The 247,038-nt window shown below is 39.4% G+C and overlaps 6 protein-coding genes across 21 annotated transcripts; 5 read left to right on the top strand and 1 right to left on the bottom strand.

The window, feature by feature from the left end:
- The first annotated feature begins 1,447 nt into the window (after positions 1-1,447).
- On the top strand, positions 1,448-71,179 carry SCARB2 (scavenger receptor class B member 2). Of its 2 annotated transcripts, none has more exons than XM_014865733.3 (12): positions 1,448-1,874; positions 21,365-21,522; positions 40,990-41,134; positions 42,198-42,386; positions 49,696-49,787; positions 53,505-53,624; positions 56,274-56,443; positions 59,380-59,498; positions 60,923-60,996; positions 62,948-62,999; positions 66,789-66,947; positions 68,409-71,179. In XM_014865733.3, exons 1-12 carry the CDS (start codon positions 1,758-1,760, stop codon positions 68,445-68,447), a joined length of 1,434 nt encoding a protein of 477 aa, XP_014721219.1. In that variant the 5' UTR covers positions 1,448-1,757; the 3' UTR covers positions 68,448-71,179. The 2 variants fall into 2 exon arrangements, with proteins under 2 accessions (XP_014721219.1, XP_014721211.1); XM_014865725.3 differs by having other exon boundaries at positions 1,452-1,874; positions 68,403-71,179.
- Positions 71,180-75,634: 4,455 nt separating this feature from the next.
- Positions 75,635-104,548, top strand: NUP54 (nucleoporin 54). The gene is made up of 12 exons (XM_014865754.3): positions 75,635-76,064; positions 79,725-79,808; positions 79,897-80,040; positions 87,072-87,298; positions 88,904-89,091; positions 90,156-90,352; positions 91,679-91,733; positions 92,162-92,255; positions 96,777-96,884; positions 100,712-100,831; positions 101,168-101,278; positions 103,653-104,548. Exons 1-12 carry the CDS (start codon positions 75,650-75,652, stop codon positions 103,779-103,781), a joined length of 1,872 nt encoding a protein of 623 aa, XP_014721240.2. The 5' UTR covers positions 75,635-75,649; the 3' UTR covers positions 103,782-104,548.
- A 2,472-nt stretch (positions 104,549-107,020) lies between these two features.
- On the bottom strand, positions 107,021-224,917 carry ART3 (ADP-ribosyltransferase 3 (inactive)). 15 transcript variants are annotated; one of them, XM_070505616.1, is made up of 14 exons: positions 224,559-224,677; positions 213,756-214,046; positions 163,385-163,585; positions 140,977-141,054; positions 135,124-135,835; positions 125,171-125,203; positions 124,232-124,264; positions 123,216-123,245; positions 121,454-121,486; positions 120,814-120,846; positions 120,178-120,210; positions 118,803-118,835; positions 109,385-109,417; positions 107,021-107,439 (listed from the first exon to the last, which is right to left on the bottom strand). In XM_070505616.1, exons 3-14 carry the CDS (start codon positions 163,385-163,387, stop codon positions 107,288-107,290), a joined length of 1,206 nt encoding a protein of 401 aa, XP_070361717.1. In that variant the 5' UTR covers positions 163,388-163,585; positions 213,756-214,046; positions 224,559-224,677; the 3' UTR covers positions 107,021-107,287. The 15 variants fall into 15 exon arrangements, 13 of the variants coding, with proteins under 13 accessions (XP_070361717.1, XP_044622096.1, XP_070361716.1 ...); XR_011502181.1 differs by lacking the exons at positions 213,756-214,046; positions 224,559-224,677 and adding an exon at positions 119,497-119,603 and having other exon boundaries at positions 163,385-163,408; XR_011502182.1 differs by lacking the exons at positions 163,385-163,585; positions 213,756-214,046; positions 224,559-224,677 and adding exons at positions 119,497-119,603; positions 142,204-142,317.
- Positions 177,360-179,397, top strand: CXCL11 (C-X-C motif chemokine ligand 11). Its single transcript, XM_014865813.3, has 4 exons — positions 177,360-177,516; positions 178,105-178,231; positions 178,340-178,412; positions 178,648-179,397. The coding sequence occupies exons 1-4, from the start codon at positions 177,456-177,458 to the stop codon at positions 178,687-178,689; spliced, it is 303 nt and encodes a 100-aa protein (XP_014721299.1). The 5' UTR covers positions 177,360-177,455; the 3' UTR covers positions 178,690-179,397.
- On the top strand, positions 207,936-210,444 carry CXCL10 (C-X-C motif chemokine ligand 10). Its single transcript, XM_014865801.3, has 4 exons — positions 207,936-208,183; positions 208,696-208,822; positions 209,047-209,136; positions 209,598-210,444. The coding sequence occupies exons 1-4, from the start codon at positions 208,123-208,125 to the stop codon at positions 209,632-209,634; spliced, it is 315 nt and encodes a 104-aa protein (XP_014721287.1). The 5' UTR covers positions 207,936-208,122; the 3' UTR covers positions 209,635-210,444.
- A 4,910-nt stretch (positions 224,918-229,827) lies between the features above and the next one.
- Positions 229,828-235,907, top strand: CXCL9 (C-X-C motif chemokine ligand 9). Its single transcript, XM_014865827.3, has 4 exons — positions 229,828-229,984; positions 231,104-231,230; positions 232,484-232,568; positions 233,681-235,907. Exons 1-4 carry the CDS (start codon positions 229,849-229,851, stop codon positions 233,783-233,785), a joined length of 453 nt encoding a protein of 150 aa, XP_014721313.2. The 5' UTR covers positions 229,828-229,848; the 3' UTR covers positions 233,786-235,907.
- The last annotated feature ends 11,131 nt before the right edge of the window (positions 235,908-247,038 follow it).

Raw genomic sequence — 247,038 nt, forward strand, 5'->3', positions numbered from 1 at the left:
CCCCAGGTTCTCACTGATGGCAGCTGGGAGGCAGCAACACACAGGGTAGAAATCGTGTGGGCCTTGGAGGCCTGCAGACCTGCATTCTGGTCCAGGCAGGACCCGCCACTCAGCAGCTGGCTGAACTTCTTCGGTTACTCTCAGAGCCATGGTTTCCTTGTGTGTAAAATGGCAATACTACTACTATAGTGGCCAAGAAAATGTACTTCTCAGATCTTCTAGTGCAGAGCCTAACTGACCAATGGCCTGTCCCAGCTGCTGGAGCTCTGAAATCTATCCTCCGATATTCATCCCCAGCTTGGTGCAGAGGCCAGTACCCTCGGGCTGCTCCCAGCCCATGACTAAGCACAAGAGGCCTATTCCGAGGAGATGCCGGACTCCTGAGACAGGCCAATTTGGCTTGAGGACCAACCATGGCCTTGCTGAACTTTCTTAGTGCTGCATCCTTCCACCCAACCTTCCTTCCTTGCCTCTTTCCCTCGCAAAGGTCACACCTGCGTCCCGGGTCCAGCTCCCTGTCTATGTTCCCTCATACATCTCTTGCACAGTGCTCCTGTCTGGTACTGCTTTGGGGGGACTAAGGCAAACAGCCACCTACTCAAAAGGCCGCTGTGGGTATTAAATAAGCACCTAGCCCAGGCCTGGCATACAGGTGACATTCATTCATTGAGTCCCTGCTGTGTGTAAGCTTTAGCCTGGGGGCCTGGGACACAATGCTGAGCCAAGCAGATGTGAACGACGTCAGGGCCGCCTGCTTGAAGCTTCTTGCTGACTCCCACTGCTGAGGGATAAAGTATCAACTCTTCTATGAGACACAAGAGCCCTTCAAAGTCTGACCCCAAGGGGCCTCAACACCTCCTACCCCACACTCCGCACACCTGAACCTGTAGTCAAAAGGAACTTCCTCTTTCACCCCGTGTCTTAGCACACCTTTTTCTTCTCCTTGAAATGCCTCCTCCCGGCCTTGTACACACCCCTCAAATGACAAACCCTTACACATCCCCGAAGATGTAGTTCAATTGTGGGGTCCTTGGTCACCCGGGCAGAACGTGCCTGTTGGCACAGATCTCAGCACGCCCCTCGTGAAAGCACTTGTTAGCACTCTAATTGCCGACACAGTGTCCCTGCTAACTTGTGAGCCCGTCTAGAGCAGCGGCAATGTCGCGTTCGTCCCTGAATCCCCAGTGCTGGGCACTTGGTAGGCCCGCAGTACGTCTCCGCGGGGTGAGTAAGTGAAAGAGCCAAGGAGGCCCGGCGATTTCCCGGGGCGCCGGGGGAGCCTTTGGCGAGGGGGCGGGGCGCGGCGGGGCCTGGCCGGGCTCCGGGAGCCGAGGGCGCGGGGTCACCGCCGGCTCGCGCGGGCCGAATCGCGGCCGCCGCTCCGGGGCACATGACTGCGGCCCGGCCTCCGCCCCGCCCGCTCCCCGCGCAGCTGCTGGCTGTCGCCTCCCGGGGCTGCGGCGAGCCCGGCCGCGAGCGTCACGGCCCTGCCGCTCTCTCTCCCTCTCTCCCTCCGAGCTGCGCCTGCTGGGCGCCGCGGCCACCCCGGCCAGGGAAACCGAAACCAGAGCGGCGGGTCCCCCGCGCGGCCGGCCAGCCGGGCGCAGCGCGGGCCGGGAGCCCAGCCGCGGAGCCGGGAGCCGGGAGCCGAGAGCCGGGCCGCGCTGCGGGCGCCGTGGTCCCGGGGCTTCCGGCCGCTGCGGCGGCTCCTCCCTCTTCCCTGTGCTCGGCCGCCCGGCCCGTGAGCGGCGCGCAGGATGGGCAGGTGCTGCTTCTACACGGTGGGGACGCTGTCCCTGCTGCTGCTGGTGACCAGCGTCACGCTGCTGGTGGCTCGGGTCTTCCAGAAGGCCGTGGACCAGACGATCGAGAAGGTGAGGGGGGCGGTGTGTGTGCGCACCCGCGCGCTCGCGTGTCGGGGTGGCCGGAGCGGGTGGGGGGGACCTCTGGCAGCTCGCCATCCCCCTGCTGAACCTTGTGCACCCGGGCGAGCTCTCCCGACTAGAGCCCTCTTTTCTTCCTTGTTTTTTTGGGGTTGGTCGGTAAGGGTTAAAGAAGAATGGGGGGCAATGGAAATGACTGTTCCCTTTATAATAATAAGTAAGACTGTGGATCTAGACTTTAAAAAAAAGGCTTTCACTTATATTTTATCATTGGCATCTCGCCCCCCGCCCTCCCTACACCCCAATCTCTGTTGGGCCCAAACTCATTTCCCTCCCACTTCACGAAGACCCAAAACTAAATGAAAGACACCGCAGAGGAGGCAGGTTTGTCGGCTGCTTGCTGAGGCCTCTGAAGTGGTGTGAGGCGGTGGGCGTGTGGTCTATTGTGTGCTTGCCTTCCTGGGCAGGGCAGGGCAGGGCACTGCACGGCAGTTGGTGGCTCCGTTAGGCCTTTGGGCTGGGTGACATTTCAATCCGTCAGTCTGTGCTTACCCCGCCCCACCTCTACCCCCCAAACACTTAGCAGCTTGGTATCTTGTACCAACAGCCTGCCTTGCTTTGTCTCGCCATTGATTCTTGCTCTTCTCAAACAGCCATAAGCTTCAGGCAAAGATTCATTTAGATTCTTGAAAGAATCTGAACCTCTCTCTTCCCCCTAGATGAGTGGGTTGGAGAGCTGGTCATTTCAGAAGACTTCTCCATTGTTGCCTTCACCAGTGGTCATTTCTTCTGTCCTTTCACCCACCCCCACCGATCTGTGTGGAAGGAGGAACAAAAGAGAGTTACTTGGATCACTTTTTCCTTTACAAAAGAAAATCTCTGGAGCAGCCTTTCTTGTTAGCACCCATAACCGCATGCTTAATTTCTCCCACTGGCTTGCACTTGCTGTTGGCCGGATAAAAAAGCCCGGGCCTGGTCCAGCTTGATCACTGCACTTCTGGGTAATAAAGTATCGTTCCAGGTGGCAATACATATTCCTTTAGTAGAGGTTTCCAAAAGCCATCAGTTACTTGAAATCTGGCAGCTACGGCCTACTTAAAACAAAACAAAAACGAAAAATAGTCATGGCAAAGCATGATATAATTTTTTAAAAGTTCACATTGCCAAGGGAAGACGAAGTCCACTGCCTGAGCCTCTCAAGACCATGTTTTTCCCTGAGCACCCACGTTCAAGGGAGAGATTAAACTGAAGCTTCTCCACCCCTGTCCCCCTGCAAATCCATGGCGAGATCGTTTAAGGATGTAAACTCTTGCTTGGGTGACTAGAGTTCAGCAATGCAGCTGTTGTCAACATGTGAATTTTCTTGTGTGGCTTTGAAAGACTGTTTCAGGAGATCCCTATGAGATGAGTGATCTTCCCAGTGTCTCAGCTCTTAGCAGCCCTCGGATGCTCTGTGAGTCTCCATTTCTGGGGAGGCAAGGGAGTGACTGTAGGGCAGCTTGGCTGGGGCTTGAGTTTGCGTTGATGTTTAGTGATTGGCTTTTCCACGTGGTTTCCTCCATGAGAAGTGAACTCTGATCCGGCTAATAAATTATATAGGGTAGGGAGACTTTCTGAATTGCCCAGTCCAGTTAAGCAGCACTGCACCATGTGGTGTATGAAACTCACTGACGAGGCTAGTTTCAGTGGACAGATGTGGGAATACTGTAAGTGAACCAGAGGTCACGCATTTCATCATTACCATTCAGCTCTCCTGGATCACCTGTGGGAAGGTAGCCTGGGGTAGTGGGAAAGAGTGAGGACTTTGTAAGTCAACACTCCTGAGCATGAGTCCTGGCCCCACCATGTACTAGCTGGGTGGCCTTGGGCCATGCGCTTAACCTTTCTTGATTCTCAGTTTCCCCATCCGTGAATGGGGATAATAACAATTCATGTAAATAGAGAGGTTATAAGAATTATTAAGGAAAATGGGTATAATTTTCATGGGATATAGTTAGTGCTTGGTAAATGGTAGTTTTATTTTTGTTGGAAGCCACATAAGCAAAGAAAAAATACATGAGATGTGAAGTCAGACACCCTTTGTTCAAATCCCAGCCTTGCCATTTACAACCTTTTTGACTTTGGGCAAGTTATGTAGCTTCTTTGAGCCTCACTGTCATTATTTGGAAAAGTAAGGATGTTAGCTGTCTTGGGCACAGCAGTGCATTTACCATGAAGCTCACAAAGCTGAAGTTTTGGGCGATTCGCTCACATAGGCCCTTCCAAGACCCTGTACCTAATTCTGTATCCCAAATTCTCTTTTTCTTAGGAAGGGCCTCCTCGCATTGTGTGAGCTTCCCACGAGCCCTGGATGGAGTGAGATGATCTGTGTAAAGCCGTCAGCACAGGCTCAGGCAGGGGACAAGGGATCGATTTTGGCTGCCATTGTTATTTCTGTTAGTATTGTTAGGGCACAATTCGCTCCTACCTTGACTTGCATGTAATCCACTCTGAGACTTCCAGTTCTTAGTTTTTTCATTCGAAGATTGTTCATGCCCTGGCTTGTCTCCATCAAAAAGAGACGAGAGAAAAGGGATGAAATTCAAATGAGTAGGTTTGGCCACTTCTGAGAATCTTAGTAACATAATTCCTTTTAGAAGAATTTGCCTCAAGTGATAATTGTCCTTGAGCCCTGCAGTGAGCAGAGGTGATTGAAGGGAGATTTTCATTTTGTCCAGTGAATAAAGTGGAAGGAACCAAGACAGTTTACTTCCATTCTTGCCGTCACTGGTTACTACTTTGTATTGGGCAAGCCCTGTGGTTGTTTTTGCTTCAGTTTTCTCAATTGCAAAAGAGGCATGGTGATGCCTGCCCACACGTGCTTCCTGGGGGATGTTCTGAGCAGTAATCAGACCTTCTCTGTCCAGTGTTTGGACCTCCCAGAAGGCAGAACTTTTCAGAAACACAACAGTCTCTTTTCCTCCCGAGAGCCTGGAAGGGCAGGATTGTATGTTACACTTCATTTGGTAACCCTGCTAATTGTCCTGGCACCTAGCGCAGTGCCCGGTGCATGTAGGTACCTGATAAATGCCTCTTGCCTCACTTTGGTGGTTTTACTGTCCTGAGAATCAGCAGAACTTGGTTAAAACTCCTTTTTCTGTCACTAATGAATTCCTGGATTAAGTTGAGCAAACTGAGTAGCAAATTGTTGAACCCCTGGAAATCTCAGGTTCCTCATTCGGAAAATGGGGGTCATAAGAATACCGACCTTGGGGTTGTTGCAAGAATGAAATTAAGTGATTGATGTAAAGCATCTGGCACAGTCCCTCCCACATGCCTGAATGTTACTACCATTTGTTATTGTTTCTAGTTACTCTTTTCTCATCTAGGAACTGAAGTTTATGGGGTAGATAGGGTTCCTTCCAGCTCCAGACTTCTGAGATTCTGTGAGATCGGCATGTGACCTTTGCTTGAGAGCTGCTGTGCAGCACAGGATATTAAATTTGCCCTGAGACTTGAACATCTCCCAGAAATGGGGATGTGGAGCTGGCCAAGGTCGGGGCTGGCTGATAAGGAGAAGGGCTGCCAAGGGAACCAGTGAGAAGGAAGGAGACAGTTCACATTTTTCCTTTTCACAGGCCAAGGAAGGATGATAGCGTTAGGACTCAGGAATGAGATGAACAGGACAAACACACTTGCCCTTTGCCGGAACCCGAGGCTCTGGGCAAGTGAGTACCAGCCGGTCTCTTTTGGGAGCCATAGCAACTTTGGAGCTGTTCTACTGATGCCTCAAGAACTAAAATATAATCACTGATGATTTAACCAAATAACAATGATTGGTGAATATGTGGGGGTCTTCTTTTTTAAAGTCGAACTAATAAACCATCTTCATTGTTGTTTATGTAAAGACAGTCAACTCTACACGATCTTAAAGGGCACCTTCTTGTATATCTACCTCATTTCCTGAGTTGCCTCTTTTCAGAGTTACGAAGACATAGAATCTTAGAATAAGAAAAAACCTTAGGCATCACTTAATCTGTTATTTTACTGTCAAAGCAGGTGAGAATATGTTGGTTTTGAGATGGATGATGGTGGGTATCAAATCGCCTTTGTATTTGTATGACACTGGAAAAGAGGATGAGTGACTTATGAAGGCCAAATGGAGAGGGACGGGTAGGGTGAGGGATGGAAGCTGGGTCTCCTGATGCACGAGTTTCCCATCCCGAGGATGACCATACGTCCATTGCCTGCGACAGTCCTGGTTTATTTACACCTGTTGTCCTAGTGTAATTACTAGCACCCTCTTGGTTTAGACAATAAATTCTATCTTCATATACCACATTGTCCTCCGCTTCTTGGCATTAAAGAGGAGCAGTGCTCTCTAAGGAGCTGAGGCCCGCTCAAGCTAGCTCAAGAAAGATAGGATTTTTTTCTTTTTGTATAGCTGGAAGAGGAAGCTCGTGGAAGTCTGAGGGCGAGAACCACAGCACAGTGAGGCCTCCTGAGAGTACAGTAGAAACTGGAACATTGGCAGGCCCCAGGCACTCTCTGTGTCTCCGGCTCCTTCCTCTGCTTTCCCTACCAGCCAGATTCCCCTGTTTACTCTTTGGGCCCAGGCTGTTTACTCATCTGGGGCTTCCTCAGCCCCAACCAAAGTGACCTGCCAGCTGCGGAGCCTCCCATGAACATGCTTCATCTCTTAGTTTCTCCTTTCCAGATTTGTACCAGAGCAATGTGATTGGCTCAGCACAAACAGAAATCATCCATCTATAAACAGAGGCAGGATCCTTGCAAGATTTTGTGACTCCTAGGCAAAACTATCCAGCTCCTTCCTGGCTTTTAGAAACGTGATCTTGTGATATCAAAATCATATTCCGTTTCTTTCAACATCTTATTCATGGTGACTGTGAGTGCATTCATTTTTTTTTCTTCTCTCCTTGACTCTCATTTTAACCCTCCAAAATTCATCTGACTGAACTACTACTGTCCCCTTCCTTGTGATAAAGAAAATAAGACACCTTCATATCCCTAAAGGATTGCCTGGCCTGGGCCTCCTGGCCTCTGCAGCCTCACAGCACACCCTATTCTCCCTGCTCTGATCCTGTCATCTCCACTCAGTGCTTTTTTCTCATCTTGCTTCCTCCCACCAGGGTCTTTGCACATGCTGCTCCATCTCCCTGGAATGCTTTCTCTCTTTTCTTCCTCTAGTTACTTCCTACTCATCCTCCAGATCCAGCCCTGTCACCCCTAACTTCTGTCTGGATAATCTTTGTCTACATGCACAAAGTCGTGGGTTTTGCTCCTTCCTATCACTTACAGCACTTGAAAATTTATAGTCCTTTGATTGTTTGATTGGTTGTTTGATTAAAATCTGTCTCTTCCACCTGTGCATAAGCTGCATGAGGAGAGGGACCATGTTTCACTATTCAAAATCATATTATGTTTCTTTCAACATCTTACTAATTTATGGTGACCGTGAGTGCATTCATTATTAATGCTTAAGACAACGGAATAGCCAGTAGTTCTCAGTGTCGTCTCTAGACTCCAGGAACGGCATCAAAATCATTTCTGAAGATTTAAAAAATCCCAACCCCACCAGCCCTGCTGAATCAGAGTCTTTCGGAAGGGCACCCAGGTTAAAGAGCTGACCGTCAAGTCCATTCCTGCTGGTTTGGATGGTGCTTACGTTAGTCCATGTCTTTACTCTGTGCGATGGCAATTCTTTTTTTTTCTGAAACCTTTGTATTTTATTTATTTTTCTGATAAGATATACAGGCCATTATAAAAAGTCAGATACAACAAAAACTAATAAAACAAAGATAACTACTGTTAACATATTGTTGATTATTCCACATTTTTATTTATGCATATATAGTAACACGTGAACTTTCCAAAAATGAGGTGCTCCCATTCCTACTATTTATTTATTTTTAATTTCAGCTTTGTTGAAGTATAATTGACATATAAAAGAGACGATAATTCTAGTTGAGGGTGTTACTACTACCAATTATTATTATTCTGTAAATTTACAGTAAAGGAAAGGTTTTTGGGACAGAGGGGGAAGTTCTTGCCTGTGAAAATCACTTTTGTTTTCTTGTTTAATAAAGTGCAAGATTTCGTTCTGTCAGGCCGCAGCAAAGAGGCCATCTGTTTTGCCAGACATTTGCTTGTTTCCCAGGGAAGAATCAGCAGGTGGGATTATAAGCTTATTAATGAAAACATAGGATGTTGGCCAAGTGACAAGGCGTTTATGGCCTGTATCATCCATCTCTATACTGTATATGGCACAACGTACAAATGAAGGGGCCATTTTAATCAAAGCTGGTAACTAGTCAGAATCAACTGAGGAAAATAAACGCTGCTTTCCATGTTTGCTCTCTATATCTAAAAGCATTTTTAGGTATATACTTTGGCAGTCATTCATTTATTTAGTAAATATTTACAGAGTGTGGACTGTTTGTGAGGCACTGTGCTAAGAGCTAGGGATGCGATAGTAAACAAGACTCTGTGCCTGTTCTTACAGAATTTATGATCTAATTCAAACTTTCTGGCCTCAGGCCCCTTTAAAAATTATTGAAGAACCCAAAGATCTTATGTTTCTGTGGGTCATGTCTATCGATATTTATAATATTAGAAATTAAAACTGATAAATTTGTAAAACACAAGACTACACAAGCACATATGCCATCAGCTGTCAGAGCGATGACATCATTACAGGTCGTGTAGCCTCCAGAAAACTCCACTCTACACTCATGAGAGAAAGAGAGTCAAAAAGGCAAACGAGGGGCTGGCCCAGTGGCATAGTGGTTAGGTTTGTGTGCCCCGCTTCGGTGATCTAGGGTTCACAGGTTTGGATCCTGGGCGTGGACCTACACACCACTCATCAAGCCATGCTGAAGCAGCATCCCACATACAAAATAGAGGAAGATTGGCATAGATGCTGGCTCAGGGACAATATTCCTCAAGCAAAAAGAGGAAGATTGGCAACAGATCTTAGCTCGGGGCCAGTCCTTCTCAGCACACACACAAAAAAGGCAAATGATGTCTTAGTATTATTATGAAAATAGTTTTTACCTTGTGGACCCCCTGAGAAGGTCTGGGGGACCCCCCAGGGGTCCTCAAACCATGCTTTGAGAACTACTGATCTAGTTTTCATTTAACTAATTCTGTTGATTTTTAGAATAATTTAAACAGTAATTAATATCCCTGTTATATGTCTGTAAGACCAATTTGGAAATCATATTATTAATGTTTTCAAACCACCAGGATTTTGTTTAGTATATGATGCATTTATCTGTCCTCTTAGTTTCCCCATGAGTCCAGGGTGAAATATAGTAGCTTGGCCATCGGTGATGAGTTCAGTGACCGTGCTGTCTCTCCCTGTGTGCTAATCAAACTAGACAAGAACATCAGCGTCTCCATAATGGAATTACTCGATAATTCCCCTCTAGCCTCATCCCTGCCAGGGATTTTCAATCCATATGACATAATTTAGTATTTAAAGCTAGCCCAAAACCTCTCTTTGAAGGCGGGGGTCCTGCTGTGTTTAGCTTTGATCATCTTCTCATATCGCCAAATACAATATCATACGAATAGATGGACAGTAAATGTTGCTTGGATGAACGGGAAGATGAGTAGACGAAAACATCTGTTTTGGGGAGTGATTTTGTTTGCATATTGTTCTTGTTGTCTAGCTTCACATTTTTGTTCTACTCTGTAGACCAGTGGTCACATGTTTGCCTCCTTAATAGTTGATACCTTTAAAATCTGGAAACTTCCCCCAGTTATCCAGATTGCCAGCTTCACTTGAAACATGGGGCTGCTCTGCAGGGCTGTGTGGCAGCAGTCTGAGCAGGATAGAGGCTGCCCTTCAGATGGCGCCTCCCTCCCTGCTCCCGCCGTCCTTCACACTCCTGTTGGCCCCGACTGCAAGGCCCAGTGAAGGCGCCCTTGGCCATCATGCTTGCTCTGTTGTCTTTCTTAGAATAGAGAAATATCTGTTTGGATCTGACCTTCTTTAGCAAAAGAAGGAAAATGAAAGCCTGAGAGGGTCGTGTATTTAGCAGAAGTGGCTGAGGGCATATTTCTCTGTAGACGTGGATGTTATTGCTAAGGTTTGACGTGCACGCAGATGTACACACTGGCGCCCACTTCACTCATGTACCTTACCCACTCGGCCCCTGCAGCAGCTGAGTTTTATGCTGTTTCAAGAGAAAATGAGCAGAATGCCCTTGTTGTAGTAATGTAATCCATGCAGGCAAGTCCCATTTTAAGGATATTTGCTTTTAACCCTGTATGCTTCTAATAACCCAGAGCAAAGGAAGGAAGAGAAGACACAGATATAAATAGGTGATGAAAACATCACTTAGTTCATCTCTGAGAAATATAATCACAACCAACAGGTTGTAAAGTAGTAAGACTGGCTGCACAAGTCACACACAGACCCCAGGCATTGTTTTCATGGCCACTCTTCTTATTTATTCTCATCTTAAAATCCTCTTTCTCATCCACTGCTCCCCCTCCACCCCATGCACATATATTTCCCCAATTTGACTAAGGTTCCAGTTGGTGGCTGCTTTTCTCCTTTTAGGCTGGCAGTTCTCAACCTCAGTTTCACCTTTGTAATTACCTGGAAGCTTTTAAAAGCTGTTCTAGTGGGTGTTTGGTGGCAGGAGCTTTTGGGGGCTAGTTATTCCACCACATTGTCCTGTCTGTAATTGACAGATAGAGCAGCTGCTTACAGCTGAACTAACATTTGAACCTCAACTATCAGATCTCGTTAGCTGAAATTATTACAGTTGCAATTAAAGCAAAATGAGTTCAACAGCAGCGACATTAAAAAGAAAGAATGCCAGTGCATTTGTTCCTGAGTTAAATATAAGGTTAGAGAATAAGGGTAGAATGTTAATGGCAGCTTATTTCTTTTACCTCAATAGAGAATTAAAAAAGATAAAGAGTGCAAATTACTTATGTTACTATAAGAGTCTGGCTTGGCTTTGCCTAATTTCAGGGAGAAATTTTGTTTTTTTTTACTTTTTATTAAGATTATGATAGTTTACAACCTTGTGAAATTTCAGTTGTACATTATTGTTTGTCGGTCATGTTGTAGGTGCACCCCTTCACCCTTTGTGCTCACCCCCCACTGCCCCTTTCCCCTGGTAACCACTAATCTGTTCTCTTTGTCTACGTGTTTAACTTCCACTTATGAGTGGAGTCGTACAGAGATTGTCTTGCTCTATCTGGCTTATTTCACTTAACATAATACGCTCAAGGTCCATCCATGTTGTTTTGAATGGGACAATTTTATCCTTTTTTATTGCTGAGTAATATTCCATTGTGTGTGTGTGTGTGTGTGTGTGTGTGTGTGTGTGTATACCATAATTTCTTTACCCAGTCATCAGTTGATGGGCACTTAGGTTGCTTCGTGTCTTGGCTATTGTAAATGATGCTGCAATGAATATAGGGGAGCATGGAACTTTTTGTATTGCTGATTTCAAGTTCTTTGGATAGATACCCAGTAGTGGGATGGCTGGGTCATATGGTATTTCTATTTTTAATTTTTTGAGAAATCTCCATACTGTTTTCCATAGTGGCTGCACCAGTTTGCATTTCAGGGAGCAATTTTTAGAAACAAAGCAAATCAACTGGTGTTTGATATTTGGCGAGTTTTATTAATCTGGAGTCCAATGAGAATCATCTACATGCTAATAGGCCAGGTGCTCAAAGTGGGTGGGTATTATCTCTGGTTGAATTTAGACTGTGTAGATGGCAACATGGTTGCTGAATTGTGTTTAATTATCAAGTTTCACCCTGTTGAACTAAAAGAACAGCCCACAGTGCTCTTGAGTCCTGAAAGTTTCTTTACAAGTATTACATATTCCCATCAAAGCCTAACGCAATCCCCGGAGTACCTATTTTTATCATTTGGAAGTGGCTTAAACCGGGACAGCTTGTTCAACAACCTTCCTCGTGTTGCCTTGCCGAAGTCTCTCTCTCAGGCTGACTTGGACGTGTTGTGTCTTGTGGCTGTATCAAGTCATGACAGCCCTCCCAGAAGCAGCTGGTCCAGCCCATACCTGGGGAACAGTGGGCAGTTGTGTCGCTGGTGCATAAAGTGCCTACCAGGAAATGACAGATGATGACTGGTGGCAGGGCTTAGTACAGCAGGTCGAGGACCTTGGACTTCATTCTGTGAGCCTTGGGGAGAGTGGCTGCTCCCAGAGGCACTTTCGGTAGAACACTCTGGAGGCTGAGGTAGATAATGGATTTGAAAGGAACAAGGCTGGCGAGAAGGAGACCAGTTAGGAGACTACCTATAGTATGGCCGCAGTCCAGGCTGCTGATGAAATGGGCACAGGAATAGAAAGGGAGAAGAGGAGGAGTAAAACCAGTAGGACTTCATGACTGATTAGGGGAGAAAATCATGAGTCTGTTTTTGGTCACGTTGACTTTGAGCAACCTGTGAGATGCCCAGATGGGGATTTTGGGATGGATCGGTACAACTGAAATGGTCCAAATAATTTCATGTGCAAGCCCTTTTTTGGACTGAATTACTGGACCTGGCACATACGTAATTGTTCACTAATCATTACATGCATGTCAGTTTGGGGTCCATAGCTAAATTTCTTGTTGAGGACAAGGCCTATGCCTTTTGGGCACATAGAAAGCTCTCAATATATGCATTTTGGTTAATTAACTGAAAAATAAGTTTTTCAATCCAAATGATTAATTTGGCTGTTGACACTGCAGAGTCACCATATAACTCAATAATCTTTCCAATATTTCTTTCGGTGATAGTGCCACAGAATTATGCCTGAAAAAATTCATCGTGTTCTGCTTGACTAAGATTAATAAACAATATGCAAAGTCACATTGTAAAACTGATTTAGGACCTTACGTTGATTTTTAATTTAGCGTTAAAAGAAAATTCTGCTGATTACAGGGCTTGTCTGGTGGCTGTCACCACCACCGCAGAGTCCTCAGTCAGGACAACCAGTTGTTTCCAAGCCACAGCGTTATGTTTAGACTGAGCAAAGGGCTCCTTGTGACCCAGGAAACTGGCTCGTTGTGTTGGGTGGAGTAAATGACTTTTTGTGTCAGACATTCTCTGGGATTGAGGTTAGGGCTAGTACTTGTTAGTTTCTGAGTCCTCTCTTTGCAAAGCAAGCTCCTAGGAGTGTACAGTTGAATGTCCTGAGGATTTGGGGCCAGAAATTAGAAGTTTAAGGTCACAAGAGAACCTCTTCTAGACCATCTTGTTGCAGGAGGTCGAGGCGCTTTCTCTGGATGTATTAGCATAACCAGGGCGGAGCAGCCGCCTGGAAACTCCAGGGCCCAGTTCTCCCTTTCTCGGTTCCTCACATGTCAGTTCCAGACCGAGACTTCACCGTGATCTCACACCATGACCTCACGCAGCAGCCCTAGTTTCCTGTCCTGCAGAGGGAATTGCTGACTTCCCAGGAAGGCCTCAGAGCCTAGGTTGTGGTTTCTGCACAGTTTCATGGTCTCTCTGAGATAGGATTGCCGGATAAGAGACAGGATGCTTAGTTAAATTTGAATTTCAGATAAACAACAAATAATATTTTAGTGAGTAGGTCTCATGCAATATTTTGGTTCACTTCAACTTATCAGCTGTTAACATCCTGCCATATTTACCTCATCTCTCTCGGAGACACTTTTTCTTGAATTATTTGAATGTAAGTTGCAGACGTTACAACACTTTGCCCATGAATCCTTCAGCATGCGTCTCCTAAGAATTAAAGCATTTTTTACTTAGCCCATGAAATATTTGGGACATACTTGGGCATCCCGTGTTTTTATTAGCAGAATCTGGCAGCTCTCCCCTGGGAGTGCCGTGGGATGGCAGCTGCTGGAGTGGCCACCCACAAACCTGGACTTGGGAGGATTTGACTTGACTTACTGGCTCTGTGAGCTTGGGAAAGCCAGTGCCACCATTTCCTTATCTGCAAAATAGGAATTCTTACCTTGCAGAGCCAGTGTAACGCTCAGAGGTTGTGTTCATACAGCACTAGCACGGCACCTGACTCTTGGAGACTCACAGTAGACAGCAGCTGGCCCTGGCGGTAATGGTATTGTCCTTTGAGCTGAACGTCAGGGGAAGGAGATAAAAATAAAGAAGCAACTGTTTTAGAAATGTTGGCAGCTGTTTTTATGAACTTTCTCCTGTTCTCCCATTCCCCTTCTCCTTCCCTACTTAGTGTGTACACACACACACACACACACACACACATGCACATGCAACAAGCAGTCTACTCTGGGATTTATGGTGGGTTCCTTGACCACCATCCAGCCATGTCGGGTGCAGGGAAAGAAACACGTTAAAGGTGGAGGAGAAGCCAGCATTCTTGAGAGCAAGGTTGAATGGAATAAAAGGTGGTGTAATCAAAGGAGACTGTGTGGGTGTTGACTCAGCTAAGAGTGGCGGGGGGAGGAGGGGGACGGGGCGGGGGCAGGCAATGAGGAGAAGCCCGGGTCCTAACAGAATCTGCTATCCGTGTGACTCTGGCAAGCTGTCAAGGATTGGTTTTATTGTTAGGTTTTTCATTTGCTTTGTTTAGTTAAGGACTCAAGTCTACTAAAGGTTTATTTCTATCCTGCAACTTCCTTAGTGAACTTGAAACTTGGAGGAACAAGTTCAAGTCTGACTGTTGTAAGAACTGCGAGTTTTACCCTCTCTTCTGGGAAGGGTTTTGCCCCCCTTCTTGGTGGAAACTCTTCCACTTGCCTTTGGACTTTTGGTTGCCTAAGAGCTGGATACAAACCAGGCAAGATAACCTTGGGCAGTTAACCATCTGTTCGTTCACACTCACTGACTGTTTCGGGGATCATAATTCCGAGGTGATTTTCTGTAATAAATAAGTGAGATTGCAAGTCCTTTCTCATTCTGAAGTTCTGTGCCTACGGTGATGCTTGTCAGAAATAGTTAGCGTGGAACACAGAATGCGAAATCAACCTCCTGACAACAATAGGAAGAGAGAGACGGGGCAGCCCAGGGAGGGGGATGGGACTCTTGGAGCTTTGTGTGAGAGCTGACCACAGCTGATGAGACATGAGCCTCGCCTTTGTTTTGCAAGAACAGAGGAAAAACCTAGCTGGTTCTCTATGTATCCACTCCTCCTTTCTCTTAGGGTGGAATTGCGTTTCATAGAATCGGGGTTTCTTTCTTAGATTTTCAGTTTTTAAAAAAACTTATAAGGGAGCAATTATTTTTTTCTGCTTACAGAAGTAATTTATTTCTGTGTAAAAAATCCAAACAATGCAGAAAAACAGAACAGAGAGAACGGAAGACCCCTCATAATCCTGTTCCACAGAGATAAGCGCCATTAGACGTTTGGTGTGGATGCTTAGAGATTTGGTGGGTAACTAAAAGATTGCAATTTTTAAATTATCTATACTTCACCCCCCCTAATATTTTCATTTTGCATTTTATCTGCTAGTTTTGTCCATACATGTCCATATTTTACATTGTCTGCTTTTTCCATTTAACATAGATCTTGAGCCTGTTTCTTATTTCTGTGTAGTTTTTATAATTTTCATGGTTGCTTTCTACTCTGACCTGTGAATTATCATAATTTACTGTCATTCTTTTCCTGTTCAACATTTTGGTTATTTCCAATTTTATGGTAATTCCTTGTTGTTTCAACCTAAACTGAATTAGATTTAGAGCTGGAAGAGAGGATCATGACTAAAGACGTTCTGTTGTTGTTTCTCTCTTTTATTGTTTCTCATTTGCTGGGTTCGAGCAGAATCACGGTAGTGACATGAGTCCTTGTTTTCTTCAGACCAAGCCCTGGACCCCTCTCAGCCCCAGCCTGCACATGGGAACAATCAAGATCCCAGTCACCATTTATTGGGCATTTTGAGCGTGGCCTGAGATAAGCACTCTGCTCAAACCTCGTTAATCCGAACAGTAATCCTCGCCAAGCCCTCCTTCCCTGCTATGCCAGCATAACTTTCTAAACCGCCACTTGCCTGTCAGTTCAACATAGGCAGCGCAGCGCAAGAGTTAGGAGTCTCCTGCCTTAGGTAGGGAGGGACCGTTTGGAAGGACTGTTGCAAAGGGGAAAGGACTGGTGCAGGAGAAGGAGGGGACTTGCACACGGGAGAGCCTCTGGCAGTGTGACCTGCACAGCCGCAAGGGTCAGAATTTTTCCTTTAGCGGGAGGAGTAAACAAGGCTGCCGAGGAGAGAAACTTAACCAAAGTTTGGCTGACAAGCATTTTTTTCCCCAGCTTTATTGAGGTATGATTGAGAAATAAAAATTGTATATATTTAAGGTGTACAACATGATGTTTTGGTACATGCTTACATTGAGAAATGATGACCGCAATCAAGCTAATTAACATATTCATCACCTCACATAGTTACTTCTGTGTGTGTGTGTGTGTGTGTGTGTGTGTGTGGTGAGAACACAGGATCTATTCTCTTAGCAGCTTTCAAGTATACAATACAGTACTATTAACTATAGTCACCATGCTGCACATTAACAAGCATTTTGTTCCCATCGATGGGTGGGAACAAGTGGTTCAGCTAATCAATTATGAGGCAAAAAATGGAAATCTGAAGGGTCTGTGTCTGGCTTTGTCTTAGGTAAACAAAGGGGGCATCCGTGAATCTTACCCAAGTCACATGGGGAAGGGTGTTTCTTTGCAGTAGGCCATTTCCTGGAACATAGAAGTGGGGACTCTTGAACTGTTGCCGTTTTCCAGGAGCACAGGGATCCGATAAGATTCAGCATTGCCAGGAGCGCAGGTTTGGAGTGAGTCCTGGGGTGGGAGGCTGGCTCCACTCACTGCTAGCAAACCTTAGGCGTTCTGCTAACCTCTCCTGAAGTGTAAAATGGGGAAGGTGATTTTTCACCTTGTAGACTATTAAGGGGATTAGATGAGATAAAGTGGCAACCTATAGTGCCTGGCTCTTGATAATATTCTGCAGCCCAAAAACCTTCCATGGCTCCCCGTTGTATATCGTCATAGACTCCTATGATCTCAGCCTACCTCTCTAAAAGAATCTCCCTACTCCATATAAAACCCACACCCAGTCACACCTAATACTACCCCACCTCTGTATGCTTGACTGTCTCATTCTCCACATCTGCTATCTTTCTGATTAAGCAGAGGACTCTAGGAGAGATGGACACAGGGCAGGGAGGAAGGGCTCACTCTGTCCAGCCAGACAGGATAGTTGAATCAACTCTGGCTGTCCATAATGCATCCACCACCCTGACCTCCCCATGCTTGCAAAATTTTATTTATTATCCCCAGCTCACTTTAAAGACCACGTTTTTCCATCTCCGTTCGTAGAATCCATTGTCTGAACGCTGTAGAGACCATCGTCTGGTGTACTCTTTGGCCATTTATCACATACTACTTTATAGTATTGATTATATTGTATGGGTGTATCAATATTCCCCTAAATAGAGGATAAGCTCCTGGAACACAAAAACCGTATCTATGTTGCTGGTTATCTCCTAGCACATACTACATAGTGTTTTGATGATTTGCAAGAATACTTCTATACTTAGCAAGAAAACCATGGGTATAACACTGCTTTAAATAGTTGTTAGGAAAAGAGGTCATGGAAGGACATAGATTTTTCTTTCCACCCACAAAAGGAACTGGCTGCACTTAGCTCTGTAGGGTGCCGGATTTCTGATAAGATAGACAAATTGAGAGGTGCTAGATCTGTGATTGGCACCTGTGATTCTAATGAAGCTATTGCTTTCTCCATATCTCAATGTGACTAAAATGGCCAGTAAACAACTACTTCCTCTGGGTGCACATTAAAGGCCCTACTTGGATTTGGAGCTGTCGAGCTCCCGTTACAAGGCCTGGCACTGTGGCTTTGCGTTGGCCGTCCGTGCCTTTCATCTGCTCGTCTCTGATTGCCTCATATCCAGTTCTTTTCCCCAACATCTGATAAGCAGAGTCCATGGAAGCTATTGCGTAAGTGTTCTAGTACTGTATTTTGTTGATTGAACAAATATTTCTCCAAGAACTGCATTGTCCTAGACACTGTGGAGAAGATTAAAGAAAAAAACCCTACTTTGTTTTTTGTAGGTCAGCACCTCTGTTTTGAGAACCTAATATATTACCATATTGAGTAGCTGCACTTTCATTTTCGTTTTACGTTGCTCATATCACCTGCTTCATGTTGATTCCTGTTAACTTCAGTTTTTAGAAGATGTTTTCTGTCCTGACCACTTTTTTTCCTAAGAAATTCCTATGTAATGTTTTAGGGGTTCAAAAGAATGGATGATCCATCCAGTTGAAGGGGGCTACTCAAGGAATTCATGGAGGAGGGAAAATTATTGCCCTGCCCTTTTCTGGAAATTTATGGACAAGAAAAATTTCTTATTTTAATGAAATCAGACTTTAAAAAAAAAAAAAGATTAGCACCTGAGCTAATATCTGTTGCTAATCTTCTTTTTTTCCCCCCTTTTTCTTCTCCCCAAAGCCGCCTGGTACAGTTGTGAGTGCCACTGGTTGCCATGTGGGACGCCGCCTCAGCATGGCCTGATGAGTGGTGCCATGTCTGCACCCAGGATCTGAACCGGTGAAACCCCGGGCCACCAAGCAGAAGGCGCGAACTCAGTCGGCCATGGTGCCGGCCCCCAGACAACTTTTAAAATATCTATGAGCCTTCAAAATCCTCTAAAAGACAAAAAATTTGTTATTTATGTTAGACTTCTCATAGTTAACATATTAGTTTTAGGAAGGTTAAATTTATGTTCCTGAGCTGTTTCTAGCTGCTATATGCATACTTTATAGCAGAGAAACTGTACTATATAACTTATATAACTAAAATGTGTAGTATATTTATACCCATTTTATTAAAATGTTGTATGCAGAGGTAGGGTCGGAGAGTGGAGAAAAGCTGTACTGGGTTCTGGACCCAGCTCTGACATTAAGGAGCTCTCTGACCCTCAGCACAGTCCCTCACCCTTCCAGGGCCTCAGGGTTACATCTCCTTACCCTGAGGGCCTTTCCAGTTCTGGTGCTCTCTCACTCTCTGGGCCTGACTCTCTCCCTCGCTTGAAAGCTAAGACTCCTGTTTAGAAGATAAGATAAAAGACCACGAAGCTCTTAAAAAATTGCTTACAAAGACTGATTAGATTAAAATCTCCTGACTGGGGCAGGGAGAGTATCAATGCGTGTAGGGGCGGGTGGGGAGGGCTTCACCACGGAGAGAGTCTGAGCTGGATCCAGAAGGTTGGAGGAACAGGGTTTCATGGTTTGTCTCAAGATTTTTCTATCTCATCAATCTGATCTCAACTCAGTAAGTTAGTGCTGATAGTAAAGGCCAAGGATATTTCAATCATGTGTCATTCGGATAGAAATCTGATGATTACGTGTTCTGAACTGATGCCAAACCACAAGTCATCCCCAGTTCTATGACACGGCCAACTCGTGCTGTGAATTTGCATCTAGCTCTCCAGATGACAAGCTTTGCTTTGACAAGCTTAGGTGTTCTGCATTCATTTATTCCAGAGCTACTTTGATTTTCCCTACAAAGATTTTTGGAATATTTTCTTTTTAATGGTATAACAATATTGTTAAGTTCTTTTGCAACCTTGCTACTATTAAATTGGAGGCTGGACTGCTAAAATTTGACATCCTGTTGTGTGCTTTGTCACAGTGCATTTTAGCATGTGGTTTCTACCATGTTTTGAAGCCGGTTCATTTGTTTATCATTACTCAAAACCTTACTGCGGAGAAGTGCCAGGTGACGTCAGGGGATGCTGCTCTTGCAATCTACTTCTTATTGTTTCACTAGTGGCCCTACATTCTCTCTGTCAGTAGGTCCCACTTTTCCCTTTCGATTTTCTTTTTAAAAATTTTCTCAATGTTAATTTTTATTTGTTATAAAAAATTCAGAAAGTACAAAATTTCATCAAGGAGAAGATAACAGTGATCCAAATTTCCAATACGCAGAGTTAATCACTGTGCACGTCTCAGTCTATGCTTTTACCTTTCTTGTGTACTTCAATAATTTTTGCTGTGAAAATGCAGTTTTCTTCCATTGACAAATTATGAACCATTAGGGCTGCTAGATATGAGGTTTCTGTCTATTAACCTTGGGTGCTGGATTAATCAGGCTTCTGTTGCAATGCTGGATGACAAACAACCCCAAATCTCAGTGGCTTGTGACAGTAACGTTTGTTTTACTCTCAGGTGCGCAGGTTGGCTGCAGTTTGTGCTTGGCTGGCTCAGCTGAACGAGACTGGACTCCAGGCTTCATGTCTGGTCCACACATCACCATTTTAGGGCCTTGGCTGGAGTGTCAACAGCTACCTGAGGCATGCTCTTCTCTTGGCAGAGGGTGGCAGGTGGAAACTTGCCATGCCTTTTAAGGCCTTAGCCCAAAATTGGGGCATTGCCATTCCATCCACATTCTTTGACCAGATCATTTGGCCAAGCCTGAAGTCAGTAGGGTGGAAGATACCCTTTCCATACGGGGGCCCTGGCTTATTTATTTGCTGAGGCTTCCATAACAAACACCACAGACTGGATGACTTGAACAACACAAATCTATTGTTGCATAGTTCTAGATGCTAGAAGTCTGAGATCAAGGTGTCAGCAAGGTTGCGTTCTTCTGAGAGCTCTCCCCTTGGCTTTAGATGGCTGTCTTCTTCCTGTGTCTTCACGTGATCTTCCCTTTGTGTGTATTTGTGTCCTAATCACCTCTTCTTACCAGGACGTCAGTCATATTGGATCACAGCCCACCCTAATGACCTCATTTAACCTTAAATTTGTCTTTAAAAACCCTATCCCCAAATACTGTCACATTCTGAGGTCCTGGGGGTTGAGACTTCAGTATATGAATTTGGGGGGCACACAGTTCCCATAACACATGGTACGGGTGAGAAACGAGGGAAGGATGGTAGACAAAGAATATGCTAAGCACTTAACCTCAGTGAGGCTCAGCTTCCTCCTCTTTAAAATATGCATAGACATGTCTGTGTGATGGGTTTGTCGGGGATTGAATGAAAAAGCATGTAAAGCCCCTGGGGGTGGAGGTGGTAAGGATGGGTGTGGCTCTACCTCAAGTGGAAGGACCAAAGCTTGTCTTCTTGGGCCTATCTCCCTGTTCTCTCATGTGGACCACCTGGGAGTGCGTGGTGTGTCTCAGAATGGCCGAACTTCCACAGCAGCTGTACAATCAGTGGCATCTTCGTAACAAAGCCAATAGGGCCTCTTGGGTTCTCAGTCTGTGGTCTTGTTTCGGTAACACCATGTTTCCACCCATGAGCTGTGGTTCCAGCATCCTTCTTCTACCACAAATATTTACTGAAGACCTTTTATAGAGCTGTGGGCTTCATATTGGCATAAGGCATGGTCCTGCTCTCAAGGGACTGCAGGTGAATGCCTGTGGAAAAAATAAGCGAGCTAGAAGCTCAGAGTAGGGAGTGTCCCTCTGCCTCTGTATTCAAAGCCAACTGCCTAACACTTTGTAAATCTCCTTTTGGTTTTCTCCCCTAGAATGTTGTGTTAAGGAATGGTTCCGAGACCTTTAACTCCTGGAAGAATCCCCCTCTGCCTGTGTACTCCCAGTTCTACTTCTTCAATGTCACCAATCCAGAGGAGATCCTAAGAGGGGAGACCCCTCGGTTAGAAGAAGTGGGACCGTACACGTACAGGTGAGTCCTGACCACCTCCCTGCCATACCTGCCAGAAATCTGGAGTGATCCCACTGCGGCCTGGGTCCTCGTCTGTTCCCACGATCCTCCTCTGTGTGCGGCGCAGGGAGCACAGGTTTAGGTTACACCTGTCTGAAATCCGCTGATGTTTGGCACATGTGTGTGATACTGCAACAGAGGATGGCTTGTGTAGACTGGGGCTGAGTCTCAGCCTGTTGTGTTTAGAAATGCAGCTGCTTCCTCCAGAGTTGGCAGAACGTGGTTGTTGAGCCATAAAGAACTCTTCCCACCCGCTGCCCTTTTAAGGTCTCCCCTTGATTTTTTTTTTGGTGACTTTTAGGGCCTTCCCTTATTTCCCTCCCCGGCATATGTAGTTTTAGACCAGTGCCTAGAATTCATTGTTGGTCTGCAGACAGGCTTTTCTCTCTCTTATTCACTCCTTTCCCCACCCCTCCTGGCTATGAGAGATAACCCAGTGGCAGGGTGGGTTGGTGTCTCTGGCAGTGGCCACTAGTCCCAAACGCTGGGAAGTCAGGAGCATTGCCTTACTCGTTTTTTAAAAGACTAGTAGAGGGAGGCGCTTGGAGATCTTACCATCAGAGAGTTTTTTCTATTGCAGTATTCCTCCAACCCCTATGATGGGAGTCCCTTCTCCCCCCACCCCGTAATAGTCTTTCCTTAGGAAAGTTTCTTAGGAAGTACCTTAGGAAGTTTCTCCTTCCCAAGTTTAAAAAAATAGAGGAAGCAGAGAGGAAGATCTTTCTTCCTCAGAACTAAGTGGTGAAAATGCCTCACAATTCTGCAGTAATCGATTGCTGAATAAATGGTTGCTGACTGATTCATTTCTTATGAGTCAGGACTGTTCTCGGTGCTGGAATTCAGAGATAAAAATCCTGGTCCCTGCCTCAGGTGCTCATGGGCTGGCTCTGGAGTCGAATCGCCTGTTTTGAATCCCACCTCCGCCACTTACTAGTTCTCTGTGCCTTGGTTCCCTTACCTATAAAGTGGGGATAAAAGGAGGACTCCAGCAGAGGATTGTGATAAGGATTAAACGGTTAATGAGTCAGGATTTATGAAGCGCTTGGACTAGTGCCTCACACATAATTAGCGCTACTTAAGTGTTTGCTGTTAGTTTTAGTGGATTGTCTTAGTCTGTGCAAATCGATATCCAGAATTGCAAAGATGAGCTCTGTTGTTATATAAAGGAATTTTTAAAAAACACTTGGGTCTTCATTTTAAAAAGCATTTATATATATATATATATATATTTTTTTTTTTTTTTTTAAAGATTGGCACCTGAGCTAACATCTGTTGCCAATCTTTTTTTTCTTTCCTCTTCTTCTCCCCAAAGCCCCCCAGTACGTAGTTGTATATTTTAGTTGTGGGTCCTTCTAGTTGTGCTATATGGGATGCCGCCTCAGCATGGCCTGATGAGCGGTGCCATGTCTGTGCCCGGGATCACCGGCGAAACCCTGGGCCGCCGAAGCGGAATGTGCAAACTTAACCACTCGGCCACGGGGCCGGCCCCTTTATACGTGTTTTATGCTTGAAGAAACTCTGTGCTGGGTCCAGCAGATCCGCCTTTGAGGCTGTCCTGCTCAGGGACAATTAGAAGTTGAACCAGAATTAGGATCTGAGTGTCTCATTTGGTTTGTTTGTTTTGCAATTGTAACCATTTTTTATTGTGATTTTAAAAACCCCACATAATGTAAAATGTACCATCTTAACCGTTTTTAAGCATACACTTCAGTAGTAAGTATGTTCATATTGTTGCAAAACACATCTCCAAAACTTTTTCAGCTTGCAGATCTGAAACTGTATACCCATTAAATAACTTCCGTTTCCCCTGCCCTCAGCCCCTAGTAACCAGCATTCTACTTTGTCTCTAGGAATTTGACTGCTGTAGATAGCGCATGTCAGTGGAATCATACAGTATTTGTCTTTCTGCTGTGTTTGTTTTTCAACTAAATTCCTTTGGGTGAGAGACTTGCCTCCATGCAGGAATGAACTCAGCTGAGAACTAAGGAAAAACCCTAACCGACAGTTTTCCCTCTGGGTCTCCTGGGCCTGTTCCTGTGGTCCTAGGTTCTACTCATAACCCAAAGAAACCCAATATTCCATTAAAACATCTTCTGGGCCATTGTGTCTGCTGGCTTAAAGTGCTGTCGTAGACGTGGTGATGGGGATAGACAAGTCCTAGCAGTAAAACAGCGTCTGACTGTTACTCCCTGCACGTTCCCGTTTAGAGGGGCCCTAACTTACCTGTGAGGAACGCCCAGGAACATCTTACCAGGGGTTCTTAACCTAGGAATTCAAGGTGGTTCGTGACTTGGGTGCAGAAAAATTACATTTATTTCACTAACCATTCACTAAAATTTACCATTTCCTTTGAGCGTAAATGTAGGCAACAAACCACGGCAGGGTTAGCACACCCGTGGCCTCACCACTCGTGGAAGCACAGGTGTCATTGTGTCTCATGAAAGCTGTTGCTGGAAATATCGTTCGTATTCATAAATCCTTCAAAATTACGTAATTGTTAGGCCCGCTGCCATATCTTATTTAAAGTGTCAATCAGAAGCACACCTATTGCCATATCACAGATTTTGTTAAATGATGCCTGTGTTCCAATCATTGGTTTCCTTTGTAATCCTGGGTGTTTTATTTTCTGTGTTTAAAAACGTTTATCTGAGAGAGGGTCCACAGGCTTTCCCAGACTGCCACTGGCTCCGTGGCACAGAGAAGGCTAGGAACCCTGAGAGCGGATGCAAGAGGTTGGAAGGCAAGTTGATCTCTCATTGACTGTTTCATTTTTGCCTCCGTAGTTTTCCTGCCTCTATTTCTCTCTCTGCCCTGGTCTCTCTTCCCCCCACTCCAGGGTGATTTTCCAAAGGGCGTCTGACATTTCCTTCTCTTCCCTTCTTAGAGTCCCAGCAACTCTCCCTGTGTGATGTTCAAGACCTGAGCCATCTGCCTCCTGCTGTATGTCTAGCATCTTTATTTTATTTTTATTTTAATTTAATTTTTTGACACTCTCAACCTAGAATTTTGTACTCTAACTAGAGCTATCCAATAGAAATTTAATATGAGCCACATATGTAATTTAAAATTTTTAACAGTCACATAAAAAAGTAAAAAGAAACAGGAGAAATTAATTTTAATATTTTATGTACCCAATACTATCCAAAATAGTATCATTTCAACATGTAATCACTATTCAGAATTGAGACACTTTACACTCTTTGTTCATACTAAGCCTTTGAAATCCCGTGTATGTTTTACATTTATAGGACATCCAATTTAGACTAGCCACAGTTCCAGTGTGTAATAGCCACATGTGGCTACTGTATTAGACAGCACAGTTCCAACTGTACTCCAATTATTTCTAAGTCCCCAAAATAAAGTCCCCATGACATTGTCCTGCCAGTGTGTGTGCTGCTCCCTCCGTCACGAATGAACTCCTCACCGTCTCCTCTCTCAGCTCTCGTGCTGCCTCCCCCACGATGTTCCCTGACTCTGGGTGTGCTCTCCCTGGTGTGTGCGGCTGTTACAACCGTGACTTCATGCATTTGAACAACTGGTTTACATATCTATCTTTCTTCCTAATGTACTGGAAGCTCCATAAGGGGCAGGAACCAAGTCCTTCCGTCTCTCAATGTCCAGTGTCCAGAGAAGGTTTGTGGCACAGTGTTAAACATCCTTAGCCACGGTTTAAATCCACAGGACACAGATAGCTCAGCTGGAACCACAGGACTTAATCAGGGAGACCCCAGCCAAGGCTGGGTTCAGGAAAGGGAGGCTGGAGTCCTAAAAATGAACGACCCTGTGTAGGAATGGACAGGCGCACGTGCGGTGCAAACTGCTGAGTGTTCCTAGTGGGTTGGGTTGTAAGCTGGGATTTGTAGAAAAAAGTGGCTTTTTAGGAAGACTTACAGCCCCTCTACTGGGCGTTTTGCATTTAGTGGATCTGATTTATGTCACTTGTGACTTAATTACGCTATTGTTTAGCAATATGAGAAAGAGAACATTCCAGTAGCTCCTGCTCAACTGTTTCCGAGTCCCATGGGTTCCCTCCCAACCAAGTCAGCTGACTGTGTGCAAAGGGACCTGCGGCAAAGGAAGGGGAGGGCGTGGTGGCCTCACTGGTTGGCGCGGGTGGGTCTGATGCCAGGCGTCTCTGAGCCCGGGAAGAGGCCTCTCTGGGCAGTGGAGGGCCTGATTAATTGACCCACAGTTTACAGTGGTGCGTTTCCCAAAACTTTCACATATTGATGAGGTCAGAATATTAATGTTTTTGGAAAAAGGTGATGGCAATTTCACATGTAGATAAGAACCAGTCAGCCTGGTCTAAGGAGTGTCGTGTGTCACTTACATTTTTATGAAGCTGTGGACTCAGCAGCCATGGAACATGTCTGATGACACAAAGCTAATTTGCCTTGTGACCCTTTTGGTTAGCGACGTATTTGCCTAAAGTGTGTATCCAATTTATGATATTCCATGGCTTCCACAGCCTTTTTGAGATTTATTTTTCATTTTTTCTGTTTTTTTTAATTTCTATTTTGCCAACTATTTAACATTTCAAGAGTTCCCAAAAAATCAATTTGTCTAAGGCTCTTTAAACTAACTTTCATATTTCGAAGACGTATTTGCTAAATTTACAATATCCCATTATATGTCTCATGTTTCAGTGTCTTAGTTTTGCTGTTTGGATGTTCAGTTCTTTTTTAGGCTTGTATTACTGCTTTGATAGTAAGGAAAAAGACGTGTGGGATAAATATCTCACAAGTATTTTTCTAATTATTCATTGAGCATTAAGTAATGCTAGATTATGGAATAATCAACATAAACAATATCATATATAGCATTAGCTTTAAAAGTATAAACTAGATTTTATGTTATAAAAATAATATATATAAGCAGTAAAGATAAACTTGAAAATGCAGTAAAATAAGAAGAACTACTACTATCCACAGTTTCACTGTCTCAGAGATAACCAGTGTCAGGGCCGGCCCCATGGCTGAGTGATTAAGTTCGCACCCGCCACTTCTGCGGCCCAGGGCTTTGCCGGTTCAGATCCCGGGCGCAGACATGGCGCCGCTAGTCAGGCCTTACTGGGGTGGCGTCCCACACAGCACAGCCAGAGGGACTCACAACTAGAATATACAACTATGTACTGGGGGCACTTTGGGGAGAAGAAAAAAAAGATTGGCAACAGGTGTTAGCTCAGGAGCCAATCTTTAGGAAAGAAAAAAAAGATAACCAGTGCTAATATTTTAGTGGATATCTTCCCAGCCATTTCTCCGTGGGTGAGTTTTACTTTTACATGGTTATCAAACTAGATATACCTATGATGTCCATGTCCATGTACATAACATGCATATTCTGTTCACTGACATTATAGGTGTTTTCCCACGTTATGTTTCGGTCTTTATACAAATATATTTTACTGATAATATTCAAGAGATAGAATATGTTACTGCACTTTGCTTAACCGTTCCCTTCTTCTTGGACACGTAATACAATTTGTTTACCACGTGGACTGAACGTTCTCCCCATGTTTGCCAATCGATTGTGTTTCCACCATCTTAGTTCTTGTCCTTTGCTGATCTGGGTTGTGGTGAGTTCATGCCACTCTGTAAACTTTTTATATAATAGTGATGTTAATCCTCTGTCACATTTATGGCAACTGTTTTTCTAGTGTTTGCCTTTTTAATTTTTAAAATTTATATGGAGTCAAATCTGTTCTTTCATGAACTTCTCTATCATTTCTGAGCTTAAAAAGTCCTACTCCCTTCAAAGTTTTGATATTCAAGTTTATTTTCTTGTAGTTCTTTTGCAGTTTGGTAAAGGTAGGAACTTCGTTTAAACTTTCAAATTTATCCTGTTAGCCCTTTGGTTCTTTACTCATCTCTGAGCCAAGCTGTATAAATTTTTTTCCTAATATCAAAAAATGATAGAAAATTTAGAAATGCCTTGATTGTTGTTTCCATTATTATAAGAGAATGTTTCTCTCTTTTTCTTAACCTGACTCATCTTTCTCTGATATCACCTTTTTTCTCAAAATGGAAACAGAAGTGTCTTTAAATTCATTTAAAAAAGTGCTTGGGGCCGGCCCGGTGGTGTAGTGGTTAAGTTCGCGTGCTCTGCTTCGGCAGCCTGGGGTTTGCAGGTTGGATCCCAGGCGTAGACTGACACACCACTCATCAAGCCATGCTGTGGCGGCATCCCACATACAAAATAGAGGAAGACTGGCACAGGTGTTAGCTCAGTGACAGTCTTCCTCAAGCAAAAAGAGGAAGATTGGCAACAGATGCTAGCTTAGGGCCAATCTTCCTCACCAAAAAAATAAAAATAAAAATTCTTGAACTACTCAAAAGTAAGAAAAATAGAAAAAGATCCCCCCACCCCACCTTCCTATCTTGTGCAAAAGGTGGTGACCAGGTACTTGTGAGTTTTAAATGCATGTGGTGGTCCTGGGTGACTTGCCTGCATGAGCCAGTTGAGTCAGAGCAACGCTTTGAGGACAGGGGACCATTTCCATCTTCAGGAGTGAAGTTGTTGCTTGTGGACCCCTGACAAACATGGGCCACATCATCTCCACACACACTGCTTTTCCTCAGCATCCTGCTTGAGGCTCCTGGCTCTCAGTCTTTCCCTTGGCTGAGAGGCAGTGCTGATAGAAAGTTAAGGGCAGGTGTTGCTCAGCGCCCTGCCTTCGGCCGCTTCCCTCTCTCTGCCCTTTCTTCCTGGTCGTCTCACCCGCTCCGTGACTTCACTTCTCCGTTGACGTGTCTGTTCAGCCAGGCCTCGCCTTGAACCCCTCTTTCTAAACCTCCTCTGCACTGTGTCATCCTCCTCCACCACCAGTTTTCTCATCCCTCCGCTTCAGAAACCCATGCTGTGCTTTCACGCTGTGCTGTCTGCCCTCATTCTCCCTCTGCCTCTGTCTGGAAGCCCCTCCACCCTCCCACTGCAGAGAAGCTTACTCCTTCCAGAAGAACCCAAGAGTGCTCCTGCACGATGCCGCCCTCAGGACTCCCCTTCCAGGCACCATCCCTCCATTCTCTGGGTGTCGGGCTAGCACCTGGAGGTCAGCGTGCGAGCACTTTCCTCGTGTGAGGTGGCCATTTAATTGTCAGTCTCTCAAGCTGCACCACAGATTCTCTGAGGACAGGACCAGGTCTTATCTGTCCATCTGGAGAACTTGACACAAGTCCCCTCGTACATGGTATTAGGAACCAGTGCTTCCTAAGCACTGAGTGTGTGCCAGGTAGTGTTCTCACTGGATTACAAGCTCATGTGGATTTAACTCTCACAACAGCCTATGAAGGAGGTATGTTATTATCTCCATTCTACAGATGAGGAAGCTGAGGCCTGGAAGCAACAAGTAACTTCTCCTTAGTCCTGGAGCTAGTAACTGATGAAGGCAGAATTGCATGCAAAGCCTGGCGGTCAGATCTCAACTCACACTCCACCCACAGGGCTCGGTCACTTCTTCAGTAATTCTCAGCAAAGAGCACTGGATGAACGCAGAGCCGCAATGACCAGACGATAAAGATACCTTGATGGTACTGTGGGGATCTAACTTATCCAGCATCTCCTAGGAATTAGGTATTTCACAGAGGTTAATTTTCCAACTAATTAAAATTCTTCCTTTTGGCTTCCTTCTCTCAGGCCATTGTTTGCCTTCTGTGATGGGAAGATTTTAATGAAAGATTCAGGAGTTAAAAAAATTTTTTTTTGTTTAAAAAGAGCTTTTTTTTTTTTTAAAAAAAAAAGATTTTAAATGAAATCTCTCTAAAATCCATCCTGTATTTTCCTGCCTGATTAAATAGTTCATGGAGCATAACTCAGCCTTTTCCTAGTGACTGGGACCATCATTGTGGTTAACAAATAGTCAGCTGGAGTCTGAGCCTGTGATGTTTCAGGGCCTTCAACATCAGTAGGCTTTATCAGCACCTACTGAGTACCAGGGACCATACCGGGCATTGAGAAGTACGGTTCCTTAAGTAATTGGCTAGGCCTAAGATTGGTTTTATTTATTTAAATTTCTAGAAGCTTCTTTGGTCTTCTCAGATACTGTAAAGTGGTAACTGATCACTTTCTGCTCTGTCTGCTGGTCACCGCGAGACCGCCCTGCTTCTGGCTGAGTGTTGTGGATCACCTGTGGGGGAGACGTGGGTAGCCAGACTCGTTGGTATTGTTACTGAAACCCCTATCTGTGCACAGTGGCCGCCCAGGGGGTTGTCAGAGTGACAGGAGTTCTAGGAAGGGGAAACATTTTGGATTTCCTCTGACTATCATATGTTGTTTTTAGAGGGAGGCCCCTCACCATCTCTCCTCTCGGTTTTCTTGTCGTGTGCAGGGTGGGAGGCCACTTCTGACAGCCCCATGGCACTGTCTTAACCTTCAGTCAGACCGCTTGACAAAGGCCACATGTCACTCATGCCTGAGGGTGGCGGTGGCTGAGGGAAGTCATGTGGTCGGCGCGAGTGACCTAACACGGTCCCTGGTGTCTGCCAAGGGAGCAAGATGTGTTTGTGGTTTGCGAGCTTGGCTTTGACCTTTTGAAGTTTACTGAGAAACCAAGTCACAGGGCTTACAGCGATTGGAGCCCCCATGCCCAACTTCCCTTTCCAACATCAGCTTCTTACAGGGTAAGCAATAAAGAAAACATTGTAAAAGTCATCTCCAGAGTCAGTAAACGTAAACAAACATAAAACGCAGCAGGCTCTAGGCTTGGAATTATTCAGGTCTCTAGGTTCATGACCCAGGTCTCAGGGAAAAAACAAAAAGAGGCCTTAGCAAGGTCATCGATTTTCGTCATTAGTCCGACAACTCGGCAGAGTTGATGCCTGGGATTCTGGACCTACGCTGAGTCCCAGCTCTTGGCTCCCTGGCTCCCTGGCTTTGAGTGCAAACTGGTGTTTACCCTGGGGCCACTTTTTCTACCTCTAGTTCCTTAGCCATCAGCAAGGCCAATGTGGGCTCCCAGACCCCGCATTATAAACGGCTACACCTAGAGGAGTCTGTCCTGGTCAGGTCACCTTCACTGCTGGGAGGGAGCGAGGAGGAATGTGGCTCTGCAGCCACCAGCCTTGGCTGTGGCAGGAATTTGCCCCTGAAATTTCCTCTTCTCCAGCTTCTAACAAATCGCTTTGCATCAAATTGTGTGTAGAGTCAAGGAAAACCCTGGACGTGAAGTCAGGTGACCAGGATTCTAAACCTGGTTCTGACACCTCCTGGCTAGTCTTGGGCTAGTTTCTGTCTCTGAATCTCTGTTTTCTCATCTGTAAAAAGACTGGGTTATGATTTCTATATGAGGAGTTTGGGGTTGCAAGCAAGAGAAACTACCTCTGGCTAATTTAAGGGAAAAGAGGATGTATTTGAAGGCTATTACGTGGGTTACAGATTCCAAAGAGTGGCTCGGAAGAAAGGGGCCGGGTCCTGGGCTGTTGGAAAGACCCGAGTGGCAGGGGCGCGCGGATCCCCGGGCCAGGGGCGCCCCAGCAGGGAGCCGTCTGGCCTGTTTGAGATGTTGAGGCTCTGAGCGCAGGATTCCGAGGCCGAGGGAAAGGAGCTGATGGAGTTCGGGTCCCAAGCCGCTGCCCAGTGCAGGAGAGGAGAGGAAATCAGAGCTCTTACCAGAGGAAAGGAGGATGGGTGTCTAACAAACAAAAGTCACCGCTAACGCCCCCTGACTGCAAACTGCACAGGTGTCTTACCGCAGCAGCTTCGATCGGATTTTGTACGCGTTCCTCGTGAACTGGAAGGGCTAGCAATTTTTTTTCTCTCTTATAATTATTTAGATTTGGCATTTGTTAGCGGCACTTGGTTTCATCCTACAGACATTTATTAAGCGCCTATTGGGAGAGACCATCTGATACAGAGGAAATATACAAGGAAATGTGCGCAAGAATGAGAAGACTTGGCTCAAGTTCTGACTCTTCTCCTGCCCTGTGTCCCCCTGTGTCAAAGTGCGGTGAAAAGATTCGCTCTCTGTGTGCCACAGGCTTGTTGTAAGGACCAAGTGAAAGCAAATGGAATAGTGCAGTTAAAATCTTTGAGGAGCAATTCAAGTGTCTGGTATTTATGTTATTGTGCACGGCGTGGTGCTTAGTGCTAGAGAAGAACACCACCATCTGTTTTTATGCATCTATTTGTATGCTTTTCTTATTTGCTTGTCCGTTTTTATTTTAAAATCTAGAAAGCATTTAAGAGGTTTACAAATTTCTTTAGCTGGCTTGTCATCATCTGAGGCTTCACGATCATTCCTTCACAATCTAAATGACATGCCTAAGCAGGTTGTAAACACATCTCAGTTCCAATTAGCCACAGTTTGACGCTCAGGAGACGCGTGTGACTAGTGGCTGCCAGGTGAGACAGCACCGCCCTAGATGCGACAGGAAGAAGGAAAGATAAGCAGAGAGAGAAAAGGAGTAGGCCCTGGGATTTAGTGAACATCCACCGTGGACCAGGCAGGGTCAGGACTGGCACGAGGCTTTGATGAACAAAATATCAGATCCTATTTTTATTAAAAATTTTGATATTTTGTTTGTCCTGAATATTTTTGCATTAATTTTGATTTTTTAAAAAAATTTTTATTGAGTTAATGATAGGTTACAATCTTGTGAAATTTCAGTTGTACATTATTGTTTGTCAGTCATGTTGTAGGTGCACCCCTTCACCCTTTGTGCCCACCCCCCACCCCACCTTTCCCCTGGTAGCCGCTAATCTGTTCTCTTTGTCCACATTTTTAAATTCTTCATATGAGTGGAGTCATACAGAGATTGTCCTTCTCTAACTGGCTTATTTCACTTAACTGTTTTTATCCCTCAAGCGGCCATCCCTCAAGGTCCATCCATGTTGTTGCAAATGGGACGATTTTGTTCTTTTTTTATGGCTGAGTAGTATTGCATTGTATATATATATATACCACATCTTCTTTATCCAATCATCTGTTGATGGTCACTTAGGTTGCTTCCATGTCTTGGCTATTGTAAATAATGCTGAAATGAACATTGGGGTTCATGGGACTTTTGGAATTGCTGACTTCAAGCTCTTGGATAGATACCCAGTAGTGGGATGGCTGGGTCGTATGGTAGTTCTATTTTTAATTTTTTGAGGAATCTCCATACTGTTTTCCATAGTGGCTGCACCAGTTTGCAGTCCCACCAGCAGTGTACGAGGGTTCCTTTTTCTCCACAACCTCTCCAACATTTGTTACCATTAGTTTTAGTTATTTTCGTCATTCTAATGGGTGTAAGGTGATATCTTAAATGTAGTTTTGATTTGCATTTCCCTGATGATCAGCGATGATGAACATCTTTTCATGTGCCTATTGGCCATCCGTATATCTTCTTTGGAGAAATGTCTGTTCATGTCTCCTGCCCATCTTTTGATCGGGTTGTTTGATTTTCTGTTGTTGGGGCATTCATTTTGATTTTAAAAATTGCATCAAAATATTATGTATCTTGATTACTTAGTATTTTGGCACCTCTTACATTTTTTACCCAACTCAAGTGCTTCAGTCTCCTCACCCTAGTCCCAGCCCTGGCACCAGGCACTTTCGAGCTGTCCGAATACCTTATTTGGGGACACTAACCTGAACTGAACTGAACTATGTATCAGAAACAGGAGTGAACTCCTCTTATTTACTAAGCCTTGGGCCTTCTTTGTTTAATTGAAGTATGTCACGCTATCCTTTTAGTTTCAGGTGTATATCATAGTGATTGATATTTATAAACATGACGAAATGATCACCACAGTAAGTCTAGTTACCGTCTGCCACCACACGAAGTTATTACAATATTAGTGACTGTATTCCCTATGCCATATGTTACATCCCTCTGACTTACTTATTTTATACCTGGAAGTTTGTACGTCTTAATCCCTTTCATCTGTTTTTTCCCTCCTCCTAACTCCTCCCCATTCTGGTAACCACCAGTTTCTTTCCTGTATCTGTGAATCTGTTTTTGTTTTGTTTTGTTCATTTCTTTGTTTATTTTTTTTTTAGATTCCATGTGTAAGTGAAATCATATGGTATTTGTCTTTCTCTATCTGACTTACTTTGCTTTTCTTAGCTTAATATCCTCTGGGTCCATCCATATTGTTGGAAGATTTCATTCCTTTTTTTTTTTGGTGAGGAAGATTGACCCAGAACTAACATTTGTTGCCAATCTTCCTCTTTTTGCTTGAGGAAGATTGTTGCTGAGCCAATCTGTGCCAGTTTTCCTCTATTTTGTATATGGGACGCTGCCACAGCATGGCTTGATGAGCAGTGTGTAGGTCTGCACCTGGGATCTGAACCTGCAAACCCTGGGCCGCTGAAGTGGAGTGGAGCACACAAACTGAACCATTACACCACCAGGCCAACCCTTGGATTTCATTCTTTTTTATGGCTAATATCCCATTGTATATATATATACCACAGCTTCTTTATCCATTCATCTATTGACGGATCTTAGGTTGCTTCCATTTCTTGGCTATTGTAATAATGCTGCAGTGAACATAGGGGTGCATATACGTCTCTTCAAATTAGTGTTTTCGTGTTCTTTGGATAAATACCCAGAAGTGGAATTGCTGGATCATATGGTAGTTCTATTTTTAGTTTTTTGAGGAACCTCCATACAGTTCTCCATAGTGGCTGCACTAGTTTGCGTTCCCACCAACAGAGGATGAGGGTTCCCTTTTCTCTACATCCTCTCCAACATTTGTTGTTTTTTGTCTTGGTGATTGTAGCTTTTCTATCGGGTGTAAGATGATATCTTAAGTGTAGTTTTGACTTGCATTTCCCTGATATAGGAGTCCAAGAATTTATCCATTTCGTCTAGGTTCTGTTGGCATAGAGTTTTTCGTAGTATTCTCTTATAATCTGTTGTATTTCTGCAGAGTCTGTTGTTATTTCTCCTCTTTCATTTCTGATTTTGTTTATTTGAGTCTGGCTAGGGCTTTGTCAATTTTATTTATCTTCTCAAAGAACCATCTCTTTGTTTCATTGATCCTTTCTACTGCCTTTTTTGTTTCAATAGTATTTATTTCTGCTCTGATTTTTATTATTTCTCTCCTTCTGCTGACTTTGGGCTTCATTTGTTTTTTCTCTAGTTCAGTTAGGTGTAGTTTAAGATTGCTTATTTGGGATTTTTCTTGTTTGTTAAGATGTGCCTGTATTGCGATGAGTTTTCCTCTTAATACAGCTTTTCCTGTATCCCATATGAGTTGGTATGGCATGCTATCATTTTCATTTGTTTCCAGGTATTTTTTGATTTCTTCTTTAATTTCTTCAATGATCCATTGCTTGTTCAGTAGTGTGTTGTTTAGTCTCCACATCTTTGTGCCTTTCTCAGCTTTTTTCTTGTAATTAATTTCTAGCCTTATAGCATTATGATCAGAGAAGATGCTTGTTATTATTTCATTTTTTTAAATTTGTAGAGGCTTGCCTTGTTTCCCAACATATGGTCTATCCTAGAGAATGTTCCATGTGCACTTGAGAAGAATGTGTATTCTGCTGTTTTAGGGTGAAGTGATCTATATATGTCTATTAAGTCCAATTGTTTTAGTTTTTCATTTAGCTGCACTATTTCCTTGTTGATTTTCTGTCTGGATGATCTGTCCATTGATGTGAGTGGGGTGTTGAGGTCCCCTACTATTATTGTGTTGTTTTTAACATCTTCCTTTAGGTCTGTTAATAGTTGCTTTGTGAATCTTGGTGCTCCTGTGCTGGGTGCATAGATATTTATAAGCGTTATTTCTTCTTGATGAAGTGTCCCTTTGATCATTATATATTGTCCCTCTGTGTCTCTCTTTACCTGTCTCATTTTGAAATCCACTTTGTCTGATATAAGAATTGCAACACCTGCCTTTTTTTGCTTGCTATTAGCTTGCAGTATTGTCCTCCAGCCCTTCACTCTGAGTCTGTGTTTGTCCTTGGGGCTGAGGTGTGTTTCCTGGAGGCAACAAATTGTTGGATCTTGTTCTTTAATCCATTTTGCCACTCTGTGTCTTTTTATTGGAGAGTTCAATCCGTTCACATTGAGAGTGATTATTGATGCATGTGGACTTAAAGCTGTCAATCTGTTGCTCATTATCTGGCTTTCCTGCTTTTCTCTTCCTGTGTGCTTTATCCTACCCATTTGATACTGCAATTTCTTATGCTGGGTTTCTTAGATTTTTCCTTATTTATGTTTTGTGGCTCTGTTCTGTTTTTTAGTTTAGTGGCTACCCTGAAGTTTGTATTTAGAATCTCGTGTATAATATAGTCTATTGTCTGGTGGTCTCTTACTTACTTGGCCTAGACTAATTTAGCCCCTTTGCTCTTCCCCTCCTAAATTATTATTTTCATTTCTTATTCCAACTTGTGTTATTAGTGTGTAGTTAGAGTGATAAGATCGTCTTTGCTTTGGTAGTTTCCTTACCTTTACCCTAATGCTATAGTTGAATATTTGCTATCCTGTTCTGGTTCTATCCATCTGTCTCCCTACTCTGTGGTTTGTGACCCCTTTCTCCCTTTTTTCTTTTTTCAGGTATGAGAGCCTTCTTGAGGATTTCTTGTAGTGGAGGACTTCTAGTTACAAATTCCCTTAACTTCTGTTTGTCTGGAAAAGATTTAATTTCTCCCTCATATCTGAAGGATATTCTTGCTGGATAGAGTATTATTGGCTGAAGATTTTTATCTTTTAAAGCTTTGAATATGTCACTCCATTCTCTCCTAGCTTGTAAGGTTTCTGTAGAGAAATCCACTGAAAGTCTGATAGGAGTTCCTTTGTACGTTATTTTCTTCTGTCTTGCTGCCCTGAGTATTCTTTCTTTGTCTTTCATTTTTGCCATTTGTACTACTATGTGCCTTGCAGTAGGTCTTTTTACATTGATAAATCTAGGAGATCTGAAAGCTTCCTCTACAAACATTGCTCTGTCAATCCCTAGATTTGGGAAGTTCCCTTCTATAACTTCATTAAGCACACTTTCTGCTCCATTTTCCTTTTCCACATTCTCGGGAATTCCTATGATCCTTAAGTTCTTTCTCCTCATTGAATCCACTATCTCTCAGAGATTTTCCTCATGTTTTTTTAATTCTTAGTTCTCTTTCTTCCTCTGTCTGGAGCCATTCAGCTTGTCTATCTTCGATTATGTTAATTTGCTCCTCTATGGTGTCTACATGGGCATTCAGGGAATCTGTATTCTGTTTTATCTGGTCCATTGTGTTTTTCATCTCTAGTAATTCTGTTTGATTCTTCTTTATAATTTCAATCTTTTGTGAAGTAACTCCAGAACTCGTTGGCTTGTTTCTCTATCTTTCTCTCTACCTCACTGAGTTTTTTGATTATAGCTGCTCTGAACTCATTTTCACTTAGATTACCTAATTCCAAGTCCTCAGGACTTAATTCTGTGTTTCTATGGTTTTCCTTCTTTTTGGGGGCTTTTATAAATTGCTGGATGGTAGAGGAGCGGTTTTTTCGCATGGTGGTAGAATTCGGTTGCAGTTACAGCCTGTCGCCACTAGATGGGGGTCGAGAGCCGTGTGTTCTGAGCTCTCCGCCTTCCGGCAAGATGGCGGCAACCAGTGCACTTTGCCCGGGTGGCGGGGGGGAGGGGCTGTTTTTCTTGCATGCTGATCTGGATTCAGATCAGTTCTGTTCTCTGGTCTCCCGGGGCCCTGGGTTTATGGGGTCCCTGCGCACAGAAGCTTTGCCCCGTCAGCGGGTTTCCACTGTACCAGCGGCAGGAGTACTTGACGATCCCCCGGTCGCACGGCCCCTCCCCTGCTCCTTGCCTCCCCCCTGACAGCGATCCCCCGTCTCTAGGGGAGGGAGCGAAGTTCTCTCCTACCCGTTCCAGCTCCTCCACGGCCTGCTGCAAGGTCTCCGTCCTCCGTCTTCTTGGTACTGTAGGTCTCTGACGTGTTGGCATTAGATTTATTATCTGAAATTCAGTTTTTCTAATCCTTTGTTGTAGTTTGGAGGGGAGGGAGTCCCCGGTCAGCTCACCCCGCCATTTTGCTCCCCCCCCCCAGAAGGAGAAAGTTTGCATTTCCCTGATGATTAGTGATGTTGAGCATCTTTTCATGTGCCTATTGGCCATCCGTATATCTTCTTTGGAAAAGTGTCTGTTCATATCTTCTGCCCACTTTTTGACTGAGTTGTTTGTTTTTTTGTAGTTCATGTGAGCTCTTTATATATTACGGAGATTAACCCCTTATGGGATATATGATTTGCAAATATTTTCTCCAAGTTGGTGTGTTGTTCTTTCATTTTGATCTTGGTTTCCTTTGCCTTCCAGAAGCTCTTTAGTCTGATGAAGTCCCCCTTGTTTATTTTTTCTTTTGTTTCCCTTGTCTGAGTAGATATGGTATTCAAAAAGATCCTTTTAAGTCTGATCTCAAAGTGTGTACTGCCTATATTCTCTTCCAGAAGTTTTATGGTTTCAGGCCTTACCTTCAAGTCTTTGGTCCATTTTGAGTCTATTTTTATGCATGGTGTAAGATAATGGTCTACTTTCATTCTTTTACATGTGGCTGCCTGGTTTTCCCAACACCATTTGCTGAAGAGACTTTCCTTTCTCCAGTGTATGTTCTTGGCTCCTTTGTTGAAGATTAGCCGTCCATAGATGTGTGGTTTTATTTCTGGGTTGTCAGTTCTGTTCCATTGATCTGTGTGTCTGTTCTTGTACTAGTACCATGCTGTTTTGATTACTGTAGCTTTGTGGTATATTTTGAACTCAGGGATTGCGGTACCACCAGCTTTGTTCTTGTTTTTCAGGATTGCTTTGGCTATTTGGGGTCTTTTATTGACCCAGATGAATTTTAAGATTCTTTGTTCTATTTCTGTGAAGAATGTCATTGGGATTCTGATTGGGATTGCATTGAATCTGTAGATTGCTTTAGGTAGCATGGACATTTTAACTGTGTTTATTCTTCCAATCCATGTTCCCAGCACCATTTTTTAAAGAGACTGTCTTCTTCCCATTGTATATTCTTGCCTTCTTTGTCATTGATTAATTGACCATATATGCATAGGTTTATTTCTGGGCTCTGTATTCTGTTCCATTGATTTATGTGTCTCTTTTTTGCTAATACCATGCTGTTTTGATTACTATATCTTTGTATTATAGTTTGAAATCAGGGAGTGTGATACCTCTTTCTTTGTTCTTCTTTCTCAAGATTTCTTTGGCTATCTGGGGTCTTTTAGGGTTCCATACAAATTTTAGGATTCTATATTCTAGTTTTGTGAAAAATGCCATTGGTATTTTGATAGGGATTGCATTGAACCTGTGCATTGTTTGGGGTAACATGGCTATTTTAACAATATTAATTCTTCCAATCCGTGAGCACAATATGTGTTCCCATGTCTTTCTATCATCTTCAATTTCTTTCATCAATGTCTTATAGTTTTCAGTGTATAGGTCTTTCACCTTCTGGGTTAAATTTATTCCTAGGTATTTTATTTTTTTTTTGATGCAATTGTAAATGGGATTGTTTTCTTAAATTCTCTTTCTCACAACTTGTTATTAGTGTATAGAAACACAACTAATTTCTGTATATTAATTTTGTATCCTACAACTTTACTGGATTCATTTATTAGTTTTATTAGTTATTTGGTGGAGTCTTTAGGGTTTTCTATATATAGTATCATGTCATTTGCAAATAGAGACAGTTTTACTTCTTCCTTTCCAATTTGGATGCCTTTTCTTTCTTTTTCTTGCCTAATTTCTGTGGCTAGGACTTCCAATACTTTGTTCAATCAAAGTGATGAGAGTGGGCATCCTTGTCTCATTCCTGATCTTAGAGGAAAAGCTTTCAGTTTTTGACTCTTGAGTTTGATGTTAGTTGTGGATTTGTCATATATGGCCTTTATTATGTTGAGGTATGTTCCTTCTATACCCACATTGTTGAGAGTTTTTTTTTTTTTTATCATAAGTGGATGTTGAATTTTGTCAAATGCTTTTTCTGCATCTGTTGAGATGATCATAGGATTTTTATCCTTCATTTTGTTAATGTGGTCTACCACATTGATTGATTGGTGGATGTTGAACTTTCCTTGCATCCCTGGAATAAATCCCACTTGATCATGGTGTATCATCCTTTTAATGTATTGTTGAATTTGTTTTGCTAATATTTTGTTGAGGATTTTTGCATCTATGTTCATCAGGGATATTAACCTATAATTTTCTGTTTTTGTGGTGTCTTTGTCTGGTTTTGGTATCAGGGTAATGCTGGCCTCATAAATTGAGTTTGGAAATGTCCCTTCCTCTTCAACTTTTTAGAAAAAATTGAGAAGAATAGGTATTAACACTTATTTAATTGTTTCGTAGAATTCACCTGTGAAGCCATCTGGTCCTGAATCTTTGTTTTTTAGGAGTTTTTGAATTTCATTCATTTTCATTACTTGTAATTCTTCTATTCAGATTTCCTATTTTCTTCATGATTCAGCGTTTGAAGGTTGTGTTTCTAGGAATTTCTCCATTTCTTATAGGTTGTCCAATTTGTTGGCATATAATTGTTCATGGTAATCACTTATGATCCTTTGTATTTCTGTGGTGTCAGTTGTAAATTCTTCTTCATTTCTGATTTTGTTTACTTGGGCTCTCTCTCTTCTTTTTTCATGATTCTGGCTAAAGTTTTGTCGATTTTATTTATCTTTCCAAAGAACCAGCTTTTAGTTTCATTGATCTTTTCTATTGTTGTTTTAGTCCCTATTTCATTTATTTCCACTCTGGTCTTTATTATTTCCTTCCTTCTACTAACTTTGGGCTTTATTTGTTCTTTTCCTCATTCCTTTAGATGTAAAGTTGGATTGTTTATTTGAGATTTTTCTTGTTTCTTGAAGTAGGCCTGTATCGCTATGAACTTCCCTCTTAGAACTGCTTTTTTACCCCCCAGTTTTCTTCTTGTAACTTTTTTCTAGTTTCATACCATTGTGGTTAGAAAGGTTGCTCAGTAGGATTTCAGTCTTCTTAAGATTACTGAGTCTTGTTTTGGGGCCTAACATGTGATCAGTCCTGGAGAATGTTCCATGTGAGCTTGAAAAGAATATGTATTCCACAGTTTGGGGATGGCGCATTCATTTTGTTAAGTGAATTTTCATCTGAATTCAGTTAGAAATAAAAAGACACTGGTAAACAAATTGCATTCACACTGAATCAATGCACTGAAAATATTTGAGGACCAAACCCTAACCCAGAAGAGAGTTCACTGACTTTGATTCCCTGGTCAAAGTGACTCATCACGGTAGCATTTCCCAAGTTGAGGAAGAAAGAATGAAAACAATCATTTTTTTGAGAGGACTCTGTCCTGGTCCTCATTTCCTTCCCACGTTGCAGCTTGAATCTCCGGTATTTGAAGGGTCTGTATTTGCAGTCTTTATATATGGTTATATGGGAACTGTTACATTGAAAATAACTGCTTCTGAAAGAAAAGAAAAGTATTGTTTATTAAACTGGTGCCTATTTTCAAACAAAATCCTTTCTTTCTTTTAGGGAACTCAGAAACAAAGCAGATATTGAATTTGGAGATAATGGGACAATATCTGCTGTTAGCAACAAGGCCTATGTTTTTGAACGGAACCAATCTGTTGGAGATGCTAAAACAGACTTAATTAGAACATTAAATATTCCTGCATTGGTAAGTAGGCATTTTCAGTATCATGATTGTGGACTTTAGAAGAAAGGAAAAAGCTAAGTTAAGGCCATTATGGTTTTACATATAGGAGTTATGAAATTGTGTTAAAAATATACGTATATAAATAGACAAATACATTTTCCCCTTCCGTTTAAAATTCATCTTAGACGTATTTCGAGGTCTTTCAAACAAGGTCTTTTCAAATAGTGACAAAATGCATGTTTTAGCTCTTTTTTTTTTTTTTTTTTAACAATTTCTTGCTGTGTGTTCAGGATCACCACTTGTGCAAGTAAACATGTCCCTAGGATTTTGGAAGGGTAGTTAATAATTTAAACAATATTTATTTGCCCCTTGTTTTGGTTCAGAAACTCCAACAATAGAATCTAAAGACCAATTCTTATTTTGTATTTCTGTCTTGGATTTTTAAATTCACAAAATATATATTGACTGTTTTCCCCCTTTCCGAATAGCGGAGGCTGGACTGTTGATTACAACCTAGAGTGATTTCACTGGGCTGTGTTTAGAATGGCAATTTGATGAAATAATATCACACCCAGGAAGCTTTCTTGTTCACTGACACCAACCCCCTCTGAGGCTCCCACTCTAACTCCTAGGGGACCACTACATATACAGCTGGACACTGGTGATGGACCCAGGACCTAGAAAGTGTTAGATCCCAGATGTAGCCCTGCCCTGCTACCTAGCTCTGTAGCGTTTATGAGGGCCAGCCTCTGGCCCCAATCAGGAGGAAGGTAGCGCCACCTTGTGGCCAAAGATGGCAGTGTATTTGGAAGAGTTTTTCCCTTTCCATCTGCAGCGTGGGGTAAGTCAGAGCTGCAAGTGGGGATGCTAAGCTCACGCTGACAAATGTCATGTTGAGAAAGGACAGTGTCATACTGAGAAAGGACAATAGCTTGCACACGCAGCCAGAAAGGAGCTTGCTGGCTGATTTTTCAGCTATTGCATTTCAACATTTACTTTTAAGTTTCCAGTCCCCTTTGCTGAAGGGGCAGTGGAGGAGATTGGGGTGGGGACGCTGCTATCTGAATTTCCCTGTGCTCCTCAGACCGCCATGCAATTGGCCCAGCTCCACATCCTCCGGGAGCTCATCGAGGCTCTGTTGAAGGCCTACCAGCAGAAGCTCTTTGTGACGCACACCGTTGACGAACTGCTCTGGGGCTACAAAGATGAGATCTTGTCCCTCATCAACATTTTCAAACCTGACATCTCTCCCTATTTTGGCCTGTTCTATGGGGTAAGTTGATTTTTCTTTTCAGATCGTCCTTATTTGGCTGATGGGGGGCAAGCCAGATTCCTCTTCACCTTGGGTTTCTTCCGGAAGACCAAAATTGCCTGGAATTCTGTAGCATACTTGAAAAATAAGAAAGGGTTTTAGTAGAGAAAAAAGGAGAACTTCTACAATTTCAGTGTGTTACCAGCACTGACTTTGAATGAAAAATTTGGCTGTGCCATTAGTCAGGTGTAATTTTACAAAGTGTCGTAAATTTCAGTGTTCAGTCCTAGGTCTCATTTTGATGACTTGAGGCCTAACCCCATGGATCAGCCTGACAGACAAATAAGAAACTAAACAGGGACGTGATAGAGGTAGGAGCTACTTGTTGGATTTTCAGACGTGTCATTTGTGAAAGATGCTGGATAAACTGGAACTGTACGTCCTTCATCTGTGGTTCCTTATGCTTGTAATAGAATTTTGTGTCATTCTTTGCAGATTTTATTTACTTTGGTTCGAAACCCAAAATATCAGCATTCAAGTAATTATTATTCAAAGCATATGTTATTGCTGTGGAATGATTTCAAATGAATTAAAATGAAAATCAATTAAAAAATCCACATTGACCCCCACACCCCCCAAAAAACTTGAGTAAAATGGATAGTTGGGAGGTTGGTAAATGACAAACTTAAACTCAAGAAGAAAGTGTTAGATGAGGGTGGGAGCTGGGATTGCGATGAGTTTTCTCATCTTTAAGTCTGTAGTTGCTGTCTGGCTCTAACTACTCAGTCTCACCCTCATGTAATCCCTTAGCATTTCAGTTCCTCTATGGCAAAAGGGGCTAACACTGCCCCTGTGCATTCAGGGATATACAAAACTTAGAAATTGTTCAAACAAAATAGTACACAAGTTGAGCCGGCCCCATGGCACAGCGGTTAAATGCCCATGTTCCGCTTCTTGGCAGCCCGGGGTTCACCGGTTCGGATCCTGGGTGAGGACGTGGCACTGCTTGGCAAGCCATGCTGTGGCAGGCGTCCCATGTATAAAGTAGAGGAAGATGGGCATGGATGTTAGCTCAGGGCCAGTCTTTCTCAGGAAAAAGAGGAGGATTGGCAGCAGATGTTAACTCAAGGCTAATCTTCCTCAAAGAAAAAAAAAATAGTACACAAGTTTTTAACATTATCTATGCAAGATCCCAGGAGTAGGGTCCTGGTAACCCTAAATCCTTTACTCTGGGTGAGCAGACCCAATAGATGATCCCTAGAAGGTCCCATCTCATAGGCACCCAGCTTCCACAGGACCAGAGGAAGTGCTGATTTCTTGTTAAGCTGAGATTAAACCTCCCTTCTAGAAATAATTTCAGGAGAACTGCTACAGAGAGATACAAAGGTTTCCTGAAGCCCTTTTTGGTCCCAGTGGCTTCTGTCCATCCACCAAGTAGATCCTGTTCCCCATACCTCAGTATTTTTCAGATAATTTTCATGGTATAATTTGCTTTTTTGTTTTTACATCATTGACTTCATTGGATTTATAACTAATATCCTTATATTTTTTAAAAAGTTAACCCACATTTATAGACTGATTAGGAACTTTGCATTTCTGCTTTCCCATGGCAAGGATGTTGTTTTATTACTGTTTTCTCTTTCTCTGTCCGTAACCTTTGCTTCTTTTTTGCAAGCACCCCTGGATCTCCACAAGGCCTCAGGGTGAAAAGCCCTGGACCATTGCTCAGTTAGCTTAGTACCTTGAGAGGATTTCCCACCTCTGGGACGAGAGGATGGGACTTAGTCTTGGAGGACCAAGATTTGCGTTCTTTTTCATGTTGTAACCGTGGGACTTTTCTGAACCTCAGTTTCATCACTTGTGACTAGAGACTAAAAGTACCCACACTTCAAAGGCCGTTTTGAAAGGCTCAGTGAGAAGTCCATGAAAGTGCTGTGCAAACTATGAATTGCGATACACGGTTTAAGAACCATGATTCCTTTTCCCCTCCATGACTGGCTCAGAAAATGATCCTGAATTAATGTGAAAGACTAGTATGTTTCCATTTTGGAGCCAGATAAACTGTCTGTAGTGTTGTTGGTTTAAAAAAAGGCAGTGTTTTTTGTTGTTTTTCATCTGTTCTGGCCGAATACCAGCTCTTTAGCCAGGAGCACAGAAGTTCACGCTTGAGCCGTCATTCATTCCGAGACTTTGCTAGGCTGTGCACACCTTCACTGGCTTCGCTGCACACCCACTGTCTGCACCCCCGGAGCCCGGCCTCAAGTCTCTTAATCCTAGTCGCATTCTGCCGGCCTGCCCCTCTGATGCGCTGGGCCTGTACGCCTGTCCATCTGCTCCTCTACACAGTGTGATGCAGAAAGAAAACCTTAGTTACCGCTGTTGAACACTGTTCCTGCAAAGACTTCAGTGATGGACAAACCAAACAATTAATGGAGACGGCAGGGCGTGAGAATGAATAGGATGAGGTGACTAGAGAGTATGGGCACAGAACTCCTGAGAAAAAGGGACCTGACTAAATATCAGATGCTCTTATTTGCAAATGGCAAGGCCTATCACCGTATCTATACTCATTGATTTTAGGGCACCTCTCTTCTCCCTGGCATAAGAGAATTCAAGTGCTTCCTACTGAGTGTGGGTTCTTGGATGTATTAAATTATACTTGTTGGGAAGTATCTTTGAGAGATCAGCCAGTCCAGCCAGTCCCCCTGGGAGGATGGATTATGCTTGTATTATGCTAGTGCTATGGAGGGTGTAGGCTTGTTCTCAGGTATCTGTAGGAAAGAACATTTCTCAGCCTCCTGCAATAATATATTCCTTGAATTCAACCCATATACTTACGGCCATAACACAAAACCTGTTTATTCCTGCTTGTCTTCAAATAATAAAAGTTCTAGTCAGAGATGGGGAAGCATTCACATTCAGTGCCTGACAGGCAGATAACAGCTGGACAGAACCCTTTTTGAGATACTCTGAAACATTTAGCGCACATCTGACTGAAGTGGAGAACTTCAACCAACAATATATATGCATTTTTAGAATTGCTGGTTCAGCGTTTTTTATATGGGGTATTTGAATTTGCTCCTAAATTGTTGTAATGTTCACATTGCTGCTTTTAGAGAGGAGTCCTTTCTCATGTCTTAAAGTCACGTAAGATTTCATATGTGGGTACAACATGACCATTAAGTAGGTGGACCATGTTGATATATTGACATAGTTGGTGAAATAATGGTAAGTGACAAAAAGAAGAACCCAAGTGGGCAAAAGACATGAAAAGAGAATTCACAAAGGGTATGAAAGTTTTTTAAGGCGAACAGCTAAATGACGTGAGAAAAAGAGTTTAGGCTCAGTGAATACAGAAAGGCAAAAAAGGATAAACCATTTTTTTGTTTAACATAAGTTTAGCAAAGTTTAACAAAAGTGACTTGAGGAATGTAAACTGATTTATTCTGCTATTTCCACCACTTTCCAGCTGGGTGACCTTGAGTAACTTGGTTGTGTATCGAAAGGCTTAAAAATGTTCATGTTCTTTTATGTAATAATTTTACTTTTATTGGTTTGTTTAGAAAAAAGTACCAAAAAGGTTTTTAGGCATAAAGATATTCATATAACATTATTTATAGTAGCAGAAAACTTCAGATCTAAGTATTGAATAATAAGAGAATGGTTAAATAAATTATTTCCATATAATATTATAAAGCTATTAAATTCTATCTATAAAGAAATTTAGATAACATGGGAAATATTTTACACACTTAAGTAAAAAAGTATATATGAATATATGTATATTCAGATATATACATATATTGTATATATACACAATTGTATATATGAGTAAAAATTGTGTATATAATATATGTATATACGTAATGTACATATATAATATGTGTAATATATATAACTATGATAATATATAGTATATACATTTAACATATATGTAATATATCTTAGTTCTATAAACAAATTTTGTGTAGGAAAAAGACTGAAAAGAAACAGACCAAAATACTAAGAGTAGTTCCCATTGGTTGGGAGGATGATGAACAACTGATTTTTTTTTTATACATTATTCTGTACTTTCTAATGAGAATTTATTACTTTTATAATAACAAGAAAAACCTACTTTAAAAAGAAAACACAAGTACGAGGCATCAACTTATTACCCAAAAATGCATCTGTGTTAATACTGAAAAATACATCTGTGACAAAGCTCCAAAATAGCTTAGAGCAGTGGAAATAGAACTGTCTTTGGTTGTTTTATTATTCTTATTATATCTATAAGGTGCCTGCCACATAATAAGCATTGGACAATAAACATTTAAGAGAATGAAGACAGTGTAATCATAGTATTAGAATGTCTGCACCACGAGGGAGGCAGTTTCGTCTGTTTTGTTCACTGGTACCTCTCTAGCATCTGGAATAACGCTTGACACATGCTGGGCTCTCAGTAAGTGCTTGTTGACGAATGAATGGGTGCTCAGCCTATGGCCGCGAGCATCAGCCTGTGGACGGTGGGGTCACGGCCTGGGCTTCAGTCCTAGCTCCACTATTTATGGGTGGAGTGATTTGGGAAGTTATCTGTACAGTGAGGGTAAAATAAAATAGTCTGCGCCGTGTTTGTTTTCCATTGCTGCTGTAACAAATATCCACAAATTTAGTGACTTAAAACAACACAAATTTATTATCTTCTAGATGTTGTAGATGTCAGTAGTCCTGAAATCAAGATTCGCCAGGGCTGCGTTCCTTCCGGAGGCTCTAGGGGAGAATGCGTTTCCTTGACTTTTCCGCCTTCTAGAGGCAGCCTTTGGTTTTTGGCGCGGCCCCTTCCACCATCTTCAGGGCAAACAGTGAGGCAGCTTCACTCTCAGTCTCTCCCTCTGACCTCTGCTCTGTCTTCACATCTGCGGCTCTGCCTCTGGCCCTCCTCCCTCCCTCTTTGTGAGGACCCTTGGATTATGTTGGGCCCACTCAGATAATTCAGGACAGTCTTCCCATCTCAAGATCCTTAATGTAATCACATTTGCAGAGTCCCTTTTGTCTTGTAATGAAACATATTCACAGGTTCTGGGGGTTAGGACGTGGACGTCTTTGGGGGGGGCCGTTATTCTGTCTACCACACTATCTTATGTGATGGTTGTGAGGATTTCATGAGATAATTCATGCAAAAATTTCACATCAGTGCCAGGCATATTATAAATACTAAATAATTGTTAGCTCCTATTACTTTATTATTATGGAGGAGCTAGTACTCATGCGATTTCCCAGAAATCAAAATTCCATCCCCAGATAAAGAATTTCTAAGAACGTATGGAGTGGCTGTATGTGCCCTTAAGAAGTGTAACTTGGAGAGAATACACAGCTGAAGAATCCTTAACTGAAAATGGGGCTGTATTCACACTGCTCTCTTCTAGTGCGGCTATTCATGCATAACTGGGTCCTAGCCCCAGACTTAGGCTTTCTTATTTTCTATTATTGAGATATAATTCATTTCCCACAAAATTCATCATCCTAAAGTCTACAATTTAGTGGGTTTTAGTATATTCACAAGGTTGTGCAACCACCACCACTGTCTAATTCTAGAACATTTTCATCATCCCCCAAAAAACCCACAGACCCGTTAGCAGTCACTTCCGTTCCCCTCTCCCACCAGTGGGATGGCCCCAGCACCCACTGATCTACTTTCTGTCTCTACGGATTTGCCTATGAACCCATAGAATTTATTTTTTTTATAGTTCAAAGGTTGGAATCTTTTTTGGTTTTGTAAAGAAAAGTAAGGTTGTTTTTTGTTTGAAACAAAACATAAGCAAACCCTTCCCTGCCCAGCCTCTCTCCTGCCCCTGTGGGGTGCTGGGACCACTGGTCCTGGGCAACAGAGGCCAGACTGGCCTGGTCCTGAGAGGAGAGGAGCCGGACACTCTCTGTGTGGGAGCTTCCTCAGAGCCAGAGAGGAAGGGCATTTGGGAATGGAGTTTGGCTTTGTTAGGCAAAAAATAAAATAAAATAACTCAACACACATGCCCATGACACAAATAGGGGCTAAGAGGCACCCCTCTGAGGTGGAACCATCTCTGGCAGTGGGACCTGCATATACAAGTTGGACGGTCATATATTATGGATATTCATATAAATGGAATCATACAACATATGACCTTTGTGTCTGGCTTCTTTTATTTAGCATAATGTTTACAAGGTTCGTCCATGTTGTAGCATGTATCAGCACTTCATTCCTTTTTATGGCCAAGTAATGTTCCGTTGTATGGATACCACACTTGGTTTATCTGTTCGTCAGTTGATTTGGGTTGTTTTTACTTTTTGGCTATTTTGAATAATGTTGCTATGCTGTGAACATTTGTGTACAAGTTTTTGTGTGAACATTGGATGTAGAACTTGAAGTGGAATTCTTTTGGATATATACACATAGGAGTGGAATTTTGGGGTCATTTGATAATTTTATGTTTAACTTTTTGAAGAGTTGCCAAACTGCTGTCTCCCACAGTAGCTGCAACATTTTACATTGCCACCAGCAGTGTATGAAGGCTCAAAGTTCTCTACGTCCTCACCAACACTTATTTCCTTTTCTATTTATTCCCATCCTAGTGGGCGTGAAGTAGTACCTCGTGGTTTTTGATTTGCATTTCCCGAATAACTAATGATGTTGAGCATCTTTTTATGTACTTATTGGCCATTGAATGTTTTTTCTTTGGAGAAATATCTCTTTAAATCCTTTGTCCATTATTTAATTAGACTCATACTTTTTAAAACCATAAAGTAATAATACAGTTAGTGTGATATTTAGCAAAACAATCACTCTATTCCTTAGTTCTGTTTCAGCCTCACATAGCAATTAGGCCCAACTAGAACAGTCTCATGAAGATTAAATTTGCTAGTTACTGTGTCAGGATTCTCCAGAGAGACAGAATCAATGGGAGATCATGTCTATGTCCATATCTATCTACCTATCAAGAGATTTATCTTAGGGAATTGGCTTATGCAGTTGTGGGGACTGGCAAGTGGCAAGTCTGGAATCCATAGGACAGGCTGGCAGGCTGGAAACTCAGGCAGATTTCTATGTTGCAGTCTCGAGACTTCCTTTTTCTCCAGGAACCTCACATTTTGTTTGTAAAGCCTTCAGCTGATTGGCTGAGCTCACCCACATTATCGATGGTAATCTCTTGTACTTAAAGTCAACTGACTGTAAATGTTAACCACATCTCCAGAATACAGCAACATCTGGACTAGTGTTTGACCAAACAGCTGGGCACCATAGCCTAGCCAAGTTGACACGTAAAATTAACCATCACAGTTACTTTAAATGATCCTATTTGCTTATTTTCAGAAAAATGGTACTAATGATGGAGACTATGTCTTTCTAACTGGAGAAGACAATTACCTTAACTTTTCCAAGATTGTGGAATGGAATGGAAAAACGTAAGTCTGATGATTTATCAGCGTAATTAGTTTTTCAATTTTCATTTAAAGTGAGCATCCACTTATGCATTATTTCAAAAAAATTCTAGCACTGAAAAGTTTTTGGATGAGAAATCTATAAATATGTAAAATAACTTTATAATTATTTTATAAATCAGTGTTGGCATTATGTACTTTACAAATGAAATATTAATGATTTGTAAATTTATCATGGCTCGGTGTGAATTACCAGCCAGTGAAAGTGTCACTCTTCTGCTTAGTCATTGAATGCGTGTAGCTGCAGCATAAATACTTTTCAAACCTCTGTGTACACATCTTTTGGGGGAAGGGAAGAAGTTCTTTTTTCAATTTGATTTAGTGATTGTGGCTTGTTTGTGTATTTTTCTTTGAAGATGAAATACGTTTGAGTTCAGTATTATAGCATTTCAAAAATTTATTATATTTATAACTTATAAAAAAACTACTTCCAAAAAGGAGCTGAGGCAGCTTGCAATAAAGCTATATATAAAATAAGATAATTTTTTAAGTCAGAGAAATTAGAAACCTTTGAGAGAAAAGGAAGCTACTTCTTCAGGGACTGAGGTCAGAGTTCTATTCTTGAATATTAAATTTACTTCTAAGCTTCCCAGGAATACAGGCAAAAAACTGGTGTGAAATATAGGAGAACTCTGTGCTATCTTTGCAACTTTTCTGTAAATCTCAAACTATTTTTAAATAAGAGGCTTATTTAAATTTTAAAAAGTACACATGTCTCTGTACTAAACGTGCTTGCATGCGCAGACCTGTGCAACCCCACTCCCAAGGAACTGGCAACAGTGTTGCCTGTGGAGGGGCAGCTGGATGACTGGGATGCTGGGCGGGGAGGGAAATTTACTTGTAAACAGGATATAGCTGGATTTTGTTTTAAACCCAATCTATTTTCTTTCCAGTCTTTTAATAGGAGAGTTTAATCCTTTTATATACATGTTATAATTACTGGCATATTTACGGTATAATGATATATTATTTAATATATTTGGACTTTTTTTTGTTTATGTCTATTGTATCCTTAGAGTTTTATGATTCATGTTTAACAATATTTTCCTAACAAAGTCTAAAGCTATTTGTTGTCTGTCTTTTCCTTCCAAACAGGACGGTAAGTTTATTCATTTCTTAACGCACACACATCTTCCATGTTATTCTTCTCTACAACTTGTTTTACTGTCTTAGGAAGCCAAATATGAGTAAAAATTTCATTATTTTTATAGTAAATAATTAAATGTACCAACATATTTTATTAATTTTTTTTCCCATTTGTACATTGGTTCTCAACCAGAGGCAGTTTTGCACCCCCAAGGGACATTTGGTGATGTCTGGACACTTTTCTTTTTTGAGGAAGATTAGCCCTGAGCTAACGTCTGCCGCCAATCCTCCTCTTTTTGCTGAGGAAGACTGGTCCTGAGCTAACATCCATGCCCACCTTCCTCTACTTTATATGTGGGACGCCTACCACAGCATGGCTTGACAAGCAGTGCCGTGTCTGCACCTGGGATCCGAACCCGCGAAGCCCGGGCCATCGAAGCAGAGCATGGGAACTTAACCGCTGCACCACCAGGCTGTCCCCCTCCATTGGCTTTTAATATCTATTCTTTTCCTTGGCCTTTTACAGTTTTACTACAACATATCAGATTTGAATTTATTTTTATTTATCCTGTTTGGCCCTTGGGGCATGCTTTCAATCCAAGGCCTCATATCTTTCTTAAAGTTTGGAAAACTTTCAGCAGTTCTCTCTGAACTTACTGCTTCTCTGTTATTTACTCTAGTCTCACCCTCCCCCCCAAAATCTATTAAACCTTTATTGGAGCCTCCCAATCTATTCTCTGTATCTTAATCTTTTAATTTTTCATTTTTTTGAGCAAATTACTTAGAACTATCTTCCAATTAACCATCTCTCTCTAGTTATGTACTGTCTAGAGTTTTATATAGAGGTTTTTTTTTCAGAAACTGTCTTTATTTCTAAGATTCCATTTTTCCTTTTTTGGATCTCTCTATTCTTGTTTCATTTTTGCCTTTTTAATAATTTACCATTCATTTTCTAAGGATGTTATTCTTTCGTTTGTCTGTTTGAGGATACTAAACAATATATTTATTTAAAGTATTAGCCAAATTGGTCAAGTATTTGAATTTCTTCTAAAGTGAATTCATCTTCTCCTTGTTGATTTTGTTGCCTGTCTCTTAGCATAACTTTTATTTTTTTTTTAAAAAAAATGTTGATTTGCAGAATTATTTTCGTTGGGAAGTCAGTCCGTATCAATGTGTGTCTGTCTGTCTATCCTCTTCCCTCTCCCTATGTAGTAGTTTTGCAGTTGCCTCCACGTAGCCCACCCTGGAGCCCCCAGTACACCCAGTGCACACGGGTGGGCCTCTTACCCACAGCTCTGCAGGGCCATCACAGACCCAGCCACAGTCAGCATAGCTGGACTCAGGTTCTGGTCATGAGGCCTGTCTGGGGTTCCCTGCCCCCCAGTACTCGGCTTTGTACCTGTTTAACTCCACATGGCAGGTGGAAGCTGCTTTCTTTGGCCTCTCTTTTTTTTTTTTTTAAAAGATTTTATTTTTTCCTTTTTCTCCCCAAAGCCCCCCAGTACAGAGTTGTGTATTTTGGTTGTGAGTCCTTCTAGTTGTGGCATGTGGGATGCCGCCTCAGAATGGCTTGATGAGCGATGCCATGTCGGCACCCAGGATTCGAACTGGCAAAGCCCTGGGCCGCCGAAGCAGAGTGCGCAAACTTAACCGCTCGGCCACGGGGCCGGCCCCTGGCCTCTCTTAATGAGCAGGGAATCCCTGCCCCGAAGACCCTGATTTCAAGCCCTTGGTGGACCTCCTTGAATCTTTATTAACCTCAGGAGCTAAATTTCCAGTTCTTCTCCTTGCTTCCAGATCTGCAGCCCTGTGGGCCAGTAGCTTTAGCCCGACTCCCCACTTTGCATTTATCATCTTTTTACTGTCTAGGGAGTTGTTATGAGGACAGTTCGTGTTTGAGCATAGTGTAGACCTTCTGAATTTCTCTTTTGGGTTTTGTCAGCCCCTGTTCTGTTTGTATTTGGAAGAGGCCCTCGATTCATGAACTTAGAGGGCCACCGTGAGCAGAAGTTGGGGGAATCACTATTTATTGCCTCTCCTTTCCTTTCTTTTGCATTTTGTGCCATTATTAAAAAAAATTTAAAAACCTACTATCTCAACTGTGCTTTTAGCGAGTATGAAGTTGATTCAATCTTAAGCTTTCTTGTGGCCCAGGAGAGTCCTCCATTAATTCTGGAACAGAGAACTGTTCTGCGAGGAGACAGAGTTAATGCCCTGTCATGAATATTGAAGAGCTGGGCATATCTGGCCAGAGCTCATCTCTCAGTGGGCTGGCTCTGGACAGGGCTGTTGTTCGTGCTCAGTTGGGTCACTGCTTTCGGACATGGATACTTCTAAACCTCTACGTAGGCTACTCTTTTTTGGAGGAAGGAAAGAGGAATTTTTGGCTATCATTTCCATCAAAATTCAGGGACCAGGGGTCTCCTTTTCCCCGTCTTGATTCAACCCTAACCAATATCACTCTGTGTCTGCATATGAATAAAATTCTGTGGTTAGCCAGCTCCCAGGAGCTAAACTTGAAAAGTCCTGAGCATTTGAAAAAATCTAAAATCAAATTTGATTGTCTTGACTCTTGCTTGTGCTTATCAATTACAGGTCACTTGACTGGTGGACAACAGACAGATGCAATATGATTAATGGAACGGATGGAGATTCTTTTCATCCGTTAATAACCAGAGACGAAGTCCTTTATGTCTTCCCATCTGATTTTTGCAGGTAAGAACTTAACAAGTTCCTTGACTGCAAGACCACCCAAAGTGTGAAGACCACATGTAGCTACACTTACCAGGTGTAGCTATTTATGCTTCGTCAGTGATAAGTGCTGATGGCGTGTAGAGAGGCCATGTGGTGTCGTGGTTCACAGCAGAGCCTGACTGCATTGGTTTGAATATTGGCCCTACCACTTACAGCTGTGAATCTTTATTAACCTTGGGAAAGGGAGGCCACTCTGTGCCTCAGTTTCCTCATTTGTAAAATGAGGGTAGAAATAGTTGCCTACCTTGGGAGTTGTTATGAGGACAGATGAGTTACTGTTAGTAAAATACTTAGCCCAGGGTCTGTCACACAGGAAATAATATTAAGTGTTGCTGTCAGTTCTTATGATACACTCTGTCAAGCAGGAAATTTGACCTAGTCTTTTTCCAGTTAACAGGTAATCGCTACCTAGAAGATAAGTAAATCATACTGCTGCCCCTCTTTCCGAGTTTGTAGGTGTTTGCTCAGCTGTAACCTTCCCCTCGATCGTATTTGCCCTCCCTTGCCCTGTAATCCCTCCCTCTCTCCTGCCTGCTCCTTCTCTACACATGAATGTGATTGAGTCTCCTCGGTGGGAAGAAAGCAGCCTCCTCTCCACCCTGGTTCCCCTCTCGCATCATCTGCTCCACCTCCCGCCCTTCATCCTCAAACTGCTTGGATGAGTGGCTTCCTCACGCAGCCTCCATTTCCTCTCCCACTCAGTCCTGCAAGGCTTTCTGTGAAACTTCTCCTCAAAGTCTGAGTGACCTAGTCTCAGTGGACACTGTTGATTCAATATTCTCAAGCATGGCCGTCCTCCTGGGGTCTCATAGCTTACATAATCGCACCACCTACCCAGTCAGCCCTGCCAGAAGCGTCAGTGGTGCTGTAAATTTCACCTCTCTCTTGTGCGTAATCAGTCACCAAGTGCTGTCAGTTCCTGCTCAGAAATAGCTCTTACGTTCATCCCCACCTCTCCACTCCGCCATCTGTACCACCATCTAGACCCTTTCCATCTCTCCTACAGAATAGCCCAGTCACCTTCAGGCTGGCCGGTGTCTTTAACAAATGTTTGTGGAAGGACTGAAGGGAGAGAAAGCACAATTGAGTACAATGAATGGAACACGGGAACCTAGGAGGACAGTAGGAGGTCTTTAAAAAAGATTTGGCACAGAGGAAACACATTCTTATCTGGTACAACCACTTTGAAGAGCCAGTGGCAATGTTTAGTAAACCAAAGACATGCAAACTCCATCATTCTTCAGTTTTCTTCTAGTAGGTTCCAGGCCTGAAGAAGTCTGTATATAAATGCAAGGAGACATATACAGCAATGTTCATTGCAACATTGCTTGTAGTAGTGAAAAATTGGAAGCAATATAAGTGCTTATAAAAAGGAGAATATAAATAAATAGTGGTGTATTCATATGATGGAAGATCATAAGGGATTTAAAATACAAGAAACAGAGCTATGTACATTCATGTAATACGTCCTAAAAATATAACAGTGAATGAGAAAGCAAATTACAGAAAGAGAATATAGCATACTGTTTATATAACACTTAGAAATAGCAAACAGTGCCACATATTGTTTATGAGTAGGCATGTATGTAAAAGTGTAAAGACCTGAATGGGAAGGATAAACCCCAAATTCAGGAGAGTGGTTACCTCTAAGGACACAGAGAAGGACTAGAATCAGGAGTGCTGCACAGAGAGCTTCAGTTGTATCCATAATATATTTTCCATTTATCTGAATGGTATTTGTTATAAAAGGTATTTATTATAATATTTTCTCTATTTTTGTTTGCTTAAAATATTTCATTAAAAAAAATGTTGTAGAGGTGGGATGTGCAGTGGATGGCAACATCCGTGTTATTCACAACCCTGCGAGAGATGGATTCATCTGGTGCCAAGGTGAAAAAGTGAGGCGTCCGGAGCCCTTCCCCTCGGCCTTCAGGGGAAAGGGCTTTGGCAGTTCCTCAGGGGCCATGCGAATAGGAGGATGGTTAGTGTGATATGGGTCTCCTGTTTGAAACTCTGTAACAACTGAAGGCAGAATTGTTTGACCTCCGTTGAAATAAATGACTGGGGAGAAATATAGAAACTATTTTTATTTGGGGGAAATGGGTATCAAAGGATGCCTCCTGATCAAGTATCTGTCTAACGTGGCGCTTTTCCAGGCCCTAGGAATCCTCCAGGCCAAACCCTTCGCTGCCTGGTCTGCTCCTGCTCCTCTGCCTCCTCCCTGCTGCCTTTTCTTTGCTTCTGCCTCATCCACGCTGCCATGTGTCCATGCTGGTCTACATGGCTCTTTTATTTCTCTCAACATGCGTCTCCATTCGAAAGGTCGTCTTCTTAATTTTCTACCATACATTATGTTTTTCTTTTCTTGGCCTTGTTTGGATATTACCGTAGTTGCTACATCTTAGACATCTTTCAAGCCAGTTCATCTTCTACTTTATGACACATTGAGTGGGTTGAGCTCCTTTCAAGCTTTCTTTTGCATCTTCATTTTCCACTGACCCCGTAAGCTTTCAGCCACGTTGTACCTGAGAACGGATGCTAGCTTACTGATTTGGGGCAGATGACACTGACTGGAGCCCACATTGACTTTATAATCTTACCTCCTAACAGGTCAGTGTATATAACTTTCAGTGACTTTGAGAGTGTCCGGGGACTGCCTGCCCTTCGGTATAAGGTGCCCGCAGAAATATTAGCCAATACCTCCGACAACGCCGGCTTCTGCATACCTGAAGGAAACTGCTTGGGCTCAGGAGTTTTGAATGTCAGCATCTGCAAGAATGGTAAGAACTCAGACAGGGGACCTGATGATGAGTGTCCAGAAGGTGGGATTGGTGTTCTTCCCCAAAGACTGTCATCAGCCCAGTAGAAAGAACGATTCTGACCTGTCAAGAACAGTGTTTCGTAGGACAGCTATAGAATGGTAAAAAAATGCTTGGCTTTTCTGTAATGCTTTTTCTTGCTAGAAGACCATGTTGTGTTTTCTCTGGGCAATAGTGTATATGTCTTAACAGTCATAAAAGCTCATCTTTACTGAGCATTTGCACTAGTCACTGTTCAGCTAGTCGTTGTTCTAAGTGGTTTCTATATTTATGTGTAGTTAGTACATATAAAGCATTAACTCATTTCATGTTCAAAACAATGCTAAAAGAGAAGTGGAGAACTCACTAACAAGTACAGATCTTGGTAAAGATTCTCAATGATTTCAAAGCAGAGTTAGTTTTAAACCCTGACTACAAATTTCCTGGTGTTTCTCTTTCTTTCTTTTTTTTTTTTTTGGTGAGGAAGACTTGCCTAGAGCTAACATCTGTTGCCTCTTTTTTTTTTTCCCTCCCCAAAGTCCCAGTAGAGAGTTGTATATCCTAGTTGTAAGTCATTCTAGTTATTCTATGCGGGATGCCGGCACAGCTTGGCTTGATGAGCAGCTTATATGTCCGTGCCCAGGATCCAAACTGGCAAACCCCACGCTGCTGAAGGGGAACACGCGAACCTGACCACTTGGCCACAGGGCTGGCACCCTGGTGTTTCTTAATGTCTGAGACACTCTGCTCCTTTCTGGGAATGAGGCAGAATTATCAGTGGTACAACTGACAGAAGCATTTTCTTCATCCTAAGGACTAGTTTTAACTATCATATGCTGCATGATTATTCATAATAGCCTTGCTGGATAGACATCCAGTGGGCTCTTTTCATAATTGTGGAAACCAGGGCTCAGGGAGGGAACATGATTTTTATCGGGTCCTTATCTCTGAGCAAATCCCTGCTGGCAGTGAGGGTCTTCCCTTATTCGTCCGTGATTCCTCTCAGGCTACCATTCCTCTTTCAAGTTTCTCTTGAGAAACTGGGTAACCGCTTTCTCCTCGATAAAGTTGTCCTTTTCTCCTGAATAAAGTAACATGCTAGCTTTTGCCCCCTTGTCTGATTAACTTGAAAATCTCCTTTCGGGATAAGGCTGAAGGTCAGTGGTATACGTGCCTATCCTTGTCTCATGGGGCAGTGGCTCCCAAACCTGGTCTTGCATCAGAATTATCTGGAGAATCATTAACAATATCTGTCCCAGAGCCCACATACTAGGCCCCAAAATCTGTATTTTTAACTTGAGCTCCAGGTGATTCTCATGAAGATGGTGCCTACAATTTGGGCACCCCTGTGCCAGGGAACATGGCAGCCATTACCTGGAGATGAGACCCACGTGAATGGGAACAGGTTGCTGCTTCTGACCTCGCCTGCTGTCTGACTGGGTGAATGGTCCTGAAACCGTGCCGGGAGTTTGAAAGCTCTGAGACCTCTGGCCAAGGCACAAAGGGGGACATATCTTTCTTGTTGTTTTATGAACGTTCTGCTTCCTCAAGAAGTTGATGTCAGAATCAACAGGAAGATTCCACTTTGCAGCAGTCCAACCTCTTGCTACAAACCTTTTCCTCTTGCTTCTTACGTATTCCCGAGTGTGGACAGAAGCGTTAAACTCACCAGGATTATCCTCAGCTGTTTTGAATTCCTCAGGAGCACATTTTGGGTAATGAGATGAAGGGAGTATTCTGGGGTGAGGCAGGTAGGGTTTGAGTCCTGTTCTATTTGTTAGCAAATTGGCCAACTTGACGAAGGAAGGTTCCAGACGTCAGTTTTCTCATCTGTAAAATGGGAGTGATGATTGCTTGCTTGGAAGGTTGTGTCAAGGTTAGAGATAATGTATGTCAAATACTCAGGACAATGTCTGGCCCTTATTAAGTTCTCAACAGATCTTTAAGAACACATTTTAAAGGTTACTGTAGGTCACAAAGAAGGAAGTCATATCTTTGTGAAACTGTTTAGCAATAAAGAGCAAAACTCATGTATGTGACAAATGATGTGTATCTTGAGCCATGGGCTGGTGGATATGTAAGCAGAGTTAAATTATTTGCCAGTAAGTTAGTTTCTCCAAAAATATTTTTACCTGGCAGCAATTATTGAGTTCCTCTCTCCTCTTAAATAGCAAAATCTAGAATAGGTTTCCTTTAATAACTTGGTTCCCTGTGTTTCTTAAAATGAATAGGAAAGAAAAAAAGAAAAAACCAGAGTCTTCTTGTGGGCAGACCTTAATCTAGCCAGAGACTGGGCGGATGGCATGACCAGGCAGAGTCGTAAAAACTTCTGCAACATCATATGCAGGAGAACAAAGCCTCTCTTAGCTAAAACAAAACCAGAAAGACAGAAAAGCCGGGGGAAAAGACCATTTACTGGTAGAGAATGTGGTTGAAACAGGTGCTTTGAGATGGGATTGGCTCATTCAGTCAGACTTCTGCCTCTGTCACCTCATAGCTGCATGTCCCTGGGTACATTTTCTAACTTCTCTGAACCTCACTTTCCTCAAATGGAAAATGAAGATAATGGTTCTAACTTCATAGGGCTGCTGGGGACGTTAATTAAAATAATGTGCGTAAAGCATTTACATCTTACAGGTTCGGCAAATGTTTGTTGAAGAATGAATAATTTAGCCAGGACTTCAGTGTATATTGTTGGATAAAATGATGTGGGGGTGAATGAGATGTCAGGAAATGCAGTGTAAGTCCCAGACTAGGCAGTGTGGAATGGAATTGCGGTCTGCCCCTCTTCCCCACCCAGGTTTGCTTGTGTCTAACTTTCCGCCCCACCTTGGGAAGCAGGTTTGTGGTCAGGAGCTTTGTCTTCGTCTTGGACTCTGAAGAGCCACACCCTCAGCTCTGTTTTCCTTCACACGCAGGTGCACCTATTGTTATGTCTTTCCCACACTTCTACCAAGCAGATGAGAAGTTTGTTTCTGCCATAGACGGCATGCATCCAAACAAGGACTACCATGAGACATTTGTGGACATTAATCCTGTGAGTACATGCGTCCTCCTGGTGAAAGAGCGTGTGTTTTATTCTGTCTGTCTATACGGTGTTCCCCAGTTTAGTCCTGAGCACTCGTAAGAAAATGAAAATTCCTTTCATCTACATTCGCGTGGAGGAAGCTCAGCTCAGTGCAATGTGGTGCGTGGCCTCAGAGCCCTGTGGTTAGAAGGCTGGATTCTGTGGATCTGATATGCAGAAATATCAGCAAACCTGCTTTAACAAGCAAGCGACAGTGAAAGTTCCATCATTAGAAACAACTGAGACTGGACCCGCGTGACCTGGTCCACCTTCTGTCGCCAGAAGAAGATTGGACCTGAACACATGCATTTGTCCCATCGGGGCACAGATCAGCAAGGTTGAAGACGTTCCTCTGCTTTGCCAGGCGTATTGTAGTTGAAATTTAAATATGTATATTAGCTTCAGTCACTTTTGGCAAACCTCTTTCTACAGGAACTTTTGAGAGTTTCTTATGTTAAGGTAAAAGGTATCAGATATGCATGTACTTTAATCCTGTATTCACAGAGGAGAAAAAGCAAAACCGTGTTAAAAGGATGTGAATGGCATTTCACAGTGTGAGAGCCCTCACTGTAGAAACTGAACTAAAGGTCAGGTATCTTTGTTCATGGGCTTTTGAACACATGGCACAAGACAAGAAAAGTGAAAACAGTCCTTTAGCACAGCAATGCATGGGGACTTGGCTGTTAGCTCCACTCATTGCATTTGTGTCTAAGAAACTGGTGGTCGTATCTTTTTGTGAATAAGATCTGGAGTGGTTTTTTTCCCTTTTCTCTCTTAGCCATCAATCAGTTCCTTTTCATCAGCCAAACTGTTAGGAGGTGCTTGTCCCCAAGGGCTAGGCGCAGCCCCATAACCTTAGCGCAGAGGTGGAGCTGTCACGGGGACGATGGCCACCAGTGCACCTGACCCTCCCTGCCCTGTTAGGTGGGCCCCGACCATACTTGGGCACCATTCTCTAGCTGTGACCACCATCCTCTTAGCTCTCTGGACATCTGAGAGATATCCAGAGCTGACAAGGTATCTGCTGGATCCCCCTCCTGCTGGGGTTCTCTAGGGCTCTGCTATTCAAAGTGGCAGCATCACCTGGGAGCTTGTTAGAAATGCTCAGTCTCAGGCCCCACCCGCGACGCACTGAATCAGGACCTGCATTTTAACAAGGTCCCCAAGAACCCACATGCATAGTAAAGCTTGAGAAACATTCCTCTACCAGGCACCTAACACAACACAGGGCACAGTTCTTGTTCTGTCCTTGTTTGTCCTTGTCCCACTCTATCAGATGTGGTGGTGGCCACAGTGTTTATCAGAACCACACGTAAATGATGCTCTATTGAAAAAAGCCGTGTTTGTGGTTTTAATAAATCCTAATGTTGTCTTTCCGTTTCTCTAATTTACAGTTGACTGGCGTTATCCTAAGAGCTGCCAAGAGGTTCCAAATCAACGTTTATGTCAGAAAATTAGATGAGTTTAGGTAAGTTTTGCTTCCTTCTACAGAGGCAGAGGGTAGAAACATTTTGCTACGTTGACTTTCTAGTAGGGTCGATATTGGGAGGGGTGCAGCCCACTTCCTAACTCTGCTCACCCCTGCCCTTCAGGATGAGGCGAGATCAGCATTTTCATAGGCTGCCTCGGTCTTGGAATTCACTTATTTTATTTAACCAAACATGTATAGAGTGCTTTCCGTGGGTCAGGTATTGTTCTAAGTACTTTACATCTATTAACTCATTTATTCTTCCCAATAACCCTCTATTATCCCCATTTTACAGATGAGGGAACCCAGGCACAGAGAAGTTAAATAACTTGCCAGGACCCACACAGCTCATAAAGCCAGAGTCTGCTCTTCCCCAGGTCACCAAGCAGTTCCCTCGCCGGCACTGTGTTGCCTCCCCTCTCTTCTTTCCCGCTGCTCCCACCCAGGGCCAGCCACGAGCTCTCAGTCGGACAGTTAGAACAATGTGCTGAGTCCAGCCCTTCCTCCCGCGCTCCCTCCGAAAAGCACTGCTTGATTAGGATTCCTAAGTATAATCTCTGCTTAAACTTTGCAATGGGAATTTTTGGATATGAGAAAATGCTTATGATTTAATGTTGTATGAAAAAACAGGATGTAAAACTATATGTAATATCATATGTATCTATCTATTCTTTCTATCTGTAGTCTATCTAACCATCGACACAAGTAACCAATAATCAATCTATAGATTAAAAACGGGGTGAGTTTACTGTGTGAGTCAGCTGGAGGACCGTGGTGCGGAGGCACTCTCTCCACCAGGGAAGAAAGCACAGAGGAGAAATGGCTATATACCATTTCAGAACAGGGAGCGTACATCACACATGACAGGAATGCTTGCTTTGTCTTTCCTGCAGTCACAGGATGTTTTGCGGTGCACACAGCAGGTCACTCTGACCATGGCTTTGGGGAAGGGATGCTGATCTTGAGAGAAATCCTGATATGGGAGGGAGGCATTTGTCCCTGTCTTTAAAGGCAGCACTCCTTGCTCTGAGAGACTGTTCACTGTTTAAAGCAGACGTGCAATGCGGGCTTCACGGGCTGTATCGGGCCATTCTGGAAAAAAGTTCAGGCTGATTCAGTTTTAAACCAAAATGGCTTCCTCATATACCTCAGTGTATTAACTTTCCTTATTAGTTTTATTGCTTTTCATTTATTCCATCATAACTAGCTATCTATCTATAAAACTTGGTTGGTTCCCCATCACATTTGCCAGATTTAACCCCACATGTCCTGAATCTTTCCAGGAAGCATATGTGGTTTGTAAGAATGCATTTTGTCACCTGTGTCTGCATTTCTGAGGCAGTATTTAGTAGTTAAGATCTAGAGCCGTAGAATCAAAATGGAATTACAATCCAGGCTTCACCACTTACTTGTGGTGGTGGTCGGCAAATTGCTCTGAGCCATCATCTCTTCATCTTAAACCTGGGATAGTAATATCTACTGCATGGGACTACTGTGAGCATTAAACGAAATAAGTCCACGGAACGCCAGGCGCAGAGCTGGTGCCTGGCAAAGGCTCGGGAAGTGGTTGCTCTGGGCTCCTGTGAAGACGACACTTAGTGGCTTGATTACAAAACATTCTGAGGAATGGCAACATTGTTCTGGTGGCTGTTGCCTCCTCTCTGATAACTCTTGGGAGAATAGTAATCATTTTGATGAATTTGCTCTCAGGATCTTGTGTTTGGTTAAAAACACTTTACATAAATGTGCCAGACTTGGAATTGTCAGACTGACAAATTGGAATCTAACTTCTGATTGGTAAGTGTTTGCAAAGATAATTAAGAAGTCTGCATCAATTCTGGTTAATTTAATGAAATGTGTGCTGGAGTTTTTATATAAACTTATCTTTCCAGACCAGTGTGCCATTACAATGAAGATGTCTAGAAAATAATCTCATCTTTTGTCTTTGTAGTGAAACAGGAAACATTAGAACCTTGGTTTTCCCCGTGATGTATATCAATGAGGTAAGTCCTGGGAGGGAGTCCCGGGTGTGTTTTAGCTGTGGAAGCTTGGGAAACTTCCCTTATGATGTCCACTATTGTAGCTACGTGTAACTTAAGATGTGAGACAGGGGAAAGGGGATTTTTAAAAACCTGCTTGTCCTCAGAAAACTTCTGTTTATATGTTTACATGACGTGGCCTTCCATGAGATTTGAAATGGCAGAAAGAAATTTCCCTTCTCAAGAACATTATTTGGGTAAAACTCCTTTCTGGGAAGCTGGTTATGTGAGAAACATAATGTAAATCAATAGCCATATAATAAATAGCCTCGGATAGATGTCCAGTTCAGCCTCTCGTGGGGTCTCCTCCGTCTTTGAAACCCTGCCAGTTTGTAAAATGCAGTCGGTTTACCGATCATTGTTGAGGAGGAGGGAAAGAGTAAAATTAAAACGGTTTGCAACATTACATGAAAATTTTATGTAAATTGGTTAAAGCAATGATTAAATAAATGGTTGAAGAAGTGATTAAATAAATCACAATGCGTGCCACTGGTTTTAGCGATACTGGTTGCCTTATCCTTCATCATAGCACAGGGTTTTTTCCTACTTTCTGGTAAACAAATATATATCATGGATTTTAGGAAACAGTTCTTGTCTTAGTTGAAACAACAGGAGTTTCCCTGAAGAATTATTTCTTTCATAGTGTACCTACAGAAATTTTATCCATAAATGTTATGTATAAGTTGAAGTTTTATAAATAAAAGCATATTCTGAAAGCTCAGGAAACACCTGCTATTTAAGATACTTGTGATCAACTCTTTTCCAGATTACATATCACATTTACTGTATGTAGTTCTGTCTCCTTAATTTTCCTCTGTCTTCCACCCAGTTTTGAGGGGAAAATTGCAGCCTTTTTTTTTTTTTAAATTGCAGCCTTTTTTCCTCTCAATAAATTCTTGATTGGCTGGCTTCTGTTGCTAACAGCTGCATATTTCAAAGTTTTTATTATTTTTCTCTCTTCCTTAAAAATACTTGTTCTTTTTAGAAAATTTAGTAACAGAGATTAGCAAGAAAAGGGAAAATAAAAGTCACTTTTTACAAAACTTGAGCTAGACTGACATATTGTCTTTAACTTGCTTTATTTTCTCAACAATGTGTTGTAAAATTTTTGCTGATAATGACTTTGTGAAAAGTCACTCAATGTTTTACAGTTTGTAAAACTAACCTGTGGTCTTTATAGAACTCTTAGGAAATTTAAAAAATACTTACTAAGCGAATCACTGTATGAGCATGGAATCGTTATGTTGTACACCTGAAACTAATATAATATGTCAGTTAGACCTCAATTAAAAAAGAATTTAAAAATATTTAAAAAGTGAGTCACTGACAAGCCTGTCCCTCAGAGACAGGTGCAGCTGACATCTGCTTCCGTTGCCTCTTACTGTTTCTCTGGTTTTGATATTATGTAGTTGGGACCATACTGTAGATACAGTTTTAGAGCTTTTTTTTTTAAATTTGGCATTATATTGGTAGCCATGTTTATAAACTTTTGAAGGGTTTGTGATTACAGTTCTAAGACAAGGCTTTTATTGTTTGATAGGAAAAATTCAGGCAAGCTTTATCAATTTACAGGACCTCCTGGGTCATCACGGTTATTGTCTGTGGAGAGGGGTGTGAAAGCAGAGCTTGTTGAAAATGAGGAATGGCCCTGTTCTGGCAGCTTCTCTTCCTAGTTGTGGCATATTTGAAGTCCCCTCCACCCCATCTTCTGCTCTGCTTTTTGTTGAAGACTAGATTTGGTCCAGGGAACGATGGAATGAAAGCTGTGCTTTTGGTGCCTCCTAGAAGTACTTGACTTCTCTCTACTCTAGAAAAATAAGACATTAGACCTGGGAGTGGGCTTGGAGACTCTTCTCCCATCTCCTTTTTCCAGAGGCAGAAACTCTGACCCTGATGGACTCAGCCATTGATTGGAAGAAGCAGCCCTGGAACCCACCCTCTGCCTCAGTCTGTTGCACACTGAGTCTAAATTAAGCTAAAGTCTCATCTGTTGTGTGGAACTTTTATGGAATTAAGCTTTCCAGATATCTCACCCATGACAGTTTAAGGTGATAATACCTTTGCCTTGCATACAAAAAGTGCTGTTAGAACATTTCCTTGGTTGTCAACACCTTCTGGAATTCTGGTTAGCCTCAAGACTTCCCTGAATACTTTCTATCTAGACCTTGGTCCTGATTAGTATAGATCTAAACAAGAGAGAAATTATACTTTTCCACATATCATTGTTAGAATGTTCCATACATTCATTCATTTAATCAGCTGACATTAATTGAGCACCTACTGTGTACAGGATGCTCAACCCACTGTTGAGGTGACACATAAAAATCTTGCCTTCAGGGACCTCATAGTCACAAGGAGACAGACAGGTAAACAGACAGTTAGAATGCAGAGTGTGAAGACAGTGATGGAAGATTTTAGAGACTCAGTGGGAAGCACATAAAGGGGCCTTTGACTAGGCCTGAGGTGGCTGGAGAAAATTTCTAGAAGGAAGTTATGCTTAGCTGGAGTTTGAAGAATGAGTTGGAGTTATCTGATGCGAAACAATGATACTATCTCAATATTTCTGAATATTTTCCCTCCCTTTTCCAACCTGTGTTTTTCTCCAAAGAATTATTTTATTGCATATGTATTATTATTTTTTATTTTATTGAGGTCATAATAGTTTATAACATTGTGAAATTTCAGGTGTACATTATTATTTGTCAGTCACCATATATATGTACCCCTTTACCCCTTATGCCCACCCCCCCAACCCCCTTCCCCTCCGGTAACCACTAATCTGTTCTCTTTGTCCATGCGTTTTTCTATCTTCAGCATATGAGTGAAATCATACAGTATTTGTCTTTCTCTATCTGGCTTATTTCACTTAACATAGTACCCTCAGGGTCCATCCATGTTGTTGCAGATAGGATGATTTTGTCTTTTTTATGGCTGAGTAGTATTCCATTGTGTATACATACCACATCTTCTTTATCCATTCATCAGTTGTTGGGCACTGGGTTGCTTCCACGTCTTGGCTATTGTGAATAATGCTGCAGTGAACATAGGGGTGCGTGAGTCTCTTTGAATTGCTGATTTCAAGTTCTTTGGATAAATACCCGGTAGTGGGATAACTGGGTCATATGGTATTTCTGTTTTTAATTTTTTGTGAAATCTCCATACTGTTTTCCATAATGGCTGCACCAGTTTGCATTCCCACCAGCAGTGTGTAAGGGTTGCCTTTTCAACATTTGTTGTTGTTTGTCTTGGTAATTATAGTCATTCTAACAGTGTAAGGTGAATCTCATTATAGTTTTGATTCGCATTTCCCTAGTGATAGTGATGTTGAGCATCTTTTCATGTGCCTGTTGCCCATCTGTGTATCTTCTTTGGAAAAATGTCTGTTCATATCCTCTGCCCATTTTTCAATCGGGTTGTTTGTTTTTTTGTTGTTGAGTTATATGAGTTCTTTATGTATTTTGGAGATTAACCCCTTGTTGGATAGATGATTTGCAAATATTTTCTCCCAGTTGGTGGGTTTTCCAACCTATTTTGAGAGGAAAACATCTTCAGGAGCAAAGGGAAGATGTGTATGAATAAATGCCTCACCTGGCTGCTCTAATTTATAAATGGATTTTCAGTATGTCTGGTTTGCTAAGAGGAGGACATACCCAAATTATGTTTAATGATTTGGAAGGAAGATATAGAAAGAAACTTTACCCCCTGGATATTTAGTAATCAGGGGAATACTATTTTCTTGCCTCCCCGCCCCAGAGTGTTCTCATTGATCAAGAGACTGCGAGTCGGCTGAAGTCGGTAATTAACACCGCTTTGATCATCACCAACATCCCCTACATTGTCATGGCGCTGGGCGTGTTCTTCGGTTTGATCTTCACCTGGCTTGCATGCAGAGGACAGGGATCCTTGGATGAGGTGAGCAGTGGCTGGAGGACTTCTCCCTCACTGGATAGCGTTCCCTGAGGTATTCAGCTGTGCCTCGAAGGGCTGTCAGCTGGCTCATTCGGGTGGATTTTGAGATTTTATGCTGGGCACAGTGATTTCATGATTACTGCTGGACCAAATGAGGAGCAAGACAAGTGTGTCAAAGAAGGAGGGGTGATAGAATAGGACTGCCCAGTACTGGGGGCCCTCTTGGTGGGAATGAATCCCTGTAAGCTTTACATCTTTGAAAATAACCTGAAAGAAGAATATATTACAGCTGAGCACCTAGGCTTCAGTGTCAGACTGCCTATGTTCAAATCCCAGTTCTGCCACTTTAATAGCTGGGTGACCCTAGAAGCTGTGCCCCGGTTTCTTCATCTGTAAAATGGGATAATAATAGAGCCTCCCTTAGGAGTTTTTCATGAGGAATAGGTGATGCAGCATACATAAAGCACTTGGCCCAGTGTTGGCGTTTAGTGAGAGCTCAGTAAACATTAGTTATTTGATACAACTGCTCCAAGATTAGAGAGCATGGCAGCGAGAGACCTGCTTGGAAAGAATCCTTGATGTATCAGAACACACCTGCCACTGAGTCATCATTGCGTATTGAATGATTGGCGCAGGGGGGGTAGTTACTTTCCTGGAAGGATGGGAACAACCCCAAATGGATGGGATAAACAGAGTCCGGTTGGCCTCCCTAAGTGACCAGCAGGCCAACCCAGGGGCCTAAATACCTTCAATGAGCCTTTTCTGTAGAAGCCTTACTTAAATTCTCAGCAATTTCCCTTTTTACAGCAAAGGCTTTTTGTTTTCCTCCTAGCTGCCTCAACTGAGTGTCTGAGGCAAATGTGAAGTAGGAAATGAAATAGGCGGAAACCATCTGAATAACATTAGCTCGGATTTCCATGCCTTCCACTTTCTTCCATTGTGTCTCCTAACCATGGCCGTCACGTTAGGTGTGAGGCACCTATTTTGCCATTCCCATCTGTGGATCTTACTTCCAGTCTGACACTGTGCAGTCACTGAGATTTTCACAAGCACAGAAGAAAGCCCATGTCAATGTTATTACTGCTCCTACAGTTAACCGTCTTCACGCATTCAACAAAGCAATTATTGAGCACCCACCACCTCCAAGACATTGTTCTCTGGTAGGTTTGAAACTAGGAAGGAGGGGAATTCAATAGAGTGTGATGAGGGTTATAGTCTGGGTCAGCACAGTGAGGGTGCTGCTCCTGTACTGGGCAGGGGGTTGTCAGAGCAGGCCACCACGAGAAGGTTGGCGCTAAATGTTAAAGAAAGAGCAAGAAGCAGGCTGAGAGAGGAGAGAGATGTGTGGGATGACTGCCTTCCTGTCACTCTCCTCCTTCCACCACTGCCCTCAGCTTTTCACATCTGCGGACAAGTTTCTGACGTGACACCTAACTTCGCTGTCCTCTCTCTTCTGAGTCACAGGGAACTGCAGATGAAAGAGCGCCTCTCATCCGAACCTAATCACAGCCAGAGGTTGGTGAAGGAACCGTGTGAGCTGTCCTCACCTGAACCAGGACGTGGGGAAACTGTCTGCGTCCTCACAGGCTTGTTGCCTCTTGGAGAGAGAAGGCGAGAAGACCCAGAGCTGGCAAGTGATGAGAGCATTCCAGCCGGAATTAAACTACAACAGGCTGACATGGTTGGCCATTAGGCTTTATAAAATCCTGTGGTCCCTCACAAATTGTTTTGTTTTTCACTGTCTAGCAAGTATTTAATAAACTCTTGTATAGTAATATTTTTTGTTGTTGGGTGCTGGTAGCTCCAGAATTTTGTGACCACTGTTGTGGTTAGAATGTCTTTGCATCGCTTGTTAATGCTTCTTGGTCTAACCTTATTCACTATGCCTCCTCGTTCACCAGACTTTGTGCTTAAAATACATACATACCATTTTATGTTCTGTTCCTCCATTCATTTCATCCTGAATGCAGAAGTAAATGAGAGTTTGGAACCCAGGGTAAAATGGTAGCCTCAGTTAGTACATCATTCAAATGCAGCTGATTTCGTCTTTTAAAAAATTACATATTGCATTTCATGCTAATCTTTGGTTCGAAATTCCTCCAGGAAAATGATTCCGTGTTCCGACTACTTTCCCATGGGTAGGAACCCACTGGGGCCGGGCTTGGGTGGGGGGAGGTGTTTGGTGGGGGGTGCCCGTGAGTTGATAGTTGATTAAAAAACCTGAGGATTTTTTACTTGTAGTTTTGTGAATTGGGAGAATGCATATATAATGTTGGTGAGGACAAGTACAGATATTTCATAGAGAGTAGAACTAAATGCTAGTTATGACATTTGTGGATAGTTTGTTATTTTTTTTAGTCAAAATGATCTTGATGTGTGGAAAGGTGTTTGGAGAATGTAATCAGCCACTGATTCCCCCCCCCCATCACCCTTGCCAAATACGATGCTGTAGTAATTACAATACTATTGAGTGATTATTTGTAAAATTATTTATGAATATGGGAAATCCATCCATCTACAGCCTAAGTTACATATAAATTTCAGGAAGTCTGACCACACTGAAGAGACATTTTTTGGGGGGCAGTCTTCTTGGTAACTTTGAAATTCTTTTTATAAGTTGTTCTTTTTTCCTCAGACTCAACGTTTTCTGGCTCCCTGTCACTCACTGTATAGAGACATGTGTCCTATACTTCCTGTGACAATCATTTTGCTGACAGAATAATTTTCAAATACTGCACAGAAAGTGCTTTAAAGAAAGGTCCCTTTAAAGAAAGGACCAGAATCAGAGCCACCTCTCTTCAGAAGACCTCTTGGCTATCAGTGTAACCTAAGTCAGAGGATTGGGAACCATCCTATGTCACAGAAGTCACGCATATTTAAGGGCATTTTCTTTGATTCTCCAAATTCACTATTCATTTTTGATTGAGAAATCTATACAGTTATCTGGCAAAGTGCTCATAGAATTTCTTAACTGAATCATTCTATGGGATTTTTTTAAAAAGCTGGATTTCGTTGTAAGCAAATGAAGAAAAAAAAATCCCTGGATTTCACTAATGTAGCTTCTGATCCCAGGATGGAGGTAACGAACCTTTTAGTTTACTTGCCCTGATTTTCCTTCTCTCTACGCTAACGCAACTTGTGATATGTTTCCCTTCTTCAAGGGGCAATTCATTAAACTCTCAACTTCTCTGTAAATTAAGATAGAACCTATAGATACCCTAAATCACCAAAATGTGAGAAACTGAATCAAAATATTTTGTCTTTCAAATATCTAGATTTTTTTCATTTCTCAATATTTAACTAGATAACTAGCATATTTTATTCTTCTATGCATCCACTTATCCACACTAATAAAACTGATGAGCCAGTGCACACCCACTGGTTCGTCCAGTTATTAGGATATAACTATCTAAGGGAGAAATTTTTGAATACTATGAATGATAACAGCTAATGACGTACACTTTCAGACTGAATCTCACACAGGCAGGGAGACCAAAAACATATTATTTCCATATCCATGTCATGATTCTTAATATTTACTTGGCTTGAAAATACATTTGATATTTTCCTTCTGAAAGTCTGTGGCAAACCCATAAACTGCTGTCAAGATTATAGATTAGTTAAGAAGAAAGAATGTACCTATTTGGTTTTACATTGAAAATAACAAACTATTCCTCATGCTCATTCTCTTGGAGCCATTCTCCTGGAAAGGCCCTCAAAGTCTTTGTGATTGTCAGGATTGTTGCAGTCACAGAATACGGGCGTCCTGTACTATGATACTCAACTTAGGGAGAAATCAAGTCAGAGAGAGGTTACCTCACTTCTCTCAGGGAAAACTGAGAGTTGAACACAGGACGGGAAAATGGGCTTTGCCACTTTTAGCTCCAGACTTCTCCCGCTAGACTTTATTCCTTCCTGTTCTAGAAAGATCACTAACGGTCAAGTGGAGCAAGTTCTATACGACTAACCCCTATTGGGGTTTTTACTTAAGGGAGGCTAATTTTTTTATTTAAATTGCCCAAGATATGAGTTCTGCAGAAGGTGACCTTCATACTTGGCGCTCTAGGCATTATTACTGGAATTAATTGCTTGTGGCTATTAAAGAGAATACTGACCAGAATGCTCTTCATGTAGCTTATACAGTTGGTTCATTTCATGTGATTCTTGATATGTATATTTCTATCCTTAATGCAATGAATGTTTCACTAATAAAAAAAAGTTTATATGAAATTGTACTGAAAATCGTACGTTATGTCATCAGAAGTGCAGTTTTCTATGGGGTTTCATTTGAAAGATGCCCTTTGCCCTCTTGTTGGATGCAGGCCTGAGTTACATCCCCCGACCGCTGTTGATTTCAGCTCTGCTGTGGTAGATGGTTTTAGGCAGCCTGCCAACACTACCTCAAGCAGGTCCCACACACTCTGCCTCAGGGCTTTCTCCAGGTCCTGGAAGCCCCTCAAGAGCACTGAGCAGTTAATGTACCCAGGGCAACGCTCAACCAAAGGGGGCAGGAGGCAGCTGATAAATGTCCGAGTCCTCAGAGGAACAGTTCTCAGGCTAATTTGACATGGTTCCTCAGCTAGGATTGCCCACAGTGGGAACCGCGTCCTAGTATCATTTCTTCATTCCCTATCTCACTCTCCCTGCCCCGTCGCTGCTGCTTCCTCCCAAATAACTAACATCCTTATTCAGATCTGCCTCCAAGTAAATGCAAACTAACTGCAGACAGTCCACCCAGCAGGGCTCGGCAGGACCAGAGAGCTACTGGAGAGGTACTGGACTTTTGTTTCTGGTGATGTTTGGACTAAAGTTATTAATACAAAAAATTTAGATTACCTTTAAAACTTTTCTCATCCCAATAATATTGCATCTTATGTCTGAAATCAGAGCAAATCCAGATCAGTCATAAAATATCTAGCTCAGTGTTACAAATGTCCTTATGTATTAAGGACTCTTGATCCCTAGCGAATGTGCTTCGTAGGAATCCCAAATCTGATTTTAGTGTCTTATGTCATAAGAGAAGCTCCTTCTATCTATTTCTGCTTCCTCAAATGTACGTAGAGACACCTGGAACTTTCTGACATACCAAGTCTAATTATTTCAACTCAAAGAGTAAGAAAAGTCCAGAAAATAGATTTAAAAGAATACTAACAAGGGGTGACATGTACTGCCAGGTATTAAAGCATATACCCATGAACAATAATTAAGAAAGTGTGGTATAGGGTGCGTGGTATAGATTACAAAGTCCAGAAACATGGATACACATTTAACACAAGATACAGGTCCCATTTCCAACAATAACTATAGTCTCCTTTATTCAACTAATATATTTTTTATTTTTAAACCTTTATTGAGGGATAATTTACATACTATACAAATTCACCCATTTTGAATGTACACTGCAATGATTTTTAGTAAACTTACTCAGTTGTACAGTTTTAGAACATTATCTCAATAAAACCCTCATGCCAGTTTACACTTAATCCCCATTCCCACCCCCAGCCCTAGGCAACCATTAACCTACTTTCTGTCTCTATAGATTTGCCTTTTCTGGACATTTTATATAAATAGAATTGTACAATATGTAGTCTTTAGGGCCTACCTTCTTTCTACACTATACTTACAGTGTTAAACCAATTTTATTGAGCAGCCACTTTATGCCAGGCACTATAAACGAGGCCACTGGTGACCAAAAAGAGACATATAGATCTAATGGTTTAGTGGGGGAAACAGACAGTAACCAAAAATCATCAATGTAAAATTTCAACTAAGTTTCATGATGCTCTGGCAACATGATTCCTAGTTGAGGGAAGGCTTCCCCGAGGAAGTAACATTTGATTGAGACTGGAGAGTAGGTATTACTTATGCAAAAGCATTTCAACGGAGGAAAGAGGATGTGCCCAAGAGCAGGAAGGAGAATGTTTACAAGTGACTAAGAAAATGTTTGGCTGGAGCTCAGAGGGAGAAGAATAGTGGGAGATAAGGCTGAAGAGAAAGGCAGGGGTCAGGTCATTGTTGGGTCTTATTAAGCCATGTTAAAGATTTTGGTCTATTTTTGACCAAAGGGAAGCCACTGAAGTGTTGTAAATTGGGGTGGGGTGGGGGAATGGGAGACATGACAGGTTTGTTTAGAAAGACCCACTCTAGCTGCAGGGTGAAGAAATTAGAAGAGAGTCAACATGGATGCAGGACGTCAATTAGGAGGCTGTTATGTTAGGTCGTCCCCACTGGCAGGTAAAATGGATCTTATCTGGGTGTCATGCAGTAGCCTCCAGGGTGAGTTCCACAAAGCCACACTGTGGGTTAAGTAATGGGTTTTACTGGGGAAAATAAAAATTTATAGGGCCAGGACAGCTAGAAAAAAGAAGGCACAGACCCTCCATTCTGTCATCCCATGGAGAAGCAAGCCAAGAGCCAGAGCACTGTTTGGTCTCACTAAGAAGAACATATCCACCTTCTAGACCCCCTTTCTATAGGGCAAGTGTGAAGAAGCAGTCTTGTCAAAGGAGGAATACACAAGCTGCTGAACAACAGGCAGTTTGGATTTGGGGTGATAGTGGCTTATAGAAGTTGTCCAGGAATGCCAGCTGCCCATGGAATGTTATAATCTCCACTGCTGGGGTGAAGACATTGGTTCCAGGGGATCTAAGCCTGGATGCAGCCCCCTCCTCTAGGAGAAGGGAGAACCCCTAGCCACAGCCAGCTCATTCTCCAGGCAACCCAGAATGAACTGCTAAGGGCACAGTCCAACAGTCCCGCTCGTTGCACTGCGGCGGCTACTGCAGTGCCTAGGTAGGGACTGGCAAACTTTTTCTGTAAAGGGCCACATTGAAAATAATTTTGGCTTTGCAAGCCTCTTTGTCACAACTACTCCCCTCTGCTCTGGTATCACGAAAGCAGTCATAGCACGTAAACAAATGGATGTGTCCGTGTTCCAATAGAGTACACTTACAAAAATGGCAGCAGCCTACATGTGGCCTGTGGGCCGTTGTTTGCTGATCCCTGGTCTAAGCAAGAGATTGTGGTAATTTGAACCAGGGAGATGGCAGTGGAGATGAGGTATTTTAGAAATATTTTAAGACAAAATATGTAAGACTTGGAGATGAATATGGGAAAGGCAAGGGAGAGGGACTTGTCAAGGAACTCATTCATTCATTCCACAGTACTGAATAAGGGTCTGTCGTGGGGGCAGGCACTCTGCTAGCACTAGGGATACGACCAGCAAATAAACAACCGTTCCTCGCCCTCATGGAGCTTACAATAAATGGAGAGGGCGAGTGGTGGGGGGGGGGGGGGGCGTGATAAATAGGTGGTGGTAAGTGCTAAGATATTCAAGTAGCCAGAGTGACAGGAGTGGGATGTGCTATTTCAGAAAGGGTGATCAGGGAAGGCTTCCCATCAAAGGAATATTCTCCTACCCTTTTACATCCCTGATCATTCTCCCCTTCCATCCATAATTTCTGCGATTCTGCCCTGCTGGTTCTTCTCCCATTCCTCTGGCCACTCTCTCTCAGGCTCCCTTCATGGCTGTCGGCTTGCTCTGTCTTAATACTGGCGCCCTGCCGCAAATTCTTCTCACTTGATCCTCTCTCCCTGACAATCCCATTGACTCCCTGACTTCAACTGCAATCTAAACCTGGGCCTCTCTGTTCATCCTTAGCCCCATATATCCAAACACCTACTGGATATCCTCAGTCAGGTTGTCCTCAAATACAGTAAGTAAAGAAAGGAACTCATTTTTTCTCATCTTCTTCCCAAATTCCCAGTACCAGGGAATGGCATCACAATCTACCGCGCTGTACAAGCCAGAAACCGGGGACTCCTGCTAGTCTCCTCCTTTCCCCTCGCCTCCACATCCCCTCAATTACAAGTCCATCGGCTCCTCAATCTTCCTGCCTGCTGTCTTCATCCCAATATCAGCGCTCTCGCTGGCACTCCTGCAGTTACCGCTATTAGCATTACTTGATTTTTTGAATAGGTAACCCACTTACATTTTCAAAAAGCATAAAAGGGATTTCTAGTGCAAAGTCTCCCTCCACCCATCTCCTTGCCACTCAGTTCATCATCCCAGAGGCATCCGATGTTATTCATTTTTTAATGTATCTTTCCAGGAATATTTTATACAAATACGTGTATTTCTTTATTCTAGCCCTCTTTTTTTCCACCAAAATTGCAGCAGACCATATACAGTGTTCCAAATTGTGTGCTTTTCGTGCAATTTACCTTTGAGATCTTTCTTTTCGGTACATAAAGAGCTTTACTCTTCTCATTTCATGGCTGAATAGTATTCCTTTGTATAAATGCAACTATTTAAGCAGACCCTTATTTGCTTCCAGTCATTTGTTATTATAAACAATGCTGTAACAAATAATCTTGTATTCCATAATTTTGCCAAATCATTTATAAGATAAATTCCTAGAAGTAGCATTGCTGGGTCCAAGGATATTTTTAAGTATGGCAGATACAACGGCTTTTTTGTTATTGTTTATTTTTATTAAAGTTATACAAGCACATAGATTAAAGAATCAACTCTACAAGGTTTCGTATATAAAAAAACTAAAGAGACATAATTCTCAGAGGCACCTCTTTAGCCTTTTTTCTAATTTGCCCTCCGGACGGCAGGCTGCCTCGTGAATCTTCGTGTGAGCATCAGCCGCCGACCCTCCGGCACGGAGGAGGACTTCGCTCCTTCCTCCTGTGTCTTCATGACACGCTCGTATCCAGCCTCCCGCGCAGCTTGTCCAGGGGACCTCCCTGAGCCAGTCATTAAGGGCTCTCAGGCGGCACGCCCCCGCGAGCTTCCCAGCGTTCCAGCCGGGGGCGCTCCACGCCCCGCGAAGCCGCAGAGCCCCGGAAGCTCGCCGGCCGGGGGACGTTCTCCCTCCGCCCTCCACCCCTTACGCTTTCCTTGCGTTCCAGCGCCTCTTAAGCTAGGCCAGGAACTCCGAAAAGAGGCGGAACTCCGTGATCCGGGGGCAGTTTCCTCGCCGGACCGAAAAGCGGAGTGCACCGAGTGTCGCGGGAGGAGCGCCTTGGTCCCCTGCTCCCGCGACATGGCCTTCAACTTTGGGGCTCCGTCGGGCACCTCGGGCACCGCTGGAGCCACCGCGGCCCCCGCGGGTGAGTGCTCCCAGCACCTTCTCCCGGGAAGGAGGGGAGGCCTCTGGTCTGCCCCCTCGGCGCGAGACTTGGCTGGAGGACCCTGGGGACTCGTGCCCGCGCGGAGACTTTCGGGGCTTCGGGAAAGGGCGGGCGGCGGCCCTCAGGAGGCCGCGGGGGACTCGAGGCCCGCCTTGGGGCTCGCACGGCGCGCGGGGGACCCCCGGGGCACTGTCGTTCCAGGGCTCGCTTCCCGCTGCCGGGGAGGCGGACTCGGAGAGAGCGGCGGCGGCTCTGCTGTCCGCGGGACGGAGACCGCCTTGCCCTCCCCTCCACTCGGCCGGCTCCCGCCGCGGGCTCGGCGAGGATGGGGCTGCGGAGCCCCGCCGCTGCCCTGCGGCTGCCGCCATCCCAGCCCGGCCCCTGCGGCCCTCGCGGGGGGACCGCCTGCTCCGGCCTCCTGGCCCCGCCGCTCCCGCGGTTACCCCGTTGAGAGCAAGTCAGGGTTTGTCTTTGTTCACTTCTGTGAAACCTCCTGCTGACTCTTTCTAATCCTTCTCGCTTTCTTTTCTTTTTCTTCTTCTCCCTCCACCCTTTTAAAATTTTGTTTGTTTGTTTGTTTGTTTGCCTACACGCCTATCAGGATTTGGTGGGCTTGAGACTGCCAACTCCACCGCCAGTGGGTTTAATTTTGGGGGTTTCGGATTAACTGCTAATCCTGCAGTGAACTTTAATATTGGGAATTTCGGTGTTTCTACTACCTCGGCGACTCCGTTCAATTTTGGTAACAGTCTGGCAAGTGCAGGTAGATACTGCGGGTCGTATGTGTAACGAATGTTGGGAGCTGGAGTCCAAGAATATTTTGTGGTTTCTCGGGTTTGGGAAAGAACAGTGACTTGTCTAATAAGGAAAGAAAATTCATCTCCTAATGTCGAATCAAAAACATTTGTATCAAGTTTTGACTGTCTTAAAAGATTTGGTTTGGGGAACTCTTGCAAGTTATAATGTTCCTTTGTTAAATTTGCGTTTAATTGAACAGAGTATACTTTCCAAGCGATAAGAATTTTGAATGGATTATTATTTTGAGTGGAATATATCTTCCAAACGATTAGCTATCTCTTTCAAAGTATAAGTTCAGCAGTTAGGCCCGTTTTCCTGGGATTCTTGGACTCCTGCAGTCATTTTTTCATTTTTCCTGCATCTTCCATTGGAATTTCATTTGATTGTCCTTCTGTTTCCCAAGAGAAACAAGTCTTATACGAACAGCAGTAACCTGTCTTATTTTTTAAACTGTATAATGACAATAGTGTATTTCTTTGGTCAACTCAGCAGATTAGGATACGTTTCTATAAGATACGTAATTATAGAAATAATCCCCAGTTCTTTACTGGATTTTTTGAGAAGTGATAAGAGAGAGCAATTTAATTTATCAGATGGCTTTGAGTTCCAAAAGGTAGGCTAGATATCTTTGCATTCAGAAAGGTAATTACAAAGATTTTAGTATTTATATGGATTGTTTGATGCTTGTTGGAAATTTTGCAAAACGTGAACTATAATGTGCGTGTGTGTATATATATAAATTTAAAATAGGTGTATACAATGACTCTATGAAAGTCTTGTTCCTCAGCTGCTCGTATATGAATTTATTGTCTCTAATCTTTTACATTATGCCACTTATGCCCATGCCAATTATATGCATTTGGTAAACATTTATTCCCTAGAACTTAACTGGGAAGTCTGATGTTTTGGACAGTCACTTGTTACTGCAGTATGAATATGACCTTGGCATCTGATTTGAAAACATTTTGAAGAATACTTGAAAATTCCAAAGATAAATAATCCATTATTATTAAGATATATTTAAAGTGATCACTGTCACTGTCGTTTGGTATATTTACTTTTTCCTGTTTGCTTAAAATTGGCACTGGGTGAAACAGAAACATTATTTTGAAATTTGTGTTTCCAAACAACGCCACCCAGCTCGTAATTAAATGACAATAAATAAAACTGTTGGGATATTTGCTTGATTTCATGTTCATTTGGAGTTATCACTGTTAAGTTTTGAGTTGTAATAATATAGCTGTGTTTTAACTACTTTTGTATGTGCTCATTACCTTAGCCTTCAGCAAAGGGCTGATAGAAATTCTTGTTTATTTTTTTATTTTGTATCCTTGCAGATCCACTATTATTAAAAAACATTTTAGGTATCATGGAGTATGATAAGATACAGACTAGTGCTTTTATCGTGTAGCCAATTCAGAATATATCTTAGTTTTTTTATGAAAGTGAGGAGTAATGAAAAAGATTAAAAACAATATTCACTACTTTAGATGATTTTATCAAAGTGTTTACAGTTACAGAACCTACAAGTAGAGTATTTGGTTGTGCCTATATGCAACATATAGTCTAGAGTAATTTTCCAAATCAGAGTTATATGATGACTATCAAAGGGTGTTTTTCTTTCCTTCTTATATCTTTTATGTTACAATATTGATGAATCTCTGCCTCTTATACCAGAAGCATATGAGATTAAAAGCTAGAATCCCAGAAAACCTGTAGCATAACTCAGCACTAATAGTTCAAACATTTGTCTTAAAAGTCTTTTTGGCACCACATTAGTAATCAGGTAAAGAATGAACATAAGGAGAAAAACATAAAACAATTTTAGATTGTTAGGCTAGCATTTCATTCCCTTCATATGTCAAGTTAGATATGACTGAGATTAATTTCGCCCCTAGATTTATCTAAAAATGAAATTTGTGTATCTGTCATAGTTGCCAAGTTGTGGGGCAGAGGCCTGGGATGGCTCTGCTCCTCTTCTGTGCCACTGCCTTTCACTTGGGGCTTTTTCCCCCCTTATCTCTTCCTTCAAGAAACACATTCTTGTTGTATAGAGGTCAGTATTTTGATATGTTTCCTTTGAAAAGTTGCTTAATATTGATGGAGACTAAATAGAAGTATAAGCTAAAGTAGAATATAAATTAATTCACCAAAGCCAAGGGTGCAGACCGGCAACACAGTCTGCCCATATGATCTGCTTGGCACACTATTTTAAAAACATTTGAATTAGTTGCAAAAAAAAAATTGAATTAGGTTTAAGATTCTGGACATTTGACATGCAGAATGTAGATCTTCTATTTCTCTTGGGAAAATGGGCATATATAACACTACTAAACTGCCCTTCTGCCGCAGTGGTCTGCTGGGAGGTAGGAACTGCTGCCGTTTTAAAAACTGTTCACATTGAACAGTTCCACCGGTCAGTAAACATCCATTCTACTTGACTCATTAATGTTATCAGCCTAAATCTTGTAGGTATTTGAATTTGTACCTGCTGCTCTAAAAGTACATAGTCCTTTCAGAGTTTGTTAAATATTATGGCAGTAGGCTTAACGTGTTTTCTCAGCTGTAACTGTTAATCATTCCTTTAATTGAAGGGTATATATTGCATTGTGGTATTTCACTTTAAATACTTAGTCGCTTGTTTCTTGCAACATGTTGACTTCTTGATCAGTAGTATAGTTTTTAAAAAATTGATGCTGAAAGTAGAGAAAGGAAAAATTAGATCAATATATTTTGTCTTTATATGTAGCAATTACTTATAAAAATAAGTTGAAAAAGAAATGACCTCTTATGTATACAAAAGATTCTTCCTTTCTATTTTATTTACCCTGTTTCAATCAGGCGGGTTTGGAGGCTTTGGGACAACCAGCACCACAGCAGGTTCTGCGTTCAGCTTTTCTGCCCCAGCGAATACAGGCACTACTGGTAAGCGGACAGGTCATTTGTAGAAGTAAGTGAGCTAGAGGGCAGATTTGTTTTTTTGACTTGTGCAATTTCTATTTTTCATTCAAAGGACTCTTTGGTGGCACTCAGAACAAAGGTTTTGGATTTGGTACTGGTTTTGGCACAACAACTGGAACTAGTACTGGTTTAGGTACTGGTTTGGGAACTGGACTGGGATTTGGAGGATTTAGCACACAGCAGCAGCAGCAAACTAGTAAGTATCCAAGGTTTTCATCTTACCTCAGATGTAAAACCATAACAGTATGAAGTGCACTGTTCATAGTGGATATCTTTTTTTTGAAGAATTATATTGTGTTCTACAGGATTCCAAAAGCTACTTCTCATGTTAATATATGATGATAGCAACTGGGGAGAAGACTGATTGGCATGATTAGGATTATAAGGCCTCTGTGTTTAGTATTATTCCATTTAATTTTTTGTTGTTGTTGCTAAAAATAACACAAATATAGAAAACTGCACAAAAGTACAACCTAATGAATTATATATAAGGTGAACACCCTTGTAACCACTGCCCATGTCAGGAGGTGGACCTTATCCAGCCTCTTCAGAAGCCCTCCACATTTCCCTCCTAGTCACTTCCCCATCAGAGGGACTGTCGTCAGGCCTTTTATTGTGATCACTTCCTTTTCTTTACAGTTTTGTCATTGAAGTGTGTAAATAGTATTGTTTAGTTTTATTTGTCTTAAATCTCTGTAAGTTCCCCTTTTAGCACTAACTCTTTCTTTTTTATTTGTTGAAAAAATCAAATCATTTGTCCTGTAGAGTTTTTCATTCAGGACTTTACTGATTGCATTCCTATGGTATTGTTTAACATACTCATTTGTTCTCTGTATTTCTTGTAAATTGGGTTGCGTCTTCGTTAGTGCCATCGAGTGGACTGGGTTCTAGCAAGCCTGTGTACAACAGAGTAGAACCATGGCCGGTCTTTTAGCACCATCCTCTCACCTTCCCATGCTATATCAGACAATGCTCCGCTGCTGTTCATAGGGTTTTCATGGCCATTTTTTAGAAGTGGGTGGCCAAGTCCTTCTTCCTAGTGTGTCTTATTCTGGGAGCTCTGCTGAAACTTGTCCACCATGGGTGACCCTGTGGGTATTTGAAATACCGGTAACATAGCTTTCAGCATCACAGCAACACACAGCCGCCACAATGTGACATTTGACAGACAGGTGACGTGGTTCCCTGACCAAGAAAGGAACCCAGGATGCGGAGGTGAGAATGGTGGTGGGAGCACCGATTCTTAACCAGATTCTTAACCACTAGACCACCAGGGTTGGATCTAGGGGCTTATTTATGTTGATGGGTCAGTTCTTTGTTTGTTTGTTTGCAAGAGTACTTTACAAGTAGTGGTGTATTCTTTATCAAAAGGCATATAGGGGCCGGCAGGGTGGCACAGTGGTTAAGTTCATGCACTCTGCTTTGGCGGCCCAGGGTTCGCTGGTTCGGATCCTGGGCATGGGTCTAGACACTACTTATCAAGCCATGCTGTGGCACGCGTCCCACATATACGAGAGGAAGATTGGCACAGATGTTAGCTCAGGGCCAGTCTTCCTCAGCAAAAAGAGGAAGATTGGCAGCGCATGTTAGCTCAGGGCTAATCTTCCTCAAAAAAAAGGCATATAATGTCTGATTGTCTCTCTTTTTTGTGATGTTAGCAGCAGCCATTGGTGATCATTACCTAGATCCAGTAATTCACTAGGGGTTGCAAAATGGTATTATTCCAACCCTATGATTCCTTTTCCATTTATTTGTTGGAATACTTCTATGACGAGAAACTTTACCTCATCTACTATTTGGTTGATTATTTCCCTTTATTATTATTAGTGGGGTTTTTTTTGAGGAAGATTAGCCCTGAGCTAACATCTGCCGCCAATCCTCCTCTTTTTGCTGAGGAAGACTGGCCCTGGATCTGTGCCCATCTTCCTCTACTTTATATGTGGGACGCCTGCTACAGCATGGCATGCCAAGTGGTGTGTAGGTCTGCACCCAGGATCCGAACCGGTGAACCCTGGGCCACCGAAGCAGAATGTGTGAACTTAACTGCTGCACCAGCAGGCTGGCCCAACCATTTGCTATTTTTTAATCCATTGCAGTTATTATCCTTATTGATGCTTGAATTGTTCCATCTTTGGCCAGTGTGAGCCTCTTCAGGTTGGTTCCCAAGTCCTTTTGACACAAGCATAGAATTAGCCTTTGATAGCTTCCTTACTAGCTGGTATGGCAATATATTCCAGAATTATCTTGTCTGGATTAATTTATTTAATTGTCACAAGAACCCTAGGAAATAGTATTCTTGTTATCTCCATTTTATAGGTGAAGAGAAGAAACAGAGATTGTGATTTTTCCATATACCTCCCAAGAAGTATTATAGAAACATAAATTCAAGTTCCTTGAATTCCTGTGTAATGCTGTTTTTGCTTTTCCACAGTCTGCTACCTCTTAAAATCACTTTTGTTTCATTTTTCTTAGGTAACTTGATTGAATGGCTAAAATTCATCCTACTCAGTCATTGAAGATTATGTAGTACTTCACAAAACATGAGTTTCAAGAATTCTCTAACCAAAAGGACAAATAGAATAGTGGTCTCAGAATTATTCTTTCTAGTGTTGTAATCATTCATCTTTTCTACTCTCCTCCTGCAAAAATACAAAGTATGATGGAAATCCAAGTAGTTAAGGAGAAGAAAGGAAAAATGAAGTTTTTTCTTTGTTTCTTGAAATAAAGTCTCTCAACTATAAGTTAACTGTAGTTGCACTTACTTTTGTTAGGAAAAATGAGAATTTGAGTCTGGTGCTATTCGTTTTCAGAATGAAGGGGGCTCATTCAGTTCTGTAGTAGCCATTTATTGAGTGTATATTGTATGTCAGTGGTTGAATATATAAGATTGAAGACTGCAGTCCTTGCCCATAGTCTACAAGGAGATAGAATAATAAACATCCAATTAGACAGAATACTAAATATTCAATTATAAAAATATATATATGTGAAAGTACCAAAGAGACCCATACAAGGTGCTATGGAATGCAGAGGAAGAGCTGGATCTTGAAGGAATTAGGCAGTTGGATAAAGTCGGAAAAGGGAATTCTGGGCAGAGGGAATCACATTGACAAAGGCATGAATGCATGGCATAGCATAATGAATTTGGGACCTCCTGCTGTAAGGAATTTGAGATTAATCTGCAAAGATTGTGGCGCCATTGCCTTATTTTTAAAAACCCTGCTTGTATGAGGTGCTTGCTGACTGCTACACCATCTCTGATACATCTAATCTCAGTGATCTGCTGACTTTCTGGATAGTACCTCTTATTCATTGAAAATTTTGGCAACTGGCTCTTAGTCTTGCTTTTCTTTTCAACTTCTGGCTTATTTTAGCTTCCACATGGCTGTGTATTCAAACAGCCATGCCATCCACCTTTTATTCCAAAGACCTTCTCCATTTCTCTTTAGCTACAATTCTCACCCTGGACCTTGGCAACATCTGAAACTGTTCTAATTCCACAATCACCAATGTACACATTCCAAACCTATTGTTCTTTTAGCCTGCCTTTTCAGCTACTTCCACTAGAGCTATTCTTAGACCTCATTAGGATCTGCAGACCACTGACAGTTTCTGCTCTTCCCTCAGCTTCTTCCTGTCTTAACTGTCCTCTCTAGCTTAGATTCTGTGTCCTTCCATTTCAGTCACTCTTGCCAATATGCTAAACTTCCTTGTCCTTATATCACATCTGCCAAAAAAAAAAAAAAAACAACCCAAGACTGTGTAAGCCCAACTGTGTATCCGGATACTGCTTGAGAAAATCACAATATAGAAGATTGAATAGTACCTATAAATCTTGGGGGTTTTTTTCCTGTTTTTTCTCCTCAAATCTCCCCAGTACATAGTTGTGTATTTTAGTTGCGGGCCCTTCCAGTTGTGGCGCGTGGGACGCCTCCTCAGTGTGGCCTGATGAGCGGTGCCATGTCCACGCCCAGGATCCAAACCAGCGAAACCCTGGGCCACCGAAGTGAAGCGTGCGAACTTAACCACTCGGCCACGAGGCTGGCCCCAGTACCTGTAAATTCTTAATCACCAACCTAAGTTGGGGCTTCAACATTTCCTGGTAATCCTGCAAAGTTTCTATTTTCAGTTTATCCTCCCACTTTCTATAACAGTTATTTTAAACCTTTATTCTCTTTAAATCTCAGATTTCTCTGTTCTCACTTTTAGCACATGGCCTTCACCTCTACTTCAAAGGGAAAATAGACTCTCTCATTGTAATTCCTTCAACTTCCCACTACCAAACCTACTTATATACCTCCCTCTGCACTCATCTTTTTCTCTTTTCACCTGTGCTCTGTATCTCATATCCTCCCACCTTCTGGGGAGCCTTGTGCTATTGATTATTCTTCCCAGCAAACCACTCCCCCAAAAAAGAAATTCTTCACCTTCTCTCCCCAGGGATCCTTCTCATTCACATTAAACAATCTGAAGTTTCTTTTTTCTCAAAACAGTAACTACAAAACAAAACTAATCTTGCATCTCACTTCAGCTATCACTTTCTCCCCTTCATAAACTACTTGAAATAGTTACAGAAGAGTGAGATCCCCTGCTTGCTGTCTTCTGTTACCTCTTAGCCCACACTAATTTGGTTGCTATTTTCTTTACTCAAATAGTTAAGGTCATTAATCATCTCAAATCCAGTGAACACTTACCATTCTTTAATTATGAAGAATTCTAACACAAAAGTAGAATAGTAAATACTAAAATGACCGCACGTTCTACCAAATCGATTCAACAAAAGTCAGAAATTTGCTACACTTGTTTTAGTTATCGCCTTTTTCTTTTTTTTTTTTTTTGATTGTTGAAGCGCTTTAAAGCAAATCCCAGGCATGTCATTTCACCCTTACTTTACTATACTTCTCTCTTTAACAACAGACATCATTCCAGCTCACAGTTAATTCCTTGGTATCATCTAATACTCAGTCCTTAATCAGATTTCCCCATGTCTCAGTAAAGTTTTCTTCAGTTGCTTGGTTCAAATCATGATCTAAACAAGGTCCACACATTCATTTTCTTGTTATGTCTCTTAAGGGTTTTCTTTAGTGTGGAGAATTCCCCACTCTTTTTTTCTCCCTCATGAATTGTTGCAGAACTGGGCCAGTTGTCCTGTGAAATGTCCCCCATTCTAAATTTGTTTGTTTCCTTGTTGTATCATTTAACTTTATCCTCCATATTTCTGGTAAATGAAGTTAGCTTTAGGTACTTTATTAGATTCAAGTTTGACTTTTTAGCATGAATACTGTGCAGGTGGTGCTGTGTGCTTCCTATTGCATCATGTTAAGAAGCTCTCCCTCTTTAGTGATGCTAAGATTGGTCACTGGGTTCAGGTGGTGAAACTGATCTGTCTTGTGAAGTTCTCCATCAGTATTTAACCTAAAGGCTTCATTCACTGATGGTTATTGCCTCAATCAGTTATTTTATTAGGGGTTGCAAACTAGTGATTTTCTAATTCTGCCCTCAGTTCTACACTAAAATTCCTCTGTAAAAGGTTTTCTTTATCCCCCTTGCTTGGTCACCCTGAAATACAGTTTCTATAGGAAAGGCAGGATAAATTCTTTCTTTTTACTTGACAATTTTTGTAAAAAGTTGTTGGTGGCCTGATTATTTCCAGTGGTGTCCAAGGAGTTGAGGTTTTTTAAATTTTTGATCTTTTAAAAATTGCCATTTTGATTGCATGAGCTTTAATAAATTGAATGTTTGAGTTGGTTGCATTCATTATTCTTTTTGAGGCTCAGATTGTCACATTTTTGGCCACTGTGAGCCCTTAACTTGTGTGATACCAGTCTATTTTTTTCCTGCCTTATTGTTCAGTACTCCCTATTGCTCCCTGCTCCTCCTCTTTGCCACAGAGATTTTGTGCATGCTGATCATCTTTGCCCCTACCCCATGGCCTGGCTGACTACTTCCTTTTAGGCCTTAGCTGAAGTTCTAATGGGACAGCCTTCTCTTGACCCCTCTCAGGCTTGATTAGCTCCTCATTTAGTACTCTCATAGCCTCTGTACTTCTCTGAGACACTTATCAATTGTTAATATTTGTTTGATATGCTTAGTTTCTTTAAAGAACCTGTTTTATTTACCACTGTATCCTTAGTATTGAGCTCTATGTCTGACACTTAATGGGTACTCAATATTTGTTGAATGAATGAATGAAAGTATGTATGTATATAGTATGATATATAAAACCAGGAGAGACTGTATTGTCAGGAAGTTTGAGAAGAGCTTTTCAAGGAGGATATGTGTTCAATGAAAGCTGAAGATTTTCTTTGGAGGCTGAAGGAATAATCAACAGCCCTGAGAAGGGTCCTGAGAAGGTGGAAAGGTATGAGAAGTCTAATATGCTATGGCGTGAAAAGAGTCTATTGGATTTTGTAATTTGAGTTCCTCGATACCTTCCAGCTGGCGAACTCTAAGTAGACTAGTGTGGCTGTAATCCAGTGTGAAGTAAAGCGTAAAAGGAGAGGCTGAATGTAAATCAGTATAGCTCATAGTTTGTTTATCTCACTTAAAAGTTGAGGAAAATAAAGCCTAGGGATTTCTTGGCCAAGACTGCAGCATGAGCTTATAATAAACCAGGATTCAAGTCTTCTGGCTTCTAATCCAGTTCTCTACAATTTTCATATACAGTCATGTGTTGCTCAACGATGGGGATATGTTCTGAGATATGTGTCATTAGGTGATTTTGTCATTCTGGGATCATAGGGTATATTTACACAAGCCTAGATGGTATAGCCTACTACACACCTAGGCTATATGGTACTAATCTTATGGGGCCACCGTCAAGGTGTTGGCATGGCCTTGTTACTTTCAGAGGCTCTAGGGGAAAATACCTTCCCTTGCTTTGTCCAGCTTCTGGAGTTTGTCAGCATTTCTTGGCTTGTAGCCCCTTCCTGCATCTTCAGTCAGCAGCATAGCATCTTCAAATCTTACTTTGACTCTAACCTCCCTTTTCCCTAATAAGGACCCTTATGATTATGGTGCGCCCACTCTGATAATCCAGGATAATCTCAATTTAGTCTCTTAATTTAATCACATCTGCAGAGTCCCTTTTGCTATGTAAGGTAACATATTTATAGGTTCTGGGGATTAGGATGTGGACATCTTTGGGAGAGGGCTTTATTCTGCCTACCATACCTAGGATCTGAATTGATTCTTTTTTGAAATACTAATTTTGGGGTGCATTTTTAGCATTAGGTGGTCTCTTCAGTCAGCCTACACAAGCTCCTACCCAGTCCAACCAACTGATAAATACTGCAAGTGCTCTTTCTGCTCCAACGCTGTTGGGAGATGAGAGAGATGCTATTTTGGCAAAATGGAATCAACTGCAGGCCTTTTGGGGAACAGGAAAAGGATATTTCAACAATAACATTCCACCAGTGGAATTCACACAAGAAAATCCCTTTTGCCGATTTAAGGTATTAATATTGCTTTAGATATTTACTTGAAGAGTATATGTAAGAGTGAATATGATAATTGGATTAAAATAATACCAAGAAAACAACTGCTTGGTTTTTTAGTACTCTTTGAACATGGTACAACTATACTTTTGTTTTACAAATACAGAAATTACAAAATTGAAGTGATTCTTAGAAATATGTGATTGAAGGTGACCAGAATATGACTGAAGGAAGATGTGACTAGAATGTAATTTAAAACTGAGGAAAAAATGTTAACAGTAGGAGAATCGTCTGCTTGGCACCTATAAAGGGGAGACCCCAAACTAGAATTTAGTAGTATTCATCTACATTGTTCAAGAAAGTACAGCCTAACCAGCAGACAGCAGTATCTGTTCTGCTTGGCATGTATAATCCTATTGTCACTATTGTAGTTGGATGCCAAAGCCACTGAAACAATATAGTCCATTTTCTTTGTTCTGATTTCATGCCTACCAAAGAATCTTCTCATTTCAATTTGACTTCTCAGAGATTCTGTTCATCAGCCCGTGAGAATATTTAGGTTAGCTTGGAGGTGTATTTCTCATAACAAATTAAGGTATAGCAATCCTGTTTATACTTGAGCCTCTCTTGAGTTTTGGTGGCCTGCCAGTCTCTTAAACCTAATCAATGTGTACGTAAGTGTTTGGAGCTGCAAGGCTGAGGATCAGACCCTTGAAGATGGTTAAACAACAAAAAGTGACCAGCCTATCTGGTTAGAGAACATCTCTTTATCTCATCACTTTAACAAAAGGAAAGTATATCTTTTGAGTGTATATACTTGAAATTTTAATAATTTTGGTTAGTGACTAAGTCACTTTTTCTAAGTGACTAAGTTACAGTAGACATAGATTGAATATAACAATTTAATTTTTTCTTTTTTAAAGTTGATTTTAACATACACATGGTAAAATGCATGAAGAACTAATCTAGAGTGAATTTAAATTTTTAAAGTGTTATAACTGATGACAAAAGAGAAAAAGCTTCTATCTAAAGGAGTAATTCTTTAGAAAGGTATAGTTTGTCAAGTTTAACATTATGTAAAAAACTAAACTGTTTCATAAAGTTTTGTATTATGTGAAGCCATAAAATGATGTAGACATTCTTTATAGTATTTGTAAGGTATCAATGTTATTATTGTACTTTAAAAGTATTTATTTAGTAAATCATTTCCTTTTATATCTAAAACTTAGTTTAAGATTCCATGAGTCAGATACACAATAAAATAAATTATATTTTGGTCATGATGTTTGGAGTAATTTTTATAATAACATGCAAAGTTGTTTCAGAAGTGTTCAAAAACACTCAACAATAATGGTATCACAGTTTTTCAGAGGAGAAAGCTATTTAGTTATGCTGTTGAAGAGGAAATTTTAATTTCACTCCATAAGTTTATGTTATTCTTGGGTAAAATAGTTTTTCTTTATAATTGTGCGACCTCCTAGGGCACAGAGTGGTGGAAAGAATCATTATTCCCTTCATTATCAGACATTAAGCTGTTTTCTTGTTTTATTGAGCTGTTAATGTTAACACCTGACTTAAGATCTGTACATATTTTTTATATCGTTTATTTTGTCATTTCAACAGGCAGTAGGTTATAGTTGTATGCCCAATAATAAAGATGAAGATGGGCTAGTGGTTTTAGTTTTCAACAAAAAAGAAACAGATATTCGAAGCCAGCAACAGCAATTGGTAGAATCATTGCATAAAGTTTTGGGAGGAAACCAGACCCTTACTGTAAATGTAGAGGGTATTAAAACATTGCCAGATGATCAGTAAGTATACATTAAATATACTATTTGTTTCTGTGTGCCTTGGTCCAAAGAGAGTGATCAACAGTATTTTTGTTGCTAAAGCACAAATGAAATCTCAGAGCAGAATATTTTTTCTCAGCTAATAATTATTCAGTATTTATAGACACATTTGTTTAAAAGCTTTTTTCTTTTTCTTGTTTTTTTGAGGAAAATTAGCCCTGAGCTAACATCTGCTGCCAATCCTCCCCTTTTTGCTGAGGAAGACTGGCCCTGAGCTAACATCTGTGCCCATCTTCCTCTACTTTGTACGTGGGATGCCTACCACAGCATGGGGTGCCAAGCGGTGCCATGTCCGCACCCGGGATCCGAACCGGCGGATCCCGGGCCACCGAAGCAGAATGTGTGCACTTAACTGCTGCACCACCGGGCCGGCCCCTAAAAGCTTTTTTCTTAATCTTGGATTTCTTAACTTGTTAGATGCTAATAATTTCTTAGGTTTTTCATTCAGAAACAGAAGAAACATTAATCACATCTGTGTGCAAATCAAGGGCCACAAAGACATTATTGGAAAGTTTTAACTGATTACTATTTATGTTCATTCATGGATAAATATTGATTAACTTCCCTTGACTTACGTATAATTTTATACTTAGTGGCAAGACATTTACTTTAGGATATTTTGTGTTAGAAGAATTATTATTATTAGTGAGATATAATAACTGAAATTAGATTTTACTTCTTGCTCTTAATTGCAGTGAAGCAACCAATGAACTTCAACAGAATCTCCAAAGTACTTCTTAATTCTGGAAAAAATAATAAATAACATTTACATAGGACTTTGCAGCTAAGCAAACCTTTTACAGATACTACTTTATTTGCCTATCTGATTTTAACTTTATCATTTAAGTTTATTTACAAGTAAGGGTTCCTTATTTTCTAATTTTAAGAAAAAAATATTTTAATTCCCTTCTAAAACAACCATGTCTGAATTCAGCTAGCATCCTTCTAAAATCACATGCTGCACTGATATTTGTGGCTATGAGTTATGTGCTCCATATTTTATAAGTTGGTTATTTTTCCCTCAGGACAGAAGTTGTCATTTATATTATTGAGCGTTCTCCAAATGGTACTTCAAGAAGAGTTCCAGCTACAACACTATATGCCCATTTTGAACAAACTAATATAAAAACGCAGTTACAGCAACTTGGTGTAACCCTTTCTATGACTAGAACAGAACTTTCTCCTGCACAAATCAAACAGCTCTTACAGAATCCTCCTGCCGGTATGTTTCTAGAGTCATAGAATCGAGGAAATGAAAGATTTAGAAATATACACTTCCCCTGTTTGGAGACGTGTTGGTTGGTTTAATGTTAGTAAAACCAGTATCAGCTTGTCACATGTCTGCTTATTTGGGACACAGTTTTGGGTGTTTTTATTGTATTAATTCATTTGTGTAGTATTTTTTATTATAGCTAATATGTTTGTTAGAAATTTTGGGAAATGATGAACTAACGGAAAATAGTTCATAATCCATTTACCCAAAGGCAATTCACTTGTAATATTTTGATTTTTTTTCCTAGCTTATCTCTTACTTTAACTGAGTATTCAAGTAAAACCTGGATGTGTTCTTAGCATAAACGATTCTAAGTGGTATAACCAGATTGACTGTATGACAGATCCTCTACCTCTCTTCCGCAGAACTATTAGTAACGTATTGTACTCTATTAGTCCTTTATTCATGAGCTTAATATAAGCTTATGTCCATGGAAGTCCGTAAAAAAACTGGAGTCTGCAGTGTACATTTACTGCAGTTGGCCTTTCACTTTACAGTATTTCTTAGTACTTTCCCTGTCAGTACATGAAAGAAAATCTTATTCTTTTTAAAAACTACATGGAATGCCATGGATGTACCTTACTTCACTTAACCTCTAGGTTGTTTTCACCTTTTCACTATTATAAACTATGCAACAATTTTAACATCCTTATAAATATATGTTAGAACACATGGGTATTTTTTTTAGAATAGATCTCTGAAATTTTTGAGTCAAAGATTATGTATGCTTTATATTTGTTAGATACTGCCAAATTGCTCTCCAAAGATCTACCATTTACATTCATAACAGAAATGTGTTATTTTTCTCATTTTTCCCTAATATTTTCTCATTTTGCTTTATTTTTGCCAACAATGGAGATTATCAGTCTTTTTAATTTTGCCACTCTTACGGCAAAAAATTAATAGTTCTTTTCATTTGCATTTCCCTGATACTAGTAAAGTTGTATGTTTATTAGCCACGTTTATATTTTTTGTGAATTACCTATTCATGTCCTTTGCCCATTTTCTGTTAGATTTTTTGTCTTCCTTATTTATATAAGGAGCTCTTTCTGTATTCTGGAGGTTAATCTATTATTCCAAAGGTTATAGATATTTCCTTTGTCTATATTTTTAGCTTTATCCTACAAAAATTTTTATTTTTGTAGTCGTCGTATTTGACATTTTTTGTTATAGCTTCTGGGTTTTGTGTCTGACCTTGGGAAAGCTTTTCCCATACAAATATTATAAAAATGGAAAATAGTTTCTTTTAGAAACAATATTTCTTCTTTGTGGTAGGTGTTGATCCTATTATTTGGGAACAAGCCAAGGTGGATAACCCTGATTCTGAAAAGTAAGTGTATCTTCATCTTGTTTTCGTATGAGAACTAATATTTGCTACTAGGGAAGCAAATAAATGCAAGCTATTAATTATAATTCTTACATTTGAGGTGAGTTTATTTTCATTGCTTCTCAAAGAACGTCAGCTACGGTAAGGCAGCACAGTGTGGTGAAGACATTGAAATCTGAGTACCAGTCCCCTAATTATATTTGTATTTAATAGTGCAATTTTTGACTAAACTGTATTTCTTCATTTGTAAAATAGGGAGGTTCAATAAAATTTCCATGTTGTAACATTATTGAATTCATAGTTATAGATCTGCCTTTGAACTCTAGAAATTTAATGTGAAATTATATGAATGTTATTATGAAAACCTTCACTTCTTGTATTTTATAAAAATAGGCTTAAGGTCTGAAAATTGACCACTTGCATTTCTTCAGGTTAATTCCTGTACCAATGGTTGGTTTCAAAGAACTTCTTCGAAGACTGAAGGTTCAAGATCAGATGACTAAGCAACATCAGACCAGATTAGATGTAAGCATTTAGCTTCATTCTCTGGCCCTGGGCATAGTAAAAGGGATTGTAGACATTTCTTTTTACCATGTGTATTATTATTTTGTCTTACAGGGAAACAATATAGTGTACACTGCAAATTAATAATTATGGTTCTATACAACTACTTTATTATAGAGCCCCCAAAATCATGTAAATCTGATATATGTTTTAACAAGGAATTTAGAATTGTTGACTTAGCAAATTAGACTATCATTTCTGTCTCCAGCCAGAGAATGCATATTATTTTCCTTATTAAATACTTTTATTTATGGGGCCTTATGAAAAATGAAGGCTACAATTATGATTCTTTATGTTGTCATAATATAACTGTAGGTTAATGAAGCAAATTTAAATTATTAAATGCTTAAATCTACTTAATATTTTATTTTATAAAGTAAACTTTTTTTTTTTTTTTTTTTTAAGATTTTATTTTTTCCTTTTTCTCCCCAAAGCCCCCCGGTACATAGTTGTGTGTTCTTCGTTGTGGGTTTTTATAGTTGTGGCATGTGGGACGCTGCCTCAGTGTGGTTTGATGAGCAGTGCCATGTCCGCGCCCAGGATTCGAACTAACGAAACACTGGGCCGCCTGCAGCGGAGCGCGCAAACTTAACCACTCGGCCACGGGGCCAGCCCCTTTATAAAGTAAACTTTTGTAGTAAAGGTTCTTAAAGGTCACCTCCAAGTTCTCTTATATGGAATTCCTGATGAGACATTCATTCAGACTCTGAGTCATGAAAAGCTTACTGTTTTATGAAGCAACCCATTTTATTACCACCTAGCTCTAACTGATAGAAATTCTCTGTCTTACATTGATGCAGTATCTGCCTTGGTATAATTTACACCCATTTTCTCTGGCGTTGCTTTGTAGCTAATTACTGTGCTCCCTATGACAGCCCTACAGCTGTTTGATCATCATAATTACCCTTCCTTTTTCGTACTCTCTTCTCTGGCTAAAAATTCCGGCATGGTTTTGCACGTGACATGATTTCCAGACCCTTCATTATCTTAGACTGGATGTACTGAATTTATCAGCATCACTTTTAAAATGAGTTGCCCACAGTACTATAAATGGAGTGTGACCAAAGTTCTTCAAAATAAGACCAAAGCAGCTATTAATCTCTCTAGGTTTTTGTCAGTCTTGCTAGATGTTTATCAATTTCATTGATCTTTTCAAAGTAGTTGTTTTTGGTTTCATTGATTTTCTCCAGTTTTGTTTATAATTTTATTTATTTCTGTAATCATTTCCTTTATTCTGCTTGCTTTGGGTTTTTTCCCCCTTCTTTTCCTAGTTTCTTTAAGTAGCAGTTTAGGTTATTAATTTAAGACCTTTCTTCTTTTCTAATATAAGCATTTAATGCTATTAATTTCCTTCTAAGCACTGCTTTACCTGAACCCCACAAATTTTGGTATTGTTGTATTTTCATCTTTGATCCATTCAAAATATTTTCTAATTTCCCTTGAGAGTTGTATTTGTTTGGTTTTTTGACTAATGGGTTATTTAGAAGTTATGTTTCATTTCCAAGTGTTTGGAAATTTTCCTGTTATTCTGTTATTGATTTCTAGTCTAATTCTATTATGATCAGAGAACTTTGTATGATTTCAACTCATTTACTTTTGTTAAGGTTTTGAACCCATGTGCTTTTGAAAAGAATGTGTATCCTGCTGTTCTTTGGTGGAGTTTTCTCTTAGTGTTGGTGAGACCCATTTGGTAGATGGTTCAGTTCTATATTCTTGTTGATTTCTCTGCTAGTTCTGTTGTGAGAGGAGAGTTGAAGTCTCCAGCTATAATTGTGGATTTGTTTTTTCTCCTTTCAGTTCTATCAGTTTTTGCTTCATGTATTTTGAGGGTCTGTTGTTAGGTACATACATATCTAGGATTGTTATGTTTTCTTGGCAGATTTACCTTTTATTATATAAAGTCCCCTTTATCCCTGGTAATTTTCTTTGCTCTGAAGTCTACTTTCTCTGATATTAACATAAAGCCACTCTAGCTTTCTTTTGATTGGTGTTTGTATGGTCTATCTTTTTCCATCTTTTTACTTTTAACCTATCTTCATATTTGAGGTGAGTTTTTTGTAGACAGCATAAAGTTTGGATTTAGGCCTACCATTTTATTGTTTTCTGTTCCCTCTGTTTTTTGTTCATATTTTCTCTTCTCTGCCTTCTTTTGGGTTATTGGACATTTTTTAGCTTTCTATTTTTAATTTATTGCCATTTCAACGACCGGTTTTTTTAGTGGTTGCTCCAGGGCAGTAGTTCTCAGTGGGAGGTTGTGGTGGTGATGATTTTGTCCCCCAGGGCACATTTGGCAGTGTCTGGTGATTTGTTCCATTGTCACAACTGAGGGAGTGCTATAGGCATCTAGTGGGTAGAGGCCAGGATGCTGATAAATATCCTAGAGTGTACAGAACAGTGAGTGCCCCTGCAACAAAGAATTATCTGGCCCAAATTAATAGGGCTAAAGTTGAGGAAACCTTCTCTAGATATTAGAATGTATCCCCTTACACCAGAGCTAATAGGTTTTTCTTGGAGCAGTCAGCTTGATGCTCACTTCCAGGTTTTGGGCTCTGCTGAAACCAGACTGGGAGATGCCTGAGGGAAAAAACTGGTAAGCTCACCACCAGTTCAATGTTACTTCAAATTTTTGTCTCTTTCCCCATCCTCCTGCCACTATTTATTTTTCAGAGTCCTCAAATAGTTGCCCATGCATTCTGTTCAAGTTTTATAGCTATATTCAGTTGGGGAGGTAGAGTGGCATGTACTTAGCCCATCTAGTCCAGAATCAAAATATTTCATATCTTTTCTTTAGTGAATTTTAGGAGTTCATCATTTAATCTAGATTTTAATCTCTAGTCTGTTTATAACATTACAGATATCTCCTACTTTCTCATCTTTCTGGTAACTCTTGTCTTTGGTGTCCTTAGTTGAACAGGAAACCTTAATTTTAATGTAATGTTATCCCGTCAATTCTTTGCCTTGTGTTTTCTTTTTTGGGAATTTGCTTAAGAACTCATTCTTCACCCCAAGGTCTAAGAGTCTCCTACAGTTTTTCTCTAATATTTTAGAGTTTAAGCTTTCACATTTGGGTCTTCTGTGCTCATGGATTTCGACTTTATATATGTATATTAACTGGTATGAACCCAACTTTCTCTAAATAGTGGGTCAATTTTTCCAATGTCATCCACAAAAAACTGCTGTTTTCCCCGATGATTTATCAAACCAGGTTCCCATTTATATGTGATGTAGTCTGTTATCTTAAATCAGTTTCATAGTGTTTTTACTTTTATGGCTTTGTAGTATCTTAATATGTGGTAGAGTGAATTTCCAATCTTTGTTGTTCTCTTCTAAGTTATTAGAGCTCTTTATGGATCTTTATTCTTTTGTAACAGTTTTAGAATCAGTTTGTCAAAAATGCTAGAGTTTTAGTTGGAACTGCATTTAATGTAGAAAATTGAATCTTAATAATATTAAATTATTCCATTATGAACACGTTTCTTTACTCATTGAGGTCTTTTATGTCCTTTGAAATAGTTTTAAAATATTTTTAAAAATCTTGTGCATTCTTTGAGTTAATTCCTAGATTATTTTAGTGTTTGTCAATAAATACTGTTGAATGGTAACGTTTTTCCTTAGTTACTGCTGATATAGAAGAATACAATAATTACTCTTATGTCTGGAAGCCCTGCCGACTTTTCAAAACTGGAATAGCAAGGGTGTCTGGGTTACATAATATAAACCATGGCCACCTGATTTTGTCCCTTGAGCAAGGCCTGGCATTGTAAAGTTGCCTTAAAAGGTGACATGTGCAGGTAGACAGGCTAAAATATGTCTTGCACAATCTTCTTACCCTCTTACAACATTTCAATGTAAGCCAATACCATAGAATGATTAATTATGACAAGAACAATTATGGGATTAATTCTGATTGGGAAGCTTTAATGAAATGGGATTTTAACTCAATCTGTAAGTTTAAGACTTCATAAGGCAGAACAGTGGGATTTCAGGCCAACCAAAGAGCAAATCAAAGATTCAGAGGCATAAAAATGTATTTGGTTGTGTAATTAATATCTTTCATTTTCCCCTCTACTCTGGTAGCTCCCTCCAAAGTATTCTGTAACAGTTAATACTAGAGTATACTATGCTTTCCAGAAGTAGTTAGATTTAATTGTGTATTAAGGGCCCTCTTGGATGTTACTTTATAGATCTTAACTTTTTCTATTCATGGCCTGGTTGTTGGCTTTGTTCCATTAATAGTGCTTCAAATTCCTTCATTATTTCTGAGTTATTTTTCTGTAAATTTTGCCTCATCACTAAATTTCCTAGGGCTCTAAAATCTTTGAATGGTACTTTTTAATTTTTAGATGTACAACAGGGAAAGTGTTCATATTTTGAGAGAGGAATCTCAGGCTCATCTTAAAATTAGACTTTGCATATAGGTAAACTTGATAAATAGTTGTGATATCAGTTGGATTTACCTTAAAATATTTTTTTTAAAAACAGATAATATCTGAAGATATTAGTGAATTACAGAAGAATCAAACCACAACTATGGCCAAAATTGCACAATACAAGAGGAAACTCATGGACCTTTCCCATAGAACCTTACAGGTAGTAATTTTGAATTTTTTTCCAACATTTATAAGACTGTATGGTGATAAAAGTGTTAAATATAGATTTTTGCCATAGGAAAAACAGACTAATGGAAGTAGTAATAGTCTGAAACTGAAAGAAACAAACTTTCTCAGTGAAGTTGGAGAAGAGGTCTCACAGGATTGGGTAAAGAAAGTAAAAATATTCTAAAATTCACAACCTATTGAGAGGATGGGGGAAAGCAGTGAAGAAATAAATCATCTTGGTGCAAGGAAAGCATGCATGAGATCACTGAATCTGGTTTTCATAAATATAGTAGAAAAATATAATTTTGATTATTGAGTGCTAGAAAAGGGAGTGTAGCCATTAATGGATGAAAAACAACAATAGAGCTTCCAAATTAACAGGAGGAAATAAAAGAAAAATAGCAACAAAAACTGAAATCATGAAAACAGAAACATTACATATCAGAATCAAGGGGATACAGCAAAAGCTCTACGCAGAAGAAAACTTATGGCCTTAAAATACATTTTAAAATACAAATGCAGAAAATAAGGAACTTGATAGTCATCTTAAGAATTTAGAAAAAAGACTATCAGGATAAGTCAAAAGAAACCAGTAAGAGAAATAAAGATGACATGAAATGAGGGAAACAAAAAAATTAATCACAATACAGAGAATAAATTGAAAAGCTGTTTCTTTGAAAAGACCATTAAAATAGCTAAACTTCTCATGAGTCTGAAGAAGGAAAAGAAACATTAGTGAGAAAAGGAGAATTACCACTGATATACAGAACAGAATGAGAAAATCATGCAATTCAGGGCAACAAATTTGGAAGCTAGAGGAAATAATGATTTTCTGGCAAAATTGAAATTAGCAAAATAAATCTACAGAGAAGTAAAAATCTTAAATAGACCATAGCTGTAGAAGGAATTGGGAAAGTTATTAAAGATCAACCATGGAAAAAAGCATCAAGCCAGGTATTTTCATTGCTGAATTTTGTCTAACCACTGAAGAGCTAATTCCAAGGTTACTTTGATTATTCCAGACAAAAGCAAAAATATAGACAGCTTCCTCAGTTTTTAAAAGCACCTTTTACTGAGATATCATTCATATACCATACAATTTACCCATTTAAAGTATACAATTCAGTGATTTTCGGTAGATGCAGTCTTGTGCAACTATCACCACAATCAATTTTAGCACATTATCACCAGCCAAAAAAGGAATTCCATGCCCATTAGCAGTTACTCCCCATTTTCATCCCCAACCCCCCAGCCCTAGGCAACCCCTTCCTGTCTCTGGATTTGCCTATTCTGGACAGTTCATATAAATGGAATCATGATATGTGTTCATGACTAGCTTCTTTCATGAAGCATAATGTTTTCAAAGTTCATCCGTGTTGTAGCGTGTAACAATACTTCATTCCTTTTTATTTCAGAATAATATTCCATTGTATGAATATACCAAATTTTATTTATCAGTTGATGAACATTTTGGTTGTTTCCACTTTTTGGCTATTATGAATAACGTTGCTGTTAACACTTGTGTACAAGTGTTTGTGTGGACATATGGTTTCCTTTTTCTTGGGTACATAAATCTAGGATTGGAATTGCTTGGTCATGTGGTAACTCTGTTTAACTTTTTGAGGAATTGCCAAACTGTTTTCCAAAGCAGGTACGTCGTTTCACATCTCTGTTTTTAGTACCCCCCCACCCCAAATAGAAATCTATAAATAGATATTTCTAATAAGTACAGATGCAAATTTATGCTAATTAAAAGAAACCAGAGTTAAAGGCTACATATGGCATAATTCCATTTATATGACATTATGCAAAAAGCAAAACTAGAAACAGATAACACATCAGTTGTTGCGAGGGGCAGGAGGTGAGGGGACAGGAGTGACTCCAAGGGACAGGAGAGAACTATCTGGGATGGTGGAAATGTACTTTTCTTTTTTTCCTTAAGGAAGATTAGCCCTGAGCTAACATCCACCACCAATCCTCCTTTTGCTGAGGTAGATTGGCCCTGAGCTAACATCTGTGCCCATCTTCATATGTTTTATATGTGGGACGCCTGCTGCAGCGTGGCTTGTTAAGCGGTGTGTAGGTTTGCACCTGGGATGTGAACTGGCAAACCCCGGGCCACTGAAGCCGAGTGTGCTAACTTAACAGCTATGCCACCAGGCCGGTCCCAGAAATGTTCTGTATCTTGATTGTGGTGATAGTAACATGACTGTGTTCATCAAAATTCATAGAACTGTACACCTAAAAAGGGTGAATTTTGTTGTTTGTGTTTTTGTTGTATTGTCGTACAAGGATGTGTATGATAATCCTTATGATAATGCATCCTTATCAAATTCTAAAGGAATATACTTTGACTAAGTAAGGTTTGTTTCAGGAATCCAGGGTTGGTTCTATAACAGAAAATATATCAACATAATTTATCATATCAACATGTGAAAAGAGAAATATATAATAAAGACTGTTACCAAAAATGAACAGCAAATACTCTAAGAAGCAAAGCACCAAAATCACATTCAGAAACTAAACCCTGATACCCAATATTATTATTCAGTGTAATCTTGGAGGTTTTCATAAACAGAATGAGCCAAGGTAATTAACTAATATAATATAAAAGATTAAATTATCTTTCTGCTGATAACATGATTCTATGTGTAGAAAATCCAAGGGAATAAACCATAGAATTAATGTGGTAAGATGGCTAGATACAAAGTAGATGTACAAAAATCAGCATTTCTTCATACCATTAATGGAAATCAGAAAAGAATCCATTCATTATGATGAAAAAACTGTAAAATACTTAGGAATAAATTTATGAGGAAAGTACAAAATCTGAATTAAAGTCTCTGGAAAGATAAACCATATTCTTAGATGAGAAGACAACATCCACTTTATAAAATTTATAAATGAATTACAACTTAAGAATTGATTAAACTCTAAGTTTGTAAAGAAGGATAAGTGTTTTGAGGGTAGCTTCTAGGGGAACAAAAAAAATAGTGAAGGGGACTTGCCTTAGCAAATTTTAAGACCTATTTTACAAAAGCTCTTGTAATCAGATCAGTGTGGGATTGGCATAGGATTGGACATAAAGATCCATAGAACAGAAGAGAGAATTCAGAAATAGATGCAAATATATCTTAAAATTTAATGACAGGTGTATTTCAATTATGTGGGTTTATTTAATAAATAATGCTGGAGTAACTAGCTATTCATCTGAAAAAAATAAAACTGGACCACTGTTTCACACCATGTATAAAAATCAGGTGGATTAAAGACTTAACACTAAGAAATCTGAGACTACATGTACAGCCTAGGGATTGGAAAGACTTTTGGCCAGAAAGCCAGAAACTATAAAACAAAATTGACTACAGAAGACTTACAAAATTTTGTTTAGCAAAAGATACCAGAAGCCATTTGTCAATAGTCAAGTGACAGATTTCAGAGAAAGAAAATCATACCCAGCAATCTCATTCTTGGTGGTCTGTACCAGTAAAGAACGATACATACACAACAATGTTTATTGCAGCATTGCTCATAGTGTCAAAACTAAGAACAAAATATATGCCCCTCAACAGAGGAGTACTTGAATAATTAATAATGTATGAAAAATTGTGCAACAATTAAAAATAAATTAGAGGCATACGTCAACGTACTAATGTAACTTGCCTAATAGAAATGGACAAATGTAATTCAAATCTTGAACTTTCACAAGTTCTAGTATTGTTAGTATGTATTCAGCTGACTTCTTTGAACTGATTGTAATAAAATTACATAACTGAAAAGAGATGATTCTATTTGTATTGGTGGGTTTTCTTTGTATAGGTCCTAATCAAACAGGAAATTCAGAGGAAGAGTGGGTATGCCATCCAAGCTGATGAAGAACAGTTGCGAGTTCAGCTAGACACAATTCAGTGTGAACTAAATGCACCTACTCAGTTTAAGGTGAGCATTTAAAAGACCATAAAGCTAGAATTTGTTTTAGGTGGATCTGCAGAGAAATGTTAATTGGTCTTCAAAAAGCAGAATTTTGTATACTTGTTTTTATTAAGTATTCTCTTTAATCAAAACTTCCTTTCCTAAAGTATAGACAGGAGTCTATAATCATTATGTTTTTGGCTTTGTATTAATGTTTCAAATAATATGCTGAGGGAGAATTAGACACCTTTAACAGAAGGTGTTAAAAGAATAATCTCTTTTATATCTCTTTAAATAAAATAATCTCCTTTAGAAGTTGCTGCTGTTGTTAGCAGTAGTAATTTAACTCAGTTTTACTTTTAGGGCCGACTAAATGAACTGATGTCCCAAATCAGGATGCAGAATCATTTTGGAGCAGTCAGATCTGAAGAAAGATATTACATAGATGCAGATCTGTTACGAGAAATCAAACAGGTAAGTCTTGCACTAGAGTATACTTCTAAAAAGGTGAATTCACCTTCATTAGAACGGCTGTTATCCAAAAAAACAGAAAATAAGTGTTGACAAGGATGTGGAGAAAATGGAACCCTTGTGCATTGCTGATGGCAATGTAAAATGGTGTGGCTGCTGTGCAAAAGAGTTCCTCAAAAAATTAAACATAGAACTACCATATGATCCAGCAGTTCTACTTAGAGGTATATCCCTATACGAGGATTGAAATCAGGGACTCAAACAGATATTTGTACACCTATGTTCATAGCATTATTCAGAATAGCCAAAATGTGGAAACAACCAAAGTGTCCATGGATGGGTGAATAAAATATGGTATATACAAACAATGGATTATTATTCAGCCTTAAAACGGAAAGAAATTCTGACACACTACAACATGGATGAACCTTGAAGAAATTATGCCAGGTGAAATAGGCCAGTTTAAAAGGACAATTATGTTTCCTCTTATATGGGGCACCTAGAGTAGTCCAATTCAGAGAGAATAGACTGGTGGTTGCCAGGGGCTAAGGGGGGGAGAATGGGGAATTAATGTTTAATGGATATAGAATTTTAGTTTGGGAAGATGAAAAAGTTCTAGAGATAGGTAGTAGTCATTGTTGCACAATGTGAACGTACTTAAAGCTACTGAACTGTACACTTAACAATGGTTAAAGTGGGAGCTGGCTTGACGGCACAGCGGTTAAGTGCGCATGTTCCGCTTCGGTGGCCCGGGGTTAGCTGGTTCGGATCCTGGGTGCGGACATGGCACCGCTTGGCAAGCCATGCTGTGGTAGGTGTCCCACATATAAAGTAGAGGAAGATGGGCACAGATGTTAGCTCAGGGCCAGTCCTCTCAGCAAAACGAGGAGAATTGGCAGCAGTTAGCTCAGGGCTAATCTTCCTCAAAAAAAGAAAAAAAAGTTAAAGTGGACATTTTTATGTTATCTGTTTTCCATAGAAAAAAGTAAATCACTCTCTCCCCTGCCTCCAAAAAAAGGTAAATTCAAAGTTCCCTAGATCCTGGCTACTCAACGTGTAGGCAGCAGCAGTAGCACCTGGGAGGTCACTAGAAATGCAAAAACTCGATCCTTACTCCAGACTGCCTTAATCTACATTTTATCAAGATCATGGAGTGACTTACATGCACATTAAAGTCTGAGAAGTAGCTGTTCTATATATCTTCCCAACCTGTATGCCACATACAAATTATAAATATGTAGACTTACTGATGACCTAGGCCCTAGGGGATTTGGGTTAAGGTTAGGGTGGCTAGAACCTCCAACCACTTGTCCAAGGCTCACCTTCCATACTGCACTAGCTTATTTTCATTGGTGTAAATACAGATTGGTTTAATGAAAGCTGTCCAACTACTGACTTTGTCTCAAGAAAGTGTATTAAGATGGCAAACTTTGTGGAACATTAGGTAGGACTGTTGGCATGGCCTTGAGGATTTTAGATGGTTATAAATGTCATCAACAAATGTGCTTTAGAATGGATACTGCTGTTTTATGCAATTAAAAGCTAGTTTGGCTCGTAGGTTCTTGGAAAGTATACATCCAATCTATTCCATTGTAAATATTTGCAATAAAATTAACTGAGAAAGATTTCAACATATTGGAATAGAGAACTATATTAAAGAGTTTATGTATGCAGTATAAATTGGAATAATATAAACACCTACCTAAAATGATGAAAACCAATATGTTGTTTTGGGATTGAATCATGACTCATCACCTAGTTTATGACCCTGAGCAGATTACTTACCTGTATCTCACTTTCTTTATCTGTAGAGAAAAGATAATTGTGGTACCTCAAAAGGTGCTCAAAAGGATTTTAAATGAGTCAAGTTAGTTAATACCCATGAAGCTCTTAAAACTGCCTTAACACCTGGGAAGGACTCTTAAAAATGTTAGCAGTTGTAGTCATCACCATTATCATCACCATATACACTGTATTTCAAAACATGAAAATTCTTAGTTTTCAGAATGATTATTTTGCTGGTCATCTATATTTGAGTACCTTTTTGCATTGTTTTGATATCATACCTTTTTTTAATCAAAGGTTGATAAAAGGAATCTAAACATCATCTGCATCTTCTGTAAAATTTCTGTTGAAGCTGTTGTTCATTATATATTCGTTTGATTCTACTGCTTTTTATAGTATGTATTTTACTGTAGGATCGTATAAAAGTGTTAGCAGATATGTAGTACAAATGTTTAAATATAAATGCCCACTATATATAGAACAGCTACTAAGTGCTATATTGCTAGTAAAATAGTTTGAGAAAGTCCTTTTTTCCTTTGAGTAGCTTGTAGTTTAATAGACTATACATTAATATTTTTTAAATTCCTTCTAGCACTTGAAACAACAACAGGAAGGCCTCAGCCACTTGATTAGCATCATAAAGGATGATCTAGAAGACATAAAATTGGTAGAACATGGATTGAATGAAACTATCCACATCAGAGGTGGTGTCTTTAGTTGACAGTTCACAAACTTGTGTTAAAGATTTGTGAAATAAATGTATCTTCTTAGAGTTCACAAACTTGTGTTAAATATTTGTGAAATGTATCTTCTTGCTACATCAGACCTTCCTTAAGAATGAAACTGACTACCTGGAGGAAAAAAAAAACATACAGTCCCCTCCTGGCTTGGTTTTTGAGAAGGTTACCGACAAATTCTTGTTCATAAAATCTGAAATAAGTCACTTCACAGCTCTTCAAAGATGGATAGGCTTTGAAAGATTTGTATCTAAAAGCTGTATTTACTTTAAAAGAGAAGTACATAATCACCAAAAATATGTACTATTGTACATTTTTACAACAGCATTGTTTTTAAAAATAATCAGTGTTTAATGATTACTCTATTGAACCTGTACTCTGCTTCCCATAGCAAGTAAATATGAAATACCTACTTTGCACATAACAAAATAAACTGTATAATTACTTGGCTGTTGGAGATTTGTACTTCAGAATGTAAATGTACATCAGTTTTTATATTTGTGAATTCATCTGTAGGAGTAAAGAAAATCCAAGAGTATTTAATGATTAATGTAGTTTTCATTCTATAAAGATTTGAAAATATATTTTTATATTATTTTACTTATTTGGAATTTACAGAACACATCTAAGCAATTAGGATATAACAAAATTACATTTTATCATTTTTGCAACTTTTTTCTTTAAACCTTTTTATTTCTAAAAAAGATGAAAACTTATAAATAAATTCTTGATTGTAATTACTTTTATATAATTCTGTCTGATGCTTTGTTTCTTTGGGTCTGGGAGAATGACCATTCATGTCCGTACAAGTATTAAATCATAATCACAGTTGAAGAATTTCAATCTTAAGGTCTTAAGTCTGATTTTTCCCTCTTAAGAAAAATATAACCATGCTGATATATTTTGACTAGGGTATGGCAAATAAAACTTACTTCAGCTATCATCTAGGATAAAGACTTCTCTACTATATCATTAGTATCTGAAAGCATTAGAAAATCTGCATTAGACATCATAATGTGAAATAGTGATTCTTTAACCACCAGATAATTTTAAACAGTTTTTCTGACTACAAACTGCACACCTGGGCTGCATCACGTTGGCCCCTCTTGGAATGCCTTGACTTGGCATGTTTGTGTGATGCTTCGGCTTGTGATAAGAGGTGGCATAAGCAACAGCCCCATGAATCTTGCCACTGTGTTTATTTTGGGGATGGGGAGGAGTGTGAGGCACTGTATATCCAGACAGGCTATCCTCTGGATCCCCTGAAGGAATTTCTGTCCAGTTGCAGACTAGGTTAACAGTTGTGTGGGAAACTGGGAACTTCAAAACTGACTGTCGCTTCCAAGTTGGCTGCTAGAAGTCTGCAGCCACTTCTGCCAAGTTTATGGCATGCAAACTTGTATACCCCCTTTCATCATAATTATTTCCTACTCACTGTTGCAATTCCAACAGGGTTGGGAGAAGAATTTCTTCTCCTCGTCTGTCTTTTCTCCTTGGACTAGAAGATAAGCACTCCCATTCTTCTCATCCACTCAGTCACGTGTAGAAGTTTCTGTCCTCTGCATACCCTTTTACAGTAGGAAGACTTGATCTGATGAGAATTGTTACCCATTGAGCCACATTCTCTAGTGGACAGACTGCTAACCATGGATACCATGCTCACTTCTCCAGCCTTTCATTTTTCGTGTTCTGATATTGTTAAGTTCCTAATTTCACAAGATAAATACCCCTTGATAGGGCCTGCGGTCTGCCTTTTAAAGACAGGCCCAGTTGGCTTCCTAAGTTTCTATCCTGTTGGTGACAACATACGTAAAAAGCAGGCCTGCGGTCCTTGTTCATGTAGCTGGTCAGATAACTGGACTTGGTCTGTACTACAGGTGTGTTCCAAGCAAATGATAACCAAGTTCCAGATTTGGACAAGAAGGGGGAGGAAAGACCCACTTTGGTCTCAAGACTGAGTTGTGTTCTCCAGCGCAATTTACAGAAGTTCTGTGTTAGTCTTCAACTGGCTGACAGTTCTTGTAGATAGTCCACTCAAAATACTGAACATGGTAGAATTACAGCATAGTGAATCCCTAACACCTAGTTTAGATTTTAGATTTAGTTTTTCTGTATCTTTGAAAGTGACCTTAAATCATTTTGAAACACTGGCAAAGTATAAACAAGTGTCAGTTACCAAAACCCATGCCTAAACCAGTCACTGATCAACCAGCAAAATATGGATGGTCCCCAACTTTAGACAGTTCCACTTAAGATTTTTTGACTTTACAATGGTGCGAAAGTGATATGCATTCAGCACAAACCATACTTTGAATTCTGATATTTTCCCGGGCTAGTGATGTGTGGCAAGATGCTGTCTCATGATGCTGGGCAAAAGCAGTGAGCTGCAGCTCGGTCAGCCATGCAGTCACAAGGGTGAAGAACCAATTCACTTATTAGACCATTCTATTTTTCACTTTCAGTACAGTATTCGATAAACCACATGATATATTCAAAACTTTAGGGGCCAGCCCAGTGGTGTAGTGGTTAAGTTCACATGCTCCACTTCAGCAGCCGGGGGTTCAGAGGTTAGGATCCTGGCACGGAACGACATGCCGCTTGTCAAGCCATGCTGTGGTGGCATTCCACATACAAAATAGAGGAAGACTGGCAACAGTTGTTAGCTCAGGGCCACTCCTCCTCACCAAAAGAAAAGAAAGCTTTATTATAAAACCAGCTTTGTGTTAGACAACTTTGCCTAAATGTAGGCTAATATAAGTGTTCTGAGCACATTTAAAGTCGGCTAGGCTAAGCTATGATGTTCAATAGGTTACATGTAGTAAATGTATTTTTGATTTATGATATTTTCAATTTACAGTGGGTTTATTGGGATGTAACCCCAATGTAAGTCGAAGATCTGTACCTTGGGAAAAAGGGTACTGTACTCTATAACCTCATTTTTCCTTGCTTATTTAGCATACATATTCATTGAGTACTGTCTACCTTCCCAGGTTAACATGAGATTCAAATTAGGGATTAAATAAATTGTTGGTAAATTACTGTGTTTATAAAACTCTAAAGTGTTCACATATCGAAGGAAGATGAGATAGAGGGATGATACTATCTGAAGTCAAAGTTTGTTCCTTCAAAGATGAGCAGAACATTAAAATTCTAATTCAGGAATTAAATTCATGTTAACTACTAACATTATTGGATATTTTAATATCAGGCAATTCTACTGAAATTATATCTAATAATCTTAAAGTCTTTTATTGAATTCAATCAGAAGTATACAGGCTTTTTTGCAAACATAAGATTAATATAGAAATAAGTGAAAAATGAATTCTATGACATATCTGGACAAACTTTCTGAATTTGCAAAGTCAACAACAAATATGCAATTCTCATCTTAGCAAGTGACTTTGACCAACAAGTGAAAAATACATCATTCCTTTTGATGATTCCCATGGGATCCCTGTAGTGTATTTCAGTTAATAAAGAATGTATCAGACTACAGAGCAACAAAGAGATTTACAGCAGAAGCACTGATTAAAATGATGAATGTCCCAAATGGTGGAAGGAGCATTTTGCCAGAGGATGCAGAAGGATGAGTTTTGGGACCTGGACCTGGAACTGGAACTGGACCTGGACCTGGACCTGGTGCTGTTAATGAGAACAAAGTCATTGACACATGACATTTTTAATAATCAAGTTTCATCCACCTATATACCATATATCCTGAATATGTAAACAGACATATTTCCAACCAGGAATAATTTTCAAATAAATATAGTTCATTACAGATTTCAGGCTATATTTTCATATGTATCATTAGGGTATCACTAGGTTTTATCTAGGATTCCACAGGCTTTTTAATATCTATGTAGATAATTTTTAGTTGTTCAAGTTCTCTAGAATTTCTTAGCGATTTCCTCTTTTCATTTTCTGTATATACCTGCAAGGTAAAGTTTAATTCTGTTTTTTCTATTTCAAGTAAGACAGTATATTTCATATACATATTCTAATAGCTACAAATATATACAATTGAATATAGCTGCATTTTTAAACACTAAGCCCTGCAAGCTGATAAAAAAAATAATTTTATTTTTTCCCTCCACATATAAAAAACATTGCTCTGGAGAAAACTGCATCCCTCTCATCTGAGCTAGTGGAGAGGAACAGTGGAGTCCATTCATCTCAGGATGATCTGTTTCACACTGCCTTAACTCAGATAACTGACTTCCAGCTGTAGTCTGGTTTTTGACTGTACAAGAGAAGAATGACTAGAAGTACTCAAATGAGATCACCACTCAGATTTCATAAGAGAAACAGCCAGTAAATTTTATAAAAGGCTTCAACTCTATTACCAATTTCCTTGGCATAATTATGAACACGCAGTTCTATGTATACAGATGGGAAAGATGGAGAGGCAGATGCACCCATGCATTAGTCTACTACTACAGGCAAACATCGGTGATATTGCAGGTTCAGTTCCAGATCACCATAATAAGCAAATATTGCAATAAAGCGAGTTACAAACTTTTTTGTTTTCCCTGTGCATATAAAAGTTATGTTTACATTATACTGTAGTCTATTAAGTATGCAATAGCATTATGTCTAAAAAATGCATATACCTTAATTTAAAAATATTTTATTGCTAAAAAATGCTAACCATCATCTGAACCGTCAACAAGTTGTAATCTTTTTGCTAGTGTGGGTCTTGTAAAAAATGCAATTATCAGTGAAAAACAGTAACATGAGGTATGCCTATGAAGAGCCGTGGTTCTCAAGGGGGCAGTATTGCCTACTGAGAGGCAGTCTGGAAATCTGTCAGGGTATTTTTTGATTGTCACAACAGTGGGGTGAAAGTAGAGGGCTAGATATCCTGCAATGGTCTGGACAGTCTTGCACAATTAAAAATGAACCCACTTCCACATAAATTTCAAATGTACTGCTAGACATATGTATAAGTTAAAAACCTATTTATAATGCTCAAACCCAGAACCTAAATCAGTTTTACACATAAACAAAATATTCTTGGATAGTCTTAATAAACATTAGTTTCTACCTTGTGCTCACTGTATTTCTTTACTTTCATTTTCTTATACTTGCATAGAATGGCTTCTAGTCTTAAGTCCAAATTTATTTGCGTAAGTAAATACAATCATTTATTTCATTACGTCTTCTAGTATAATTTAAGCATTTACATATTGAAATATATGTAATTTTGTTATAAATTATACTTAGGACATTATATTGATTTTTTTTTAGTACAAGTCGGTCTCCTTATCTATGAATCTTATTTCATGATAGTATAAGGGCTTTATAAAATATCTGTTATAAAAAGGGAGAACTGACTTGGTAGAGTTGAGAACCACTGCTCTAAACAGAACAGTCTATACACACAGTTGAAAGTGCCTGCTGAAGAAACAAAGTCAAAATGCCCCCACCATAGACACACATATAAGCAATTGGATATGACATTATATTCTGTTACTATGATGCCTGTAACTTGAAATTTTGCTCCTTTTATTGAGAAAAAATAAATTTCTTTTTCTATATTGCAGAAACAGACATTTGCCAACTAAGGAAATGAGATATTTCTTACTAGGATTGTCGATATCTTCTTCACTTTTGTCTTCTAAAATATAAACAGATTGAGTTAATTGCATTGTACACCTATTTATCCAGAAGAAAAAAACATGACTAAATGCTTAAGGAAACTTGGTTGTCTCGGCGGGTGGGCTTGAGGCGCAGGGTATTAGGTTTAGAGGTATGTGTGGAGTTGAGGAGAGGATTAATTTTTACTCATTTGTGCTCTTTGAAATTTTTTTTTTTTTTACCATATATATGTGTATCCATTAAAAGGAAGTTAAAATTTTGTTTCCAAAAAGTACTTTTTCTACATATTGAACTCAGATTCCCAAGTACAACATTAATACCTACCACTTATTGAGTGCTTACTGTGTGTCACACACTGTGCAAATGCTTTATGTACACTGTCACCTTTATTTCTCATACTCGTAGTAGGTAGGTATAGTTGTCCATATTATACAAATGTTCCTCAAAACTTGCAGAAAATCACAGAGGTAATCAGTGGCAGCAATGTCTGATGTCAAAGCCTCTGCTCTTACTACCTCTGAGTGTGTGCCTAAGCATTGAAATATTATAATACTGCCATATCTTGATGGCTCTGCAACGAAATGATGCCAATTCTAGCAGCCCAGATTTGAGGTGATTTTCTATAACTAAATCCGGCTGGAAGAGGTGTTGTGTGACAGAAAGTGAACAAAACTTGAAAAGTTTGAGTTCTGGTTGTCTCTTTCTAGCCTTTTGCAGATTCCTTAACCTTCCTATATTCTGTGTCATCTCTGAAATGGCAATACCAATATTTATCTTACTGGATTAAATGAGATTCTGTGTAAAGGCTTTGACACCATCTTTAGAAAAATCTGCACTACACATAGCTTTCTAGAAGAGGGCACAATACAAAGCAGTCCCAGCAAAGTCTAGTGGCCTACTTGTTGCAGGACATGGGTAGTGAGGAGCACAGAATGGCTAGTCCCATGCTATATGGTTCTCATACACAGCTCTTTGATGACGCTACTCCTGTGACTACAGATTCCCTTACAGCAGCCAGCTCACCCTGGGAAGATTTGGCCCCACTCCGGAATAAACAGGTGCAGCTGGAAGTCAACCATTCCAGTTTCAGGTCAAGCACCTTGTTCTCTTCTTGGCCCAGAAAGCCACAGTAGCAGCCTGCTGCTCACACAAAAGAAGTTCTCAACATTTTCCCCTTCTGGCTTGCAGATGGGGATATCAGAAGATGTAGAGCCCAGATGTCCTCCCTGGACCCCTTAAGGCTGAGCTAACTAAAGGATTATGATAAAAGACTCAGAACCCCATGGTGCCTCCCCCAATAAAGAATTTATTAGAGGAGTGACGTCAGCATCATAACAGAGTGAGCTTCCCCAGTAATCTCTCTCCTCCAACATGTAATGAAAAGGACCTCATACTCCAACAGAGGACATCAAAACACAACACAAAAAACGTCAAAGAGACCCATGCAGCCATATCACAGAGGGCGGAGAGGCTGGAGACCCCCTTGGAGGAGGCAGAACAGGGTAAGAGAAAACGTCATTCCCTCCCCTAAAGACTGTGATCTGGGACCTCGGGAGGCCTCTGAGAGGGAAGGAATGGGGGAGGGGATGTTCATTCGCAGGAATGTCAAGGATCCCCAATGGGCCCTTTACAGCCTAAAGGGAAGCCCTCTACTGGGGCGAAAGCTTTTCACGGGGGGCTGACCTTATCAAGCCAACACCCGAGGACAGCAGATAGCAAGGGGAGAGCAAGAAAACCGTGAGAGCACAGAGGAGAAAGTGCCCCTCCCCCAACTCACCCAGTGCCCAACTCCAGTGCCTAGGATCTCAGCTGAAGGCACAGGGCTCAGAATACATGGCTCTTGACCCTTGCCCAGTAGAGATAAGCAGTTAACTGTGACCAAATAACACCAGGATGCAAAACAACAAAGCCACTCCCTCCAGCAATATCAAACATTATATCAGATCTCCAGACCAGAGAGAAACTGACAAGTACCCAGAAAACAGTCCTGAGGACCCAGAAATATGTAATCTAAATGACAAAGAATTCAAAATAGCTATCACCAAAAAACTCAACAAGTTAAAAGAGAATGTAGAGAAACAATTCAATGAGTTCAGGAGGTACTTCACAAAAGAGACTGAACCTATAAAGAAGAATCAATCAGAAATATTAGAGATGAAAGACACAATGGAAGAAATAAAACAAAATATGGATTCCCTGAATGCTTGAGCACACATCAGAGAGAAGCATATCAGCATAATTGAAGATAGACGTGTTGAAATGCTCCAGATAGAGGACGAGAGAGAACTAAGACTAAAAAGAAATGAAGAAAGTCTCTGAGAAATATCCAACTCAATTAGGAAATGCAACATAAGAATTATAGGTATTCCAGAAGGAGAAGAGGAGGAGAATGGAACAAAAAGCTTGTTCAAAGAAATAATAGCAGAAAACTTCCCAAACCTAGGGAAGGAGATGGAAATCCATGTGGAAGAGGCTACCAGATCTCCTAAATACGTCAATGTAAAAAGACCTACTGCTGGGGCCAACCCGGTGGTGCAACAGTTAAGTGCACATGTTCTGCTTCAGTGGCCTGGTGTTTGCCGGTTTAGATCCCAGGTGCAGACATGGCACCACTTGACAAGCCATGTTGTGGTAGTCCCACATATAAAATGGGCATGGATGTTAGGTCAGGGCTAGGTTTCCTCAGCAAAAAGAGGAGGCTTGGCGGCAGATGTCGGCTCAGAGCTAATCTTCCTCAAAAAAAAAAAAAAAAAGAAGAAGAAGAAGAAGAAACACAGAATCTGAATAGATCAATCACAAGAGATTGAAACAGTAATCCCAAAGAATAAAAGCCTAGGACCAGATGGCTTCCCTTGGGAATTCTACCTAACTTTCAGAGAGGATTTAATACCTATCCTTCTCAAGCTATTGCAAAAAATTAGGGAAGATAGAACACTTCCTAACACATTCTACAAGGCCAGCATCACTCTGATACCAAAGCCTGACAAGGACAACACAAAAAAAGGAAAACTACAGGCCAATATTGCTGATGAACAAAGATGCAAAAATCCTCAACAAAATATTGGCAACCTGAATACAGCAATACATCAAAAAGATCATACATCATGATCAAGTGGGATTTATACCAGGGACACAGAGATGGTTCAACATCCGTAAATCAATCAATGTGATATACACTACATTAACAAAATGAGAAATAAAAACCACATGATCATCTCAATAGAGACAGAGAAAGCATTTGACAAGATCCAACAGCCATTTACGATAAAAACTCTTAACAAAATGGGGATAGAAGGAAACTACCTCAACATAATAAAGGCCATATATAACAAACCCACAGCCGACATCCTACTCAATGGGGAAAAACTGAATGTCATCCCTCTGAGAACAGGCACAAGACAAGGATGCCCACTATTACCACACTTATTCAACATAGCACTGGAGGTTTTGGCCAGAGCCATAAGGCAAGAGAAAGAAATAAAAGAAATCCAAATAGGGAGTGAAGAAGTGAAACTCTTGCTGTTTGCAGACAACATGATCTTATATATAGAGAACCCCAAAGAATCCATCAGAAAACTATTAGAAATAATTAACAACTACAGTAAAGTTGTGGGGTACAAAATCAACTCACAAAAATCAGTTGCATTTCTGTACTCTAATAACAAACTTACAGAAAGAGAACTCAAAATATAATTCCATTTACAATCACAACAAAAAGAATAAAGTACATAGGAATAAATTTAACTAAGGAGGTGAAGGACTTATACAATGAAAACTATAGGACATTATTGAAAGAAATAGATAATGACATAAAGAGATGGAAAGAGAGTCCATACACATGGATGGGAAAAACAAATATAGTTAAAATGTCCATACTACCCAAAGCAATCTACAGATTCAATGCAATTCCAATCAGAATCCCAATGACATTCTTCACGGAAATAGAACAAAGAATCCTACAGCTCATATGGAGCAACCAAAGACCCCAAATTGCTAAAGCAATACTGAGAAGAAAGAACAAAGCTGGAGGCATCACAATCCCTGACTTCAAAATGTACTACAAAGCCACAGTGATCAAAACAGCATGGTACTGGTACAAAAACAGACACATAGATCAATGGAACAGAACTGAAAGCCCAGAAATAAAACTGCACATCTACAGACAGCTAATCTTCAACAAGGGTGCCAAGAACATACAATGGAGAAAAGAGATAGTCTCTTCAATAAATGGTGCTGGGAAAACTGGACAGCCACATGCAAAAGAATGCAAGTAGACCATTATCTCACACCATACACAAAAAAACCCTCAAAGTGGATCAAAGACTTGAAGATAAGTCCAGAAACCATAAACTCATGGAAGATAATATAGGTAGTACACTCTTTGACATCGAACTTAAAAGGATCTTTTCAAATACCATGTCTTCTCAGGCAAGGGAAACAAAAGAAAAAATAAACTAGTGGGAGTTCATCACTAAAGAGCTTCCGCAAGGCAAAAGAAACTAGGATCAAAACAAAAACACAACCCACCAAATGGGAGAAAATATTTGCACATCATATATCTGATAAGGGGTTAATCTCTATAATATATAAGGAATTCATGCAATTGAACAGCAAAAAAACAAACAGCCTGATCAAAAAATGGGCAGAGGATGTGAACAGATGCTTTTCCAAAGAAGATATACAGATAGCCAATAAACACATGGAAAGATGTTCAGCATCACTAATCATCAGGGAAATGCAAATCAAACTACACTAAGATACCACCTTACACCTGTTAAAATGGCTATAATCTCTAAGACCCAAAATAACAAATGTTGGAGAGGGTGTGGAGAAAAGGGAACCCTCATACATTGCTGGTGGGAATGCAAACTGGTGCAGCCCCTATGGAAAAAAGTATGGAGATTCCTCAAAAGACTAAAAACAGAAATACTATATGACCCAGGTATCCCAGTATTGGCTATCTATGCAAACAACTTGAAATCAACAATCCAAAGTAATACATGCAACCCTATGTTCATTGCAGCACTATTCACAACAGCCAAGACATGGAAACAATCCAAGTGCCCACTGACTGATGATTGGATAAAGAAGATGTGGGAAATACATACAATGGAATACTACTCAGCTATAAAAAAAGACAAAATCATCCCATTTGTAACAACATGGATGGACCTGGAGGAAATTATGCTAAGCGAAATAAGCCACACTGAGAAAGACAAACACCAGATGATTTCACTGATATGTGGAATATAAACAAACACATGGACAAAGAAAACAGTTCAGTGGTTACCAGGGGAAGGAGAGTAGGGGGTAGGCATAGGGGGTAGGCACAGGGGGTGAAGGGGAGCACTTATGTGGTGACAGACAGGAAATAATATACAACTGAAATTTCACAATGATGTAAACTATTATGAACTCAAATTTTAAAAAATGAGAAAAAAAATTTATTAGAGAGTGTGTGGAAGATGGAGGCATAGGAAGATCCTGAGCTCATCTCTCACAGACACAACAGATCTACAACCACATGTGGAATAATTTCCTCTGAAAATCTGGAAACTGGATGAAAAGAGCTTCCACAAAAAAAGACAAAACCAAGAGAGGTGGAAGAGGCAGAGATATGGTCCCACTGAGGAAAAACCCACACCCTGGCCATGGTGTTTCATGGTTGGGAGTGATCTCAAAGATAAGAAGCTTTTCCCAGAGGAGCAAGGGATTCAAGCTCCACATTAGGGACCCCAACCATTAGATCCAGTACAATAAAGACAAGATCCCAAAACACCTGGCTTTGAAAACCAACGTTGAATATGCCCAGGAAAACTATAGAACTACAGGGAAAGGAAAATCCACTCTTAAAGGGCTCATGCACAGACTCACTCAACCCAGAAACCAGTGCAAAAACACCAGATAGAAAAGGATGTAGTCCACAGGTGAAGGAGACCCACTTACTAAGCTTGGAGTGCCTCCCAGAGAGGCAGGAGGAGCTGGGGCTCCTCTCAGGAACTGAGACACTGGCGGCAGCCATTTTTGTGACCTTGTTGAGCCATGCTCATGTCATTGGTAGGTGCCATTTTAGAACTGCTCCTCTAACCTGTTGGCATGGGGGTCTGCCCCACCCACCAGCATGCCCAAGGCAGTCATGTACTACCAGGCCTCACAACCAGCCACACTAAGTGCCTACCCCACCCAATAGGATGCCTGCAACAGTCAACATTCCTGGACCTCACAACGTGCAACACTGGGGGCCTGCCTTGTTCACCAGTGTGCCCGCACAAAGTGTCAGCCACTCGAGGGGTTTATCCTGCCTACCAGCACACCTGCAGCAGTCACAGCCCCATCACAACAGTAGGGTACACACAGCCCACACACAGAACATTCTTGGAGCACCTGGCTCACTGTTGGGCCCCACAGGATATGTCCTACATGAGGACACTTTTCCAAGATCAGGAGATGTAGCTGATCTACCAATTACATAGGAACAAACAAAGAGAATTTAGCAAAATGAGGAGACAGAGGACTATGTTCCAAATGAAAGAATAAGACAAATCCTCAGAAAAGGAACTACTTGAAACAGATAAGCAATCTACCTGATAAAAAGTTCAAAGTAGTGGTCATAAGGATGCTCACTGAACTCAGAAGAAGAATGAACAGAATGAGAACTTCAACAAAGATTACAAAATACAAAAAACCAATCAGAGATGAAGAATACAATAACTGAAGTGAAAAATTCACTAGAAGGAATCAATAGCAAAGTAGATGATACAAAAGAACTGATCAGCAATCTGGATGACAGAGTAAAGGAAATCACCCAAGCTGAACAGGAAAAAGAAAAAAATTTTCTTTAAATGAGGATTGTTTAAGGGACCTCTGACAACATCAAGTGATCTAATATTTGCATTATAGGGGTCCCAGAAGAAGAGGAGAGAGACAAAGGGGCAAAGAACTTATTTGAAGAAATTTATAGCTGGAAACTTTCCTAACCTGGGGAAGGAAACAGACATCAGGTCCAGGAAGTACACAGAGTCCCAAAGAAATTCACAGCAACATATATTATAATTAAAATAGCAAAAGTTAAAGAATCTTAAAGGCAGCAAGAAAAAACCCACAAGTCACATACAAGAAAACCCCATAAGACTATCAGCTGACTTTTAGCAGACACTTTGCAGGCTAGAAGAGAGTGGCATGATATATTCAAAGTACTGAAAGAAAAAACCTACAACCAAAAATATTCTACTCAGCAAGGTTATCATTCAGAATGGAAGGAGCAAGAAAGAGTTTTCCAGATAAGCAAAAACTAAAAAAGTTCATCAGCACTACACCAGCCTTACTGGAAATGTTAAAGGGACTTCTTTAAGCAAAAAAGAACTGGCCCAAAATATAAGAAAATTACAAAAGAAAAAAAAAATCTCACAGGTAAAGGCAAACATACACTAAAAGTAGTGGATCAACCACAAATAAAGCTAGTATGAAGGTTAAAAGACAAAAGTAGTAAAATCACCTATATCTACAATAAGAAGTTAAAGGATACACAAAATTAAGAGGTAAAATATGACATCAAAAACATAAAACATGGTGGGGGGAGTAAATATGTAGGGCTTTTAGAATGCATTTGAACTTAAGAGATCATCAACTTAAAACAATCTGATATATACATAGGTTGTTATAAATGAACCTCATGCTAACTACAAATCAAAAACCTATAATAAATACACAAAAAATAAAGAGAAAGAAATCCAAACATAACAAGAAAATCATCGAAACACAAGGGAAGAAAGCAAGAAAAGAAGAAAGGAATAGAGAACTACAAAAACATCCAGAAACAATTAACAAAATGACAATAAATACATATCTATCAATAATTACTTTAAATGGACTAAATGCTCCAATAAAAAGACACAGGGTGTGGGGCTGGCCCCGTGGCCTAGTAGTTAAGTTTGGCGCGCTCCACTTTGGCAGTCCGGGTTCATGGGTTCATATTCCAGGTGTGGACCTACACCACTCCTCAGCAGTCATGTTGTGGCAGCGACCCATATACAATATAGAGGAAGACTGGCAACAGATGTTAGCTCAGGGCTAATCTTCCTCAAGCAAAAAGACGAAGGCTGGCACCAGATGTTAGCTCAGAGTGACTATTCCTCAGCAAAAAAACCCCAAAACAAAAAAACAGGGTGGCTGAATGGGTCAAGAAACAAGACATGTATATTTGCTGCCTACAATAGACACACTTCACATCTAAAGACACTCACACACTGAAAACGAAGGGATGGAAAAAGATATTCCATGCAAATCAAAATGAGAAGAAAGCTAGGGTAATAATAATCGTATCAGACAAAATAGACTTTAAAACAAAAACAAGAGACAAAGAAGGGCACTACATAATGATAAAGCAAACAATACAAGAGGATAAAACATTTGTAAATAGATACCTGCCCAACAGAGAAGCACTATCTAAACACATAAAGCAATTATTAATAGACATAAGGGGAGAAGTTGACAGTAACATCATAATAGCAGGGAACTGTAACACCCCATGTACATCAATGGATAGATTACCCAGACAAAACCAATAAGGAAACATTGGCCTTAAAAACACATTAGACTAGATGGACTTAATAGAGATATACAGAACATTCCATCCCAAAACAGCAGAATACACATTCTTTTCAAATGCACATGGAACATTCTCCAAAATAGATGACATGTTAGGCCACAAAACAAGTATCAATAAATACCAGAAGACTGAAATCATATGAAGCATCTTTTCCAGCCACAATAGTATGAAACTAAAAATCAATTACAAGAAGAAAAATGGAAAAAATACCTACATGCAGAGACTAAACGACACACTGCTAAACAACCAGTGTTCATTAGTAGAAGAATGAATAAAGATGATGTGGTATGTATATACACAATGAAATACTACTCAGCCATAAAAACAAATGAAATCCTACCATTTGTGACAACATGGGCAGATCTAGAGAGTATTATGCTAAGTGAAGTAAGTCAGACAAAGACGAATACTGTATGATTTCACTTATATCTGGAATCTAAAAAACAAACAAAACAAAACAGAAATAGACTCACAGGTACAGAGAAGAAATTGGTGGTTACCAGAGTGGAGGTTGGTGGGTAAAATAGGTGAAGGGGATTAAGAGGTACAAACTTCTAGTCATAAAATAAACAAGTCATGGAGATGTGACATACAGCACAGGGAATACAGTCAACAATATTGTAATAACTTTGTATGGTGACAGATGGTCAGTAGTCTTATCAGGGTGTATATGTACGTATATGTATGTTGGTAATGTATATAATTGTTGGGTCAGTATGTTTTAAACCTGAAACTAACACAATACTGTATGTCAACCATACTTTAATAAAAAAATAAAACAAAAAGAATTTTTTACCAGGTTTTTCGTCCGGTTGTACCACTTTTACTCCTAAATGAGAAAGAGATTTTCAGATAATAATGTTAAGACAGCTACCATTTACTACTATTTTAAAACTACCATTCATTTTGCCAGTACTTTAGCTCATTAGGACACCAATTAGTCCTGCAAGACAGAAGTTTTCTTCATTTTACAGATGTGGAAGTAGAGGTGTAGAAAAGTGAAGTAACTTATACAAAGTTACCCAGAGGAAAGTGGCAAAGGAGAGACTTCATGAAGCCAGGTCAGTCTGTCTACACAGCCCATGCTCATCCCCCACAGCCTGCAAAGTGTGTCTAATAATAGTGCCAACCAGTGTGCCTAATAAGGTGCCAATGACAGTACTATGCAAACTCAGGTCCAGAGAGCTAAAAAGTTGTAGACAAACAAGCTGTGCCTTCAGTGTCATTAGAAGTTCATTTCAAAGTTGTGGCCAAGTAAATCCAACAGTGCAAATCTGGGTGACTATAAAAGAGCTGCTGGAACCTGTCTCTGGGCCTATGTCTGTGTCTTAGGTAATTAACGGTGAACGTGCTGTTTCTGTACACAGCATACAGTTTCCATAGACAGCAATGTTAGGCAAAGCTCAGCCCTGTGTGGATGGATGTAATTTAGCAGATGCCAAAAATCTAATTTCTTTAACAGACGGTCATTCCATAATAACAAAACCTACCAAAAATTACTTTCAAAACACTACACGAACTCAGGAGAAAGGAGTTAAGTATTGCACAGGGGCTCACACCCTCAGATTTTGGGTTTTTACAGTCCTTACAGATATCCCTGTGAGGTAAACATGACAAGTGTTAGCCATGTTTGAAAGATGACAATTCTGAGGCATGGAGAAGTGTTATGACTGTCCATAGCTCTCTGTAAAATATTACACTGTGTTCACTTTTTTTTTTTATTTACTTCTCCTTGTCTCAGGAAAAAAATTAAGTTTGAGGGCCTTTTTATTTTTTTCCTCCCTTGTAAGCATAAGTTCTGAGGCCCTTCTGAGAAACTTGAAAGGAGTCACTGTTCAGTTTCTCTGGCCATAGAAGCTTAAGGCCCCTCAATGGCCTAACCCTCCACAACAGCCTCACACTTTTTAAATACCCATTTTCATAGTTATATCTTAAAAGTAGGTTAAATCTGTCATGATATATATATATATACTGGAAAAACACTTGAGGAACCACAAGTCTTAAGGAATGGGTACTTGGTCATAAGTTAAGAGACCTGGGTCCTTCACTCACTCATGTGATCTTGAGCAAAGTACTTAGGCTCCCCTGCATATCTAATAGTGACCATTACGTCTAAACCGCCCCTCGCCCAAACTGGCAGCTTCCCCACTGGCATGCCTAACACTGCTTACCAGGTAGTGAAAAAGGTTCTTGAATTTTCATTCCTAAGTGAGAAAGAAGTTTTCAGTGACTTACAGTTTGTTCCAGAAAGGAAAATTTTCAAACTCTTGTCTGATGAGTTCAAGTGATAACAAGCACCAAAGATCCCACTGCACTGTAGCTTTTGGCTTTCTTATGTAAAAGTTCTGGCTACATGAACCCTCATTGTGCAAATCTATGCCATGGTACCTCAGTGAGACTGTCTCTATGCCACAAGAATACTATGTTTTGTTACCTGGATTTCCTAGACACTGAAATGTTAGCCAAAGTCAACAGTCCGCTTCTGCATGAAGCTGAAGTTTCTACGGAGTAACTTTAGCTGCAGAACCTGGAAGGTGCTAGACTACATGCATCCAGGACCCAGCAGCTTGCACTTCAGCCATGTCCCCAACAGAGCTAACTTTCCTGCTCCAGGAACACAGGAATGCTAGAGAGGAAAGGCACTTTCTCTACTCTCTTCCTCAGCTAAATCTTTGTAGAATGACAGGCAGGTGGCTGGAAGGGAAATATTAATGAACAATAGTCTCATGACAATATTCTCTTAACGCCCAGGGGAATCCTTCTCACCTCATACGTGGGCCCAGAGAATAAACAGAAAGCTGTCTTACCAGGGATTTGAGTGGGTTCATGGCTCCTCATTCCTAAACGCAGAAATGAATACTGGTTAGTGTTAACTATCTTACATTGTTAGTGCTCCCTTTTGTCTACACTACTTCTATCTCCAACCCCGAAAAAAAAGGGGTGAGGGGAGAAAACAGCAACAACAAAAACACCTTTCAGTGGCTCTTTATTCTCTAACTGGACAAAGCCAGACCTCCTTAGCTGGACTCCATGAATTTCCATGATCTGGCCCAACCATATCTTCATAAGGCAGTCTTAGTACATCAGTTTTTAAATGAAACACGCACTGGGTTTAAGACTGCTTGGTTTAGCTCTACTGTCATTATAGTTAGTAGCTCTGTGATTAGACAGGCTTCTTAATCTCTCTGAGTTTCAATTACTTATTTATGCAAAAGAAATACCCTGGAGGTCTGTAGTAAGTGATGATCAAAGAAGATTCATCGTAAAAGTGCTTAGTATACTGCGTGGAACATAATAAGCACTCAAGAAACGGAGTCCCTCTGTTCTGGCTTAACTCACTCCTCACACTCTCCGTATCTTGTCATGTCCTTAGTCCTAGGAGTCCTCATGTCCCCCCCTCCTAATCTTGCAGCTAGCTTCAAAGAGCAAGTAAAAAAGATCACTTACCAGGTAAGACAGTGGACTCCTGGCTTTCCATTCCTAAAGGTGAGAATAGAAACTATGTAATTAAAAATGCAATCACCTTGAAAATTAATTTAACCTTATATATTTATAAGGCTATTTACAGTGGAAAACTCTAAAAGCTTTAGAAATGACAAGGGACATGGTAAAAGGGGAGAAGATTTAACCCACTGGTACCTAATTTATGGCAAGAACTATGGCTGGTGATCCAGCATCTCTCCTAGATTAGGCGAAACAACTCTCGTCGATTTTTTTTTTTAGATTCAATCCAAAGACTGTGACCTAAATCTGTCATGATATATTTAAAAACAAAATAAAATTTCTTGATTATATAAATAATACATTATAATTACAGATAATTTGGGAAAACACAGGAAGTTATTAAAAGTTACTCATAATCCCAGATCTCAGAGCTACTCATTCTTAATATTTTTGGTGTATTTCCTTTCAATCTCTTTGCTATGTATACGTATATGCACGTATATGTTATTTTAGCATTTTTCCAGTTTTACTGAGATATAACTGACATACAGTACTGTATAAATTTAAGGTATACAGCATAATGATTTGACTTACATATTCTGTGAAATTACCACAATAAGTTTAGTTAACATCAAGCATCTCAAATACCAAAAAAAAAAAAAGAAAAAAATATTTTTTTTCCACGTGATGAGAAGTCTTAGGATCTACTCTCTTAACAACTTTCAAATACACAATACAGTAGTATTAACTAGAGTCATGTTGTACATTATATCCCTACTATTTATTTATCTTACCAGTGGAAGTTTGCACTTTCGGCATTTTTTAATAAAGTTGATATTATATTCTATATGCTGTTTTATATCTTATTTTTATTTGCCACTCTGTATTATGTACTTTCTTATATCTTTAAATACTCTTCAAAAATATGATTTTTAAGTTGTTTGGTGTTTCATAATATGGCTAAATAATTTAATTTATTTAATACCCAACCGTTTGGACACGAGGTTATTTATAAGTTTTAGCTACATAACACTGTGCAAACCTTTTTGTACTCATTTTGTACACAAATATTTATTTCCTTAGGATAAATATCTAAAAGTGTAATAACTGGGTTTTTTAAGGCTAGCAATACGTACTATCAAACTGTCCTCCAGAAAAGTTCCAACTTATAATCTCACCAGTAATTTATGAGAGTGTTCCTGTCTCACCACTCTTGAGGACATCTGAGTAATATTATTTTAAAAACAGACAAAGAAAAACTTGGGAATGAGCTGTACTTTGCAATATACTAAATAATCAGATGGACATAGCTAATGTGTTGCTCAGATTGCTGGAAGCAAAAATAAATACACAAAATTATCATTTTAATTTAGGAAAAAACGCCACTTTTCTTATGCCCCTACCCAACACCCTAGGTCACAAGAGTTTGTGGAATAATTAGTCACACCTTTCTCTATTCATGTAACAGCTATCATAAAACAGAAAATAGTATGTTCTCTAAAAGTAGTTCCTAATGTCATGTCTCTAACTGCTCCGCTGGGATGACCTAAGGATTGTTAGGAGGCACAGAGACAGCTGCTGTGTCATCTTTATAAAGAAGTCTGACTGAAACTCAGGAGGGTCTCTGATACACCAAACTAGTAAGCTAAGGTGGGTTCTGCCTTCTTCCCACTTTTCCTTGCCATACCATGCCCACCTGCTTTACCTCTAAGGGAACTGTCCTGCAAATTGTAATAAGACCCCAGGGTTTATGAAAATGTCTTACCAGGGTCTTCAAGCACCTGATTTTTCTCATCTAAGTTATAAAAAGAAACATCAGTTTTAACAATAGAAGAACATAATTGGAGTTACTATAGTTATACTAAAAATTTTCAGGTAATATGGCCATAAAGAACCACTTGGTATATCCAGTAAACTAATGCTAGTTATTTTAAATGTCAGCCAGGGTCTAAATGCACCTTGGCTAACTGGCTGGAACCTTCCTCTGGCCCTCTCTGCTTAGAAAAACCACTGCATACAGCAAGTCTCCTGGGGATCTCAATGAGCTAGAAAAATGTCTGTCTCGAAGAGTTAGCTAAGGTCTCTGTGAAATGACCAGTAAAACCTGTGGCTGCAACAGGCCAATAAGAAGTGTTACTAAGCAAGTCCTCTGGGGCATGAAATGCTTCACATCAGGACAAGAAATATCTTCCAAACATCAAGTAAACTGCATACTTAAGGCAAGGTCAGAGACTCTTCTCTCTTCAGTGAAGAAAAACTTACTGTAATTACATCGGCCAAACACATAACAAGAAACTTAAATGCAAATAAGTAATTTGGGCCATATCACCATAAGTGGAAACTTAGGGGGGAAAAAAGCATCTAAACATCCAGATATTTTAGTTAAATGATACCAAACATCAGCATATTTGAGAGATGCAAATAACTTACTTTTCTACTGTCATCTGGATGTTTCACACAGGCTAATCTCAATGACTGAATATACACCTATACATACAAGAGGCCCTCAGACCTGTCAAGAGCAACTAGCTCTGCAGTTCCCCCATGTTATTCCCCAGGATGTTTCCATATTATTCAGATCTCCAGAGGGCCAACCTTCTCATTTGTAGGGAGGTAAATTCCCCCAGAATAGATTCTTTTTTTCCCCTTCACATCTGCCAAGTTACTGCTTCACACCTGCAAAGTACTCTTTTTCTTCAGCTAAGAATACAGTTTGCTAAACAGGAAAGAGCTACTAAATATCCATGAAAGGATTATTTTTAAAAATTAGAGCATACTTACCAGGGTTGTAGACATAGATGGGTTGAACATATTCTGAAATATAAATATCTTTTCATTTCACAGTACTATGCGCAGATGTGAATGTCAGGTTCAGTCTATTTTTAAACGCTTATTAATAATAAAGATATGAGTTGACTTACATTTAAGATATATACAATATATGGTAGTATGAGAAATATAAGTTTTCAGTCTCAAAAATAAATGGATGTGGATTCATTTTAACTACATGAAGAAGAATTAATAGAAAAACTAGCCGAGAAGACAGCTAGAAACAGATCCTTATTTTCAAACTCTTTAATAAGGAAATCTTCAAAAGGATCCACCCAAAGCACACATCAGCCCAAGGCATATTCTGGCAACTTTGGTTTAAATCTGTTGAGCCTCCCTGATAATGCTGTTCCTAAATACTTTTAGAATTACCTTCCCAAATCTTTCCCATGGTCCTCTAAGAGAGATTTTTGTTACATCCTCCTATTTTTCCCTCAGACCAAATTACCACTCTGTCTCCTCCCCAACCCCCGAGCCATATTCACTCTATTCCTTCATTAGTCTCCCAAATGTTATTTTCCCAAGATAGCAAAACAAAGGAATATGAGTCTAGTTCTGTGTATAGGAGTCACGTAGGAACATTCAGGAATCCTTACGCTCCTGGAAAGACAGGCTAGGGTGAGAGTGGCATGGTCTCTGCGTTCCCAAGACAAATGCAGTGCTTGAGAGAACAGCCGTGGGCAAGGTTGCGGATGGGGGTGGGGTGACAAGCAGGTAGCAGAGGTTCCTGAATCCTCCACCAGAAAAGGCAGTAGCAGTAGCACAATTCAGCTTTGAGAAGATGATGGCTGACACTACGACAGTATGGCAGGGTGGCTCTGACCCATACCTGTGAGAAATAACACTGATAAAATTCCCATTACAGAGATAACACTTTAAAGCATATCTTACCCACGTTCTCAACACAATTTGCAGTTTTCAGTCCTGAAACATAAAGATAAATAAAGCTTTATCAGTTAGACACAATCTCCCCTGGTAAAGATTTCAAATTGGTCTGTGGCTATCGGTAATCTAACCTGTTAGTGTGTAGTATATCAGATGCATAATTTAGCAGGATGCAAATTGCAGAACAATTACATTTTTGTATTCATAGTACAGCCACCAAACAGCAGTATGATCTTTGATAAAACATCTAACATTTCTGGAATTCAGTTTTCTTATCTGTATCTTTTACTGGGAGATTGCTTCAAATGACCTCCAAAGGTCCACAAAAAGCTAAAACTTTATGATTCTATTCTATGATTAGTCTGCAAAAGTTAGGAGAAAATTTACCTGTCTGTTCAATTAATCCTCTCTTCAGATACTAAATGTCCTCAAGAGCAAATCTACCCCTGTACTATGACAATTCCTATCCATTGGAGAAAAAGAATCTCAATCAGAACTTCAAGATCCTTGAATATATGAAAAAGATCCTTCACATTCATATAGAGAAACAGATTTGGTGTGCCCCAGAACAGTGACCTGTATGTAAGGAAATCTGCAATTTTCGGAGAACAGGAACAGGCACCTTTATAAGGCCCTAGATCCTTTTGCTGGTGATGCCCTAGAAAAAGTCATCAATGCTGTGCTGCAATGATTCCCCTGAGACTTGACTCAAAGGGGAATCTGCTGGCCTGCCCAATAAGAGTTAAGGCAAGAAGATCACTGAGTGGGTGTTTAGATTTGGTGCCAGCACAAGCCATGGAGGGCTTCCCAGAATGCCACACGTAGGTCTAGATACTCTTCTCCATGCCTGGCTAACTCGCTGATCTAATCTGGAAGTTCAGCTGAGAATGAACTTCTCCATCTAAGAGAAGTGGAGGCCCTGAGAAGGCCAGGTGTCACTATGAGATGTGCTGTTCTATAATCTGCTCTCAAATCCTGCTCCATTAGTGGAGTCTTAACCAAGAATCCAGGTGACTTAGTCCAGTTTCTACTGGTCCCGGAAATGGTATAGATCCGTTAGAAGCTGGATCGTGCCCTGAGGCTAACCTCAGGTATTTGGCTAGGCTAGAAATTTTAAAAAGAGTTCTTGAGACTATTACAAAATGTTGCCTTAACAGGAGATGAGTGCAAGTCTCACCCGACAGCTTGGTTGAGGTTAAGGTAAAGGTGAGGGGAGTTGTGGATGAGAAAGCTATAGACAGAATAAGAGAGATTCAGCCTGGGGACTAGGCACTGGGGGATTTTAAAAGCCTTTATCTCTTCTGTAGCACAAATTAGAGCATGTTTCTCAAAGTGTAGTTTTCCAATCACATACTTCAGAATCACCTGAGTGCTTATTAAAACTGCAAATTCCAGGACCCTGGGCAGGACTATTGATATAGAATTTTGGGGAATGACACCTTGTCATCTGCATTTTAAACAAGCACTCCTAGTGATTTTTATACACAGAGTTTTTGAGAGCCTCCTCAGTAGTAGAGGAGGGTATCTTTTAATGTTTAACACAGATCCATTTATACAAGACTGCATTTCTCCTCCCTATTTGACTCTGGATTTAATTTTCCATTAGCATTTTCAGCAGCAGCAAAGTAATCAAACTACTTTAGGTTTCTAAAGAAGTAGCAGGGTTAAAAATGGATGAGATCAATCCAGAAATAAATGGGAGAAGGCACAATATATAGGGAATCAAAAAGGGAACATAACCACAGATCCAGCAGTTGTAAAAAGTCACAAGATTACTATGAGTAGGCTTTTTGCCTACTTTTTGTCATGACTCTCCAACCTAGTATCTTACCGTGCAATGGCTTCTCTCTAAACTAACTTCCCATAAAGAAGGACCAACTCCCAAAAGTTCCATTGTCACATGGAAATTTTACCTCCAATAAAGAACTAAACCTGGCTCCTAGGCCTTAGACACTTTCACAAACAGGTGGCTGACCATCTATTAGAGCTGCAGTTCCCAAACAGTAGCAGAAGTGTGCCTGAATGCTATAGCAAATTCACAGGGGTACCAAGGGATATTTTAAAATGTCAACACAAACACAGTCATACTTAATGTCTGGCAGAGACTGCATGAACTACTAGCTTGAGGGAGAACGTAGTTTCAAAGTTATATCATGTTACATTCTGTTTGATGATGTCGTATATTTGCAAAGCTGGGTTTTCAGCAACCGTTGAGATAAAAAGCAAATGTATGAAGGGGCTGGCCTGGTGGCGCAGTGGTTAAGTTCGTACATTCCACTTTAGTGGCCTAGGGTTCACTGGTTCAAATCCCAGGTACAGACCTATGCACTGCCTGTCAAGCCATGCTCTGGCAGGCGTCCCACATAAAATAGAGGAAGATGGACATGGATCTTAGCTCAGGGCCAGTCTTCCTCAGCAAAAGGAGGAGGACTGGTGGCAGATGTTAGCTCGGGGCTAATCTTCCACAAAAAAAAAAAAAAAAAAACCTAATAGCTTTCAGGGGCCTGCCCCATGGCTGAGTGGTTAAGTTTGCACATTCCGCTTTGGCAGCCCAGCGTTTCACTGGTTCAGATGCTGGGCATGGACACGGCACTGCTCATCAGGCCATGCTGAGGCAGCGTCCCACATGCCACAGCTAATAGGACCCACAACTAAAAAAAAATATACTTCTAGGTACCAGGAGACTTTGGGGAGAAAAAGGAAACATAAAATCTTTAAAAAAAAAAAAAAAGCAAATGTATGTGAAAATCAATGTGGATCAGGAAATAAGGTGGTGTCTAATCTGATTCCAAGGTTTGAGAATCTGTGCAGTGTCCAACAGGTACATACACCCCATTAGCAAGTTATTGTGGTTAAGAATAAAATAACAGTACTTAAATTATGTGTATTATTTTTTCAAATGGCTACTAAGATGTTAGGACATAAATATTTATTGAGTTGTTTGACTTTACTTAAAAAATGGAACTTTTACGTGTTTCTTTTAGCCTAGGGACACTGTGAAAACAATATGACAACACTAAGGACACCATGAACCGAGAAAGTCTGAGAACCTCTGCCTTAGACATTACAAAAGTCTTACCTACTACTTTACCCAAACTACTGGCTCAATGGGGGCCTTACCTACAGACTTCACACCTGAAAAGATAGCAGAGTTCTCTAACAAAACAGCCTGCCCCCAGGTTGGGCAAATCCAATGGAATGCTACATCCACCCATTGTAATGAAGACATTCATCGCTTTGGAGGCTCTGTGTGAGGAGCTGAACTTCAGATGGTGATCTTGGCAGGGAGCACACCACTTTGGGACTGACTGAAATTTACCTTTACATACACTCATGTGCCAACACAAATGCCCTAGCTGTATGACAGGCCACTGAGACACCCAGAACTGGATTACTAAAGATAAACCCATACACAGTCCCTCTCTACAGAAACAAATTAAGCAAATACAACTCACATACTCAATCTTTACGTCACTCATGTGGATGCTCATATGAAGTGACTGCATCTAAAGAAAGCACCTGGAGACTAACACAGCAAATCAAGCGTGTGTGGCCATTATCTCTATTATAGCTTCTGGCTCTAAAGGCAAATCTATCACAGTAAGGAAATAATTTATAGAGGACCAGACCTTCAAATGAAAAATTCTACCAGAATCCCCAGTAAAGATCTTTACAGGGCTGACTGGTTTGGCTGTCTTCAGCTATTTATAAATTGCACACAAGCACACCAACCTCTGCCTTGGCTGAGTTCCCAAGCACCAGGAATTAGAGGTTGGAGAAGAGGGGGAATTGGAGGAAAAGTATATTCCTCTCCCTTTTGTGTGGGTGTGCTTGATCTGACTTCAGTGGATATATGGACATTCATATAATACTTGCTTTTACTTCAGTTAATGAATATATATTTCATATGACCTCAGCAAACAAACTTGACAGATCACACTGATCAGATCAAAAACACCAGTATATGGAACTGGATGCTGACTTTGCTACCAGCGGTTTTGTGGTCACTCTCCTCTGCCCACAGATGTCACCATGGAACGCATTATTGTGGAAAAAGGACAATTTGGACTATAATGGGGTGGGACTATGGTAGAAAGCTTCTGATGTGGCCCCTAATGATCCTGCCTCCTGGTATTCACATCCTTATATAATCCTCTTGAGTGTGGACTGAACCTACTGACTCGCTTCTAGGAAAAGGAAGACAGCAAAAGTGATGAGATGTCAGTTTCGTGATTGAGCTGCAAAAAACTGTGATGTGCTGGCACTCTCTCTTGCTCTTTCTCTTGCTCACTCGGATAAAGCAAGCAGCCACATTGCAAGATATTCTACGGAGAAGCCTATGTGGCCAGGAACAAGCAAGGCCTCCGGCCAACAGCTCATGAGGAACTGATGCCTTAGTCAACAACCCACGAGGAACTGAATCCTGCCAACAACCATGTTAGTGAGCTGGGCAGCAGATCTTCCCCAGTCAAGTCTTAGGATGACTGCAGCCTTGTGAGAGATCCACAGTCAGAAGACCCAGCTACACTACACCCAGATTCCAGACTCACAGCAACCGTGAGATGATAAATGTTGTTTTAAGACACTAAATTCTGGAGTAATTTGTTATGCAGTGATGGATAACTAATACCTATAGGTGTGAGGGTCAGTTTCATGTGTCAACTTGTCTGGGATACAGTCCCCAGTTATTCAATCAAACACTAATCTAGTTGTTGCCTTGAAGGTATTTTGTAGCTGTGACTCAAGTTTATAATCAGTTAACTTTAAGTAAGGGAGATTATCCAAGACAATCTGGTGGACCTGATTCAATCAGCTGAAAAGCCTTAATAGAAGAGCTAAGGCTTCTCAGAAGAAGAGGAAATTCTGCCTGCAGACAGCAGCTTCAGCTCATGCCTGCCCTTCCTGACAGCCTGACCTATGAATTTCAGGCTTGTCTTGCCAGCCCCACAATTGTGCTAGCCAATTCCTTGCAATTAATGACTTAATATATATTTCCTTCTGATTCTGTTTCTCTGGTTGAACTTTGATATGATAGGGATGAACAAGTCTGGTGGCTGAACATCTGGAGGACGTTCTAGGCACTAACTCATGATGTGAATTCCTCATAGTGATGGGTATGTCGCTTCCTATCTGGCCTATCTACATGGAATCTTATTGAAGCCCCAATCCCAGACAACAGCATAGAAACTTTGCTAGTCCCAGGGAAGGCTAAATAAGAGTGTCAATCAGAACCAATGAAGATACTTATGTTTAACGAACCCTCAAGGACTGGGGGTGGATTCATAAAAAATAAATCTAGATAGCCCTGTAGGTTCATCTTCTTTCTCCCTTTTGATGGCTTAGCAGAGTTGCCTCAATAGGTCTGATTAAGCTCAACAAAATAGACTGGAGCCACTGGAGTTCAGGGGCTCCTCCTTTCTAACAAGGTCACTTTTCCAGCCAGGGAACCTTGATATCCCTGCCCTCATAACTCTATTAATATGTAGAACATATATACAGCCTGGCCCCTCTCTATAGAAACTTTGTCCAAAATGCTAGATGATCTATGCCCAACTGCTCAGTAAAATAACGAGAGTTCAAGAGATGATCTGTACATTATCTCTGCTTCTAAGTAGAAATCTTATATTACATCTGCACTGTAAGGTGCAGGGAATCCCAAAACTATGGCTTCCCACCAGGTATTTATAATTCATCTCCAGTCCTCCTAACCCAAGTGCAGTTTTCTAAGGGGGTCATTTTTAACAATAAGGAATGTAGCCTGATTACACAGCTGACATTCCACCTTCATCAAGTTTTCCAGGAAAACAGTATAGAAGGTTAACCTGTGATAATTTTCCAATGAGGAAGGAGAAAGGGTTTTGTTACCATTTACTCACAATTCACTCCCATAATCTTGGAGTAATAGCAATATTAGTATCTTTGACCACAAGGAATTATATTATCTAATGGGACACGGATAATCTCCCCACTTCCTAACCAACTGAAATATATTTTTAGCTAGTTTTTGTAGGGCCTACAATACATTTTTATGTTGGAGATCATAAGCAAGTGCTGTGGTAGCACACTAAATTTAGTACAGTATAAGTGTTGTGTTTTTTTTTTTTTTTGAGGAAGATTAGCCCTGAGCTAACATCTGCTCCCAATCCTCCTCTTTTTGCTGAGGAAGACTGGCCCTGAGCTAATTTTCGTGCCTATCTTCCTCTACTTTATATGTGGGACGCATGCCACAGCATGGCTTGCCAAGTGGTGCCATGTCCGCACCCAGGATCCGAACTGGCAAACCCTGGGCCGCTGAAGTGGAACGTGCACACTTAACCATTGTACCACCAGGCCGGCCCCCTAAGTTTTTCAGCTCTTTTAGAAATATTGTCTTTTCTCATCCAGAGTTATATTCAGTCACAATGGAACAATGCTCTGATTATATTCTTCTGGCTTGAGGTTTTAAAACCCCTGGTTATTATACTTAATAGTGTTTCAAACAGCCTAGCTTTAATGATCACTTTAGGGAGTTTTTGACCTTGAGTTCCCATTAGTTATCTCTAGATGGCAGCAGAAGACATTGGTTAGATGCCAGTTTAGAGTTAAACCAACACGATCAAGTGCCTGACTGTCAGAGTTCTCCAAACAAACAGTACAAGTGAGCCTCCACAAAGACATCTGTGGTTGAACATTAACATGCTATGTAGCCTCTGCCTGACTTTGTGGGCAAGTCCACAGAGGTGTGTCCATTCCTCTGCCCTCTTCTTCAATGGTGCTCGTAACGCACTACCCCACGCTGGTCTGAGCCCTGGCTCATTCTGAATCAACCCAATGGCTCCACCTCTTTTGTTTATCATAATCCTACTCACAAACATGGACTCTGTGGGCTCCACTGCCCATCTGTGTCCATCAACCACATACTAGTTACTGATCTGGCCTGTAGCTACTGCAGCCAGGGCTTCTGTATAACCAATGCCTCCAAAAATGGCATTTGACTGAATGTATCAGGAGCACCAAAAGTGGTATCATTTTGTCAGCCTACCTACAACTGGGTTTCTGGCTGTGATGTGCTGGTAAAGTTGAACAGATTCTGAGGTTGGGGATGGGGTCTTCATTTAACCGTGGCCAATTTCAAGCTACTGTAATGTATGAGGAATTGGGAAGAGATGCATGCCTACAATCAGGTCCCATCAGCTAGTACAACTGGCTCCAAGTGACTTGGGTTTTGGTCAAGTCTAATGTAGGGTTGGTGAGGGGAATGGGCACTTTTCCTCTCAACGCAAATTTACTTACTCCAGTCTTCATCTGCCCTCTCAAGGTGAACAGTTAGTCTCACTCACTTGCAACTCAGGGCCAGTACTGGGATGAGGCAAATGAGGTGTCTAGAGTGCAAAATTTAAGTAAGCACTCACTCTTAGGATCATGCAAGTACAGAATGTGCAAGTGTACAACCCTGAGAGTGAGGACTTCCTTAAATTTGTGTCCCAGGCACCTCAATGGCCACACAGTTTCTGCCATTAAATCATAAGTGGATCAGCCCCTACCCAAGCATGATGTCTCATCAGCACTTCTCTACCTCTTCTTTTTTATCTCATAGTGCCTTGGCCACATTGAGTCAAGGTCTAGAAGCCTATCTCACTCCCGAGGCACTACTGCAATACTCACTCTGCTTGACCAGCAGCCATAGTTTGGGGTTCAGCTAGACAATCACACCTGTAACACCCAAAAACGCATTCCCTCACCTGTTTACTCAGTTTTACGGAAGAACGCAAGGCAGGGAACACAGCATACCGTTTAGCAACAGGGCAGCATCAGTATATCCCTTCAATACAAGTCCTCACAGCAGTCCAGGGCTGTTTTTAGTCCCCAGAATGACAGCTCAGGTATAAGGAAACAAGATTAAACAGGTTAGTGCAGGAACCATCCTAGCTTAGCAGCTTCAGGCCGCATATGGAAGAAAATGTCTCTTATACCAGTAATTCCAGGACTCAGCAAGAACACCTGGGTAGGTCACATCACATTCAGGAATGCCCACAGCTATGGCTTCCCCCTAGGTATTTATAGTTCATTCACAATCCTCCCAGCTCAGATGCACTTTACCAATGAAGGGTTATGTTTACCATTAGTCAGTGTTGCATCACTACACAGCTATCATTCCAACTTTAGTAGATTTCAGAGAAACGGTGCTAGAAGATCAACAGAAGGCTATTCTCATAGGAGGAAGGAGAAAGGATTTGTTAACCCTTTAATCATATACACCAAGGCACATCATCATCAAATTTCAGAATGTTGTGGATTAAGAAAACATCCTAAAACATTCTAGAGGAAAAAAAAAGTCTCATTCAAAGTTTTAGTAATTAGAACAACTTCACTTTTCAACAGCAGTACAAGAAACTAGAAGACAATGGAGAAACATCTCCAAAATTCCAAGGAAAATAAATTCCGAAACAGAAATATAAATCTACACAAACTATTATTCAAGCTTAAAGGTAAATTTTTCAGACATGCAAAGTCTTAGAAAATTTGCCTCCATGTCTCTTTTCTCAGAAAACTTCTGGAAGCCTCTACTCCTGTCAAACAAAGGAGTAATTCAAGAAAGAGGAGGAAATCCAAGATATACGGGATTCCTCACAGGGGAGAAGCAAAACCAACTCTGAAAATAGTAGTGAGGAGAGATTTCAGGACATGTGGCAGGGCTAAAGAGCATACAATAGAGAAGGATGATGGGGGGGATTCAGAAGGATTACATAGAGAAAAAAAATGAGAATATGTTATGTCTGAATGTATTAAGAAGAGATTTATATTTCTAAGGACTTGGGGGTGAACTATGGATGGGATATAGAAAACTAAGGAAACAAAAAAAGTCATACAACTAACAACCCCGGGGTAAAAGAGGTACTTAAAAAGGTACTAGTCCCTACTACACTAGCAAGAATCAGAAGGGGGAAATGCACAAATATTGAGGTGATTATCAGATACTTTTGGTTTACTGATTTAATAGCTATTTCTCATTCCTTTCTCCCTTGTCTTCCCACACTATGGAGGTTGGAAAAGCTAATTACCCCCTTTCCAAGTTTTTCTTGCAGTTTTAGATGACCAAATAGCTGTTCCGGTCAATGATACATAATCAGAAGTCTACTAGGAGTTTCTGGGAAAGCTTTTACTTTCCTGATTAAAGAGGAAGATTTGGCTGTCATCCCCCTTCCCTTGGTTTTTGTCTTGAACATCGATTGATGCCTATAGCTGCAACGGTCACACTCAAACGTGAACCAACCAACCAACATGCTAAGACTGGTGGAAGAGAAAGACAGAGCCTGAGTCACTGATGATGTAGCTGAGCCACTGTACCAACTCTGGACAGCCTAGCTCTAGACTTCTTATTAAATGATAGCTATCAGGCAGGTTTTCTGTTACAGCTGAACGCAATAAAGAATTTCTAACTAATGAAGGTATATGAGAACTAAATACTCATTCTCTATAATGGGAAGTCAATAGATGATGTCTAAAAATTTAAAAATCAAGAAATAACATGCTGAAGAATGTTATTTACTTAGAAACATGCCAGTAAGTTCCTGAAAAAAACAGCTAAAAGAATTAAAATGGATGCCACTGAGGAGTGGGAATTGGGGATAGGGAAGAGTGAGGCAGGGGGCTGCTATTTTTCATTGTAAGCCTTCTAAGTAGGCAACTAAAAGTGTTTCCAGCCATTGCCAAAAGACCCTGCGGGGCAAAATTGTCCCTGGGTGAAAACAATTGCCTTATCGTACTGTTTGTTTTAACTTTCAATAATATTGTAGATGTATTATTTTGATAAGATTAAATTACAGAAAAAGAAACTAACAGAATGAAAGGAACTAGACTGAGATCACCAATGTCATTTCTCCTTTCAAACACCTCTCAATTTCCTTCTTGATCTCTCCATGGGCCTAAGAATTCCACTTCTTCCCTCCCAGACAAGTACAGACAGAACAGACACTTACCACCTAGAAACGCACACTCGTAATGGCTGCAGGTCTTGTTTGTGCTTTGAAGGATAAGGTTATTGCCAGGCCCATCCTGTGACACATGAAAAACCTCATTCAGAGGTATTAAGATAATTCTTTCACTTTCTTTATCGAAGAACTTTTCAACGGCAACTCCAAAGCATGTGTGAATGGTTAACAAAATGTGCTGGTCATCAGTAGTTTGAGGTTTGGCTGAATACGCCAAGGTGAAAAGGCCAAATCTGGCTTGATTTGTGTCTCCAAATGTAAATGAAGTACCCTGGCTTCTGATATACACCACAGTTTTGTAACTGTCCTCACAAGGTCTTCTCAGCAACTGCAGGGCTTTTGTCAGGTAAAAATGAAAAGCTTTGAACTGGAAGCCATAGATATAATCTTTTCGAGACTGACCAGCCATCTTTACAGCTTCACTGAACAGATGGTAAAAGTGAGTTTGCTCTTGAGCTTCAAAAATATATGCCATCAGAGCTATTCCATGGTCATCCTTAAAACTTTTAGGGAGAAAGATCTGAGTCTTCTGGACTTCCCATTTGGCTTTTGCATTTTCCCACACATCCGCCAAGAGCTGATGGCTTGCTTTTTCCTCCTGGAGCAGTTGGGGAACATATTTGATTTCCATCCTGTCAGTACATGTCAGGTATTCATCATCAAACGCATTATCTGCCATGTCTAATATTTCAGCTTTCACCTTCAAAGGAAAAGGAGATTAATACTCTTGAAATAAGATATTTGGTATATATCATTTTCTCTCACATTACTGACCCTACCCTCTCGTGCCCTGCCAAGAATCTCTCCCTTGTTTATAATCAACTTTGGATATGTTTTTTATGTAGGAAGTACACTCCATTACCATTGATAACTTCTCTCAGCTGTGACCTATTTTTATGAAAGAGTAAATGTTAGTGGATGAGAAGCATGGGTATGATTACGCCTGTAACTCATCCAACTGAATCCTTAGTGCAGAGCAAAGAATGAGTGTGAAACTGAAAAAATGGGTCGCAGTCCTGGCTTTGAATGATATTCTTAGCTATTCAAGACTGTTGAGTGAATTTGAAATATCATATGTGACATACTGTACATAATATATAAATACAAAATGGCAAGTATTACCCTTTTCTTTTAAGGACTCCTCCTGCCTTGTCCATGTGGTTTGGGTAGGACTGATTCTGCACCTTCAGCAGGCTTAACAACCAGAGCAATCTCGGGGGGAAAAGGGCTCTTTCTTCCTCTACAACCATAGCTCTAAGTATAATATTGGCTTGGGGCACCAACAGTTATCCTTTTAGTCCCATGGAGAATCCTATCTGCAAATAAACTGAATAAAGAGGCTTGCAGAGCTGAGAGGTGGAAACAGAGATGAGGGCCTGATAATATTACTTAAGGCCCTGGAACTAGCCGTACCTGAAGACTGTATTTTACCTCAGGCATAAGAATCAATTGCTTCCCTATTTGCCTGACCTAGTTTGAATTGTGCTTCTGTCACATACAACTGAAAAAGGTCTAATGCATCTTTAAATGATACACATAACATAAGAAGCAGGGTGGTGTAACATAATTAACACCAGCTTGGAGCCAGACAGATCTGGGTTCAAATTCCACTTCTGTTACTAACTAGGTACTAACTAGGTACGGGAAAGTTATTCAACATTTCTGAGCTCAATTTTTTCATCTAAAAAACAAGGATAAAGTGAGGAAATATCTTCCTTGTAGGATTGTTATGAGGATTAAATGATATAACGAATACATGCAAAGCCCTTAACCTCATGCCTGGCACATATCAAGCCTTCAATAAACTGTAGTTTTTATTTCATGAAAGTATATATGTATTACACTGTAAGTTCCTCAAGGGCAGGATCTCTGTCATATTTATGTTTTGAATTCCAAGCACCTAGCATAGTAACTGGCAATATATTCAACTGAACTAAATAAGCACCCTATACTCTGGCCTATGGATCAGAAAATAGGATGAGCATGGGGCTGGCCTGGTGGTGTAGTGGTTAAGTTTGTGTGCTCCACTTCAGTGGCCCAGGGTTTGTAGATTCGGATCCCAGGTGCAGACCTACACATCGCTCATCAAGCCACACTGTGCCGGCGTCCCACATGCAGTGTGGAGGGGGACTGGCACAGATGTTAGCTCAGGGACAGTCTTCCTCAAGCAAACAGAGGAAGACTGGCAACAGCTGTTCATTCAGGGCCAATCTCCCTCACCATTGAAAAAAAGAAAAATAAAGTAAGATGAGTAAATCTGCCAAGGGATACCATTTAAGGGTTTCTACAAATAAAAGGATAATGCCTGCCACACCATTCTCTTTCCACTACTCTATCCTTGTATGGAACACTGGTTGCATAAGCTGCAACCTCAGTTGGAGACTTTATAGAGACACTTAGCCAGGAGCTGTTTAAGTTGCAGTTTCCACGTGAATGATTCTTAAAAAGGGTGTGTGTTGGGTGGGGGAGAATCAACTTAAAAAAGCAAAATAAAACTTGATTCCATATCCCACACTACCTATCCCCTTCCCACTATCTCTCTTCTCCCCCTCACAAACTTCTTGAAAGAGATGTCTATCCTTGCTATCTCCATTTCAATTCCACTCATAACTCAACCCTCCACCTAAACAGCTCTAAGGGGACATTTCTTCTTACACTCCTTTGCAGATCCAACATATTCTAGTTGACTATTAAATGTTGGAGTTTCTCAAGGCTACTTTATTTTCTAACTCTCAACTCTACACTTAGGCGATTATATACATGCCCATAGTTCAATTATCTTCTAAATACCTCTAACTCATCCCTGTAAATACCAGACCTGTATACCAAATGCTTAATAACTCCACTTGAATTACTCAAAGATACTTCAAACATAACAGTCTAAGACCAAATTTATAATCTTACTGTCTACAATGACCACCACCAACTTGTCCTTATATAAACCATCTGTTCATTTGTGAAGTTTCCCTAGCTATCTCCTTCTCAGTCACCCACTGTAGCCACTCCATTACTAAGGCCTAACAAACTTGTCCAAAGTGCTTTCTGTATGCTAGGCACTAAGTGTTGAAATATATTAACTCATTTAATCTTCAAGGCAAGCTGTGAGGTAGGTACCCCTATTAATCCCTTTTTTAAGGATGAGGAAACTAAGACACAGATTGAGTAACTTGTCTGGAATTAAAATTTGAACCCAGACAACCTGACTCCAGAGTCTGTCCTCTTAACCAAAATGTTCTGTTTCCAATGATGAAGACCACTGACATTTAGGTAGCACTTTTAAGAGTTTAACTTTGTCTTCATAACAACCCTTATGAAAGGCTGGGCAGACAATTCAGAACACCATTTTACAAATGAAGGAACTGTGCCAGCATCAGAAACTGTCTTGATTACCAGCCACAGAATATTCCGCCAGGGAAGTCATTGAGATCTCTGAACTCCTGGGTCTGTAGGTCAGTTTCCTGAAGTGTGAATTTGAGTTTCAGGAGATCAAATCACTGCCATCTCCTAGCCAAGAAATGCACTTTCCTCTACAGCACAGAATGTACCAGAGAGCATCCTGAGCACCAAAGCCTGATTTATCTTCAAGACTTCAACATATTATAAGACATCATATCCTGAAATCACCTCCCACATTCCTCACATCATATCAAAGTTGATCCAATATGTTCCTGTCTTTTCCCTATGCCTCTAACCAGTCTCCACATGTCTAATTTTAGACATCAAGTCCTTCTGGCCCAAGGCCACAGTTGATTGTGTGTTCTGTACAGTGAGTGCCTTGAGCAGTGAAAAAGCTCACAAATACCACCACCATTCAGGGGCAACTGAATGGACATTAAGGGACAGGAACAAAAGGCTACATGAACGCACTGATCATATTTTCTTCCTCTGATTTATCCACTGAAACAAAAGCCCATACTGATGAAATTCAATTACCAAAAATTTATTACAAAAATATGGAAACAACTTAAATGTTCAAGAAAAGAAATTGGTTAAACAAATTATGGAACATTCATAAAACAAACACATGAAAATTATGTTGCAAAAGAATATTAACAATGCAAATCAAAACCACAGTGAGATACCACTTCACACCCATTAGGATGGTTCTGATGATAAAAAAAGAAAGGAAAATAATCAGTGTTAGCAAGGATGTAGAGAAACTGAACCCTCATACACTGCTGATGGGAATGTAAAATGGTGCAGCCACTGTGGAACACAGTTTGGCAGTTCTTCAAAATGTTAAACATAGGGGCCAGCCTGGTGGCGCAGCAGTTAAGTGCGCACGTTCCGCTTCTCAGCGGCATGGGTTTCACCGGTTTGGATCCCGGGTGCAGACATGGCACCGCTTGGCACGCCATGCTGTGGTAGGCGTCCTACATATAAAGTAGAGGAAGATGGGCACGGATGTTAGCTCAGGGCCAGGTTTCCTCAGTAAAAAGAGGAGGACTGGCAGTAGTTAGCTCAGGGCTAATCTTCCTCAAAAAAAAAAAAAGTTAAACATAGAGTTACCATACAACCCAGCAATTCCACTCCTAGCTAATATCCAAGAGAATTGAAAATATATGTTCACACAAAAACTTGTCATGAAAGTTCATAGCAGGACTATTCATTCATAAGAGCCAAAAAGTGGGAACAACCCAAATGTCCATCAACTAATGAATGGATCAACAAAATGTGGCATAACCATACAAGAGAATATTATTCAGCTATAAAAAAGAACAAAGTACTAATAAATGCTACAACATGGATGATCCTTGAAAACCTTATGTTAAGTGAAAGAAGCCATACAAAAGGCCAGATATTGTATACTTCCATTCAGATGAAATGTCCAGAATAGGTAAATCCATAGAGAAAGCAGATTAGTGGTTGCCAGGGGATGCAGGAAAGAGGAAATTGGGACTGACTGCTAATAGCTAAAAGGTTTCTTTTTGGGGTGATACGAATGTTCTGTAATGAGATACTGGTGATGGTTGCACAACGTAGCGAATATATAAAAACCACAGAATTGTGCACTTTAAAATGGTGAATTTTTATGATATGTGAATTATACCTCAATAAAAAAAATCACAGTACAGTATAGGCGAGAGAATACACAATGATTCTAAAGAAAATGGATGCGAATATTAAATTCAAAAATGGATAAAATTTTAAGAAATTAATCTATTTAAAGTAGGCACTTTAAATCAGGGGACAAATACTCAGTTGTGATATGACAGTTAAGAATGTGGAGGAAAAAAACCAAGTGAGATATCAGTCTCACATTTCACACAAAAATATGTTACAGAATGTTTAAAGATTCAACTGAAAAATAAAAGCATAAAAGTTCTATGAGAAAAAAAGAATACTGAATGTGAGAAAATGGTCATTATATAGTTTAATAGAAAACTTGTAACCAAACACTACAGTGTTGTCTTATTTGGAGAAAAACACATTTTCAGAATATTTAATGACTGAGACATTTCTAGCACAATATTAACTTAAAAAGCAAGGTAAAAAAATACTACGTACAGTGTGAACCCATTTTTGTAAATTAAAACACACACATAAAAAGCTGAAAAGACTATACATGAACAGACAACAGATTAAGAATCTTTCCCTCTGAGTGGAAGGACTGTGGATAATTCTTGCTTTCCTCTTTTTGCTTAAGTTTAATTTTTTCAACTTTCTACAGTTAACCTGTATCAAATGTGGAAAACGAAAAGATAAAAGTTACTTGTAAAAAACTGATTCACCTATTCTGTCTGCTCTCATTTCCATCATCAACCTACAAAGAAACCTCAGGCAATGTTATATCAAGAGTTCCCATTCCAGTGACCACATGCTTTCCATTCCCAACATTACCTGGAAGATGTCCACTAGAATCATAGCTGCTAGCACCATGCTGACCATTTCAAAATGTCCTGTCTTCATTTTTCTCTCCTAAATTAAAATGAAGAAATTCCAATTTAGTAGACTTAAAAAAGAGGTTTAGGGAAGTGGAGAGGATGACATACTATAAATATTTTCATTCTAGATGACAGTGGGTATCGTGATGGTCAGAAAGTGATTATCAACAAATTTCCAATGGCTGGAAGGGCCATTAGATTTTCTCTGGTGGTCTAACACCTTCATTTTAAACATAACAAAAGTTCAGAGAACTTCTGCAATTTGCTCAAGATTAAATCTGTCCATTTCCAGTCTCTTCCAGATACGTCATCTGTTCCACCATGGTCATCAGTAGTCATATTTTCTTTCTATCTCTAAATCTATTCTCAGCATACACAGGAAATAACACAAACTGAAAAACAACCATTTCAATCTGGTCCCCTAGCTCCCAGTTTCCAAGAATTCTACAGGAGTTAGTGTCCAAGCACATCATCCATTCTTCTATCCTCTTTGCAAACCAAGTCAAACTCATGTGGGTAGTACGGAGATGATGAAACCAGTAGTGGTTCAAACCAGTTATCCAAGGGGGCCTCCTCCTCCCAAATATTCACATTCAAGAGAAGCCCAAGGATAAAACCAGTGTCTTGAATAACTTTCTGAAGGCGGGAATGAGAATAAGAAGGAACTGGGTAGGCAGCAATTCTAGTAAGATTATACAACTCCACTGGCTGAATGCCCAGTATTCACCCCAATGTTTATGAGACTGAAAGGGGTAAACAAAAGGTAAGAGGCCCTCAAGGGCTGAAGCTGTCCCAGAGCCATTAACCAATTCAATTAAAGGTTGGTCTACAATTCCTTTCACATACCTACAACAAAGTTGATATCACCAGAACTGAACTGAAATATCTATTTTATCCTACCAATCACCATATTCTGGCACCTGAAAATGGGAAAGGAGATAGTCCTCCCATTGGCCCCAGATTCCCATCTTTATTCAGGAGCAGTTCCTTTCACTAAAGATACTGAAATATACTACCAAAATGCCACCCTTGTGTTAAACTTCCTTTTCTTAAAAAGATTTGGAATATAATACTTGACAGATAACTGTCACAAGGCAGTACGTGGCAAGCAAGCTCTGAATCAGGGTTTTCTTGAAAATTCTTGACTTCCATAGGCTCAGTGTAAATAAATCAAAATGTTTACCTGGCTTTTCTGACTGTGGAGGAGGTTTAAATGATGCTAGGTCTCAAACTGTTCCCCCACTCTCTCAGTTGTGGTGAGCGTGTCTTCAGGATGGGAGGTTGTTGACAGTGAGAGCTGAGAAGGGAATGCTTTTCTTTTTATAAACACCCCCAGCAGTAGCTTGGCAGTGGCACATTACCCCATTTGTGTTCTGCTATTTATATCTGGCCCCCACAGTATCCCTTGGAATCACTGCTGTTAACACATGAAATCTCCAAGAGGCTTGTAAAGCCACAGCAATTCCCTCTAACCACACAGCATGTTCAGTTCTGAGCTCTCAGGTCTGGGCTTCTCTCAGAGTCATCACTTCCCATTCGTAACCCTTTGACTCTGAGATGTCAAACTAAAGCAAGGATTTCACCCTAGCTAGATGGTTCACATAACTAAGGAGACTTGCTGTGTTAATCGCTGGCAATGGTGATGGCTATCACCATTCCCTCAACCAGCTTACTGTATTTCAGGTATTGTGCCAGGGTGCAGGGATACACAAGCAAGTAAAACAAAGTACTGAAATGCACTCACAATCTGATAAAAGACATGAATGTGCATACTTAACCAGAATACATGTAAGGAATCTGAAGTGTAGACAAAGTTTAGTGAGAACAGTAAGAAGGGAAGGTTTGGTAATATCTGCAACTAAACCTCTCTTTTGAGTAAGATACATATAGTAAATATATTGACTGCAATGCTGAAGAACACAGAGTTCACTGATTATGGATAAAAACCATAAAACGTCCTAGGAAATTCATACCTATGTGCATCAAAATACATTAATAGATGGTATTAGATAGCAGCACTATTCTTAATAGCTAAAAACTGGAAACTATCCAAATGCCTATCAACAACTGAATGGACAAATTTGTGGTATATTCATACAATGGAATTTTGTATAGCATTGAAAATGAATAACCTCTAACCATATATAACAAATATGGATAAATCTCACAAACAAAATGTTGAGCAAAAGAAGAGACACAAATATATATATACAGCATAATTTAATTTATATAGAGTACAAAATCAGGCAAAACACATCTCTGGCACTAGATACCAGAATAGTTGTTACTCCGAATAGGAAGTAGTAACTACAAGGGGCACAATGGGAGTACTGGGGATGCTAGTTGGGTTCTGCTTTCGTTTCTGGGTGTTGATTACTCTGATATATTCAGTTTGTGAAAATTCACCAAGCTACATATTCATGTGCATTTTTCTCTATGTATGTGAGTACATACATACATAATTAATCAATGAAATGTTTTAACTTCTCATGAAGTACATTCACTTTTACAAAACCCATCTCTACTCTTCAAAACCTCTAACTTCTTCCTACATCACTGGCTAAGCAATTTAAGATTAAACACACTAAACAGACTCCCATTAACAGTATTATTTTAAAAAAATGGAGTTGAGGGGCCAGCCCTGTGGCCTGGTGGTTAAGTTTGGCATGCTCCGCTTCAGTGGCCTGGGTTCTGTTCCCAGGCACAGACCTCCACCATGCATCAGCGGCCATGCTGTGGCGGCAACCCACGTACAAATTAGAGGAAGATTGGCACAGATGTTAGCTCAGGCCAAATCTTCCCAAGCAAAAAGACCCAAATGGAAATAGATTAGAAAGGAAAAGAGGGTTTGCACACGTTTTCAGGCCTTATGCTCATGCTGCCCTGATTTTAAGTCCCAGGCACATGGGCCTACAGGGAATGCAGCAGTGGGGTTTTCCTGTCTTTGGCCCCTTAAAGCCTATCAAATTCATCTATATATCACATAAAAGACTGAATCAACTAAAGAGAACATAACAAACACTGCAGGAAGTTCAAGGCAAGATTGGCCTTGTTTATTCCCAATATACTTTTGCTCTGTTTCTGATTTCTTCCAGTTTTTAACTTTGTTTTATTGAGGTATAACTGATATACACTATATTAGTTTCAGGTGTACAACATAATGATTTGATATTTGTATATATTGTGAAATGATTATCACAATAAGTCTACTTAATATCCATCACCTTACATAGTTACAGATTTTTTTTCTTGTGAAGAGAACTTTTAAGACATATTCTCTCAGCAACTTCCAAATATGATGCAATACAGTATTATTAACTATAGTCACCATGCTGTACATTATTTCCCCATGTCTTATTTATTTTACAACTGGAGTTTGCACATTTTGATTCCCTTCACCCATTCCACCCCCCCCCCCCATGCCCTCTGGCAACCACAAATCTGTTCTCTGTATCTATGAGCTCGGCTTTTTTGTTTTTTAGATTCCACATGTAAGTGAATTCATATGGTATTTGTCTTTCCCTGTCTGACTTATTCCACTTAGCATAATGCCCTCTATGTTGTCACAAATGGCAAGACTTCATTCTTTTTTTATGGCTAAATAATATTCCATGCATATATGTATACCACAACGTCCTTATCCATTCATCCATCGATGGACATTCGGGTTATTTCCATACTTAGTGATTGTAAATAATGCTGCAATGAACATGAGGATACATATATCTTGTCAAGTTAGTGTTTTCATTTTCTTCTGATAAATACCCAGAAGTGGAATTGCTGGATTGTATGGTAGTTCCATTCTTAATTTTTTGAAGAACCTCCATACTGTTTTCCATAGTGGCTACACCAATTTACATTCCCACCAACAGTACATGAGGGTTCCCTTTTCTCCACATTCTCACCAATATTTGTTATTTCTGGTCTTTTTAATAATAGTCATTCTAACAGGAGTGAGGTTACATATCATTGTGGTTCTGATTTGCATTTCCCTGATGATTAATGATGTTGACATCTTTTCAAGTACCTGCTGGCTTTCTGTATGTCTTCTTTGGAAAAAATGTCTATTCAGATCCTCTGCACATTTTTTAACTGGATTGTTTGGCTTTTTGCTATTCAGTTGTATGAGTTACTTAAAGACTTTGGATATTAACCTCATCAGATATATGACTTGCAAATATTTTCTCCCATTCAGGAGGGTGCCTTTTCATTTTGTCAATAGTTTTTCCTTTGCTATGGAGGACCTTTTTAGTTTGATGTAGTCCCACTTGTTGATTTGTGTTTTTTTTGCCTTTGCTTTTGGTGTCAAATCCAAAAAATCATTGCCAAGGAGCTTACCACTTATGTTTTCTTCTAGAAGTTTTATGGTTACAGATCTTACATTCAAACTTTTAATCCATTTTGAGTTAATTTTTTTGTATGATGTAACATAGTGATTCAGTTTCATCCTTTTGCATGTATCTGTCCAGTTTTTCCAATACCATTTATTGAAGAGACTATCCTTTCCCCACTGTATATTCTTGGCTCCTCTGTCATACATTAATTAACCATATATGCATGGGTTTATTTCTGGGCTCTCTATTCTGTTCCATTGATCTACGTCTCTGTTTTTACGCCAATATCATAGTTTTGTAATATAGTTTGAAATCAGAGAGCATGATGCCTCCAATTTTCTTTTTCTTTCTCAAGATTGCTTTGGCTATTCAGGATCTTTTGTGGTTCTATACAAATGTCAGGATTGTTTGTTCCATGTCTATGAAAAATGCCACTGGAAGTTTGATAGGGATTATACTGAATCTGTAGATTGCTTTGGGTAGTATCAACACTTTAACAATATTAATTCTTCCAATCCATGAGCACAAAACATCTCTCCATTTATCTGTGTCATCTTCAATTTCTACAGCCAATGTCTTATACTTTCCAGTGTATGGGTTTTTCACCTCCTTGGCTAAATTCATTCCTAGGTATTTTACTCTCTTTGATGCAATTGTAAATGGGATTGTTTTCTTAACTTCTCTGACAGTTTGTTATCAGTGTACAGAAACACAACAGATTTCCATATATTGATTTTGCATCCTGCAACTTTACCGAATTCATTTATTAGTTATAACAGTTTTCTGGTAGAGTCTTTAAGGTTTTCTATATGTATCATGTCACCTGCAAACAGTGATACTTTTACTACTACTTTTACAATCTGGATGCTTTTTCTTTCTTTTTCTTGCCTAACTGCTGTGGATAGGAGTTTCAATACTATACTGAATAAAAGTGGTGAGAGTGGACATCCTTGTCTTGTTCCTGATTTTAGAGGAAAAGCTGTCAGCTTTTCACCATTGAGTATGATGTTAGCTGTGGGCTTGTCATATATGACCTTTCTTATGTTGCAGTATGCTCCACTCTGTTGGGAGTTCTTATAAAAAATGGACGTTGAACTTCGTCAAATGCTTTTTCTGCATCTATTGAGATGAATATATGATTTTTATCCTTCATTTTGTTAATGTGATGTCTCAGATTGATTGATTTGTAGATGTTGAACCATCCTTGCATCCCTGGAATAAATCCCATTTGATCATGGTAGACCCTCAGTGTATTGTTGAATTCAGTTTACCAGTATTATGTTGAGGATTTTTGCATCTATGTCCATCAGGGATTTTGCCTATAATTTTCTTTTCTTGTGGTGTCCTTGTCTGGTTTTGGTACCAGGGTAATGCTTGCCTTGTAAAATGAGTTTGGAAGTGTTCCCCTCTGTTCTATTTATTGAAAGAGTCTGAAAAGGACTGGTGTTGTTTATTTGTGGAACGTTTGACAGAATTCATTAGTGAAGCCATCTGGTCCTGGGCTTTGGTTTGTTGGTAAATTTTTAATTACTGATTCAATCTCCTTACTGTTAATTGGTTTGTTCAGATTTTCTATTTCTTCCTGATTCAGTCTTGGAAGGTTGTGTTTTTCTAGGAATTTATCCATTTCTTCTAGGTTGTCCGATTTGTTGGTGTATAATTGTTTGTAGTAGTCTCTTATGATCCTTTTGTATTTCTATGGTATCAGTTGTAACATCTCCTCTTTCATTTCTGATTTTATTTGAGTCCTCTCTCTTTTTTCTTGGTGAGAACAGCTAAAGGTTTGTCAATTTTGTCTATCTTTCCAAAGAATCAGCTCTTAGTTTCACTGATCTCTTGTCCTTTTATAGTCTCCATTTATTTTTGCTCTGATCTTGTTATTTCCTTCCTTCTACTAACTTTGGGCTTTCTTTTTCTTCTTTTTCTAGTTCCTTGCGGTGTAAAGTTAGGTGGTTTGAGATTTTTCTTGTTTCTTGAGGTAGGCATTTATCGCTATGAACTTCCCTCTTAGAACTTTTTTTTTTTAACATCCCTTAAGTTTTGCTATGTAGTATTTCCATTTTCATTTGTCTCAAGGTATTTTTTATTTTGCTTGCTTTCTTTCTTGACCCACTGGTTGTTCAGTAGCATGCTGTTTAATCTCCACATATTTGTGAATTTTCCAGTTTTCTTTGCATAATTTCTAGTTTCATATCATGTTTAGAAAAGATGCTAGCTATGATTTCAATGTTCTTAAATTTGTTAAGACTTGTTTTGTGGCCTAACATATAATCTATGCTGGAGAATGTTCCATGTGCACTTGAGAAAAATGTGTATTCCTGTTGCTTTTGGATGGAATCTTTTGTATATATCCATTAAGTCCATCTGGTCTAAAGTGTCATTTAAGGCTGATGCTTCCTTATTGATTTTCTGTCTGTATCATCTATCCATTGATGTAAGTGGGATATCAGTGTCCCTACTATTATTGTACTGCTGTCTATTTCTCCCTTTTTGTTGTTAGTGCTGTCAAGTCAATTTCAACTCCTAATGACCCTGTGTAGAGCAAAGCAGAAAGTCCAGTCTTTTTGTGCCAGCCTCTTACCTTCTGGCACTATCTCAGACAATGCTCTGCTGCTATTCAGAGTTTCCATGACCAATTTTTTCGGAAGTGGGTAGCCAGGTCCTTCTTCCTGATTTTTCCCTTTAGGTCTATTAATATTTGCTTTATATATTTATGCGTTCCCATGTTAAATGCATAAATATTTACAAATGTTATATCCTCTTATTTGATTGACCCCTCTATTGTTATGTAATTCCCCTCTTTGTCTCTTATTACACTCTTCATTTTAAAGTCTATTTTGTATAATATAAGTACAGCTACCTCAGCTTTCTTTTGGTTTCCATTTGCATGGAAATATCTTTTTCTTTTTTTTTTTTTTTTTTTTAAGATTTTATTTTTTCCTTTTTCTCCCCAAAGCCCCCCGGTACATAGTTGTGTATTCTTCGTTGTGGGTTCTTCCAGTTGTGGCATGTGGGACGCTGCCTCAGCGTGGTCCGATGAGCAGTGCCATGTCCGCGCCCAGGACTCGAACCAACGAAACACTGGGCCGCCCGCAGCGGAGCGCGCGAACCCAACCACTCGGCCACGGGGCCAGCCCGGAAATATCTTTTTCTAACCCTTCACTTTCAGTGAGTGTGTGTCCTTCTGTCTGAAGTGAGTCTCTTGCAGGCAGCATATGAGTCTTGTGTTTTTTTTTTCCATTCAGCCATTCTACGTCTTCTGATTGAAAAACTTAGTCCATTTACATTTAAAGTAATTATTGATAGGTATGTACTTACTGCCATTTTGTTAATTGTTTTCTGGCTGTTTTGTAGTTCCTCTGTTCCTTTCTTCTCTTGCTTTCTTCCATTGTGGTTTGATGACTTTCTTTAGCGCTGTGCTTAGATTCCTTTCTCATTATCTTTTGTGAAGCTACTACAGGTGTTTGCTTTGTGGTCACTATTGGATTTATATATAACAACCTATATTTCTAAGAGTTTATTGTAAGTAGATAACAAGGTTTGAGCAGAGGTATGACATGATCTGACTTATTTTTTAAGATCATCCTGGCTGTTATTCTGAGAACAGTCTGTAGGGTGAAAGCAGGAAGACCACTTTACAGGTTATTATAATAATGCAAGCAGAGATTATGGTGGCTTGAACCAGGATGTCAGCAGTAAAGGTGGTAAGATTTTGACTGACTTGTTAGGATAATGCTTTGAAATTCATCCACATTGCTGCATGTATCGGTAGTTCTAAAACTGACTGCAGTGACAGGTGCACAATTCTGTGAATACACAAAAAAACCACTGAATTGTACACTTTAAACAAGTGAACTGTATAATATCTGAATTACAACTCAATAAAGCTGTTTTTAAAAAAGGAATGAACTACTGATACAGGTAACAACATGGATGAATCTCAAAAACATTATGCTAAGTAGTCAGTCACAAAAAGCTACATACTATATGACAATATTTAAAGGACATTCTAGAAAAGGCACAATTATAGTGACCGAAAGCAGATCAGTGATTGCCTAGGCCTTGAGTGGAGGGAGGAGACTAACTAACAAGGGCATGAAGGAACTTCTTTGGGGTGATAAAATGTTTTATATTATGATTGTACTGGTGGTTACAAGATGACATACATTTGTCAAAAGTCATGGAATTGTACACTTAAAATTGATCATTTTTATTTATATAAATCATATCTAAATACAGCTGAATTTTTTAAAAAAACAAAAACAACAACAAATTTGCCCACATACTCCTTGGAATGTCTTTGTGTACCCCCAGAATTATATGTATCCCAATTTGAAGACTACTACTGTAAAGCATCTGTAATGTTGCAATGGTCCATGAAAGAGGCTGAAAGTCAGCTGGGAAATCCAAAGGACATTAGGGTCATGATTAGGTAATGCAAATACACATATCTGGACTGACAGCCACGGCAGGACATTACAGCAGTGAATATAAATTACCATTATTCAAAGACCAAGCAGGATCAGATACCTTAGTGAAGGCCAGTGACCACTAGAGGTCAGCATCAGAACAAGATACCTCTCCGCCAATGGCAGGACTTAGATTGCTCTCAGGAAGGATGAAAGGAGAGAAGGGGAGAAAAGAATTCTGAACTTAACTAAATACTTACTCAAAGACGACTGCTTCAACTCGGAAGTGACTAAATTTTAATTGGCAAAATTAATGTTTCTACCATTTGTGGACATGAGGGTTTGTGAACTAAACTGATTTCCAATATAGAGAAATACATTTTTCCTTTTTTGCAATGGTTCCCAACCTACATTGCTGCACTCAGCTATTGGGGAAAATTGTAGTTTGTTCTCTGCTGGCTCTAGCTGTTAGTCTGGTCTCCAGCAATGGTAATATTTACATGCTGGTTCAGTAACTTAGTATTTTCCATAGATTTTGGGTGTTCAGTTGGTAAATCCTTCCATCACAGTCTCCTGGCACTGGGTATTCTAAAGAACAATTTCTGTGTCCTCTAATCCTATTAGGTGGTCCTCCCACAAACCCTAGATGAGCTTCCTTGGCCTTGCTGGACATCTTCTTACAGAAGATCACAGGTGTTACCTTCACTAAACTCAAGGGGAAACCTGGGAATTTCATCACTACAATCTTGATTTTGTAAAAAACTAGCGAGGAACCTCTGTCTGCTCCCAACTAATTCTGCTATTTTGCTAAGTCCAACTTATTGTTTGAGCGGTTCCATGTGAGACATGGTACTTTTCTAAGAGACCTTGAAAACAGCCCTGTTTGCCCAAGGAGAGGCAAGAAAACAATCTCACCTGCTCAAGGATTCCTGAAACTTATCAAGTTGTTTCTAAACTCCTACCTCAACCCTTTCCAGAGTTTCAGTCCAGAGGAGCCAGGACACAGGAGTCTAATCTTTTCCCCATTCTCCTTTTCTCTCTGTTCTGGAATCAATTCTTCTATTCCCAATTCTGTTAAGGGTACTTTCTATATGCTATTTCCTCCTCCTCTATCCTATGCACCTCCTTGTTCTGGCATTATCTGTCTTTTCCTTCTCTTGGACTACTAATGACACAATCTTAAAGGTGACTGGAGTATAGACAGAACAGACTTTACAGACAGCATGAAAAGCATATCTATTTAGAATTTTCAATATAATTCAGAATATTATCCCTGTAACATTCAATATATGAAATAATGATTATAATGTAACATTATTATATTTGTGGACATGTTTCTGTTGGTCGATTTTAAGCCTCTAAGCTTTAATTCTTAATTTTTTCTTTCTACTGCAGTGAGACACACATTCTTATCCAGGACAACGGGTCTCCATGGCAATGATTTCAAAGTGTATATCTGGATGTGTGGAGTGAGTTAGTGTGTGGGACGTATGATATTTCAAAAGAAACTCCTTCAGAAACTTCTCATATGTCCCTCACAATATATGTCAATGTATCTTCACATCTCCTAGAATGTACATTTAGTAGATGTCATTTACACTATGAGCACTTCACAAATGTTTATGAAATAAGGAAACACAGGGATGGAGAGAGGGAGGATAGAAAGTCAGCAGCCTTACTACGCTTAAGATTTCCAGAAGAAACATTAGCAGGAACAGTATCAGCAGCCTCAGTCACCAAGGGCAACAAATTTCACTTTTGCAACTAGATCCTTGGGAAGAAGTTTTACTCATAGGAACTTTCCAGTGAAAGTGGTAACGTGTCCTGTTTCTAGTCACCTGGACTTACAATTTTGGCCTCACTAAATACTTAGATGAACTATGACTTGAAACCGTATATCTATGATTCAGCAATTTTCTACTATTGGACCCAATTACACACACAAACTCAGTCACAAATTCACATGCAACACTACGTGCCAGATCATAGAGTTTAATTTTAATGCTCTAATACATATTTGTAAATTAAATTTACTTTCTTCACCATTGTGATAGGAACACTTGTAAGTGGGAAGCTCTAAGTTATCTGGTGAGTAATTTCCTACGTGCTGGATGGAGGCTAAAGCCCAGCTGAATTGTGAGTGTTCTTAGCTAACCTGTTATAATCTTACAAATCTCTTTTGCAGCTCTAAATTTCACCCAAGAAATTTCTTACTACACTGAAATCTACAGTCAACCTTTATTATTTAAATCATATAATTTGGTTTGTTGTCAAGAAATCTAGACGAAGACCATGAAGTCAGCAATTCTCTTTTCTCTCAAGTAAAGCTCCAGAGTCCAAACCACAAACATTCACCACAGAAGTCGAGTAACTGAGACTACTATGGCACAATTTAAAAAAGATAACTATTTAGAGAATCATTTTATTGAGCACCCAAAATGTTCTAGGTAGACATCACTCAGCCAAGTATTAGGGACCCATGTAATTGTTGAGGATTTGGGTTTCTCATTTACTAATCATTAATTTGGATAATAAACTACCTCTAAGGAAAAGAAATAAGGGCATATGACAATTTCCCCTTGTATTCTATCCTTTCAGAAGGAGACCTCCAAAACTTGCAAATCAAGATTCTGGGACAATGGACTATAAATGGAACTTCTAACTGACAACAATGTTGACAGTAATTAAGGTAGAAAACCAAGAACTGAAATATGACAGTAAAATTTAGAGGTTCCCTTGTGCTCAGGAAGTACTTTAAAAGAGTGAGAAAAGAGATCAATAATCTAGGAAAAGATACTTAAAAGATAACTCTCTAGGAAAAGGAGTCTCAAGAACACAGCTCACAGGAGTCAACAACGTCAGAATTCCTCTCCAGGGAAAAACCCATTCCCAAGTTACTGACTGATTATACAGGCAACTCCAGAGATCAGATTTTTGTGGATTCTCTGTATCCATATGATTCTGCAAAGGTATTCATTCATTCACTCAAATATTTACTCAGAAAAATACTTGAGTGGCCTACTATGTGCCAGACCATAGAGTTCTATGTCAGTGCTCTAATATTTGTAAATTAATTTTGTTTTCTTCACCATTGTGATAGAACATTTGCAAGTGGGAAGCACAGAGTTATCTAGTGAGCATTTTCCTAGGTGCTGGATAGAAACTAAAGCCAAGTGAATGTGATCTGTATCTCATTCTGCCTCTGAGTAGGGTAACCTGAACTTTAAGCGCACACAAGGTTTACACAAACAAGCAACTCACAAATATTTATTGAGTGCTACGTGTTACATCAGGCGAGGGATACTAAAAATTCTAAGACAGAATCCTTGGCCTCAAGATACTGTCTGGTGATGGTAACAGAATTAAGATGAGCATGTTTGGGAATCTTGATATTGCTAGGAAAAAACAGACAAGTCTTGCTAAGAAGCAAATTGTCTTTCTTAAAAGTATATAATTTGGTTTCCTTCCAAAGGATATTGGCTTATAACTATCCTTTCTTCTGAATATATCAATTTCAAAGTATCTATTATACAAAGCCTTATAAAGTTAACTTTTTTAATTAAAATTTTTATACAAGTAATGCTTACATATAACTTAAACATCAAATATTTCAGAAGGCTTATAATGATAAACAACAGTCCTTGCTCCATTTGTTCCCAGAAATAATCACTTTTAATTATTTTAAGTTCTTTTGTTTATACTACTAGTATTTGCTTATACTACCAGAGTATCTACTCGAGAACAAATCTAGTGACTTTGTACCACTACAGGTAAAGACTTTACTCACATTATTCCAACTTCCTTCTTCCTCCCAATATTGATAATTATAACAGTATTTTTAGTATATTTAAAAGCATCAGCTTTCAACATTCTCTTTCTGGTACTCATTTTATAATAGGAGGATATGAGCACTCTTATGCTTCCCTTTACCGCCTTTCTGCCTTCTACCTTCAAACTTCTGTCAGCAATTCTTTTATCTTTATATGGTTAAAATTTAATAACATTTGCATTCTGTCATACAGCCAAAATAAAATCTTCCATGGTTTGGTTACACATCTATTCTACAATTAAAAACTAAAAACATTGTTTATGATATTGTAACCATGTAAATACTCTTTAATATATAACCATGAAAGCAGGCTAGCGTTGTATTTCCATCTCTACTGTTTCAATGTCAGCATCACTACCACACTCAAAGCAAAGCTTTCCTATGTCAAGATGAAACGAATAATCCTATCTAGCGGAATCTACTATCCACCTGAAATCTTGCCCCATTTTGGTCTATTTCACATTTGGATCATTACAATTTTTTATTTTTCCTTGAGTTTCTGAGTGCCTTTGTTGTCATCAGGAGAAAAAATTGTCTCCTTCCTATCCCTAATGTTTTTCTATTTCCAATTCTCTTGCTTGGAATCCGTTTTGTGCTTGTTCTTGAAGCCCAGTTTTAATCTGGACCAACTGCTTTCTAGGCCAACAACTACCACACTAGAAAATCTTTTAAATGTATCCCTGGGTATTTTTTCCATTTCTTGTATTACACAGCTTCTTTCTTCAAATTTGTCTTTGTTTTGTGGGAACACATTCTGAAATAATTTTCTCTGAAAGGATGCATGGATAAATATTCTTAGTGCTTTCATTTTTGAAATTTAAATATGATTAACAGTTTGAGTGGTACATAATTCTAGGTTCAAAATAATTTTCCTTCACAATTGTGATGAATCTCTAAAAGATTTGTGTGAGTTCAATTTTTTATAAAGACTTTTTTTTTGGAGCAGTTTTAGGTTCACAGCAAAACTGAAAGGAAGGTACAGAGATTTCTTATATACCCTCTGTTTCTACACATGCATAACCTCCCCCATTATCAACATCCACCACCAGAGTGATATGTTTGTTACAAGTGATGAACCTACATTGACATATTACAATTATCCAAAGTCCATACTTTACATTACGGTTCACTCTTGGTGTTGTACATTCTGTGTGTTAGGGCAAATATATAATGACACGTATCCATCATTATAATATCATACCGAGTAGTTTCACTGCCCTAAAAATCCTCTGTGCTCCATCTATTTATCCCTCTCCTCTGCCTCAACCCACTGATCTTTTTACTCTCCACAGTTTTGCCTTTTCCAGAATGTTATATAGTTGGAATCATACAGTATATAGCCTTTTCAGATTGACTTCTTTCACTTAGTAATACGCATTTAGGTTTCCCCCATGTCTTTCCATAGCTTGATAGTTCATTTCTTTTTAACGCTGAATAATATTCCATTGTCTAGATGCACCACAGTTCATTTATCCATTCACCTACTGAAGGGCATCTTGGTTGCTTCTAGGTTTTGGCAATTATGAATAAAGTTGCTATAAACATCCAGGTACAGGTTTTTATGTGGACGTAAGTTTTCAACTCCTTCACGTAAATACCAAGGTGTGCAACTGATGGACCATATGGTAAGAAGACATTTAGTTTTGTGAGAAACTCCACACCCCTCTTTTACCTCCTCCTTCTATCCAAGGTTGCTTCTCCTCAAGTAGTAAGAAAATAGCTCTCTGTACTTCCTTTCTTATATCATGGATAATTTCACTATCATCATTATTATCTACACAATAGCTACAAATTCTTTTTTTTTTTTGAGGAAGATTAGCCTTGAGCTAACTGCTGCCAATCCTCCTCTTTTTGCTGAGGAAGACTGGCCCTGAGCTAACATCCATGTCCACCTTCCTCTACTTTATACGTGGGACGCCTACCACAGCATGGCTTTTTGCCAAGTGGTGCCATGTCCACACCCGGAATCCGAACTGGCGAACCCCAGGCCGCTGAAGCGGAACGTGCAAATTTAACCGCTGTGCCACTGGGCCGGCCCCTAGATTTTTTTTTATTAAGACTTTATTTTTTGTAAAGCAATTGAAGCAATAGCTGTATTTTCATCTGCAGTTTTTTCTCCATACAATACAAAATTGATTAATTAGAGATTTAGGAAGGAATTAAAAAAATCTTTTAAATTGGATGAAAAATAACCTATTGTCACTCATTTATCAGCTGTAAGATGTCCAAAATTGCATGGGACCTTGTGGATGGAAGACATAAAACAAGGGTAAACAGGATCTGATTTACTGATTTGAAAGGCCTCATCGAAGTATGCCTTCCTAAATAAGAGGGAGAAAAAAAGGAAAAATAATTTTTACTTTTAACCCCATACAGTTCCTTTTTAAATGCATAGAACAACACTATTAAAAAGGTGAGAATTTTACATAACATGAAGAATAGAGCAAAACTCTATCCCTAGGCATGGCTACAGCTGTAATCACGAGCTTACTTATTAACTCTTTTCCCAAAACTGGAAACCCCCATGAAGTAACCACTGTTGGAAAATCATTTAAGCTTAAAAGAAAATTAATTTAAGCTGACTCTCTTCTGGAACAGGAAATCTTAGCTTTAAAAAAAAAAAAAGAGAAGCAAAACTAAAGGGGGTATTCCTTTTCGTAGATGAGAGGAGTTCATGATGATGGCTTTCTCTTCCAAAGTAATTTTTCAGTGAGTTCCTGCCTAGTTCCACCCCAAATACCAAATTCAAATGCTCTTTTGTTAGCTTTTATATAAAACTGACAAAAGGCTACTATTAAACTATCTCAGAAACACTGCTGTCTAATATTGTTCTTAGAATATCTAAGGAAAGATATTCTAAAAATTCATGTGGAAACCCACTTCTGTGGCTCTCAATCCTTATGCTTTGGCATTGTTCTCATTCACTCTTTAAACCAAAATGTGACTAAGCCCCTAAGTATGAAACAGTATAACAGATACTTAAAGCACAAAAATTTAAAAAAAATAGTCCCCTTCCCCAAAGAATTTACAGTTTATAGGTAGAGGATACCATATAAAGAAAAATTATATTATGTGAGCTAAGTGCTATGTCAGAAATACACATACCGTGATATGGGTCCACAAAGGAGGGCAATTACTTAAGCTTGGAATCAGGGAGAGATGCTGAAAGGAAGTGATAATTCAGTTGACTGGAGAGGAAATAGTAGTTAGGAAAAGAAAGAAGACGCTGTTCTAGGCTGATTTAAAAGTATATACAAGGCACTGACGGCATAAAAGGGTAGCACATATTCAAGAAAACGCAAGATAAGCAGTATAGTTGGACAACATGATATGTGTTAAGGAGCAGGGAGGTTCAAGGCTAGGGAGGAAAGCAGGCACAGAGAAGATTATAAAAATGCCTTGTGTGTAATGCTTAGAAATTGGAACTTTTCTGAAATGGCAATGCAAAACCATGAAGTAGGGAAGAAACATGATCTGATTTCAGCAAAGAACTAGGATATGAATTAGCAAGAAGTTTTAACTAGAGGAAAGGAAATGTGTTGATAGCAGGGGAAAATCCAAGTGAGAAGTGGCAGAAGCCCGACCTAAATCAGTATAATGGATGTAGAATCAAAAAGGTTTGGTAACAAATTACATGGGGTATGGATGGATAGAGGTGTAGCATAAGAGAAAAGAAGGAGTTTAAGCCGATTCCCAGATTTCTGACTAAGGTATCTGAATGGACAGGAGCATTATCAATCAAGGTAAGAAATAAGAGCAAGTTTTTGTGAGAAGAGAAATTTCATTTTAACATAACAAATTTGAGGTCCCTACAGGATATCACAGGGAAGATATCCAGCAGGCAGCTGAATTTACGGTTCAGAGAGAAATCTGAGATAGTGATTCAAACTTGAGTGTCATTAACTATATTAATTTTCTATTGTTGCTGTAACAAATAATCATAGACTTAGTGGCTTAAAACGACATAAATGTATTATCTCAGAGTTCCTAGGTCAGAAGTTCAACATAAGCCTCCAGAGGGTAAAATCAAAGTGTTCACAGTGATAATTCCTTTCTCTCTAGAGGCTCTAGGGGAGAATCCATTTCTTTTCTCCTTCAGATTGCTGGCAGAATTTGGTTCCTTGAAGATGTAGGACTGAGATCCCAGTTTCCTTGTTGGCTGTCTGAGGACTATTCCCAGATTCTAGAGGACACTGCATTCCTTGGTTTGTGGCCCCCTTCCTCCATCTTCAAAACTAACAACAGGTGGAGTTCCTCTCACACTTGAATCCCCCTTCCTCTTTTTTTGTTGTATCTCTCTGACTGACTGTTCTGTCTTCCGCTTTGACTCCTAAGTGCCCACGTGATTACATTGGTTCCACTTAATGCATGTATGTATGTATGTATTTTAAGGTTGATAACCTTCACTCCATTTGCAAGGTTTCTTTTGCCATGTAATGTAACACATTCACAGGTTCCAGAGATTAGGGCATAGACATCCTTGGGGGGGCCATTATGCTGCCTACTGTATTAGCTAATAGGTGTGGTGGGCTTGAATGCAGAGGATAGTGCCCTGGAGAACACTGGCATTTAGGTGCAGATGGAAAGGAGTTCAGGAAGGAAATTAAGAAGGAGACTAAGCAGAAGTTTCAAGAAGAGAGATTTTCATGAGGGAGAAAACAGGTGATGGTCAAAGACCACAAAGAAATCAAGATAGATAAGAAACAGAAAGGAGTCCTTTAACTTGGTTATATAAGAATACCCATTAACTTATGATAGTTCCACAGTAGAAAAAATCTGACATCAGCAGGTTAAAGACAAAATAGGAGAAAGTAAAGACTATGCAGAGAGCTTACTAAAAACATGGTACGATGATGACTGTGTTAGTCCACTAGTCCTGCCATAACAAATACTACAGATTGGGTGGCTTAAACAACAGAAATTTATTTTCTCACAGTTCTGAAGGCTAGAAGTTCAAAGTCAAGGTGCCAGTAGGTTTGGTGATCTCGAGTCCTCTTTTATTGGCTTACAGATAGCCATCATTGTTCTGTGTCCTCAAAGAGCCTTTTTTCTCTGTGCATGTGCCCCTGGTGTCTCTTCCTCTTCTTGTAAACACACTAGTCCTACTGGATTAGGGCCCCATTCTTACAACTCCATTTAACCTTAATTATCTCCTTAAAGGCTCTATCTCCAAATAGTTACATATAGTTACACTGGGGGTTAGGGCTTCAACCTATGAATTATGGAGGAACGCAACTCAGTTTACAACAACGATGATGACAACGATGATCACTGCTAACATTTACTGAGAACTAAATATGTGCCAAGCACAGTGTTAAGCACCTCACATGTATTTTCATTTGATCCTCAAAGCAAACTTATAAAAAACTATTATTTCTCTCACTTCATCATTTGAAGAGTTGAAGCAAGGTCATACATCTAGAAGCAGCAGAGCTGAAACTTGAATCCTGGTCTTTTAGCTTGAGCCCATGTTCTCAAACACTACGCTATCTCTACGTTTTCAACAGCTCTACTGGAAAGGAAACAAATAAAGCAGCTAGGTGAGAATATGGAGATGAGGAAGGTTTTTGTTTTTTTGCTTTGCTTTGTCTTGCTTTTATAAGTCCAAAGCTAGGAATGGCTTGAACAAGTTAATACCCTAAATGGAAAAAAGCTCACAGCAAGCGAGTGGTTGAAGATTGATTCTATTGTTCCACTTTTGGCTTCAACCCGATCTTGGTGAAAACTGAAAAAAAGCTGCATCGCACAGCTATTTAAATTATTCTCTCTACAAATAATTCAAACTACCTATTATGTGATTGGCACTATAAAGAATCTTATGATACTAAGCAAAAATCTGAAACTGTCCTTGCCCTTGTAACACTTACAGTCTAGTGGAGGAGACAGACACTAATTAACTTATCATAAAGGAGTATATAAAAATAAACTGAGATAAGTGCTATGAAAGAAAAGAACACACTTCTATGAGAACATTTAATAAAAGAACCTCATCTAGATTCGAGGGGGTCAGGGAAGGCTATTATAAAAGAAAGTTACCACTGAGCTCAAAGCAGAAGGATGAGTAATATGTGCAATGGGGAAGGGAATGGGAAATGTTCTGGGCTTAGGGAAGAGCAAGGAAAGGCCCTATGGGATGTGTGGGAAGGACTCTGGCACATGTGAAGAACTGAAAGAAGGTTAGTGTGGCTGGTGCTCAGATAACAACAGGCAGAGTGGTAGAAAACGAAGCTGGGGAGGCAGGTAGGGCCATTATAATGAATTTGGTCTTAATCCTAAATGCTATTGGAATTTTTTTTGAAGAAGAAGATGATTAGCCCTGAGCTAACTGCCAATCCTCCTCTTTTTGCTGAGGAAGACTGGCCCTGAGCTAATATCCATGCCCATCTTCCTCTACTTTATAAGACTGGCCCTGAGCTAACATCCATGCCCATCTTCCTCTACTTTATACGTGGGACACCTACCATAGTATGGCTTTTTGCCAAGCGGTGCCATGTCCGCACCTGGGATCTGAACCAGCAAACCCTGAGCCACCGAGAAGTGGAACGTGCGAACTTAACCGCTGCGCCATCAGGCTGGCCCCTGGAATGTTTTAAGAGTACCACAGAGGCACAAGATTGGATCTGCCTTTTTAAAAAGATCCCTCTGGTTCCCCTGTGGAGACTAGATTAGAGGGAAAACAGAATGGACACAGGGTGATCACTTAAGAAGCTACTGCAGACTCCTATGTTTCTGGCTTGCACAACTGGCTGCAACTGGTGGGTGATGGTGCCATACACTCAGGTTAGGTACACTGTAGGAGGAAAGATTTTATGAGTTTGGTTTTGGATATGTTGAATCTGAGGTGCTTCTTAAATACCCAAATGGGGATGTTGAGTAGGCAGTTGTATATACAGATCTAGAACTCAGATAAGAGGTCCAGATTAGAAATATAATTTTGGAATCACTGATATATAGTTACTGAAGCATGATCATTGACTATACTGCCTAAGATATGGCTAGTCATAGAGGATAGAGGATAGAAACTGATAAAAGACTGCGTAGGTCTGAATCCTGAAGATACAACATTTAATTAATAGGGAGGGGAAGATGGGCCTGCAAAGAACAACAGCCAGGGAAGCAGGAGGAAAACCCTGAGCACAATACCACAGAGCCAAAGGAAGAGAATTTCAAGGAGGGATTCAACAATATGAAATGCTTTTGATAGATACGAATGCACAGACTCTTAGAGTTTAAAGGACCTTAGAAATCATCTGCTTCAGTGCCACCTTATTTCCTGAATTATGGAGTTAAGATTCAGTTAGCTAGTAGAATCTAGATTAAACCCCTAATTCCTAAGGCATAGGCCAATACTCTTTTCATATACCCATTTCCCTAATGACTAGTACTTGACTCAGCTTTTCCTTCTTAAATTAAATCACCTCTACTCCTTTAGTTTTTCACAGTATTTCACCAAACCTCTGGCTATTTTAATGCCATACTTCTGAAGGTTCTCTAAGTCCTTAAGTCATAATCCATTCTAAAAGAAGCCTTCAGCAAACTCTAAATTAGGTTGCTGAATCAAAACTACAATGAGCTATCACCTTACACCAGTCAGAATGGCTATAATTACCAAGAGAAAAAAATAACAAATGTTGGAGAGGATGTGGAGAAAAAAGAACCCTCATACACTGCTGGTGGGAATGCAAACTGGTTGCAGCCATCATGGAATACAGTATGGAGATTTGTTAAAAGATTAAAAATAGAAATCCATACAATCCAGCTATCCCACTACTGGGTATTTATCCCAAGAACATGAAATCAACAATCCAAAGAGACTAATGCACCCCTATGTTCACTGCAGCATTACCCACAATAGCCAAGATGTGGAAGCAACCCAAGTGCCCAACAACTGATGAACAGATAAAGAAGGTGTGGCATATATATACACACAATGGAATACTATGCAGCTAATAAAAAAAGACAAAATCATCCCATTTGCAACAACATGGATGGACTGAGGGTATTATGTTAAGCGAAATAAGCCAAAGACAAACACTGTATGATTTCACTCATATGTGGAAGAAAAACAAACACATGGACAAAGAGAACAGGCTAGTGGTTACCAGAGGGGAAAGGGGTTGGGGGAGGGTGATAGGGGTAAAGGGGCACATATGTATGGTGACAGACAAAAATTAGACTATTGGTGGTAAGCACAATGCGGTCTAAACAGAAACTGATATAATATACACCTGAAATCATACAATGTTATAAACCAATATGACCTCAATAAAATAAGTGAAAAATAAATAAATAAATTAGGTTGCTGACTGATCTGGAGCTGCAGTCAGAAAATAAGCTACCACCCACTCCCACCACTCCTAACCAAAGTTGTTACGCATTAGGGTCTCAGGATAGCATCCTACACTCTTTGCATTCAAAGGAAAGACTGTTTAATGGGGAAACAACTGGAAGAGAGAACTCGAACAGAACTCTTTGATTGTCAGGTTGGCATATTCAGTCATCCTTTCTTGCCTGGGTAAAATTAAAAATTTAGGCCCAGAGAGAGAAGGGAGGAAGAAATAAAGGAAGGAAGGAAGAGATGGTAGGAAAGTCAGAACACGGGACACAGTCTCTTTCCCCTTCTTTTATTCAGTGATATTACACAGCAGAGACAATTAAGGTAACTATTATGAGTTTTCTATAGTCAATTCTAAATGATCTTTTGAGGGGAGGGAAACATATTCCAAAGATAATCAATCCAATGGTAGACAATTCAAAATATTTGTTTTTGGAATCTATTTCTTTTTTTTTTAAATTTTTTTTCTTTTTTCTGCTTTATCTCCCCAAATCCTCCTGGTACATAGTTGTATATCTTAGTTGCAGGTCCTTTCAGTTGTGGCATGTGGGATGACACCTCAACGTGGCCTGACGAGCGGTGCCATGTCCGTGCCCAGGATCCAAACAGGCGAAACTCCAGGCCGCCGCAGCAGAGCGCGCGAACTCAACCACTCGGCCACAGGGCCGGCCCCATGTTTTTGGAATCTATTTCAATTGTTGGGTAGTGGTGGTATTTTGAAAATAATCTTAACATCTGAATTTGGCTTATGACTGATAATCTAGGAACCCATAATATTTTAAAATAAAGAACTATCCTATCAAGACATATCTCAAGATAGTCTGGAAAGAACTCTTTCATCTCTGTCCCAAACTTTGCTCCTCACTCTACGCTTCCAATGAATAACATCACCTTTCAAACTGATGCACTATTTCAACACCGCTGCTGGGGTGTTTCTGTTTTTGTTTTTCACATTTACAGACATTCTAGTTGTTTCACTCTACCTACACCAGTCTCTGAGGTACATGGTTAATCAAGATTTTTTTTTTAAAGATTTTATTTTTTTCCTTTTTCTCCCCAAAGCCCCCCGGTACATAGTCGTATATTCTTCGTTGTGGGTCCTTCTAGTTGTGGCACGTGGGACGCTGCCTCAGCGTGGTTTGATGAGCAGTGCCATGTCTGCGCTCAGGATTCGAACCAACGAAACACTAGGCCGCCTGCAGCACAGCGCACGAACTTAACCACTCGGCCACAAGGCCAGCCCCAAGATTTTTGATTTAACAGGCTTCCTTCCTAAACTTCTGTAGGATTCCAATGAATGAAGACCTTTCATGTATCAATGAAAGACTTAAGTAGAATATATGACAATGTTAATAAAATTTGGAAATAGATATTTGACTCTACAACTCAGGATTCTTCCATAGTTTAATCCTAATGCACCATTTAGCATAACTGATTATTATATATCCTTTACATACCATCTCAGGATCGGCAGACGGATCCGCTAATTAGAGAGACCCTTTTCCAATCCAGAAGCACTGCATGGGATTCTGAAGTTTCCCATTTTTTTCATGCTTCTCCTTCTTTGTCCACTGCAAATTTCAGGTTTTCCTGAGATCACAGCTGTCCCAGTTACTCTTCTTTGTCTTAGGATAGATTCAGGTACAGGTCTGTGGTGGCTAGTGGCCAGAAAGAGGAAGGAAGGAGAGAGAAAAGGTGCAGCGATACTTTACAACAACTCTGAAAGAGGCTATTATTATATGACGGCTAAGTTCTATAGTACTTTTAAGCTTGAATTTTAGGTGCCTTAAAAGTTAACTAGATTTTGTAAGCCAAAAAGTACATAAATATATTTATTAAGACTTTACTTGATCTCACTGCTATGTGGAATCTGAAAAAGAAAAGTGACAACCAAGCTCACAGATACAGAGAACAGATTGGTTGCCACAGGCAGGGGGTAGGGGGTGTAGTCAAAGGCACAAACTTCTAGTTAGAAAATAAATAAGTCATGGGGATGTAATGTATAGCATGGCGACTATAGTTAATAATCCTGTATTGCACATCTGAAAGTAGCTTAAAGGGGATCTTAGGAGTTCTTACCACAGGAAAAAAAGTTCTGTAATTATGTATGCTGATAGATGTTAACTAGACTTGGGGTGATCATTTCACAATATATACAAATACTGAATCATTATGTTGTATACCTGAAACTAATATGATGTACGTTAATTATATCTCAATTTTATATATATATATATATATATTTGGAGGTAAAAAGAAGACTTGACTTTATGCAAGGCGAATAGGAGGAGACAGAAGATAAATCTAACAAGCTTCCTGCCCTGGAGAGACCTCTCAAGTTTAACAATCACCATCACCATTTCAACACTTATGGGAAAGTAGGTTCTGATTTCCCAACCAGTAACTACTTAAAGGTTTCCTGAATATAACACCACCAACAATCTTTTTGCTAATTTTATAAGTGTTAGTGCTACACATCCAACTCATATTTGCCTAACGGTTTATTCTGTTTAAATGGTTTATTTAGCCATATTTGGCTAAGGGTTTATTCCCTTATTTCTCTTTGTTAAATATGTACAAATGCAGTAGTTCTCCAACTCACATTTATATAGTTTCCTTATTGTTTCTCTTAAGTAAATCCCCCTGCCCTTAATGCTACTGAATTTTGTCAGTCACTTGGTAGTTTTAGTTGTCCACACAATTTGAGATTGCCTGAATATGCAATGAGAGTACTGAATGGTAAGTAAAAGACATTTATTTTTCTTACCTACAAGGGAAGGGAGGTACCCACAAGGGAAAAATCAATGGAGAAAAATTGAGAATGTAAGCGAAAGGCCACTTAATTCAAGTTTTTAGTTAGAGATACAAGAAAGGTTCAAGGATTCAACTCATGATCTTTTAAATTTAAAACCAAGAAATAACCTTTTAAAAGTAAGTTTTACAGGTATTTTTAAAAATTCAATTCCATATTATAATCAATTTAAAAATAAGGATAGAGAAAGAGAGAGGGAAGGATTGGGAATATGAATAAATATTGGGGGGAAAAGAAAGAGGAAGGGAAGGAAAGACAGTAAGAAAACCGAAAGAACTTTGGCCTGTGGGCTTTCCAAAGCAAGTACCTGTTAGATTCTTCTCCTGCACCATGAATCCAAAGGCAACAGAAAAGAAGTCACTATTGCTTCTGTTTACAAATTTTAATTCAAAACAGGAAAAAAGGCCCTAACTATGGAAAGAAAGGCAAACATACTTTGCTTCTGCAGCAAAGGCTATCTGATCGCTGTATTTGTATGTGTGTATATAAATAGATAGGAAATTCCTGCTCTTTTTCTCACCTTTTAAATAATTAGGTTTTTTTTTTTTTGCCCAAGACGACAGAAAGATAGAAATGAATATCTCCAAATATATGCTTCAGCAATGATTAATTCCTAGAATTATGAAGCTTATTGAGTCAGAAACTGATAACATATGCATTTTCTCAACTTTCTATTTCACTCAAACACAGAATCGTCCTTCAGAGCAATATGTACCTTGTGGAACCCTCTACCTCTGGCAGTTATAGGAAGTTCAAGCTCAGTCTACATTATCTGGTAACCAGACTCAAGTAATTCATTCAAACTCCCAAACGTCCCATCTACATTACTCCACACATCATCATCTTTCTTCAATTTTAAAGAATACAAAGTGGGGTCAGCTCTGTGGCTGAGTGGTTAAGTTTGTGTGCTCTGCTTTGACAGCCCAGCGTTTTGCCAGTTCAGATCCTGGGCGCGGACCTAGCGCCACTTATCAAGCCATGCTGAGGCAGCATCCCACATAGCAGAGCCAGAAGGACCTACAACTAGAACATACAACCATGTACTGGGGGCTTTGGGGGGAAGAAGAAGAAAAGATTGGCAACAATTGTTAGCTTAGGTACCTTAAAAAGAAAAAAAAAAGAGAGAGAGAGAATACAAACAAATCCATTGTTACAATGGCTATGAAGTTGGGTTTTTAAAAAATAAATAAATAGGTAATCCTTATACTAAGATGAAAAAGGCATTCATACTAATCAAAGCATTCATGAGAGTGACAGCAGAACTTCTTGGCTAAATTTTAAATGAAATTTGATTCTACTTAGTCTTATTGTAAAGACTGTACCCAGAAGTTATGAGCAATTAGCACTTTATTCATAAAGGATTCCTATCTGACCAACTCAGATGGGACTCCTTAGTTTCCAATACAGCTGCTATCTACAACAGTCAGCACACCAAGAGAAGCTTCTGAAGGGAGAACAAAACATTGCCACAGCACAGCTGTAAATATTGTGGATAAAAACCAAGGTTGGCTGCTATCATTGTTCAGGAGTAAATTCTTCTCTGAAGAATTAAAAAAAGAAGAAGAAAACTAGTAACAGATTACCTCAGGGGAGGACAGACCTGTTTTTGGTATGTTTGAATTTATTTTTAAACCATGTGTATATACAGCACACTGAAAGGCAGTATGAATGGATTTCTGGATCCAGAATGCCTTAGTTCAAATCCCAACTCAGCCACTTTCTAGCTATGTAACTAATAACCATGTGATACCGGACATGTTTCTTTCTTTTCTGTATCTAGTTTCCTCATCTATCAACTGGATAATAATAGTTCCCCTCATAAGGTTGTTGAGAGGAATCAAAGAGTTAATAGATGAAGACAGTACACACAGTAGGCACTATGTAAGTATTAGATATCATTGTTTTTAACTTTTTGAGTTAATTTTAAGACTTAGAGAAAGTTGCAAAAATAATATAGCATATCCTTATCTCCCTCACTCCTCTTCCCCTAATGTTAACATCTTATATTACCACAGGACAATTATCAAGAACTGGAAATGAACATTGGTACAATATTCTTAACTACACTACACACTTTATTTAAATTTCACCAATTTTTCCACTAATGTCCTTTTCTAGGATCCTATCCTGGACCCACAATGTATGTAGTTATTTCTACTGAGTCTCCCCGAGTCTGTGATAGTTCTTCCTAGCAGACACAAACTTAAATCAAATGATCAAAGTAAGTATCACTAGTAAGACACATCAATATTATGAATTCCTTGATATGATACACTGAAAAGGACATAAGAGCATTTTGTTGTTTTCTTGCCAAAAATGCATAACCTCATTCCAATTATGACAAAACATAAGATAAGCCAAAATTGAGGGACACTCTATAAAATAACTGATCAGTATTCTTCAAAAGTATCATTTTTACTTTTTAAAAATTAAGAGTAAATTATCTTTTTAATGAATATCTGTAAGCCACAATAACATCCCAAAGTTTGGCTAACTTTTCTTTAATTCTAATTTATAGGTAGTTCCCTACTTGTCAATGGAACCTAATTCAAAAGTTCATTTGAAGACCCATTATTTTCTACCAAGATGATTTTTTTCATGACAGAGCCTATATTTCAAGTTCCTTATGAGGCAACTCTATTTTAGCAGGCTAGCCTAGAAATCAAACTAATCTAATACATATTATTTTTCTAGAGAGAAATGTATTACAGCTCCCATCCTGAGATGTCAGGAATACATCTCTTTCTCTTATTCACTCTGTCCTCAACCTGATGGGCAACAGGAACTCTGCCTCTTCCCTGTCTATCTAAACACGTCCAACACCCCATTACTCTGCTGCTGTTAAACAATAATGCTGGTTCTTGGCAATACCCAGGTCTGCTCTCCCCTCACTCTAAAACTGCTTCTCTTTTCTCTTTCTTTAAATTCCTTAAACTCTTGGATTCTTGGCAATTTGAGATCTATTTCTGGAGCCTTCAGTTTTGGCAATATGTCCACATGTCTCTCTGGCTTTCCAGACTCAGCTCTGGACTCTGCCCATTCTTCAGATTTTGGGAAGGCTCCACAGGTGTAAGTAAAAGTCTCCTTCTACTAGTTTAATTCTGTTCACAGAACTCCATCTACCAGCTAGGCAGACTCATGGCATCCTTCCAAATATGTCAATTCAAACTTTGAGGGTTCTAGAATGGAGGGGTCCTGGGATGAGGAGAGAGGTTAGCAACTACAGCTACTGGAAATCTAAGAAAGGATTTAGAATGTAGGCTAGAGAAAAGGAGAAAGGTAGTGGGATGGAGAGATGGGAATAAGGGAGCAGAGCACTGATGTCCTAAAGCAGCTTCCTTGCCTCCTCTTTCATTCCCTGTTTCCCCTGGAAGCCTCTAAGGCCTTCATCTGGTATAAATTCCCAGGGATGGGGATTGACCTGCTGGCTGCCTACTGCACTGACTTCAGCTACTACCTCAGCCCCGAGTTTCTGTCCACCTTAGCTAACTGTAGAAAAGAACACAGGCTTCTTTCCTTTTTCTCTAACTCTGGAGTAAGCATCAGTTGTTCTGAAGTTTTCTAAGGCTCACTATTGCTAGTCACGATGAGGAAATAGAGGATAAACATTACTAATAAAGGGTAAGTTTTAGGAAGTCTCACAATAGTCATTCTCCTGGTATTTAATGAAACAAATTAAATGGGGCTCTAGACTTTCTCAAGCTTTCCTAATTGATTTCTCACCAGGACCCTTAGATTCTATTTATCTCAAATTGTTCCATACTTAGTCTTCCACTCCAATCTTCTTTTGAGTTTCCTATTTTCTAGGGAAGTTTGGTTCTGGGAGTTACACAGTCAGACCTCTGAGACTGTCTTTCACTCTGCTGTTTCATCACAGAAGAGAACTCGTGCGTGCTTTTTCACTGCTACTATCCCAACTCTGCTACTTACTAAACGTGTTAAATGATTTGGGGAAGAGTTAAAGCCTCATTTTCTTTTTTAAAAAGAGGATAGTGGTGCCCTTTTTTACAGAATTATTGTGAAGACTAGTGAGACACTATGTACAGTACCTGGCAAATGCAGGCATTCAACAAACGAAATTATTATAGTCTCCATCACCCATCCTGCTACTACCATATACTCAGCCCCCAACTGGTACAGATGTCAGGTGAGAGGCAGGAAACCACAGCTGAGGAGCAAGCCACACTTCCCTGACCATACCTCTTGCTGCTGACCTACCCACACAATTAAAAGTAAGAACAGGAAGCAAGAAACGTAGAAAGTAAGCTGGGTTGTGTATGCTGCTAAGGTGGAACCAGGAAGTTAGGAAAGTCTTAAAAATAGAAAAATGAAAAGATTGTTTTGTGGGATTTTTATTAAAAACGGAAATAGCATTCAGCATAATGTACAAAATAAAAATACACAGCTTATCTAAATACTTAAAAGAGTTGTTCTTGTTTTGAATCCAAAAGAAAGTAATTTATTCTAAGTATCACGATAATATGAGAAACAAAGTATTTGTAACAAAAAATGTCCTTCCAGTGCTTTTTTATTTTTTACATTCCTGACTATGTTTCCTATTTATAACATTACATATAGTTAACCCTTAGTTTAAACTGGCAAGCCATGTGTACGGTAATGCTCCTTATAAATGGTCATTTTACTTGTCGTATTAAAAAGAACATACAAATAAGTCCAAGGCAGCTTCATACCTTACACAAGTAGCTCCTCTAACATTCACATGCAGGACTCATCTGTCTAGGCAAGATCCTTTTGTATATTACAGTCCTTCCAACTAGCCCTGAAAGAATATCAGCGATTTTCCCCTCTCCTCCAGCTTGTCTGAGTAGCAGAGGAAACAAACTAATGATAACCGAAGCTACTGTACAATTTTCCCTCTTCTTACTGAATCGCTTCCTTCAATTAGTTGTTTGTAAAGTTGCTCATTACTAATCTCTCACGTTTCTATCCCCGAACAAGAGGCATGTTGTTTCCCAACTTGGAAAATTAACATGAATATCCACATTGGCCTGGCAGTTGCAGACTGCAATCATTTTCCAAGTGGGCAATTTAAGGCCATGCACACAGCTGCCTTTGTTGTAAGAAAAACAATTTCTCTGAAGTTTATGGTGATGTTGAAGCTGCTGTGTACAACCCATTGCTCCTGGCTCAAAGACATGCAAATGGCAGTAAACATTCTGTGAGGAACATAGAGGATATGGAAAAGAGGGTTAATCTATCCAATGAAGTAAGAGAACTTGACTGATGGTTCTGTGTACTATATTTTAACAATGAGGTTTTAAAATTTTACCTAAAATTCCAAAGGAAAGTAACTTATTTTCAGATCCATGTTCTTTTTTTTCCTTCTGAACTACTGTGACAACAAATAAAGTAAGCTTCTCTTTGACACTTCTTAATTATACTCTAATAAAATCAACTTGGCAGTGAACTTGGCAAAAAGTAACATTCCAGGGCCGGGCCAGTGGTGCAGCAGTTAATTTCGCATGTTCCGCTTCTTGGCGGCCCGGATCCCAGGTGTGGACATGGAACCACTTGGCAAGCCATGCTGTGGTAGGTGTCCCACATATTTAAAAAAAAAAAGTACAGGAAGATGGGCACGGATGTTAGCTCAGGGCCAGTCTTTCTCAGAAAAAAGAGGACTGGCAGATGTTAGCTCAGGGCCAATCTTCCTAGGAAAAAAAAGTAACATTCCAAGGCAAGTAAACTGGTTCTAGATAAAATAAACAATATTTATATACTATGCTTGGCCAGGTTGAAAAAAACAAATGATGGTTATTTGGTAACTTTCCTTCCAAAAAGGTAAACATTTAAGTTTTCTTTTCAAAAAAGGAATAATAGATCAAAATCTTAATCAGGGGCCAGCCCAAGGGCCAAGTGGTTAAGTCTGCACGCTCCGCTTCAGCATCCCAGGGTTTCGCCTGTTCGGATCCTGGGCGCAGACGTGGCGCCACTCACCAGGCCATGCTGGAACGGCATCCCACATGGCACAGCCAGAGGCACTCACAACTAGAACGTGCAGCCGTGTGCTGGGGGTGCTTTGGGGAGAAGAATAAAAAAAGAAGAAGAAGAAGATTGGCAACAGTTGTTGGCTCAGGTGCCAATCTTTAAAAAAACAAAAAATTTTAACCAATTTCCAAGAAAATGAAAGAGTGGTAGTTCAATAAATCACGTGTATCTTATCCAGGAAATCCCCTCCTTTGCAATGAATTTAATTAAGACAATGGAAAACCACCCAACTCCAGGAACAAGGTACAGGTAGCCTGTATATGATCAGCATGAACAGATAGTTAAAAAGCAGCAAACTGAACTGTCAGTAACTATTTTTCAAATCTTCAACCACTGGAAGCTAAAAGCTTATTCTCTTTTTGCTTATCTTTCAGAGTAAAGAAAACTCTCTCCTGTAACATCAAAAATTTGGTACAGGGTTCAATACTATTTCATACAAGGTGTGCCAAGGGTGTGATTCCATTCCTCTGGTATTCTGGCAAGGAGAGGCAAGGCAGGTGGCTCTCTTAAGCATAGGAAGGTCAATGTGGTGATGTTAGCCACTGAAAATTGTCCCTTCTTTTGTGCGTGCACTTGAGACTGCAATGTTTGGTGTAGCACATATCAAGGATAAAGCTGTCTTATGAAATGTGAGCTCTGGTACAGGTACATCTCATTCTCAAATGCCAAACTGCATTAGCAGAGTACAGCTTTTGAAAATGTCTTATGTCAAAGTCCCAGAAAGAGATTACATATAGGGTCAAAAATATCCTTATTCAAAATTAACTGTCTCTTTGGAATGCTTTAAAACAGCAATAAAATATGCACTATTCCTTAATGCCTTAATAACTTTTTTAATTGTTTATACAATTTTTTCTAAGTTTTGGGGGGAAAAATACAGCCTTGCCCAGTGCCTAATGGCTGTCTTGAATACAGCCTGAGAATTTGATTTCTGGGAAGAGTATTTTGGTAATGTTAAAAGAAAACCACAGCAGTATTTCATTGAGCTTTCCTGAAAAATTCCATTGGCAGCTTCCCTAAATGCCTTAATTCCTTTATAAAAGAGCAACAAGTACTGTACTACTGTATTTTAAAGAATTATGGATTCTACATCAATCCGTTCAGGCTATTCATATTATTGTATGTGCTTATTACATGTGTGGCAACCACTTCCCTAGGAGTGAGTCATCTGCCTTCTATAAACCCACAACAATAGGATTCTGTTACATTATACTGATTTATAATAAATGGTAACGTAAGTTTCCATTTTAGCCCACTTTTCACTAATTTAACTGGACAAAATATTCTTGATATTCCTTTTTTTTGTAAGGCAGTATATTATCCAGAGACTTAGTGAATGGTGTGTTGGGAATTATCCTTAAATGCCTTGCATTAAAAATGTTTTCAAGCGGGAAGAGATTAAACTCTAACTGTGAAACCGTAAACAGTTAGCCATTGATGATTAAGGAGCTAGTAACTAAAGTCTTTTTCCCTTTTGCAATTACTGATTAAAGCTTTTTGTTGTTTACCCGCCCATTGTTAACTGTGCTTTTTAGGCAATATGCTATCTGACTCCCACTAGGTTCCTATAGATAACATCTCCCTGGTGCCTAGGTCAACATGGTACCGGGTGTTTGAGCTGTTTTTCAGGAATTAGAACCCCTTGTCCACTTCAGGCCAGCTGACACTACCAATACATCACGTATTGATGTACTGCCTGTGCAGGTCTCCAATAAGTGATCTTTTCACATAAAGAGGATAAAAACTCCACCCTCAGATCATAACTCCACCATTTTGTGAACATGCGCCCTATGAAGAGGCATGAAGTCTGACTACGCTTATTCAGATCATCAACTACCTAACCTCTCCTCATCTCCACATTTCAGACCACCTTGCCCCCTACCCCATAAATATCCCTGAGTCCCCATTTTTGGGGAGGCAGATTTGAGACTTGATCTCCGGTTTCCTCACTTGGCTGCCTTGTGATTAAACTCTCTGCTGCAAACTTGTCATCTTGGTGTTTGTCTTTCTGGGCAACAGGCAAAATGAACTTGGTTCAGTAACAAAGCTAGAAGAAGAAATCACTATGCATTGAAGACGACTTTGTGGAAGGTGATTACAAAATGGAGTCCCATACGTCAAGGGCATCTAAAATGGAGCCAGGAGGCCATTAGCGAAGTGAGGCTTATGCACGTCTCTACCCAGGTGGAATGTAAACTGTTGAACTGGGCTTTACTGCTATCATCCTGACCTTCTTCCAAGAAATAGGCTCACTCCCATATATAAGAACTTTTTGCCTTAGAGATGGCCTTAGCAACCAATCACATATAGCCAAGAAGTAACAGATGCTGCCAGCACCAATCACAAAACAACCTATGTAACTTTGCTGGAATTTGTCTCTTTTTGCCTTTATAAACACCTGCCTCTTTTGTTGTCCTTGGAGCACATTTGAGTTTCTACTTGAATCTGTGTCTCCCAAATTGCAATTCCTAAGACCCGAAATAAACATTTTTGATTCTCTTACACAGTTTATGCCTCTTACTCGTTGAGAGCTTCATGAAGATATCACAACTTAAAGGAAGGAAAGGAGAGGAAAGTGCTAGAGGAACCATATTATATGAAAAGAAAGAAGAGGGATCTCTCAAGCTCCCTAGATGAGGGGATGTTCTGAAAGAAATTAATCCTCCTCATGTGATATTAGAATGTATTTAGGCCAGAAGAAGTCATAGTCCTAAAGACACACATCTACAGAGACAGCAGAAATCAGGCAGACATAAGTTAGGAAGCTGCAAAAAAAAATTTTTGTTTTTTGAGGAAGATGGGCCCTGAGCTAACATCCATCACCAATCCTCCTTTTTGCTGAGGAAGACTGGCCCTGAGCTAACACGTGTGCCCACCTTCCTCTATCTTATATGTGAACACCTGTCACAGCATGGCTTGATAAGCAGTGCATAGGTCCACACCACTGAAGCGGAGCACACAAACTTAACCACTACGCCATCAGCCTGCCCAGGAAGCTGCAAAATTTGCAAGATCCAAGAAAGAACTTGGTTGGTTTTGTTCACTGCTCTAGCTTTGATACTCAAGAGTTCCAGGCATGTAAACAGACACCTAAAATAAATATTTCTTCAATGAATGAATGAACAAATGGACTACTGTAGAAAGGACTGGTGCTTTTCAGTAAACTTGAAGGCAAAGACTCTGGGAGGAAGAGGCAGTAAAGAGGGAGAGAGAGTTGAGGAAGGAGAGAGCATCCATTTTAGCACCTGCCAGAGCCTAACTAGGCTTACTTTCTGTGTGCTTCAAGAAAATGAGGTAAAAAGGTTAAAGCAAAAAACCGATCTCTCTCCCAACTCGGCATACTTTTGGATGGATTACCTGAGAACTTTCAGTGAAGTGAAGAAATAAAGCTTTCTCAGCATCCAAACTGCAATTTAGCTGTGAGGAAAAGCAGACAAGGCTGCACCTGCATGGGCAGGGATAGCCCTCCTCTTCTAGGGTCATCTACAAGCAGCAGCACCCTCCCTACAGACTACTGGGTGGTCTTCCTCAAAAAGGAAAAGGAAGGATTTTTTTTTCTTCTGTCTTCTCCTCTACCTCCTCTTAGAATATGTAGAAATGTATCCTGACACACAGAAAAATTAAGAGACCTGGCATAGTCTGCTATGAAAACTGTTATGTGAAAAATGTGTGTGTACATCCAAAGGGGAAGAAAACCAGTTTCCAATGTTTTTGCAATATTATGTACTACTATTGTAGTAAAGGAAGACAATAAAACAACATACACAGAAGTCTGAGACAGAAAACTGTGACCCACGAGTTTTGTACCCAGCTAAGTAGTAATTTACACATAAAAGCAAAAGAAAGAGAGTCTGCTCATGTTTTATGTAAATCTGAATTACGCCTATTTGGAATAGTATAACATAGGATATTAATCCAGTCCTAGTTCATGCATAAATATTTTCAAGAATGTCAATTTCCAGAGGTTTTTCTTTTTTTTTTTTTTTAAGATTTTATTTTTTCCTTTTTCTCCCCAAAGCCCCCCGGTACATAGTTGTGTATTCTTCGTTGTGGGTTCTTCTAGTTGTGGCATGTGGGACGCTGCCTCAGCGTGGTCTGATGAGCAGTGCCATGTCCGCGCCCAGGATTCGAACTAACGAAACACTGGGCCGCCTGCAGCGGAGCACGCGAACTTAACCACTCGGCCATGGGGCCAGCCCAAGGTTTTTCTTTTTTTAAATTAATCAAGAATCACTGTTTAAGAGATTGCCTGACACCAAAGCTACATGACAGCGTAACTTTAGGTGGTAAACAGAGATATGCACTATTCTTTGTCTGTATTTTGTGAAACATGCTGTTATGTTTACACATTGAACTTCTTCTGTAAGTGATTTTCATGATTAGTATGTTACTTTTACCTTCAAATTATTATAATTTAAACTATTTTTCATACCTTATAACAATATCATCCAATCTTTTATTAAGTAACCATCCTTGTGCTAATGCTGAAAAATTCTCCAAAATTAGGTAGATGTGGTATGTCAATTTAGGAAATAACAATGTAAAATATTAGAGAGAATAATAACAGCAGTTGGGGCTGGCCTAGCGGCATAGTGGTTAGGTTAAGCTTGCATGTTCCGCTTCAGTGGCCCAGGGTTCGCGGATTCAGATCCTGGGCACAGACCTACACACCGCTCAACAAGCCATGCTTGTGACATCCCACATACAAAATAGAGGAAGACTGACACAGATGTTAGCTCAGCAACAATCTTCCTCAAGCAAAAACAGGAAGATTGGCAACAGATGTTAGCTCAGGGCCAATCTTTCCCACCAAAAATAATAAAATAAAATAATAACAGCAGTGAACACTTATTGAGTGCCGGAGACTCCTTTAAATGATTTACATGAATTACCTTTTTTAATACTTAGCTAATAATGGCCCTACGAAAAAGGTAGCATTATTATCCCCATTTATATCACCTATATAATGTAAATATATTACAAATACATAAATTATATTATAAATATTATAATATTTATACTATCTGTAGATGAGAAAACTGAGGCTCAAAAAGGTGAGGTAACTTGCTCAGGACCGCACAGTTAGTAAACAATAGAGCGTGGATTTGAAAATCGGCTTACTTCACAGCCTTCTCTGTTAACAATCATGCTCTACTGTATTTCTAATGCTAAGAAAATGAACAGCAGCATTAAAGAAAAAATAACGGATAAGGACTTATGAGATCTAAGAACATATTCTTTTTACTTTACCTTTTTTCCTGTGGGAAAATTAGTCTTGAATCACAGATGTTAAATGAATGAATGAAAAAGAAACAATATTCCAGGTACTTTGAGATTAATTAAAGACAAAGAGGTTTTAAACACTGGTAGTGGTTGCTAAAAGAATTTAAATGTAGGATATGTCTAAATAAATATATGATTTCAGGTTAAACTGTAAATGATAATTCTCAAAAGAGAAGATAAATAATGTAAAATAATCATTTAAAAATAAACTACCTATCAATCCCAAATTATACCAACAAAATTAAGAAATAGGAAGAAATGTTTGAAAGAAAGTAACTGATTCTCTCATCTTACAAAGGGAGGAACTAGAAGATACTATTTATGGTATATATAAATAATTAGAAAAATTCAGATAAAATTTTTTTAAAGATTATTGGCAAAATGTAAAACAATGTATTCCTTTCAAATCACATAGAAAAAATGCTTAAAAGAAACGAAAGAAAATATAAAGACAGAAAAGAAATAGCAAGGATTTTAAAAAGCTTAGATTACCAATTATACAGTAAAAAATTCAACCAATTCAAGTCCCTTGGATATGATTTTTTTAAGTGTCTGCAAGTGATACATTTAAAACAAATAGATTCAGAAAGATTAAAGAGGAAAAGGTAAAGGTAAATTTTAAAAAACAGGAGTTACATCAAAGTAGAAAACAAGAAGCAAAAACATCACATGAGAAAAGAGGACTAATTTTTTTTAAAATCCACAACTCATACAACTTTATGTACTAAATAACAGCGCTAAAATATAAAGTAAAAGTTGTTAAACATGCAAAAAGAAATGCATATAAATCCAGAAGTACATGGAGACTTTTTGGAGGTGCAATTACAGTCGGCAAAAATATAAATCTGGTTAAATAAAAGTCATCTGATGTCAAACAATGTAGGCTTTATACATATATACGATAAGAGTTTGGACTTAAAAGCAAAAGATGATAAAAACAGTGTTTTTTTAAGAATGTTCTTTTGTATAGTTATGTGAGGGATGGAGGGTAAAGGGACTGAAAATAGGAAGACAATCTTCCTGAATGAAAGAATGAATGACAATCAGAATTCGATTCCCAGAGTAGTCCAATAATTAAATACATTTCTAGGAAATGCCATCTTAAGGAGGCTGGCTCCCATTAGGCAGTACACTATTCTATATTGATACAGCTCTTTACTCTTTACAAAGTGCTTTCACATTCCTTTTACTTTCAACACTGTAACAAATAGGAAGAGACAGTGATATTTAGATGAGAACAAAATAGAAACTCTTGGAAACAAGAAAGGAGCATGACTCAAGGAGGGAAATTCCTGTTGCCTTAAGAGGACTGTTGGTATATATAATGCCCCATATATACTGATTAAGAATTTACTTCCAGGTTCAGCATTTCTACTCCCTCCAAGAAGAGGATCAACACTGAAGTACCAGCAACAGCAGCAACAAACATGTGTGTGAAGGGCATGTCTACAGTCTTGGCTGTGATATTCTGTGCTATGATTGTTCAAGGTATATGGTACTTTTTACTTCTCAGCCTACAAATTTCTTTTCTAATGCTTCAAATGTCTTTTCTTGTACTTTTATCCTGAAAGATATAATAAATTTTTATTTAACCTCACACATTAGAAGTAATTACAGCTTTGGCAGAGAATGTTGGAAATGGAAATGTTTAAGGCACTAGATATGATTACTGAAACTAGAGATGATAAACTTAATGGAATTTTTGATTTGGCAAGAGCCTTTTAGCAATAGTTTTAAATGTCTGTTAACAAAATTTTATATGAGATAATATTGTTAGCTTCCTGGAAAAACTTCTGAGCAAATAAGCTCAAGAGGCATGAGGCAAATAAGCTTGATCTCCAATAAATTTCTTTCATGCTTCCTTTTATTCTTTAATGGTTTGCTTGCAAAATTTAAGAGAAAATCATCACCTTACTTTAAGCTCCTTTCCCAGTAACAGCAGCGTCAAGCGCTGTTTGACAAATTACTATCTTTACCCTTGATGAAAACTCAGCTCACATTCTTCACCAGGATTATAAACCACAGCCATCTGTTGCAATTAGATGCATTAGTAACTGATGCTATAATCTGTTCTAGGTTTCCCCATGTTCAAAGGAGGGCGTTGTCTTTGCATAGGCCCTGGAGTAAAAGCAGTGAAAGTGGCAGATATTGAGAAAGTCTCCATAATTTACCCAAGTAACAACTGTGACAAAATAGAATTGATGTAAGTAATGAATTCTCTGAACGTAACAATGGTGGAGGCTTTTAGGGGGTTTTTTGCTTATGTTTTTCCATCCAAAATTTAAGACTGTTCTGGATCTTCCTTTAACAGTATTACCCTGAAAGCACATAAAGGACAAAGATGCCTAAATCCCAAATCGAAGCAAGCAAACGCTATAATCAAGGTAGGTTACAGACTACTTCCATTTTATAGTGTTTTATCCAAGACAGATCTTTTGAAAAAATAAACTAGACAACTGTAGAAAGATTCTGCCATGATCCTGTGTGAAGAGTTTTGATAAGGGGTCTCTGGTTATAATTAGCCTCTCTTTTCTGCTATATGTTTTCAACATTTCAACTCTTAACCATTGAGAAACAAGAACAGCCCAAGTTTATAAAACTCTCATTTTCTCGTTACAGAAAGCTGAAAGAAGGAATTTCTTAAAATATCAAAATGTATGAAGTCCGGGAAAAGAGAATCTGAAAATCTAGAACAAGTTTAACTGTGACTACTGAAATAAGAGCTCTGCAAATGGAAACTGACTTTCTCCGGCCTGTTGCAATGTACATTTATGCCATTCTAGGTTAGGGAACCTTCTAGGACATTTGATGCTTATAATTATTCTGCTGTGATTATAAAACGTTTCTGTCTTTAGAAGTTATCTGTCTGTACTTGATCTATATTCCATATTACAATCTGCAGTTACAACGGAGACACTGACATTATTACTGGATTCAAGACCTTGTGAGTCAAAAGCATCCATGTGTGTAATAAACATTCCTCAAATAATTTTTAATGTAAATACACATTTCTTTTCCCAAAAATCACATAGCCCATACATACCTAGGAAAAAAATTCTTCCTTTTTTTTTTATAAAAAGGCTGTCATTCATGAAATGTTCTATGAAAAAAATTATAAGTTAAGGGAAACTGGTAAGAGTGTAAATATTTCATAAGTGAATTAGTAGCTCTGGTCTTAATTTGATTTTTTAAACAACTTTTTTTTTCTTTGAGATGTTTTGAAGCAATTAGGATATGTATGTTTATTGTGCACTATGGTTTTATCTATTCTTACAAGTTACAAGACTATTTTGGACACATTTTAAATATAAAATGTTTTTGTCTATCAAAGAAAAATGTTGAAAAATAAATATATATGCAATCTGGCAATCACCTTTACTTTCTATGATTTCTTAGAAAAACATATACTCTCTTTTTTCAGTCAGGCCTATACTATAAAATTTAGGGATATCTAAAATACTTTTACTTTGAAAAGAATCAAAATAATTTTCCTCTAATAAATTACCACAACTCTTCTTAAAACAGAAACCATTATACGTTTTCCAGAAATCTGAGATGCCTTTAGCAATTTTACCTTGTATTTCAAGAAGCATATAGCTACCTGTCATCACACAGAATTGTTTAGAAATGTATTTTAACGGGTAGCTGTGAAAGACAGCTGTCTTTTCTTTAAGGGGTCTTCCTAGGTTCAAATCCCCTTCTTACTTGGGACAAATCCCTTATTATGTGAGTCTTAGTAGGAGCCAAAACGGAGAAGCAAAAGGAAGGAGATCTTCCCTGGCAGCCAGAACAAGGTCTCAGCCAGACCACTCTTACCCTACACACTTTGAACTCCAGCTAGCACCACAAAGATACTATCCGTAAGAAAATTATTTAAAGCAGCAGTAGCTGCAGTGTAAGTCTTACAGTAATGGCTTCCTTACACGTGCTCCTGTAGCACGACTTCGGCTAGTCTTTCCTGATACCTGGTTCCCTTAGGTTTTCGTCCATTTTCCAAGCCTGATTCTTAGCCTTCCTGTGGATTCTTCACCTACCAATTAAACTGCTTTTCTGCTGAAGATAGCTGGAGTTGGTTTCTCTGCATGTATGCAAAAATCTTAGCTGATAAAGCACTCTTTATATAGACACCTCTACATTTGAAAAAATGAAAATATTTGTTACAAAATTACCAGAAGAATAATCAGGTATTTCCGTTTATTTGAAAACAAAAGAACAATTTTAATGTATCATTTCTGTATCCTTCCAGTTGATATCAAAGAGCCAACCATAAAGCAGTTCAGGGAATGGACAGAAAAGCAAATAGAAGAGGAGGGTCCCTAGAACCTAAAAGGCCCTCTTACTGACTGGCTTTTTGACTGGTGTCTACAAGCAATAATGAGAAGCCAAAACGTTATCCAGGGGATTTTTATATAAATCTATATAATCTATATCATATATTTATACTATGATGTATAATATAAATGTATGATATATAACAAATATATATATATCATAAACCCTATACACATTAGACTTCTATATGAATCCCCTGGATAGTTTAAGATCTGGATCCAATATTTGATTTTTTTAGAGTATCTTTAAAAATAAAAATTCACTGAGTTAGGACTACATGATAAATTTGGTATTTTTTAAAAGTAAAGTAATATAGATCAGTAGATTATTATTGAGAAGACAACATATACTTAAATGTCTTCAGGGCAAAATAAACATACGAAAGAATTAATATACTTGAGCCAAGATCCTTCCCACTTCAGTACCTTTGGTACATACTATTCTCTCTGCCCATTTCTTCACTAAACTAATGCCTGCCTATTAGTCACTTATATCTCAGCTTAAATAACAATTTCTCCAACAGATCCTCTTTGAAACCACTCCTTCAATCTTAAGTAGATTAAGTATCCTATTTATTTGTTTTCTTAACACTCTCTACTTTTCCATCATATTATTTCTTGCAATTGTAACTAAAGAATTATTCCTACCTTTAAGATCTGCTCTCCCACAAGTGTAAGCTCAGGAAGAAATCCACTGCAGTCCTAGACTACAGAACAGTGCCTGGCACATATTGGACCCTCAATAAAATATTTGAGAATGGAATGACTGAATGGCAATAGAAATTAAGGGGAAAAGAACTTACATCAGAGGAACAGCATGAAGGAATGCACAGTGGTAAGGTGAGCTTCGAAAATAATAATTAGATTGGTTTGGTTGGAGTGAAGGCTGAAGCGCAGGAAATGTCTAGCTAAACAACCTTAAATTTTACTCTCCATAAATGGGATTCATTAAATATTCATGAATAAGAGAATGACCCTATCAAAGTTAGTCCAAGTTATTCCAAATTATTCTGGGAAAGGCACAGAAGGTTGATGGGAACTGGGAAAGACTGGGAAAGGGAACATGTAGCCTTAGCTTGGTCTATATTTCCCAAACTTCATGTCATTCTCATACCATCTTCACAAATTTTTACCATATTTCTGATCAATCTTCAGTATATTTTGCAAATTGTGTATCACCTTTATTTTGCTCACATATACATAAAAAGCAAACTTTCACTCCTGCACATGTGAACTATCACTTACTAGAGAAATAAAATGTAACAATAAAACGAAATACAATGAAATGACACTAAATCCCAGCAAGATACTATTGTATGCCAAAGGTTCTAGGCTTCAGGACTGCTCTGTATTTGTTAAAAAGGAGATTAACACAGTTGGTGAGGTGTTTGAAAGCCATACTAATATCAAATTGAGACTCTCCATAATTTAATCAGAGGGACTAAAGTTAAAAAGAGAACAATTAATTGATATTAAATGTTGTTATTCATGAACCTCCTGGTATTGTCCCACACTTGGGGAAATACTGGTTTGAAAAGTAGTAAGGGCAGTAAGTTAAACAGAATTTCCTTACGACCCAGCAATTCGACTCCTAGGTACACACCCAAAAGAACTGAGAAACAGTTGTTCAAGCAAAAACTTCATAAAGCACCATTCACAATAGCAAAAAGGTAGAAACACCCAAATGTCCATCAACAGATGAATGGAAAATGTGGTGTATACACACAAAGGAATACTATTCAGCCATAAAAAAGAATGAAATACTGATATACACTACAACATATATGAACCCTGAAAACATTAAGTAAAAGAAACCAGACAAAAAAGGCAACATATTGTATGAGTCCATTTATATGAAATATCCAGAACAGGCAAATCCATAGAAACAGAAAGCAGATTACTGGTTTTCAGGGGCAAGCAGGAGGAGGTAATGAGAAGTGACTGCTTAATGGGTACAGAGTTTCTGTTTGGGGTGATAAAGTTCTAGAACTAGATAAAAGTGATGATTATACAACACTGTAAACGTACTTAATGCCACTGAATTGTATACATACTTTTAAATGGTTAACACGGTAAGTTTTATGTTATATACATTTTACACAGTATAAAAATAACAAGGGCTAACCTAAGGTGGTAGTGGTGAAAACAGAAATATACTAGGACTACACTGCAAAAAGAGAATCAATAAGACTTACTGATAGGCTGGATGTGACGGCTGAAGCTGAGGAAAGGAACCAAGGAAAATGCTAAGGATTTGAGTCTGACGTGGAGGCAGAGAGGGAATCAAGAAAAGCAGCTGAGGTTTTGAGGTTTAAAAAAATAGTACTGCCACTAAAAGAAATAGGTCAGGGGAAGATGTGGTTTAACAAAGAAAACTACAGGCTGGGTTTTATACATTTGGAACCTGAGATGCCAAATATCCACAGTAATTCAGAAATTCAGAACTGTTTCCTCTAATTAACCAAGAGGAGTTTTCAAATATATATAGTAGTTTTGGATAAAACTGCTGGAAAAGCAAAGATCATATTTAATTATTTTTGGCTATTGAGTATGGTACTTAATATACCCATATGAAATTAATATACCTCTTTAGTACCTGTTTCTTAAAGATTTTCAGAACTAACCCATATAAATCCTTATGCTGTAGTCAATGCATTCTGTGAATTATAAATAGTACACTCACACACACACAATCGTCTGGGTTATTTGCAGGAGGGGGCAAGGCAGTCTTAGTTGCTTCTTCTTGCCTTGTCTGAGAATTTTGAGCCTGAGATCATTATGTACATTGCAACTATAGTTTTGCTTAAGTACTAAAGAAGAATAACTACACTTCCTGGAAATTCTGGCTCCATAAATTCAGATGTAGTTGCTTGATGCTGCTCAATAAACTGCTAGTATGTTGGAAATATCCTGAGGTAAACCACAGACTTCACATAACTTCCCATAAACCATGATTTAACATCCTTCAAATTGTTCACAAAGACAAATCATCAATAAGAGTTTGAAGAAAACCAAATGAGGATCTAAAATATGGAATAACATGCATTTTCAACTACATACTTAAGATTCCTCCTCCCAAAAGACAACTAACAATCAATCAGTTAAAAGTAGATCTTTTCTAAAGCTTTTGATTAGAAACGGAACAAAACATTCATAAAGTTCATTTTTACTTAAATCTTTGATTTATGAGAGGGAGGGGAGAAGGCACCATACTCAGGAAAACACATTTACCTTTATGGCACTCTCAAATGTTCTCTCTTCGCCCAAATGATTAAGCCTGCCATACAGCAGTCTCCCCTTATCCACAGTTTCACTCTTCATGGTTTTAGTTACCTGTGATCAACTGAAGTCCAAAAATATTAAACGGAAAATTGCAGAAACAAACAACTCATGTTTTAAATTGGTGCCATTCTGAGTAGCATGATGAAATCTCACACCATTCCGCTCCATCCCACTTGCACTGCTACATCACAACGCCTAAGCCCTTCACCTCACTTCATTTCATCATGTAGGCATTGTATCATCTCACATAACCACAAAAGAAAAAAGGGGTGTACAGTACAATAAGGTATTTTGAGAGAGAGAGACCACATTCACATAACTTTTATTACAGTTTCTTGTTATTTTCTATTTTATTAGTTATTGTTGTTAATCTCTTAGTGTGCCTAATTTATAAATTAAACTTTATCATGGGTATGTACATACAGAAAAAAACATAGTACAGACAGGGTTCAGGACTATCCATGGTTTCAGGCATCCACTGGAGGTCTTGGAACATATTCCTCACAGATAAGGGGGCACTACTGTATTTGTAAACATCCTCCCAAACGCATGAGTTCAGAAACACAGTGCTCTATTTCAAGGTACGTTCATCTTTGTTATCTATTGCAACTCCAAAAAAAGAATAAGGCTGCCCCTACTTCCACCTCTACCTTGACCCTGGGCCTCTCTTCAACAAAGCCATATGCCTACGGCCTACCTGCCCTATTTTCATCACACCCCAAGTTGTCACAAGATTCTGAAAATAAAATCATCTAAATTTAATATGTATGCCAATACAATAATATATCCATATTCTCTCTCACACACACACATATATATTTCATTTACCCCTTAAAAAAGACCATAGGAAGCAAAACAAAGATTTGGAACCTCTTGCCATTTATATTTAGCATCCATCCAAATGACATTACCTGAAAGTACAATTCATATCACATTTAATTTCTTCAATTCATCCCTTTCTATCCTATCTCTATGGTTAAAACTTTAGCCCAGGCCCTGACTGGCTCTTATCCAGACTACTGTAAGAGCCTCCTTAATCTCCCTGTCTCAGTCGTCCATCCTCCAACAGTGCTCCACAGTAACCTCTGACAAAGACTCTCTCCTTGACCAAGCTTTAGCTCGCTCCTCTGAATCTTCTTCTCAGCTAGGCCTCAACCTTTTGGATTCTTTGTTTGTCTTTGCAGAATCCAGTTTTAGCAAGAATCTTGCTAATAGCTCATTTAGCCAGAATCCCCCATCCTTGATATCTGATCACTCCTGATATCTGGTCAAATTCCTCATTTTCCACCATCCCTCTGTGATATCTGATCATTCTGACCTGCCTTCAGCAAGCATCCTGTTAGGTCAGTTTAGCAAAAATTACCCTATCTCCGTAAGACTTTTCCATCCATTAATCCCCCAGCCCAGACTCCTTAGTCATAAATCCCTACTTTTCCACACTGTATTTGGAACTGAGCCCAGCACTATACTGAGGTCTCTTTCCCTGTATTGCAACAGTTCCTAAACAAAATCTGTTTTTATCATGTTAACTATCATTCAACTCTGGTTTTCTTTGACATTTTCTAAAATGTAAATCTGATATTACTCTCCTTTTAAAATCTTTCAGGGGCCAGCCTGGTGGTGTAGTGCTTAAGTTCGCTTCAGCAGCCCCAGGATTTGCCGGTCTGGATCCTGGGTGCAGACCTACTCCACTCATCAGCCATGCTGTGGTGGCATCTTACATACCAAATAGAGGAAGATGGGCACAGATGCTGCTCAGTGACAATATTCCTCAAGCAAAAAGAGGAAGTCTGTCAACAGATGCTTGCTCAGGGCCAATCTTCCTCACCAAAAACAAAACAAAACAAAAACAAGAAGAAAATCCTTCAATACCTTCTCATTGTCTTCAGAATAAAGTCCACATTGCTTAGCCTCTCTCTCTGAATGCTGCTGCTCCCTAAAATCTCTACTCCAGTCATAATTATTTGCCATTTCCATGTTATTTTCTGTCTGAAATGCCCTTCTCCTTTATCCACTTGTCTAATACCTACTCATCCTTCAAGACTCTATTCAAGAGTTACCTGCTATAATCCTTTCCTGAGGCATTCCACACACATACACTTTAGAATGGATCACTCTCCCCTTACCACCTCCACTATAACACATCATTCTTCCTATCTGCTTACGATGTCTTCCTCTCCTAGAAGATTCCAAGACTCCTTTCAGCAATCGTGGGATCTCTTTGACGGTTTCCAAGCTTGCTCGGCTGGCTGTCAGCCAATGGTTACCTTACAACACTTGCTTTTCCAGGACTGAGACCATGTCATATTAACTTGTACGCCTGTAGCACCCATGATACAGTTCCTTGGCAGACAGTCAATACTTGCTAATAAAAAAGGACTCTTGGTGCCCAGAGCACCAGAGACCAAAGGGCTTTCACCAGATTCTGCATAAAGTGGTGTTCTAGTTGTATAGTAAGTGATCTTCACATTTGTACAGCTAGCGCATCTCGTACTGAATAAGTGCTCTGAGTGCTCTTAGAACACTCATAGGTGCTTCAAATACTTGTGCTTTTCTAATTGATAGGAGTGATAGACTTGTGAAATCACTTATATTTTTTCATAAAGTTCTCGTCATTATTTTTCTGTTTAATATTTTTTTTTTTTGAGGAAGATTAGCCCTGAGCTAACTATTGCCAGTACTCCTCTTTTTCCCGAGGAAGCCTGACCCTGAGCTAACATCCACGCCCATCTTCCTCTACATTATATGTGGGACGCCTACCACAGCATGGTGTGCGCCAAGCAGTGTCATGTCCACACCCGGGATCCAAACCGGCGAACCCTGGGCCACTGAGAAGCAGAACGTGCGAACTTAATCGCTGCGCCACCAGGCAGGCCCGTTTTTTATTTATTTTGCATTAAACGTTGTAATACACATCATTACTCAATATCATACACGTGCTCTGAAGTCACAGTCTTAAGCATTCACTGTGTAACAACTATGAAAGGGTTGAATGGACAGAGATTATACTATACCATATTACATTATATCATAAAGCAAAAGTTCTCAAAGTGTGACACTCCCTGAACCCACCCCCTAGGGGTCCCTGAGACACTTTCAGTAAGTCCAAAAAAGTCAAAACTATTTTCATAATAATATTATGATGTTACTTTTAAAAGACCAAGGGCAAACACTTAAACCACTTAATCTACATCTATTTATATACCTTGATAATCATAAATAATAGTTACAGATTACATATAAAATCTGTAATTGTATTTCTGTTTTCAAACTGAAAGCAAATATAAAACGTCAGTCTTAGAAGATACATAACAATAATTATGGAGTAATCTGTATTACCCCAGATTGTAGCATCATAATCTGAGAAGGAAGTTCTGGGAGTAAGTGGGAAAGAAGGAATGGGAGGTAACAGAATAAGGAGAAATGGGAGGAATTCAAGGCATTTGACTTGGGATAATGCTAATAATTTCTACTTGTTTTCCTTTTATTAAGGTAACACTGGTTTATAACGTTACATACATTTCAGGTGTACATCATATTTCAACTTCTGTATAGGATACATAGTGTTCACCACCAAAAGTCTAGTTGCCAAAAGTCTAGTTGCCATCTGTTACCATACACCTGTGTCCCTTTACCCCTTCCACTCTCTCCCCACCCCCTTCCTCTCTGGTAACCACCAACCTATTCTCTGTATCTAGTAATGGCCTTCAGCCTTTTCTATACTCTGGCTTACCTATTTTGATTACTCACTATACCATCAACCATCTCCTGGTCACTTGGAATTTATCTTCAAGCACTTTCTTCAGCAGAGACAAATACGAAAAACTTTACCCAGGAGAACTGCTTACCACAGAAATTTTCGGAAACTTTCCCTATTAGAGAATATACTTGTTGCTTTTGTACATGAAAGACAACTTGGCTGGGTATAAAATTCTTGAATCACAGCCTTTTATGAACAAAACTCTATAGATACTGCTTTGGTATAACCAGCACAGAGTGGCACAATTCTGGATGATTTTATCTTTCTTCTTTTGGCACTATCTATTTGTTCCTCCCTGAACAAATGTTGTTGGAATAATAGAAAAATTAATAAAAACAATTTTTAAAAAAGACGTTATGTTGCTTTTTTATTCTCATTCTCTCACAAGTTCCCAGAGGCTACATGGCATGTAATATTGCAACAAATTAAATGCAGAAGTAGATATGAGAGTCTAGCTATCTTGTATTAAACCAGACTTTGAACACATTAAAGAGATTTGCAAAAATGTAAAATAATTTTCACTAAAATTATTTTTAAGTGAAACAATTATTTTCACCAAATTATTTTTGATTTAGAAAATAGTTATTTTTAATAAAAATATGTTATTTATGTTAATATGTAATGGGCTTATCACTAGCTTCTAGTAAAATCTTTTCCTGACTTTGCCTCTTTCTGAGAGATGACAGCTTCCCACTGAATGCTCTCAACATCTCTTGCTGGTTCTTTTAATCTTGTCCACCCCTCTGTAAGTAGAACCTTCATTAAATTATTTTCAAAATTCGAGCTGAGTATATCCTCTGTTTCCTTTCAGGTTCCTGGATACACACTCCTCTTAATCGTGGTCAGGCAGATTCAGCAAGAGAATCTGCTTCCTCCTGAGGGACAACTGATGCCACTAATTTAATATGACCAAGTGCCCTAATGTGTTGATTGATGTCACCGATTTTGACAATAGAGGCTGACGACAAAAGCAACCCACAGAGGCAGTACAGTAGAGTGGTTGAGGCTCTGGAGTTAGACTGCCTGAATGCAAATCCTGCGAAAGAATCCCATTTTAATTTATTAAAAAACAAGCACACCTACAGAGTGGTTGTTAAGATTAAATGTGATAAGTTTTTTTAAAAAGCACAGCCTAACATAAAAGAAAGATTACAGTATTCATTGTATATATTGTTTTCAATAAAATAAATTTTAATACTATGCAGTTAGTTAATATGGAAATCAGCCTCAGATACTTTATATTAAGAACCATGTATAATTTGAGACCTCCTGTGTTGGGATTTGTCAATACATCTTAATCCATAGTCTTCCTGCCCTACTGGAGCAAACGAAGAAAGAGAAAGAGAGGAAGACAGAGAGAAGAGAATGAAAGAGAGAAAGAAAGAAAAAGAGAGACGTCATCACTATGGAGGTGTGAGAGGATCCCTCTGTCTTTCCCCTTCAATATACAGCAAGTAAAACATTCATAACTCAACAAAGACTACATTGCCCAACACACCAGGATGCTGAAGAGATCCACACATCAGTACATACGAAGGTGGGAAAACTGGAGCACACACAGGACGCTAAACAGGGAAACAGAAGAGGCAGTACCCAGGACCATGGACCCCCAGCCAGAGCAGTTGAGCCAGCTTCCCTAAGCCTCAAAGAACCTGGTGGGCAGCAGCAAAGGTGCACATACAACTCCAGCCCAACAGCCATGGTAGCACCTGCAGCCACAGGGAGCAGAGCAGCAGTGGAGGCGAAGCTCCAAGATCCCGGGCCCCCAGCTACAGTTCAAAGCCTGGTAGCAGCAGTGAAGGCATGCACAGGATTCCAACATCCCAACTACAGCAGCCCCTGCAATCACAAAGCAACAGGCAACAGTAGAAGTGGTGCCCTGTGAACCCAGTGTCTTCTGCATCTTCCCTCTCCCTCTGCCATGGAGGCAGAGCTGGGATGATCCAGGTGATCCCAGTACACAGAGGCATCAATCATCCCTGTACCCTGGTAGTGAAGCCAGCAATCACAGCAACACCAGCAACAGCAGGGCATCAGTGACCTCCAGAGGCACAGGGGGTTACAACGAAACTACCAGCAATACCCCAAATAGAGGTGATGGAGAGTGGAATGTGCAGATCCTCAAGTATAGCCAGAGGCAACTAGGATAAGAGAAACCAAAATGTGCACTATAGTGCCACCTCCTGAAAAACAAAAGAAAGGTCTCTAATCCCCAATCAGTTAAAAAGTTTGAATCAAAACAAAGCTAGGGGCTGGCCCAGTGGCATGGTGGTTAAGGTTGAGTTTGCACACTCTGCCTCAGTGGCCTGGGGTTCACAGGTTCAGATCGCAGGTGCAGACCTGTACACGGCTTATCAAGCCATACCGTGGCAGATGTCCCACATGCAAAAAATAGAGGCAGACTGGCATGGATGTTGGCTCAGGGACAATCTTCTTCAAGCAAATAAAAGAGGATTAGCAAGAGATGTTGGCTCCAGGCCAATCTCCCTCACCCAAAAAACACACACAAAGCTATACCTAAATAATAAAAGTGTTTGCTCCGACAAATGCACAAAGGAATAACTCAGCAAGCACCACAAAAAGCCACAGTAACACGGTATCACACAAAGAAAATAAAAATTCTCCAGAAACGAACATAAAGTCATAGAAAATTATGATCTAACTGATAAAAAAACTCAAAATAGTTGTCATGAAGAAACTCAATGAGCTAGAAGAAAACTCTGAAAGGCAGTTCAATGAGCTCAGGAATAAAATGAATGAACAGAAGAATACTTTACCAAAGAGACTGAAACTTTAAAAAACAAGCACCAAACAGAAATTCTGGAGCTAAAGAATTTAATAGAGAGATGAAGAAAAGCATTAAAAATAGAGCAGACCATACAGAACAGAGAATTAATGAGCTTGAAGATAGGAACTTAGAAATGATGCATGTAGGAGAGGAAACAGTACTAAGATTTTTTAAAAATGTAGAAATTCTATGAGAATTATCTGACTCCATTAGAAAAAGGCAACATAAGAATAATGGGTACCCCAGAAGGAGAAGAAAAAGAGAAGGTAGGAGAGAGCTTATTTAAAGAAATAATAGCTGAGAACTTCCCAAACATGGGGAAGGAACTGGACATACAAATTCATGAAGCTAATAGAACACCAAATTATCTCAACACAAAACGACCTTCTCCAAGACACATGATGATAAAACTGTCAAAAGTCAATGACAGTGAAAGAATAAAGGCAGCCGGGGGGAAAAAACAAGCTACAAGGAACCCCCATTAGGCTATCAGCAGAGTTCTCAACATAAACTCTACTAGGAGAGAATGGAATGATATATTCAAAATACAGAAAGATAAAAACTGTCAGCCAAAAATACTGTATCCAGCACAGTTATCTTTCAGATACAAAGGAGAAATAAAAACTCTCCCACACAAACAAAAGCTGAAAGAGTTCATCATCACTAGACCTGCCTTACGAGAAATGGTGAAAGGAGCTCTCCTACCTGAAATGAAAAGGCAAAGGTAAACAAACCTTTAAGCAAGATGATAAATAAAAAAAGGTGAAAGAACTGCAACTCTGCATCAGAATAAATTAATAAACAATTATAAAGATTAAAGGGAAAGGAAGCATTAAAAGTAACTATAACCACCTTCAATTTGGTAACAAACTCACAATATAAAAAGGGATAATTGGTGACAATAAAAACACAAATGGGGAAGAGGAAAAGGACAGAGCCTGCATAGGGAAATGAAGGTAAGACGCTATCAGCAGAAAAAGGACTATCTTATCTATGAGACTTATTACACAAACCTCATGGTAACCACAAAACAAAAATTCAGAGCAGTCACAAAACATAAAAAAAGAGGAAACTTAGAAACACATCACAGAAAACCACCAAAATGAAATGGCAGGCAGAAATACAAGGACAAAGAAACAATGGAAATATAGAGCAACCAGAAAACAAAAGATAAAATGGCAGTATTAAGTCCTCATATATCAATAATCACCCAAAATTTAAATTAAAATGGATTTGATTGGATCAAATTAACCAATCAAAAGACATAATGTGGCTGGACGGATTAAAAAACAAGAGACAAGAATACGGGTCCAGGAGATCCATCTCAGCTCTAACGACAAACATAGGCTCAAAGTGAAGGAATGGAAGATGATACTCCAAGCAAATGGCAGCCCAAAAAAAGTAGGTGTAGCCAAAGTTGTATGAGACAAAATAGACTTCAAGTCAAAAAAGAAAACATGAGACAAAAATGGACATTATATAATGATAAAAGGAAAATCCATCAAAAAGACATAACATTCATTAATATTTATGCACCTAACATAGGAGCACCAAAATATATAAAACAATATTAACAGATCTAAAAGGAGAAACTGACAACACCACAATAACAGTAGGGAACTTTAACACCCCATTTACATCAATGGATAGATCATCAAGACATAGTCAACAAGGAAACACTGGTCTTAAGTGAAACATTAGACCAGATGGACTTAATAGATATACAAAGAATGTTCCATCCAAAAGCATTAGAATACAAATTCTTCTCAAGTGCACATGAAACTTTCTGAAGGGTAGATCATATATTAGGAAACAAAACAAGTCTCGATAAGTTTAAGAGGACTGAAATCATATCAAGCACCTTTTCCAACCACACGGGTATGAAAATAGAAATCAACTACAAGAGGAAAGCTGGGAAAGACACAAATACGTGGAGACTAAACAACATGCTACTGAACAACCACTGGATCAACAAAGAAATCAAAAGAGAAATCAAAAAATACCTGGAGACAAATGAAAATGAAAACATAACATAGCAAAATCTATGGGATGCAGCAAAAGCAGCAGTGAGAGGGAAGTCTATAGCAATACAGGCCTACCTCAAGGGGCAAGAAAAATCTCAAATGAACAATCTAACATTATACCTAAAGGAACTATAAAAAGCAGAACAAACAAAGCCCAAAGCCAGCAGAAGGAAGTAAATAATAAAAATCAAGAGTGGAAATCAATGAAATAGAGATTAAGAAGATAATAGAAAATGATCAATGAAACCAAGAGCTCACTCTTTGAAAAGATAAACACAACTGACAAACATTTAGCTAGACTAAGAAAAAAGAAAGAAGGCTCAAATAACTAAAATAGGAAATGAAAGAGGAGAAATTACAACTGATACCATAGAAATACAAAGGATTATGAGAATACTATGAAAAGCTATATGCCAACCAGATGGATAACCTAGAAGAAGTAATTTTTTAGAATCATACAACCTTCCATAACTGAATCAAGAAGAAATAGAGAATCTGAATAGAGTGATCACTAGTAAGGACACTGAAACAGTCATCAAAAACCTCCCAAAAAACAGAAGTCCAGGACCAGGCAGCTTCTCAAGTGAACTCTACCAAACATTCAAAGATTTAATACTTATCCTTCTCAAACTCTTTCAAGAAATTGAAGAGGAGGGAGTGCTTTCTAACTCATTTTATAAGGCCAACAGTACCCTGATACCCACATCAGACAAAGACAACTCACACACACACACAAAATTAAAGGCAAATATTGTGATGAACATAGATGCAAAAATCCTCAGCAAAATATTAGCAAATCAAATACAACACATTAAAAGGATCATATGCCATGATCAAGTGGGATTTATTCGAGGGATGCAAACATGGTTTAACAACCACAAATCATCAACGTAACATACCACACCAAAAAAAAATGAAGAATAAAAGTCACATAATCATCTCAACAGATGCAGAGAATGCATTCAACAAGATTCAGCATCCATTTACAATAAAAGATCTCAATATGATGAGTATAGAAGGAAAGTATCTGAATATATTGAAGGCTATATACAACAAACCCACAGCTAACATCATACTCAATGGTGAAAAACTGAAAGCTGTCCCTCTAAGAACAGGAACAAGATAAGGATCCCACTCTCACCACACTTATTCTATGTGGTATTGGAAGTCCTAGCCCGAGCAATAGGTACCCAAATTGGAAAGGACGAAGTAAAACTGTCACTATTCATGGGTGACATGATTTTAAATATAGAAAACCCTAAAGAAGCCACCAAAAAAACTATTAAATAATAAATATAGTTAAGGTTTCAGGGTATAAACTCAATATAGAAACATCAGTTGCATTTCTATACACTAACAACAAAATAGCAGAAAGAGAAATCAAAAACAAAATCCCATTTATGACAACAAAAATAATAAAATATCTAGAAATAAACGTAACCAAGGAGGTGAAAGATCTGTACATTGAAAACTGTAAGACACTGGCTGAAAAAAATCAAAAACACAAAGAAATGGAAAGATATTCCCTGCCATGGACTGGAAGAATCAACACAGTTAAAAGGTCCATATTACCTAAAGCAATCTACAGATTCAATACAATCCCCATCAAGGTCCCAACAAACTTTTTCATGGAAATAGAATGAAGAATCCTAAAATTTACATGGAACAACAAAAGACCCCAAATAGCCGAAGCAATCCTGAGAAAAAAGAACAAAGCTGGAAGTATCACACTCTTTGATTTCAAAGTTTACTACAAAGCTATAGTAATCAAAACAGCATGGTACTGGCACAAAAACAGACACACAGATCAATGAAACAGACTTGAGAACCCAGAAATAAACCCACACATTTATGGACAGTTCATTTTCCACAAAGGAGCCAGGCACATACAATGGAGAAAGGAAAGTCTCTTCAGTAAACGGTGTTGGTAAAGTGGATAGCCACATGCAAAAGAATGAGAGTAGACCACTATCTTACCTCATACACAAAAGTTAACTCAAAATAGACTAAAGACTTGAATGTAAGACCTGAAACCATAAAACTCTTAGAAGAAAATATAGGCAGTACGCTCTTTCACACTGGCCTTAACACTATCTTTTTGAACATCGTGTATCCTCAGGCAAGGGAAACAAAAGAAAAAATGAACAAATGGGATTACATCAGACTAAAAAGCTTCTGCACAGCAAAGTAAACTATCAACAAAACAAAAAGATAACATACCAACTAAGAGAAGATATTGCAAATCATGTACCCAATAATGGATTAATATCCAAAATACATATAGAACTCGTACAACTCATCAACAAAAAAACAACCCAAGTAAAAAATGGGCAGAGGATCTGAACTGACGTCTTCCCAAACAAGATACAGAGATGGCCAACATGCACAGGAAAAGATGTTCAACATCACGAATTATTAGGGAAATGCAAATCGAAATCACAATATTACTTTATGCCTATCAGAATGGCTATTACTAAAAAGACAAGAAATAAGTGTTGGAGAGGCTGTGGAGGAAAGTGAACTCTCATACACTGCTGAGGGGAATGTAAATTGGTGCAGCCACTATGGAAAACAGTATGGAGATTCCTCCAAAAAAATAACAAATAGAACTATCATATGATCCAGCTATTCCACTTCTGGGTACTTATCCAAAGAAAACAAAAATAATAATTTGAAAAAATATATGTACCCCTATGTTCACTGCAGCATTATTTACAAAAACCAAAACTTGGAAACCACCTAAGTGTCCATCAATGGATGAATGAATAAAGAAGATGTAGCATATATATACAATAGAATATTACTGAGCCAAAAAAAAAAAAGATGAAACCTTACCATTTGTGAAAATATGGATGGAGCTTGAGGGTATTATGCTAAGCGAAATAAGTCATACAGAAAGACAAATACTGTATGATTTCACTCATATGTGAAAGATAAAAAACAGAACAAAAACAAAAACAGATACAGAGAACAGATTGGCGGTTACCAGAGGAGAAGGGGAGTCGGGGCAGGAAAAATGGGTAACGGGACATTTGTACAGTGATGGATGGAAACTAGACTTTTGGTGGTGAACACAATGTAGTCTATATAGAAGTTGAAATGATAACGTACACCTGAAGTTTATATAATGTTATAAACCAATGTTACCTCAATTTAAAAAAAAAGTGAAAGAGGGAAAAGGAAAGAGAGTTAAATAGACAAAGATAAAGAGTGAAAAAAAAGGAAGAGAGAGAGAGACGGAGGTAAGGAAACAGAAAGGATACCAATTCCCAACTTCTCTTCTCTGCCTCTCCTCTGGTTTTATCTCTGGTTTTATCTCCTATTCAATTTAATTCACTAACCACAATTTTTACACCTCTCCCCCTAGAGTTCTTGGATCTCTGGATTAACAATTCAATGACCCTCCCTGAACAGTATCCTCAGTATGATTTAAACTCATCAATCGCTCTGTTAAGCCAAAATATTGCTACAATTTAATAGAGATTCTTGGAAAATTCCCAATATTTAAGATACAAAATGACTCAGAAAAGTAGCAGCCTAATTATGCCACATTTCTTTGGCTCTTTTCCAAAGGAGGAACCAGGAATCTAAAACTTACTATTTCTCTGAAATGAGAACTTATGGTAAATTAAGTTTCTACTGGACCTCAGGTGTACAGATGTGGATTAATCATCATTTTAGTTGATGATACATACACTGTCATCTCTGATTCATGCATGCAAATATTTATCTTTGTAACATAATGAAGACCCATGAACTACCACCCAAATCAAGAACTACAACATTAACAATAACTTAAAATACAACCATGTGCTCTTTCCCTATCCCATTCCTTTCCCTCCTCCAACCCCAAGATAATCACTATCCTGAATTCCTTGTTTATTATTCCTTTGCTTTTTAAAGAAATGGTGGTAAAATACACATAACTTAAAAATAGTTAAGATGGTAAAATGTTAAATGTACAGTTCAGTGGCATTAAGTACACTCACACTGTTGTGCAACCATTACTCCTTGCTTTCCAAAAATAGTTTTATTTATATACACATCCTAAACAAATTTGGAGCGGGGGAGCGCTAAGGAAGATTCACCCTGAGCTAACATCTGTGCCACTCTTCCTCTATTTTGTATATGGGTCACCACCATAACATGGCCACCAAGTGGTGTAGGTTCATGCCCAAGAACCAAACTTGGGCCACCAAAGTGGAGAACACCCAACTTAACCACTAGGCCACAAGACCAGCCCTAAACAAAATATTATTTAACTTTAGTTTTGCTGAACTTTATCAAAAGGGTAATCATTCTGAATTTAAATTCAACATTATTTTACGTGACATTATTTTAGAAAAATTCATCTACATTTTCTGCAAACAGATCTTGTTTGACTTTTGTTAGTTTTATTCCTAAGTATTTTATGTTTTTAAGTATTTATTGTTGCTACTGTAAATTTTTTCTTTTAAAGTAACATTTTAAATTATTTGTTGATGTAGAAAGCATAATACATTGATCTTCTAGCCATTCACTTTAATAAATTCTGCTATCTTTTACAAAACTTAGCAAATTCTTTTGGGTTTTCTAAGCAGACAATCTTCCTTGCAAAATTTTCTTTCTTTCCGTTCAATTCTTACAGCTTTAACTTCTTTTTGTTTGTTTTATTTTTTAGGCTAGGACCTACAGTACAATGAAAAGAAGTGCAAAACGGCCATCCCTGTCTTGTTTTGTAAATTCACAGTGTAGGTAAGATAGGTTACCTAAATAAGCCCTTTCCTAAAAGTAAATGCTGCATGATTCCAATTCTCAGTTCTACCATGAGAGTCATGCCTGTGACTAGTGAATACTGTAAACTAACAGATTCATCCGACCACACAAATAATTGCACCATCCAGAGAGAGAATACTACTGTATTTGTTGCACCTAGGAGATAAGATGAAACTTGAAATGCTGGCCAATGAAAAATTCATTTAGATTTGTTACTTTTTTCTTTTTTTAAAGATTGGCACCTAAGCTAACATCTGTTGCCAATCATCATCTTTCTTCTTTTTTTCTTCTTCTCCCCAAAACCCCCCACTACATAGGTGTATATTTTAGTTGTAAGTCCTTCTGGTTCTGTTATGTGGGATGTTGCCTCAGCATGGCTTGATGAGCAGTACTAGGTCTGCACCCAGGATCTGAACCAGCGAAAACCTGGGAAGCTGAAGTGGAGTGCATGAACTTAACCACTTGGCCATGGGGTCAGCCCTACAATACCTTTTTAATCTCATTTACACTTTTTACTATATCTTTTTAATCTGTCATCTTTGGAACAACCTGAAAGGTGGATGGGTTGGGTATCACAATGCGCATTTGAAGATAAGAAAATTGAAACATAGACAGACCTAACAATTTGTCCAAGATCACAGAAAAAGTGAGAGACAGAACAGATATACTCTATCTCTGGATTCTGAGCCCATCTCATCATCCCATCCAGTGTAAGGAAAACAAAACGTTGCATGGTTTAAAATGCATACAAACAGAAGCTATTCCTAGCTCTCTCAAGCATAATGATTCTAAGGGTCTACCTACCACCCACTTTCCCCCTTGCTCAGGCTGGTAGTGAATGATGGGTAATTCAAAAGTATGTAAGGGAATCTTGTGGGAGCTAAGTGAAAACTATGAAAGGGAAAATTCTGCCCTCCTGTCCCATACTTTCCAAGGAGTACTGTACATCAGCTAAGGGGATTCCCAGTCTACAAAAATCACTGAACTCCAGCTCACGTTTTAGGAATATTTCTTCTAAGCACATTAGTTTCCCGGAAAGCATTTTTTTCTCAGTCTGTAACAAGTCTGTCAGGCCACACTGTTTCTTTTGGTCTGATGCCATGGAGGCTTAAAGATAAACCAAAAGCATTTGAAACTGAAACTGAAGATGGGACATTTCCTTAACTTTTGTCCTCTTTCAAAACGACTCAGATCAGTGAATTCTAAGAAAATGAATATATCAAAAGGCTTGCAAAAGCTGAGAGAAAAATAAATTTTTAAAGTATTCTGATTTAGATTTTTATTCAAATGATTCATGTAGGGTTAGCTGTGGATCTAACAAGCAATAGTTGGCTTACTATTCTTCCTGAAAGTTTGATTTTTTTTCTGAATTCTTCTCCACATTAATCACACTTATAAGGTTTCTTCCCTGAGCAGATCCCCATTCAAAACAAGAAGAGAAGAGTCCTTTATTTTGTTTCTTTGCTCACCAGACAGCATTCTGATTACAAATTCAACTTCCCAAGTACTCTGATTCTGGGAAAGGGGTGACTTGGATACCAAACCCAATCAATCCCAGTCACTGGGAGGTCCTCACTATAAATGAATAAATCGTCTTTTTAATTTGCATTTTTGTCGCTTGTAGATTTGGTTAGCAGAATTAACTCTCTGAGAACATGTCTACTCTGGATGATAAGAAAAAAATGGGAGTTTCTAGACCTGTAAACCTGAGGACCAGATCCTACAGAACCCTAACAAGGCATTACCATCCCTATGAGACACTACCAACCTGCCTGACTGGTTGACTGGCAACTCTCTATACGATTTTTTGTGACGTTTTCTCTAATTACACATGCCTTCCCTTCCTGGCCACTTGTCTAAGTACAATTCACACTTTAAGGTTCATCTGAGCACTCCTAGTCTTAATCAGCATACTCTCCTATAAATCTCCATATTACTTATTGTCTATAACATTCATTTGGCACTGATACTACAGTTCCTTTTATTGATATTTATTGTTCCATATTTGTTGATCTTTCTAATTAAAATGCAAATCCATCAAGGACAGCCATTGGATCTTTTCCCTCCTAGTATCCCCTGAGATTAGCTTGGTTCCCTACACAAAGTACAAGACAAAAATGAGAACAAATACAACTCTCCTCACTCCTCTTCTAACACCATCGATGGCCATATACGTAACATGCTCTGAAGAGATTTGCATTCCTTCATTCATTCAGTGCATAATTACAGAAAACCTCCAAGGAATAATTAAGAAGCTTTTAAGGGCATCAGCCTTGGAATGAAGATTCTGGCCTACAGCTAGGTAAGAATACCTGGTACAGTTATTCATCATTTAACGACAGGGATACATTCTGAGAAATGTGTCATTAGGTGATTTTGTCACTGTGCAAACATCAGAGACCGTACTTACACAAACCTAGATGGTACAGCCTACTACACACCTAGGTTGTATGCTACTAATCTTTATGAGACCACCGTTCTTTATGCAGTCCATGGGTAACCAAAATGTTATGCAGTACAGGACTGTATTGATTCTACCTACCTGAATCTATGCTAACTTCTGGGGAAATTATAGTCTTCTTAAGTTAAACAATTCCAAAGCTAGAGGAAATAATACCACTCATGTCCCAGTGTAGAAATCTGATGAGTCCATTGAAATTCTTTTTGAAGATGTACAATTCTTATTTATGCTGCTTCTTAAAGCCTGGAAAAATTCATCCATCCATTCATCCATCCATCCAATATTTACTGAACACTTTCCACATGCCAGATGATGTCCTAGCTGTTGGGGATGCAGCTGTGAATAAGACTGGTAAGGTCCCTGCTCTCATGGGCCTTACATTCTAGTATAAGAAAACAAACATCAAGTGAATAAAAAATAACCAAATATCAGACAGAGAGAAATGCCACGCAGAGAATTAAAATAAGGTCATGGCTGCTTTAGACTATATGCTAACAGAAGGTACTACTTAGCTAAAATCCAAATGTCCAGAAGGAACCACCACCTATGCAGGTGAACAGGGGGAAAAGAATGGGGGAAAAGCTTTCCAGATTGAAAAAAAAATAGCTAATGTAAAGGCCACTGTGACTGGAGTGTAGTGGTTGCGAGGGAAGAATGTGAGATGAGGTTGGAGAGATAGGTAGCAGCCAGATCACAGAGAACTTAGGAAAACAGATTAGTTACAGAATTGGATTTAATTCTGATTAGAAGTTGTTGGAGGGTCTTAAGCAGAGGAGTGATGATGTTTTAAAAATATCACTCTGTTCTACTAAACGAAAGAGAAATCAAAGCATATGCCCAGAAAAATACTTATACAAAAATGTTCATAGCAGCTTTATATGTAATAACTAAAATCTGGAAATAGTCCAAATGTCCATCAATAAGAGAACTGCTCAACCAACTGGTATATTTGTGTAATAGAATACTATGCAGCAATAAAGGGAAACAAACTACTGATTCATGTGACTACACAGATGAATCTAAATAACGTTATACTGAACAAAAGAAGCCTTACACAAAAAGAGTACACACTGAAATGGTTCCGTTTATAAGAATAGGCAAAACTAATCTACAAAGAAAAAAACTGGAAGAGTAGTTGTGTCAGGAGTAGAAGAGATGGGGTGGGGATTGACTGGCAAGTGGCATGAAAGAACTTTCTGGATGGTGGTAATGTTCTATAACTTGATAGGGGTTTGGATTATACAAGTGTATGTATTTGTGAAATTCATTTAATGGTAAACTTAAGATCTAAACATTTCAAAATATGTAAATTTTACCTGAAAAAAAACATTAAAAAAACCCTGTTCTATAGAAAGCACTTCTGGAATAGTGGAATAAGGACCCCTGAAAATCTGCTTCTCTGTAAAAACAAAAAGAACACTGGAAAAAATTGTCAAAACCAACTTTTTCAGAACTCTGAAAAACAGCCAAAGGTATGCAGCAATCCATATGCAGAGAATATCTAAGAAAGAGCTGAATCTCAGTAAGAACAGAAAACTGACGTTTTTCATTTTCCTATTCTCATTCCCCTTCCCCTGCTCAATGATAGCCTTGAAAAAAAATAACCTCACAACTATATAGCTCTGAAAAGCTGCCTAGAAGCTAAGGGAAGGGCAGAACGGGTTTGGAGCTCCTCAAAAGCCCCAGTCCCAGATGATTATCTCTACTGACTCGTCTGAAAGGTTCCTTAAAAGCTCACAGGGCTTGTCTTTATTTGACCTGATTCTGAGCTCACTTGGTACAAGCAATCCTATCCCTAGGACTTAAGCTGAAAACAATCAGTGGCAATTGTTTAACAACTGTTAACTACCTGAGATGGCCTTATCAATCGGGTCTAATAAGAGGCTAAAAATTCTAAAGGAAAAACTGGGGAATGAGATGTCTATAGAGGGCTTTAAAAAGCTCCAACATATTCCTAGGAATCTAAAAGGCCACAGGTAGGGGCCAGCCTAGTGGCATAATGGTAAAGTTCACAGGCTCCACTTCCATGGCCTGGGGTTCACAGGTTCAGATCCCAGGTGCAGACCTAGCACTGCCCGTCAAGCCACACTATGGCAGCATCACACATAAAATAGAGGAAGACTAGCACGGATGTTAGCTCAGCAACAATCTTCTTCAAGCAAAAAGATGAAGGCTGGCAACAGATGTTAGCTCAGGACCAATCTTACTCAAAAAATAATTAATTAATTAGAAATAAATAAATAAAAGTCCACATGTATATGCAGGGTTGTGTATACACTCAGAAAAGACCTGAGAAGGCCCTAATCTATCATCTCAAGCTGACCTTGAGGTTCTGCAAAAACACAAAGTGAAGGCTAAGGCACAACTGTAAATCTCTTGCCGGAGCACTGAGGCATACCACAACACATACACAGAGCCCCTCAGTAAAGGCTAGGAAACTTACTGGTTCAAGAAATTTAGGGAAATCTTAGTCCAATCATTAGCTGATGATTAAGCTAACTGAAGGAAGACTGCAGTGGCTACACATAATAAATAATAAAGACATTACAGAATTACTTCAGGAAACAAATAGCAACAGCAAATCCTGAGGAGGGGAGAAACCTAATTTCTAGAGTTGCCATATTATATTACTTAAAATATCCAATTTCAACAAAAAATTTACAAAACATGCAGAGAAATAAAAAAGTATGGCTCAAACATATTTAAAAAGCAATCAACAGAAAGTGTCCCTGAGGAAGCCCAGAACTTCTTCATTGGACTTACTAGACAAAGACTTTAGATCAGCTATTACAAATATGTTCAAAGAACTAAAGGAAACCACGTCTAAAGAATTAAAAGAAAGCATGAGAACAACATCTCACTAAATAGAGTATATCACTAAAAAGAAATTATAAAAAAGAACCTCTGACTTTGAAAAGTATAATAACCAAAACGAAAAATTCACTAGAAGGATTCAACAGCAGATATGAACCGGCAAAAGAAAGAATCAGCAAACCTGAAGATAAGTTAATTCAAATTATTCAATCTGAGGAACAGAAGAAAAAAAAGGAACAAAGCCTCAGAGATGTATGAAACATCAAGTGTACCAATATATGTATAATGGGAAGAGGGAGGGGCAGAGAGAAAGGGGTAGAAGGAATATTTGAAGAAATAATGGCCAAAATCTTTCGAAATTTGATGAAAACCATTAATCCGCACATTTAGGGAACGCAACAAACTCCAGAGATCCACACCTAGACACGACATAGTCAAATCCTCAAAAGACAAAGAAAGAATCTTCAAAGCAGCAAGATAAAAGTGACTCATCAAGTACAAGGAGCGTCAATGAGATTAAAAACTAAGTTCTCAACAAAAACTACAGAGGCCAGAAAGCAGTGGCGTGACACATTCAAAGTACTAAAAGAAAAATACTGTCACCAAGAATTTTATATCCTGCAAAACAATCCTTCAAAATGCAGATGACTGTTGCACAATTCTGTGAATCTACTAAAAACCAATGAACTGTATACTTTAAAAGGGTGAATTATGTGGCACGTAAATTATATCTCAATAAAGCTGTTATACTAAAAAAAGGAGAAATCAAAATATTACAGATAAACAAAAACTCACTGAAAGAATCTGTCACCAGCAGACCTGCTCTACAAGAAAGATTAAAGGAACTCCTTCAGATTTAAAGGAAAGAATACTAGATAGTAACTCAAATCCACAAAAAGCCATGAGGCTCAGTAAAGAGAACTACATAGGTAAATATGAAGATGATATAATTTTATCTTCTCTGATTTAAAAGACAACTGTAAAAAGCAATAATTATAAAACTGTACTGATGAGCTTACAACGTATAAAGATTTACCTTATATGACAAGAGCACAAACGAGAAGAAAGAAACAGAGTTATATTGGAGCCAAGTTTTTTTGTACTATTGAAATTCAATGGGCATTAAAGTAAACTATACTGTTTTAAGTTAAGAATTATAATCCCTAGGAAATCATTAAGAAAATAACCCCAAAGATATATAGTAAAACATACGACAAAGATTCCAATCATATGAAATGTCCAGAATAGGTACATCCATAAAGAGAGAAAGTAAATTATGGTTATCTAGGGCTGGCTAGGGTGGGAGGTTGGAAGGTGATGGCTAAAGGATGTGGAGTTTCTTTTTAGGGTGACGAAAATGTTTTAAATTTATTTTGGTGATGGCTGCACAACTCTTTGAATATACTAAAAGTCACAAAACTGTACACTATAAATGGGTTAACTGTATATACGTAAGTTATATCTCAATAAAACTTTAAAAAAAAACAAGAGAATTAAAGTGATATACTAGAAAATATCTATCATAAAAGGTGACAGTAACAGAGGAATAGAGAAGCCAAAAAGACAAGATATATAGAAAACAAGTAGCAAAATGGCAGATGTAAGTCCCACCTTATTGTTAACTACATTAAATATAAATGGACTAAACACTCCAATCAAAAGTCAGAAAAAAAACATGAAAACATGATCCAACTGCACACTTTTTACAAGAGACATAATTTAGATTAAAAGATACAAATAGGTTAAAAGTTAAAGAACAGGAAAAAATACATCATGCTAACAGTAACCAAAAGAGAGCTGGAGTAGCTATATTAATAGACCAGATAAAAATTGTTAGTAGAACAAAGAAGGACATTTTAAAATGATTAAGCAAGCCAGAACAGTTAAAAACAAGAATATGAGAAAAATTTTAGAAGGCATCTATATTTCTGATAAAAAAACAGTTCAACAGGCTGATGTATAAAACCTAAGGGTTGTGTAGTTGCAGAAATACAAGATGCTGAATAAGATCTATTTGCGATATTTTAAAGATTGCAATAAAATCCGTCCCTTAAAATAAACTCAAATTTACATATTTTACATAATTAGAATACAAATTTAAGAATTTAGGAAGAAATAAATGTCTTTTTCCCCAAGTCACAAAAATTCCAGGATACACAATGCTTGACATACTCTAAAATGAATCCAACTGTACATGATCTGATTTAACCAAGAAAACTACCTTTTAAAAAAATACTATAAGTGAATAAATGTGTATCTATGTGATTGTTTACTGGCTAACACATGTGTATATCTTAATACACATGGGTTTAACATAGATATAACACAGCATTTTTCACCTCAGTATGAAATTCAGTGTAAGATAGATCCATCATGAACTTTTTCTAGATGTTTAGTTACCGAGGCACCAAAATAACCTCAAAAGATGGCTTCAGCCAGTTAAGACAGATAGCCTGGAAATCAGAAATACAAATCAAGAGCAATGTTCTCTCTGCAGAGGCAGCATAACAAAGTTGTTAAGAACACAGACTTTACAGCTAGAGTTACTTGGTTAAATGAGTCATTATTTAAGGATTAAATGAGTCAATATTCATAAAGCACTTCAAACAATGCCTGAGGGCACAGAGTTATGTAATGTTTACTAAAAAAATCAATTCAATAAGAAATATTTTATCATTAATAACAGATATTTAGTCCACTTATCTGCCTCAACTCTCCTCTTTACTTTGCTATATAGACAGCATCTTAGGTGAGAACTTAGATACTAACAGAAGTAAAATTATCGCCATGTAACTTTTTTATTGTTTAATGTTGAACTGTTCAGAGCCTCTTCCATCCATGATGTCAGACAATTCCCTGAAAATTTTTGACGTTTTTACTCACAGTCTAATTTTTGTTCTGCACAAACAGCTATGGGAGGGCCTCTTCATGTCACTGTCTCTCTCACACTGTCTCTCAGAGGCCTTTCCCTCATCAGAAGAAAACCTCTCTGCTGGATCAAAGTCTTATGGGTTCTATCAGTCCCTGCCTCATTTCCCTTCCTTTTGTCTTTCCAGTTTCCTACAGCTAAGTCCACTGACTTACCCACTTGAAAGCTTAGCTCTGTTCCAGTTGCTGGAACAGACTGACCTGGTACTTGGCACTCCAGCAACTTCTGCCTGCCCCAAGGCAGAAATTGCCTCTGTTCTGATGACAGAGTCCCTGCTTTTGACGTTCCAAGTCATGTGCGCACAGTTTGCAGACAGAGGCTTTTATCTTGGCCTCTATGCCAAGTCTTAGGCCAGCACCTGCCAGGTACATTAGCCTAATCCTAATGGGAAGCCTTGCCTTTCCCTGGCCTATCCCCACATTGCTGCAGCCTAGCTGACTATGAAAAGACCTCCCGGATATTTCCCAAGGTTCCAAGTATCACCTGCATCAGATTTCCCATTCCAGGGTGATGCCTTCATTTGGAACAGTATTTCATCTTGGGGTCTCTGTTGCCAATCGTTTGCAAAGAACACAACCAGACTATCATATCCTCTGGCTACTGCTAAACTTCCACTGTCAGGCCCAACATGTGTTACAATATATTGGTGTCACCTGCTCCCTACTGATGATATCTGCTGTGAATAATCAGTCAAGTACTACCGAATGCTAGGATAAAAACACAGGTTTTGCCCCATTTGTCATCCAGCTGAAATTGTGCTAATTTCAGTTACCACTGTTACCAGTTCAACAGCTAACAGTTTTCTCCTTTGCTTTGCATTTGACAGTCTCTTTTACAGCTGCATCCATCTTAAATCAACCTCTCTATTTCCATCCTATTCTCCCAAGGTCGGTCTTTATTCATGCCCCTCTTTTATATATTTATCTCCTCAAAAAACATCCCTTGTTTTCCTTTGTTTTTTTGCAATAACCCTATCATAGCCATGAATCTTTTTCTTACTCCATTCTATATTATCTTATGATGTTTTCATTCAGGGACTGACTGCAATACATAAAACCTGTTTACTAACATACCAGAAATCAGTTATCCAAACGAGTAGTGTTTTCCCTAGAAATGATTATGTTGGAGGCTATTCACTTATTCTAATGTTATGAATAACCAAAGCATTTCTGGAATTCTTTGAAACATGCCAGTCCTGTATCTCTGATCTTGTCTAAGAAGACCAAAGCTATTACTTTACAGCATTTGATCAAAGGGCAATGCCCAGCTAAATTATTTCTTCCAAAAATTAGATTTATCTACAAAGGATGAAAAACTGCTATTACTGAGGAATTTTTAAACATTATTTAGCCTCTGAAAATAATTACCAAAGTTTAAAATAAATGTTGAGAAAAAGCATCACAGTTAGTGTGCTATTGTGATTGATTTATAAGAAACATGTACTTGGTCACTCAGATAACCAAAATACATTTCTCATATATATATATATGGATCTTTGTCTACAGTTCCCACCTACAGCTCCCAGAACTCTTGGAATTTTCTAAGTGGTGAGAGTGATGAAGGTGTTTTGTTTATGTCAATGAAGGTGACTTGTGGACACCACCCAAGGGTGGGGACTGGTTGCCAGGAAAACCAGCCATGTAATCAGAGGACTGGAACTTTCAGTCCCACCCCCTGATTTCCAGGGAGGGGAGGGAAGCTTGAAGTTAAATCAATTGCCAATGGCTTACTCAATTATGACAAAGTAATGAAGCCTGCATAAAAACCCAAAATGATAGCTCACTGCCCTCTTTTTGAGAGAGCTTCCATTGGGGGGACCAGAACGTTTCCACATGCCACCATGCTGGGCCCCAGGTGCTGCAAGGACAGAAGTTCCTTTGTTCCAGACCTCACCCTATGTATCTCTTCATCTGGCTGTTGATTTGTACCCTTTAATATCCTTGGTAATAAATCAGTAACCTAGTGAGTAAACAGGTTTTCCTAAGCCGTCCTAGCAAATTAATTGAACCCAAGGAGTGGGTCCTGGGAACCTCTGATTTACAGCCAGTCAGTCAGAAGTACAGGTAACAACCCGGACTTGCAACTGGGATCTGAAGTGGAGGGTGATGTTGTGGGACTGCACCTCTTACCTGTGGAATCTGATTCTATCTCTGGGTAGATAGCGTCACAACAGAGTTGAGTTCTCAGACACCCTGTTGGCATCCAAAAACTGCTTGTTGGTGTGGAGAAGCCTCCACATACACACCCTGGAATTGGGTCCAGTAACCTTTGCCATTAGACCAAATGGATGGCAGTCTGTGTGTGACTTAACACAACTACCTAATCTCTAAGATATTCTCCCATATATAAACTGAAGATAACTATCCTATCTTCTTACAGGGCTATTGTAGGAATAAAGTGAGAAAGTATACATCTCTGAAACCCATAAAGTGAATAAATGTAAGACATTCCTATTCATGCCTTACTGCTGCAAATTAAAATATATTCAAAACACAATATTAAGCTATACTTATTTTGAAACTGTATTTAGGACTTTGACTTCAGGATTACGTTGACATTTTTATTTTGCAGGAGGTGAAAGATAAGAATCAAAGTTCCATTTAAAAAAAATACTCCTATATGCAATAAAGTTCTCTTTTTCAAGAAACAGTTCATGTTTTGGAAAGTGAAACCTAACTCATTCACTGAAAAAAAGGGATGCAGGGAAATTCCATAACTCAGAAGCCACAATAATACAAATACTACCTTCGATTCTGCAACTGGGACTTCCCCAAGGAAGAGACATAGCAGATTTTGCTGAGTCACCTGTAATGTTATCCAATCAGAGTTAGAGAGGGAAAGCGCCTTTGCAAATAAATACTGCATTCTAGCCCCACGTTTTCTGAGACACTGCTCAACTGCTTAGATATCCTGAGCCTACTACTGCAGAGGAACCTCCAGTTGCAGCACCATGAATCAAAGTGCTGTTCTTATATTCTGCCTTATCTTTCTGACTCTGAGTGGAACTCAAGGTAAGGAATATTAAGGATATTTAATTTGTAAGGTCAGAAGTAGGACTGGGTATAAATTCTATAAATACGGAAATAATGTATTTGAAAAAGTTTTACAGCCTGCCTATAAATGAAGGGTAAATGAGCAAAGATTCCTTCTGCCCACAGAGTTTATAGTCAGAGAAGCAAGTGGAATAAAAGAGGAGGAGAGTGGAAGCAGAAGAGGGAGGACAGAGAAAATGTGAGGGAATGAGGAGAAGATGACACAGACTCCTCCTTAGTTAACTCAGCTTAATTAACCATATGAACCGTGCTCAGGGATATGATCTTACAATCATAATGTTGTAATTCCATTCTTTCAAATAATCAACTAATCATTCAGAGCTGCATTATAATGGGATCACTCCTCAGATTAAGTGATTATGTGATGACACAGGGATACAGTTTCTGCTAAGTACTACACAACCCACATTAAATGTCTGAAATAAAAACTGCACTAACCTCTCCTGCTGTAATTGCCTCTTTTCCCACAGGAATACCTCTCTCTAGAACTACACGCTGTACCTGCATTAACATTAGTGATCGACCTATTCCTCCAAGGTCCTTAGAAAAACTTGAAATGATTCCTGCAAGTCAATCTTGTCAACGTGTTGAGATCATGTGAGTAAAATCCCATCTGATCACCTCCCTGGTTGTAATGGTATAGTAAATATGTGACGATGACCACAAATCGGTAAGGGGTTTGTGATGATTCTAAGACTTCTATATAGCAAAGAGAAACATCTAGGGTGAAACTTAAATATCTGACTTAAAAACTCTATATTCCATCTGTTGTACTATTACAACATTGTTTTAAATATTTTCACTCCTATTTACTGCTATAGTGCCACAATGAAAAAGAATGGGGAGAAAAGATGTCTGAATCCAGAGTCCAAGACCGTCAAGAATTTACTGAAAGCAATTAGCAAGGAAAGGTAGGTCTGCTGTTGCTTATATAAGAACTGCTCTTTAAGAAACATCAATCTTGGGAAGTTAGAAATATTTGCATCAGGCTTTCCTGCGGGATCCTTGGCTTAAAAGTGTGTTACCACCATGCTGTCCTCTAACCGTATTTATTTATATACTGAGGTGCCATCTTGTGCGGTATCAAAAGTTACCCTGATTTACCTGTCTAGAAGTGTTTAATAGGTTACTTCAACCTTGAGGCAGAGCTATAACTATCCAAGCAAAGCTGCCAAATTTCCCCCATGCCTTTCCTGGCCTTAAAAAAGCAACCCCTGTAATCCACAATGATTGCGTAGCAGTAGAAAAGCTCTCCACACACTGCACCTGAGGACTTAGAGTTATCTATGAACTCAGTGTGTTCCAAGCAGAACTGAGACTGAAGCCAGAGTTGAGAGGGTCACACTTTTACACCCGCTTTCTCTTCTTACAGGTCTAAAAGATCTCCTCGAACACTGAGAGAAGTATAATCACAGTACTACTGATACGGATGGACCAAAGAGAGGCCGCCTCTGCCATCATTTCCCTGCATACAGTATATGTCAAGCCCTAATTGTCCCCGGATTGCAGTTCTCCTAAGATGACCAACCAGTCACCTAATTAGCTGCTACTACTCCTGCAGGGAGGTGGATGGTTCATCATCCTGAGCTGTTCAGTAGTAACTCTGCCTTGGCACTATACTATAAGCTATGCTGAGGTGCTACATTCTTAGTAAATGTGCCAAGACCTAGCCCTGCTACTGACACTTTCCTCGCCTTGCCTATACTCTAAAGGTTCTCAACGGATCTTTCCACCTCTGGGCTTATCAGAGTTCTCAGATCTCAAATAACTAAAAGGTACGCAATCAAAGCAATAATACAATCTGCTTTTTTAAGAAAGATCTTCACTCCATGGACTTCTACTGCCATTCCCCCAAGGAGCCCATATTCTTCCAGTGGTTATATACACAAAATTCCAAATACATAGAAGAAGCTAGAAATGTTGGAAATGTGTGAAAACAGTATTATTTAATGGAAAGCTATACAAAATAGAAGTCTTAGATGTACATATTTCTTACATTGTTTTCAGTGTTTATGGAATAACTTACGTGATTAAGTACTACACATGAATGACCAATAGGAGAAAATTTTTGAAATCTAGATATATGTTCTGCATGATATGTAAGACAAAATATGCTGGATGTTTTTCAAAATAGAAATAATGTGCTCTCCCAGAAATATTAAGAAAATATTGTTTAACTGCTGAGAGACAAAAAAAGTAATAAAGTAATTATATCAAGATGAAGTGTGTGATGGGTCATTTGATTGGAACATTTATTTCATAAGAAGCTTAGTTGGAGAATCCATAGCCTAGAGAAGACGATGGGATGGGGAGAGGACAAATGAGTTTGAAAATTATCATATTCCTTCCAAAGGTAGTCTCCTTAAAGGCCCATCATACAAGATTCCTTTACGACCCATATGGCATAAAAGAGTTTGGCCTGAGCTTCAGACCCTTGTAGCCAACTTTCTATGAGACATCTCCATCTGGATATCCCATAGGAACATCAAACTCCAAAATCCCTTAACTTAATTCCCCTCTCCCTACAGCGATTTCTCCTCCTCTATTCTAACAGTTCCCCAAACCAGAAACCTGGGAGTAATTCTATACTTCTCCCTCACCTCCCATACCCAACTAGTCACTAAAAAGATATCTGCAACGCATTTAGTTGGCAAATTATTAGTATCTAGAATATATATAGAAATCCTGAAAAATAAAAAGGAAAAGATAAACAACTAGTTGAAAAACGGGAAACAGGAAGTGAACAAGAATTTCACAGAAGAAAAATGCACAAGCCCTTAACATATTAAAAGATGTTCAACCTCATTAGTAATCAGGGATATGTACATACAAATCATTATGGGATACCATTTCACAACGCCAGACTGGCAAAAAAATTTTAAGTTGGATAATATCAAGTATTAGGAAGGATAAAGAGCAATGAGGAATACCCTTCCACTGCTGGTCAAACAGAAAATAGCTATGGCTACTTTGGAAAACAGTTTGGTATTATAAAACTTAACATGTGCACACTCTATGTCCTAGTAATTCTACTACTATGTATATGCCACAGATAAATTCTTGCATAGGACAAGTATGAGGGAATGTTATAGCAACACTGTTTAAAATAGCAGAACTCTGGACAGAATCCAAATATCCATAAGTAGAATGAATAAGTAAATTAAAGTATGTTAACTCAATAGAATATTATACAGGAATAATAATAAATGGAAAGGAATGGAAGGAAAATAAATGAAGTACAACTATACACATCAACATGGATGAATCTCAAAAATAATCTTGCACAAAAGAAGCATGTCACAGAAACGTACATGCAGCATGATTCCATTTACTATAAAGTTTTAAAACATGCAAACAATATTGTATTTAGGAGTAAAGACATATATGATAAAAACAACAACAACAAAGGGATGATTTCCATAAAACTCAGGATGGTGATTACTTCAGGAGGTGAGAAGGGAACGCAATCAGGGAGGGGCACACAGGGGCTTCTGGACTTTGGTAAAGTTCTATTTTTAGCCTAGATAGTGGGTACCTAAGAATTTGTTCTTTAATCTGTACATACACATTTTAATTTTTTTGAACACATGCTTTACTTTACATTAAACAGGCAAAATGAACTAGCAAAGAAAACAAAGAACTCCAGAATATTACAAATTGTGAGATGTCTTCATGAATATCAAGCAACTTCACAAAGCAAAACTAAAGAATAACAAAGCTATCACTGGGGAGGTTAATATACTGCATGGTGACTATAATCAACCATACTGTATTGCATATTTGAAAGTTGCTAAGAGAGCATATCTTAAAAGATCTCATCACGGGACCGGCCCGGTGGCATAGCGTTAAGTGCATATGTTCCAACTTGGCAGCCCAAGGTTCACCAGTTCAGATCCCAAGCCATGCTGTGGTAGGCATCCTACATATAAAGTTGAGGAATGTGGGCAGGGACGTTAGCTCAGGGCCAGTCTTCCTCAGCAAAAAGAGGAGGATTGGCGGCAGATGTTAGCTCAGGGCTAATCTTCCTCAAAAAAAAAGATCTCATCACAAGAAAAAAAACATCTAACTATGTATGGTGACTGACGTTAACTAGCTTATTTTGGTGATCACTTTGCACTATATACAAATACGAAATCATTATTTTGTACAGCCGAAACTAACATAATGTTATATGTCAATTATACCTCAATGGGAGAAACTGGAAAAAAATAAATAAAAATCTAATCAATCAAAAGGAGAGAAAGCGCTATCCGCATTCTGGTATATGACAAAGAAATACAGTATATGACCATTACTATGGGGGCTTTAGACTGCATCACAGCAAAATTGGAAGTTGCATTATTTCTCCTTCTTGTCCTCATTTTCTTTTTCTTCCTGACCCGCTAAATCTGTATAAAGGGTCACTTATCTTATTCTTAACTGACTGTCAACTAATTTTCAATAAAGTGTTAACCAATAAAGATTTAAAATGCTCTCTGTCAAAAGCAGGCCATTCATTTAACATTTATTTATGCCCATCATATACCAGGTTATAAAAAATGACTATGCAGTGTGCTTATAATTTACTATTGGTGACAGAGATAAAGGTAAATAAATTTAAACTGAAAAAACTCCAAATGTGTAAAGAAAATAGAGAAAATCAGGGAAGTCTTTCCTGGGAAAGTAACAGTGATCTGGAATGTGAAAGATGCATATCTATCTGATAGGTGATAAACAGAATCTGATAGAAGAGGAAAAGTGAATTCCAGTAGAGGAAAGAGCATGTACAAATACACAGGTGTGAGACAGCACAGTGTGTTTAATCTGGAAGAATGTAAGTATAAAGTTAGAGGTATAAATATTGAGAAATGATGCTGGAGAGACAGAAATTAGATTATGAAAGCCTTTCTATGTATGCTAAGTATGCCATCACCATTAATATATATTTACAAACTATATATGTATTATAAAACATACACAAAAAATAATGTATAAGATTGCTAGACTATGCTATAGTAACAAAGCTCCCAAAATATTAAAGACCTAATACAATGAAAGTTTACTTCTTGCTCCACAAAATTCCATGCAGGTTGGCAAGGCCTCTATGTTAACTCAGGAACACAGTCTCTCTCTGTCTCAATAGAGGGTTACCATGACAGGAAAGAGAAGGATGGAAATGGCATACTGGCTCTTAAATGCTGCAGTCCACATTACCTTGTCTGTAACAAGCTATTGCCTTATTTAATTGCAATGAGGGATAGAAAATATAAGAGAAAGTATACTTGTCTCTGCCACAAATAAAGAAATTTCTAAGTAAGATTTTAAAAAATTATAAGCCAGAAAATAAGGCTCATGCAGAAATCTAGCTCAGAAAAAGAAATCTAGACAGATATTTATAAGAACAAAAGTCTACCTTCTTAGGGAAGTTAGATCAGAGGTGAAGAATAATTCTCTCTCTGGATAGAAGGTCTACACTGTTTGATGTAAATAAAATTTGATGTACACAGTGAACAAATGGACACATATACTGTGGTATGGTCACGTTACAAACCTCAAAGGGAGAATCTCTTTTTCTGAGAAAATCTATGGCCCACGATGATCAAAATGTTGCAACATGGGCTGGTCCCATGGTCTAGTGGTTAAATTCAGCACACTCCACTTCAGCAGCCCAGGTTCAGTTCCCAGGCACGGACCTAGACCACTCATCAGCAGCCATGCTGTGGCAGTGACTCACGTACAAAATAGAGGAACACTGGCACAGATGTTAGCTCAGGGCGAATCTTCCTCAGCAAAAAAAAGAAAGAAAAAAAATGTTGCTGCTTGATTTAAGAACACTGGCCTCCTACAAAGAAGAGAACAGGGAAAGGGAAAAATGATTGTAATTTTGTCTTTCAATTTTCTTTGCCAGACCATACTTAGTTAATTCACTGTTCCACATTTACACCTTGATAATTGCCTAAAACTGTTCTCCCTCCATTCAAGAGCTGGCTGAGAAGCTCAACAGGGCAGTAAGAACATGCAGTAACTACTCTGGTCATTCTGAACAAGTCATTAAAGCCTGCCTGGGCCTGCTTTCTTACCTATAAAAGAGGAGAAATAGCAATCATCCAGAAATGTTGCTAAGATAAATAACTGTCAAGAGTTAATTAAAATACTATTTCTAGGTGATTGTAGATGATTTTGTTTGTTTTTCTTTATTTTCCAAAATTTCTACAAAGAACATTTTTACTGTTTATATTCAGAAGGAAAAAATTTTAAACAAATGGAAACCAATTTTCAAAGGCACTAAATTCTAAGTGTCAACCTTAAGGGCTAGGATTTATGTTCTCGGCAATCTTCATGAAATGACTCATCTCTGAGAAAGATTCAAACTGAAAATAGAGTCATATACATACCAGAATTTCTTTCTCCTTGCTAGGCTATAACTTAATGGCTTGTGTTAAAAGTCATTCAACTATTACTGGATATATTTCAGGTTATCAGATAATAGTGTGTTAGTCATTATTAGTCTCCCTGCTTACCAAACTCTTGTCTGCTACCACTTATTCTCTACACAACAGCCAGAACAATGCTTTTTGTGTGTGTGAGGAAAATTTACCCTGAGCTAACATCTGTTGCCAATCCTCTCTTTTTGCGTGAGGAAGATTAGCCCTGAGCTAACATTTGCGCCAATCTTCGTCTACTTTTTACATCTGGGATGCCTCCAGAGCATGGCTGATGAGTGGAGCAGGTCTGCACCCGGGATCTGAACCTGTGAACCTGGGCAAATGAAACGGAGGGCACAGAACTTTAACCACTTGGCCACGGGGCCAGTTCCCAGCAATACTTTTAAAACACAAATGAGATTATGATTCTCCCCTGTTCTCACCCTTCCAATAGCATCCCATCACACTTTACATGAAATCCAAAATCCTTTATCATAATCCATAAAGCTCTACAGAACTCTCCCACCTCATTCCTACCACTCTCACCCTCCACCTTTCTACTCCAGCCACACTGGCCTTCTTTTTCTCCTCAAGCACAGCAAACGTATTCCCATCATTTCCAAAGCTCACTCCTTCACTTTATTCAGGCCTCTGCTTAATTATCACCTTCTAGGAGAAGGCTTTCCTCACCAATCTACTGAAAATAGCACCATTTCTATCACTCTCAATCTCTTTACCCTCCTTTAATTTACAGCCTTTATCATTATCTCTAAATATATTATACATTTATTTCTTTATCTATTTCTCTTGCCCCACAAATTTCTTCAAGAGCAGGGACTACAGCTGTCTTATTTACTACTGTATCCTTGGTCTAGGTACACTGTAATGCTCACTAAATACTTGTTGACTGAATGAATAAATGAGATACTGCCATATGCCGTAGGTAGAATCCTTTAGGACAGGCCAACTTTCCAAAAACTTTAGATAGTTCTTAAACCTTAGGAGAAAATAAACTTGGAAATAAAGAGCAGCTTACTGAAAAGTTTTGTTAAATCACCAGATAGGCACAGAAGAACGATGACCTTCTCTCATTACAATCTCCATTATGTGTACTGGCAAACTGCTTACCAGACTATGAGAGCCCCTACGTGGGAAGAGAATTAAGGTTTTAAGCAGGGGCGTAGATGACTTCCAAAAAGAAAAATGTTTCAAAACTACGTTTAATGCTTTAATAGCAGCAACAGATGTTGAGGAGGGGAAATCCATATCCCTAATGGTTTCATTCTAAGAGACACTTCTTTCAAAATAGAAAATAACTTGTCTTATTTTCACTTGTGATAGAGACAAGCATGTTGTTTACATATTATGCAACATTTTCCCAGGACACTCAAATCTAATTACAGCCAGAATAGCACGGCCATCTCATTTCCTAGGCTCAGATGAGAGAGAAACTCCCTCAGTTAATTTTAGAATGGGTGAGGGGGAGAAAAGAAAAAGGAGAAGTTGAAAATGTTCAACAACAATCTGAGTTTAAGGAGAGTTCAGAGTCTCTGCAATGCCATCATTCCCAGAGCAGAAGATTTTTATCTTGGGATGTGTGATTTTTTAAGACTAAATTTCTCTAAAATTATAAGCAAAATGTATAAATGTACACATATCCTTAGCTTTTACCAGATTCTCAGAGTTCTATAAACTCCAAATAGTTAAAAATCATGACTGTGTCCTAATTCATCATAGACCTTAAACAGACCATATCAGTTTGAAAGCATTCACTTCGGGCCATAGGGACACCAATATATAAACCTCATGTCTGGGTAATCTTACACGCACATGACACTAGAAACACTTGGCTGGTTTGGAAGAAACCTGGGTTGACCTCAAAGATCTGGGCCCTAGGAGACATAAATGGTTCTTATTTCCAAGTTATTCCTAAAATTTCCAAGACTATCTGGACTATCTTATTAACTATAATAATATACATTTTTTTTTTTTTACCTCTGGAACCACTGAGGCACAATCTTATTCTTTTGTTAGAAACTAAACACTTCCTTCAAATTATTATATGAGACGAAGGGGAAAGATTCCTGGAATATTCTCAATTCAATCAAATTCAACTTAAATATTTACTGTGGACCTACTATCTTCAAGATCCAATGGGGCAAAGACATTTAAGACATGGTACCTGACCTCAAACTTATTATAATCTAGCTGAGGAGACAAAACACATATATAAACCAAATGTCACTAACAACAAAAGGTAGAAAAGGAAATACTAATATTCAGCTAAGTGGTATTTGTAAGTAATGCTGATCAAAAAAGAAATCTATTGCATTCGAAGCAATAGACGTCTTAGATACAGCTAGTAAAAATATAATGTGTTAAATCAGGGGAACATTAAATACCACTAAAACACTATAGAGATAGAAAACAAGGTAAATTTTTTAAAGATAAAATTAAAGAATGTGGGGCCAGCCTGGTGGCGCAGCGGTTAAGTTCGCACGTTCTGCTTCTCGGCGGCCTGGGGTTCGCCGGTTCGGATCCCAGGTGTGGACATGGCACTGCTTGGCAAAAAGCCATGCTGTGGTAGGCATCGCACGTATAAAGTAGAGCAAGATGGGCATGGATGTTAGCTCAGGGCCAGTCTTCCTCAGCAAAAAGAGGAGGGTTGGCAGTGGTTAGCTCAGGGCTGATCTTCCCCCCTCTCCCCCCGCCAAAAAAAATTAAAGAATGCTTATATTCTTGCGATCATAAGAGCAAGATGAACAGAGATCAAAGTTGTAATTTGACTAAATGGAATAAAGGGTAAAAATGAGACTAAACCATGAATGTGCCACTCTAAATTGCGTAGGTAATAGGACATCTCATCTTGTTAATGATGTTTTATTAAGAAAAGCTCATGCAGTAATGAAGTCAACCATAAGTAGCAGACTAGCTACTACAGTGTAGTCAACCATGATATGTGGTCTAGCTGGCTCCACCTCAGAAGCAGTTCTAAGTGGTCAGCCCTATAGTCAACTGGTTAAGGTCACGTGCTCTGCTTCAGCAGCCCAGGGTTTCACTGGTTCAGATCCTGGAAGCAGACCTAGCACTGCTCATCAAGCCATCCTGAGGCGGCATCCCACATAGCAGAACTAGAAAGACCTACAACTAGAATATACAACTACGTACTCCGGGGCTTTGGGGAGAAGAAGAAAAAAAAAGATTGGCAATAGATGTTACCTCAGGGCCAATCTTTAGGGGGTAAAAAATAGTAGTTCTGAGGAGGAGTTTGGAAGGCTTCTGTATAATGAACAAGCATAATCCTGTTAAAAGATAAACTGATGCACACTGAAATTTTTCAAGAGTTTATGTGAGCATACGTCAATTCAAATTGGGCAGCATCAAACCAAAGGCGGTTAGGAATGCTCCACTGACAGGAGCTAGGGGAGGGGTTTTTATAGAGAAGATATAGAAGCAAAGCAAGGAAATTAGTTGATCGGCTACAGCTTAAGCAGTTGCCTTATTCCAGAAAGCCTAGTTGGCTGTTCGCGATTGATTGTTCTTAAGTCTCATTTTCTCAGATTGAAGTGCATTGACTCTGGCTTAGGTTTTGGTTGGTTTGCATAGACTACCAGGGCATTAGAGCCACCTCAATCTAACGGCCTGGTTGTTTAATTACTTTATAACTCATAAAAGAATCTTCCATTACAGTTATAAGGAATTATACTAACTATATAAGCTAATGAATTTAGGTCTTACGGAGGAGTCGTATCTCCTAATAACTGGTAATCTGTATAAATAAATGAAATGCATGTGGATCCACAGTGTCTCATCTATTCTTGTTGATGCTCCTCGTTACCCAGAAGGAAGGCTAAGAGTAGTAGGGTAAAAGAGTCAACATTATAAATGCTAAAATAAGGGTAAGAGTTATTTAGGAAAGGGAGAGAGGACCTAGGGCTGTGGCGTGTTCAGGGAAGATTTGACAAAGGAAACAATGTTTGAAGAAATTGTTTGCTCAAAATAATTTAAGTGAAATTCTTACTGAAGAGCTCGCAGAAGTTCAGGTTGGCCAGAGAACAAGAATCACAGAATTGGCACTGCAGACATAGACCATCCATATACATGTAAGGACCTCTGTAAATAGCTCAACATACCTCTGGGACTAAGTAAAACAATTATTTAGCTTGGAAAGAAAGAATGAATTGTGATACAAAATACCAGAAACATTAAAATCCCAAGTGACAGATCCTCAGATACTGAAGTATCCTATATGTCTTTGGAATATAAAAACAAAAACTAATTAAATTAGAATTACACATTTTTTAGAAAACAAAAGTATAAGTAATAGCATCATGTCTACATCTAGCTAAATCACTCAAAATAAAAATTTAAAATCAGGGGTCAGCCCCATGGTGTAGTGGTTAAGTTCAGTGCACTCCACTTCAGCATCCTGAGTTCCAGGTTTAGATCCCAGGAGCGGACCTACACCACTCATCAGCCATGCTGAGGCAGTGACACACATACAAAGTAGAGGAGAAGTGCCACAGATGTTAGCTCAGGGCTAACCTTCCTCAGCAAAAAAAAGAAAAATTCCAACCAAAGTAAGAACAAATGAATTTTCACAAATGACATGAGAGTAACTACAAAGCCTAATTAACAAATACCACAATACCAAAGTAAGATAGGAAGAATATATCCACAATGGCAGATATCATAACATGAGATGAAACTGCTAGAGCACAAATTTCACCATCATTCCTACCAGGAGAAGTACCTTTGAATCTTGAAGGAAGGGGCAAATATAGTTTGAAAATCCACGGGGCCAGCCTGGTGGCGTAGTGGTTACGTTCGCATGCTCTGCTTCTGTGGCTCGGGATTTCCTGACTTGGATCCAGGCATGGACCTATGCACTACTTATCAAGCCATGCCGTAGCAGGCGTCCCACATATTAAATAGAAGAAGATGGGCACAGATGTTAGCTCAGGGCCACGCTTTCTCAGCAAAAAGAGGAGGACTGGCAGTGCATGTGAGCTCAGGGCTAATCTTCCTCAAAAAAAAAAAAGAAAAAAGAAAAAGAAAAGGAAATCCACATTCAATTTTGTAATTTTAAAAACAAAACAATAACAACTATTATTTTTGTAATAAAAACTACAAAAAACAAAGTTTATACAATCCTCTTGGTAGGTGAGGAGTCTCAGAAGATAGAATGAAAAAGTTTCTAGATTAAGCTTTACTATTAATGCCATATAATAACATTTGTTTCTTAAAAACATAATAGGCATTTTTTGTTTCAAGGGAAGTATATGTTTTATTTTAAAATCAAGTTTGATTTTGTGATACTACAGTACAATACACAAGGGGCTCTTAGTTCCAAAAAGCTAACTTTTGTTGCATCTGCTATTTCCTTTATTTCATGACCTGTGGATTCTCTTGACTTTGCAAGGTAGAAAACAAGAGCATTTTCAAAATAAGCCCATTTAGATTCTGATGAGGAACCATTAAGTGGTGGGATCAGAAGGTAATGCTTATTAAGTTGTGGACAAAGATATACAAAAAAGGAAACAAAATCTTTACTTATTTCAGGTATGAATTAAGTATATACTACAAAGGATGAGATCTAACTTCCTCATTTTGAGAGGAGATATCCAAAAGTAATTTTTGGAATTCAACTTTGATTCAGCTCTCAAAGATAACTTCCCGAAATTTACTTTGAATAAATTTTACCCTAACACACATGAGCAGTCTTTGTGTGTCATTCTACTTCTACTGACCTTTATTTACAGAGATATGTCAGGTTACTGGCTGACCACAGAGAAAATGAAAGAGAAATTTCAGTGACCACACATAACAAGGAATATCAGTTTGCAAAAATATTTGTATAAGTCACAAATAGATGGTTCCAGCCATCAACAAGCAAAATCAACAATCCCTGAGGAGTAGGAGAATCAGATATCCAGAGTTACCATATTATAATATTCAGAGTGTCTGGTTTTCAACAACAAAAAGTCACAAAGCATACAAAGAAACAGGAAAATATGGCCCAGTCCAAGGGAGAGAATAAACTGACAGAAAACCATGCCTGAGGAAGCCCAGATACTCATTGGACTTACTAGACAAGAACATTAAATCAACTGTATTAAATATGCTCGAAGAGCAAAAGGAAACCATGTACAAAGAATAAAAGGAAACTGGAAACACAATGTGTGAACAAAACGAGAATATCAAGAAAGACACAGAAATTATAAAAACGAGCCAAACAGAAATTCTGGAGCTCAAAAGCAAAAAACTGGATTGAAAAACTCACTAAAGGGGTTCACCAGCTGTTTTGAGCCAGGAGAAGAAAGAATCAGCAAATGTGAAGATAGGAAAATTGAAATTACCGAGTCTGAGGAGGAGAAAGAAAAAAAAGAATAAAGATAAGTGAACAGAGCCTAAGGGATGTATGGGATATCATCAAGTGAACCAAGATAATCATAATGCAAGTCCCAGAAGAAGACAAAGAGAGAAAGGGGCAGAAAGAATATTCGCAGATGTAATGGCCCAAAAGTTCCCAAATCTGATGGAATACATGAATCTACACGTCCAAGAAGCTCAATGAACTCCAAGCAGGATAAATTTAAAGAGAGTCACACTGAGATACATAATAGTCAAACTGTCAAAACTCAGAGACAGAGAGAATCTCAAAAGCATCAAGAGAAGTGACTCGTCACTAAGTAGCAATTCTCAATAAGACTAACAGCTGATTTCTCATCAGAAACCATGGAGGCCAGAAGGCAGTGGGATGACATATTTAAGATGTTGAAAGAAAGAAAAATCTGTCAACCAAGAATTCTATATCTGGCAAAACTAGCCTTCAAGAATGAAGACGAAATGAAGACATTTCCAGGTGAGGAGAAGCTAAATGAGTTCAGTACCAATAGACTTGTCCTACAAGAAATCTTAAAGGGAGCCCTTCAGGCTAAAATGAAAGGACACCAGACAGTAAACTGAAGCAGAATGAATAGAAAACACACCAAAGTTAACTACACAGTGATGAAGGAGGAGAAAACGGAGAAGGAAAGATGGAGGGAAAAAGAGGCGAAAGAGGAGGGGAAGCAGCAGTAGCAGCAGTGGTGGTGGTGGCAGTGGCAGCAACAGCAGCAGCCACCATTGCCAGTGCCTAAGCTATACTGCTGGAAAGGGAGGCCATATGGAGGAGTCTTCAGGGACCATTTAATAGCCTGGGCTATTCCACTGGAGAAAGAGGCCACATGGAGGAGGCCTGTGATGTCATTTTGTACATCCAACCCAGTCAGGCCTTCAGATGACTCCAGCCCCAGCCACTATCTGATTATAAGTGGAGACAAATCATTATTTAACAAACTTTGGTGGAAGAGTTAGATGTTAATTTGGAGATCAAGTAACCTAAATCCACACTTTATACAATATCTGGCAAGAATTCATAGTCTGAAATAATCAACTATAGAATATCTAAATATTATAGAAATAAATAGTGGAAGCATAAAGGGTACAACTTCTTAAGTTGAATAAACACACAGCCCATAAACCAGCAATTCCACTTCTAGTAATACACTCAACAGAAATGCATATATATGTGCACCAAAAGATATGCACAAGAACACTCATAACAGCGATATTCATTTTAGCCCAAAATGAGAAACAGTCAAAATGTCCATCAACTGGATATATACCTTGTGGTACAGTCATACAATGGAATACTATAAAGCAATTAAAATGAACAAACCACTCCTCCATGCATGACATGGAAGAATCTCAGAAATATAATATTTAGTGAAAGGAATGAGACACTAAATAGGATATCGCATATAATGCCATGTATATAGTTCAAAAATAGGCAACAGTCATCTATGATATGAGTGACCTTTGGGGAAGAAGGGAAGTTCACTGACACTTGGTGAAAATTTACTGAGCCATACAGGTGTACTTTTCTATACATGTACATATATATTTTTTTTTTTTTGCCTGTATACAGGTATTAGTTAGCTAGGGCTGTCATAACAAAAAACACAGGTTGTGTGGCTTAAGCAACAGAAATTTATTTTCTCACAATTCTAAAGACTGGAAGTCCAAGATCAAGGAGTTGGCAGGGTCGGTTTCTTCTGAGACCTCTCTCCTTGGCTTGCTGATGGCTGTCTTCTCCCTGTGTCTCCAAATTGTCTTCTCTGTACATGTCTGTGTCCTAATGTCTTCTTATAAGGACACTAGTTGTAATGGACTAGGGCCCACCCTAACGACCTCATTTTAACTTAATTACCTCCTTAAAAACCCTATCTCTAAATACCATCACATTCTGAAGTACTGGGAGTTAGAACTTCAACATATGAATTTGGGAGGGACAGAAATCAGCCTATAACGTGTTATACTTCAGTAAAAAATTATGCAAGAAGTGAAGGAAACAAAATAGAAAAACCAGATATTTTAACTGAAAATGGATTAAAGCTTCCTATTCAAAATATGTAAAGAATTGACATACATTTATAAAGCTAATACCGACTCCACTTGACAAGTGACCTTGAAAAGGCGGAAGATGCAGATATTAAGCCAACACAAACTAAAACGTCAATAAGTAAAGAAATTTAAATAAACACTGATCTCAGGTGCCAAGTTTCACATGTTAAATGAACAAAAGTAAATACAAATGACAAGAGGATTAGGAAAGCAGTACATATACATACAGACAGGGGCCTAACAAATAGGTCTAATATTTCTGGCAAGTAATCCGCCAAAATGTTACAGAAAATATAAAAATGTTTTTAAGTCTTTGTCTCTACACTTCCAAAGAAGGAAAATATCCCAAGAAAGTAAAATCTTTGAAAATATAATAAGAGCATTTGTTGCATTACTGAAATAACAGAAACAACTCCAATGCCCAGGACTCAGCGCAAACAAACGACAAATACGAAGAACTATTTTTTAAAATATATAAACGATCTAGGTACAAGGAAATGTTTACGTAAAATAAAATTAAAAGATACTGTTTAGTGACAACGGTCAGATGTAGATACATGTGTGTTATGTGTTTATAATCTCCTTGTGTCACTCCCTTGGTTAAAATCCTTCAATGTTTCCTCACTACGTAGGGATTTACAAGGCCCTTCATCCAACGGTTCCTGCTGCATTTCTAGCCTCGTTTCTCACCACCCCCCCATTATCACTTTACCCTTCATCCTCGCCAAAGTTCTCGTAGTTTCTGATATTTGGCATACTTTCTGATGCCCCCTGTTCAGGATGCCTCCCCTCTCCTAGTAACAAATTCCAACCAACTCTCCTTTCCAGACCTAATTCAAACAGCTGTGTCTGAGCTCAGTCAGCCAGAGCTGTGACCTTCTCCGCGCCTCCAACAACCGTGTACTACCCTTTATCATACACTTCTACAATCACAGCATCTAATTGCTGATTTACATGCTGCTTTCCCCCCCTAAACTGTGACTTCTTTGAGGGCAGAGATTATTCATATTCATGAATATTTGTGTCCTCAGAGTCTAGAATCATAATAAAAGCTTGATGAACGAAATAAGTGAATGATAAACAATAAAAGAAAGGTGTCAAGAACATGGATTTTTTTCCTCTAAAGTTACTTACATAAGAATTTTAATATAAATCACTTTAAATAAATACAGCTATTTTAAACAAAAATATTTTCTCCCTTTTCAGGATCATTTTTCTTCAAGTGAGGCAGCAGCTTCTTAATGACTATGGTTACATGTCATCAGACTATAAGCTGATTTGCCAAAAGTCACAGAGCAAAAATGTTGTATTACTGCCAACATTGAGCCACAGCTGTTCTTTAAATGATGTCCTGACATTCCCTCTCAGGATAATTTGTTCACAGATTTAATCCAGTCCTTAAACTTTAGACAAAAAATATAAACCAGGAGGCCAGAAATTGAGATGAATAAAGGAAGAACAGATTCCTTTCTCTTTGTTACCTGAGACGCAGCCAGGATACGAAACCCCCACGACTCTGATGCGCTCGCAGCCAGCTGACCCTATAATACTTTGGAAGGAAGGGTTGACTCCTTGCATGGGGAGAAAAGATGGAAAGAGAAGAATCAGAATGCCAAGGAGGGGCTTCTGAGACTTTCCAGAAATAACCCCCGTACAAGTCAGTGTTCTTTAACACTAGCAGGAGCTGCAGCCAGGAGGGAAAGTCCATCCTGTGAGAAACAGGCCGGGAGGTTTCACTCTGAGAGAAACTTCCCCTTTCCCGACTGAACGGGACGACTCTCATTTTCACTGTGACAGCGTGTCACGCGGTGGCTATCCCCAAGCAGAGCACCCCGGCTCCAGAACCGCAACCGCGGAAGGCGCCTGGGCGGACACGTGAGAACAGCAGCCTGCTCTGCAAGGCTCGAGGGTGACATCAGCGTTCGGCTCCTCGGGGACAGGAACTGGAATTTTTTGAGGCAAAAAGGTCAAAACTGTGTCCGAAGGGAAACTGGGAATTAACCTGTTGGCCAACAGCCGCAGATGCTCCTTGGCCGCCTGCCCAGGGCCGTGGGAAAGCCCGCAGCAGCCTCTCACGAGCTTTCCGTTTCTCCTAAAAGCCCTGCCTGGCCAGAAACGCCGCTGCGGCGGGGGGTCGTCTGTCCTCCCGCCCGGGCAGAAACACGCTTCCTCTCGGCGTTTTCAAGACAGCTTCCACCGGGAGGCCTAGGAGGCAGCGCCGGCCGAGGCCGGGCTGACGGCGGCCCCCGCCTCGACGTCCACAGGCCGCGCAACCCCCTCAGCGGGACCTAGAGGGTCCCCTCACTCTGCTTGTTACCCCAGAAAAGCAGCCCTTCTGGATAACAAACAAGGCCGCGCCCTGAGTGACTCCTAACTGTCCCCCACACCTCCTTTCTCCTGTCCAAAAGGCCTGTGTCCCCGTCCCCGCGGCCCACGGTCGCAGGACCCTCCCAGGCCTCGCCATGCGGCCGCCGCCCCACGACCAGGCCCTTTCTGAGGGCGCCGTTTGCTCCAGCCTCAACCCGGGCCTCGTGGGGAAACTGCAAACAGGCCGTTCCCGGCCGCCCCCTCGGCTCCGGAGGCTGTGGGACGGCCAGGGGGCGAAGGGGACAGGGCCGAGGGGCACCACCACTACCTTTCCCTTCCAAGCGCGTCTTCGGTGAGGTCAGCGCAGACAGCACGGACACTCAGCTGTGGCACGAGCGGAAGAAGCTGTGGCTGTAGCCTCGCAACTGAAGGTTCTGGAAGCTGGCAAGCTGGGCATGCGCAGTGTGCGCACCTCAGCCTGAGGAGGTCGCCTGCTCTGCCCCCTGCGGAGCCAGGCGGCGCTGCGCAGGCGCGACGCTGAGCCGGGCTGGGAAGCAGCCTTGCCTCGTTCCTTCGCTCGCGCCTCTACGTGGATTTACTGAGCGCCTACTGTGTGCTTGGTCGTGTGCTCACGCTGCGGTCACACGTGAAGCCCTACAGCCTTCCTTGTTTCAGTAGCAGAGGGGGATGGTAACCAGAGGATTGCAGATGAAACTAACATGGCCTTCAGTATGGGCTGAGTGAGGCAGACGTGCAGTGACATCGGGCACAAGGTGGGGGACCTGACCGAGTCTGGGGATCGGGAAAGTCTTTGGAAATAATGGCAACCTGGATATCTAAGGTGGGTAAAATTACTAAGCAGTAGGTTAGCGCACAGCATTCCAGGCAGGGAAGCAGCATGAGCAAAAACAGTGCGATGGCAAGGAGCACTACCCCTTTGAGGAACTGAGGAAAGAAAGAGCGGTGGACCGGAGAGTTATGCTAGCAGAGGCTAGAAAGGTGGGCAAGGGCAGACCATGCTGGGCCTTAGTCTTTATCCTAAGAAGTTTCCATCTTCCTTTCCTTGCTAGAAAGAATGATCGCTAGCTCTATGTCACTTTGCAGTTCACAATACATTGTTGCTATTAATTTTAACAACCTGTGAGGTCAGTAATAGTTTTTTCAGTTGAGGGAACTGAGGCTTACAGAAGTGTTTTGCACACAATCATTAAGTAGCAAAACTCGGACCTGAACCCAGCTCCACTCAATATATGGTCACAATCATTACCAAAATTAAGCATAATCGAATAAATAAGCTGTATCAAAGGTCACCACAAGTTTTCTTCAAAAAGAATTATGTATTGTATGTAAGCATTAATAGTCCATCTAGAAACTGGTCCAAAATGTGCATCATATGGCAGAAAATGCTATTATCTGTTCCCCCCGTTACTCTACAGCATGCATTCTCAATTGGGAGGGGAGGAGATTGCCCTCAAGGAGACAAAAATTGGTTCCTGGGGGGGCTAAAAAAATCTTAGATATTACAGTGGTTAGTAGTCCACTGACATTCAACCTTACCCAACACAATCTTAATATTTAATTTTTCTCTTTAGGGAGAAATTAAATTTCTAAATGAAATTTAATTTATCTCAGGAGAGACAATAATGAGAAAAAGGTCAAGAAACATTGTTCTGTGGTAATGGAACCTCCAGATTTTAGTGGATCAACCAAAATAAAGATCACATTTCTTAACTTCCCCTGCAGCTAGGTGTGGCCATACAAATAAATTCTGGCCCGTGGGAGGTGATGGAAAGTGGTGCGTAAAACTTCCAGGATAGGTCTAAAAGTGAGGGACAAGCCATTTTTCTGCCCTCTCACCATCCTGTGCTTGGCAGGTTGACATGGTTGCAAGTCCCCTTGGGTCATGTGAATGAGGACAGTAACCTAGAAATGGCTGTAAAGCAACAAGATAGAAGGAGCCTGGGAGAACTCATGGAACAGAACCACCATAAAAGCCCTAATCCACCTGCTTCTGTCAGGGAGAGATACACTTCTGTTAGCCACTATTAATTTGGGTCTCTGGCACATGCAACTGATCCCTTACTCTTTATTTTATTATTGTCATAAAAAACACATAACATCAAATTTACCATCTTAACGATTTCTAAGTGTATGGTTAAGTAGTGTTAAGTATATTCACATTGTTGTACAACAGATCTGTAGAACTTTTTCATCTTGCAACACTGAAACTCTATACCCATTAAAGACTTATTTTGCCTCACCCATTCTCCCAGCCCTTGGCAACCACCTTTCTACTTTCTGTTTCTAAGATATGACTTTTGATACTTCGTGTGAGTATTTGTCCTTTTATGACTGGCTTATTTCACTTAGCATAATATTCTCCAGGTTCATCCATGTTGTAGCATGTGACAAGAATTCCTTCTTTTAAAGGCTGCATAATATTCCATTGTGTGTATATACCACATTTTCTTTATCCATTCATCTGTCAAAGGACATTTGGGTTGCTTCACCTCTTAGCTATTGTGAACAATGCTGCAATGAACATGGGTGTGTGAATATCTCTTCGAGAGCCTGCTTTGAGTTTTGGGGGGCATTGCTGGATCATATGGTAATTCTATTTTTTTTTTTTAAGATTGGCACCTGAGGTAATGTCTGTTGCCAATCTTTTTTCTCCTTCTTCTTCTCCCTAAAGCCACCAGTACATAGTTGATATTCTAGTTGTAGGTCCTTCTGGTTGTGCTTTGTGGGATGCTGCCTCAGCACGGCCTGTTGAGCAGTGCCATGTCCACGCCCAGGATCAGAACCAGCGTAACCCTGGGCCACCGAAGCGGAGCGCGCAAACTCTACCACTTACTGCAGGGCTGGCCCCTGATAATTTTTTTGAAGAACTGCCATGCTGTTTTTCATAATGGCTGCACCATTTTACATTCCCACCAACAGTGTACAAAAGTTCCAACTTCTCCACAAACTTGTCAACACTTATTATTTTCTGTTTTTTGATAATGTCATCCTGATTGGTATGAGGTGGTTTTGATTTGCATTTCTCTAATGAACAGTGATGTTGAGCATCTTTTCATGTGCTTCTTGGCCATTTGTATATCTTCTTTAGAGAAATGTCTATCAAGTCTTTCCCACTTTTCAATTGGATTATTTGAGTTTCTTTGTTGTTGTGTTGCAGAAGTTACTTAGATATTCTGGATATTAACTCCTTATTAGATAAATGATTTGCAATTATTTTCTCTTGTTCTGTAGGTTGCTTTTTCACTCTGTAGATTGTTTTCTTTGATGCATAGAAGTTTTTAAGTGTGACGTAGTCCCATTTGTCTATTTTCAACTGATTTCTTATTCTAACTAATCTAACCATTAAAAAAAATAATGAACGGTAGTAGCAATGGTATAAAAAACAAAATGAGCTTACTACAGTAGAAAACTGAGGAAATTAAGATGCTTTTTAATTTATTTTGATTGTTTAAGATTGTTGAGTAGGCAATATAAGAAAAGATAAATGTAGGGGCCAGCCCAGTGGCGCAGTGGTTAAGTGCGCACATTCCACTTTGGTGGCCTAGGATTCTCCGGTTCAGATCCCGGGTGCGGACATGGCACCACTTGGAAAGCCATGCTGCGGTAGGCATCCCATATATAAAGTGGAGGAAGATGGGCACCATGTTAGCTCAGGGCCAGTCTTCCTCAGCAAAAAGAGGAGAATTGGCAGCAGATGTTAGCTAAGGGCTGATCTTCCTCAAAAAAAATTAAATTAAAATTAAAATTAAAAAATTTTTTAAAAAAGGAAAAGATAAATGTAGGGGCCAGCCCAGCGGCACAGCAGTTAAGTTCGCATGTTCTGCTTCAGTGGCCTGGGGTTCACCGGTTCAGATCCCAGGTGCAGACATGGCACTGCTTGGCAAGCCATGCTGTGGTAGGCATCCCACATATAAAGTAGAGGACGATGGGCATGGATGTTAGCTCAGGGCCAGTCTTCCTCAGCAAAAAAAAAAAAAAAAGAGGAAGATTGGCAGCAGATGTTAGCTCTGGGCTAATCTTGCTCAAAAAAGAAAGAAAAGATAAATGTAACCATGTATTATACAGGAGGATATTTTATAAATAGTGAGGAAATTTGAAAAGTATATTACTTATCTGGACTTAATAGTTCCCATCTGGAAAGCATATCTCCAACCCTTGTTGTATGATATTATTATATTCATTATATAACCTATTCTTCACCCAGGTAAACAGCTGTAAGTGTGCTAAAGGCTGACAGTGATGCTGGTTTCACATCTCTTACTATAAACCACCCATTTATGTGAAATTGAAATGAAGTATGCAGAAATTCCCTTGGATCTGAGAGTAGGATTTCCCCCAGCACAATTAAGTTTGTGGTCAGTTTAGCTAGATCAGCTAAGAACACCAGCCAATCAGAGTTTAGGAGGGAAATGGACTTCCTAAATAAATGTGATTTCCAAGAGCATGTTCTCTAAAAAATTTCTCAGGCGTGAAATCCAATACAGGAGTGACTCAGAGAAACTCCATTCTACCACTATGAAGAAAAGTGGTGTTCCTTTCGTTTTGGGTATCATCTTCCTGACTCTGATTGGAGTTCAAGGTAAGGGCCTCTGAGTTATATCAGGTTAATTAAGTCAGAGATATCAATCACTATAAAAGCCTCTTGATTTGCTCAGTAAATGTGATTGCTTTGTATGCATTGGAATGTGATGTGAGTCACTCATAAAAGCTTCTCGGTGACGTGATCGATTATCCAAAGTTCATATCTTGGACCTGCCAAGACAAACACAAGACTTCTTGGTCTAGGTGTGTCAGTTGCTGGCATGTAGGAAGTGTTCAATAAACGTGTTGAACTGGGTGATAATAAGATGAAAAACTCTGTCTCCTAAACTATTTTTGTCACCCTGATGTGTTGTTTCTTGATAAGTATGTCTGTGGTTAACCAATTAAGGATCCGATAATCAGAGAGGTTGTCCCTAATCTGTTTACTAACTACCTTTGTTACCCTGGGCAAATTAGTGAACTTTTCTAGACTTCAGTTTCCTCAGCTGTAAAATGGAGATTTTTATAGTTATGCTTTTTCTACCTACCGCACAATGCATGACATATAGTAAGCACTGAGTAAATATATGTTGAATGAATAAAAGAATTAAGGAATGAAGATCGTGTATTTTAAAGAGTTTTTAAAAATTTAAAGCACTATTGAAAAGCAAGGCAGTGGGGAGCATGAGGATGGTGGTGGTAATTGGTTATTATAAGTGGAGCTTTCTCTCCAAACCAACAACAACTCTATTCCACTGAGGTCAGATAATAAATGGCTTTAGGAGTTGCTTAAGAAACTGCGGTCCACATAGCACACATGAATTAGGTATCTGTGTGTCTGAGCTGTCATAGGCATTTATTAGATATTGTGAAAATGTCTTTTCCTAAGGTTGTAAGGTATGGTAGTTAAGAGCAATGCCTTTGGACTCAAAGAGACCTGCACTGAAACCCTGCACCTGCTCCCTAAAAGCTGAATGACTTTGTTCTTTACTTAACTTCTCTGAACCTTGGCTTCTTTATCTGTAAAATGGAGATAATACCAACTTCAAAAGTTTGTGGTAATGATTAACAGACACTCAGTAAATGATAGTCTAAGTCAAATGTATCATTTTGATGGATCACCTAAATTGAGACATTACGCTAAATCAGTGTGTTCTTTTTTTTCTCTTTCCCTTAGGAGCTCCGGTAATGAGGAAGGGACGCTGTTCCTGCATCAAGACCAGCCAAGGGACGATCCGCCCAAAACTGTTAAAGGACCTTAAACAGTTTGCTCCAAGCCCTTCTTGTGAGACAACTGAAATCATGTAAGTAAAAACTTATCCAAGTCACATGCACCGTATTGGCAGGAACGTTAAATTTAGTGTGAATATTACCCTCAGTATGCTTGCCCATACAGACACTTAAAGTTCAGATGGCTGCCCCTCCATAAATCTGGTACTTCTTTCTTTTCTTCTAAAAAACAAGGAATTTCTGGTAGAGATTAGGAAGCAAAGATGATATATTACCAAAGTAATATATGTTTATTGTAGAAAATGTTTAATGCAGATAATCCAAAAGAAGAAAATAAAAATCATTTATAATCCTACCATCCAGTGACAAATACTGTTAAGCCCTTGGTATATAGTTTTCCAAATCTGTCTCATTTGCTTTGTATGTACATATATAGACACAAGATATATATACATATATTTATATACGCAATATAGATACACAAATATAAAGTCTTACATTACATACTGTTTTATAATCGTTTTCATTAACACTATATCATGAACATTTTCTCATGTCAGTAAATCTTCTATAATAACACCTTTTTTTCTAGTAATGTCATTTTTAATAGCCAAATTGTATTTCATCATATGAATGTACCATAATCTAATGAACTATGCCTAAATGTAGGTTACTTCCAATTTTTCTATTGAAATTGAACTGCTATTGTGGCAATATTGTGTCTCTAATTCTTTCCTCTTAATAATTCCTTTTGTAAGATTAGAATTGCTAGGTTAAAGGATATGCATATTTCAAGTCTTTTGAAACCTAAATCAAGGATGATATATACAAAAAAATCTTTACATTATTCCTGGAATTCAACTGTAAGTAATTTATAAAAATTCAACCACTCTGTTAATCTTGTCTTAGGAAAACATTTTATTACATTTTAAGTAGTTTCATTAGAAAATTTAGCAAGATTCATGCTTATTTTCATTGTTTATGCAAAAAAAAAGGAGATATATTGACAACTTTCTGTTTTGCTTCTCCACTTAAGCGTAAATAACGATTTTCACACAACAAAACAAATATCCTTAGACGTAAGTTTCTCCCATTGCATATACCTTTTGGATTTTTCAAAATTGGGGTTATAGGCTATCCTAGAAATTTATCTAAGTCCCCTCACTCACTTAGAAAATTAAAAGGCAGGAAAAAGACTGGACGTCTCAGATGCTTATAGTGTTGACACAAATACATTCTAATTGGGGACTTGAATTCTGGGGGTAAGACGAAGCATTTAAATTATTGAAAGTCAAAAAAAAAAATCTCATTGCTGTTTCCTTGGCAGTGCTACAATGAAGAATGGAGACCAAACATGTCTAAACCCAGATTCAGCAGAAGTGAAAGAATTGATTAAAGAGTGGGAGAAACAGGTTGGTGAAAGGGAGAAAGAAAATTTTCTTTCTTTTAGAAATTAACTGTGGAAGACAAAGTCTCTATGTAGTTCTTTTAAGGATACATTTTTCATTCATATTATTATGCTCCTATGTTTTTCCTAGAATGTTGTCATCCCCTTGAGGTATAATTGTATTCCTGCATATAGTATCAGTTGGGTATCTCCCCCACTAGAATCTGTGTTCCGTGAGGGTATGGAGCTTGTCTTTCTTATTTAATACAGTAAATATGTATTGAATTGAATGGTTGACCTGTAGGATAGAAAGGTAATAAGATATAGTCCCTTCCTGCTGTAGGAAATATGCTAACAATTAATTATAGTACAATGTGAGAAATATAAAGTAAAGAAACGTATAAAGTACAAGAATCTTGAAGATCATAGGAGTAATTAACTTTGCTGGAGGGAGGAGCAGGGAGAAAGGTTTAAGGAAGTCTTTTCATATTGGGTGCCACATAATTTGGGTCTTGAAGGCTAAGTAGTTTACCAGGAGGGTAAGGACAGCATGGAAAAAAAGAGTAGAATTATGAGAGAGCTTGCTGTGTTCAGGGAACCTCAAGTGATGTGGCTGGAGTTTGTGTGGAAGGAGTGAAGGGATTGAGGTAGAAAAGCAGACGAGGACAAAGTGCGAAGAATCCTGTATGGCATGCTAAGGAGTGAAGTTTGAAGAGGGCCACAGAATATGTAGTTGGGAGCCTGGCTTCTGGAATCTCACAGACAGTGCTCTGCCACATATTAGCTGTGCAACTTTGGGCAAGTCACCCTCTCCAAGCCTCAGTGTCTTTATGTGTAAAAAGTGCATGATAACAATATCAACCTCGGATGGTTGTAATTGGGACAGGTGGGTCATAAGCAAGGTTGGAGTGAGGGTTGTAATAAACCAGGAGAATGGACAAAAGAAGACCCATTAGAAGGCTGTTGCCTCCTTCTCAAAGTGAATGAAGTTGAGAGAATCAAAAGGAGCCCCTTTGAGAGTGAGGCAACTTTAAACAGTTTTTGAGACCTGTACGGTCTGGAGAGTCCAATTATAATATAAGGAAGGAAAAATGGTAAGATAAAGAAACATTACCCCTTTTTTTCCTCTCCTCACAGGTCAGCCAAAAGAAAAAGCAAAAGAAAGGGAAAAAACATCAGAAAAACAAGAACTTTCCAAAAGTTAAAAAATGGCAACGTCCTCGTCAAAAGAAGGCTACATAAGCCACCCCTTTACCAACAAGTATTTTCTGTTGAACAGATTCTTTTTAATTATACTGACATAATTTCAAAGAGGGATGCCATCTTAATACATAAGCTTGTGGATTTGACTAGAACATTTAAAGCTTTATTATGAAATTATAATTAAAGCTAGAAAGTGCTTTTAAAATCCAAATGTTAAGAATTGTTAGAGGCTATAGTTTGTCTTTGTTTTTCTGACTCCAACCAACTGAATTTCATCATGCTTAAGACCACAATCTTAGTAACGCCCACATCTAGACAAGTGCCCACACAGCCACATCCCACACACAACAGCTGCCTGGGAAAGCAGCCCTAGTCTCCCCAGGCCACAGACTGCAGTCCCCAGAGAGTATTCTGAGGCACATGTCAGCAAGCCCCAGCCTGTCAGCATGCTGGTAAGCCAAGCAGCTCGGAATCGAGCTGGACCTCACCAAGCTGCCATGGCCATCAGCGTCTGTATTTGAATCAGTCTAGAGGGCTCCCATACAATGTATCTGAGAGACCTATGCCGGTTGTTTCAGGGGACCACCACTGGAGAACACTAGCACTTGGCTTTCAGAACCTTCTGTCTATCTTTTGAGGCCATGCGACTCCATCTTGCCTGCCCAGGCTGACCACTTTGTTTCTTCTTGTTCCCCTCTGCTTCAGTCCAGCCAGTTCCTCATTGTCCTACCACAGTTCAATGCCTGCCTCTTCTACTACCCTGATCGTGCTCTCATTCACCTGGGTCTACTCCTTTCTCACTCTTTCCCCAACACCCCACAGGAACGCCACCGTCTCCCCACTCATCCTCACTTGATCCAGTCTTCAAGGCTCAGTTTAATACTGCCTCTTAAATAAAACCTTTTGGACACTTGGATTATCTTAAAATTCCTATTTCACTTGTGTTCCATACCACACAGGTGAGCATTTAATTGTTTTCTAATTATTTTTTGTGTCTTTATTCTGTCTCTCCAACTAAATTGTCAGCTCCTTGAGGGCAGGAGCCACAGTTTGTTTCCATGAATCTGCCACAATTCCTAATAGACTATGGAACTAGGTTCTGAATAATTTCTTAATTGCAGTTGTTAGAGATAGGCGGGCAACCAGACCATCTCCTCAGAGCAGGAGCTGGCTATTTACTGGCTACTCCATATTGTCTAACCCCTGGTAAGCTCTTTGACTCTTTGTCTTCAGGCCTTTGTCACTGCAGGGACCAGGGGTGATGCAACATCTATGACTTATTATGGCAGGATGTTAACTTGACCTCTCCCAAGAAATACTTAAACATTTGTGGATATTGTTAACTGTTTTCATAAAATATACAGGATTCCTAGAATCATAGAATCTTACAATGCGAAGGGGCTTTAGAGACCAACCAGTGTCCAACCTTTTCCCTCAAAAATTCCTTCAATACCATTCCTGACAAGCCTCAGTTTTCTATGATCTGACAAGAAAGACACCAAGATCCTTTTGAAAACTCATTTTAGGTAGATATGAATTTCATTGTTAGTTTAACTTGTTTCAGAGTCTATAAAGTATTATGATTATTGATTACCACATCAGCTCTCATGAAGAAAGGGGGTGTGGAGTAGCACATCCTGGTAGTGGAGGCCTGGTTGGTGCCCAGTTAGCCTCAGCGGGGCTTGGAAACCCCCGGAAAGAGGAGGTGCAGTGAATCGTGTAGGAGAGGATGTCTTTGGCCAGAATTTAAAGTTAGACCTACTTTCCCAAATTTTGTCACTTCTTACATTGCAGATGATTTTCAGTGCTGCCCAGTGATAATCCCACCAAACAAGATCTTCTCATAAAACTCTTCAGCTCCTTCCATGTAACTCCCCTAAAATATCTAAATGTTTCATAATTGGAGAGTCTGTGACCCAGTTACTATGCATCTCACAGGAAAATTGGACTGTATATAACTAATAACCAAAGACCACATGTTTTGACTAAGTATGACGTATATATATACATGATAATCACTCAGCATTTATATATACATGTATACTCTCTAAGCAAATAATTAAGTTGAAAAAAGTATTAACATATATACTTTGTACTTTGAAATATTTTCTTTGTTAAAAAACAATAGTATCAATAAATGGACCATTTATCAGAAAATAAATCTTGATTTTTTTAACATCTTGAACATGCACCTCAACTATTACATGTTTAACAGTAATTCTCACATGTCCTTATTCATTTGCTCTCATCCCAGATAAGGTGTAATTGAGATAAAGACATGGAAGCCCTTTAAGGGGCTCTTTGGGGACAGAAAAAACTTCTATGGAAAATATGACAACAATGCCTTATAACAACATTGATTTGTAAGAGTTATGTGGAATGCAACTTTTTTCCTAATCCTGAAGGATAATGCTATTCCAATGAGATAGACACCCAGGAAACCAAAAATGTCCTGTTTTCCATATCCTAAAAGTATATATGTTTAAATATTATAAAGCCTCAAGTAGTTATAGTGGGGACCTAAACATAGGATAAGTTATTTAAGAGTCCAGGAAACTTGGGCTGGAAGTATTATGCAGTGTGGAGTCTGTAAGAAGCTGGAGAATATCAGTCTTGTACCTTTGAGGTACCCTTGAGAGGCCAGACAGGTGTGACGTTTGGGCAGGAAGCAGCTGCTGCTGATGGACATGACTACCCACAAGAGCCTTAACCTAAGAAACAGCAGGACGCTGTGGAAACAGCAAAGATTCTGGATTCTGCCATACCTGGTTAAGATCAGAAGCCCACCACTTATAGCTGTGTGACCTTGGTTCAAGTATACTATTTAACGTCCCTGTGCACCAGTTTCTTCATTCAGGATTATTGTGAGAAACAGGCCTAGCATGGATCTTGGTGCATAGAAAGTACTCAGTGTCAGTCCCAACCCTCCCTGACCTCTTACCTCTGCGGCACCTTCCTCGCAGCAGAGAGTGTTCCACATCTCATACCCGGACAGATGTTTCCAGGACTGAAAAAATATGTTGGAGAAATAAGACCAAAAGCCTGTCTGACCAGTTCTCTATATCTACATTTTTATTCATAGTCCAGGCCATCATTGTTTCTTTCCTAGGCTTATCTCAATGGCCTCCTATTTTCCCTGCTGCCTCTTTTTCTCAACTTTTCCCTTGCTTCCCTCCCATTCATGACAGCCAGAATGATCTTTCAAAGCATAACTCACAGAATACTACTGCCTCGCTTAAAATCCTGTAATTTAGAATTAAGTCAAACGGGCCAGTCCGGTGGCGCAGTGGTTAAGTGCGCACGTTCCGCTTCGGCAGCCCGGGGTTCACCAGTTTGGATCGAGGGTGCGGACATGGCACTGCTTGGCAAGCCATGCTGTGGTAGGTGTCCCACATATAAAGTAGAGGAAGATGGGCATGGATGTTAGCTCAGGGCCAGTCTTCCTCAGCAAAAAGAGGAGGATTGGCAGTAGTTAGCTCAGGGCTAATCTTCCTCAAAAAACAAAACAAAACAAAACAAAACAAAAGAATTAAGTCAAACATACCAAGACCTACCAAGACCTGTATGAGTTGGGTTCTGTCTGCTTCTGTGACCATGTTGCCTTCACCCTCCCCCTCACTTATTGAGCCTCAGCCTCACCTTCTTTCTGTCTCTCAAACACACAGAATTCATTTCCTTTTCAGGATCTTTGCATATGCTGTTCCCTGTTGTGCTGGGTTGTGCTATATCAGCTTGGTTAAGCTGGGAACTCTGTTTCCCAGAATCCTCTGCCTATGTAGGTCTAGATTATAGTTAGCCAAAGAGACACTTGTGTGAGAGTTGGAAGGCAGAAGTGAAGGAATGGCCATTACTCTTGATTAGATATAGCAACAGACACAGTGATATCCAGTGAAGCCCATCTTGCCCTTGCTCTCTTCTGCATTCACCTCATCTTCATGACTGCTGGTTTTGTGACCACCAGTGCTCCCAGGCCTTCCATCAGGTACTTGGAAGTGGACCCACAGAGGCAGTAGTTACACAGAAACAGCTTCCCATAGGCCACTAGCAGTCCCAATTTGGCAGCTGGATGAGCTTGACTTCTTGGATTTTCTCACAAACTCTGACTTGTCCAACTGTACCAGTACTTCTGTAGGATTGGTCAGTGAATCTTTCTCCAATCCCTTGACTGTCCCCCCCAGACTTTTACATTCTGAGATCCTCTCTCATCTGTGTCAGATCTGATTCCTGTGGTAAATCCTTTATTCCCATCATACTCAGAGTGGCTCTACTTCCCTAGCTGATACCCTGTTCTGTGCATGGCTGTTCCTGCCTCATCATTTGAGTTTCAGCTTAAATGTCACAGAATCTCATTCCCTTGTCACCCTTAGTGAAATAGCCATCCTCGCCCCAGACCCTCTCAATTGTAGTGCTTTTCAAAGTGGAGTGTGTGCACCGTAAGGGGTGGATGAAGTGAGAGTATTTAAACATTTTTTTGTCTAGAAGTATAAAAAAGGACTGAAAACTTACTATAAATCCCAACCCAGGAATTGAGACTGGCAGCTTCACTTGATACATTTGTCAGGTGGTCATATGTCACATGCTGATAAAGTGGGAATTCCACAACTAGGAGAGATTGACACGTGCCCTCATTCAGCCAGTCGCTTTATGCACATTGCAACAATGGATTGTCACTTATGTGGGTAACTGTCCTCTTTGACTAACTCCAAACTAGAACCAGGATTATGAGGATTATAAAATAGAGTGCTAACTAACCCAAACTTCACAAAATGGCCAAGTGGCTTTAAAAGATTCCTACTAAGAAATTCATATGGAAGGGGCCAGCCCGGTGGTACAGCGGTTAAAAGTGCACATGTACCGCTTCGGCGGCCCAGGGTTCGCCGGTTCAGACCCCCAGTGCAGACATGGCACCACTTGGCAAGCCATGCTGTGGTAGGCGTCTCACACACAAAAAGTAGAGGAAGATGGGTATGGATGTGAGCTCAGGGCCAGTCTTCCCCAACAAAAAGAGGAGGATTAGCAGCAGATGTTAGCTCAGGGCTAATCTTCCTCAAAAAAAAAAAAAAAAGAAATTCATATGGAAGATAATAGTAACAATGCAGACGTAAACTAACAAAGGAATAAAACATACACACGGGAGATGCCTGTTCTAATTGTACCCAGAAGGGCACACAATTTAAAAAATCTGGTGACGATAGTCTGTTGCATTCTCTTTTATCACATTCAGATAAATCAATCAAACTTCATCACAAGCTGAAATTATCTTTTAAAAATGTTTATATAGTTATTCCCTGTCCTCCACCCCACCACAAACATTAAGTTTCTTGACTGCAGAAAACTTTGTCCTCTTCACTACTGCATCCATAGTGCCTATAGCAGTGCCTGGCACTTAGGAAGCATAGAGTATGTATTTTCTGGTTGATTGACTTATGCTTCACCCTAAATTTTCTTCCAAGTGTGGACAGATTTTTGGGATCCCCCCCCACACACAAACTCTGGTCTAACAGATAAATCTGGCAAGCAAAGTGCATAGGCTTTAAGTCAGTACAATAAAATCCATGCTGTCCTGTGAAGCAGCTGTGCAGGCCATCTTCAGCCTGTGTCAAGATGACCTTGCAGCCCCCACATCTCATGACTGAAAAGGCCAGCTGGACAGAGCCACAACAGGAAAAGATAAAGGGTAGCTCGCCCTTACACTTTCCAGCTGCATTTCATAGAGATTGAGAGAGTAATTAATGACCCAGGTCCTTGCCTCCCTCCACACATCGATAACATCAGCATCTCTGAACTTGTTTAATGTATAACCAAAGAATTTTGTTTATGTTAATCTAGAGAAAAGCCCAGATGTATTCTATCCCTTTTTTTAACATGTATGAAATCTAGTAGTAAGCTTTTTTCCTTTTCCTCTTCCCTGCACGTGCACTGTTTTCTGAAAGAGATACAAGCTGCACTTAAACTGACACACCTCGCAGCAGTTCCATCAGAGCGCTCCGTTGCACTGTTTTCCCAGGATTCAAACCCCTCACGCTGATTATTAAACAAACTCCTTCACTAATATCACCTAAACTCTTTATTTCGGTTGACACAGGCCTTTTCCAGTCAATCACAGCTACGCTTACCACAATCCTCTAAACATACCATGCTCACTTCCACCTTCAGCTTTGCTCATGTTCTCTTATTCACTGTTCCCTTCAATGCCCCCCACCATCTATCTGACTCCCACCTCTACAGGATTCAAGTCTTGCTTTTCCATGACTCCATTCCAGAATGTTCCTGGTGACACTGAAATCCTACCCCTGTGACTGCCCTGTCGTAAAGTGACTTTAACCATTAAGAATTTTTCTCTGATTTAAAACTTAAATTATTTTGCTATACCAGAAAGCAGTCTGTATCCAAACAAAGTTTATATTAGAGCAACCAGTAAAGAAATCAGTAAAGATGTTTAATCTTTAAACTGTACTTTTGAACTTAAAGACGAGTGATCTTTCAGTCAGTTTAATTGGGAGAAAGCTATTTGAGATTTCTTTATCCCTCCTGGGAAAATGGAAAGTTGCTTTCTTATTAGAAAGGAAGATAAAGAGAGAGATTGCAATCTCAGGTACTTTAGAATACTGTCACTTTCTTTTTTGGCCTGTATACAGAGAAGAGGAAATTAAGTGAGAAGGGAAAACAAGCAACCTTCCTTACTGACAAGGAGTTAATTAGCTCCTTGGTAGTAGTCACCAGACCAAGAGATCACTTGAGGCATTTTGATACCAAGTTAGTGTAAAGTTCCCAGGAGGGTTTTTGATGCTACATTTTAAAGAAGTCAGTCAGTCACAAAGGAGCAATTAAATCTAAGTGTGCAGATAAGATTATGAACCGGGCCAAACTGATAAAAGATGAGAGGGAAAGGTGTCAAATTATATGTAACTATTTGTGTTCTTTAAAAGTTTGCTATACAAATAAAGAAACCCTTTACATGTAGTATTTCATTATACTGTTTCAAGTTGACAGTTTTCATAAAGAATTTGTTTTGCTTAAAAAGAAAGAAATAAAGAGTTGTGGCTATCTCCATCTGCACGGAACCAGGCCTCGGCCTCTGCCTTCTGTGTAGAGTGTGGGAACAAGTAGGCCCAGCCAGCTATCGTTAGCTTTCCTTAACATAGGAGTAGACAACCTGAACTTTCTCTGGAGAGAGGAAGTAAACATCAAAATCTCTAAGTGTGGGAGGAGAAAAGTCAAAATAAGCCATAAAACAGGAAAAACTTTTTTTACTTAAAAAGAGAAATGTCAGCAATCATTTCTACAATGTTAAAAGTAGCAAAATTTACCTCAAGGCAGATATCTCTAGTTTGGAGCCTTTGATTCAGGCCAGACACGTAGGAGTTTTTATGGACTGGAAGTTAAAAGTGAGCTACATTTCTCTGAATAATAAGGAAACAGGAATTATCTCTGGCAGCTAGGGAGGGTGTTGGGGATCCTGGAACAGCAAAAAGAGAGGCAGTAGGGGGAGACGGGAGGGGGGATTGTAAAAGTGACAACAGGCTGGAGTAAAGGTAAAGAAGACCAGTGAGAAATTTCCAGTGTTGGGATGATCAGCTTTAAAACACTGCTGTGTAACATTCGGTTTTAAATGCAAGCCTTCCTGGGACTCTCTGGAAATATTGGGAAAGGTTTTGGATCTCTCATAATTGATAGGATAGAGACTTAAGTCACTTTATTTGGATATGAAGATGACTCCAGAAGGCTAGAGAACTTTGGGGCCACTTGGGTTATGTGGGAGCCACGGAGGTGTGCTGCTTGGATTACCCTTCAACAAAGAACTTGCTGTTCAGCTGCAAGGAGGGCAGTCAGCTGACAGCCTCCAGCTGCAGCACCTTGGACTTACCTTAGGTTTCAAGCTGAGGCCACGTTCTTACTGGGCAGCCAGCAGCCTCTGACTGAGTCTAGAAGGAATACTAAAGCCTGGTCATTTCTGCCCAATGCGGGACTCCCTGCTGGGCAATCTTTAGTTTGGAGTTACCCATTGGGTTGACTAAGACTTTATCAGATCTGCTTCATAGTCTGAGGCAGTGTCTGCCCAATTCTGCTTCCTCCCACTTTTATTTTTATAAACTTACCTCCAATAAACCTCTTGCACTTCTGATTCTGTCTCAGGGCCTGCTTCCCGGAGAACCCAAGCGACGTAGGTTACATACACTTTTTATTTTGATCAATAAGTATTAGCTGCTGTTATCTTTATTATTCTCTCCTATAGCCCCAAACACAGACTTTTAACACTGGGAGAAACCTTACAGATAGAAGTACAACCAGGACCCTGGAAATCAAGAGACTGGAAGATATTTCTGGTCCTGTCACTCATTGGCTGTGCAGCCTTGACAAGTCTCATACTTCTGAGTAGCAGTTTCCTCATCTGCAAACTGAAGCACAAGAGACTATGATCTCTGAAGTTTTTCTCAAAACACTATCCCCTTTCACTGTTCCGTCCTATACACCATGGTTTTTGCTTAATGGATATCTGATGGCTTAACCTGACCACCTTTTACAATGATATTCCCTGTACTCCTTTAAATATGTTTCTATTTTAAAATAAACTGCCATAGGGAACTAGTTTGGGACTGCCAAAATGTGAGAAGGCCACTTCTCCGGTCTTAGATTATTTTGATAACAGTGAGATGGAAATTAGAAGAATCCAAAAGGTTTCATTCTTTGTTTATTCCCTATCAAATGCAATGCCAACTAATGTCCAGGTAGTTCCCACATAGTTCCATTCCTCCGTCTGAAGGTGAGATTCTCCAGTTGTCCAGTTACCCCCATGTGGGTCCCTCAGGTTGGGGGCAGACAACAGACGGGGTGCTATTCCTTTTGTAACTGAGTCCCTGAGGATCTAACCAGGAGAACATTCCAGGGGAGGAGAGAGCGGTATTCTCACCAATTTTATTTATTTCCTGAAATAAATAAAATCCTTGAGTTTGTGGATCCTCGAAGACATCTCACCACAACTTTCATATCGTTTGAGTTACAGAGGAACAATTTTCTTCCTAATAACTTATAGAAACAAAAAAAGCAAGCCAACGTGCTTTATAAGCAAAGAAAGAAATAGGGAACTTATATACATTACATGTTCTCTCCCCTTATTGTAACTTGTCTTCTGAAAACGCACCTCAAAATCCTCATATACCTTGCTTAAAAATAAAAAATACTAGCCATAGCCTATTATATTTCCTATGAGATGGAAAAATTATATAGTGGTATTAGAAGATCTTGAGTACTGTGCTGGGAATTTTCCTAATGGGTTCCTACAACGATGAAAATCATGAGCATCCAAACTCAGCCACATTAATAGTCTTTATGTAGTTTGAATCAATCCAACAGTAACAGCAGATCTTACAATATAAGGTATTGCATCAGGTTCATCTGGCATACTCAAGAAATCTAGCAAAAGGATGAGAGCAAGCCTTTGTTTCTGTTACCCATTATGAGATTAACTATTGATACAATGTGCAGTGGTCTATCTTCAAAGGAACTGGTCTTCTTCTCTAGATTCACAAAATCACTGAAGATCTTTCAAAGCAATCTGAAATGTTATCATCCTTTGAGGTTTTAAGTATAAAGACATAAAAAATAAAAACCATTAGATGGTTCTTGAGAAACATTTTGACCTTAAAAACTTGACTGTTGTGATTTAAGAGAAAAAAATCCAAAAAGGATGGTGGAACTACTCCCTCTTGAGCCTGGGGTCGATTTGTCCAAAGGCAGAGCCAATAGTTCTCACTGTCCACAAGGAGGAAAGGATAGGTGGGATTGTGGGCGAAACTCACAATAAAGCTGGGCGGGGGGGGGGGCGGGAGAGATAAAGAACAATGAAAAATTAAATTAGCCTTGAAAAGAACTTTCCTGTCGCCTTCTTACGTGGTCATTTTGTCAAACGGTGTAATTTTCTTGTTAAAAAGAAAAGCAAGTGCTCCCTCCAGTGGCTACTCTAATAGTTGTTAAAAACAATGTTTTAATTAGCAAACGACTCACACATGCCTGGCTTTTCTGAACACAGTCAATATCGCTGGTTTCTAATGAGAGAAATAATAACTAGAATTCGTATATTAGTCACTTACTGATTTGAGGTAAATTTCACCTGTGGATGTCTAAGATATTTTAAGTTTTTACTTTAAAAATCACACAATTGAAGAAGTGGAAGAGACTAGAAAATGTCCCTTCATTCAACAAATATTAACTGATTACCTGTTTGTGTCGTGTGTGCTCCAAGTGTGGAGGATAGAGCAGGGAACAAAACAAAGTCCTCATTAAACCCACGTTCTACTGCAGAAAGACAGACGAGCAATTAAGCTGGTGAATAAATACTATGCCAGAGGCTTATAAGGGCTATGGAGAAAAATAAAGCAGGAGAAGTGGGTGTGGGGTGGAAAGCAGGAGGGGAGGTCAGGGAAGGCCCCCTGATAAGATGTCACTTGAGCAGGGACCCAAGGAAAGTGAGAGAGCAAGACTTGTGGTGCTTAGGTCAGAGGAAACAGCAACTGTGAAGGCCCTGAGGCTTGATACATTGAAGACATTGAGGAGGTTATTTTGCCTGGGATAGAATGGACCAAGGGGAGCGTGATGGGAGAGGACTCCAGAGAGGTAACGTGGCGTCAGATTATGTATGGCGTTTGACGTCACTGAAGGACTTTAGCTTTAAATCTGAATGAGCAGGGAAGCTGGAGGAGTAACCTGATTCATTTAAGGATCCTTCTGACCACCACTACAAGAAAATACACAATAGCAGGACAAGGGAAGAAGCAGAGAGATCAGTAAAAGGCCAATTACCAGACATGTTTCCAGAAGGAGGGAGAGACCAACTGTAAACAATGCTGCAGGTAACATGAAGAATGAAGGCTGATCATTGGACTTAGCAACATCAAGGTGATTGGTGATCTTGATGAAAACAGTTTTAGTGGAATGGTGAAAGCAAAAGACTGACTGGCAGTTTCTTAAAAGGTTAAATATAAACCTATCATATGATCCAGCCACTCCACTCCCAGGCATTTACCAAGAGAAGTGAAAACATGTCCACATAAAGAACACGAATAGGGATAGCCAAAAATTAGAAGCAATCCAAATATTCAACAACAGGTGAACGGACAAACAAATTGTAGTATAACCAGATGATGAAATACTACACAAGAATAAATGGGATGAACTCTTGATATGCATAACAACATGGATGGATTTAAACACAATTATGTTAAGCGAAAGAAGCCAAAGGAATAGATACTATATGATATCACTTATATAAAATTTCTGCAAATACACACTTATCTACAGTGAAAGAAAGCAGACGGGTGTTTGTGGATGGTGGAGCACAAGAAAACTTGGAGATAATGGATATAATCACTATCTTGAGTGTGATGATGGTTTCATGGGTGCATACCTATATAAAAACTCAAAATTGTACACTTTATGGGCAGTTTTTTTGTACATTAATTCTATCTTAACAAAGCTGTACAATAAGTAAATACATTATCATAAAAAAATAAAGGATGGGACCTCATGTGGAAGTAGAGGTGCTGGCCATAGATAGGCTCAGGAATGTTTCATTCTATTCTTACGTGTATTCAAAAAATATAACCAGCACATCTAACCCATCATTCCCAGATATTATTGCTTTGGATAAGGTTAAATGAATAAAGAGAGTATATTTCGCATCAATTTAAAGAAACACTTCAATTGATCATCATATGGATTGCACCTCCAAAGGGCAGTATAATAAAGTCATGCAGTTGCCATGAGAATTGGTTTTATTCAACACTCTCATTTTACAAAGAAGGAAGTACTCCCTAAGTAATCCCACAAAGTTCTCTGAAATAAATGATATAGATAAACTTTTACGGAGACTACTATCTGTCCCTATTGCGGTATTGTATCTTTATCCTCTATGTAACCCCTCATATCAAAACACTTCACATCCTTCAAGACCTATCCCAAATTCATCCATCTTCGTGAAACCTTTCCTTATTCCTCAAAAAAAGCATGACCTCTCCTTGCTTTTTTCAAAGCTTCGTTGTGCTCAGCCAAAAGACTCCCTTGTAGGACTATCCATCTCACTAAATTCTGTCCGAGATATATGCAGAAGTATTATATTGCTTGGAACTTTCGTAGGGCTAATTCAGCTGGGAGGTGCCCTTCCCCACCTTACTCCTTCCTACTACTTGTGATAGAGACTTAATGACTCAAAACTGGTGCACAAGCTGCTGTCTAGACCCCTCGACTCAAAGGCACTCCAAACGAAGATACAATACAAGTAAAAAGAGTGTGCTTCTTAGGCAATTGAAATTTAAAATTGTCCTCAAGTCTAGGCCCCTTCAATAAAGAATTTTATTTTGTTTGCTGAGCAAGATTCACCCTGAGCTGACATCTGTACCAATCTTCCTCTGTTTTGTATGTGAGTCGCCACCACAGCATGGCTGACGAGTGGTGTAGGTCCACACCTAGGATCTGAGCCCATGAACCTGGGCTGCTGAAGTAGAGCACATTGAGCTTAGCCACTATGCCACAGGGCAAGACCCCCCCCCCCCAAATTTTTAATCCATTTGAATCCAGATATTAGGATCCAACTTATAATTACCAGAGAGTCTCTTTTGCAAAGGTTTAAAGGAGATTTTCTTTTTCAGAATAATTCACTTCAGGTTAAAAATCATTTGGGGATCAGAAAAAGATGGAAAGTTCCTTTACCAATTCAAGACTAAATATAGAAATGAAAATGGGGTTTTCTTGGTGTGGATCTGGCTAATATACATTAAACATATGTGCATCACATTACACATAATATGGCCATATTTAACATTTAAGAAATACATATTCAGGGAGCCACTCTAAATACATATTCATTTAGCCACTCTGAGCCCTAGTTTTCTCGTTTATCAAAAAAAAAAAAAAAAAATCCTGCCTTCGGGTGTTTAGGGGTAAAATGAGCTGACCTCTATGCCCTCCTTAGATTAGCCTGTAAAGCCTTTCATCCTTAGGACTGCATAAATGCACCTGACTCATTTTCCTCAGCTCCTTCCCTGCTGCACCCTCCCCTCCCAGCCTCTAGTCACATCAAACTTTTGGCCGTCCCTTAAATCCACCAGACTGTTTCAAGCTTTTGTACCTTTATATAGGCTATTTTCTCTATGTCGAAAGCCTTTCTTTCCCTCTTCCAGAAAAATTCCTCCTCATTCAGGATTTCAATCAAACCATACCATAACTGTGAAACATTCTGATTCCTCTAGCCCGGCTTATCCTCTCTGTTGCCCCCACTGCTCTATTGTAAGTACACT

The sequence above is a fragment of the Equus asinus genome, chromosome 3, assembly GCF_041296235.1.
Source record: "Equus asinus isolate D_3611 breed Donkey chromosome 3, EquAss-T2T_v2, whole genome shotgun sequence".
NCBI classification, from domain to species: domain Eukaryota; kingdom Metazoa; phylum Chordata; class Mammalia; order Perissodactyla; family Equidae; genus Equus; species Equus asinus.

Bases quoted from the DNA above. Each gene is read 5' to 3' on its own strand.
- SCARB2 (XM_014865725.3), top strand. From the start codon at position 1,758: ATGGGCAGGTGCTGCTTCTACACGGTGGGGACGCTGTCCCTGCTGCTG. The intron at 60,997-62,947 runs GTAAGTTTTGCT...TTGTCTTTGTAG, and splicing joins AGAAAATTAGATGAGTTTAG to TGAAACAGGAAACATTAGAA. The intron at 63,000-66,788 runs GTAAGTCCTGGG...TCCCCGCCCCAG, and splicing joins CCGTGATGTATATCAATGAG to AGTGTTCTCATTGATCAAGA.
- NUP54 (XM_014865754.3), top strand. From the start codon at position 75,650: ATGACACGCTCGTATCCAGCCTCCCGCGCAGCTTGTCCAGGGGACCTC. The intron at 89,092-90,155 runs GTAAGTATACAT...TTTTTCCCTCAG, and splicing joins AAAACATTGCCAGATGATCA to GACAGAAGTTGTCATTTATA. The intron at 100,832-101,167 runs GTGAGCATTTAA...TTTTACTTTTAG, and splicing joins ATGCACCTACTCAGTTTAAG to GGCCGACTAAATGAACTGAT.
- ART3 (XM_044766161.2), bottom strand. The intron at 120,847-121,453 runs GTAAGTGATCTT...TTCTGCGTTTAG, and splicing joins GGAGTCCACTGTCTTACCTG to GAATGAGGAGCCATGAACCC. The intron at 109,418-118,802 runs GTAAAAAATTCT...TTTATATTTTAG, and splicing joins ACAACCGGACGAAAAACCTG to AAGACAAAAGTGAAGAAGAT.
- CXCL11 (XM_014865813.3), top strand. From the start codon at position 177,456: ATGTGTGTGAAGGGCATGTCTACAGTCTTGGCTGTGATATTCTGTGCT. The intron at 178,232-178,339 runs GTAAGTAATGAA...TTCCTTTAACAG, and splicing joins TGTGACAAAATAGAATTGAT to TATTACCCTGAAAGCACATA. The intron at 178,413-178,647 runs GTAGGTTACAGA...TTCTCGTTACAG, and splicing joins AAGCAAACGCTATAATCAAG to AAAGCTGAAAGAAGGAATTT.
- CXCL10 (XM_014865801.3), top strand. From the start codon at position 208,123: ATGAATCAAAGTGCTGTTCTTATATTCTGCCTTATCTTTCTGACTCTG. The intron at 208,184-208,695 runs GTAAGGAATATT...CTTTTCCCACAG, and splicing joins GACTCTGAGTGGAACTCAAG to GAATACCTCTCTCTAGAACT. The intron at 208,823-209,046 runs GTGAGTAAAATC...TTACTGCTATAG, and splicing joins TGTCAACGTGTTGAGATCAT to TGCCACAATGAAAAAGAATG.
- CXCL9 (XM_014865827.3), top strand. From the start codon at position 229,849: ATGTTCTCTAAAAAATTTCTCAGGCGTGAAATCCAATACAGGAGTGAC. The intron at 229,985-231,103 runs GTAAGGGCCTCT...TCTTTCCCTTAG, and splicing joins GACTCTGATTGGAGTTCAAG to GAGCTCCGGTAATGAGGAAG. The intron at 232,569-233,680 runs GTTGGTGAAAGG...CTCTCCTCACAG, and splicing joins TTAAAGAGTGGGAGAAACAG to GTCAGCCAAAAGAAAAAGCA.